Source organism: Zalophus californianus, chromosome 12 (genome assembly GCF_009762305.2).
Source record: "Zalophus californianus isolate mZalCal1 chromosome 12, mZalCal1.pri.v2, whole genome shotgun sequence".
NCBI lineage: Eukaryota > Metazoa > Chordata > Mammalia > Carnivora > Otariidae > Zalophus > Zalophus californianus.
Window position 1 is genome coordinate 3,914,485 of NC_045606.1, and position 288,358 is coordinate 4,202,842.

At 40.7% G+C, this 288,358-nt stretch overlaps 2 protein-coding genes, 1 long non-coding RNA gene, 1 other non-coding gene and 1 pseudogene across 8 annotated transcripts; 4 read left to right on the forward strand and 1 right to left on the reverse strand.

Moving 5' to 3' along the window:
* The first annotated feature begins 4,922 nt into the window (after positions 1-4,922).
* On the forward strand, positions 4,923-5,910 carry LOC113910991. Its single transcript, XR_003516344.1, has 3 exons — positions 4,923-4,990; positions 5,157-5,330; positions 5,554-5,910. It is a non-coding gene; the product is annotated as an uncharacterized LOC113910991 (long non-coding RNA).
* A 3,541-nt stretch (positions 5,911-9,451) lies between these two features.
* Positions 9,452-114,162, reverse strand: LOC113910926 (zona pellucida binding protein). 5 transcript variants are annotated; one of them, XM_027572987.2, is made up of 8 exons: positions 113,954-114,162; positions 111,962-112,042; positions 101,626-101,751; positions 92,817-92,966; positions 81,142-81,360; positions 66,774-66,850; positions 44,805-44,982; positions 9,452-9,659 (listed from the first exon to the last, which is right to left on the reverse strand). In XM_027572987.2, exons 1-8 carry the CDS (start codon positions 114,081-114,083, stop codon positions 9,565-9,567), a joined length of 1,056 nt encoding a protein of 351 aa, XP_027428788.1. In that variant the 5' UTR covers positions 114,084-114,162; the 3' UTR covers positions 9,452-9,564. The 5 variants fall into 5 exon arrangements, with proteins under 5 accessions (XP_027428788.1, XP_027428790.1, XP_027428789.1 ...); XM_027572989.2 differs by lacking the exon at positions 113,954-114,162 and adding an exon at positions 113,630-113,669; XM_027572988.2 differs by lacking the exon at positions 111,962-112,042 and having other exon boundaries at positions 113,954-114,159.
* Positions 114,163-116,867: 2,705 nt separating this feature from the next.
* SPATA48 (spermatogenesis associated 48) lies at positions 116,868-183,319 on the forward strand. The gene is made up of 9 exons (XM_027572986.1): positions 116,868-117,426; positions 124,959-125,056; positions 145,131-145,207; positions 151,221-151,359; positions 153,305-153,372; positions 166,317-166,358; positions 167,668-167,775; positions 177,618-177,725; positions 182,738-183,319. Exons 1-9 carry the CDS (start codon positions 116,868-116,870, stop codon positions 182,859-182,861), a joined length of 1,323 nt encoding a protein of 440 aa, XP_027428787.1. The 3' UTR covers positions 182,862-183,319.
* On the forward strand, positions 142,740-143,642 carry LOC113911806 (annotated as a pseudogene).
* A 71,300-nt stretch (positions 183,320-254,619) lies between the features above and the next one.
* LOC113912094 lies at positions 254,620-254,756 on the forward strand. The gene has a single exon (XR_003516714.1). It is a non-coding gene; the product is annotated as a small nucleolar RNA SNORA7 (small nucleolar RNA).
* The last annotated feature ends 33,602 nt before the right edge of the window (positions 254,757-288,358 follow it).

Sequence of the window (288,358 nt, forward strand, 5' to 3'; positions counted from 1 at the left end):
TGATACATTAATGTCATATAGGCAGTTACAGTTCTAGAGTCTGCCACTATGCCAATCTTACAATACTCACTGCTAACTCCACAGGCACAGAATCAATGAGGGCGATGTGGCTAGCTGCTAATACTTGGTGATTTGGGGCATAAATCATCACACCCAGGAAGACATTACTCTAGCCCCAGTAAGTGATGTCACTCAGCTGGCAACATACAAGTCTTCAACTTTAGTCCAGATGGCTTTAAGGCCAGTGAATTACATGAGCATGAGCTCGTGGCCACACTTCATTTCCTACAAAATGAGTTCCCTGGTCAGCAGCAATGCTGTGAGGAATATAATGACAGCAATAAAAGCATTTGGTAAATCCACAGATGGTGGTTTGGGCAAAAATACTGTATGCAGGGAAGACAAATCTATAGCCAGTTCCAGTGTGAACCAAGTGTGGAGCCTTTCACGATGACCTTGGTCCAGTGTAACCAACCTATTAGGGTGGCTGGCTGTCTCTCTGGTAAACGTTGCCACGTTGGGGGCTCATAGCTGGACTCTGCTGTTGGAAGGTCAGGAGCTCAGAGGTGGTTGTGGCCAGCTTGTTACTTAGTAGCCAGCCGACTCTCCATCTTTGTCACCGTGACCACTTCGTTCATGAGCCTACTGGCAAGGAAGAGAGAAGCTGACCATTATCCATGGATGGATGGGTCTTCGTGCCATCCCACTGGATTATTAAGGTTCTCTGCTGATTTTCTCGTTAGTGTGCATTCCTTCACACTTTGTGCTCATTTGGAGAGATTATACACATTTTCCAACACTCTGTCACCAAATTTGCAATCTTGTTCCTTCCAAGTGTCTGATCAGTGAGCTAAACTGCTTTCTGCTGCTTAAAAATCTACACAGACCTATACGGCTAGTCATGTCCCATTCCTGACAAAGTGGACAAATAGGTACACTGCTCAAAGTTCTACGTATGGAGAAGATCCCCCCTTTACCACTTCAGGATCACCCCTGTGAGTTAACTGTAGCTGTCCACTTTTGGATGCTGCCAAAATATGGTGCACGATAAATGAGGATCAAACTTCTTCTCCCCCAGCAAATTTGTGATGGAGAATACCACAGGAGGTCACAGGTGCAGGGTGAAGTGAGAAGGCAGGACTAGGAACCATGACAGTCTGAGCCACTCCCTCTGCAACTGAGCCCAGCCCACACACAGCTGTGCACCACTCCCACTGGCGGACAGAGTGCTGCTGTGCACGCCCAGCTTCCCAAGGGTTCACACTGTGATTCACCTCACCCCTAGAAACCTGCCCAAGATCGCACACACTACCTCATCTGCTGCAACATTCCCGGTGTGCTTGGACTGGCTAGGTCACGTTGCCCACACGGGGAGCAGCTTATGCGGTGGCTGCAATGGTTGTAGGGCTGTCTCTTGCTCTGAGCCTCCTTCAATACTGGTGGCCTCTCATGTTACTTAGTAAATGAGGAAACACAACACTCAATTGAAATAAATGCTGTCTTCAAACCCCAGAAAACTCCCCTCTTAGGCAATGTGCTTCTTTATTTGTGGAAGAAGCCAGATAAAGAAATCCGTCCATCATCATAGCCCAGATCACAGGACCCCTAGAATTTTTACCAGGGTGGCAGGCTCCTGAATTTTTGTGGGGGCTTATATCCAACCCTCTGACATGCATACGTCTCACAAAGTTGTGTGAAGAATTTTATAATTCCTGTGTACTGGATGCACTTATAATGGTGCCTTTAATGTGGTAGATCAGCATGGTGCACGACAAAATGGAAAAATGGTGAAATTACCCATAGCCAAGATTATGACAGAGGCTGGAATACAACACAGCCCTGCAGTAGCACAGTGAAAGTGTGCTTCTGGCCAGCCGGCAGAAAACAAACTGCTTCTGGTGGCCCCTACCTGAAGTATAGAGAAGAAACTATTCACCAGATCCGCAGCTGCATTCCACATACTGAGGACTCTTCTTCTAGTAAATAAACAGTATCTGTAAAAGAAGCTGTAAGTGGAATCCCACCTGGACCAGTTGGACGGTCACTCTCTGAGATCCACAGCTATCTTTTGCAGAGGCCAAAGAGACGGGATATACAGCGATGTGGTAGGAATCACTATCCTTTCCTCCTTCTAGCCTTTGAAAATGCCACTAGCCTCTGCAATCCCTCCAGAAATGCAGTATTGCTATGGTTTACTGTTTTGGTAGGTAGGGATAGTTTTAGGGGCTTTCACTGAGCCTGTCCTACAACAGTCACAACTGCACAGTTCATAGAACCAAGAAGAGGAATATGTCCAGCTGCTATCCCAACTATGCATTCTGGAACTCACAGTGGGCCAGGAGGTCCATCCAACCCATAGTGAGATGACCCTGACCCTAAACTCCTTTATTAGTCTGTACCCTAAGCACAGAGGCATTTTGGTTCCCAGCAGCATCAGGTGAGAGCCAGAGTCCAGTAATCTCCAAAATATTTGCTAGTTTTCATAACCCTTTATGCAGTCCCCCTACCCGATGGCTGTGGGTCTCATTAGGGAAGGCCAGAAAGACTTGCAAGGATAAATATTTGGCAGAGTAGTGGATCCTTCCTCAAGAGTTGCCATGAACAGCCCTTGCTTCACCCTGTTCAAGGTATAAACATCTTTGGGCCTGTGATTCAATTCTCATAAAATTAGCTAAGAAGTCGTGACTCAACAGTCGTGACTTAAATCGGGCTCCTTTGAAACAGGCCTGGAACTCTTATCAAATAAACTTAGATTCTAAAACAATGGTGGTTAGGATTGCCATCCATTTCTCAGTGCTAAGGACACCATGAACAACAGACCCATGCCGAAGATCCCTGTGGATTGAATTGTTCTGATTACTGCTTCAGCCCTGATGCCCCCCTGTCTCTGATCTCCTGTTGACACAACTACTAGATGCCATCATCCCCATTAGACTGGTGCAGTCCATTTCAAAGACAGCATCCGAACTCCCATTACGGGATCACAGAGAGCTTCCATTATTAGATTTTGAGAAAGCCAGCACTCCACTCACCAAGAACTCCTCCAAGCTCTGGTGAAAGGAGTTCCTAGGCCTTTAGACCTATCAGGGGCCAGAAATAGGGGAACGGGCAAGCAGTTATTACATGGAAAATCCATTTCAGCATTCCAGTCTTCTCAGCCTTTGGATACCTTAATCAGCATGCCAAGTAATTACGGCCTCATCAATTCCATTGATGCATAATCCACTGCTGGATTCAGGTTGATCGATGGGTTCCAAAGTCAATCAGATGAGCAAACTCTTGTTAGTGCTGTTCTTAGCTGCTCAAGCTAATACACTGAATCCAGACCACTGATAATGCTATCCATTTCAGTTAATTCAGTCCAGTCCAACATTACTTTCCTTCCATTCCGAGTATCCCTGGGATCTACTCCCATATGAATCAGTTAAAGTTTTCTATTGCTGTGTAACAAATTACCACAAATGTTGTGACCTGAAACAACACCCATTCATTCTCTCAGTTTTCTGCAGGTGAGGAGTCTGAGCGTGGCTTAGCTGGGTCCTCTGTGCAGGACATCGCTTTCGTCAAGGTGTTAGCTGGGCTGGGTTCTGCTCTGAGTAGGGACACCTCTTCTAAGCTCATGTGGCTGTTGGCAGAGCTCAGTTCCCTGCACTTGTAAAACCGAGGCCCTCATGTGTGTTAGCTGACAGCAGGGGCTGCTCTCCATGTGCAGAGCTCCCCAGAGGTACTTGCCTCTTGGTCCTCTTACAGGTCCTGTCACAACATGGCAGCTCATTTCTCCGGTACCGGCCGGAGACTCTCTTGCTCCAGGCTGCTAATACAAAGTCTTATATAACGTAAGGGGATCATACAAGGGACCATCGCACCTTTGACATCTTCTGTTGTCTGAAATCAAGTCAGGTGCTTCCCTCACTCCAGACAGAATTCCACAAGATACAACTCACTGGGGACAGGGTCCCCATAGGCTGTGTCTGACACAGCATGTATATCTCAGATATCTTCTGATATAAACTGGCTATTCACTGGGCACTGCAAGGATTCAAATTTAAGTATAGGTTGAGAAGCAATGAAAAATCATGATGGCTTTGGGAAGGAGGTGAGACAACTATTTTAGGAGAGACGAGAGGTTCTTCAGACAATGGGAAGACTAACCTCCTCAGGGGTGGGAGGGCTGATTCTACTGGCAAAAGCAGCCTAGTCCAGTGTTGGGTTTAATGTGCCCGGCTTCACTGGCATCTTCCCTAGGCCCTCATCTCAATTTTGATGGTCTTTCTCTTTCTCAATCCATGTCTTATCTCTAGCATGAGAAATATCATTAGGTTGTGATTCAAGTTGCTTGGTAAATCAGCCCACTGTCTGATTAGAACTTATCAGAAATCTGTATGGCCACAGGAGAAAAGAGCTACTTTCATGACAGTCATAGAGGCTTTCTGGTTCTCCAAAGCCCTCAACTCACCATTTTCTTTCACCCGGTCCTCAACACTTCATTGTCTTCGTTAAAATGTATTATTTCACCTGCTGCTTGGAGGCCAAAGCCTTGTCTTCTACAGGCACTTGACCCGGGGTATAATAAGTGTTAATTTAAATGGTATTCTGCCACTGAAAGCTGTGAACCACACCAACAACTGAATCCATCTTGTCTCTACATCTGCAAGACGACAGATCTGTGGAAAGCGAGACGTCTGGGGAAGCGCCTCCTGTGTACACCGATCAGTGGGCGGCATGCCTGAGGTCACTGGTGGCTAGCAGAGCCAGCCATCCCAGGGCGAGACACAGGCAGAGTGGGGACAAGCTGAGCCCTTGAGGCACACCTGCATCTTGTCAACACACTTGACCATGATGACACAAACCCAAAAGAACTCAACACAATGGCCCCTTGGATACTGAAATCTGACCAGTGTCAGCCTGAGTGTCATGGGTCCCTGACTTCCAGTAGAGAGTGAACTGAAATCAGAAAGTGGAATATAATGCATAAGAAGGATAACCACAGGTTAGAACCAGAATCAAATCAAAGAATTTAAACCAGTTTGATGGTGGGAGGATCTCACTGTATCTTGTCCACCTGAATGGGTGACTGGGATATTTCTCTTTCCTCTCTTTTCTGAATGGATATTTTTAATTACCCACTTCCTTCTCACCCATTTTATATTGCGAAGGTTGGAGGCAAATGAACTGTCCAGACCCCAGGGGCCCTGGACCTCACGTAAGCTTCTATACATCACCCATGAGTGTGAACTTCAACCTGGTTGCAGTAACTGGATGAGAGCTCGAGGCCGTACTACCTGGGAAAGGGAATGAGCATATCACATGTAGAACCAATAATGTGAAGGGTGAGTATTGATGCAGCCTAGTTAAAGGGATGATCTGTATGAGAAAAAGACACTGACCCACTAACACCCAAGTCCATGTCTTTTATTCCTTTTTTCTATTAATGAGACCAAAACCTGAATATTATCAGCCCACTATTGGGGTCCTTGTGACATTATTCCATTCAGTTTAATTTAGAAGTCTTGTATTGGGTTTTCATTTTCATCTTTTGTTTCTGAACGGAAGGTAAACTCAAGGCCTAGAAGCACATCAGCCCCCAGCAACCGTGAGGACAAAAGCTGCACTAAGGAGGGGGCGCACAAAGGACGAGTGGCCGGAGGGGACGACGGCACCATGCTGCCACTGCGGCAGCTCTGAGCTGACCTTGCTGGACTTGAGAGAGAAAAGAAACCACCAAGTCGGGACTCTCTGTGACTTGCAGCAGAACCCAATGAAAACTGGCACACATCTTCACACTTACCAGCTGCGTAAGCTGGGAAAGTTACAGAATTACTGTGACTCATTTTTCTCATACAGAAAACGAGAATAATAGTAATAAGCCACAGAGTTGGGAATATTAAATATGAAAATCTACATGAAGGATTTCAGAGAAAACCTCTCACATTGTGCGGAGTCGGTAAACAAGCGATTACCAGCAGTAGCAGGACTACTCTATGAGGAAAGCCCTCACCCATGCTCAACATAACTAATATATGGGAAACTTCCAGGTATCAAAATAACGATTTAAAAATTGCTGTCAGAGAGGGTGCAGTGAAGTGTGTACTTGGATATATTACTCGTGGGAGTATAAATTGGTACCTTCCTTTAGGAAGGAGACTGGCAAATGGTCCAGAGGATTAGAAATACCCAAATCTGGGGCGCCTGGGTGGCTCAGTTGGTTAAGAGACTGCCTTCGGCTCAGGTCATGATCCTGGAGTCCCGGGATCGAGTCCCACATCGGGCTCCCTGCTCAGCGGGGGGTCTGCTTCTCCCTCTGACCCTCTTCCCTCTCGTGTTCTCTATCTCTCATTCTCTCTAATAAATAAATAAAATCTTAAAAAAAAAAAAAAAAAAAAAACTTAAAAAAAAAAAAAGAAATACCCAAATCTGGCATTCTACTTCTGGCTACTTAGCATAGAGAAGACTTCAAAATACCACAGAGTATTAAGAAAGAAAATGTTAGCTGTCATGCTGTATGTTAACAATGAAACTTTGGAAAGCAATAGAAAACATCCACAAATTAGAAATACTTAGCCATATTAATTTTGCTAAAGTGTACCAAATATTATAGTAATTATAATGATGTTAATGAAGTGAAAAAAAAATAGCATGGAAAAAACACCATAATATTAAGGGAATACTGGTATCTGTAACATGCATAAAACACTCACCCCAAAACAGGAAATGTTAGCATCGCTGACATCTGGGTTCTGAAATTGTAAGTGGTATTCCCCGCTACTGTAATGAATACTCTTATCAGTTAGGATCCTTGTGGCTGTAGGTTAACAGAAAACCTAGCTTGCTGTGACACAAGGCATGTTCTCATCTCACACAACTGGGCAAGTCCAGAGCAGGCCGGGGCTCAGACACAAGTCGGGCAGTGGTTCAACACCATCATCGAGGCCCTGATTCTTTGGATATCTCCACTCGGTGTCCTCAAGTCGGTCCGCGGTTTCAACATAGCAGTTGCCAGAAGGACTCTCTCTGGAGTAAACAAACTTGGTGCTCTGCTGGGAAGAAGGGCAGAAGCGAACTCATACTGGAGAGGTGAGCAATAATGTCTTCTGCCAATTGTGACTATTAGTTTTTCCAAGTATGTTTACTGCTTCCCAAGATTTTGAAAGTAACTTGTTTCTTTGTAGGAAATTTGAGAAACAGAGGATACCAAAAAAACCTCCCACATGATCCTGTTACATAAAACAACTGTTCATTTGATTCAAAACTCTTAAGGAATAGTACAGAACATTCTATCCTATGGAAATAGCACAATTTACTCAACCACTTCACTCTTGTAGGTCATCGATGTTAATTCCGTTTTCGTTGTTATATAGAATGTGGATGTCAATACCATTGGGCATAACATTCCACCTGATTTCTGATTTACTTTCTTAAGATAGTTTCCGGTAAGTGACATTCCCGGATCAACCTTGTTAAGGCTCTTTTTACATATTACCAAATGAATACACATTTACACATTTATAGTAAGAAAAAGATCTGATGAATAAAATATAAAATGGGAATCAAATTTGCCCTAGCTTTGCAGGTTGATGTAAACATCACATTGTTTTAAAGTTAAAAAATGCTTTGTTAAAATTAAGGCATTATATAAATGTAAGATATTATCCTGATGCAAACAAAAATAACAAACACTTGAAACTGCATTATGACAATAATCTCTCTCAGGGATTAGTTTGTAATTTTTACCCTACGCACTGTCATCACTCAAAACAATTTCCAACAGTCTACGTTATATGTTAATAGAGGCAACAGTTATCTCAATTACTGAAGTATGTATTTATACTCCTAGGGCACTTCCATGCCTCCCGCCCACGACTCCCCTATTGTTTGTCTACTCTTAACCCAGACCACCTTCTCTGCTGGACTGGATTCCGGTCTCCAGTATTGCACCACCATTATAACTCTGCTCTGCTTCCCCAGGCTGACTAGCTATTGAGCTGATATTGTTCATCCCTAGGACAATGTTTCATAAGTTAAATTCCTCAGCATTTTTAAATACCAGGAAAAAAGTTAATCCAAACTCAGGCAGTACTAAAGAAAATGTATTTCAGTTCATCTTATTACACAATTAAGAAATCTGGAAAGCTTCAGAGGCTGCACTGCTTTTAGAGATGGAGACTTAGGAGGTCTTTTACTAGTTACAAAAGACATGTACTGTAAGAACCATAGCCCCGCCAAACAGTATAATGGCAAATATGTGACTTATTCCACTCCAGCAAAGAAAGATTTTTAAAGGAAAAAACCTCTAAAAACCGTATGAAAACAATTACATCATGATTATGAGTTACAAGGAATTTTTTTAAAAAGATCACCAAGGCTAACAAAGAAATGTCATTTCACTTCCCTTTGTACTTATGTGAGAATTCCAGGGTAATGTTTGTCCACAGCATGACCAAACGGGAGACTAACTTATTAACTGGTCAATTTTAAAAAGTCAAATAGATCCTAGATACAAGTAAACTTTTTCCCTGTCAATGCACAGTTGTGCCTAGATACCACCTGTGTATATTTGCCATTTACAAATGTTTATGTCTTAAGAAAGGAAATATGAAGGGAAAAAAACAGGGAATGTCCAAGAGAAGATAAAGTGTTACCAGTACAAATGAAACAATAAAAAAATTGAGAAACTACTCTTCTGTAAGTGGCTCATGTATTTTTCTGGTATTTAAACCCTTACATTATCAGTAATTTTTCATATTCAAATACAGCACCCCACTGTGAGAGAGGGTATGGTGGTGGTGGCAGAAGTATCTGTGATGTAACACTTTAATGATAAAGGAAATGCAATAAAAGATATGATGATCGTTTGATACTTTTCCCTAGAGGTGTCTTCGGGGCAAGAAATTGCCTAATTTCTCTCTCTCCACACTGTGAAAGTTCAAAGGTTAATTTAGGCACATACAATGGTTATTCCATTCTAAAATGTCAGAAAGGTAATTTAAAGGCCTCTAAACCAAAAAGGTGAAGACTGCCACCCTGAACTACATTAAAAACCCATCGAGTTGTTGGGACCTGGCCTTACACTGAAGTGGCTAAAAGTTGCAACCATAAGATGCAAAGGCTTTTTAAAAAGTGACCTTCAGCTATGAAAGGTCACACCAGAAGAAATAAAATCTCATAAAATTAAAGGAAGGAAACAAGCTGGAATTAAAATGACTATGGAAGAATATGGTGGCCTGAGACTAGTCAACATACTGTAAAGAGAATGGGCTGTTTTAATATAATCCTGAAAAATCTTTTGGGCTAACACCAATAGAGTATATTTGAAACCCTTTTTAAAAAACAGCGATCCAAGAAATATTCTGAAGTCATATGTAGTTCTGGCATTAATGTATAAAGATCAGTGGATGGTCCATTCGTAAAGCATTTGGACATGTAATGTTTCAATTAAAATGATGACACCGTATTTTGTAAAATCTAATATATTTAATTTTGGCATAATAGTGATTTATTATGTATTAATATTTCAAAAATATACTTTTGTGTTTAACAAACCACTAGAGATCTCAAACTCATGGCCTATACGCATGCTTTTGCTCCAAACGCCAGGCTGCTATTGCATTGAAGGCAATGGGTTCCATCACGGGGGTTGTAAGACCCAGGGCTGCAGATCACTGTGAAGAAAGAATAAGTTAATAGGCAACAGTTTCCTCAACTGCCACATCAGTTAATTTTACATGGAGGATACATCTTCAAAAAAGACTCTTTTTCCTTTTTATAATTTGTTGTTAATCGTGGCAAAATATACATAAAATGTACCATCTTAACCATTCTTAAGTGTACAGTTCAACACTGTAAAGTATATTCACGTTGTTGTACAACTAACTTCCAGAACTTTCTCATCTGGGAAAAACTGCAAGTCTATATTCATTAAACACCTCTCCATTTCCCCCTCCCCTAATGCCTAGCAGCAACCCTTCTACTGTCTGTTCCTAAATACCTCATATAAGTGACAAGTTGTAACTTTTCACTCTGACACTGGCTTAGACCAAGACTGTGACCCCACACGGTTTTACTGATCACGTAACGTTGGGTTGAGAAAGTCAGCTGGATCCTGGTGGGCTGCAGCAGAAACCACAGCGCGAAAGAGGGCCCACGCTAAGAACCACACCTTTGATGCACAGATAGCCCTAGATATGGGAAGATCTTCCACTTTATTTCTAATAATCTCCTGACCTCACGTCCTATTTCTGTCACTTGCTGAATGTTTAACTTCGGAAAAATTACTAACTTAACTCAGTTTGATCATCCCTAACGTATGGATAACTGTATATAATGAGTATCTTACCACAGTGATCTCTGCCTGACAGAAAGTAAAGAAGGGCAGAAAGATTCCAAGGGCAAATACATCCTCAGTCATTGACTGACTTTGGGATTCAGGGTAAGTGATCAACTCTTAGTTCTAGCTTCCTCATTTGTAAAACAGGTGCAGTAACAACCAAGTCTGTACTATTATGCGAGGACTGAAATCAGATGATTTAGATGAAAACGCATCCAGAATACCGCAAGCCTTCAATAAATGCTCTGTTGTCTGTGGGACCGCCTCCTGCCACGCATGAAGGCCACGTGACGCCAAGCTCTCTAACTGGGCTGGGGTCTCTGGTTACCCTGGTCCTCCTTTTCCTACTGCAAATGTAGTCAGCCAAGGCTTCACAGAGATGTTCGTTGCACATCTAAGGCATGGTTGTTATGGGCCATCAGAGAAGATTCTTTTTCTGGCACCATGATCAATAATATGTGCCACTGTTTGGATCTGGGTCATGGTACATTATTCAATTTCATATCACCCTTTCAAAAATATTCTTTCAAACTGGGAAATATTTTAACTGTTACTCAGAGAAGGTATTTTTCATTCTGTTTTCTTTTTTAAAGGATTTCTTTTTTTTTTTAAGATTTTATTTATTTATTCATGAGAGACAGAGGGAGAGAGAGGGAGAGAGAGAGAGAGAGAGAGAGAGAGAAGTAGAGGGAGAAGCAGGCTCCCAAGGAGCAGGGAGCCCGATGTGGGACTCGATCCCAGGACCCCGGGATCATGACGTGAGCCGAAGGCAGACGCTTAACCATCTGAGCCACCCAGGCGCCCTTTCATTCTGGTTTTAATAGATATTTTGGGGAATAATGTTGCAGATAAAAAATACTGGTTAAACAAAGTTAAGTAGGTTTTTTGCTGCAGTAACAACAGTATTTAAAGTGGTGATGTATAGGGTAAGATTGTCATGATGTGACATTTTTCAAAGGTGTGTGATCATGGTACTCTTTCTTTCAAAACACATATTAATATTTCTTAAAGCACAAATATGGAAATGCTGAGAAAAGGTATCAGTGTTAAGTCAATACACAGGGAGAAGAGAAACATAAATCTGCAGGCAGTCCTTACACACATACTTTATACCGAGGATCACCAGCAGAGCTGACACTGGCATCTAAACCCAAGTTTAAATAAATATGATCTTCTAATAAATGTCCTTAGAATTCATAAATCTTTATAACACAGTATGTACAATACCTCAGAGTCCTTACCTATCGCACTCTCTCCTACGACATATCCTAAAATGTCATGTTCTCTTTTATGTGGAATGGAGGAAAAATTCTCAAATGTTATTTAAATTTAAAGTAGAGGATTAGCAAAATTATCTTCTAGTTTTTAGTCTCACTGAGCAGAATGGTTCCCAGCTGCAGTTTTGAGAGCAACCTGATTAAATCTTGGTAAGAGGAGCAGGAAGCACTGATGACTGATCAGTACTGACATACAAGGAAATGAAAAGCAGGCAGAGGAAAATATCTTCATGAATTTAGGACAGGGAATACTTCCTTAAAAAGGGAAATAACTAAGCATAATATAAAACATGTGATACATGTGGTATTAAAATTAAGAACTTAATTAAAAATGATAAAAGTAGGAATAGTCAAGCAACAAAACTGGGTCACAGTTGCAGCAATAACCAATAGAATACCATCCAGAATATACAAATAATTCCTATAAATCAATGAGGACAGAAAACCAATTTAAAAATAGAAATAAATGAGAAAAAAATGTCTGACTAATGTCGTTTTTATTGAGACACACACACACACACACACACACACACCAAAACCGCTCAAAGAAATTAAGAATTTGGGAAATGCAAATCAATAGCAAACTCTAATATACTGACAGTGACTTCAGCAAAAGGACAGCTCCAGGTCCCCATGGAAATATTAAATAAACAACTAGAGACTGGCTAAAATAACCTTGTAGGAGGTCTGAAAATTAGTTGAAGATCAACAGCAACCAAATGAACACAAAATCGAGAAGTCATGTTCCAAATGGTACAAAATTTGTGGCATTTTTTGCTCGACCTTGTCCCGGCTCCTCCCCAGGGCAGACCCACGGTTTCGGGGGCGGGGGGGTGGGTAGCAGCCCAGTGCTGGGTTCCATCCCACACACCAGAGAGCAGAGCAGATGGGATCGGCCACCTGTCCGATGGCCACCTGAGGGGTTGGTCTCAGTGTTGCTCCTTTCAGAACTCGTTCAAATCTCAGGCTAGGGGAAGTCCTGGGCATATTTCTGAGAACCACAAGGTGATGACAGACCCCCAGATACCTGGGGCCAGAGACTGGTGACTGAGGAATACGACAGAACACCAAAGGACCACAGAAGAATCAGCGCGCGGACTCTCAGGAAAATGAAGATATTAAAAAACAAGCAAAAAAAAAAAAAAAAAAAGGCAGCCAAGTATACAGAGGAATCAGAAGAGAGCACAAAGGACCAAACATATGAGAAGGTTCTCAACGTCATTAATTATTAGGGAAGTACAAATCAAAACTAGAGTATGGTATCACTTCACACACATTAGAATGGACACTATCAAAAAAAAAAAAGAAAAGAAAAGAAGTGTTGGTGACGATGTGAAGAAATTGGAGCCCTTATGCACGGTTGGTGGGAATGCAGGATGGTGCAACTGCTATAGGAAAAATATGGAGGTTCCTCAAAACATTAAAAATGGATGTACCATATGATCAAGCAGTTCCACTTCCAGATACAGAGACAAGAAAACTGAAAGCAGGATCCTGAAGGGACATCTCTAAACCTTTGTTCACTGCAGTGTTGGCGAAAAGAGCCCAAGAGTCCCTCAGTGGGTAAACGGATAAAGAAAATGCGGTATATATACACAGCAGCATATCGTTCAGCCTTAAGAAATAAATCCTGCAACGTGCTGTGTTATGGACGAAACTTGAGAATATTATGCTAAGTGAACTGAGGCCAGTTATAAAAAAAATAAATAGTACAAGAAGTACCTAAACAAATCCAACTCAGAGAAATAGAAAGAGCTGTGGTTTCTAGGAGCTGGAGGAGGAAGAAATGGAAGTTGTTGTTCAAGAGGTTATGGAAAACATAACATAATAATAAAAAGAAAAAAACAAAAAAACAAGAGGTTATGGAAAGTTTTAGATATCTGCTGTACAACAATGTCAAGTTAGGGCTACTGAACTGTATACTTAAAAATGGTCAAGGTAGATGATTTTATGTTATGAGCTTTCTAACTACTATTAAAAATTTTTTAAAAATACAACAAAACGTAAGATAACCAAAACCTTCCAACAAATAAGAGGCCAAGTCTATATGTCTTCACAGATGAATTCTACCAAATATTTAAAAAAAAAAAAGAAAATCATTAACCCCAATACTTCTCAAACTCTTTTAAAAACTGAAGTGGAAGGAAAACTTCTGGACTCATTCGGTAAGGGCAGAATTGCCCTATTACTAAAGCCAAAGATAGTACATGAAAACAAACCTATGGACTAATAAACCTTCTGAATATTGATGGAAAAATCCTCCAAAAAATACTAAACCAATTTAACAGCATATTAAAAGGATTATATACCATGGTCACGGAGGGTTTATTCCTAAAATGCAAGGACAGTTTGATATATGAAAATCAAGGACAGTTCCTTATATCACATTAACAGAATGATGGGGGGAGGAATACCATACAATCATCTTAACTGCACAAAAAGCATTTGACAAAATTCAACATCATGTTACAGTAAAAACTCTAAGCAAATTTCAATTATATAATGGGGTATTATCAACCATAGTTACTATGTTAGATCGTTAGACTTTATCCATCTTATAGCCAAAAGCTTGCACCCTAAGAAAGAAGAACTTAAAGGTTCTCATTAAAGATAAAATCAAATCAAATCAAATCAAATCAAATCAAATAAAAAAATAAATATGTGAGGTGATGGGGGTGTTAATGAACCAGATGGGAGAAATCCTCCCACCATGCATACATATATCACGTCATCACAATGTACACCTTGAATATCTTACAATTTTGTTAATTATACCTCAATAGGTATGAAAGATACCACAGGAACATAAGTAAAGGAGCACAAGGCAAAGTAGTCAAATAAAAAGGAGAGGAGTTTTGTAGTGAGTCAAATTTGGTTTCAAATTCTAATTTTTCACTTAGTATCTTTATGAACACATGCAAGTACCATAAGATTGCCGAGATTCAAGTTCCTTGATTACAAAATTTGGATACTTCCTGCATCAAAATCTTTGGTGTTTAAGAAAACACTGGCCAAACTTTTAGCAAAGCTTCAGTTATTATTATAAAGAAATGAGTGAAATGTATATTTCTGTGGGGTAAGCAGAGCTTAATGCACTGACTGAAACATACGCAGCACTCAGGATACCATGACAAAACTCAATCTTGTGTTCTCCTTATTCTTGAGCTCCTATAGCAAATCTGTATCACCCATGTGGCCCTTACTACATTTAGTCATTAACTGCTACGTAAATTTTCATATGTTCAGATTTATATCCCATTAGATTACACATTCCCTAAAATTCCCACAAGCTAAAATTGTGTGTGTTTTTGATAATTCCCTCTCATATCACTTAAAACCATGTTTGGTAATGGATAATATAATAGATACTTATTTAATGTTAAGAAAAAACACTTAAAAGAGAGGAATAAAATGGATTTTCCTCAACCTGATAAAGGGCCTTCATGAAAACCCAGTCAGTATCATAACCATAAGAGACTATAAGCTTTTCCTCTAAGATGAGGAAAAAGATAAGGATGACTATTATCTCTGTTTCTTTTAATATAATATTGGAAGTCTTACCCAGGGCAAGGCAAAAAAAAAAAAAAGAATTCAAATTAGAAAGAAGTAACGTTAGCCTGTCCACAGATAGTATGATCTTCTATGCAAAAAGCCCTAAAGAATCCACCAAAAAAAAAAAACCCTAATTGACCTAATAAACAAATTAAGCCAAGTTACAAGACACAAAATTGACATGCAAAAATCATCTGTGTTTCTATACACTAACAATGAACAATCCAAAAAGAAAATTAAGAAAAACAGTTCTACTTACAAGAGCATCAAAATATACTATTTAGGGGTAAATAACCAACAAGGCATAATACCTGTATACCAAAAACTACTAAAAATTACTGAAAGAAATCAAAGACACAAATAAATGGAAAGACATCTCATGTTCATGGGTTGGGACATTTAATATTGTTAAGATGTCAATGCTACTGGAAACCATTCACAGATTCTATGCAAATTCCACCAAAATCCCAGTGACCATGTTTTCAGAAAAAGAAAAATCCATCCTAAAATTCACTGAAACTGAAGGGATGAAGAAGAGCCAAAACAATTTTGAAAAACAAACCTGTAAATTTCATACTTGCTGATTTTAACACTACAAAGCTACAATGATAAAAATGGTCCGGTCCTGGCATAAAGATAGAGCTTGAGACAAACAGAATAAAATAGTCAAGAAATAAACTCTCAAATGATTTGGAACAAGGGTACCAAGATCATTCAAATGAGGCAAGGGCAGTCTTGTCAACAAATGGTAGTAGGTAAGGGGGATATCCACATGCAAATGTATGAGGCTGGACTCCTACGTTAAGCCGTATGTAAAAGTTAGCTCAAAAAGATCAAAGATACAAACAGAAGAGCTAAAACTGTAAAACTCTTGGAAGAAAATGTAAGATAAAAGATGCATGACATTACAATTTTCAATGGTTTGTTTAATATAACACCAAAAGCATATGCACAAAAACATAAATTATTTGCAAAGGAGGTTAATATGCAAAATAATAAAGAACTCTAATTCAACAACAAAAATTAAACAACCCAATTAAAAAGTAGGCAAAAGCTTTGAGTAGCCATTTCTCCAAACAAGACATACAAATAACCAATAAATACATGAAAAGATATTCAACATCACTAACCATCAAGGAAATGAGAATCAACAGCACAATGAGACACCACTTCACACACATTAGGATGGCAAGTTATTAAAAGAAAAAAAAAAAAAGTAAAATAACAAGTGTTGGCCAAGATGCAGAGAAACTGTAAGCCTTGTGCTTTGTTGGTGGGGATGTAAAATGGTGCTGCCTCTGTGTATGGTGGCTCCTCCAAAAATGAAAAACTGAACTACCATATGATCCAGTGATTCTACTTCTGAGTATAAGTATATGGACTGAAGGTGTATGCCTCTCTAAAATGTGTATGTTGAAGACTTAACTCCCAGTGTGGCTCTCTCTATAGATGGGGCCTCTTAGGAAGTAATTACAGTTAGATGAGGTCCTAAGAGTGGAACTCTGATCTGATAGTATTAGGGTCCTTATAAGAAGGGAGAACAGAGTGCCAGCTCTCTCTCTCCTTCTGTACACATTAACCAAGACCATCTGAGGATGTAATGAGAAGGTGGCAGGCTATGCCATCTGCAAGCCAAGAAGAAAGCACTCATGGGAAACCAAAACCTTGAACCTGGACTTCTAGACTCCAGAACTGTGGGGGAAAAAAATTGTACTGTTTAAGCCATCCAGTCTGGGATTTTGTAATGGAAGCCCAAACGGACTGATACAGTATTTATCCAAAAGATCTCAAAGCAGGGTCTCAAAGAGATATTTGCACATCATGTTTGCTGCAGCATTATTCACAACAGCCTAGAGGTGGAAACAACCCCAATTTCCAATGACAGATGAATGGATAAAAATTAAATGTGGTACATGCATGTGGACAGAGAAGGTTTAGTACAAGTCACAGGAATAAAAGACACGGCACAGGGAATATAAGCACTGATACTGCAATAGCATTGTATGGGGACAGATGGTAGCTACACTTGTGGTAAACATAGCATTATGCATAAGCTTGTCAGATCACTATGTTGTACACCTGAAATTAATGTAACATTGTGTGTCAACTATACTCAAGTAAAAAAAATTATAAAATAAAAGAAAGAAGATGTGGTATATACGTGTTAGGTGAACTAATGTGAAACAAATGTGAGAATGTGAAACTATGAAAAGTAATGTGGAATGAGTTGAAAATGTGTCATGGTAACCTACCACACATTTTAAAGAGAATGGGAATGTGGTCCATCCATACAATGGAATATTATTCAGTCTTAAAAAGAAAGGAATTCTGACATATGATACAAAAGAGATGCTAAGGGAAATAAGCCAAGCACAAAAGAACAAATACTGTAAATTTCTATTTATATGGGGTACCTGTAGTAGTCAAATTTACAGAGACAGAAGAGTGGTGATTGTCAGGGACTAAAGGAAGAGGGGACTGCAGACTATTTAATAGGTACAGAATTTCAATGAGGAAGATGGAAAAAGTTCTAGAGATGGATGGTGCTGATGGTTGTACAACAATGTATATGTGCTTAATGCCATAAAATTGTACACTTAAATATGCTTAAAACATTATTTTATGTATATTCTACCACAGTTTAAAAAAATGTGATGCATTACACAGGGTCATCAGATTGCAAATATGTAAAGTGCGATTGATTATGCCAAGAACTGCATACAGGATTTCTCCTATGTTGCTATTGTAGAAGTGTTAATTAATACACCAAATTTGGAAAGCATGCTGATATATTTTAATGAACTGCATGTCTTAAGACCCAGTGTTAGGTAAAGACGTTGAAGAATCTTGGAGACTAGGGTATATAAACAAAGATATTCATGGCAAAAAAAACCCCAGAAGTACGAAGCAATTTCAAACAATGAAACAGATATATACACCTTTATATATTCATGATAGAATATTATGTAGAAATAGAAATTTTTAAAGATAGTTTTATAACCACAAAAATATGAATGAATCTCACAAATACAGTCTACAATAATGTGAATCAGTTAAAATGGCCTACTATTAGATTCTCAGGCTGGATTTTTAAAAATCCAACTTTATGCTGTGAAAGCAAAAATGTAAATATTAACCCAATTAATTTATACCAGCAATACACTCAAATAAAATCTCAACCACAATTTTCTTTTATGTAACCTGACGAACAATTCAAAACTGGTAGCATTTAAAAAGTGTAAAGAAGGTGGTTTATCCCCTCTAGACATCAAGACACTTAATAAGTTTAGTAATTACCACAATCAGTAAAACAAAAAAGAGGAGATTTTAAAAGACATATATATGGCATGTACCCTTATTTTAGATCTTAGGGTAAAGAAAATTTTGGTATTAGTGGAATAAATTACTAGAAAACCTTTTTTTCATAACTATGAGGCAGGTAAGCCTTTTCTAAAAAGAAAGAAAGAAGCAGTAAGACTCATACTACATTATACAAACAAAAAATATGTACCAAAAACAAGTGGTAAGAACTCCAATTCTAACTTGTACCAAATTAATCCATCTGCAGTAAAAGTGATAAAATCTGGAAAAAGCAGTACACACGATTTCACAGCACTGAAGAGGTAGCAAAAGCAGGCAGATACCGAAGGCATGCTAACTCCTGAAAGGGGAACTTTACTGGGTAAAATCATTGTTTTATCACTGCAGTGGGCACTCACCTGTCTATGTGGCCCATGGGTGGGTAACACTGAAGCAGAAATTCAGTCTCACTGGTTACAAAAAATAAAAGGACAGACTTTTAGGCCACCAGAACAAATGGAAAGTGATGGGAAAAATTCAGTGAAACAGAATCAGGAGCTCATTTAATCTGCATATAAACTCCAACCCCAGATAACTGGCTAATGCATAACCTTCACATGTGTCAATGACGTTGCAAGCAGCTCAGCAAAAAGCAAGAGTTGGAAGGCTGAATAAACAGAGATGATACCTATGCTGGGGGAAAGAGTTTAGATTTTGAATCTGTCATATTATTAAAACATAAATCAACAATCTTCAGAAGAAAAATAAACCAGAAGACTCTACACAGTACTATCCATAAAGTTTAGTATATCATAAACATTATTAGATTTTCAAAGACACAGAAAACTGTGACTCATAGTCAAGAGGAAAAAGATCAGTAGAAACAGATCCAAAATAACACAGATGTGGTAATTAGCTATAAAGACTTTACAGCAGGTAGCATAAATGTATCCAAGGACATATATTACCATAATAAGTAAGCAGATTGGAAAATTGCATCAAAGAAATGGAAGCTCTAAAGCAAATAAAATTCTAGACCACAAAACTAAAATATTAAAAAAAAAAACCCTAGATCTGTTTAATAGCAAAATAATGACAAAAGTAGAATATGTCAGTAAATATGAAGATATACCAACAGGAATTGCCCATTCTGTAGAATAAAGAGAAACAAAAGTTTCAAAAAATGAATAGACAGTGATACCAGCAAAAACACTGGTAGCTCCAAAAGGCTGTCCCAACCAAAAAGATACGAAAAAAATCAAGCAAAACTCTCAGAGTTAACTCTGAAAGAACTCTGGAAAACAATCAACATACCAGAAATAATAATGTGGCAGAAATAAGTCTTTTCCTATCTGTAATTACTTCAACATAAATGGATTAAATTCCACTACCAGAAGTTGGAGATTGACAGAATGAATAAATAAAACATGATACAACTATATGCAACCTGTAGGAGACTCACTTTAGATCAAAAGAAACAAACAGGTTGAAAGTGAAAGAATGAAAAAAGATATTCCATGAAAATAGTAATGAAAAAAGAGCTGGGTTGCTGTACTAATAATATACACTAAAGAGAATAGTCAAAAACTGTTATTAAGAGGAAAAGAAAGAAACTACATACTTACAAAAGGGTCAATTCACCAAGATATAACAATTATAAAAATATGTACAACAAACAATAGGTACACAAAATATATAAAGCAAACTGACAGAATTAAGGGAGAAACTGACAAAGCTTTACGGTAATAGAGATTTCATTACCTCACTTCAAATAATGGATAGAGTTTTTATTTATTTTTTTAAAGATCTTATTTATTTGACAGAGAGAGAGCAGGCACAAGTAGGCAGAGTGGCAGGCAGAGGGAGAGGGAGAAGCAGGGTCCCTGCTCCCAGGACCTTGGGATCATGACCTGAGCCCAAGGCGGATGCTTAACCAACTGAGCCACTCAGGCGCCCCTGAATAGAGTTTTTAGACAGAAGATCAGTGGAGGGCTGACAACACAATAAACCAATTAAACGTAACAGACATTCATAAAACACTCCACCCACAGTGATGGAATACCCATTTTTCTCAAGTGCACATGGAATATATCCTGGGATAGAGAATATTTTGGGCCAAAATACAGACCCTAAAAGACTGGCATACAAATTATTTATAATCACAACACGATGAGGCTGGAAATCCATAAAATAAGAAAAAGTGGGAAGTTCACAAATATGTGCAAATTAATTTTCTCTTGAAAGATCAATAGGATAAAGAAAATATCAAAAGAGAAATTAGAAATGCAAAGTCGTTTCGACATTAGAAAATCAATCAATGCAAATTTCTATACTAACCTAATAAAGGACAAAAACCGTATGATTATTTCAAAAGTTGCAGATAAAGTATAGGACAAAATTCACTAACTATTCATGATTAAGGCTTCAGAAAACCCAAGAATGGTAGGGGACTGCTTCAAACTGGCAATAAGCATCTAAGAAGATCCTACTGTTGATACCATACTTGAAAGTAAAAAGTTATTTATCTCTAATATTGGGAACAGGGCAAGAATACCTGTTTTTATTTCTACTCAACACTGCATTGGAGGAGCTAGCAAATGCAATAAAACAAGTAAAAGAAATAAAAGGCACAATTATAAGACAAGTAAAACCGCTATTACTTACAGATGGTATGTTTACTCATGTAAGAAAAATATAGAGTACAAAAATAATTTCGAGATCTAGTCAGTGAATTAAACAGAGTCACATGATCCAGGTCAGTATTTCTGCCCATGAATGCCACTGAACAAGCATCATTAAAGTCTCCCCTTCCACTGCTGTCATGCCTAAGTCAAAGTCTCCCAAAGAGCCCAGGTAACTGTGGAAGCTCTTCATCGGAGGTTTGGTCTTTGAAACAGCTGATGAGAGTCTGAGGAGCCATTGTGAGGACTGGGGAATGTTCATGGACGTGTAGTACTGAGAGATCCAAACATGAAGCACCCGGGAGGTTTTGTTTGTCACATATGCCACTGAAGAAGAGGTGGATGCAGCCATGAACGCAAGGTCACACAAGGTGGTTGGAAGAGTAGTGGAACCAAAGTGGGCTGTCTCAAGAGAACATCTGCAAAGACCTGGTGCCTATGTAACTGTGAAGAAGATTTTTGTTGATGGCATTAAAGAAGACACCAAAAAACATCACCTAAGAGATTCGGAAAAGGATGGGAAAATTGAAGTGATTGAAATCATGACTAAGACAGTGGCCAGAGAGGCCTTGCTTTTGTAATGTTTGATAACCATGACTCCGTAGACAAGATTATCATTCAGAAATACCCTACTGTGAAGGCCACAACTGTGAAGTAAGAAAAGCCCTAAGTGAAAGATGGCTAGTGCTACATCCAGCCGAAGAAGTCGATGTGGGTCTGGAAACTTTGGTGGTAGTTAGGGAGGAACTTCAGTAAGTGAGATGGCTTTGGTGGCAGTCAAGGTGGTGGTGGATATGGAACCAGCAGGGATGGTTATCATAGACCTGGTAATGATGGAAGCTACTCTGGAGGCGACGAAGGCTACAATGATTCTATTAACTACAACAATCACTCTTCTCATCTTGGACCCAAGAAACAGTGGAAATTTTGGAGGCAGAAGCTCTAGCCCCTAAGGTGGTAGAGGCCAATGTTCTACCAACCAACCACACAACAAAGGTGGCTGTGGTGGTTCCAGCAGAAACAGGAGTGATGACAGTGGCAGATTTTAATGAATGCCAGGAAAGAAAGCTGAGCAGGAGAGGAGAGCCAGAGAAGTGACAGGAGAGCTACAGATTACAGGAGATTTACGAACTCAGCCGTGCACACTGGTGGCAGGTCCTAGCTGCCACAAAGAAGACACGTTGTAGACAATACTCACATGCATGGACAAAAACTCGAGGGCTGTATTTGTGACGAACTGCATAACAGGTTAGTTTAGTTTCTATTCTATGGAGAGTGTAAAGCATTCCAATGACGGGTTTTAATGTGGATTTTTTCTTTTTTTTTTTTTTTTTGCTTCCATGCTATTGATTGCTAAATTTAAAGTCTGATCATGATGCTGAATGAATGTGTCTTTCTAAAAATGTAGCTTAAATTCAGTCTACTCTGAAGACATTCTGGTAAACTACCCCAACAATGTGAAGTTAGAATTCCTTCAAGATGATTCCAGGTTGCATCTGAAATTTATATACAACCTGCGTGGGCACAGGAGCCATTGTCTCCAGAAACACTGATATAGTTGAACTGACACCGTAAGTTCGTTGTGACCTGGAGTTCAACATTAAAAGATCACTCAAGCAAAGTCAAAGAGTTTATTTGGTTATTAATATGATTGTTGGCATAACCTTTATAACATATCTAAATTCAATTATATTATCAGATAAAATTATAAATGGGAATAAAGCCTGCGTATCATACAGTATCATGTGCAATCAATACATGATTTAATATCCTCTTCAAAAAAAATTAGCTGCACTCTTGGGGCGCCTGGGTGGCTCAGTCAGTTAAGCGTCTGCCTTCGGCTCAGGTCATGATCCCAGGGTCCTGGGATCAAGTCCCACATCGGGCTCCCTGCTCAGCGGGAAGCCTGCTTCTCCCTCCGCCCACTGTTTCCTCTGCTTGTGCTCGCTTGCTCTCTCTCACTCTCTGACAGATAAATAAAATCTTTGGAAAAAAATAAAAAAAAATAAAACACTTCAAAATTCTCCTTTAAAAAAATTAACTGCATTCTTATATGCTAACTGGAAAATTAAATCATTAAAAAGAATTCTATTTACATTCCAAATTATTAAAAACAAGAGCAAAAAACCCTATGCCATCCTTCAGAATAGTCCAAGAAGAATATGCAGACTACAAAACATCCTTGAGACAAATTTAAAATAATTTACACAGACGATGGATAACCATGTTCACCATCAGAACTATGTGTTTGGGATTACAATTATTATCAATTTTGTCTCTAGCATCAATGCAGTCTATTCAAACCGCAGCAGGCTTATTTGCAGAAATTGGCATGCTAATTCTAAACTGTATATGGTAATTCAAAAAGTAGAATAATCAAAGCAATTTTTTTTAATGCAGTGTAATAGTTACTATGAAGTTCCAGCAATCGACACTTCGGTATTGCTGAAATAAAAGATGTGGATGGATGGAGCAAAGTCAAGCCTACAAAAGGACAGTCCGCTGAATTTCGACAAGAGGTACCAGGACATTTTAATGGAGAAAGAGAAGTTTTCAACAAATCATGCTAGACCGCCAGGACAGGGTATCTGTATGGTGTAAAAAAAAATAAAAAAGATCATCAACCCTTACCTTGTACCAAGTAGAAAATTAACTCAAACGGACCACAGACCTCAGTGTACGACCCAAAAGTACTAAATGAAAATCACAGGAGAAAATCTTTGTGATCTTAGAATATGCAAAGGTTTATTAGAACACAAAAACACATGAACCACAGGATAAAAAATTAGTAAATTGGACTTCAATGTTTTTGTTTGAAAACAAAAAAGTAGGCCACAGTCTGGGAGAATACATTCACGCACATACAGGTTCTCCTCACTATCTGAAAGCAGAGCATTCCTAGGAAACATACTGGAAGCTGAAATGTTGCAAAGCAAAGAAGCAACTACCACTTCATAGAAGTGGAAATCCTCTCGGATTTTCTTTAGTTAATGAAAACTAAGGTAGGTCTTTCATAAAAGTAAAGTGACATGAAGTGAAACTTCAGACAGTGGGGAAAACCTGTATATTGGAAAGTGACTTCTGTCTATACTATATTAAGAACTCTTACAACTCAGTAAGACAAAGAACCACTTAAAAAATGGGAAAGATATTTAAACATATACTGTGCAAATGAAATACCAATATCCAATAGGAACCTGAAAATATCTTTTTAAAAGGAAATTTAAAATTAAAACCACAATGAGATATCACTACACACACACACACACACACACACACTGAAAGTGGTAAAATTAAAAAAGAGTGACCATACTACGCTTTGGAAAGGATTTAGAGTAACTAGAACTCCCCAACTTTGCTGGTAGAACATGAAATTGTACAGCCTTAAGAAAATAATTTGGCTTTTTTTTTTTTATAAAGTTAAACATACACTTACCGTATGACCCAGCAATTGCAGTCATAGGTATTTTCCCAGGAGAACTGAAAACATATGTCCACACAAAGACTTGTACAGGAATGTTCATAGCAGCTTTATTTGTAATGGCCTAAAACTGGAAACAACCCAAATGTCCATCATCAGGTGAATGGATAAACAAAATGTGGTATATCCATACAATGGAATACTACTCAGCAATAAAGAACAAACTATTAATACATACAATAACACTGGTGAATCTCAAAATTATTCTGCTGAGTGAAAGTATTCAAACATTATATACTGCATGACTCCACTTATAGAAAGTTAAAAAATGCATGACACAAGGTATATCAGTATTTGTTTGGGAATGAATGTGGAAGTACTATCAATTACAAAAGGGCATAAGCAAAATTGAGCATTGTGGCAAAGATCTTTTTCTTGATTGTAGTGATAGTTTCATGGATATATGCATGTCCAAGCATTAAACTGTATAATTTTAAAATGAGAAGTTAATCGTAGGTCAATGTTGAGCCCAAACAAAGCAAATTACAGAAGTTAAGGAAGACAATGTGTATTCATGCAAATCAATACTGTCATTATTGATTACTGCAATAAAAAAGTTAAAAGTCAAACATCCTGACTTGGGATAAAAAATACCAAATTCTGATAACAGATATATCTGAGCCAAAAGGAAAGACAATGGACTGTGGAGGCCTAATTTATAGGAGGTTTCAGCTGTTTCGTATTTAAATTGCTTTAAATCTTAGAATATGAAGTGACAATATAAAATGTTTTGAATAGATGACATACTTGTTTATTTGCTGGAATGATATATGTACATACTTCTTTACAGTATCATTTTCTGTATTTCTAAATGTTTGAAATATACCATTTTAAAAAAAAGATTTGTTTCCAAACAGCCATAATAAATCTCTGCCACACACACACACACACACACACACACACACACACACACACACCCCTTCCCCCCATTACCCCCAAAGCAAAACCAAACAAAAATAAATGTGTGGGTACAGATAGCGTCAACGAAGAATTAAACACTGGAGAAAATTATACAAATTTTACCCAAACTATTCAGAAAAAGCAAGAAGAGGGAATGATTGTGATTCATTTTTTAAACAGCAGTGCCCTAATACTAAAATTTTATAATTACAAAAGTACAGACTGAAGTCTCTCATGATTATAAATACAAAAATCCGTAACTGTTAGCATATAAAACCCAGTGATATATAGAAGTTATAAATGATGATCACTTGTAGTTTACATTAGCTTATGCAAGGTCAGTTCAACATTTGTGTATCCATCAATGCATCATAAAACATAACAGCTAAAAATATATACGATTTTCTCAACAGTGTGTAAAAAACATGACAAAACTCAATCTCATTCATAATCAAAAATAAAAATAAATAGGGAATAGAAGACAATCTCCTTCATCAACCAATGGCACCTCTGAAAAGCCTCCAACAAGTATCATACCTAATTGGGAAAGCCCATGGGTCGTGACAAGGGGAAGAGGAAAAAGATGCCAACTCCCACCACTTCTGTTGAGCCCTTTTCTGAACGTTCCAGCCAGACCAACGGGGCAATAAAAACAAAGGGGATGGAAACTAATTTAAAAAGTGAGACTGTCTTTATTCCTATGTGACATGATTAAGTATGAAAAAGAACCCTAAAAATAAAAAACTCAGCACAATAACTATGTTTATCAAGGCCACATTAGACAAAGTTAGTATTTCTAGAAGAAAATAGGAAAAATGCTTTATGAATTTGGGGTAAGCAGAAATTTCCTATTTAACACAATTTAACACAATATCTTTGGGCCATTAAGAAAAAAATTGAGAAACTTAGTTTTATCAAAATTAGAACTTCTGATATTTGAAAGATACCATTCAGAAAGTTGACAGAGAATATACATGGATTTATTTCCAGAAAATATAAATAAACCTTTCTAAGTCAATGTTTAGAAGAAAAATAACCTGATAAAAAGGGAAGCGGAAACTATCTGAACAACAATTCACAAAAGAATATGTATGAGTGCTCACAAAGAACGTAAGAAGATACTTGGTACCATTAGTTGTATGGTAACTGTAAATTATACTACAAATGAGATAGTACTATACTCTGATTGAGATAGTTAAAATGTGAAAAATGGGCAATATCAAGACTGCAAGAATGTGAAACAAGTAGAAATCTCATACATTGCTGGTGGGTGTGAAAATCACCCAACCAAAACTCTATAAACTTTGGGAGTTTCTTGACAGGTTACACTTACCTTACCATATTACCCTACACCTTAACTCTCATGTAATTTTACCCAAGAGAAAAATATATAACTCCACACAGAAACTCACACAGAAATGTTCATACAAGCTTTATTCACAATAGCCAAAACTAGAAACGACCCAAATGCCTATGAAGAGTTGAATGTACGAATAGTTACATTTATTAAGTAGCTGTGAGTCATTATGAAGTGGCATAAGGGAACAATCAGGGAAATAGAAATTTATTTATTTTCATAGTGGTATTGGTTAAATCATGAATAGACATGTCAGAACTCATTGGACTGTGCAATTAAAATGTTTACACTAAAATTAAAACGTGTGCATTTATGACACCTTAATAAAGTTGATTAAAAAATATTTTCCTGAGGCACCCAAGTGGCTCCATTTGTTAAGTGTCTGACTCTTGATTTGGGCTCAAGCCATGATCTCAGGGTTGTGAGATCGTGTCCTGCATCAGTCCCCACGCTGGGCATGGAGCCTGCTTGAGATTCTCTCTCTCCCTCTACCCCTCCCACCTGCTTGTGCACTCTCTCTCTCTCAAACATACATATATTCCCCACAAATAAAGCTCCCAGCCCAAATAGTTTCATTGGTGAATTCTATGAAATACTTGAGGAAAAAAATACTATTATTACATATACATACATGAACATATGTATCATATATACACATTTATATACATAATACATATGTATCATATATATGTATACATATACATGATTTTTCAGAATACATAGAAAGAACATTGCCAATTTTTTTAATGGCTGGCATATTCATGATTGCTAAAACTGAGAAATTATAATAAGACACATAATATAAATAATACAATTCCTTAAAATATTAGCACATTAAATCAAACAATATGTAATGATGAAGTGGAGTTTGCCCAAGGAATGTAAAGTTCAATAAATATTTTTAAAGATTAAATATAATTCATTGTTTTATTTTAATGCAGAAAAGCAGTTGGCAAAATCCAACTCTCACCCATAATAACTCATAATCTAAGAATAAATAGGAATTTCTTAATCTGATAAAGGACATGTAAAAAACAAACCATACAGCTAGCATTATACTTCAAGGTGAAATGCTGCATATTTTCTTCCTAAGATTAGAAACAAGATAAGCATATTTACTCTCATAATTTATATTAAATATTTACTCAAGGCCCCTGCAACAGGAAAGAAGACACGGGGGGTACAAAGATTGGCGGGAATAAGTAATACTTTATTTGCTAAGCCAGATGATTGTTTACATAGCAAATCAGAGGGGTCTACAAATTATCTGCTATAAGTAAGTTTAGTAGGTCATAGGAAATAAATCCTACATACAAAATAAATTTATATTTGTTTTTTAACAAACAGCAATTGAAAATTAAATTAAAAAATCCAATTTAAAAGAGAGTAAAAAACGTGTAAGGCATTCTCACCAAAAATGACAAAATACTGATGAGAAATTTAAGAAGCCCTAAAGAATCAGATACCGTCACACTGGTTTCCGTAAGAGCTATAGCAATTCACATTCCTGCCAAGAGTACACAAGAGTCTCTTTTTTCCACATCCTCACCAACACTTGTTATCTCTTGTCTTCTTGTCTTATTGATAATAACGTGATGATATCTCATTGTGGTTTTGATTTTCATTTCCCTGGTGATTAGTGATTTTGAGTACCTTTCCACGTACCTGTTGGCCATGGGCATGTCTTCTGGAGAAATGTCTATTCAGGTCATTTGCCTGTTTTTTAATTGGATTACTTGTTTTTATGCTATTGAGTTGTAGGAGTTCCTTATATGTTTTGGGGATTAAGCCCTTATCAGACACATGGTTTGCAAATATTTAGTCAAAATATGGAAACAACCTAAATGCCCATCCACGAATAAAAGAATAAAGAAAATGTGATTTATATACACAATGGAATATTATCCAGCCTTAACAAAGAAGGAAATTCTGCCATTCATGTCAATGTGGATGAACCTGGAAGACATTATGCTAAGTGAAATAAGGCAGACACAGCAAGACAAATACTGCATGATTTCACTTACATGCAGAATCTAAAATAGTCAAACTCAAAGGAGCAGACGGTAGAATGGTGGTTGCCAGGGGCTGGTAGGAGGGAGAAATGATGACATATTATAGTTTCAGTTATGCAGGATGAATTAATTTCTAGAGAGCAAAATACAGCAATGTAACTATAATTAATAATATTGAATTGCATACTTGAAATTTACTGAAGGGATAGATAGTAAGTGATCTCACACACACACAAATGGTACCTATGTGAGATAATGGGAGGTGATGGATATGTTAATTAGCTTGACTGTGGCGGTTATTTCACAGTGTATACATATATTAAAACATCAAGTTGTATGTCTTATATATAATTTTGTCATTTATACCACAATAATGATGAAAAAATAAAATAGCTCATGAACACAAAGCCACATTCTCTCCAAGTCATAATTCTATCAGGCTTACTAAAAGTAGAAATTGGCCATGCTGATTCTAAAATGTATATGGAAATAAAAAGGACTTTTCCAAAGGTGGCAAACACAATATATCCTATCCTAAACATTCTTAAATTGCAAACTCAATGAGCAGTAGAGTCTGTGTCACCTCCCTTTGAACTTGAGTAGACCTTTGTGAGTATGGCAAAAGTGACACAAGGTGACTTCTAAGGCTAGTCATAAAACACACAGCTTTCCATTGTCTTTGTAGGACATGAGCTTTTAGATTCCATTGCCATACTATAAAGTAATAGTCCTCAGTGCTAATGTAGAGCTGGTTTTAGTGCATAGTACCATGAGTCAGGATGGAAACCCTCATGAATGATAGGCATATGGCCAGAGTCAAGAGACAATTGTTGCAATAGCAGGGAATAATTAGTCTAGACTGAACTCTGGTTCAGCCTAATAAACCTTACAAGCAAGATCAGAAATGGTCAGTTTCCAAACAACTTATCTGTGTGTGCCAGAACAAAATTCACTAACAAAAAAAAAAAACACAGAAATATAAAAATATTCAACAAGCAACAAGACATGTATAATGTCTGGCGTTCAGTGAAAAATCAACTATATGAGAGGCAAGAAAATAGGACTCATAATAAAAAGAAAAATAAATTAATTGCCATCTCCTCTGAACAACCATGTGAGAACCAGTAGAAAACAGCATTAAAACAATTAACATAACAATATTCCAAGAAGTTCAAAACTTAATACATGGAAGATTAAAAAGCACTTAAGTTATCTGGAGGTTAAAACCAAGATGTGTGGATGGGTTAGCCTGGTGATGGGTATTAAAGAGGGCACGTTTCATGGAGCACTGGGTGTTATATGCAAACAATGAATCATGGAACACTACATCAAAAACTAATAACGTAATGTATGCTGATTAACATAATAAAAACAAAAATAAAAACAAGATGTGTGAGATGAAAAAGTACACGGGGTAAGCTTAATGGTCTACGCAACTCTGCCAAAGAAAATACAAGTGTGAAGAGATGACAATAGGAACTCCAAGATAAAACACACAGAAAACTTTCTCTATGAAGAGATCAACAAAGAGCTGTGAGAACTTTAGCCATCAGGAAATGACAGATGTTGGTGAGGATGTGGAGAAAGGGGACTCCTCTTACTCCATTGGTGGGAATGAAACCTGGTGCAGCCACTCTGGAGAACAGTAAGGAGGTTCCTCAAGAAGTTAAAAATAGAGCTACCCTATGACCCAGCAATTGCACTACTAGGTATTTACCCCAAAGATACAAATGTAGTGATCTGAAAGGGGTACCTGCACCCCAATGTTCATAGCAGCAATGTCCACAATAGCCAAACTGTGGAAAGAACTCAACTGTCCACTGGCAGATGAACAGATAAAGAAGATGTGGTGTACACACACACACACACACACACACACACACACACACACACACACACACACACACACACACAGGAATATTACTCAGCCATCAAAAAGAATGAAATCTTACCATCTGCAATGACATGGATGGAACTGGAGTGTATTATGCTAAGTGAAATAAGTCAGAGAAAGACAATTATCGTATGGTTTCATTCCTATGTGGAATTTAAAAAACAAAACAGAGGATCATGGGGAAGAGGGAGAATGAAATAAGACAAAATCACAGAGGGAGTCAAACCATAAGAGACTCTTTAACTCTAGGAAACAAACAGGATTGCTGGAGGGGAGGTTGGTGGGGGGATGTGGTAACTGGGTGATGGACATTAAGGAGGGCACGTGCTGTAATGAGCACTGGGTGTTATATGCAATTGATGAATAACTGAACTCTATATCTAAAACTAATGATATGCTATATGTTAATTATTTGAATTCAAATAAAATAAGATAAAAAAAGCTGTGAGAAAATGTCAGTCAAGCTCACAGGCTTTTAACTGGAATCTCTAAAGGAGAAGGGGTTAATAAAAACTATTTGAATAAATAAAGCAGAACAATTTTCTGAATTTGAAGAGCACCGAGTGTCCACAGATCCAACAACCTCAAAGCCAGACTCCAAGCACAAGAATCACGAAGAAAACTGCACCGAGGTCCATGACATGTACGTTCCTCACAAGCAGGGATAGAGAGAAACTCTTTAAAGGATCCTCAGAAAAACAGAGATGACAGCAGACTTCCCACTGGAAGCAATTCGAGTTAGAACACAAGGGGCAACAGTGGAAAATGTATAAAGAACAGAAAAACTGTCAACCTAAATTTCCATATTCAGTAAACGAAATAGCTCAAATGAAGAAAAAGAAAGATTTGTTTCGGAAATTAAGAAGATGAAGTGTTTTCAGTAGCAGAGTCACACCAGAATAAATAAATAAAATCCTTCAGGCCACTGGAAAACAACTGCAGATAGATGTGGGTCTACCCGAAGAATGAACACCACTAGAAATCGTAATTACATGGATAAATACATGAGATTTTCTTATTATTTACATCCCCATAAAAGATAATCAGCTAATAAAAATAATAACAACGTGGTGTGAGATTTATGATATACATAAAACTAAAGTGGATGTTGGGGCCCTGGGTGGCTCAGTCAGTTAAGCATCCAACTCTTGATTTTGGCTCAGGTCATTATCTCAGGGTCAGGAGATCGAACCTGCATCAGGCCCCATGCTCAGCAGGGCATCTGCTTAGGAATCTCTCTCTCCCTCTCCCTCTGCCCTGCCCTGTACACTGGGGCACGCGTGCTTACTCTCTCACACGTGCGCACACACACACTCTCTAAAATAAATAAATAAATCTATTCAAAAAAAAAAAACAAAAAACACCTAAAATGGATGTCAAGAGTAGCACAAAGGTCAAGAGAAGAGAAATGGAACTATACTATGTAAGATGGTTACAGCTTATGTGAAATGGTATAGTATTAAAGGTGTACTGCAATAAATTAATGATATACATTACAAGCCTAAAGCAACCACTAAAATAAAAACACACAGACTTGTCCTTACTAAGTAAACAGCAAGATTAATGCAATCATAAACGATGTTCAACTGATTTAATCAAATGAAGAAAAATAGAAAAAAAAAGGAAAAATAATGATGGGAAAGAGAAAACAGTGAGATGATACGCTTAAACCTAACAATATCTACTGTCACATTAAATTGGGTTTGAAGATCCCAGTTAAAAGGTAGATATTGTCAGATTAGACTTTTTTGTATGTTGCCTAAATAAATACATCTTTTACTACAGAGACAAATTTAAAGTAAGGAAATAGGAAATGATATAGCATAGCCAGTGTAAGTAAGAAAGGTTTAGTAAGAAAGGTAAATACTCCTCTCTAAATAATTAATTAAAAAATAGAAAATCAGTAAGGATATAGGAAATTCAAATAACATCATCAACCAAACTGACGTATTTGATAAAGAAGAACATTCTACCCAATGAGGGAAAAATACGTATTTTTTTTAAGATTTATTCATTTGTGAGAGAGAGAATGAGTGAGAGAAAAAGAGAGAGAGAGAGAATGAGCAGGGGGAGAGGCAGAAGCAGACTCTCTGCTGAGCCCGATGCGCGGCTCAATCCCAGGACCCTGAGATCATGACCTGAGCTGAAGGCAGATGCTTAACCAATTGAGCCACCAAGGCATCCCATCTCATCATGTACACGAGATCCTACATATGACTATCAGCTTCTAAGCAGAAATTTTGTAGGCCAGAAGAAAGTGGCATGGTTAATACTTAAAGAGCTGAAAAAAAAAATGTCACCTGAAAATGCTGTATCTGGTAATAATGCCCTTCAAAAATGAGGCAGAAATTAAGCTATTCCCATAAAGAAAAGCTGTGGGAGTTCATTAACACTACACCTGCCCTAAAGGAAATGTTAAAGGGATCCTGCTGGTAGAAATGAAAGAATGCTAGACAGTAACTCAAAGCCAGGTGACCATTCAAGATCTTTGGTAAAGGTAAATACATAAGGAGAATAAATGTGGGTATTATTACTATTTTGATTTGTAACCACTTTTTTATTTTCCAAAGGATTTAGGAGACAAATGTATAAAAATAATTATAATCTCTGTTTTGGGGCACACAATTTGGGACACAAATAATTTAAGGGGGGTGTAGAGCTTTTATAGTTGAACAAATTTAAGTTGGTACAAATTAAAACTAGACTGTTATAAATGTTAGGTTGTCATATGTCATCCCTATTGTAACCACAGAGAAAATAGCTTTGCTATACATACAAAGGAAATAAAGGCATCAAAAAGTGTCACTATAATAAATCGACTAAACAGAAAAGAAGGTATGAATAGAAGATAAAAGGAACAAAAAAGTTTTAAGAAATACAGAAAACAAATCTTAAAAAAACTGAAGTCCTTCCTTATAAGTAATAACTTTAAATGTAAGTGCATTAACCTCTTTAATCAAAAGATAGATACCGACAGAGTAGATAATAAAAAATGATGTGACTGCATGTTATCCATGAGAGACCCAAATGGACCGAAGATGCGGACAGGCTCAAAGTGAAAAAAAAAACAGAAAAGGTAACAATGTGCAAATAATAACCAAAAGAAAGTCGGGGTGGATATCCTAGTATCAGACAAAATGGACTTTCAGACAAAAACTGTTACAAAATAAAAGGATGGGACATTAACATATTGATGAAAGACAATTCAGTTCATCATGAAGATACAATTATAAACAAATATGCACTGCACCTAACAAGAGAGTCCCAAGATATATAAAGCAAAATGACAGAATTGAAGGGAAAAAGTTATACAAAATAGTGACTTGAAAACCCCACTTTTAATAGTAACTAAACAAAACATCAATACAGGGCTTGAACAAAACTATAAACCAACAGGACTTAAGAAACATACATAGAAGCCTGCACCAGAAGAGCGAAATACACATTTTTATCAATTGCATATAGGACATTCTCCAGGACAGACCATATGTTGGATGACAAAAAAAGTCTTAATACATTTTAAAAGATTGAAATCAATGAAGTATCTTTTCTGATCCCAACAGAATAAAGCTAGAAATGAGTAAATTAAGAACACTGGAAAATTCACAAAAACCTGGAAATCAAACAATATATTATTAAACAATCAATGTATTGGTTAATAAACACAAAGGAAACAAATATCATGAGACAAATAAAAATGAAAACACAATATACTAAAACTTAGGGGATGCAGGAAAATACGTGCTAAGAGTGTTACTTATAACCCCTAACACATACAACGAAAAAGAAGCAAGATCTCAAATTAATAAACTAGCTTAAGGAACTAGGAAAAGTGGAACAAAACTGAACACAAAGCCAGCAGAACGAAGGAAATAATAAAGCTTAAAGGTGAGGTTAATACATATATTATATACATACTACATATTATACAATAGAGAAAAATCAACAAAAGATCCCCAAAATTGACCACTTCAGGTAGACTAAGATTAAATGAGAGAAGACTCAAAACACTAAAATCACATTAGTGAATGTAGGAACATTACTACTGATTTTACACATTATATAAGTCATATTATGAATAATATTACACCAACAAACTGAATAACCTAGATGAAATGGGAAAATTTCTAGAAACACATAATCCACTAAAAATGACACATAAAGAATTAAAAAATCCAAATAGACTTATAACTGGTAAAAGAGTGGATCAAAAACCTGCCCCTAAGGAACAGCCCAGGATCAGATGGCTTCACTGGTAGATTCTACCAAAGAAATAACACAAATTCTTTTTTCAAACTCATCCAAAAGTTTGCAGATGAGGGAAGACCTCCTAACTAATTCTATAAGGCTAGCATTACCCTGGTATCAAAGCCAGACAAAGACACTACAAGAAAAATACAGTCCAATATCCCTTATGAGTATAGATGCAAAAGTTCTCAACAAAATACAAGGAACCAAACTCAGTAACATATTAAAGGACTATACACCATGACCAAGTGGGTTTTATTCCCAGAATGCAAGAATGATTCAACATATGAAAACTGGATCAATGTAATACACCAAATTAACAGAATAAAGGAAGAAAAAAACCCAACACATGCTCATTTCAACAGATACAGAAAAAAATATTTTCCCAATGTCAACATTCATTCATGACAAAAATAATCGACTATGAATGGAAGAAAAGTTCCTAAAACATGTTGAAGGCCATACATGAAAGACTCACGGCTAACATCATATTCAACAATGAAAGACTGAAGCTTCCCCCTCCCCAAGATCAAAATCAACACAGACATCCACATTTGCCATTAATACTCAACATACTGGAAGTTCTAGACACAGTAATCTGGTTAAGAAAAAGAAATAAAAGGAATCCAACTGAAAGTGAAGAATAAAATTATTTCTGTTCATAGATATGATCTTATGACTCTAAGAAAAAAAAACCCCTATGAATCCAATAAACAAATTCAGCAAAGTTGCACCATATTAAGTCAATATACTCAGTCGCATTTCTAAAATCAGCAATGAACAATTCAAGAGGAAATTTTAAAAATCATTTATAATTGCATCAAAAAGAATAAAATGTTCAGAAATAAATTTAAGCAAGGAGGTAGAAGACCTGTACAATGACAACTACACAACATTGATAAAAGTAATTAAAGAAGACATAAATAATTGGAAAGACAACTGTATTATTGGACTAGATGACTTAATATCATTAAGGTAAAAATTCTAATACTACTCAAAGCAATCTATAGATTCAATGCAATCCCCATCAGATAAAATCCCAATTGTGTGGGGTTTTTTTTTCAGAACAAAATAAAACAAAACAAAACAAAAAAAACACCATCCGAAAATCCATATAGAAACTCAAATATCTACAAGTCACTAGAAAATCTTGAAAAACAAAGAGGAAATTGGAGGAATCACACTTCCTCCACAATCGAAATCCAATTTCAAAACTTATTACAAAGTTGGGGCATCTGGGTGGCTCATTTGGTTAAGTGTCTGACTCTTGATTTAGGTTCGGGTCATGATCTCTGAGTTGTGGGATGGAGCCCCCTGTTGGGCTCCAACACTGGCACCTGCGCTGGGTGTGGAGCCTGCTTGGGAGTCTCTCCCTTAGCCCGTCCCCTGCTCTCTTTAAAAAAAAAAACAAAAACAAACAAAACAAATACCTTATTACAAAGCTACAGTTATCAAAACAGGTGGCACAAACACAAACACACCAGACCAATGGAACAGAGGAGAAATCCCAGAAACAAACCTTCCCATACATGGTCAACTGATGTTTAACAAGAAAGCCAAGATCATTCCATGATAAAGTACAGTTTTTTTAAACAAATGATTCTGGGAAACTGACTATCCACATGCAAGTGAGTGACACTGGACCCTCACCTTACACCATCTACAAAATCAATTCCCAGAGGCCCCACCACCAAATACCACCACACTGGGGATTAGGATTCAGCCTCTGAATTTTGGGGGGGGATACAAACATTCAGTCTATAGCAGTAAGTTTGGTGAACGGTATCCTGAAAAGCTCTGTATATTTTTCTAACTTTTCTGAAGTCAACTATTATATCAAAATAAAAAGTTCTAAAACTATCAAGCACCTAGATATAAACAGAAGTAAAATATTTATAAGACCTCTGAGAACAATTATAATTGGGACACATTTAAATAAAGACGTAAAGGAAGACTTTCTTAAATGAAGATGCACAAACACATATCCATAAGCACACAGGCATGCACCCACGCACATTAATTAATTTGGAAGATACAATATTGGTAGTGTGGCCATTCTCCCAAATAGATTTACAGATTCAGTGAAGTCACAATCGAAATCCAATAGCCATTTCTATAGAACTTGACAAAGCGACTGAAAAATTTAAGTGGAGAGGCAATGGCCTCATAATGCACAAGGACTTGCCTTACCAGAAATTAAAACTTTTGAAGTTACACTAATTGGTGAAGAGATAGATCAGTATTATAATGAAAAAAGAGAGTGCTCAGAAACATATCTACCTATACAAATACAAGTGAGCACTGAGTAAAGCATGAACTTTTATGAATGGGCCTGAGAAACTGGGCATTCTATATGAAACAAAATCAGACTGCAACTTTACATAATACAAAACAATCCAACTGAGAGAAGTTATACCACCTACTCTTGCTTACACGTAAGTCACACTTCATTCCTCCTGTCCTCCTCAAGCTTTTACAACCCATGAATAATTTTTTTTCTTGTGTCTCTTAAACGTGCTAAATCTACCCATATTCTCTATGGCCATGGCCAGTAGTGAGTTATTAAGCATGCTATGCTCAGTCTGGCCTTTGTATGTGTTTTCTCTCTGCCAGGAAAACTCAGTTCACAGATCTCTGCATGACCTGCTTCTTACCACACAGGGCTCAACTCAAGAGTCACTTTTTGAGTGAAGGCTTCCTTGAAATCCAATTAATGTAGGCTTTTAGTCCTCTGTCCAAACCCTACTTACTCTCCCTGATGGTCAGTCTCATTTGAACCCACAGCCTGGTGCATTTCCCACCCTTCTCTGCCCTGTTCTACGTCTCTTAGAACTGACATCAACAGACTCCATCACACGGGTCCCCTCCCTTTGTGTCTGGCCAAAGAGTGGTTCCATTAGAGGACCGCAGGGCAGGGCATCTGTTGCCCTGTTGCTTACTGCGGGTTCTCTGGAGTTACTGCCTCGTCATATGCCCACAGCCTGCACCAGGGCAGCCCATCTCCCGCACCAGCCCTTATAAGCTTCTGCATCTTCTCATCATTCAAGCCTGGGGATGGAAAATGCTTCAAGGTGTTGCAGTCCTAGCTGCCTCAACATACCTTATTGGCCCCCTTCACCCTGCCCAAACCTCTAATAATGGCACTTTCATTAAATGCTATTCAAAATACTAGTGAGTAGGCCTCTGTTTTCCGTTTGGACCTGACTGATACACTAGAGTATATGACATCACCTTGCTGAAAATTTTTACTGTGCCTATCACCATGTGCAATGATTTTATTCACTCCTGTTTGAGTTGTTTGACCTGATAAATTTAAATAACAGAGAAGCAACTTTTTACGTCAATTATCAACGCATCCCTAGAGCTTTACACTTAGTAATAAGTACCATATATATTTCTGGATTCTAACACATTTCTGGTTGGATACAACCTAAAATGATGCCATTATTGTAATAAAGGTATTTATGAGTTGCTGAAAGCTAAGTAGGAATTGGCTCATCTAGGTCACAGCAAGTTATGCCATGAAGCCAGGGTTTTATCATTGAAGGTTTTGAAGTGAAGAAATGAAGGGATTACATGTGGAATTTAGAAGTACAACTGAAAGCAATTTGAGGTATGGACTGAAGAAGAGAAGAGGGAGAGCAGTTAGGAGGAGAATGTAATTGTTCTAGGCACACACAGAACATGGAATTCAAAGTAGATGATTATAACAGGAATAGAGACGAGGAAATAAATTTGGGAGAAAGACCCAAGAGTCTGTAGGGGGGCAGTGAGGGAGAAAGGAAGTAAAGAAAAGGGAGGAAAACCACATGGAGTGTTGTCTAGTTCAGGAGCCTCGAGTGGGAGGGTGTGAGCCCCCGCAGCATGCAGTGACATGAGTGACACAGGCCATATATGGCTTTAAAAGTCTGCTTTTTACTGTTTGGGAAGTGATGCTCAGAGACCAATAAAAGAAGTTCCAACAAGTCTGTAATTACATCTCTACTGAGAGAGGTTAAGATAGGGTGAATATTTTAATCCAAAATAAAATAACATATCAAAAAATACCCAAGTCAAAATGCTCACTTTTTAAAAAGTAGTAGCCACATTTCTGTAAATTTATATAAGGAAATAACAAAAAATAAAAGCTGATTAAGTATAATTGTAAATCACCTTTAATAAAGTAGTGAAAATAGGAAATAATCTAAAAGGTCAATATAGTTCTTATTGTTAGCTGTTTGAAATAAATAAAACTAGTATGAAGACAGCAGATTAATACAGAACTATGTTTATAACTTAATGGTTAACAGAAAATAAGTCATAATAATTTCATTATTCCCACTGAACCACTACTAATAGCTCTTTTAAAATTATAAATTTATGAAGACAAGGATCAAGTGACACTACACGGAAATGATGTTTGAATTATTAAAGAAAAAAAAAAACCCTTGTAAACTTTTTTTCTTCACAGTGCCTTTAACAATGCTGTTCAAGCTTTAGGGGAAAATTTAGTATTTTCACATTTTATTATGAAATATAACCCATGGAGAGAAAAAACAAGACATAAATATACAATATGATGAACATTTGCATAGAAACCTGTCTAGAAACAGTGTAGGCCATAACACAGAAAACTTGGCATTCCCCCAAAATTCCTCCCGTGCCCCCTCCAATCATACTCCCTTCCGCCCCTCCAGAAACCAACAGTCTTCTATTGTGTGCTACTCATTTCCTTGGATTGCATTATAGTTTTAGCACTCATGAATAAATCTAACAGAGGTTAGCTATGCCTCAATTACGTGGATTCTGTGGTGGTTCACTTCTTTCCCAGAAGCTGTGTTTATAAAATGTACCCATATGATTGTGATCCCTACTCATTCACTGTCATTCCTGTAAAGCATTCCATTGTATGAACAGATCACTGTTTCTTCATGTGTTTTACCATTAAAGGACATTTGGGTTGTCTCTGGTTTGGGGCTATTAGGAAATATGCAAAGATGAAATTTCCCTAAGCATCAAATGCTAGTCACAGTGTGCACTGCACATTTACTGCACGGCCAAGCTGTGTTCCAAAGTGGCTGGATCTCCACTCAGGCAGGCAGGCTGTGGCTGGCTGCTCCCGGGGGGCTCTGCACCCTTTTCAACACCTAGTTGGTCATGACTGTTTACTTTCTGCCAATTTCACAGTTGTGCAGTAGGATCTCAGTCTGTTTTTAATTTCCATTTCTCCGATTACAAAAAGTTCGAACGTATTTTTACCTATCCATTGATCGTCTGGAATTACTCTTTTGTGAAGTACACTTGTTCAAATCTTTTCCCAATTTTAAAAATTGTTTGGGCTTTTTTAAAAAATGTTTTTTACAGATTCTTTATATGTTCTGGATACTAGTCTTTTGTTGGTTATATCCACTACAGATAATTTTCTCATTCTGTGGATTATCTTTTCTCTGCATTGTCTTGATAAACAGAAGTAATTAATTTAATAGAAAAAATATCAGTCATTTTTTATTAAAGTTAGTGATTTTTGTGTTTTGGGAAATGGTTTTTCTGATCCTAAAGACATGATGATATTTTCCCACATCATATTCTAAAATATTTACAGTTTTTCTTTATGCGTTTATGTCTATAACATCTGGAGGTGATTTTTTTGACTGGGCCCAATTTCATTGTTTTTCTGTATGGCTTGGCATTCCAGTATTACCTCTCTGACAATGTTTGTTTTACGTATTTAAAACCTATGTTATTTATTAAGTATTCACAAATTTAGTAATAATATGTACCTTCTTTTGTAGATTCGTCCTTTTATCATCATGTAATGCCCTCTGTGTATATGGTAAGACTTCTTGCCTTCAATTGTGTTTTGTCAGTATCAGCTTTTTTTAATCATTATTTTTCTTGGTTTTTGGATTTAAAATTAAAACAAAGGTTGAGGGTTTGCATGTCTGAGCAGAATAAATTTCAGAGTCTAAAAGATCTTATTAAAAACAACTCTATCTATTAAACAATTCACTTTCACTGCATAAAATATAAAGCTACACAAGGACTTTATTACTAAATTCACCTTATTAATAAAATCATCTCAAGATGTTTCAATACTCCAACCTGTAACCTAATGATTTCTGACCACTCACACAGACACTATATCACTATCAAAGAGCTCCTTGCTTGAGTCTTCCTGGGATTCCCAAAAGTTTGAATGTACAACAGCAAATCTTAAGTATAAAGAAAGCAACAGAAATTAACAATATTGCATAAACCATTACTGAACTATAGATTCGATCCTCAACAATCCATGAAAAATAATGTTGCCGCAGTAGAAGGAAAGTTATCCTATCTAGGCACTCACTGCCTTACCAATGCTACTATTCAAGCACTTCCCTGAGGTATTACCATACAAACACGAACAGGCAAGCATTTTACCAGCTATTGCCACACCGATGCTAACACTCAGGAATCTCTAACTTCCACATGCATCAGAATCACCTAGAAAGCTTGTGACAGATGTAGATGTCTGCTTCCCACACCTTGATTTGTTTTTGAAAAAAAATCTTTGGGTAATTTTGGTACACATCAGAGTTTTAAAACCACTGCCATAATTTTAAGAGGAAGAAAAAGAAGGTGATGTGGGATATTATGTCAAAAAATGTTATTTAACATACAAGTGGGTTTTTTTTTTTGAGGTGGTAAGAATAAAATGAAGATAAAAACCAAGACATACAGAGTTTTACAGAAATAACAGAAACTACAGAAATTACCAGGAAATCATATTTCAGAATCTGTGTTTTAAAAAAAATTCTATCAGAAAACAATATAATACTCTAGCTGGTCTTTGGTTTTGTATTATCTTTACGATATAATTTATGAAATTATGAGACATCTATAATTCACAATTTAATCAGAATCTTCTTTTTCAGTGCCAAAATGATTAATAAAATCATGCATATAATAAGCAATGCTAAATGTGAAATTAGAGTATTTTACAGTGAAAATTAATTTAAAATGCTAAACAAATTAGAAATGAGGAAGAACACAGGTAGAAATGTTGTCTCCACTAGTTGATAAGCAAGCAATCTTTACCTGTCATCTACAAGTAAAATTGCATGAGTAAAGAAAGACATCAAAAAGAAACACCCACTCCTCACCTTACTGACTCCTGAGAAAAGTAAATAACCTTCTCTCATATAATGAACATTTATATCCCAGTCAATCTCCTTTGTTAAACATAAACTCGTGGTGTCTTCGTTTTGGAAATAAGTGGTTTTACAAAGTACCTCATGTGTTTTATTTGCTTCTTTCTAGTATTCCATTTTATACTCAAATGAAGTTCATTTAATATGTTAATTTTGTCTTGTAACTAGTGTTATATTTTATTCTGCCTTCCAATTCAAAGAATGATTTAAATGTCTTTTTGAGTAGTATGTGCTCTCTCAAAATTCTGGAGTGATGGTCTTGTGTAATATAGACAAAAACCACCGTATAGGATGGTCACATTAGACTGAGTTCTGTTCAAAAAGCAAGCTCAGTCTCGCTTCGTTCGTCTTAACAGATGGTAACAGCACAAAGGTAATTCTAAATTATTTACTGTATGATGGCATAAGATGAAATTTAGCAAATTTCTAGTTAATAAGTATATACTGAGCAATGATAATGATTCCATAAAATTCAAAAAATAAATTTATTTCTGTCCTCTGCTCAAAGATATGACTCTTGCTGCCACACTGAAGTTGAGCTATTCCACTTCGCTCTCTAAGCCCCGCTAAGCCCACAGCTCTTCTGATACTACTCCTCTAGCCCAGGTTATGCAAAACTCTCCCAGAAACCTGATGCTGCTTCCAGCCCCAGCTTGGAGAGTAACTGCTACCCCTGCATCTTCAAAGTCCTACCTCAAGTCCAACATCACCTCAAAGGCGGTATCTCAACCACGCCCCCTGAGACCCAAGCCATCTGTAACTCAGTTTCCTTAATATCATCTCCTTTTCACTCTCTTTCCTGTGGCTTATCAGACCTCTTGTTCCCTAACTGTTCCATGGATGCATCTCCCCTGTCTCTAAACTCTGTGGGCAGAGGCCATGTTTCGGGGAAAGCAAAATAGTAGGCAGAAAATATTTTTGAGATTTGTAAGTTTCATCACATACTCCCCATGGGGTCTGTTGTCAGGAGTTAAAATAACTGCTTAATAACTTCATCAAACAGTACAATGCATAACAAACTGAATGTTATAATTACATGGTAAAATGAGAGAATCTGACAACTGTATTATTATCCAAAATTTTATAAATGCAAAAACATTTTAGTACTAAAAGTTTTGTGCTTCTCAGAGATTGAACCCTTTTGTTTCACTTGAAAGAGCTATGCTTAACTATTTCAAAATTCTTGGAATTAATGAGATAGAAACATTTAAACTTTTTACTTTATCTTAGGTCTTTATTAAGTGAAAATATAAATTCATTTAATAGACAGCTAAACTACCAGGTTCTGGTTTCACTGTTTGGTTTTCCAGGCTTTCTTCATCATTAGCTGTGCTCTGAAGTAATCTACATAATCACAGATCATCAAAATAGTTACAAAGTTGACCTGTGTAAGTGTTTTGTTTGTTACATTTGTGTCATATTTCCTAAGTTTTCAAGTACATTTTGTCAAATTTCATAACCTTTAACAAAAACTAAGTCAGGAAAAAAACCCAAAAGTAAAATCTAGCCAATTAAATAAAGCAAAGCAAAAGAATATTTATTTATTTATTTTTTAAAGATTTTATTTATTTATTTGAGAGAGAGAATGAGAAAGAGAGAGCACATGAGAGGAGGGAGGGTTAGAGGGAGAAGCAGACCCCCCACTGAGCAGGGAGCCTGATATGGGACTTGATCCCGGGAATCCAGGATCATGACCTGAGCCAAAGGCAGTCGCTTAACCAACTGAGCCACCCAGGCGCCCAAAGCAAAAGAATATTTAGTGCTCTATTATATGAAAAGGATTTTTATCTAACTTAAGATTATAGAAAGAGAGAAGAAAAGAACAATCAGGAGAAGACTGAATGACAATGGTACTAATTTACTGATGTTGATATTAGAAAGCCCTTTAAAACTGAAGATTCGGGGGGGGGGGGGGGAGATGGGGTAGCAGGGTGATGGGTATCAAGGAGGGCAGGTGTTGTCATGAGCACTGGGTGTTATATGCAACTAATGAATCACTGTACATGTGGCTAACTGAACATAATAAAAAAATAAAACTGAAGATTATATGCCTCATTCAACTTTTGAAAATAGAAATTCAAAGACATTGAATCCATGAATTAACTCATCCTAAACAGCCTTAGAACTCTTCTAAGGAAAAGACGGATGAAAGCCAGAGAGTGCTCAGACCCCTTAGAGCTAGAACCAAGTCAGAAAAAACAACTGGTAATAAAATAATTCATATACTTAATTTACAAAAGGGTAAAACTATACCTAGTCTAGACTATACAAATGTAAAATCATCAATAACTGATTCAAAACAATACATCATTGGGCTCCTGTTAGGGTAAGTAGCTCTAACTGACTCACACCTGTTCTTTGCATTTCCTCCCAGAGGACTGCCTAACACTACAACCCCTTTACTGTAATATTAATACAAAGGCTGAAATTAAGCCAGCTCTTTTTCTTTTAGATCTTCAGATTCACATAGTCTTTTCACAGACTGCTTCAAATAAGCTAGAGATATATCTAAATAATAGTAAAAATAAATAATAGGCATTCACTTAGGTATCATGAAAAGAAGTGAATTTTCATAAATATAAACCATGGAATTACAGTTCATTACATACCACAGCATTCAGGACATTTTGGATGTTTCAGGGTATTCATTCCATACCCTGGAAAGCAGCGATTAATCCAAACCATTTGAAGAGTACCTTCAATATAGTATATTTCAGGCAATGGCTCTGCACGTCTGCCTAGAACTTCTATTTGTTGATTAAAAAATCTCTCTATAAGATTTTTAGCCTAAAATTGAAATATGAGAAAATTATTATCAGAAATAAATGTAATTATGGAACAAGTAAGGGTGCTTATGTACTTAGAAGCAGTGAAAACAAATTTTTGAGGCCCTTATTCTTATATTCAATGGATATAAAACATGTAAAATTAAAAGATGTCACCTATAAACATCAAATTTCCAAATGTACTTCAAATACAACCCAGAGAAACCATTCAGATACATAACCAACATTTTGGTCCCTTTGGATTTTGATAATATATGGATGGGCATATGAGCAAAATCAAAATAGCTCTTTGAAATTAAACATACTCTAAGAAATGTATTCCATGTGCTTAAAAACATGTATTTTAAGTAACTTTAAAAGCATATCCCTTAAAAAGGCATACCCTCCACTCTTTCCACAAAGAAAAATTAGGTTTAAAAACGAGAGGAAATGGGGCGCCTGGGTGGCTCAATTATTAAGCGTCTGCCTTCGGCTCAGGTCATGATCCCAGGATCCTGGGACTGAGCCTCCATCAGGCTCCCTGCTCAGCGGGAAGCCTGCTTCTCCCTCTCCCACTCCCCCTGCTTGTGTTCCCTCTCTCGCTGTCTCTCTCTGTCAAATAAATAAATAAAATCTTTAAAAAATAATAAAAAATAAAAAAAAACAAGAGGAAATACAGCAAATGTTAAAATTTCCAGCTCCGTGCTCCCAAAATTAAATTTATAAAATAATTAAGGCATCATTCTGATCTATAACTAATTACCTTTCTACTTGTAATAATTATTCTGGCTTGACTCCTAAAATTAACAAGAGGCTTATGATTTTCAGTGTTAAAGCATGAGATAAGGCCACGAGTTCAAACCCTCTACAAGCCAGTTAGTTCTCCTCAGTTTTACCATTCTAACTTCTAATGCAGTGAGGAACATTAATGAATGGACTAATGCCGATCTGTAGCCACTAAAGGTATACTTCAACTTACTGATTTCTTCAAATGTCTTGCAAATTACATTCCTTGCATGAAAATTATAAGTAAATTATAAGTACAAATGTTCTTCAAAATATTGCATTTAAAGTAAATATACTTTATCAGTGAATTACCACCTTTTTATAGTTTAAATGGTGTGCTTTTGCTTTTGATTAATCTTGGTAAATTTGTTGGGATTTATTTGGTCAAACATATAAATTTTGGTTAAGAAAGTACTTAATTAATTTGATATAAATCTGCTCTCTAATTGACCATATTTAAATACCAGGCCATAATTAAAAGTTTCAGGAGATATAATCATAATCACTTAGCTTCCAAATAAATAATTAATAAATAAATAAATCAACGATGCTGGATATGGGAAAACATGATAGGAACAAAAATGATCATATAAATCAGATTCCTGTTTCTTATTTTCCCTCTAAAAAGAATATGGATAGATCTCTTCTTTGACAAAAATAAAAAGGCAAAAAATTGCTAAATCATTCAAGTTTTTATATTTAGTATGTTCATGGTTGACATGGGGTTAATTATTTGTACCAAAGGGTGAAAATGACAAATTCTCTGAGTTGGGTAAGAATTATGGATTTTAATGTAAAACATTTTTGACCACTTTGGATGATATAAGAACAAATCATAATTATAGAAACTCTCCATAAATTAATTATCTGGCCTAAGATATAAAGAATTAATCTGACTGAATAAACATCAGAGTTCCTGGCCCACGATACTCCTTCCTTCACCACCCCCCAGAATACTTCAAAGAATGATTGAGCATCTATGGAAGGAATACATTCTGCAACGACTGGTCATTAATCAGAGGACTGGAACAAGAAGGCATTATTATTTCAACAATGAGCAGCCTGTAAAATATATGAATTCTGTAAGAGACAGGTTGAATAGCTTATTTTAAAATACCACAATCTGCTCCACTGATCATGCCACATTAGGTAATGAATAAAGGTGACCAGAAAGGCTTTTATATTTGTCGCACATTTGTCCAACAAGCTTAGAAGGTGATTAACTACTTAACATCATGGGAGCTCTACAACAGGCAACACATATCATATGCTATCCAAGACCACAGTCCAACCAGAGCTCCACTAACCACTGGGGGAGAGTTACTATCTACCAGGTAGGTGTTACAGATTATTACACCGGTAAGCAAGAGTCCTCTAGAAATCTTTAGTTAGCACCTATATTTGGAAATCTCTGGGGAAAATAACTATGGTCATCAAATGGGGATGGAATTAAGAAACAAAGAAGGAGACAGAAGCTCAAAGGTATCTTGGATGAAATGGAAAGAACTGTGAGTTTGCATAGAAAAGACCAGTGATACTGGTGCTCAGGGAGCAAAAGAAAGAAAGGATATCACATCTCATGAGAAGGTCCCCAAGGAGAACTATAAAAAAATGATTGAACAGAAACATAAAGCTGTCATTCTCGTGGTGGGAACACTGTAACATGGATACTATACACACATGCCAGTGAACTGGGCACAGAGCTATGAGATAAAGCTCAGTTTCTTTCTTTCTTTCCTTTTTTTCTTCTTCTTTTTTTTGGATAAAGCTCAGTTTCAAAGCAGAACCAAAGGCAAGAGGAGGAAAATAAAAGCTTATGTAACAGTTTAAATTCTATGAAAGTTAGAATCCATTTCAGAGGTACATACTGAATCCTAGCACTTCAGAACAGGAAAATTTAACTTTGCACTGTGGGGATTACTTCAATCCTGAGGCAAAAGACAAAAGAGTCTACTCTTCACTCAGGAATGTCTCTGCAGTGGTGGTTGTTCCACAAGAATTAAAACTTGCCCTAGAAAAATTAGGTTCTTAAGAAGGACTAAAGGCAAACTGTAATTTGTGTTTTGAAATTATTAGAGATTTAAACAGGTATATTAAAAAATTTTAAAGTAGCATATTTCTAATTGAAAAAAGCAAGCCACAGGCAGTGGGAGTACAAAAAGGACATTTAAAAATACAGGAAAAGATTTCCATTTCCAACCATATGGTATAGTAGGTATCCTGAAATATCATCCTGCTACAAATCACCTCACTGAACATAAGAGGATAAAGACTTTGGGTCGCTATATTTCAACAATGAGAGGGAATGAGAACAGAAAGGAAGACAGGAAGAGAGAGAGGAAGAAAGAGAGAGAGAGAGAGAGAGGGGCTAAAAACAAGGATAGAACTACAAATATAATCATAGCTAAATTCCTGATTCATTTCACACCAATCCTAGTATTCCAGAATGTTCTAATTTACCAGCCTACAGAGATAAGGGGGAAAAGCCTTAAATCTGTTAAAAACAAACAAACAAAAAACTCTAAGTAAAACAATGAACCAAGCAAAAAACTTCAGTCACAAAGGGGAAACAACAAGAAAGCTTCTCCATCAAAGCTGGGGAAGAAAAGGGGCTGGGAGGGGAAGATGGAGTGGAGGGCCGGGGAAAGCAAAGACTCCTCTGTAAATTCCTACACAATAATTTGCTTTCAAGAGGGAGGAAAATGGTGCTTATACCCACTGGTCTAAAATCTCAGGGCACTGCTTTAGGGAAAAGAGAAAGGTGACCCTTAGGGTAGCTGTCATGACTCTACAGGTGACATAGAAGGAGCAAAATCATAAAATACCTCTTTAGAAGAGAGGGAGAGAAGTGGAGCTGGCACACAAAGCCCTGGCAGTTCAGGGCACTGCCCTAGGGAAAAGGACTGAGTTACGTTTAACACTTGCTGTGGTTCTCAGCACCCAGCATGGCTCTATGGGATTGAGAGAAGGAATACAACTCTAAGACATTCCCCCACCCAGGAAAGAACTAGAGGAATTAAGCAAGTGCATCCACAGAGAAGGTTTGAGAGACTCCCCACCCCACACTGCAAAATCTCTACTCTGGTCATTCCCTCCTAAAGCAAGAGCATAAAGACTGGAAGAAGTGACAATTTCTTTAGATATGCAGACACCAATCAAGGGTACCAGGATCAAAAAGAAATCAGGGAAATATGACACCGGAAAGAAACAAACAAAAAAAGTTCCAAAAGCAGACTATAAGGATATAAATATCTGTGAATTGCCTAACAAAGAATTGAAAATAATCTTAAAGAAGCTCCATAAGCTACAAGAAAACAGAGAGATAATCAACAAAATCAGGAAAATAATACATGAACAAAATGAAAAGTCAAACAAAGAGATAAATACCATAAAAAAAGAACCAAACAAAAATCTGGTATGAAGAATATAATGATTGAACTGAAAAATTCAGTAGAGAGCTTCAAAGGCAGACTCAATCAAGCAGAAAAAAGATCTGTGAACTCAAAGACAGATCATTTGAAATTATCCAATCAGAGAAGAGAAAAGAAAAAAAGAGTAAAGAAAGCCTTACAGGTCTTATTGACATCAACTAAGTCAAAACATGCATTATGGAGGTCCCATAAGTAAGAGAAACACAAAGAAATAGAAAGCTAATTTAAAGAATTAATACCAAAGAACTTCCTAAACTTGGGAAAAGAAACAGACATCCAGATTCATGAAGCTTAAAGAATCCCAAAGGAGTTGCACAAACGGGACTCCCAAGGACACCAAGAAACCTTCTAACTTAATTGTCAAAATTCACGAAGACTGAATTACGAAAGCAGCTGGAGAAAAGCAACCAATCAAACAGAGGGTACCCCCCTCCTTATGATACTATCAGTATATTTCTCAGTAGAAAGCTTGTAGCCCAGAAAAGTGTGTAATAATTCACTTAAAGTGCAGAAAGAAAAAGAAACTACCAACCAAGAATACTATATCCATCAAAACTGCCCTTTAAAAATGAAGATTTAAAAAAAAAAAAATGTAGCTAAGAACTTTCCCCGGCAAACAAAAAAAAGTTCGATACCACCAGAAAGAAAAAGAAACTACCAACTACCAACCAAGAATACCATATCCATCAAAACTGCTCTTTAAAAATGAAGATTAAACAAACAAACAAAAAAAAATGGAGCGCTAAGAACTTTCCCTGGCAAACAAAAAAAAGAGTTCAATACCACCAGAAGTCCCAACATCTGTGAGAACACTGCCTTGCAAAAAGTGTTAAAGAGAGTTCCTCAAGATGAAATAAAAGGATGCTAAATAGCAACATTAAAAAAAATGAAAGTACAGGGATGCCTGGGTGGCGCAGACAGTTAAGCATGTGACTCTTGGTTTTGGCTCAGGTTGTGATCTCAGGGTCATGGGATCAAGCCCCACATAGGGCTCCGTGCTCAGCGCAGGGTGTACTTAAAAATTCTCTCTTCCGGGCCAGCTGGGGGGCTCAGTCGTTAAGCATCTGCCTTCAGCTCAGGTCATGATCCCAGAGTCCTGGGATTGAGCCCCGCATCGGGCTCCTTGCTCAGCGGGAAGCCTGCTTCTCCCTCTCCCACTCCCCCTGCTTGTGTTCCCTCTCTCACTATGTCTCTCTCTGTCAAATAAATAAATAAAATCTTTAAAAAAAAATTCTCTCTCCCTCTCCCTCCCCTATTCCCCCATCATTCTCACCCGCTCACTCTCTCTCTAAAATAAATAAATAAATCTTTAAAAAAAAAATGGAAGTATAAATCTCACTGGTAAATGTAAATATATGTGCAAACACAAAATAATATAACACTAAGGGTGACACAGAAATCATTAATTAAAGCTAGTATAAAAGTTAAAGACGTAAGTATTAACAATAAATGTAACTATAATGGATGCACAGTATAAAAGATGTGAATTGTGAAATCAGTAACAAAGTGTGGGAGGGATATAAAAATGTAGATTTTTCATGTGCAGTTAAGTTATCCACTTAAAATAGACTGATAAATATAAGATTTATATATAAGCTTCATGATAACCAAAGGAAATAGCTAAAGAAAGGAATCAAAACATAGTAATACAAAAAAATCAGCAAATAACAAAGGAAGACAGCACCAGAGGAAGAGAGTAATGAACTACACAGCAGACAAAAATCAATTAACAAACTGGAATGAGTAAGCCCTTACATAACAATAATTACTTTAAATGTAAACAGATTAAAACCCCCTTGTCAAAAAACACAGAGTGGCTTAATGGATAAAACAAGACCCAACTCTATGCTGTGTATAAGAAAGTGACTTTGGATTTAAGGAAACTCATAGGCTGAAAGTGTAGGATGAAAAAAGATCTGCAGATGAAAACCAGAGCAATCTGGAAAAAAATCACAACAGTAAAAAAAACTGTCATAAAAAACAAAGAAAGTCATTATGTAATGATTAGAGTCAATTCAACAGAACGATATAATAATTATAAATATTATCTGCATCAAACAGAGTATATAAACATATAATGCAAACACTGACAGAACTGAAGAAAAAAATGACATCAATATAATAATACTAGGACACGTTAATACTCCAATTTCAATAATGGATAGACTATTTAGACATAAAATCAGTAAGGAACCACCAGACTTGAACAACACTGTACACCAAATGGACTTAACAGATATACAGAACTTTCCACAAATAGTCATGTTTATAGACACATTATTCATAAGAGTCAAAAGGTGAAAAGTAACCCATTCTCTCTATCAATGGATGAATGGATAACAAAACTTGGCATTTATGTACATGGAATGTTATGCAGCCTTTTAAAAGGAAGAAAATTTTAAGACATGGTACAATATGAATGAACCTTGAGGACATTAAGTGAAATAAGCCAATTACAAAAAGACAATTACTATATGATTCCACTTATATAAGGTATGCAGATGAATCAAACTCAAAGAAGCAAAAAGTTGAATGGTGGTTGCCAGGACCTGGAAAATGAGGAAATGGGGAGTTAACATGCCCCACCCACAACTGGTGGAACGAATTACATATGAAATGAGAAAGACTGTAAAATAATGTAAACAATGTTATCACCTATAATAACCTACATACAAAAAAAGCTACCCAACAAAAATACACTTTTTTTTTTTTTTCAAGTACTCAAACAATGATGACCAAGATAGACCATGTTCTGGACCTTCTAACATAGCTCAACAAATTTAAAAGAATTGAAATCAATGACATCCTTTGGTAGTGTGATTGCTGGATCATAGGGTAGTTCTATTTTTAACTTTTTGAGGAACCTCCATACTGTTTTTCCAGAGTGGCTGCACCAGTTTGCATTCCCAAACAACAGTTTGAGGGGTCCCCTTTCTTCACATCCTTGCCAACACCTGTTGGTTCCTGTGTTGTTAATTTTGGCCATTCTGACAGGTGTGAGGTGGTATCTCATAGTAGTTTTGATTTGCATTTTATTTGCATTTCCCTGTAGTCTGTTGATTACAAAGATGTTGAGCATCTTTTCATGTGTCTGTTTGCCATCTGTAGGTCTTCTTTGGAAAAATGTCTATTCATGTCTTCTGCCCATTTTTTAACTAGCTTATTTGTCTTCTGGGTGTTGAGTTTTGTTAAGTTTTTTATATATTTTGGATACTAACTCTTTATCAGATATGTGATTTGCAAATATCTTCTCCCATTCTGTTGGCTGCCTTTTAGTTTTGTTGGTGTTTTCTTCACTGTGCAGAAGATTTTTATTTTGATGAAGTCCCAAAAGATCATTTTTTGCTTTGGTTTGTCTTGCCTCAGGAGACATATCTAGTAAGAAGTTGCTATGGCCGATGTCAAAGAGGTTACTCTGCCTGTGTTGTCCTCTAGGATTTTAATGGTTTCCTGACTCACATTTAGGTCTTTCATCCATTCTGAACTTATTTTTGTGTATTATGTGAGAAATTTCATTCTTTTGCAGGTTGCTGTTCAGTTTTCCCAACACCATTTATTGAAGGGACTGTCTTCTTCCATTGGATATTCTTTCCTGCTTTGTCGAGTATTAACTGACCATATAATTGTAGGTCCATTTCTGGTTTTTCTATTCTGTTCCATTGATCTGTGTCTGTTTTTAATGCCAGTACCACAGGTCTTGATCACTACAGCTTTGTAATATAACTTGAAATCCAGAACGGTGATGCCTCCAGCTTTGCTTTTCTTTGCTTTGGCTGTTTGGGGTCTTTTGCAGTTCCATACAAATTTTAGGACTGTTTGTTCCAGCTCTGCGAAAAGTCCTGGTAGTATTCTGATAAGGATTGCATTAAATGTGTAGATTACTTTGAGTAATATAGATATCTTAACAATATTTGTTCTTCTAATCTATGAACATGGAATGTTTTTCCATTTATATCATCTCCAATTGCTTTCATCAGTGTTTTTCATCTTATTTAAATTCAAATAATTAAAATAGTGTATCATTAGTTTCAGATGTAGAGTTCAGTTATTCATCAACTGCATGTAACACCCAGTGCTCATTACATCATATGCCCTCCTTAATGTCCATCACCCAGTTTCTCCATCCCCCCCATGCACCACCCCTCCAGCAACCCTCAGTTTGTTTCCTAAGTTGAGATTCTCTTATGGTTTGTCTCCTTCTCTGATTTCCCTTATTTTTCTGATTTTCCCTATTTTTTCCTTCTTTCCCCTATGATCCCGTTTTCTTAAATTCCACATATAAGTGAAACCATATAATTGTCTTTCTCTGATTAACTTATTTCGCTTAGCTTACCACCCTCCAGTTCCACCTACATCATTGCAAATGGTAAGATTTCATCCTTTTTGATGGCTAATATTCCTGTGTGTGTGTACACACCACCTCTTCTTTAACCATTCATTTGTCGATGGTGGGCTCTTTCCATAGTTTGGCTATTGTGGACACTGCTGCTATAAACATTGGGGTGCAAGTGCCCTTTTGGATCCCTACATTTGTATCTTTGGGGTAAATACCTAGTAGTACAATTGCTGGGTCGTAGGGTAGCTCCATCGTCAACTTTTTGAGGAAGCTCCAGATTGTTTTCCAGGGTGGCTATACCAGCTTGCATTCCCACCAACAGTGTTTTATAGTTTTCAGAGTAGAGATCTTTAAACTCTTTGGTTAGGTTGATTCCTAAGTATCTTATGGTTTTGGGTACAATTAGAAATGGGACTGATTCCTTGATTTCTCTTTCTGCTGCTTCACTATTGGTGTAGAGAAATGTAACAGATTTCTGTGTGTTGATTTCATACCCAGAGACTTTACTGGATTTAGGTATCAGTTTTAGCAATTTTTTGGTGGAGTCTTTTGGGTTTTCTGTATAGATTATCTGTCATCTGCAAATAGTGAAAGGATAAAAAAATACTGATTTGAGTGGATACATGTACCCAGTGTTTACAGCAGCATTATCAACAATAGCCAAATTATGGAAACAACCCAAATGTCCACTGACTGATGAATGGATAAAGGAGGTGTGAGACATATATATATATATATACACACACATATATACATACACACACACACACACACACCAGAATATTATTCAGCCATAAAAATGGATGAAATCTTGCCCTATGCAACAACATGGATGGAGCTAGAGAATATTATACTAGCAAAATAAGTCAGTCAGAGCAGACAAATACCATATGATTTCACTCAAATGTGGCATTTAAGAAACAAAACAGAGAGGGAGGCAAACCATAAGAGACTTTAACTACAGGAAACAAACTGATCAGTGCTGGAGGGGGAAGGAGGCAGTTGGGGGGATAGGTTAAATGGGTGATGGGGATTAAAGAGGGTGTGTATTATGATGAGCACTGGGTTATACGTAAGTGATAAATGACAATTCTACTCCAGAAACCAATACGACACTATACATTAACTAACTACAATTTAAATAAAATCTTGGAAGAAAAAAAAGAAAAGAAATAAAACAAAGGAGCGAGAAAAAAAGAGAGAGAGAGGGAAGCCAAGACAGACTCTTCACTACAGAGAACATACTGCTGGTCACCAGAGGGGAGGGGGGTGGGGAATAGGTGATGGGGAATCAAGAGTGCACTTGTCGTGATGAGCACCAGGTGATGTATCACTGATTGAGTCACTAAATTCTATACCTGAAACTAATATTACACTGTATGTGAACTAAGTGGAATTTAAATAAAAATTTAGAAAAATGAAATAAAATCAATGACATATGAAAATACATGAGATGCAGGTAAAGCAATGCTGAGTGGAAATTTATAGCCCAAACCTTTATACGAGGCAAGAAAAAAAAAAAAAATAACCAAAGTCCCTACCTCAAGAAACTATAAAAAGAACCAGAAGACAAAAAAGGAAGCAATTAGAAAAAAAGGAAATAAGTTGGAAGTGAAATTTAATGGAACTTAAAATAGGAAAACAATATAGTCAATGTCACACAAAGCTAGTTCTTCATAAAGATCAATAAAATTAATAAAGTTTTAGCAAGAGTGAGAAAAATAACAGAGAAGACCAAACAGAAGGATCAGCAATGAAATGGAGAGTATTACTAACAGGCATTGAAGGTTAATAACAGAAAACTCCACAGGATTTTATGTTCAAGCATATGACAACTTAGAAATGGACTAATTATTCAAACACCACCAACTATAGAAATTCAACTACAATAAAAATAAGTATCAGAATAGTTCTATAACTATTAAAGGAATTAAATATGTAAGAAAAAGCTCCCTAAATAAAAATATCCTGGTTTTCCCAGAAAATTCTACCAAACATTTCAAAAACTAATGCTGAATTTAAATAGTCTCTTCCAGAAAATAGAAGAGAAGGTAAAACCTCCCACTTTATGAAGCTAGTATTACCTAGATACCAAAACCAGACAGAGTCTGTATCAAAGAACTATGGACTAATATCTTTCATGAACTCAATATAATATGAACAAACTAAATCCAACCATGTCTACAACATTATACAGCATGACAATGTGGGATTTATTCCAGGTAGACAAGGTTGCTTCATTATTCTTAAAACCAATCAATGTAATCCACATATCCACAAATAAAAGAAGAAAAATCCTATGATCTCAAAAATTAACTCAGAAAAGCCTTGGACAACATCCAATACTTATTGTTAATAAAATCTCACCAAAACAAGATTACAGGGGAATTGTTTCAGAATTATTTACAAAAAACATCTACAAAAAACCTACAGCATAGTACTTCATGTTAAAAGAATGAATGCTTTCTCCATAAACTCAGAAAAAGAAATGGTTAACTACTCTCACTACTCATATTAAACAAAGCACTGGATGCTTTAGTCACTGCAGTAAATCAAAAAATCAGTAAAGAGGCAAACATACAGATTGGAAAGGAAAAAATAAAACTGCCTCAATTAGGAAATGACATGACTGTCAGCAAAGAAAATCCCAAGGAATATAAAACACTCCACAATACAAAAAACCTCCTAGAGCCAATATCTAAGTTCAGCACGTACCTCAGAAACAAGATGAATACATGCTGATAAAATGCATTACCATGCACTGACAATGAACATATAGAAACCAAAATTAAAATACAGTATTTCTTAAGGTTGTTCCATAGAAAAGGAAACACTTAGTATGAACTTATTAAAATGTATAGGTTATGTATGCTAAAACTTACAAAAAAGATGATAAAAAAATTGCAGAAGACCTAAAAAGATGTAGAGACATATCATGCGCATGGATTGGAAGAAAGAACACAGTAAAAGTGTAAGTTATTCCCAAATTTATACAGAGGCATACCTCAGAGATATTGTGGGTTTGGCTCCAATGACCATTCCAAAGCCAGTATCACAATAAAGTGACTCAAATGAATTTTTTGGTTTCCCCAGGCATACAAAAATTGTATTTACACAATCTTCTAGTCTATTAAGTGTGCAATAGCAGCAGTATGTCTAAACAAAACATTGTTCAGATCTTAACTAAAATATACTTTTTTGCTAAACAATGCTGGCCATCATCTGAGCTATCAGGAAGTCTTAAATCTTTTTGGCTGGTGGAGGTTCTACCTTGATGCTGATGGCTGCTGACCGATCAGGGTGGTGGTGGCTGAAGGATGGCATGGCTGTGGCCATTTCTTAATAAGACAACAATGAACTTTGCTACACTGATTGACTCTTGCTTTCACGAGTGCTTTCTCTGTAGCATGTGATGCTGTTTGATATTTACCCACAGAACTTCTTTCAAAGTGGGAGTCAGTCCTCTCAAACTCCACCACCGATGCTTTATCAGCTAAGTTTCTGCAATATTCTAAATCCTTTGTTGTCACTTCAACAGTCTCCACAGCATTCTCACAAGGAGATTCCATCTCAAGAAACCACTTTCTTTGCTCGTCCGTAAGCAGCAACTCCTCATCTGTTCAAGTTCGATCCTGAGATTCTAGCAAATTCAGTCCCATCTTCAGGCTCCACTTCTAGTTCCAGTTCTCTGCTGTTTCCACCACATCTGCAGTAACTTCCTCCACTGAAGTCTGGAACCTTCAGTTTGTAAAGAAATTGCAGTAACTGTGAAGCGCAATAAAGCAAGGCACGATAAAACGAGGTATGGCCCGTGCAGGACTGATTAACATAATTCCTACCAACATCCCAAAGGTTTTTGTAGACATACACAAATTTTAGCTAAAATTTAATGATGCGCAGATCCTAAAGTAGAACAATCTTGCTAAGACAGAAATACAATGGGAAGAATAAAGGCCCATCATTAAGGCCCACAGTAGTTAAGACAGTGAGGTATTGAGAGAGGCATAAACACAAAGAAGGGAAAAGGATAAAGAACCCAGAAATAGAGCTACACAAGTACCTCAACTACAAAAACAGTACCAACAAAAACAGCCTTGCCCTAAATCTCATACATAAAGCAAAACTAACTCAAAATGATTGTAGATATCATTTGTAAAGCAACCAAAAAAAAATGCAAAATGTAAAAAAAATTTTTTTGAGAGGAAAATCATTAGAATGTAGGACTATACAAAAAGTTCTTAGATTTGATCCAAAAAAAGCACCCCCATAAAAGGAAAAATGGATACACCTGACTTCATAAATATTAAAAACTTCTTTCCTTAAAAACCAATGTGAAGAGGAAGAAAAGACATGCTAAAATCTAGGAGAAAATATTTACAAACAAAATATGAGAAAAACACTAGATCTAGAATATATGAAGAACCCTTTTACTTTCAAAAAAGCAAATTCCAACAGAAAATGAGCAGCAGATAGTTCATCAAAAGGATGTGCAGGTGGCAAATAAGCATAACAAAAAATGACCAACATCATTAGCAATTAGGGAAATGCAAATTAAAACCATAATGGGATATTACTAAATAACTTCCATGGGGGATAAAATAAACAATAGTTACAATACCACATGCAGATAAGAACTTGGTACATGTACCACCTTGGACGAATCTGTAGGAAATTATACTGACTTAGAAAAGCCAATCCCGAAAGGTTACATTCTTTATGATTACTGAAACTTTAGAAATGGTGGGCAGAGTAGTGAATGTCAAGCGTTAAGGGAAAGGAGCGGGGGTTGGGGGGCGGGAGTCAGGAAAGATGTGGGCATGGATATAAAAAAGTAACACAGGATCCTTGTGGGACTGGAACTGTCTGTATCTGGACTATGGTGATGGATACATGACTCTGCACAAGAACTTAACACACAGAAATGAATAGGAGTAAACTGGCCGAAGCTAAATGAGAGCAGTGGATTGTAGCAATGTCAATAACCCTACTTGTGATATTGTTCTCTATCAGTATGTTTGCAAGACATTACCATTGGGAGAAACTGAGCAAAATGTACAAGGGATTTCCTTATAATATTCTTACATCTGTAAGTTTACTTAAAATTCTCCTCAGTATTTTCATGTAAAATAAAAAGATCTTAAAACAACTGATGTATGAGTGTCCCTTTATAATTGTTACAGTAATTTTAAAACAAGGCCACAAATTCTATGGCATTCATCTCATAAAGTAATGGTGTCTGAACCCCTTTCTTTAAATCAGGCAGACCTGTGAATGCTTTGACTAAGAAACTACAATACATAAGATGCCAAATAACTCCCAAAGCCGAGTCAGAAAAAGCCTACAGTTTATGCTTTCACTTCTCAGAACACTCATCCTTCTATGGCTTTCTTACAGGTGACCCCCTGCCTCAGAAACAAACCATTTGCTGTGAGAAGTAAACACCATGGATGTTTGAAAATATGGAGATGGTAGAGAACAGAGAGTGTAGGAGAGAAAAAAGAAAAAAGAAGAAATCATAGCACTAATTTTCAAAGAAATTGATGGAAGACATGAAATCATAGGTTCAATAACGACAAGGCAATCTCACACAGAACACATACAAACAAGACCAAACCAAAGCAACCATAAATGAGATTGCTAAGAACTAAAGATACAGAAAAAAAATTATTGAAAGCAGAGGAAAAAAACAACACTTTAAATATGGAAAAACAACCACCTCTAGGGGCACCTGGGAGGCTCAGTCAATTAAGCATCCAACTCTTGGTTTCTGCTCAGGTCATGATCTCAGGGTCCTGAGATCAAGCCCTGCGTCAGGCTCTGCACTGGGTGTGGAGCCTGCTTAAGAGTCTCTCTCTCTCCCTCCGCTCTTCCCCCCCACATCCCCTGCTCGCTCTCTCTCTCTCTCTCAAATAAATAAGTCTGAAAAACAAAAAACTTGTAAATAATGGACTTCTTATCAGAAGCAATAGAGGTTGAGAATGAAAAAAATACTGAAAATGCTGAAAAAGTAGCCTACCAGACCAAAATTCTCTAACCAATGAAATATTCTTCATAAATAAAACAATAAAATGTATAGGTAAAAGGAAACTGAAAGAATCCTTTGTCAGATCATAACCACAACAAATGAAACAAGATTTTTCAGACTAAAGGGAAATAATATCAGATAAAACCTTTGATCCTCAGAAGAAAGGAAGAACACAGAAAATGGTACTCTACATGTGAAAGACTATTTGTTCTTTAAATATCTTTAAAATATGTATGACTGGGCACCTGGGTGGCTCAGTTGGTTAAGCGACTGCCTTTGGCTCAGGTCATGATCCTGGAGTCCTGGGATTGAGCCCCACATCGGGATCCCAGCTCAGCGGGGAGTTTGCTTCTCCCTCTGCCCCTCTGCCCTCTCGTGCTGTCTCTCTCTCAAATAAATAAATAAAATCTTTTAAAAAAAATAAAATATGTATGACTGTTTACAGCAAATGCCTTTAAAAGTATTTTTATAGATTATAATATAGGTGGATAGAATGATAATGCATAAAGGATGAGGGTGGTTTAGAAACAAATGAAGCTATAAATGGCAATATTTCTGTATTTAGCAGGAAGGGGCAAAATATAAATTTTAAGTGTACTGTGAAATAATAAAAGATGCATATCACACTTTTTAGAGCAACCACTCAAACAAATAAGGCAAAGAGTATATAGCTATGAGAATAGCTAACTAAAAATAAAATTCTGAGAGACCCATTTGCTTATCTTTGGCAGCCTAAGGGGAAGGTTTCCAATCGGGGATTCAACGGGACAGTAGCAAAGAAACGCAGAGGCTTGTTGCAGAGACAACAGACAGAAACTCCCATCTCTCCCTGTTCCTCTGAAGTAGGTACATGTGTATAATTTAAATGCCGCTTCCTGAGGACCTTCTAATCAGCCTACATATGAGTACTGAGGAGATCTTCCCTTTGGGACCCTGACAGATCTTGGCACACCGTCAACTAGGGGAAACCACAAAAAACAAAGAAGGTGGCTTGGAAAACCACAGAAGTATGAAGACAACCAAGAGTCAAAGCAGGGTTGAATGATAAGGTTCAACTCCTATAAGAGACCATACCTTCAAGACTGGGAGAGGTGGTTGTTTTATCTAATACAGAAATCAACACAAAGTATTCAAGGAACATAAAGAAACAACAGAATATGTTCAAACAACAGAACAAGATAAAACCCCAGAAAAAGACCTAACTGAAATGGAGATAACTGATTTACCTGATAAAGATTTTAAAGTAATGGTCATAAAAATACTGAATGAGGTCAAGAGAACAATGCATGAACACAGTGAGAATTTCAACAAATATGAAAAGTATTAGTACCAAACAAATCCCAGAACAACTGAGCAGAAAATTCGAGAGAGGGACTCATTGTAGACAAGATAAAGTAGAAGAAAGGATCAGCAACCCTGACAACAGAGCAATGAAGATCATCCAATCAAAAGAGTAAAAAGAAAAAAGACTGAAATAGAATGAAGACACATAAGGGAACAGATCAGCATCTGTTTCCCATAAGGGAATTCAGAACAGCATCAAGTGGCCCAACATTCACATTATGGGAGTCCCAAAAAGAGAAGAGAGAGAAAAGGGGCAGAGAGCTATCTGAAGAAATAATGGCTGAAAACATCCCTAACCTTTAAGAAGGTAACAAATATCCAGATCTTGGAAACCCAAACAGCCCTGAACAAGAAGAATCCAAAGAAACCCACAGCATTTATTTATTTATGAAATTATCAAAAACTAAATACAGAAAAAGAATCTTACAAGCAGCAAAAGAAAAACAACTTGCTATATACAAGGAACTCCCACAGGAATACTAATGGGTTTTCAACAGTAACTCTACAGGCCAAAAGGGAATGGCACAATATTTTCAAGGAGCTAAAAGATAAAAACTGCCAAACATGGATCCTCTTACAGAGAAAGCTGTATAACAACTGAAAGGAGATAAGTAGTTCGGCATACATTCAGAAGTTGAAGGAGTTCCTTAAGAAAAAATGTTAAAGGGAGTTCTTTAAGCTAAAAAAAGGAAAGCATGTTAAGTCGTAAAAAAAAAAAAAATGTGAAAATACAAATTTCAAGGGAAAAGGTAAATCTACAGTGGAATTCTGAATAATCTAGTGTTAATAGTTTCATCACTTACAAATATAATATGAAGTTCAGAAGACAAAAGACAGAAATAACTACAACAAATACAATAATTTGTTAATGGATATACAAGATAAGATTTAAACAGGGACATAAAAACATAAAACATTAAGGGGAGTAAATGTATAAAGCTTCAGAATTCATATGAATAAAATGTTATAACTCTAAAGTATTTATGTGATTCTCATGGTAACCACAAAGCAAAAGCCTGCAGTAAGTACACACAAGATAAAGAGAAAAGAATCTAAACATCACTTTGCAGAAAGTGACCAAGAGAAAAAGGGAAAAGGAAATTTAAAAAAAGCCACAAAACAAATGACAAAATGCTGATAAATCCATACCTAATTACTTGAAAAGTGAAGGGACTAAAATTTCCAATCAAAAGGCATAGAGTGGTTGACTGGATACAAAACAAGACCTAACTGTATGCTGTCTGCACGAAACTCACTTCAGGTTTAAGGAAATACAAAGAAAGAAAGTGAAGGAACAGAAAATGCTATTCCATGTAAATGGAAACTAGAAGAAAGCTGGAAAAGCTATACTTATATAAGACAAAATAGATATTAAGGCAAAATATGTAGTAAGAGTCATTATATGTCCATCAACTGATGAACGGATAAGGAAAATGTGTATATACACACAGGAATATTACTCAGCCATCAAAAAGAATGAAATCTTGCCATCTGCAACAATGTGGATGGAACTAGAGGGTATCATGCTGAGTGAAATAAGTCAGTCAGAGAAAGACAAACATCATATGATTTCACTCATAATGTGGAATTTAAGAAACAAAACAGATGAATATAAGGGAAAAGAAGGAAAAGTAAAAAAAGACAAAATCAGAGAGGGAGACAAACCATAAGAAACTCCTCTTAATTCTAGGAAACAATCTGAGGGTTGCTGGAGGGGATGGGGGGTCGAGATGGGGTAACTGGGTGATGTGATGTAATGAGCACTGGCTGTTATATGCAACTAATGAATCACTAAACTCTAAGTCTGAAACTAATTAATACACTATCTGTTAATTGATTTTAAATAAAAAAAATTCAAAGAGCGTGTCAGCAATGAAAAAGAAACAAGTAATCAAAGGTAAAAACTTCCAGTTATAGTAGCCACCCCCCCCAACCATGGAGGGTACGTCCCAAGACCCCCAGTGGATGCCTGAGAACTGTGACTATTACTCAACCTTATACATACCATGTTTTGTTCTATCCACACATACCTATGGTAAAATTTAAATTATAAAAGTATACCACAGTAAGGGATTAACAACAGTAACAAAATAGAACAATTATAATAATGTATGATAATAAAAGTTATGTGATTGCAGTCTCTTTATCTCTGACTCTTAAAATACCTTATTGTACTGTACTCGCCCCCTTGTTTTACTTGTGTGATGATAAAAATGCCTACATGATGAGATGAAGTGTGGTGAATAACGCAGGCATTGTGACACAGCATTAGGTTAATACTGACCTACTGACGAAAGAAGGAAGATCATATTCTTCTGGACTGTAATTGACCATGGGTAACTGAAACCATGGGAAGTGGAGCTGCAGGTATGGTGGGACAACTGTACAAGGTAAGTAAGTCTAAGCGATGTCAGGTACAGCATGGTCACTCTGGTCAACAACACTGTATTGTATATTTCAAAGTTGCTAAGAGAGTAGATCTTAAAATTCTCATCGCATACCAAAATGTGCAACTCTGTGTGTTTACAGATGTTAACTCAGTGTGGTAATAACATTGCAATATATACCTACATCAAATCATTATGTTGTATACCTAAAACTAACACATTGTATGTCTAAAACCAATACCGTGTTATATGTCAATTTTATCTCAAAATAAATAAATGGGTAGATAGAGAAAATGAAACTCTAAAAATACACTCAAAGGATGAAAAAGGGAAAAAAAATTAGGCGACAATAATAAAATAGTAGACATAAATCCAATTGTATCAATAATTACATTAAGTTTTATTGGAATAAATGCTCCAATTAAAGATTTTTTTTTTATTGAGAGAAGAAAGGGGTCAATTATATGTTGCTTACAAGAAACATGCATTTTAAATATAAAGAGAGAGATAATTCAAATTAAATGGTTAGGAACACATATCCCTTGCAAACAGTAAGCATAGGAATACTGAATTAATAACATTAATTTTAGATAAAATTTGAGAGCAAGAATTAAAGGGGACATTTCATAAGGATAAAGAACAAACTACAGCTTTTAATTTAAAGGTCTTGCATATTTTCTGCTAAATTTATAATGAAGACACATGTGGGTTTTTTCAATAAAGGCAAAATTAGTATTTGATACAAAAGAATGAACATCCATAGCATAATCTCTCAGAAAACTAGGAACAGAAGGGAACTTACTTGATCTGGTAAAAGATATGAAAATTTGGAGCTAACAGCATATTTAATAGTGGAAGCCTAAATGCTACCCCCCTAAGATCAGGAACAAGAAAAGAAAGGAAAGAAAGTATCAACTCTCACCACATCTATTCAACATCATACTGTAGATTCAAACAGGATCAGTAAAGAAATAAAAGGCATAAAAATCAGAAAAAAAAGAAACAGTCTCTTATTTGCATATGACATGATGATTTACATAAAAAATCCTAAGTAATCTTTAAAGTAACTACTTTAAGAAATGAATTTAACAAGTGGCTATAAATACAATATGCAAATATGCAACATGAAAGCACCTATTAAAGATTGAAACAACTGGCCAATGAATTTTTTAAATATCCATTTAAGACAGCACCAGGAAAAAAAATCCACAAAATACTTAGGAATAAATTGAGCAGAAAATGTGCAAGACCTTTAAACTAAAAACTGCCAAAAAACAAATAAATAAATAAAAAGGTGAAATTTTAAACCTAAATAAATGGGGAGAACTAACATGTTTAGGTATTGGAAAATTTAATATTATCAAAATATCACTTCTCACCAATTGACCTATAGATACATGGTAACTCCTATCAGAATCCAGGGCATTTTTTCTTTGTTTTTGGAAATCTGACATGGTGATTTTAAAATCTTCTGGAAATAAAAAGGACCTAGAACATCTAGAACAATCTTGAAAAGGAACCAAGATAAAATCGTTATACAACTTGACATGAGATTTGCTGTAAAGGTACAGGCATGAACAAAGTGTGGTGCTGGCATAAGGACTGACAAAGACATCACTGGAAGAGAAGAGTGGAAAAACAGTACATTTAAGAAGAAATAGAACATATTTGGATCAAATCTTCAAAGAGATGTATCTCCACAGGGACAAATATGCCAAAATAAGTTTGAATTTACCATAGTCGGGGGAACATTTCAAGTTACTTAGATCTTGCTAAAACCAGTTGGGGGAACAATTCCGCTTACTTAGATCTTGCTAAATTTAAAGTGTATTTAGCAATAAAAAAGAGTTAATACAAAATGAAAAGACCCAAAAGTTGAAAACTGAATGAAATGAACAATAAAGCAGATAATATTAAATAATTTTTCAGGTTTGTAAATCAAAGTCCCCAGAATGCTTCTGTGAAAATACTCTGCTCTGGAGATTTTGAATTCTTTTTATTATTACGCTATTATTACACTTCCATCAACCAGAAAAATACTTTATTTTAACATAATAGGCAAAAAGAGACCATTTTATGCCCGGAAGCCTAGAAAAGAGGAAGGGAAACAGGAAGGAGAGCAGAAGAGAAAAAGCAGATAAACAGATAGCAAAAAAAATTTCAAAAATGTATGTATCCAAATGACAGGAAAATTTACAGGCAGAATGTTCGTTAAGCAACCTAATACTTAAAGCATGTAACATTCTCAAGGAGTTAATAAAATTGCAGACCTTTGTTACTGCAAGTTTCATGGAATGCAGAATTTGATTTTTTTTTCTGTTTCTATATAAGAAGTACAAATAAAATTGATTCTCAATATTAAATGATATAAGGGAACTACAAATGGATACCAGCATGAGATCACCGTGAAGGAAAATAATAAAATGTCTCTGTTTCCTTCCTTACTCCTAATTCCTCTGCTTGAACACACATTCCCACATCACTAAGAAATTATATCAGCTGCAGGTCTATGACCATTTAAAAGTCTGAAAATTGGTAGAAGTCTAAAAGATGTGCCATTAATTAAAGACGATTAGCACAGTAACCATGGATTAAGAAATAGTAATTGAAAAATAAGACTGACTGCTCTCTGTTCCTGGTGCCCCAGAACATAACTTCTATTTCCAAAGTTAAAAAAAAAAATAAAAAAAAAATAATAAAAAACCTACCTCAGAGATGAAAGGTAAGTCCTAAGGAAAATTTTTAAATGGAAATACCTGATAACATATAGATTGATGATGCAGCTAAATTTTGGGAGGCTTAAGGGGCACAAATAAAGAAATCATTCCCCTGTCAGTTTCACTGGGCAGAAGTAATGGGTGTGGACCCGAATACACAATACCTATACCTTTATAAGGAAATTTTGACAATTATCATAATGTAAGTAATCTTAAATTCCAAGTATTTAAAAATAACATTTTCTTAAAAAGTGCTTCTTATCACTGAGGAGTAACCAGACACAGGACACAACACTGCAGGAAGTTACTGAGTGTGAACAGTATGTGAAGTATGACATGAGAGAAAACTACACTGGATTGCTGCTGGGAGCTTCAGCCTAATTTCTGCCTTAAACACAGACACAGGATGCTGGTTTCAGAGCAATATGAAAAGTTACAACATGACAGATCAAACTTATAATTTTAGGATGGGTAACAGTAACACTGAGAGAATTCTACTTGATTAATAATTATAAATTACCATGGAACAGCAAATAAGGCCAAAGAAAGAAAAATCATCTCTCTTAACACAGTTACAAGATGCTAAATTTTAAAGCATTTCATAAAAATATTAACTGCATTACCTTCCTGTCATTTGTTATTTGATGAAGTTTTACTTTTACTGTTGAATTTCCTAAATGTGGGGGGGTGGATTTGATGTGTTCAATAAATAGCTAAGATGCTTACTTACACACTGAGCATGTTCATTTTTTTCTTTTTTTAATTTCTCCAGCCTCACATAACATACCTTAGACAGTCTTTTGGAAGATTCACAACTATGGTCCGTACATGGCTTAGGTCCTTTTTCAGTGTCTAGAGATGAAACTGAAAAAATACATTATCTTTTATCAAGGGCCCAAAGTCTATATCACAATATTAAAATCGGTTTTGGAAAGATAAAACAGGTCATTTATCTAATATTTCTCTTCCACTAATAATTAAGCAATTTCCTAATGTTCAACTACACTATTCAGCTATAAATCTAAGCCAAAGATTTGTTTTATATAAATCAGGAAAACCTATTACAGTGCACCTAAGAATAATAATGTTAGTAACAATAACAACAGTGCCTGATGATGAGAAGAAAGATTACAGCAGAAATACACGAAATAGAGAAGAGAAAAATCATAGAAAAGCTTCACCAAACTAAGAGTTGCTTCTTTGAAAAGTAAAAAAAATTTATAATCCCTTACTGAAACTAACCAAGGAAAAAAGAAAGGGCCCAAACCAACAAAATTATAAATAAAAAAGGAGACACAACAACCAATAACATGGAAATTCAAGGGATCATTAAGAGGCTACTAGGAATAACTATACACCACTTAACAGTACAATGTGGAAGGCATAAAAACTTGTAGACATAAAAGTCAAAGAGGAAATCAGAAAAAGATGACTTAAGGATTTCCATTAAATAATCTTTCTAAATTATTTCATCAACTTAATTACCAGTGTTCTAAAACCTTCAGTTACTTCCCACTATTGATCAAAATATATAAAAAGAAATCTGATTTCTATCCCTAGGTTTAGCACTGATAAACACAGGCATATTACTTAATATCTCTTTGAAACCCAGTCTCTGCTCTGTAAAACAAGAGGCTAAATATTATGATTTTGTCATTCTTTCTAGCTGCGAAAATATGATTTAAAATATAAATGTCAATCTTAACAATCTAAGCTCTCTATAACCACAATCATGACTATTTTACTTTCCACAAATTCTCTACATAAGAACATAGATCCTTGCTCATATTATCAACATTTGCCTGATATTATATAAAGTATGTTGGATGGATAAGCACTGATATGAAGATAATAAAATTGACCATAAAGTATTAATAATGCAGAATACACTTGTAGAATACTGGGAAATCTTCATTACTGCAATATTCTTTTTTATTATCTCCCCAAACCAGTACACATCATGAAATTTCCCTGTTGCCATCTGAACGGATATCATAAAGTATTATAAAATATCACAAAAAAGACAATATAGTACATCAGAGTGATTTTATAAAATCAAACAGAACAGATGTTAAGCTGAAGCAGACCTCCAAGGACTGTAGATTTGGAAAAAAGTATTTTTTTTTTATGGACTACTTTCTAAATCCTTTAAAAATAAGACCATCATAAAAACAGACCCAGGAGGGGCGCCTGGGTGGCTCAGATGGTTCAGCGTCTGCCTTCAGCTCAGGTCATGATCCCAGGGTCCTGGGATCGAGCCCCGCATCGGGCTCCCTGCTTGGTGGGGAGCCTGCTTCTCCCTCTCCCTCTACTCTTCCCCCTGCTTGTGCTCTCTCTGTGTCAAATAAATAAATAAAATCTTAAAAAAAAAAAAATAGACCCAGGAAATTTAAAATCTCTAGACCTGTGTATCAAAAATATACAATGGAGTTAAAGAAAGCATTTTCAAAATGTAGCCAAATATTTAAAATATTATTTACCTAAGCTAAAGCTTTTGAAACTACTGTTCATTATGAATTCAAAAGATGGTAGACCAGAGTCTACCAATTTATCATAGTATGATTATGAGATCAGATTATGAAGATACACAATTTTGTTTTTAATTTGAATCTGTATAAAAGTTTAAGGCAAATTTAAAAATCCATCAAAATCTACTATTTATTGGGGCACCTGGGTGGCTCAGTCGTTTAAGTGTCTGCCTTCAGCTCAGGTCATGACTGGGCTCCCTCTTCGGCAGGGAGTCTGCTTCTCCCTCTGCCCCTCACCCTGCTCATGTTAGCTCTCTCTCTCAAATGAATAAGTAAAATCTTTAAAAAAAAATTACCATTTATTAAACTAAAGCAATATTGCTGGAAACAATAACAGAGAATCCACAGAAATTATCCAGACTCTAGAAGCAGTACAGACAGTGATTTGATTAATCAAGTCATTAACATCAAGAATGTTTACATTATAATTCAGTACTAAAGGTAGTAAGAGCCAACAGGCAGTATATTCCTGCTGCTGCCCAGTACCATGTTAGGTAAACCATACAACACTTATGCTGTCTAGATCAGTCCACTCAATTAGCTCTATGGATCCGACAGAGCACAATTTCTTTCTGAACCCCTGCCTCCTTTGATATACCTGGCTTTACTTAGGCTAGACAGCCAAGCTCCTCTTATATGAAATTATGTACTCTTTTTTTTATCTTTTTATATGAAACTTTCTACAAAATTTAAAAATGAAAAAGACAAAAATGACATCTCTAAAGTGGTGAAGTAGGATATTTCAAGCCACATCCTACCACAGAAATGCTGACAAAAATGACCCAAAACAGTCAAAATCAAGTTTGTTGAAACTCTGGAAATTCCTCATTTTTACATCAACGGAGAAAATGCTGAGTCAACAGAAGCTGACTTATGTACAGCACTTAAAGACCCTTTTATCAGAACACTAGCTAACATCAAGCTAAAGGACATGAGACATGAGAGATCACACACAACAAAGAATATAGTCTTTACAAAGGTAGTTTAGATAAGTCACTAAACAAACAACTACAACCCACATGAGCAACAAAAACACAAAAGAGGTGGAAGAATCTGACTTCATGATTACTACCTGTTAGAATATTCAAAATGTTCAGTTTTCAAAAAAAATTATAAGGAATGTGAAGAAAGAAGAGTATGAACCAACAGCCAAAAAAAACACAAAAAACAAAAAACAAAACTATCCCTGAGGAAGCACAGAAACTGGAATTAAATAGACAAAGATTCTATATATCAACTGTATTAAATATACTCAAAAAACTAAAGGAAATAATGAACATAGAACAACAAAAAGGAAAATGATTTCTCAACAAACAGAACATATTAATAAAGTGAAAGATGACATAAAAAGAAACCAAAAAGAAATTCTGGAACTGAAGATTACAACAATGAAAATGAAAAACTCACTGCAGGCTTTCAATTCCAGATTTGATCTTGTGAAAGAATCAGTAAACTCGAGGATAGGTAAACTGAAATTATCAGTTAGAGGAGCAGAAAGAAAAATCAGGAAAAGAAATGAAAGCCTAGGAGACCTGTGACACATCAAGGGTACCAGCATATGCATAATGGGGGTCAAAGGTGAAAAAAAAAGAAATGAACTAAAAGAACATTTGAAAAATTAATGCCAGTAATGTCCCAATTTGATAAAAGACATGTATCTACATATCCAAAAAGACCAATGGAATTCAAGTAGGATAAAGGCAAGGAATTTAACAGTGAAACACATTATAACCAATCTGTCAAAAATCAAAGTCAAAGAAATTATCTTGAAAGCAGAAAAAGAGAGAGAGAGAAGAAAAAAAGGAAGTTGTCACTTTAAGTCCATAAAAAGATTAATAGATTTCTTGTAAAAACAAACAAACAAAGAAACACATGGAGGTCAAAGGCAGTGAGATAACATATTTAAAGTATTAAAAGAAAAAAGGTTCCAACCAAGAATCCTGTATCTGGAAAAGTATCCTTCAGAAATGAAGAAGAAAGTAAAATATTCCGACCACAATGTTTGCAACACTAGCTAGTAACAGGACGACAGTCAGTAATTCAATGCTATGCAAATAAATAAAGAATAGTGGTAAAGTCAACTCCACAGACATATGGCAATACTGTTGTATTTTTATTCTTTTAACTTCACTTTTTTCATGTATATGGTTAAAAAGAAATACATAAGATAAATCTATGTTAGTGGTAAACAATGTATAATAATGCAATTACTGAGAACATCATAGGCAGGAAGGAACAAACTATACTGGAGCAGAGTTTTGGTACACTGTTCAAACCAGGCTAGTATTCAAACTATACAGTTACATATTCAAGTTATTAACTGTAAAACTCAGGATAGCTGCCAAGAAAATAACTGGAATATATTCAGAAAAGGAAATGAGAATAAAATCAAAATGTTATTTTATAGTCAATTAAACACAAGAAAAATCAGTAACAGAACCATTAAGAAATAAAAAAGATAAAAGAGAACTTCTGGTTTATAGTCCAACATGAAAGGCACTTGGATGCTGTCACTCCTGTCCTCCCAGGAGAAGAGGTAAACAAACTGAGACTCACAAACTCCTCTTTGATTCACCCGACAACTGAGGTCTCAAGGAAAACTGCTGCCCACACAACTGTAGAGAAAAAAGGTGGCTATGGAGAATTACTGCTTGCCAGGAGCACAAGCCCCAGAACAAGAGCCTGCCAGGCGAGCTAGTGCCAGGAGGAAAAAAACCTCAACTTAGAATCTGTTGAAGGCTTGCAGTGAGAAAGCTCAGATATTAAAATTCCAGCTCACAGAGACCTCCACACTTTCATGAGTTTTGCCTCCATCGGTCCCAAGAGGCTCTCCGGGGGGGGGGGGGGGATTGAAAACAAATCCCCTTGTGCTTCTAACATGAGGAAGAACAAAATAAACATTTAGAAATGCACCAAGAATACTCACTTGTCTTCAATAAAAGTTTGCCCTAAAGAGAAATATTTTACCGCAGCTTGAGCACCTTGAGGTTTACCGGAGTCTAAATGACCTTGCAGACGGAAATATCCAACTCCAACTACTTATAGGCTTCCAGTGCAAACCAAGGAAGAGGAGAAAAAACACTGCTGAAGGTTTCACACCAAAGGTCTAAGCTGTCTAAAACCTTGAGATCTGGTTGTGGGGTGGTAGGATGCTTCTGCTACCTCTACAAATTACCACCACATCAACAGGGTATCTTATAAACCAGGAGATTACAGCAGGAGGATTTTAAATCCCAACCTTATTTAATAAGAAGACTTTAGGGAAACAACAAAGGAGACAAACACAAGAGTATCACAGAAATTTTTAGCCTCTGAAACCCATAGTTCTCATAAAAAGTAAATAGAGCCCAAATCCTAAAGAGATAAACAATATTATAATAAAACATACCTAACTCTGTTCTTACTATGAGGCACATCATGTCCAGTTTTCAATAAAAACTTCCAAGAAATACTCAAAGGCAAAAAAGTTTCAAGAAACCCAGCAAGCAGGGTGTCTGGGTGGTACAGTCGGTTGGGCATCCAACTCTTGATTTCAGCTCAGGTCATGATCTCAGGGTCATGAGCTCGAGCCCTCTATCAGGCTCTGAGCCCAGTGTGCAGTCTGCTTGAAATTCTCTCTCTCCCTCTTGACCTCTGGCCTTCCCCCTTCCACTCTCACCCTCTCTCTCTAAAACAAAATAAGTAAATAAAATCCTAAAAAAAAAAAGAAAGAAAGAAAGAAAGAAAACAGAACAAGCATTATAATCATACTCAGAAATGGCAGAGACGTTGACATTATCAGACTGGAAATTTAAAATACCTATGACAATATGCAAAGGGCTCTAATGGAAAAGTTAGACAACATGCAAGAACAGATGGGTAATATAAGGAGAGAAATTAAAACTCTAAGAATCAAAAGGAAATGCCAGAATTAAAAACACCATAAAAGAAATGAATGGCTTCCATAAGCTCATCAGGAGATTCGATGTGGCTGAGGAGAGAATCAGACTGGATTGAAGATTGAAATATGTCAGTGGTCACTTCCGAATCTGAAAAGCAAAGTGAAAAAATGATGGGAAAAAAACAAACAGAAAAGAATTTCTAAGAACTGCTGGACACTAACAAAAGTTACAATGTACATACAATAGGAATGAAGGAAAAGAATGAATGAAATGACTATTTTTAGCAATAGTGGATGAAAATTTTCCAGTTAATGACCGACAAAAGCAGAGCTCCAGGAAACTGACAGACAACATGCAAAATAAATACTGAAAAATCTTCACAGGGGTATACCACATTCAAACTATAGAAAATCAAATGAAAAGAAAATCTTGAAAGAAGCAAGAGGGGGGGGAAAAACTTCTTACTTAGAGAAGGAAGGGTAAGATTTACATCGAGGATGACTCTGGGAAGGTGGCAGAGTAGAAGTCTCCCCTCAGACACAACAATTTCAGTGGAATAGTCTGTGCCATGTAACTGTTTTGGAATTCAGGAGTCTATGGAATTACGGCAATTTCCAAGAGAAGGCTTGGACAGCAAATTGTTAATTTCAGTCAATTTTGGCTCTTAGCACAGTAGTGGCTCCCCATCCAACATCCCAAGACCCATGGCAGGCAGCTGTGTGTGTATTCTTGAAATAGCTTGTACACAGCTTGTGGGAACCAAGATGGGGGAAATTAAAATAAAACAAAAACAAAAACAATCCTGACCTCCAAATACGAGATGTGTGCTTGATTTGCTCATGCTTCTTTCACAGAGATGCAGGTAAGAGGCAGGTGGCCATTACTGTTGCACTTCCTTCCGTGTCACAAGCCCCTCTCACGCTAGCTGAGATGACTAACAGAAGACCAGAAAAGGCCGGTGCCCCTTTTTCACCTCATTTTTCTCCTCTTCCTTTTTGGGTAGCCAGGCATTAGGCAGTAGGGTATCCAAAAGCAACATTTATGGGAAAAATTAGGAAGTGACCATATATGCACAAAAAATGTAAAAGAAAAGACAAGACCTGAGAGAACTTAAGTTTGTATATCGCAAAGACTGTTGGCACGATTTAAAAAAATAAACAACAAAATAAACAAACCCTGGAAAAGGAGAAGAATCTGATTTCTACACTCACACTATTAGATTCGAGTGCCTGTGTTCAACAAATCATAAGACATATAAAGAAACAGTATGGTCCATTCAAAGGAAAAAAGTAAATCAATAGAAACTATCCCTGAAAAACACCTGATGTCAAGTTTACTGGACTAAGACTTTAAAACAACCTCCTGGGAGATGGGGAAAGAATTAGAGAAGATGTAGATAAACTCAAAATTATGTATGAACAAATGTAAATATTAATAAAGAGACAGGAAACCTAAAAAGAATTCTGGAGCTGCCAAGTAGAACTGAAGTGAAAAAATCACTACAGTGATCTGAAGGCAGATGTGATCAGGCAGAAGAAACAGTCAGCCCACTTGAAAACAAAACATTAGAAATTCAAATCTGAGGAAAAGAAAAAGACTGAGGAAAAGTGAGCAGAACCTAAGAAAATTTTTGAACATCATCAAATGGACCAAAATATACACTATGGGAGTCCCAGAAGGAAAGAGAGAAAGTATCAGAGCAATCATTTTAATAAACAGTGGCTGAAAACTTCTCAAATTTGATGAAATCATGAATATAAACATCTAAGAAGCTCAACAAATACCAAGTAAGGTGAACTCAAAGAGACTTGCAGGAAGATACACTATAATGAAGCTTTTGAAAGACAAAGAATCATGAAAGCAGGAAGAAAGAAGTAATCTGTCTAATACAAAGGATCCTCAGTAAGATTATGAGCTGATTTAGCATCAAAAAGTTTAGAGGCCAGATGTCATAGGCTGATATATTCAATGTGCTAAAAGTTGTTTGTTTGTTTGTCTTTTTAAGTATCAACCAGGAATCCTGTAACATGCAAAACTGTCTTTTTAGAGTAAGGAAGATTCCTAGATAAACAAAAGCTAAGGGAGTTTGTTACCACTAGACCTGCCCTCCAAGAAATGCTCAAGGGAGTCCTGCAGGTGAAAGGGAAGGACACAAGACAGTAACTTGAAGCCCTATGAATAAAGATCTGGATAAAGGTAAATATGTGAGTAATGCTAAAAGCTACTACTACTGTAAGATTGGATTCTAACAGCAATGTTTACATGATTTAAGAAGCTCTTTAAAAACAATTAGTCTAAAAGCTAGTATTACTATAACTTTGGTTTATAACTTCACACTTTACTTTCTGCATAATTTGAGACTAAATTCATTTAAAATAATTATATTGGGAACAATTTATAAAGTCATAATTTTATGGCACTGACAATGGAAAAGTGTGGGAACAGAACTGTTAAAGCACACAAAAGACAAAGATACTGTAAGAAAAGAATATTCTAGATCCATATCACTAATAAACACTGATGTAAAACTCAACAAAATACTAGCAAACTAAATTCAGGAGCCTATTAACAGGATAATATACCATGAGTAAGTGGGATTTATTACCAGAATGCAAGGATAGATCAGCATATAAAAATCAATCATTGTAAGACACCACATTAACAGAATAAAGGGACCAAAAACCCACATGACCATCTCAATTGATGCAGAAAAGTCATTTTACAAAATTCAACACCCTTTCATGGAAAAAAATACTCAACAATGCAGAAACAGGAGGAAAATCCCACCATATAATGAAAGATACACACATATATATAATCAGTAGCCAATACCACATTCAGTGGTGAAAAGCTTTTCCTCCAAGACCAGGTTCAAAACAAGGATGTACACTTTTGCCATTTCTATTCAAGGAAGTACTGGAAGTTCTAGCCAGTGCAGTAAGACAGGAAAGAGAAATAAAAAGTATCCAACTGGAAAAGAAGTAAAATTCTTTCTGTTCACAGATGATGTTACATTTTATGTAGGAATAAAGATTCCATAAATAAAACTGCACAAACAATTCAGAAGACTTGCCAGATACAAAGTCAGCTGTGTTTCTATATACTACAACCAACAGCATGAAAAGGAAAATATGAAAATAACTTCATTTATGATAGCATAAAAAAAAAAAAAAAAAAACACCTAGGAATTACCTTAACCAAGGAGGTGAACTACTTATACCATGAAAATTACAAAGCATTGCTGAGAAAATAAAGAAGACATATATGAATGGAAATGTGCCCATGTTCACAGATTGGAAGACCTAATATGATTAAGGTGTTAATACTATCCGAAGCTATCTATGGATTCGATGCATTCCCTACCAAAATCCCAATGTCCTTATCTGGCAGAAATGGAAAACCAGATGCTAAAAACCAGGGAATTGCAACTGATTTCAAATAGGCAAAGCAACGCTGAAAGAAGAACAAAATGAAAGACTTACATTTCCAAATTTCAAATCTCACTTTACAAAGCTACTATCAAAACCTTCTGATCAAAGCAGTGTGATACTATAATAAGGACAGGTACACGGAAAAATGAAATAGAAGAGTCCAGAAATAAACCCATATGTCTGAGGCTAGCTGACTTTCAACAAGAGTGCCATTACAATTCAATGGGGGAGACCCCAGTCTCCAAAAAATGCAGCTGGGACAACTGAACATGCACACTTCAGTGAAGACTGGACCCATATTTCACAGTATTTAAAAATAAATTACCTTAAAATCAATCTTTGACCTAAATGCAGGGGTAAAACTTGAAAATTCTTAAAAGAAAACAAAGGAGTATACAAAAAGATCAATGAAGTTTACACTTCAAGGAAAAAGAAAGAATAAAAAACAACAACAACACTTGTCCCAACATTAGAAGAAATAACAAAAGAACAGATGTCTTCTTTGAAAAAAAAAAGTCTGTTCATGCCTTCTGCCCGTTTTTTGGATTGGATTATTTTGGATTATTTGGTTTGGGGGTTCAGTTTTACAAGTTCTTTATATATTGTGGATACTAAACCTTTATCAGATCTATCATTTGCAATTATCTTCTCCCATTCCATAGGTTGTCTTTTAGTTTTGTTGATTGTTTCCGTTGCTGTGCAAATCTTTTTTAAGTCCCAGGAGTTTATTTTTGCTTCTGTTTCCCTTGCCTCAGGAGACCTATCCTGAAAGAAGTTGCGACAACCAATGTCAAAGAAGTTACTGCCTGGGTTCTCTTCTAGTACTTTATACTTTCAGGTCTCATATTTAGGTCTTTAATCCATTTTGATTTTATTTTTGTGTATGGTGTCAGAAAGTCGTCCAGTTTCATTCTTTTGCACATAGCTGTCCAGTTTTCCCAACACTATCTGTTGAAGAGATGAAGAGACTGTCTTTTTCCCATCGGATAGTCTTTCTTGCTTTGTCGCAGATTCATTGATTGTATAGTTATGAGATCATTTCTGGGTTTTCTATTCTGTTCCATTGATCTGTGTCTATTTCTGTGCCAGTACCATACTGTTTGGATCACCACAGCTTTGGAATATAACTTGAAGTCCAGAATTGTGATGCCTCCAAGCTTTGCCTTTCCTTTTCAAGATTGTTTTGACTCTTCAGGGTCTTTTGTGGTTCCATACAAATGTTAGGATTGTTTGTTCTAGTTCTGTGAAAAATGTATTTTGGTATTTTGATAGGGATTGCATTAAATGTACAGACTGCTCTGGGTAGTATAGGCATTTTAACAGTATTTGTTCTACCAATCCAGAGGGGGAGGTTGGCAGAGGGACTGGTTAAATGGGTGATTGGAATTAAGGAGTGCACTTGTCTTGATGAGCACAGGGTGATGTATGGAAGTGCTGAATTACTAGGATGTACACCTGTAACTAATATAACACTATATGTTAACTAGCTGGAGTTAAAAATCTTACAAAAATTAAAGCAGAAATAAATGAAATATGGAATAGGAAAAAATAGAAATTATTAACAAAAGCGACAGCTGGTTCTTTGAAAAGATAAAAAATTGGTAACTTTTAGCCAGATAAGCAAGAAAAAAGAGAGTCTCAAATAAGTAAAATTATAAGTGAATAAGGAGACATTACAACTGATCCACAGAAATACAAAGGCTCATTAGAGACTGCTATGAATAACACTATACCAAAAACTTGACAACCTGGAAGAAATGAGTACATTTTTTTTTTAAAGATTTTATTTATTTATTTTAGAGAGAAAGAGAGTGAGGTGAGGGGAGGAGCAGGGGCAGAGGGGGAGACAGAAAGAGAGAGAGACAGAGTCTCAAGCACACTTCACACTGGGTGCAGAGCTCAATATGGAACTCCATCTCATAATGCTAAGATCATGACCTGAGCCGAAATCAAGCTTAACTGACTGAACCACCCAGGCATCCCAGAAATGGGTACATTCTTAAAACACACAACCTACCAGGACTGAATCATGATAAAATAGAAAATATGAACAGATCAATAGCAAGTAGAGACTGAATTAGTCCCCAAAAGAAAAATCCCAGAACCAGGTATCTTCAGTGGTGAATTCTGCCAAATATTTTCAAAAAACTAATGTTAATCCTTCTCAAACTCTTCCAAATTACTGAAGAACAGGTAACATGCCCAAACTCATTGTGCTTGGCCTGATACCAAAGTCAGATAAGGACACTACAAGAAAACTACAGACCAATATCTCTAGAGACCTGTATCTCTACATACAGACCAACAGATAATGAATATAGAAGGAAAGATTCTCAACAAAATACTAGCAAACCAAATTCAGTAGCACATTAAAAGCTTCACACCCTATGATCAAACAGGATGCATCCCTGGGATGCAAGGATGGTTCAACAAATGCAAATCAACAACTGTGATGCATCCCATTAATAGAATGAAAAATAAAATCCCATGATCGTCTCAACTGATGCAAAAGTATTTGACAAAATTCAGTAGCAATTCACAATAAAAACTCCTAATAAATTTGCTTTAAAGGAAAGTACTCCAATATAATAAAAGCCATATACGACAAGCCCACAGCTAACACCATATTCAATGGTAAAAAGTTGAAAGATTTTCCTCTAAGATCAAGAACAAGATAAGGGTGCCTACACTCACCATTCCAATATAATAGTATTAAAAGTCCTAGCCTGAGCAATCAAGCAAGAGAAAGAAATAAAAGGCATTTGAATCAAACACAAATAAGTAAAACCGTCTCTGTCTGTAGACGACGTGATCTTACATATAGAAAACCCCAAAGACTCCACCAAAAAACTTGTCAGATCTTATAAATGAATCAAGTAATCTTGTGGGACATAAAATCAACATGCAAATATCAATTGCATTTCTATACAATAACGGCACATCACCTTAAAAGAAAGAAAACAATCCCACTTATAATAACATCAAAAATAATAATATACTTACGAATAAATTTAAACAATAAGGTAATAAGGTAAAAGATCTGTACACTGAAAACAGTAAGATACTGATAACGAAAACTGAAGACTCACAAATAAATGAAAAGATATCCCATGTTCATGAATTTAAAGAATCAACATTGTTAAAATGTCCATACAACCCAAAGCAATCTATGGATTCAATACAATCTCTATCAAGATTCCACCAGCATTTTTTACAGAAATTAAAAAAAAAAACTCAAATTTTTATGGGACCACAAAAGACCCTGAATAGCCAATGTATTTCTGAGAAAGAGGAAAACTAGAAGCAGTACACTTCTAATTTCAATGTATATTACAAAGGTATAGTAATCAAAGCAGTATGGTACTGGCATAAAAACAGACACAGATCTATGGAAGAGAAATGAGAGCCCAGGAAATAAACCCATGCATATAAGGTCAAAGGAGCCAAGAATACTCAATGGAGAATAGGTAATCTCTACGATAAATTGTACTGGGAAAACCAAATAGTCAGTCACATGCAAAAGAATGAAACTGGACTCCAATCTCAAACCACTCACAAAAATTAATTTGAACTGGATTAAAGACTTAAATGTAAGACAAACCATAAAATTCCTAGAAGAAAACATACAAGAATGCTCTCTGACAGTGCACATGCCAATGACTTTATGAATAGGACACCCAAAGCACAAACAATGAAAACAAAAAAACATGTGGAACTACATCAAACTAGAAAAGTTCTTCACAGTAAAGGAAACAATTATGTGTGTGTGTGTTTGTGTGTGTGTGTGTGTGCATCCATATGAAACAGTATTTAGCCATGAAAATGAAGGAAATTCTGCCATTTGCAACAAAGTGGTTCATGAACCTTGAGGGTACCATGCTAAGTGAAGTAAGTCAGACAGAGAAAAATAAATACTTATGATCTCACTTATACATGGAATAGACAAAAACCACTCACAGGAACAGAGAACTGACTGGTGGTTGCAGGGTAGCAGGTGGGGCCTGAGGGAAATGGATAAAAGTAGACAAAGGGTATAAACTTTATATATATATTTATACATATATATATACACACACACACATATACACACACACACACGAAATCCTTACATCGTACTTCTTAAACTTACATACTGTTATATGCCAATTTATTTCGATAAAGCTGGAAAGAAAATAAAAATTGGGCAAAGGACTTGAATATACTTTTCTCCATAAAATATACACAAATGGCCAAGAAGTACACGAGATGTTCAACATCATTAGTCATTAGAAATATGCATATCAAGCTCACAATGCCTCATTTCTATTGTATATCGTATCTTTTCTCTTATGGGTTCAACTTTACTTTCAAGGTCTTCTAAGGACTATTAAATGCCTATTAATACCACCTATTAAACACATTGGGTACAAAGACCTCATAACTCTTACGAATGCTAATAGTGAGTCCTTGAAGAGCTAAAGAGTCTAACTGTGATACTTTGTCTCAGGGGCTACAGACTCACTTTCAAATTTTTTCTGAAGAGGGAGAAAAGTAGTAAAGAAGATAAAATACAGTACAAATGGGGTTGAACTCTTTTTTTCCTGTAAAGCTTCACACCTCTCAGTTGTGTCTAAAAATTCAATCCTTGATGGCCAAAAAACCAAACCAAAAAATCCCCCCCCCCAAAAAAAACCCCAGAAAATTGGAGAAATGTGAGTACAATCAAACATCAGCAGCAGAGGAATCAAGGACAGAGTGAGGAGGAAAGGAAAACAGCAAGCAGTATCATTTGAGATGGACAGAGGATGGAGTCCTATTGCCAGGGGATCCAATAAAAACGTATGGATAGTTATTCCACAGTGTTTATTCATAAACAGGTCCTTTATAAATATACATATAGGTACAAAATCAATATCTTTGTTTTCCAGAAAACCTTGGGCCTCCACTCTGCGCTGTTATTAGGAAAAGCACGTAAGCTGTTAAAATGGTCCCTCTGGTCTATAATATTAACTCATGTTATTAGAATTAGGTGCTTTTACAAATTAAATCTTTGTAACAGCTAAATATCAAGATAGGCATTTCTTTATACCAAATTCTATTCTCTAGTAAATTACCACAGCAAGGTTTAGTTATTTGAGATTGCCAACATTTCATTAAGTACGAGAATCGGTAGAATTTTATTTTGGGGCCTATCAGAACTAAGTCAAAGTAGAGAACATGAAACATATTCAGAGCTATAACGTTTACTTTCAAAAAATGCTGCAGGTAATTCACATGTCTTCAAAATTTGCTTTTTGTTTTCAATTAATTTTCTTTGAAGAATTATATATACTTACCTGAAAATGTAAAGAACAATTCATTTTGCAAACCAGCTCTTTGCATCTTAACACGATGGCATTCCGACTTCAGTAAAGAAACTTCACATGAAAGGTCAAGAACCAATTTGCTTAAAATCTGAAGAAGTTTCTTCTCAAAAGAAATATTATAGATGCTATTGCAGGGAGCTGCATGATATCGAGCTGTGAACTGGTAATAATAATGAGGCTCACGATAAGCTGTAAAAAATTAAGGAATAACACAAAAGTGGTTATTTAAACAATGAAAATATATTGCAACTACTAAAAAGAAATCATTACTTGGAATAAGTTCATAGTGTTCTTATATCCACCCTGAGGAAACTGAGGGATACAGGGATTATGTCACATGTCCAATGCCTATGGAATAAAAACTAAGATTCTGGGTGCCTGGGTGGCTCAGTCGGTTAAGCGTCCAACTCTTGATTTCGGCTCAGGTCACAATCTCAGGGTTGTGAGGTTGAGCCCCTATCAGGCTCTGCGGTCAGCAGAGAATCTGCTTGAGAGTCTCTCCCTCTCCCTCTGCCCTCCCACCCCCCGCCACTTGCTCACATTCACTCTCTCTCCCTCTCCCTCAAAAATAAGTAAATCTTTAAAAAAAAAAAAAAAAAATCAAAACTAAGACTCTAACCAAGAAGCCTGCCCCATACATAGTTTGTGCCCTTAACCAATACAATATTCTTCCTCAAACTTAGGAATGAAATTTCTAGAAGTTTAAATATTCATTTTAAAATAAACAACAGGGTGCCTGGGTGGCTCAGTCGGTAAAGCGTTTAGCCTTCGGCTCAGGTCATGATCCCGGGGTCCTTCATCAGGCTCCCTGCTCAGTGGGGAGTCTGCTTCTCCCTCTGCCTGCCACTCCCCCTGCTTGTGTTCTCTCTCTCTGTGTCAAATAAATAAATAAAATCTTTAAAAAAAAATAAATAAAATAAACAACAGTCCTGTAATTATCAACTATAGGCAAAAACTAGTATGTTTCTCATAAATCTACCAGTTTTACTGAGTTCCATTACAGTATCTGACACTGAGAACATTTTTTTCTAACCATTTTAAAATCTCACCGAAATGAAAGGAAAAATATAAAAATGATAAGAAATCCATAATAATTATATACATATTATGTCACCACATTTCTCTGATGCAATATCAAAATAAAAATCAACAATGAAAATCTGTCAAACATTTTAAAATAAAATACTACTAAATAACAAATGGCATATTCCATAAAGTGATGATGATTGAAAATATTATTAAAACTATAATAATGTGACATGACAGCTGGAGAAACGGTACAAGCCCACTTCCTAATGAAAGTGATGTCAATTACTTTTAGAAGACAACCATTTATAACCTCTGGAAATGGTCCTAATGTAAGCAGAAAGAGACAGGGGTTCCCAGAAAAAGAAAGACATAGCTTTCTGGGCATAAGAAAAGTGATTTCAGGCCCCAGCCATCTTAGGAAAGCATATAGGAATGAACAGCCTGTACTAGACCAGGAGACAGCCTAATCATACCAGGAACAATAAATTAGTGATAAAATTCCCAGTGCTAGTTAGTTATGACAACTATCTCAATTAATTATGAGCAGACAGCAGTTCACCACATTTTATTCTATCACTACTCTTTAGAAGAACCTGTGCTAAAACTTCAAAGCTGCAAAAAAGCTGAGAGATCTAGTCCAAGCCACTCACTTTGTGGACTTGCACACTATTGCTCAGGGAACGCAAAAGGATTTAAACACATTCTTTTGGGCGAGAGTAGTGGAAATGAGGCACCACCCAGGAGGTGAAATGACATTTGCCAGGAACACAATCCTCGACCACCCCACGGGCTGGTGGCTGAGGCCCTGGTTGGGGAGGAAGAAGTGTGTACAAACTAGGGAAGGCTAAATATTTTCTTGTAGTAACCAGAGCCAGCAAATGGTCATCAACTATTATTTACTACTTTTCTGATAACAGAAATAATCTTTGTGGAAAGACAAACAAAAAATTTGTTAAGCAAACAAGCAACCACACCAACTCCCAGTGCTGATTCAAAAGTGAGGTCTGGCCTGACACACACCCGTGAGTTACCTTCGTAGGATCTAAACCCCTCTGAGCACTCAAGACTCTGGACCCACCAGAGCCAGAGACCTGATGACGCCCACCCCCACTGGCCCTCGGGATGTTGACCTGGACTCTGCCACCCTCAGACGACTTTTTGCCCAACTGCAACCCGTATTCCCCCTCGAGCAAGCCCCTTCATAAATATGGATGCACCCTTAGTCAAAGCTTCCCCAATTTTATCGTTCTAGGAGACGCTGCTGTGGGAAAGATCCCTGATGTTCTCCTTACTCGTTCCAAGTAGAACCTTTCCTTTTCCTATTCTTTGGCTCGGCTGTATCTTTAGGCTCCACACCCACCAAGGGGAGAACTGAGTTTGGGGTAACACTAGGGCAAAGAAAAAAGGGAAAAAGCATTTGTTCCAAAAAATCTACTAAAAGTCAGTAAGATCTGAGGAGTTGAAGCCAAACCTCCCTCCCTCACTCCCTCCCCTCAGCTAGATGGAAACTCCACCACAGACTAGTACAGACAGGAATGCAGGGCGCCCTCTTAGCCCAGCTCCCAGACAGCAGCCTCCCAGGAGGGGCAGGAGGTCAGCATTTCCCCTGCTGACTGGAGCTACCTGTTGCTCAGGTGAACTTGCAGGTGATACAGTGGAGAAGGGATGACTCCCTTAGTCCACTCAACAGCACTTTGCGAGACAGAGGCTCAACACTGCCTGCAGCAATGCTGAGAATCCTAGGGGCCCTCACAGCCCTTGCCCAGTTTATGGTGTGAGTGGATCCACACCAGGAGCAGCAAATGGAGGAGTCCCAGGGATGTGCTGCTCTCCCTCGACCAAGCGCTAAGCAACTAGAGTAGGGTGGCACTCAGCGGGAGCACACCACTGTCCCCACCCTCAGCCCAGGGGCTGCAGGTCAGACGATTTGCCAAAGGGGGGGAGCAGGCTGTAGAACAGAGAGCTCCAAATCTTTTCTCAAAGGAACAGACACTACTTGAGATCCAGTGCAGGGAAGCTTGAACCTCAGGGTAGTCTCAAAAACAGCAGAGGTCAGGGGCGCCTGGGTGGTTCAGCCTTTAAGCGTCTGCCTTCGGCTCAGGTCATGATCCCGGGGTCCTGGGATCGAGCCCCGCGTCTGGCTTCCTGCTCTGCAGAGATCCTGCTTCTCCCTTTCTCTGCAGAGAGCCTGCTTCTCCCTCTCTCTGCCGCTCTGCCTACTTGTGCTCTCCTATCTCTCTGTCAAATAAATAAAATCTTAAAAAAAAAAAAAAAAAACCAGCAGAGGTCTTGTGAAAGACAATTGGGAAAACTTTTATAGATTCATTGGATAAACAGGTGAATAAGAGCCTGCCTAGTTTGTCAGAGAGCAACATTGGAAAAGTCAGCTGGGAGGAGCTATCCCGGAGTCAGAAAAAAATCTCAAACACTGACCTGGGGAATATCACTTCAAAGGAACCCAAATTTAACTGGGTCAGTCTTCAGAGGAATTTATGCCCAGGGCATTGTTAAAAACAAAAGATCCATCATACTGCTGTGGGTACACTCATGCTGCACCTTCCTAAAACAAACAAGGGTGGGCGGGGGGGGGGGGCGGTGGGCGTGGGGTGTCTTCGTGTTATGGTGGGTGAGGAGTGAACTTCACAGAAATGATGTAGGCACTTGCTCAGCAAATAAACATGAAATAATTATCACAAGCCTGGGGAGGGCAGGGGTGTGGGTCACTACCCAGAGTTCCTACACTATCTAAAAGGTCCAGTTTCTGGAAAAAATTTGAGTCAAGCAAGGAAACAGGAAACTATGACTCATGTACTGGAAAAGCTAGGGAATAGTAACCACTTGTGAGAATGATCAAATATGGGATTTAAAAGATAAGTGTTTCAAAGCATTCATCATAAATATGTTAAAACAGGCACCTAGGTGGCTCAGTTAGTTGAGCATCTGCAGTTTTGGCTCATGTTGTGATCTCAGTGTCATGAGATCAAGCCTCACGTCAGGCTCCACACTGAGCATGGAGCCGGCGTGGGATTCTCTCTCTCTCCCCCTCTGCCCCTTCCCCTGGCTCGTGCACATAAAAAGAAAGAAAGTGTTAAAATAACTAAAGGAAATTATGATTAAAGACGGTAGGCATAATGACAATCTCACATCAAATAGGGAATATCTATAAAGTAAGAATTATAAAAAATGAACCACGTGGACATACTGCAGTTGAAAAATGAAAACACTGAAAGCAGAAATGGACCAAGGGGCTCAGCAGATGTGATCTGGCCAAAAAATGAATCAGCTAAGAGAAGTTCTCCAGAATGAAAGAACATGACCTCAGTCAATAATGTGAATCCACACCAAAAAATAAAGTGCTCCAGTAAAGGTAATTATATAATTATGAAGACAGTGTAAGTGCATATTTTTTCTACTTTTTTCCTCATTCCAGATTTAAAAAGCACTTGTATCAAAGAATCTGTATACAAGGTACCATTGGTCCCCACGTATGGGGCTACAGAAATGACTACCGATGGTAACTTGATACATGGGAGCAAATGAAAAAAATCAAAAATGCTCAACAAGAAGATGGATAAAACAAAACCTATAAACATACACCCCCTCTCCTTTCTATTTCTGGCTTCTCAGAAACCACAAACTATATAAAATAATAACTATGTATTGTTAGTTGTGCAACATTTACAAATATACCATATAAAATATTAATACCACAAAAAGCAGGAAAAGGGAATATATATACATAAGAGTAACATTTTCATAACTCACTGGAATTAAGTAGTATAAATGTCAAGGTGACTGTGATAGGTTAAAATATATGTGGTATGTCTCAGAACGGTCAATAACGGAATAACTCAAAAATATATAGTGAAACATCATTAAAGAAATTAAAATGTCACATTAGAAAATGTGCATTTACTTCAAAAGAATTAATGAAAAATAGAGGAACATTCATGAAACAAGAAATACAACAATAGTGTATATCTAATTATATAAAAATAATGTTAAATGTGAATGAATGATACTATCTAATCAAAAGGCAGAAACCGAAACTGGATTGAAAAAGCAATATCAACTATTTGGTGTCTACATGAGCCACATATTACATTAAAAGATACAAATAAATTGAAAGTAATAAAATGAAAAATGATACACTATGCATACAGCAACCACAAGAAAGCAGAAGTGGCTATACAATTATCAGGCAAGACAGACTTTAAAAGAAAAAAAAATGTTCCTAGAAAGAGGAACATTTTATTAAGATAAAAAGGACAATCCCTCAATTATAAACACAGACACACCTTAAAACAAAGCATCAAAACGAAACAAAATCTGACAAATAAAAAAAGAAATCAACAGCTAAACACTATTAGTTAGAGACATCAATGCCATGCTTATGGCAATAGAACAAAGAGAAGAAAATTAAGACCTAATTAAATGGAGGCATACCATGTTCATGAATTGAAACACTCATTATAGAAGAGGTGACAATTTTCCCCCAAACTTATCTATAGAGTAAATGTAATTCCCATAGAAATTCCAGCAGGACATTTTGTAGATACATTCAAGATTATTCTAAAATTCATATGGAAAGAGAATGGCCCGGAAAACATAAAAACAATCTTCATAAAAAAGAATAGTGGGAGGAACCACTCTACTTGGTATCGAATGTTTCCAGATAGCTATATTAACTAACAGTGTGGTACTGGCAGAGATACAGACCTATTGATCAATGGAAGAAATGAGAGAACCCAGAAATAGACCCCCACAAATATTCTCAACTGGTTTTTAACAAAGGTACAAAAACAATTCATCAAAGGGAAAACAGACTTTGCAAGAAATGAAGCTGGCATAACTATATGTCCATACATAAAAAGTTAAAACCTCATACCTTATAGAAAAATTAATTGAAAATGTGTGACATTAAAAGTAAAACTGAAAGACTTTAGAAAAAAAATAGGAGGATATCTTTGTCTATGGCTAGGCAAAGAATTCTTAGACTTGATACCAAAAGTATGATTAATAACCAAATTTGATAAACTAGACCTCATGAAATTGAAGAACTTTGGCTCTGCAAAACTACTACAAGTTATAAGACATTAAGGAGAGAAATTGAAGAAGACAAATAAATGGAAAGATAGTCCATGTACGTGTGTTGTAAGAATTAACATTGCTAAAATGTTCATACTACCCCAATCAATCTGATTCATTAAAATCCTTATCAGAATTCCAATGGCATTTTTTACAGAAATAAAACAATCCTAAAATTTGTATGGAACCACAAGACTCCAAATAGCGAAAGCAATCTTGAGAAAAGCTGGAGGCATCATGCTCCCTGATTTCAAACTCTATTATGAAGCTACAGTAATGAAAAAAGTATGGTATAGAGACAGATAAATGGAAGAGACTAGAGAACCCAGAAATAAATCCCCATATACACAGTCAATTAATTTACAAAAAAGGAGTGAAGAACACGCAATGATGGAAAGGACAGTCTCTTCAATAAATGGTGCTGGGAAAACTGGACCACCCAAAGAAGAGAGTGAAACTGGACCACTATCTTACACCATACACAAGAATAGATTAAAGAACTGAATGTAAGACCTGAAACCATAAAACTCCTAGAAGAAAATATAGGTGACAAACTCCTTCGCAATTTTTCTAATCTGACACCAAGAATAAAAGCAACAAAAGTAAAAATAAACAAGTGGGACTACATGAAACTAAAAAGCTTCTGCACAGCAAAGGAAACAATCAACAAAATAAAAAAGCTAACTTACTAATAGAAGAAAACTTTTGCAAAACATGTATCTGATAAGCAGTTAATATCCAAAATATATGAAGACCTGAGACAACTCAACAGCAAAAAACACAATCCAATTAAAAATGGGCTTAAGATTTATATAAACATTCTTCCAAAGAAACACAGCTGGCCAAGAGGTACATGAAAAAAATATTCAACGTCATCATCAGGGAAACGCAAATCAAAACCACAATGAGGATACCACCTCACACCTGTTAGAATGGCTAGTATCAAAGACAGAAACAACGTGTGTTGGTGAGGATGTGGAGAAAGGGAACCTCTGTGTACTGTTGGTGGGCATGCAAACTGGGGCAGCCACTGTGGAAAACAGTATGGAAGTTCTTCAAGAAATGAAAACTGAACTACCATATGACCCAGCAATTCCACTTCTGGATTTGTCCCCCATAAAAGCACTAATGCAAAAAGATATGTGCACCCCCATGTTCAATGCAGCACTACTTACAACAGCCAAGATAAGGAAGCGGTGCCCACTGACGGTTGAATTGGCTAATAAAATCTTGGGATTTGAGTGTATGTGCGCATGCATGTGCGCATAGATGTGGCAACATGGATGGACTCTGAAGGCATTATACCAAGTGAAATAAATCAGAGAAAGACAAATACTGTATGATTTCTCTTATATGTATCTTTAAAAAAAGAAAGGAAACAAAAGCTCACAGATACAGAGAACAAACTGGTGGTTGCCCCAGGCAGGTAGTGAAGGGTAGAAAAAATAGATGAGGGCGTCAAGAGGTTAAAAAAATTAAAAATTAAAAAAATATACTCTGGATCCCCTCCCTTTGGAAAAAAAAAGAAAAAAAAAATCTCAAGACACTGAAAAGATATAGACTAGAATGTTCACAAATAACATAACCTACAAAAGTAGGTTATTTTTTAATGTATTTTTTAAAAAAGTATGTATTTTTAAAAAAAAAACTCAAAACACCAGTAACATATCAAACAAACCAATTACAAAATGGGCAAAAGATATCAACAGACATTTCACCAAAGAGGGTGTAGAGATGGTAAATATGCTCATAAATTATGTTCAATGTCCATAGACATTAGATAAACACTAATGAAAACCACAATGAAATATCACTTCACAACCATTAAAATGGTTAAGATCAAAGATAACGACAACACCAAATACTGGAGAGGACATAGAGAAGCTGCTGGTCAGAATGTAAACTGGCACAGCCACTGTGGCAAAGAATTTGCCAATTTCTTGTAAAACTAATATGTAACTACCACACTTTGGGCATTTATCCCACAGATATAAAAACCTGTATCAACACAAAAAACTATACACACAAGGTTCATAGCAACTTTATATGTTATAGCCCCAAGCCTGAAACAATCCACACACTTCAGTGTGTGAGGGGTTAAACAGATGTGGCACATCTGCACTGCAAAATACAGCTCAGAATAAAGAGAATGAATGAGAAATGCACACAACAATGTAGATGAATTTCCAGAGAATTAAGTCAAATGAAAAAAGCCAATCCCAAGAAATTATATACTATATTCCTGTACTTATATCTGGGTGGTTAAGCATCTGCCTTCGGCTCAGATCATGATCCCAGTGTGCTGGGATGGAGCCCTGCATTGGGCTCCCTGCTCAGTGGGGAGTCTGCTTCTCCCTCCCCCTCTGCCCCTCCACCCCGGCTTGTGCTCTCTCTCTCTACTGCTCACTCTCTCTGTCTCTCAAATAAATAAATAAAAGCTTTAAAAAAGAAAAAAAGAAAAGACAACCCAAAGTATACTTCTGTTGCTGGTGTTGCTATGTATCTTAACTGCAGCAGTGGATACAGGAGAACATAGCTGTGATCAAACTTAAGAGAATTAAACACACACACACACACACACACACAAAGGAATACTATAAAATTGGAGGAATCTGATTAAGATTGGTGTACTAAGTAAACTTAGCATCTTGGCCTGATTATGTACTATATGTTCACAAGATGTCACTATGGGGGAAAGCTGGGCAAAGTATACATGGGATCTCTGGATTGTATTTTGCAACTATACATGAATCTACAATTACCTTGAAATAAAAAGTTTAATTAAAAAAACACAGGCCATGGGTGGCTCAGTTGGTTAAGTGTCCGACTCTTGATTTTGGCTCAGGTCACGATCTCAGGGTCATGAGATCAAGCCCCACGTCAGGCTCCATGCTCAGCTCGGAGTCTGCTTGAGATTCTTTCTCTCTCTCTCTGCCCCTTCCCCCACTTGCCATAAATAAATAATAAACAATAAAATCTTTTAATAAAAAAATAAAATAAAATAATAAAAAAACCCAGGCCAACCAAATAAATATAGGCAATCTTTTTTTATTTTCTACGTATTAAGGAAAGATCTCAGAAAAAAATTAAACCGAAAAAAATCACAACTCAAAAACAGGTGGTAAATCTCACCATAACAACAATACTTGAAACTTCTGGAGCATAAACAACATCATAGTGAGAGAGGCAGAAGCTACAGCAATATGATAAAGAAAGGTTTGGTATGCAGACTGGTAAGACCCTATAAATTACTGAGAAAAAGGCAAACCAACCAAAAGGAAAATGGCATCAAAATTGAAAAGGCAATGTAATCTACTAGGTAACAAAAACACTTTTAAATGCTCAAATTTACTAATTAAGGACGGGCATATTAAAGGAATGAGTCACCACACATCCATGATCTTGCCATATTTAAATCTGATAGTAATTCTGGGTGTTATGTTATTTTTGATACTTTCTAAAATTTTAAACATTTCATATATAAAGATATAATGTAATTATAAGTGAATTCAGTTCTTCTAATTCAGGGAAGCTTGCTCAGCACAAGCCAAACAGAAACCAACAAAAAAATATCTTATAAAAGATGAAGTTTTCATATAGTATGGCAGGGATATAAATTGGTCCATTCTTTGTAGGGAAACTGGCAGAATCTATAAAAAATAACACTGCATATTCTGTAGAAGATTCTACCTTATAGAACTCTTCTTACAGAAATACTAACAATTTAATTTCCATTAATACAAAAATACGTGTGTATCTTGTGGTGAGCATAGCATAAAGTTTAAAGTCGTTGAATCACTATGTTGTACAGCTGAAACTAATGTAACATTGTGTCAGCTATACTAAAAAATAATAATAAAAATGCCATTTATATACCAAATGTATATACTAAAGCGCTTATATTTAAAAAGATAAAAAGGGATCTGATTGGCTTTTGTGCCTGTATAACATAAGTTAACTTTAAAGTAAGAACACCAACTCTGGGATCAGAATTGCTAGGCTCACATCTGGTCCGCCCGTATTCTCACAGCGTGGCCCTGACCGAGTCACGTAACCCCTCTGTGCCTCGGTGTTTGTACAGACAGAACAGAGCAGTATGTACTGCACAGTGTGCTGCGGGCATTAAATACACTGCATACAGATAAAGCACTTCTGACTATGCCTTGCAGAAGCACTAGGTGCGTTTTATGGTTATCAGAATTACGTGTAAAAACACAGATTAGCTGTGCTCATCGTTACTGGGCCCAGCATTCATTCTGGGCGTGGCTACAGTTGTCAGCCGATGTGACTACACCCCCTCAGAGGTGATATTCAGTACACACAAGACCTATGAAATACCAAGATGGAGAGAACTACTGAACAAAAGTGAAGCGTGACCGATTCAGAAGATTAAACAAATTTTTGCCTAAGAAAGTTAATATAATTTCTCATAAAAAAAAATTATGTCTTTCTTTATATGGATATATGGGATAGTGTTTTTTCAGTGACCAAAAATTATCAGAAAACCACTAATAATTCTGCCATTTGTTCTGTAAGTCAGCTGTGACAAGGATGGTACATCAGTTTCCTATTGCTACTGTAACAAATCATCACAAATGTAGTGGCGTAAAATGGCACAAATTTATCATCCTGCCATTTTGGAAATCAGAAGTCCAAAGTGAATCTTACAAGGCTAGAATCAGGGAGCATTCCTTCTGGAAGCTCCAGGGGAAGCTCCATGTCTGCCATCTTCAGCTTCTAGAGGACTCCTGCACTTCCTGGCTTTATGGCCCCTCCTCCACCCTCAAAGAAAACCACTGAGACTTCTCCTTCCACCATAACGTGTCCTTTATCTGCTGCTGACCCTTGCGCCTCCTCTTTATAAGGACCCTTTTGATTGTCCTGGGCCTACTCCACTTCCTTAGGATAATCTCCTCTTGTCGAGATCCCTACCTTCTTGATATGTGCAGAGTCCCTTCTGCCATTGTGAGGTAGCACATTCACAGGTGCTGGAGATCAGACAGGTGCATGGGGGAGGGCCCCTACCCTCTCTGCCGCACGGGGCCGCCCCGGTGAGAGGGAACTTACAAGCCACCTTTGCTCAGGCTGTTCTCCTGGCCACTCCATTATCCACCCAGGTCTCCCAATCTCAAACTTCCAGAGATCAAATTGCTTTTAGAAAAGGATTTTACAGTGGCATTTCATGCTCCTGTCTGGGGGGAGGGCAGTGTGCCATCAAGCATGAAACTCAGAATTTAAAAGCAGTACAGGCTATAATATTGTAATAATTTGAAAACACGATTTCCATAACCCCCATTTTCATTCATCAGCTTAAAATTATGTGTTCCTGTCAACTTGCCCTTGAAAAAACAAGACCTGCCCTCACCACTAACACTTTACAGAGTACTTTGTAAAACACAGGCAAGCAGGAATTTTTCTTTAATTAGAAGACTAAAAATGACAAAGTGCCTTTAAAAGACAAACCTAAAGATATTAAAATATTTGAAAATATCAAGAAATGTTAAAATACAACTAAATGTACTTCTTACCATATATAACATATTTTAGTTGAAGATTTTTAACAATTTCTTCCACAGTCGGTTTATACTCCAGGAAACATGTGTACACTCCACTCATGCCCTCCTCAAAGTTCTGGAATATAAGACTTCCTGTGGATGTTACTTGTGCAGTACTGTTCTCTAATAAAGGAGTAAAATACAGTATTTAGTTGCTTAAATGACATGACACTGAGATAAAATGACAAAGTATTTTCTAAACAGAGCTAAACCACCAAAATTTACCTACAGAACCACTGAAAGGAGCTGGGGGCATCACCAGTCATTGCGTCAACTGTTGATAGCAGGTGCCAGGATGACCTTCTTAGTGTCTGATTTTTACTAACCAGAGTCACCAACTGTGTGGATGCCTAAGCAGTAAGAGACTAACAATTACACGTATTTAATGCCCTCCTGATCTCCTTGCATTAATGTGGGCACTACCAGATATTCACAGATGTATGAAAACAGTAGATATCTGCATACGCTATAAAGTAATTATGTATACATGTATTTTATGGATAAGCTATGCCTTCCATAAGCTTACAAACTACAAACTACATGCGAAAGGGAGGAATGCACCCAGAACAAAGGCTAACCCAAGATACTCACTAACAACTAGGTACTTCTAGTCATTACACATGAGAGCAGGCAAACGCTGGGTTACAACCTTAAGGGCTGCTCAAGAAAGAAAACAGAAGATTAGATCACTAGACCTGTCCAAAGTCACACAAGCACAGAACTGCAGGTTGAGAGTTAGGACCAGATGTAAAAGCCCTTTTGACTTCCACGTGCTTCATTACTTCAGTATCACCCTGGGAGAAAGCTATGCTATGTAATGGGAGAAGAGTGTGGTGTCCAGGCTTCAGACATGGGTTTTAGACATGCCTTTCTTTCTCATGAACTGTGTAAACCTCAGGTAATCCCTTAATCCTTCCGAAGTCCAGTTCCTTGCTTCTCCCCCTCCCACTCCCCGTTTGTGTTCCCTCTCTCACTGTGTACACTCTCTCTGTCAAATAAATGAAGATCCTTAAAAAAAAAAAAAAGAATTCCCATTTCTATATCCTGGATGAAGCTGAAAAAAGGGTTATAAATTCAGACTATGTTTATACTGCAATCCCTATTTCTTCATGAATATTTTTTGATGAAAGATTACATATTTATCATAACATGTCTCTTTTCTAAAACAGATTAACAAGTTTTCAAGTGTTTGCTACATATTTCAGCAGAGACAAGCACTTGATAGTAAATATGGTAAAAGGTGTCCATATAAGTCAGTCAAAGAAGAGATATGCCGGGGCGCCTGGGTAGCTCAGTCGTTAAGCGTCTGCCTTCAACTCAGGTCATGATCCCAGGGTCCTGGGATCGAGCCCCAGATTAGACTCCCTGCTCCACGGGAAGCCTGCTTCTCCCTCTCCCACTCCCCCTGCTTGTGTTCCCTCTCTCACTGTCTCTCTCTCTGTCAAATAAATAAATAAAATCTTTTAAAAAAATAATAAAAAGAAAAGAAGAAGAGATATGCCATACGATTTCACTCATACGTGGAATTTAAGAAACAAATGAGTATAGGGGAGGGGGAGGGAGGGGGAGAGAGAGAGAGAGAGAGAGAGGGAGGCAGACCAAGAAAGAGATTCTTAACTCTACAGAACAAACTGATGGTCACCAGCAGGGAGGTAGGTGGGGAGATGGATGAAATGGGTGAGGAATTAAGGAGTGCACTTGTGATGAGCACTGGGTGTCGTATGGAAGTGTTGAATCACTAAATTGTACACCTGAAACTAATACTACACTGTATGTTAACTAATTGGAATTTAAATAAAAACTTAAAAAAAATAATGAAGAGTTAATACCTATTCTCCTCAACCTATAAAGAAAAAAAAAAGTGCCCACAGATTTTAAATACCATGTCGTCAATGAGGCTATATGCATTTTTGGCAATAATTTGTAATGAAATTTTCCCAATCCAGAAGTATCAGTTAATAAGTGCATTAATACATACTTGAATGCCTACTACAATGCTAAATACTAGGAGAGCCAGAAAAACAAGTAGCATATGATACATAATAAAACACCCTCTCACTTTCTTATTTTTAAAATATTAAAAGTGGCACACCTGAAAAGATACCCAGAGGATTTCACAGCCAAGAGAAAAAGCCATTCTATAACACCACTTAAAAAATGACTTTTAAGTAACTAAGTTTGAATGGAAATTTCAAGATGCCGAGGGATATTACTGTAACAACTCATACAACAGCAGACAGTCAATGAATTAGTACTTCTTTCTCTACAACTTAGCTTGATCATCTAAAAATTCAGAGTTGGACTGGATTGCCAGAAGTCCATGTCTTAGAGTTCTAAAATTACATGGCAAAATTTAAGTACAATTTCATTACAACTTATTATTTTTAAAAATAGGCTTACACTTTTGGTTTCTGCTCAGATATGGAAGTTGACTATGAGAACATCAATCCCACTATTACAATAAGGAAAAAGACAAACTGTCAATTAACAACTCTTCTTAAGCCTATCAAAAGATCACGGTGGGAAGGCAACCAACAAACCTGAAATCTGGGGACAGTGACCTATAAATAGAACAAGGACCCAAGCATTTAAGAACACTCAGCTAAAAGTCTGCAGTGAATTGCTAAAAGCCAAGTGTCAACCAGTGTGAACATGTGAAGCTTCTGAGGAACACACATATTAGGGTGGGAGAAGGTGGGGGTATTATACCCTCTTATAGGCTCTACCTTCAGCAACAACTGAGTGATCAAATGGAAGGTGAGGGAAATCTTGAGCAAGACTCCCATTGGGTTCTGGCTAGAGGAGAGGCCCCAGCAACCCTTTCAAAAGTCTACCCACACACCCCTTTCCCCCACTTTCTGGTAAGGAACAATGCTTTAATCTAGAGGGAGAGAAGGAACAAAAATAGTCACCTGGGGCACTGTGGAAACTTGGTACCACCAGGGAAGGAAACGGGAAGGGAAAAAAAAGAGCCTCATTCTTGAGGAAGAGTTAGGAAGAAGTACTAGGCCAACACTAAAGCTGGAGAAGGGGTTGGAGCATTTGTGAGGGCCACCCCCCCACCACAAGACCCAGGGATGCCATACTTGCCAAAACTAAGCTTAACCAAACATCAGAGACTGTCCCTCTGCCTCAACTACCCATCAGTAATAAGAATCTAGTAAAAATACAGTGCAATCAAATTAGAAGAACTGCAAGAGATTCTTTCCAGATAATTTTTTTTTTTTTAAAGGGGAAACCAAAGCCAAGGAAAAATTAGACATTGGGGAAAAATAACTTCTCATGAATCAGCCTATACCAAAAACTATCTTTTAAGTTATCTGAAGCTTTCAATAACCACTACAACCACCAATATTAAACCCAGACAAATTCTTGACTAGATTAACACAAACTTGTAATACTAAAGACAAAATACTATTTAAAAATATATATTTTATTTATTTGAGAGAGAGTGAGTGTATGCGAGAGAGAGAGAGAGAGAATACATGAGCAGGGGCAGAAGGAGAGGAGAAGCAGACTCCCCTGCTGAGCAGGGAGCCTGATGCAGGGCTCGATCCCAGGACCCTGGGATGACCTGAGCCGAAGGCAGACGCTTAACTGATTGAGCCACCCAGGCGCCCTGACATAACACTATTTTTAAAAAGGTGTTGATTTCAAAACATAAAAATACTTACTATCTACTGTCTTATTCAAGATGTCCAACTTTAACATAAAATTCGAAGGCATGTAGAAAAGAAGTGGCACATTTCCAAAATACCAAACAATATACAGAGGCAGACTCTTAAATGACAAAGATATCACAAATATTAGACAGTTAATTTAAAATAACAGTGACAGGGGCGATTGGGTGGCTCAGTCATTAAGCGTCTGCCTTCGGCTCGGGTCATGGTCCCAGGGTCCTGGGATCGAGCCCCGCATGGGGCTCCCTGCTCAGCAGGAGGCCTGCTTCTCCCTCTCCCACTCCCCCTGCTTGTGTTCCTTCTCTTGCTGTCGCTCTCTGTCAAATAAATAAAATCTTTAAAAAATAAAATAACAATGACAAATGTACCAAAAAATTTAATGGAAAACATAGATAATATGCAAGACCAGATAGGAGAGATTTCAGCAGAGACTGAAGCTATAAGAAAGAATTAAATGAAAATGCTAGAATAGTAAAACAAAATGAACAACAACACACACACACACACACACACAAAACCCACAATAACCCAGACGAAGTATTCCTTCTATGGGCTTGTAAAAAGCTTGACAGCTAAGGAAAAAAATCAATGAACCTGAAGACAGGTCAAAAGAAACAACCCAACCTGAATCACAAAGAGAAAAAAAATAAAACACCCGCCACCGCCACCACCAAGAAGAAAGAATCCAAGAGCTGTGGAACAATATCATGTAGTGTTAAATCTGTGTGACAGGAATCTCCGGAGAGGAGAGGCAGCATGGGGCAGAACAAATACTTGGAGACATCATGGCTAAGAATTTTCAAAAATTAATGGCAAATACCAAACTAAATGTTCAAGAAGCTTAGAGAACACTAAGCAGAATAAATATAAAAAACAAAAAAGAGGTATATAATCACTGAAAATGAAAGGCAAAGAAAAAATCTTCAAGTCCGTTAGAAAAATTGACACAATGTCTACAGAGGGTCTGGGGTAAGATTACAGCAGACTTCCCATTAGAAAACAGGCAAAAAGAACACAGAAGGGCATCTTTAGAATGCTGAAAGAAAAAACCTGTCAATCCAGAATTCACAACCAGCACAAGATAAGCAAACTTAACCCAAATCACACAGAAGGAAGAAAATAATAAAAACAAAAAGAGACCAATGAAATTGAAAACAAAAAATAAGAGAAAAATCAAACCAAGAGCTGGTCCTTTGAAAAGACTGATAAAGTTGTTAAACCTGTATCCAGAGAGAGACCAAAATGAAGGGAAAAGATACAGCCAGTATCAAGCAGAGAGGGGCACATCATCCAGATCCTGAATATATTAAAGAAAGTATCACAAACTACTTCATGCTCACAAAGTCAACAAGTTGAAAGAAGACTCTAAATTGGACAAATTCTTTTTTTTTTAAGAATTTATTTTTTTTTAAGATTTTAATTTATTTGACAGAGAGACACAGCGAGAGAGGGAACACAAGCAGGGGGAGCGGGAGAGGGAGAGGGAGAAGCAGGCTTCCCGCGGAGCAGGGAGCCCGACGCGGGGCTCGATCCCAGGACCCCGGGACCATGACCTGAGCCGAAGGCAGACGCTTAACGACTGAGCCACCCAGGCGCCCACGATTTTATTTTTTTATTTTTTAAAGATTTTACTTATTTATTTGACAGAGAGAGAGCACGAGGAGGGGTTAGGGAGGAGGAGCAGAGGAAGAGGGAGAAGCAGACTCCTGCTGAGCAGGGATCCTGGTTTAACTCTGGGCTCGATCCCAGGACCCCGGGACCATGACCTGAGCCGAAGGCAGACACTTAACTGACTGAGCCACCCAGGCGCCCCTAAATTGGACAAATTCTTTAAAAGATACAAAATACAAAAACTCACAAAATGGTGAGAAAGGAAAATCCTATTCCTACCTCATTTAGGTTATACCTGTGAACTCTGAAGCCAGACTTCAAGGCACATGATTTCAGCTAAGTACCTTCTTCTCTCAATGCCTCTGTTTTTTCACATATAAAATGGAGGAAATGACTGTACTTGCTGAAGAAGGCTGTCCAAAAAAGTTAAATAACTAGTATGTGTATGTGTGGGTGTATTTAGGTACAGGACAAATACAAAAAGAAAAACTAGGGAAAAATACTGTAAAAGGTCAGGACACTGCTTACCTAACAGGGATTTGGGGAGAGAAGAACAGCATTTTTAAGCAACTTACTAAGAGGTGCAACAGTCTTGGTAATGGTAGATCTTGACTTGTAGGTTCTAGGATGTTTGTCTTATTGTGTGTCATAACTTGCATGTATCTTATATACATTTGTATATATGAACGGCTTCATTCCATAAAAAAATAGTAAGGCAGAATAAAATATAATCTATGATCTCATTAAAAATAAGAGTGTAGTTACAGGGTAAAATTCAACAGATATACGTATACGTGTTTATATATGTTCAGAAAAGTGGGAAAGTCCACACACCAGAACGAGTTAAGTCATCAGAATGGAAGAAGGGCTGGGGTAAGAGGTATAGGTCTTTGTGCAAAAAATGCATTACATTTGTAAATAAAAAAAAATATTGAAGGAGGGGCGCCTAGTGGCTCAGCCAGTTGAGCGTCCAAGTCTTGATTTTGGCTCAGGTCATGATCTCAGGGTCATGGGATTGAGCCCTCTGTCAGGCTACATGCTGAGCATGGAGCCTGCTTGGGATTCTCTCTCTCTCCCCATGCCCTCTGCCTCTCCCCTGCCCATGTGCTCTCTCTTTAAAATAAAGAGAGAGAGAAAGAAATCGGGGGGGGGGGGGGAGGGGAGTGGGGGCTGAGAGAGAAGGTGGGGAAAGGGAAGGAGAAAGAGACCAAATCTAAGATTGGTCCCTATATTTTACAACCCATCTAAACAAGCTGAGTATTTCTCTCCAGGAGAATGTGCAAGTAATTACATAATCACATGATTTCTTTTGTTCAATTTTAGGGAAACTAACTTTGGAATATTCATAAAAAGATAACTAGGTACAGTGCAGTTTAATCTAGATTCCAAAGAGATTCTCCACTTTTTAAGCTGTAGGAAAATTAGACAACATTTCCAGTTCTTTCTGAAATCATAATGATAGTGCAACAAATGAGCTTTAAAACTGGTAGACAGTGAATTATGGTGCGATCATGTACTGCAAACTAAATGTGATCATGATGTCAGAATACCAGAATTTCCTGAGAATAGTGTTTATAAATAAAAAAACATGGTATTAATATGATTTTATTATAACTACATTTCTGAACATCTTATCTTCCATTATGACAGTGAATACAATAAATTATTGCTCCCAGTTGAAGGTTTCAAAATTCAATCATAGACTGTATTTTGCAAGATAAACTACAAGACTGGCATGGCATCTTAGAGAAGAAAATGTTCCAGATTTCAATCTCCAAATCAAAGGAGTAACATTTGTTACAATAGAACAATACTTAGATGCTTCTGTTTTTGAACTTACAGGGTTTTAACCACCAAATGTAAACATATTTAACATACATGTTTGCATGACATATGTGCTACTATTATAGAGCAGTAAAAATAAAATCCAATTACATTTTCAGTACTGCATGTTTTTATACCTGGCCCATTTCATGGATTTATATTAAGTGCACAATCTCTTAGGATCTCTGCTAATTCCCTCCTCCTGCATTACTACAGTCAGGCAGAGATACTAAGTTTGATCTTTGCATTTTGCAACAAGGGGAAGCGCAATGGCACCCACCAGGCGGGTCACTCACTGATTAAGGGCTGAGTAATTCACTCTGAAGAACCACCTCACCCAAAGAGAGGAGTACCTCTTTAAACCTTAAGCTACTTTAGAATCAGCATAAATATTATAGAAATATACAGCTGAGATCATTCAAGTATATAAAAATGTGAATTAACATATTACAAAATAAGTCTATTTCCAATGACTATTTCCTCAGCAAGTGTTGATATGAATATACTGATTTCCCACAACCAACATAACAAAATAAACGTGTAGGTTTTTGTCCACAGGCACTCTCTCAAAATACCAATAGGATTTAAAAAAGGAAGGAAGGAAGGAAGGAAGGAAGGAAGGAAGGAAGGAAGGAAGGAAGGAAGGAAATGTGGTGAATAGAGCAATAAAGAAAACTTCCTCAGAAAGGATGCAAAAATAATTAGGTGTTTCATTGAACAGATCTTCAGGATGAACATTCATTAAGTTGGGTATTTATCAAGGCTGAAAATAAGAACAGATAAGCTAATCTATATTTTTTAAACTACACTGCAAAAGCAAATCAGCTTTTAACAAAATAAAAATTAGAATAAAATTAAGATATACATTTCAAAACAACAAAAGAAGCTGAATAGAGAAAATGATCACATCAGTCATACCAACAGTAATCTCTATGTGGAAAAAAGTATCTTCCTGACAGTAAGATCTTGTTTTCTCAAAAATTTGTTGAAAACTGTAAGGTTACCACTCAGATGGGTTTCAAGTCTACCTTCTCCTCTGGATGAACACCTGAGTACTAAGTTCCCTCTTTTGTAAGCACAGCATCAGTAATATATTAATACAAAATCACTGTCAAACCATGCAGCATATTTAAAAGCGTGTTCTTAATACTAAAACACTCAATGTTAGTCTTTTTTTCCTTAATGGATAATAATATTTAATTCAAGTATAATCCAAATTGGTATGGATTTTAGTCAGAAAGAAATATAAGACCAAAAAATGTAAAACTCTAACTACTAATAAAGTCTCAAGTTGTCCCAAAGAGGGGCTGCAGAAAAACAAACAAAACCATATTTGTGTATCTGTAGCTCGAAGGGTTCATTTGTATTTTTAACAAAAACCAGAATTATATCTGCTTCTTCATACACACTTGACTAAGAAAAGTGTGACTGAGGTAACCGAAATGACTTTATGAAGTTTAAAAAAAAAAAGTCACATTTTTGTGGAATATAGCTGCCTAGAGAACTTTACACACACACTGTGAGAGTCTCACTCCAAAGGGAAATCAAAGGAGGAAAAAAAAAACTTGAGAAAACAGATACATATATAAGAGATACGAATATTCTCTTTGTTCTGCATATATTTCAGATATATTAATGTAATTATGATAACTGCAACAAAAGCCTACCTGAAATAATTTTTCCTCTTGGCCCATGCCATTGGAATGATGGATCTATCATTTCCGAATTTCGCAGTCGTGGCGTTACACATAACACATGTGGACTCTTTTGATGAAGCATAACATATACTTTCACTGAAAATACAATATTAAAATGTTCCAATAATATTTTATATTCTTTCATGCTCTTTAATGCCTCACATTTTTGTAGTTCGGGCTGCATGTTTCATAACTTTTCTTTGGGTTATTGCAATTACTTGATGAAAACTAAATTTCTTTGCAATCCATGTAATAACTAACACTCAAAAATATATACATGTATTTTATTTGGGGGTGGGTGGGTGTGTGTGTGTGTGTGTCTCAATCTGAAAATAATGCACTGGTCTTTTATGAAGAGTTCACTATACTAACTTATTCTCAGAACATTATTTTAATTACAAAGAATTAAGACAATTATAAATTACTGAGACTTTATCTTAGTTTTTCAACGATACCAAACCCAAAAGGAATCAATAAAATTGTTTAGAGAAATAATAGATTATTCACAATGATGTGACACAAAGTATAGAACTTAAAAATTATGTAATTAAAAAGTCAGTAAATACATGCTATGATTTTAATTATTAAGCATTTTTCCCACTTTATTTTTTTGAACATTTATTTATTTATTTGTGAGAGAGAGCATGAAGTCAGGGGAGGGACAGAGGGAGAGGTAGAAGCAGACACCCTGCTGAGCAGGGAGCCCCTGATGGGGCCTGATCCCAGAGTCCTGGGATCATGACCTAAGCCAAAGGCAGACACCTTCTGAGCCACCCAGGTAGCCCCCCCTCCCACTTTGCTTCAAAATTTAAAGAATACTGATCATTAAACAAGCAAAAATAGTATTCTTTAGGAGATACAAAAGGAATGCAGTAAAGATTCAAAGATCTTGAATTTACTGATAAGTAAGCCTTCAGAAAAGGTTCTGGTAACTCCTCAGTAATTGCTTGCTGATCCCTCACTGATTCACCAAATACAGAGAATTTTTGTGATCCAGTAAAATAAAAATTGTACTTGAAAATCGAAATTTTTCTGAAGTTTAAAGAGACTGTCTCTCAAGTTTCACCATATAGCTTGCCGTTTACTGAATGTCGCTTTTAGACAGATACTCTTTCATAGGTTAAGAAAGTCCCCCTGTATTCTTGGTTATTTGTTTTTATCATTAACGGGTATTGAATTTTAACAAATTTTTTTCCTATACTGAATGAGGTGATCATTTTTTTTTCTTGAATATTTTAATGGAATGTTTGATAATAGTACTGCTTTTCTAGAACTGCTTTCCTGGAATAATTCTAACTGATCATGCTCTTTTACTTAAATACTGCTAAATTCAGGGGGTGCCTGGGTGGCTCAGTCAGTTAAGTGGTCTCAGCTCAGATCATGATCTCATGGGTCATGAGATCAAGCCCCACATGGGGCTTCCACTCAGCGGGGAGTCTGCTTGAGATTCTCTCCCTCTGCCTTTCCCCCCTCAGATGCACTCTCTTCCCCTCTGTTTCTCAAATAAATAAATCTTTTTTAAAAAATAAACAAATAGGGAGACGAACCATGAGAGACGATGGACTCTGAAAAACAAACTGAGGGTTCTAGAGGGGAGGGGGGTGGGGGGATGGGTTAGCCTGGTGATGGGTATTAAAGAGGGCACGTTCTACGTGGAGCACTGGGTGTTATGCACAAACAATGAATCATGGAACACTACATCAAAAACTAATGATGTAATATATGGTGATTAACATAACAATAACAAATTTAAAAAAATAAAAAATAAACAAATAAATAAATACAGTTGGATGCAATTTGCAAACATTATTCCTGGGATAGTTGTACCTATATTCAGAAATACCATTGTGTATAATTTTTATACCATCTTTGTCCTTTTCCAATTTCAGTATCAAAGTTATTTAGAATTTAGTATTATTAAGGAAGGTATCTAAAGTTGTAATAGCCACATAAAATGAACTGGGCAGATTTTCTTCTATAAATTTTCTCTGAAAGAATAAGGAAAGCGTTCTTTGTCCTTGGAAAACCGTTTAGCCTGGTACCTTTTTTTTTTTTTTAGCAATGGGGAAAAAGGTGGAAAACAAATTTTTGATTATCGATCAGGAAAACGTAATTCTTAGTCTAACAAGTAACTTATGTCTGCTTTAGAAATTCATATTTTATTACAGTTGTTCATTTAAAGCTTATTAGCATAAAATTATTCGAAGTATTAAGTTGTAATTTATAAAGTTCAGCATACTTTTATTTGTGCTTCCGTTACTCATGAAACATTTGTCAAAAGCTCATCTACCAACCAGTCCAAAGACAGCTTTTGGTTCCATTAAACCTACTGTTCTCTGATCTCTTTCATTAATTCCTCCTTTTATTTCTTTCCTACTCGCTTCAGTTAATTTCCACTTCTCTTTTCTAACTTCTTGGATACGTGTTTGTTTTATACAGTTGTCACTACTCAGCCTGACTTACTGGCTCTTCTGGCATGATCTGTCTTTTACCTATCTCCTTACACCTCTTCTGACACTATTTGCCCTCGGAATGCCAAACTACTCAGACTGCTCTAAGGAGCACACTGAACCATTCTCCCATGGTTTTACTCAGGGAGGTATCTAAATGCCTTCTCATTTGTGGAAACTCAGCACAGGTATATCCTTCCTGCTCTGCCCTTCCTCTAGCCTCCACTAACCTCTGCACATATTTAAATCAAAGAAAATATAACTGAACCCAGAAGTTTCCTAATACAAGATCAACATACAGAAGTAAATAATGCCCCTGTACATCAATAATAATGCATTAAATCATGTAATAAAAAAGAAGATAACATTTAGGAGACAATAAACAGAAGTTAATTGATAATCAAACAAGGCCACTGTGGGGAATATGCTCAAACTCCAGCAAAAGATATACACAGTTAGACCACAATGCCATAATCATGGGAGTGTACACTATAATTTTTAAAAAATGCAATTTATCCTCATGTTGATGTATACAATTAATACAGTTAAAAGTAAACTCCCAGAACAGTCTTTTTTTTTTTTTTTTGTAGTTCATGTTTATTTATTTATTTATTTTTAGTGACGTATACTCGATAACGTCACATCAGTTTCAGGTGCACAACATAGTGATCTGACCAGTCTCTACGCTACGCGGTGCTCAGCACAAGTGTAGCTCCCATCCATCACCATCCAGTGCTGGTACAATACCACCAAATATATTCCCTGTGCTGTGCCTTTCATCCCCATGAATAATTCATCCCATAACTGGAAGCCCGTATCTACTACTCCCCTTCACCCATTTTGCTCATTCCCCCCACTGTCCTCCCCTTTGGCACCTATCAGTTTGTTCTCTGTATTTACCATGGGTCTATTTTATAATTTAGGCTTAAAGGTTGTAGTTTGAAAACAAAAGCTGTGCTATCAGTGAAAATGGCAGAGTAAGGAACTCTAAAAATTATCTCCCTCATAAAGGTAATGCAAAAACTGGCGGAAATGGTCAAGATCAACATTTTCAGAACTCTGGAAATTAATCAAAGACTTGCAGCAACCCGTGAAAAACTTATTCAAGAAAAACAACTGAATCTTGGCATGATGGGCTGAATTACGCCTCTCCCCAAATGCATCTATTTGAGCCCTAATCCCCATACCTCAGAATGTGAACATATTTGGACACAGAGTCTTTACAAAAGTACTCAACTTAAGATGAGTAATTAGGGTGAGCCCAAATCCAATGACTGGCGTCTTATGAAAGGGGAAAATCTGGACACATACAAATACAGAGGGTGCGTGATGTGAAGAAACATAGGATGACGATGGCCACCCATGAGCCAAGGAAGGAGAACTGGAACAGACCCTTCTTCCCTCACAGCCCTCAGGCAGAATCAACCCTGCCTCCGTGATTGAACTTCTGGCCTCCAGAATTGGGAGACAATAAATTTTGTTGTTTAACCCACTCAGTCTCTGGTAATTTGTTACAAGGGCCTGGTGGGCTCTAGCACTGTTAAGTTTCCCCACTCCCATCTCCGTCTTCCCCCCTCCCCCAGTCTGCCTTAGCTCTGATAACCACCATGCCAATCAATGTAAGAACCAGCAGGCTGGCAGCCACTAGAGGGGCAGAGAGGGTTGGAGGGACTTCAATGCCTCCTTCCCAGAGAACTGTCATTATTTGACTTCTCTGGCCCTTTCCAAGAAGATACCACTCACAAGGCTGTCTTCACTTGATCTAACTCAGAGCACAACCACTGTACAAAACCTTTTCCCAAAGATTATTTTTCAAAAACAATTAGAGGCTTTCATTTAACTTTGTAAATGCCGATGCAGCAGGTAACACTTGGGATAAACAGGCTAAACAAAATGCTGAAGAGGAAAAGCTGGGAACACAAGTCCATAGGAGATTTGAAAAGTTCTAACACATTCCTGGGAAAATAGAAGGCCACGTGCATGCATAGGGTGGGGCACATGCCCAAGACTGAGCTCGCTTAGTCAAGACAGAACTTAAGTTCTTACCTCTGGCTGAAACTGATGCTCTGCAGAGCAGACAGTGAAGGATAAAGTCATCAACTGCCTAGCTAAATGTTTAGAGTGTACCACAACAAGCACACAAAGACCCTCAGCAGAGACTAGGAGACTAGTTTCAGGTGGCCAAAAAACTCCCCACCCAATAATCAGCCTAGGCTAACTGAGCAGTGACTTCAGTGGCTGCATATGACAAACGATACAGGAATTAAAGAATTAGTTCAGAAAAATCATTAAACGTACCAACAGCAACAGACACTAACAACATTCATACCTGATTTCCAGAATTGCTACATTAAATTACTTTAAAAGTCCAGTTTTCAACCAAAAATAGGAAACATGCAAAAAAATCAAGAAAGTATTGTCATAGGTAGGAAAAAAAGAAAGCAACCAATAGAAATTGCCCCTGAGGAAGCCCAAATTTTGGACTTACTGAACAAATACTTTAAATCAGTTATTTTATTTTTTCAATTTGAATTCAATTAGCCAACACGTAGTACATCGTATGTCTCAGATGCAGTATTCAATAATTTATCAGTTGCATATAACACCCAATGCTCATCACATTATGTGCCCTCCTTAATGCCCATCACCCAATTATCCCATTCCCCCACCCACCTCCCCTCCAGCAACTGTTTGTTTCTTAGAGTTAAGAGTCTCTCATGGTTTTTCTCCCTCTCTGATGACTTCCCCTTCAGTTTTCCCCTCTTAACCTACGATCCTCTACACTGTTTCTTATGTTCCACATGAGTGAAACCATATAATTGTCTTTCTCTGATTTAACTTAGCCTAATCCCCTCCAGTTCCATCCATGTCGATGCAAATGGTAGGTATTCATCCTTTCTGAAGGCTGAGTAATATTCCATTGTATATATGAACCACACCTTCTTTATCCATTCGTCTGTTGAAGGGCATCTCGGCTCCTTCCACAGTTTGGCTATTGTGGACATTGCAGCTATGAACACTGGGGGGGTGCAGGTGCCCCTTCTTTTCACTACATCTGTATCTTTGGGGTAATACCCAGTAGTGCAATTGCTGGGTCATAGGGTAGCTCTATTTTTAACATCTTGAGGAACCGCCAGACTGTTTTCCAGAGTGGCTGTACCAGTTTGCATTCCCACCAACAGTGTAAGAGGGTTCTCCTTTCTCTGCATCCTCGTCAACATTTGTTTCTTGTCTTGTTAATTTTAGCCGTTCTGACTAGTGTAAGGTGGTATATCATTGTGGTTTTAATTTGTATTTCCCTGATGCCAAGTGATGTGGAGCATTTTTTCATGTGTCTGGTGGCCATTTGTATGTCTTTGGAGAAATGTCTGTTCGTATCTTCTGCCCATTTCTTGACTGGATTGTTTTTGGGGTGTTGAGTTTAATAAGTTTTTTATAGATACCATCGACATTTTTCACAGAGCTGGAACAAATAATCCTAAAATTTGTATGGAACCAGAAAAGACCCCAAATAGCCAGAAGAAGGTTGAAAAAGAAAACTAAATCAGTTATTTTAAATACGATCAAGAACATTATGTCTAAAGTACTAAAAAAAAAAAAAAAGTATGAAAATAATTTCTCTCCAAAGAATATCAATAGAGAGAAGTTAAAAAAAAAAAACCCAAAAGAAATTCTGCATTAAAAAGTACAATAACTGAATTGAAAAACTCACTATAAGAATCAAAAGCAGACCTGAGCAGGCAGAAAAAAGAATCGGCAAACCTCAAGATAGATCAATTTGGGATTACCCAGTCTAAGAAAGAGGAAAAAAGAAAAATAAATGAACAGTACCCAAAGACCTGTGGGAAACCATCAAGCACGCCACTGTATACATGATACGAGTTACGTGGAAGAGTGGAAAGTATAAGAGCACAAAGAATATTAATATTTGAAGAAATAATGATAAAACTTCCCCAAACTGATGAAAAGCATCAATCTACACATCAAATAAGCTCAATGAACTCAAACTAGGATAGATTCAAAAGAGATCCACACCTAGACACATCATAATCATCTGTTCAAGTCCAAAAAGACAGACTCTTGAAAGCAGCAAGAGAAGCAACTTGTTAATACAGACGATCCAATTTTCAAATTAGTAGCTTATTTCTCATCAGAATCCATAATGAAAAACAAAGTCTGAATAGACCTAAAGCAAGTAAAGTGACTGAAGTAATAATTAAAAATCTTCCTACAAAGAAAAGCCCAGCACCAGGTGAATTCGCTGGTGAATTTCACCCAAGTAAAGTCGAATTAACAACACTTCACAAACTCTTAAAAAAAAACAAGAGGAGGGAACATGTCCCAACTTGTTCTATGAAGCCACTATTACCCTAAAACCAAAATCAGACAAAGACAACACAAGAAAACTACAGAACAATTTCCTTTATGAATACAGAGCTAAAAATCCTCAGAATAGTAGCAGCCAATCCTGCAGCATGAAAAAGAATCAGGCATCATAATCAACCAAGATTGCACGACTTGTTCAAAATACAAAAATCAATCAATATAATACCAAATTATATCAATAGAACAAAGGACAGAAAACACAATCATCTCAATGTATGCAGAAAAAGGATCTGACAAAATCCAACACCTTTTCACAATAAAAGCACTCAACAAACTAGGAACAGAAGGGACTTTGTCAATCTGATAAAATTCACCTACAAAAACTCAAAAACTAATGATGTAATGTATGGTGATTAACGTAATAATAAAAAAATAACTATCTCCATTGTACTATGAAAAAAAAATAAATAAATCCTGAAAAAACAAAAACAAACAAACTCACAGCTAAGGTCTTATTTAAGAGTGAAAGACTGAAACCTTTCCTCCCCTGTAAGATCAGAAATAAGACTTAGCATGTGTGATGATACTGTTATCATCGGTACTGAACTGAAGGTCCCAGCTAGGGCAACCGGCAAGAAAAAAAAACAAAAGGCATCCAGATTGGAAAGGGAAAAATAAAACTATCTCTATTTGCAGATGACATGATCTTATATCTAGAGAATCCTAAGAAATAACTCCCCTACCAACTAAAAAAAAAAAAAAAAATAGAGCTAATAAATGATTCAGGAAGGTGACAGAATACAACAACAATGTGAAAAATTCAATTGTTTTTCTATATAATAGAAATGAAAAATCCAAAACCTAAATAAAACCATTCCATTTACAACAGCATCAAAAAGAACAAAATATTTAGGAATAAATTTAACAAAAGTGGTGCAAAACTTGTACATTGAAAGCTATAAAACATCACTGAGGGGAATTAAAGAAGATCTAAGTAGATGGAAAGATACTCCAAGTTCATGAATTGGAAAAGTTAATATGGTTAAGTTGGTACTACTCCCAAAACTGATCTACACTTCAATGCAATCCCTACTAAAATCCCAGTGGGCTTTTCTGCAGAAATGCACAACCTGATTCTAGCATTAATATGGAGTTGCAAGTGACCCAGCATAGAGCCAAAACAATCTTGAGAAAGACTGAATTTGAAGGACTCATATTTAATGATTTCTAAACTTACTTTAAAGCAACAGAAATCAAGACGGTGTGGTACTAGCATAAGGATAGATACAGAGATCAATGAAATAGAATTTAGAGTCCAGAAAAAAGCCCAAACATCTATGGCAAACTGCTTCTCGACAGGGCACCAAGAAAATTCAACAGGGAAAGAAAATATCCTGAACAAATGATGCTGGAACAACTGAATATTCACATGCAGAAGAATGAGGTTTGACCTTGATCTTGTAAATTAATCCAAAATGGATCAAAGACCTAAACATAAGAGCTAAAACCATTAAATTCTTATAAAAAATACAGGAATAAAACTTTATGACTGCTGAATAGGCAATTGTTTCTGAGATACAACACCTAACACACCAGTACCAAAGAACAAAATAGAAATTAGACTTTATCAGTTTAAAATGTGTGCTTTAAAGGACACTATCAAAAAAGTGAAAACACCTTTATTCATTTGTTTGGTTTCTTAAATTTCGCAGTGAAATCATACGGTGTTTGTCTTTCTCTGACTTATTTCACTTAGCATAATACACTCTAGCTCCATCCGTGTCGTTGCACATGGCAAGACTTCATTCTTCTTTTATGGCTGAGTAATATTCCATTGTATATATATATATATACCACATCTTCTTAATCCTTTCATCAAAAATGGGCATTTGGGCTGTTTACAAATGAACAAAGGAAAAAAAAAATAAGGGAGACAAAACAAGAAACAGACTCTTGACTCTAGAGAACAAACAGATGGTTACCAGAGGGGAGGGGGGTGGAGGGACGGGAGAAATAGATGAAGGGGATTAGAGCACACTTACCATGTGTGATGAGCACGAGGTAAGGTACAGAATTGTTGAATCACTGTATCATACACCTGAGACTAATATAACACTTCATGTTAACTATGCTAGAATTAAAATTTAAAAATTAAAAAAAAATTTTTTTCAAGTGAAAACACAATCCACAGAATTGGAGAAAATATTTGTAAATCAAATACCTAGTAAGGGTTTGGTATCCAGAATGTATTAAAAATAACTTCCAATAATAATAAAACCCTCAATTAAAAAATGGGTAAAAGACTTGAACAGACATTTCTGCACAGAAGACACCCAAACGTCCATTAAACACATAAAAAGATCTTAAAAACATCATTAGACATTAGGGAAATGCAAATCAAAACCACCTGAAAATCCACTTCACACACACTAGGATGGCTATGATCAAAAAAAGATAAACAGTAACAAATGTTGGCAAGGATGCTGTAGAATTTTAATCCTCATACGCCACTGGTGTAAAAGTAAAATGATAAAGGCTCTTGAAAAAATAGTTTGGCAGTTCCTCAAAATGTTAAACCTAGAGTTACCCTATGTTCTGAGGTATATATTCAGGAGAACTGAAAACAGGTTCACACACAAACTTCTTCAGGAATGCTGGTGACAGCGTTGTTCATATAGCCAAAAAGTGTAAACTGCCCCCAAATCCGTCAATTGATGGATGCATAAAAAGGGGTATATCCATACAATGGATAATTATTCAGCCATCAAATGGAATTATGTGCCGATACACTCTATGACATGAATAAACCCAAAAACACTATACTAAGTGAAAGAAGCCAAATGCAAAGCACCACATCGTGTATGATTCCACTTACATAAACTATCCAGAACAGGGACATTAACAGGGAGAGAAAGTGTATTAGTGGTTTCCAGGGACTGGAGAGTGACTGCTTACTGGGTACGATGTTTCTTTTTGGAGCTATCAAAATGCTGTGGGGTATTACACAGTGATCGTTGCAAAACCTTGTCAGTGTACGAAAAACTACTGGAATGTTCACTTCAGAGGAGGAATTCTAAGCATGCAAATTTACCCCAGGAAACAAAACAAAACAAAACCCCACCAAAAGAGTTTTAGTTGCTATGCCTCTCATATGAGTACAGCAAAAGCTTATGAATCCAAAACCCTTTTAATATAGATCTCATCTGAAAAAAATTTTAGCATATTTGAACTGCATATGATTAATATTATGGCTAATAATTACATAATAACAAGCAGAAACACTATAGACAACTTTAACTAGACAGCTTCTAGAAATACTTATTTTCACACACTTAGGCAGTTATAGCAAACAGAATCGGAGCTGGATGAATCCAACCCTATGGAAATAACTCTAACCCATTTCCACAGCAGGAAAAGGGCCTCAGGAGACTAGGATGTCTGGGGAACATCAGCCTTCTGGAGAAGACTCACAAAATTTAAACAAACGTTAAATACTTTCTTTAAAGTCCTGAACATCTATTTACTAATACCTGGAAAATTTGATGATCCCACTATTTTCACCGTATCTTGGGTCAAGTGAAAACTTCTTGGTAATCGAATCAAATATCCAACTATCAAAAACAAAAAGAAATGATGAGCGATCTGCCTCATGACAAATTCCAAGATATTCAAATAGTTGAGTGTCACAGCGCATCTGATCTCGGTTGAAGGAGGAGCAGTGAGTCAATCTCTTCCAGCACCTGGCCCCTCCCCTCTGACTCCACTCTCCCCCTTAGGCGCCAGTGAAATTAACCTACTCACTGCTTCCCCTACCGCACCTCATCTCAGGACTTTTTCTACGACCTCTTAGAAGATCTTTTTCAAAATCCGAACCCCCCACGCGTCAAGACCCAAATCTCAAGTCCCTCTTCCTGCAAACCTCGTCTGTCCCTATCACTTCTCATAGTCCCTTACTTCCATCATCAGCACCTCCTTCCTGAGTCTACATCGTACTGTGTCATAGTTCTTTACGCACATACATAATTTTTCGTTAGATTATAAGCTGTACTGATAGCAGGATCCATTGACAGGAGGATCCATGTTTATGTCAACTTATCAAGAATCAGTACCAAGCATCCTGCACCTAAGACAAACTAAATAATAATAGTTAAATACGATATATTCAGAGATTCTTCAGTCACTGTTGAACGAGCAAACGGACCGAAGAGCGTACACAGACCAAGCAGTAGGAGCAGTACAAAAAACAACAGAATACGGCATCCACCCAAAAAACATTTAACAGAGCGGGAGGAGGGTGTATTCAAAGTCACAAGACAACTTACTGGCCTTAGGAAAGCCACCTTAAACTCCAGCACCTCCGCTTCTCTCATCTGTAAAATGAGACTGCACTTCGGATTTACAGCGTTACCGTAGGGACCGAACGGAAGGTGGTACAAATGCTATGTGACTACCATCTTTACTACTCGGCGCTTAAGAATTAAGGCACTGCCTATGTTAGGTCTTGCACCCTCCGGTCTCACGATCGGCTCCACAGGCAGCGCCCGCCACCCCGCCCCCGCCCGCCACCCTGTCTAGTACAGCAGCCTGGCCGAGGCCAAGCAGCCTCCTTCCCGCCGGCTCCTGAAGGCTGATCAGCGAGCCCCTCCTCCCAAGAGAACGAGTCCGGAGGCCCAGACTACGCGCTCACCCCCCTTCGTCCCCTTCCTCATCCCAGGCCTTCCTCCACAATCCTTCCACGTCTACATTCCTGGAGAAGCGCTCTCCTTTCTCGTCCTTTGCACAGTTTTTAGGATTTCGACCAAATCTTTTTTTGAGTTTTTTTATCCAACACCTTTATTTTTACAGTCTTTTGAGCACAAAATACGGCAGCCAAAACCTCCTCGGTTACACGACGGCGGCTGAAACCCTCCCTCCGGTGTGTCTTCGCGGCTATGTGAAACACGTTTGAAAGCAGGATGGAGGGGCGCCTGCCTTCGGCTCAGGTCGTGATCCCGCGGTCCTGGGGTCGGGCCCCGCCTCGGGCTCCCCGCTCCGCGAGGAGTCGGCTTCTCCCTCTCCCGCTCCCCCTGCTCCCGCGCCCTCTCTCGCTGTGTCTCTGTCAGGTAAATAAATAAAATCTTAAAAAAAAAAAAGAACACAGGATGGAACTTTTTGGGACACAAAGGAGGAAACAGACGACGGCAGAAAAACGTCTCAACCTGAGCATCCCGGTCCTCCCTGCATTTCAGAACTACGACCGACAGGGGGAGCTGCGGGAGCCAGGACGAGGGCGTGCGGGGCGCTCCACGCCGTCCGCGCCGCACGGACACGGAGGCCCGGCCGTCCCGCGGGGGGCCGGCCCGGGGAGCTGGCTCACGGCCGGGCCAACGACGCCGCGCACGGAGGGTGCTCTCCAGTCACCCGGCGCACACCCCTCTCCGGCCGGTACCGGCGGTTCGGCGGGCGCACGTGACCCGGGGAGGCCAGCCCCGGGCGGGACGGGCGGCCCCGCGGAGCCCGTGGCGGCGGCGCCGACGCCTCACCTGACGGGGTCGCCCGCGCCACGAAGGCGGAAAGCAGGAGGACGACCGCGGCCCGGGTGAGCGGGGAGCCCGCGGCCGGGGCCCGCCGCCAGCCCCGCCGCCTCCGCCGGCCGAGGGCCGAGGCCTCCATCCACTCGCCGCCGCCGCCTGCCGACCGTCGGCGCAGAAGGTCGTTAGGCGGCGCGCGCCCACCTGCCGGCCGGAAGTCGGCGGGCGGCGGGCCGGAAGGAAGGCCGGAAGGCCGGGCCGCCACTTCCGTCGGGGCGGGGGCGGGGCGCGGCGGCCCGTCGCCTGGGCCGCGTCCTTCGACGCCGACTGAGGGCCGCCGCGCGCCGCCCTCCGTGCCATCCGTGAGCGGTCCTTCGGAGCCTGGGCGCCAGTCAGGGAGCCCTGCCGAAGGTTCTGGTGCGGGAGAAGAACCGCGGGCCCCGCAGCCCGCGCCCTTCCCTTTGCGCGCTCGTGGGCCGAGGGAGGCCGTTTCCGGAGCTGGCCGACCGAGCTTCCGCACGGGGGGCCAACCCCGAAGGGCGGGCGGCGGGAACCGCGTGCGCCCCGCCCCGCCCCGCCCCCGCGGGGGTCGCCGGGCCTCTGACGTCACTTGCCCGCACCTCGGGGAGGGATGGCACCGGAGGGGGCTCGGCGCACGCACGGCGGTGCGACTGGAAGGAGGCCGTGGGGGCCCCGGAGAGAAGCGTCGTGGGCAGGACGAGCCCGTCGACTTTCGTGCCTCGCTCGGCCTGGAAGATGGCCTCCTACGCCTAAGTTGGAAGAGTGCGTGGGGACAGCGGTCGGCGTTCACAGCCCGAACGCGTTGAGGGGGACCGTGCCCGCGGGCCCCGCCGCTGGGCTGTCCTTGCCGAGGCCGAGCGCCGACGCACGTCTCGTGCGCTTGAAGCAAAGGCACGGACGAGAGGAGTGACCCGGCGCTGGCTGTGCTGTGTGCGGGGCGAGCGCTGAAGCGCCCCGCCGCCGCTCGCGGTCGACAGCTGGCCCGGTGTCCGTGTTCTCTGACTTGGAGGGTGCATCTTGTCTGTCTGGCCACCATTTTAGCCGCAACTAAAAGAGAGTTCCTGGCGTACAGTGCGCACCCAAATCACCATAAATTAAAAAAGGAAGGAGGGAGGAAGGAAAGAAAGAGGAGAAAAATCAGGGCTCTTCCTGGACCAGGGCCGGGATCAGGATGTTCCTCGAGTTTTCTGGCTATTTTATGCATATGTTAATTGTTCGGTAAACTGTATACAGTGCGGTTTATTCCACTGAGTCGATTTACATCTTTAGAGATGCTTACCTGTCTAAGGTTCTGAATTAAATCTGTGCTCAAGGGGCGCCTGGGGGGCACAGGTGGTTAAGCCTCCGGCTCTGGGGTTCGGCTCAGGTCATGACCTCAGTGCGAGGGTCGGTGCCGGCGGGCACTGCGGGATTGGTGGGGTCGGCTTCAGATTCTCCCTCGGCCTCTGCCCCTTCTGTCCCTCTCGTCTCTCTCTAAAATAAATAAAATCTTTAAAAAATAAGTGTACGGTGCCCGAGCATGTGTTAGTATGATTTAGATCTAGCCAGCATTTTGGTCAAGACTGCAGGTTTCTTGAGCACCTCCAATACATCCGTCCATCCATATATATGTGTATGACTGAGTAGTGCCCGATCACCATGTCTAGGTATATACCCTGCTAAAGCTCCTCCTAATTTTTATAAACAGGTAAACCTGCAAAATACCAAATGGACTTTTGACTGTCATTGACTTGTGTTCTGCCATCAAGAATTTGCTTCAGTTCGTCAGTCCTTCCTACCTTCATCTCCTGTGTAAATTCCTAACGTTCAACCTGAGAGTAGGATGTTACGTTGGAGATTTTAGTTCATTTATGCTGTGAATCTAAAGTTGGAAAGCCAGTTGCTGGAAATATGAAAGTAGGTTTCTCATTCATGTTTGCATGGGGTTTTTTTGTTTCTTGAGTTTTTTTGTGTGTTTTTTTCGGGGGGGGGGGGGCGTGGTTTTGTTTTGTTTTACTCCGGAAGGGATGGTGTGAACCCCGTGCCCAAATTCCAATACTTGGAATTCCTGTGGTAGCAGTTTTCCTGCAAGTCCAAATTACCTCATTGAAATGAGCTTCTACATGACCAATATAGAAATGGTATTCTTTATTTTTTCCTTACATGTGACCTCATATCTCATACCATATTGTAGTTTTCTGAAATGAGTTCAAAAATCCCATTGGTCTTATTCTGTACATTGGTAGCCAAGAGGTAAGGTAATTTAGAGCATTTTAAAGATTAACCTGTACTTTGAATATTGATCACTTAATTTCTCTTAGAAATTAACTGCACTGAATTAAGTGTGGTATAATACCTGTTCATTCTTTGCACTGCATTTAAATTTGCATTTATTTAGGTAATGAGTTTTGTAATTTATCATATCTTTATTTTAGTCAGATACATACTTTAAAAATATATTCTCACTTGACTAACTGCTTTACACTCTTTAGTGAATATCATTTACTTAAAAAAATCAACTTAGGGAAACGTTTAAAAATAAGTAACAAATGAACAGTGGGAAGGAAACTATCATGAAAATATTACTAACAAGGCTATTTGTGTGTTTCCTGAGAATTAAATTATGACATATATAGTAAATGGTCTGATGTGTTAGAGTTCTAGCTGTTGCCAAGCAACGAGGACCCTTGTTTTGCTTTTTCTGTCCTGGTCCCTTACTGCCCTATTCTTCTTTTGGTAGAGAAAATATATTTACCTCAAAAAAAAAAAAACAACAAACTATCAACATTTAGAAAACCAATTCAGTAACTTTATGTTAGATTAACCAATCCTCAGTTATTGGACATAGTAAGTTTTACAGTTAAATAGAAAGGAGTCGTCAGAGGCACTTAGTTTACAGTCATCCAAAATTCTAAAGAGAAAGGCCATGGATATGGATTCACAGTCCAAACCTGGAAAGATAAGTATCTCTGAAAGGGCCATCCTTTCAGGAAAAAAGGCTGTTGAAAATATAGATTACCCACACTACTATAATCTCTTAAGGAAAATGAACATGCCTTTTGTGAAAGGAGTTGAAGACAGACATAACTATGGCAGAATTGAAAAGAAATGCAACCCTACTTTTCTTAAATTCCACCCTTACCCCCCTTCAGTCCTGCCAGACTACCATTTACACTACCCTTATCCCCCACCGTATGGGCGAGATTATCCATTATTTCCACTTCGGGATGATGTGCCCTTGGGTGATGCCTGTTCCGGGCTTTTGAGTCCCGGTGGCGATGCTGATTTAAAGCCTGGCTTTGGCAGAACCATACCAAGCCTGGTGGATTTCAGTGATGTGAAACCGCATCATCGAGTTCCCAGGCCAGACACAGGATTTCAAACAACACTGAAAAGGCAAAACATTTTATTAGAAGAACTAAAACAGGACAGGAGATGGAATTCCAGGGCAATACCAGACATTTCCATCAGAGCAAGACTTGGAGGTAAGTGAAAGGACATGGGCTTCATAATTTTTGAACCTTCAAGCAAGGGAGAAGAGGGTGGATGTCAGCCTGAGTATTTAGCAGTAAATTTCACATAAAATTATAAAGAGGTGAATAAGGAACTCTTATTTTTAAATTATAGATTGTAAGGAAAAACTAGTAAGAATGATTAGCCTTTTATAAACCTATTTGTAAAAAAAAAGTTTTTTAAAAAGTGCATTAATTAGGATAAGTGACCAACACAAAGTGTATATCAGATAATTTATTCTAGACCTATGGATAACCTAATTTTTCCACAAGGGCATATATGTTTAGTTCTGATAATTGTGTAGCATCTTTCCATATCTGTCTGTCTCCCTTGAAAAGCCAAATCTGCTGGTGGTTATAAAGAGGTCAAAATGGGAAGGTACTTGAAAGTAGATTTGGGGGTCTGTTAGGAAGCAACCCTTCCATAGCCCTGGACACAGAATTGATGACCCCTTACTGAAAGCTATACCTTATGGTTTCTCTCTGAGAGCTCCCAGAGGGTGTCACAGGCCTGGTCCAGAAAGGGTGAGGAACACTTCCAAAGGAAAGCCACATGGCCTGTTTTTGTATGGAGGTGTTTCTGGCAAGCAGGAAGTACAAGGAGGTTAACATCTCTGAGCACGTGGAAAGGAAAAGACCACATGCTGTAGCAAGAGATGCTAAGCTTCGTCTATGCCAGAGGCTGCACCCCCCTCCACTGCTCTTTGGCATCTGGCCATAGACTAGAGGCCTGAGGAGACGGTATGTGAAGGAACAGTGACCCCACCATTTGTTGGAGCAGTGGGGTTTCATGGTCCCTGCCACTTCTCCATGGAGAGAGACCATAGTCACGTGGGACCTGGAAGGGGGATAAGAGTAAAGGGAAAGGTAATAGAAATGAAGAACCCTTCTTCCCAGCCCCACCCTGCAGATACCCACTTTTGAACAGACAGAGCTATTTGGAGAGATACCAGCATATGATAGGAGTTATTCTTTTAATGTGCCCTTCAGCTGTGGACTTAGTACATAGGCTTCAGGAAATCCTTCAGTTTGGAATTTCCATATAAAGGATATGAATGAGGTTCAACAACCTATTTTAAATAAGTATTTTCTAATCTCTTGGAAATGCCATCTAGTGAAATACAGTATTACTGAAAGCTAATGTCATTCACATTGAACAATGGATGAGTTCAGGTCGGTCTTGCAGACACAGAACATCTTACTGATCCCAACTCTGCAGAAAAGAGCTTGAGCTCACTCTTTTGCTAATGTTTCAATGTAAACTAGTAGTCATTGTCAGGAATATGTCTTTAAAGGAATTGAAGTTGTTTTTTCTAGTAGTCCTAATTTAGACAAGTAGACCACTTTGCTTGTAAGCAGTAAACCCTAGCCTATGTAATTTTTAAGAACAATATTTTTGGTTTTTAAGTTTTTCTAAGATTGGACTCTCAAAACTTATTACAACAAATTAGAGGCTGAAGAAATAATTAAAGCTAACGTACAATGAAAATAGGGTTAACAGACTGCACCAACAATTCAGAACCAAGTATAGAACTCACTACCTGGATCAGTACAACAGAATTTAGTACACCTTCTGGGCTTAAGTCTTGGTAGAAGGCTTACTTGCACTATGACCCAGGGCTCTTTATGCCTGTGTATCCATATTTGTAAATTTACGTACTAGTAATACTTCATAAGGTAAGTGAAGACTATAATATAATTCACGTACAGATATCTGACGTGGAGGAATGCACCAAAAAAATGTTAGCTATTAGAAAGTCCAGAATTTTCAATTCCTTGGCAATAAGGGTACTTCTCTTATAAAATTGTTAAGGATTAAATGAATTAAGACATGTAAAGCACTTAACAAAATTCCTGGAACCTGGTTAAAGCATTCAATTAATAGTAGCTGTTAATATTAGCTATTATAGTTTCAAAGAGTAATACTGGCAGTCCATGGATTTGGTTCAATATAATTTGTCCTAGGTTTTCAATGATTTTGTAGATCTTGGAAATAATCATTAATTACAAATAATGAGTACTTTCGGTTTATAGCAAACCTAAATACACATAATTTCGAATACATTCTGAGAAGAATGTCTTTGTAAAATTAACTGTATCACACACGAATATGCTTTTCACTGGGCTTTCATAAATACCAAAACGGTATCACAAAAGATTATATTGCCAATTTCTTGCTTTATTCCAACTTTGTCTAGACAACTGGATTCAGTACTTCTTTGTTCCTAGTTGGCTTTCTTTCTCATATACTAATCAAGTCCTCTAAACTTATCCTAATTATATTCAAACCTTTCTTTGGTCTTATTCCCTCTCCTTACAGGAGATAACACATCTTCCTTATCACAGGAAAAACAGAGGTTGCCTATTATCACATCCTTGATTTTCCTGTATTCAAGCTTCCTAAGATCAATACTTATAACTCTTTGTATATCTTCCTGCTTTTTTCTTTTTAGCTACTGTCTCAGCTCAAACTGCTAAAATAGAATACCATAGACTGGGTGGCTTAAGCAGCAGGCATTTATTTAGGTTGGGGGGTCCAAGATCAAGATACAGGCTAACTTGGTTCCTGGTGAGAGCCCTCTTTCTAGCTTGCAGAGGGCCCGCTTCTTGCTGTTTCCTCCCGGGGCAGAGAGAGAGAGAGAGACAGCTCTGGTCTCTCCTCCTCTTTTTACAAGGAAAGTAATCCTATCATGGAAGCCACACCCTCCACACCTTATCTGAACCTAACTCCCTCCTGAAGGCCCAACCTTCAAATACCATCACATTGGGGGTAAAAGTTTCAATATACAAATGGGGGGGGGTACACAAACCTTTACTCCATAACAATCAACCATTTTTAAGTGTATGGTTCATTGGTATTAAGTGCAATCTTCACCACTGTTCATCTCCTTAACACTTTTCATCTAAAAAACAGAAACTGTACCGATTAAATACTAACTTCCTATCTCCTCCCCTTCTCCCTGGGCCCCTGGCAATCACCATTTTACTTTCTGTCTCAGAATTTGGCTACTCTGGAAACCTCATATAAGTGAAGTCATAAAGTATTGGTCTTTTGTGACTGGCTTATTTCATTTAGCATAATGTCCTCGTGAATTACAATGTTCATGTTGTAGCATGTATCAGAATTTCTTTTTAAGGCTGAATAATTTTCCTTTTCATGTATATGCCACATTTTGTTTGTTTATCCATCGGTGGACACTTGGGTTGCTTCACCTTTTGGCTATTGTGAATAATACTGCTATGAACTTGGGGGTGTAAATCTCTTCAAGACCCAGCTTTCAGTTCTTTGGGGTATATACCCAAAAGTGGAATTGCTCAATTACATGGTAATTCCATGTTTAATGTTTTGAGAAACCACCATACTGTTTTCCATAGTGGCTACTCCATTTTAAATTGCCACCAACAATGCACAAATACAATTCCTTGTATTCAAGGAATAAACCTCACTTGGTCATGGTGTATAATACTTTCAATGTGCTGTTAAATTCTGTTTTTTAGCATTTTGAGGATTTTTGCATCAGTATTTGTCAGGGATATTGATCTGTCGTTTTCTTGTAGTGTCTTTGACTTTGGTATCAAGGTAATGTTGGCCTCAGAATGAGTTTGGGAGCCTCCCCTTCTCTTCAGTATTTTTGGAAGAGTTTGAGAAGGATTGGTATTAATTCTTTAAATGTTTTGTAGAATTCACCAGTGAAGCTATTTGGTCCTGAGCTTTTCTTTGTTGGGAAGTTTTTGATGACTGATTCTCCCTATTGGTTATAGATCTGTTCATATTTTCTGTTTCTAAATGATTCAGTCTTTGTAGGTTGTGTGTTTCTAGGAATTTGTCTATTTCATCTAGGTTATATAATTTGTTGGTGCACAGTTGTTCATAGTACATTCTTATCCTTTTTATTTCTGTAAATTTGTTAGTTTGCAACCTCAGGAGTTCTTTGGGTGAAATCCAAAACTGGCCCTCATACATGGAGGGCAGAGAGAGAACAAAGAAAGAGGCAGGTCACCCCAGATGGGTAAGTGGCAGGTTTAATAAGAAAGAGAACTTACATACGAGGCTTGTCTCGGGTGGTTGCAAGACAAGTAGATCTCCACACCTGGCCTTCAGAATCCTAGAAGTCTGTATAAAGACCTTAACAGGGTTCAGTCATATTACCATCCAGATGGTCTCAACAACATCTTACTCTGGGCTACATTCTTGAAACAGCTCCTGCTGGGGGAATAGTGGGCAGAAGGTACATTTCTAGGACAGGGGAGTGGGTGAGAATCCTCCCATGCTGGAGTCCAGCTCACAAGTAGTCACATCCTCCAACAACATCCTCCATCCCCTTTCTCATTTATGATTTTAGTTTATTTGAGTCTTCTTTCTTTTTTTTTCTGAGTCCATCTAGCTAAATGTTTGTCAATTTCTTTTTTATATTTTCAAAAAAACCAACTCTTGCTTTCATTGATTCTATTGTTTTTTTCTTCTCTATTTTGTGTATCTCTACTCTGATCTTTGTTTCCTTCTTTCTACTAGCTTTGGGTTTAGTTTCTTTCTTTCTTTTTTTTTTTTTTGGTACTTCCTTAAGTTATAAATTTAGGTTGTTCATTTGAGATCTTTTTTCATTAAGATAAGTGTTTATACCAATAAACTTCCCTCTTAGTTCTACTTTTGTTGAATCCCATAACTTTTGTTGTATTGTGTTTTTGTTTTCATTTTTCTCAAGATAATTTCTAATTTTACATGTGCTTTCTTCTTTGGTTATTCAGGCATGTGGTGTTTAATTTCCATGTATTGATTTGTAGTTTCATTCCATTTTGTCAATTTCTACTTTGATTCCATTGTGATCAGAAAATATACTTTGCATGATTTCAGTCTTTTAAAAATTATGAAGACCTGTTTCATGGCCTACAATATAATCTGTTCTATAGAATGTTCCATGTGCACTTCAGAAAAATATGTGTTCTGCTTGGGTATTCTGTTGGATAAAGTGTCCTGTATATGTCTTTTGTGACAAATTTTTGTTTGAGTCCTCTATTTCCTTATTGGTCTTTGTCTAGTTGTTCTATCCATTACTGAAAGTAAAGTATTGAGGTCTCCAATTACCAGTGTAGAGTTACTTCTTCCTTAAATTCTGTCAATATTTGCATCATATATTTTGAAGGTCTATGTTTGGTGCATATAGATAAAGTAGAGAACAGAAAAGTAGAAGAAATCAACTAAACCTGAACCTGGTTCTTTGAAAATAACAAAATTGACCTATCTTTAGCTATAGTGAGAAAGAAAACTCAGAGAAGACCACTAACGACGGTATTTTAGATGTTGAAAAAATGTATTTCTAACCATTAGAGGAGAGAAAACACATGAATAAGAAAATATACATAGAATAGTCCTTAAATCTTTCTGTTAAAGTTTTGTTTCTTTAACACATTATAGAAATGTTTTATAATAAAAATAATAGGGCCTATGGAAAAATAGTGTTCATGGCAGACCCCTCCAAACTCACTCCATTTCATGGGTTACACACAAAACCAACTCACGATGAAAATATCATAGTTTCAAACATATTAAATCTCTAATAAGTGAAGAAATAGTACAGTGCTTCCCTTTACAAAGGACTTAATATTTGTTTGGTGGCATGAAATTGGTGAAGTGAGATTGTGCATTATGAGGAGGAGGTGTGTAATAGCTGGTCCCAAAGGTGGCCCTTGGCAGCTCACTCCCTCCTGTGTGTGCCTGCCACCCTCCTACCATGAGGTGAGGTCCGTTTCCTTCCCACATTGATTCTGGGCTCTCGTCTGTATTGGCAACCATACTGCAAGTGGAGACTTTTTTTTTTTTGTACTTGCACATTGGGATTGGACCTCTTGGGATTTTCCTTTGGATTCTCAGTCACTATTTTGTGAAAAATTCAATAAAGGCCCATAGGGGGAAAAAAGGTAACAAAAAACAAGGCACTCGTCAGCAGACCCAGCTCAGCTCCCTGGTAACAGTCAACACCCACTTGCCAGCCAGTGAGTGAGATAATTTTGGACCTCTTGAGCAATCCCAGGCTACAGCACATGACATACAGCACCCAGACTAGCTTCAGAGTCCTGGGAGACAACAAATGGTTGTTTTAAGATGCTAGGCTTTGGCGTGTTTGTTTGGCAGCGGTAGGCATGGAAACAAGGTAAGGGAAATGACATCATCGTACTTAGGCATGAATGTCCTACCCTGAGGTGCATAGCTATAATTCAATGTCCTATTCCCGATCTCCTACTCTGGCTTAAAAATCAAATCTTAGGTTCTGTTGTTTTCCTATTTTCCTCCTTTTCCAAAGCTGCTGCTTCAATAGAACCACAAGGTGCCATCATGCTGCTGTTGGCACAATAGTCTTCTGAGGGTTCCTTTCAGTCAGCTGGGTCACAGATAGAATCATCCTTATTCTCAAACCTGAAATGATCATGGGATTCAGCACTGCCTTTCTCACTTTGCCTTCACCTCTTGCCTCTGCCTCTATGTTTTCTCTTGCTGCTGTGACAAAGTACCACAGACTCAGCAGCCCAACACAAAACCCATTTATTAGCTCCCGGTTTTGTGAGAAGACTGGGCAGGCTCAACTGGTTTTCTACTCAGGATCTAACTGCCCAAACCTGCAGTGTCTGGGAAAAATCTACTTGAGGCTCATTCAGGTTGTACAGAACCCGGTTCCTTGCATTAGAGGTGTCAGCTTCCTTGTCTTGGACAGCCAGGGACACCCTCGTCCTGGACAGCCAGGGACACTCTGCTCCTGGAGGCTACCTGTTCTCCTTCTCACATGGCCTCCTCTGTTTTCCAAGTCAACAGTGGTGTATCGAGGCTTTCTCAGACTCTAGTCTTCCTGACTTCCCCCTTTGTCAAGGTTAGATCAAATATTATCTTCAGGAAGATGTTCTTAACTCCCCACAATCTGGCTGGGCTAGTATTCTTCCTCTGCTCTCCCACGGGATGCAGAGAACAAGTATTATTATGACCGTGAAGCTATCTACTAACATGAGTGTATTTTCCACTTGTTCATGAGCACCTCAAACCCAGGAACCCCCTCTTCTGTCTTTGTGTGCGTGCACAAAGTAGATGCGTACGCATCTACTTCCATTTACAACACAGTAAATATTTGTTGCAGTCTGTGTGCATATTTGCTAGTCTCTTAGGACTTCTATCATTAGATAAGTTATCTGCATAGTAACCAGACTCCTCTGTGTTGCCACCATCCCTAATACATCTACATGCTCATCTGCGGATTCATAGTACTCAACAGACTTCTTCAAATAATGAGTAGTAACAAATAATTCTGCACTACTATCATTATCCTAACATGTAAATTCCAGAGCTATTCAGTTCTCACTGCTAAGAAAAGTGGTTATATAATCCATTGAAATGTCAGTTAACATCACACAGTGTGGCTTTCTCGTAGGAAATATTTCTGGTGGAAGAAAAAGAAACAAACCAAAAAAAAAAAAACCTCTATCACATTTTTAACCCAAAGCACATACATTTTTGTTTTCAGGTTGGACAAGCCCACTCAAAGTGACTCCTTTACCACCTCGTCATGAAGCATGCTCAATAAATCACACGTACGCATTTGACGAAGAAGCAACATGTACAGTAAGATTTCCTGACTGGATGGTGTTATACAATATTTGTAATTAATTTCTTGTCCGTGTGTCTGATATTTTATGTCCTGCAAAATAATAGCTACCATTTATAAAGTAGTTCTTAGGTGCCAGGCACTGTGCAGACCTTCATTGTGATTGTACTGTGTCTCATCTTGGGCCTTCCTACAACAAGACTATGGGGAGGAGTGAGTAGTAAGTGCTGGGAGTGCCCAACCCAGACGCCCTGTACTGGCAAGGGCATCTTCTTCCAGTAGCACCGAGTGGCGGCCACTCAATACAGACAGCCACCAGCCTGGAGGACGGCACCCTGCCACACTGTCCCCTTAGACTTTGGCCCACGGCTGACTGACTCCTTGAGGAAACAGATCTAAATCTAAGCTGGATCCTGCTGAGACCACGTTGTCTGCAGATTCATAGCCTAGTCTCTTGTCCTGAGTCTACCCTGCTCTTCACCTGGAGTGCTCCTACAGTGTACGACTTGAGCAAAAATCCTGTTTCCGTCCCTGTTTCTGGACAAAGCAGTGTTGTTTTCCCCACTTTATCTGAGAAAGCTAATGCCCAGTGACATTAGCTAATTGACTTTTAACCCCACAGTAAGTATGAAACCAAAATTTAAACCTAGGCATCTTTCTAAATTTAAGGATTGTGTTATTAACCATTTTTCTGTGTGGATTGTATAGTCTCTAAAGCCTGATATTTAAATGACTTGAAGACCCCGAGGGGTATACAGATATCTCAAGGTTTTTTCTTTCCTAAAGAAAAAAAAAATGGCTTTATTGTGATATATTTCATACACACAAAAGTCATCCATTTAGAGTGTCCAGTGGTTGTTTTTTTTTAAGATACAGAATTGAGCAATGTCACCACGATTCTATGTCACCAATGTTCTAATTCTAGAACATTTTCATCACCCCAAAAAGAAACCCCATACCCATTAGCAATAAAGATATGAACACTTCTAAGGAATCAGTTTCCATTTCTGTAAGCCCCTTCTGAAAATTGATCTGCCTGCGAACTTATCTGCGGTTGTAGCGTTAGATTTATTTCTACTTTCCCCATCTCTTCCTTCATGATTACCCATTCTAATTTTACCACAGAGGTAAATATTAGAGATATTAGAGATAGAATAGAGGAATATTAGTAACGAGGTTCCCACTGAATCAGACTCCAAGAACACTAAAGATGAAGTCAAATAGCAAATTTAGTCCCTTCTTTATGAAATATTACTAAACATGTAGAAGTGACAGCCTATAAAGACTAATCAGGAAGTGGAAAAGATGGTGTATTGAAGAAAAATCCAGACACCAGTGAAAGATTATACTATGGTATCTATGATAAACCAAAATGTTGATGAACAGTAATATGAACCACCAGAAAATGAGGAGGCATAAATTTCAGATACTGCTAGAGAAGATTTGGACACAGGTTCAGAAGAATTCATTGTCTCCCTGATGATGAACAGGAAGAACACACAGATTTCAGAATCTTTGTCTCTACAAGAGGAGGACTAATCTTATCCACACATTATCCAGCAACCATCTAAGTACAATACCCACAGGACACAGGTGAATGTGACAGATCTTGTGAATTGCTGAGAAGTTCACAATAAAAGATTTGTTGTCAATTCTAATTTAGTATACTTTTTAGAAGTGAAAAAAACAATGTGATTTTGTATTCCTATATCCCTTCTTTTTGACAGTAGATCCATTGGGGTTTTTTTGTTTTTCTTTATTATTATTATTATTATTAAAATATAATGTATTATTTGTTCCAGGAGTACAGGTCTGTGATTCATCAGTTTTACACAATACACAGTGCTCACCACAACACATACCTTCCCGCATGTCTATCACCCAGCCACCCCATCCCTCCCACGCCCCACCACTCCAGCAACCCTCAGTTTGTTTCCTGAGATTAAGGGTCTCTTATGGTTTGTCTCCCTCTCTGGTTTCTTCTTGTTTCATTTTTTCCTCTCTTCCCCTATGATCCTTTGCCTTCTTTCTCAAATTCCACATATCAGTGAGATCATATGATAATTGTCTTTCTCTGGTTGATTTATTTCATTTAGCATAATACCCCCTGGTTCCATCCACTGCAAATGGTAAGATTTTATTTTTTTTATGGTCGCATAATATTCCATTGTATATATATATACCACATTTTCTTTATCCATTCATCTATTGATGGGCTCTTTCCATAGTTTGGCTATTGTGGACATTGCTGTTATAAACATTGGGGTGAAGGTGCCCTTTCAGATCACTACATTTGTATCTTTGGGGTAAATACCCAGTAGTGCAATTGCTGGACCGTATGGTAGCTCTATTTTCAACTGTTTGAGGAACCTCCATACTGTTTTCCAGAGGGGTTGCACCAGCTTGCATTCCCACCAACAGTGCAGGAGGGTTCCCCTTTCTCCACATCCCCGCCAACATCTGTCGTTCCCTGACTTGTTAATTTTAGCCATTCTGACTGGTGTGAGGTGGCATCTCATTGAGGTTTTGATCTGGATTTCCCTGATGCCGAGCGATGCTGAGCACTTTTTCATGTGTCTGTTGGCCATTTGGATGTCTTCTTTGGAAAAATGTCTATTCATGTCTTCTGCCCATTTCTTGATTGGATTATTTGTTCCTTCGTGTTGAGTTTGGTAATTCCTTTATAGATTTTGGAGACTAGCCCTTTATCTGATAAGACATTTGCAAGTATCTTCTCCCATTCTGTCGGTTGTCTTTTGGTTTTGCTGACTGTTTCCTTTAGCTGTGCAAAAGCTTTTTAACAGTAGATCCATTGGTTTTACTTGCTTGTTTGTTCTGTCTCTAACATAGCTCTTATTCTTACTTATGTTTACACGTGATTTCCAGAAAAGATACAGAAATCACACCAATCATGTAGCAGCAGTTGATTTGGCAAAGATTCAATACTTATTAGGATATAACATTAATAATGTTAGATGGATTTGAGTGACCTCTATGCTAAACATAGATTTTTTTTTTTTAATCTGTAAAGGCACTGAAATATCTGTTCATGACTCTTGCTGATAGGAGTCATTATAAACTGTGTGGCAATTAACCAGAGAACAGGATATTGGGGGATTTAGTATAGACAAAACTACATATAGTAGACTATGACAGCACAATTAACAAATTGACCTAATAGACATATATAAATATACATTTTTCCAAGGACCATTAATAAAAATGACCACATACTGTACCATAAAACAATGAGAAATTTTTCAAATATTTATTTTTAAAATTTTTTTGGCTTAGATATTTATTTATTCTTTTATTTTAATTTCAGTGTGATTAACATACAGTGTTATATTATTTTCAGATGTACAATATAGTGATTCATTAATTCTATACGTCTCTCAAATATTTTAAATCATACAGAGTATGTTTTTTGACCAGAAGACAATTATGACACATCAAAAAATCACGTATTTGGAAATGTAAAAATATATTTATGAATGAGTCATGGGCCAAAGAAAAATCATAAAGGAAACTAGAAAATATCTTGAACTGAATGATTATAGTAATATTGTAGCAAAATGTGTGGGAATGAGGTACAATAATGTCTAGAGGAAAATATGTAATCTTAAATGAATATGTTATAACAGAATGAAATCTTCTCTGCAGAGAAGGAATTAAAAAGCACCATGATTTGAGATGGCAGTCTTTGAACAGCACTGACTGTGTAAGAGAAGTTTAAAGGAAAGAGTCACCGTTTGGAGGTTGGGTGATGAAAAGAAAAAACTGAGGGCAAGAGGAACAATTAATATTCTGAAAGACAGAAGGAATGAATTGAGTGGAAGTTACACAACCCCTCTGGTAACAATCACCTGCCGTAAGAAAACAACTTTTATTAGAGAAAGTACTGTACTTTGCCACACTGACAGAAGGGGGCAGCATTGAACTAAAAATATTGCAAACCACACCAAATCCAACAAATGAATGGAAGAAAACCAAATAAATGTTTAAAGAAACTGTAACAAAACAGAAAATAAGAATCAAAATACTTTAATGAAAATAAGAGTCAAAAGAAAAATCAAAATAAGCACCAAAATACTTGAATAAGAATACAAAATACCAAAATCAACTATAAAACAGAAGAAAATCATTTGAGGATATGAAAAACTGCCTTTATACAGAAATTTAAAATAAATACAAATAAAATTGACAGTGAAAAGATAAAAGAAATGGAAATTTCATTCAGAAAATAAGAATTACACTGTGCGAAATGGAAAAGAGATTTAAATAAAATTTTAAGAAGGAATAGTGGTGGGGCGCCTGGGTGGCTCAGTTGGTTAAGCGACTGCCTTCGGCTCAGGTCATGATCCTGGAGTCCCGGGATCGAGTCCCGCATCGGGCTCCCTGCTCAGCAGGGAGTCTGCTTCTCCCTCTGACCCGCCCCCCTCTAGTGCTCTCTATCTCTCATTCTCTCCTTCTCAAATAAATAAATAAAATCTTTAAAAAAAAAAAAAAGGAACAGTGGTACCTGAATGGCTCAGTCGGTTAAGGCTCTGACTCTTGGTTTTGGCTCAGGTCATGATCTTGGGGTTGTGAGATCGAGCCCCACGTCGGGCTTCGCACTCTATGGGGAGTCTGCTGGAGAGTTTCTTTCTCCCTGCCCCTCTGCTCCCCACCCTCCGCTCACACACTTGCTCACCTTCTTTCGCTCTCTCTAAAATAAATCTTTTAAAAATTTTTAAGAAGGGACTTTGAGGAAAGGCAAGAAAGCATCCAACAGAAAAAAAGAGATGAAGAGTCAGTTAAAAATATCTCAGTGAAACTGGTTAAGATGGAAGAAGAAACAATATACATGTGTGCGGAATTCCTGAAGAAGAAAAGCCAATCAACGGGATGGAATTAGTAGGTTCAACCAGGGTTTGTCAGCCTTACAGCATTGACATTTTGGGTTGGATCAATTCTTTGCCATGGGAGACTGTTGTGTGCAATGTAGGATAACTGGCAGCATTCTGGCTTCTGCCCACTAGATGCTGGTAGCACCCTTCCTGGTGGATGAATGTTCCTTCTCCAAAGCTAGAAAACGAACAGCAAAGTAAACCAAAAGAAAGTACAAAAAGAAATTAAAAAAAAAAAAAGACATTGATGAAGTAGAGGAGATAGAGTATTAGGTGCTCCATTTACTTTTCTGCCTTGAACATATAATAAATTGGACAAAATATGAGAAATGATGGTTTCCGGACACTGGACAAAAGGTAGTGAAGGACTGGAATGTCTAACAGAGTGAAAATAACCATGTGAACTTTACAATTTCACCAGCTTACTGCCTGGAGGCAGTTTCTGAGTTACAGTCCAGGGAAGTGAAGTCCATGCCTTCTTGAGTTGAGAAGACAGAGATTGGAGTTCTGGGTGTCCAAGGCATCCAGAGTTTGCAGACTAGGGTACCAGAGTGGAGGGAGTTGCAGAGAAAGGCTCTGGAGAGCTGGGCAAGAGAATGTGCACGTCTGTGAGCACTGATCTGGGCACTGACAAAATGAAACTATCAACTTCAGTAGTTCTCTAGAGCTAGATATTCTCTAGAGCACTGCAGGATCATGATCATCCTCTGAAGCTCAAACAGGGCAGGGGATGGTCCAGGTCCCCACTTGTAGAACACAGAATATCAGGCAGAATCTTCAGAAGGATATCACTTTTGTAGACAGTCTTAATTAGCCCTATGCTAATGATTCCTGTGCAGTTGCTTGAATAGGTTAAAAGCAGCCCCCAAAACACCCCACTGATTTTTAATTACTTAACTTTGTGCTGGAACAAAATCTAACACTATTTAAGAACAAAACAAGTTTTAGCAATCAATAACCTAAGATCCAAAATAGGGACTCAAAGAAAAGTAATTTCATGCCAAGAAGTAGGAAAATATCACCCATAGTCAGGAGGAACAATAAATCATTATTACCGGACCTGGAAGTGGTAGACACGAAGAGACAAGCAGACGAGGATGTGTGCAAACAGCTATTACAAATACCTTCCATATATTCAGGTGGCAGAGGAAACCACCACCATGGAGGTGGGGAAAACGTGTATGTAAACAAGACTCAAGAGGACATTGAGATATGAAAGACACAGAATCTAAAATGACGCGTAAATGGATATAGTTTTAAGAGCAGGTCAGATACTGCAGGATAAAAGATGAGCGAAATTGAAAACATAACAACAATTATCCAAAATGAAATAGGAAATGAATAAATAAAATATCAATTAGCTGTGGGATGATATCGAGCTGTTTAATACACATGTAACTGGAGTCCCAGAAAAAAGGGAAAGTGGGAAAAATGGGCAAACAATGGCCCGTGTTGTTCCTAACTGATTATAAATATACAGACCTAGGAAACTCAACAAATGCCAAGCTGTATAGAGATAAACTATGCACATAAATTATGGAAAACAGTGATAAAAAGAACATCTTAAAACAGCTAGAGGAAAAAATACATTAAATACAGAGGAACACATATAAGAATGATAGTAGGCTCTTGTCAGAATCTGTGCATGCCAGAAGAATATGGAGACACATATTTTAAATATCAAAAAAAATTAAGAATACATTAACTAGTGGGGCGCCTGGGTGGCTCAGTCAGTTAAGCGTCCCACTCTTGGTTTTGGCTCAGGTCATGATCTCTGGGTCTTGAGATCGAGCCCCGCATTAGGCTCCATGCTTAGCAGGGAGGCTGCTTGAGATTCTCTCTCTCCCTCTCCTTGTGCCCCTCTCTTGCTTGGGCTCTCTCTCTCTCAATAAATAAATAAATCTTCTTTTAAAAAAAGCAGCATTAATAACTTTCAAAAAAGAAAGACAGAGTAGACATTTTCAGGAAAATAAAGTTGAGGGACATACTGCCAACAGACGTGAAGGAGGTTCTTTAGTCAAAAGAATATGGTGTATGTGGAAATTTGAGTTTATACAATGGAATGAAAATGAGGTCAAGAAAAATGCTAAATATGTGCATAAATAGAAAACACTATTTTTCATTCTGAAAGTCTTTAAAATACCATTGAATCTTTAAACCAAAAATAGTAGCAATGTATTTTGGGGGTATAGCACATGCAGAACCAAGTTGTATAACAATAGTACAAGGGAGGTCAGGATGAAAATAGGCATATGCTATTGTAATTTTTTACACTATTCATGAAGTGGTGTGATATTATACTTTAAACCCTAGAATTAAAGGTGTATAAGTCTTAGAGTGACAGTAATAACAGAAGCCAATCAATCAATCAATCATAGGCAATAAGCTAATAGGGGAAGACAAAATGAAATTTAAAAAAGAAAAAAAAAACATCTCAAATAATACAAAAGAAAGTCACATAAAAGGCAAAAGAACAGATGAAACAAACAGTAAATAAAGCTGTATTTAAACCAAATTATGTCAGGTATTATATTAAATACAATTTAACATAATGAAATTGAAAGCAATTTTGATGCTGGATAAAAAATCTATACCCGAATATATGCTGACTACAAGAAAACCATGTTAAATAGAAATAGAAAATAGAACTGTAAGATGGGAAAATCATCCCTATTTTCTTACTAAGTTGTTTTGTAGTTTCAGTGCAATCCAAATCAATATCTTAGCTGTATTTTTGTGGAATTTGACAAGTTCTTTATAAAATACATACAGAGAATCAAAGTATCAGAAATGACCAAGAGTATTATTAACAAAAGGGAGAAAATCAATGGCCGTTTATGATCAAAACTCTCAGCAAATTAGACTCGGAAGGGAACATCCTCAGTCTGATACGGAGCATCTGTGAAAAACCTGAGGCTAAAGTAAATAATGAAAAATATCGAATGTCTTTTCCTTAATATCAGGAAAAAAGACAAAAGTGCCTGCTATTACCACTCTCATTTTCCACTTAGTGGAGGGGAAAGTTATTGCAGAAAGGCAAGAAAAAGAAATAGAAATCATAAATTTTGGAAAGGAAGATGTAAATCCCTCTCGTGTAGAGATGACATGCTGATATTTAGTTGTTTTTTTTTTTAAGATTTATTTATTTATTTATTTGAAAAAGAGAAAGAGAGCAAAAAAGCATGAGCGGGAGGGGCAGAGGGTGAGGGAGAAAGAATCTCAAGCAGACTCCACACTCAGCATGGAGCCTGATGTGGAGCTTGATCTCATGACCCTGAGTTAGGACTCTAGCCTAAATCAAGAGTCAGCTACTTAATCATCTGTGCCACATAGGTGCCCCTGATATGATGATATTTGCAAAAAACCCTCAGAAATCTTCAAAGCAACTGTTAGACGTAATCACTGAATTTATCACAGGCAAAGACATTGTTAATGTACGAAAATCAATTGTAATGTTACATATCAGAAGCAAACATACTGGAAAATGAAAGTTTAAAACATTTCATTGACAATAGTACCAAAAACTACATAGGATTTAATAAAAAAATGCATTTTTTTCATTGAAAACTTTGGTACATTACTGAATGAAATAAATTAACAAAGACATAAATAAACGGAAAATAAACCAGGTTTGTGGGCAGGAAGACTTGTTGATATATTAATACTTCTCCGATTGATCTGTAGATTCAGTGCAAACCCTATCAAAATCCTAAGCTGTTTTGTGGAAATTTACAAGCTGATTATAAAATCTCTATGAAATGAAAAACAAAATGGCTAAAACAATTTTGAATAAAAAGAATAAAGTTAGAGGATTTGTGCTACCTGACTTTAAGTCTTACTATAAAGTTACAATAATCAGTACCAATTGGCAAAGTGATTAACAAATGAAGCAATGGAAAATAGAGTCCAGAAACAGAGCCATCTACCTACGTTGCCATTGATTTTCTTTTTTAAATGTGCCAAGACATTTCAATGGAGAAGAAAAGAAATTACTGAGACAGCTGGATATCCTTCTGGGAAAAAAGTCAAGTTTTATTACATTACCGTATACAAAAAAAATTAACTTGAAATGGATAATAGACCTCAACATAAAATTAATATTAGAAAACTTTTTAAAATAGTTGGATTTTTAGAAGACATCATTAAGAAAATGAAACAATGGGAAAAATATCCACAATCATACATCTAGAATGTATAAAGTTATCTTAAAGATAACAAGATGAACAACCCAGATGAAAGATGGTCAAAAGATCTGAACAGACACTTTACATACACGCATGCACACACATACACACAAAATGGAAGAAGGGCAAATAAATAGTGAAAAAATACTTAACATGATGAGTTATCAGTAAATATAATTTAAAAGACAACATATCCTTACAATGGCTAAAATTAAAACAACTGAAAATTCCAAGTGTGACAGAGATACAGTACAGTGGGACTCTCACACACTGCTGCTGGGAATGCTAAATGGTATAACTAGTTTGGAAACTCTTGAATACCATTTGGATAGTTGTCATATACCTATGCCAGCCATATACAGCCATTCCACTGCTAGATATTTACCCAAAACAAATTTAAGTATATGTCCATGCAAAAACTCGGACATACATATTGAAAACAGCTTTATTCATAACAGTCTAAAAATGGAAACCAACTAAATGTTTATGTGCATGTGAAAGAATGAACAGATTGTGGCATATCCATACAATGGAATAGTAGTTAGCAATCAAACAGACCAAAATGATGATACATGCCACAAGATGAATGAAACTCAGAATCATTATACTGAATGAAAGTAGTCAGAAGCAAATTATTACATGCCATTGATTCTACTTAAATGAAATTCTAAAAATGCAAACCAATACAGATTGACAAAAAATGGATCACCTGATGCCCTAGCCTTGGAGGAGAGGGAGATGCAGATGGCAAAGGGATACATATGAGAAATCTTTTAGTGAAATGTAAATGCTCTGAATCTTGTCTGTTATGGTGGTTCCATGGTTGTATATAACTGCAAAATCTCATCAAATTGTATGAGTTAATAGATTACATTCATTGCAAGTACACTATACCTCAGTACAATGTATTTTTTGTTAAAAAGTGGTATTATAAACAACTTCATGCCAATGAAGTTGACAACTTAGATATAAGGAACAAATGACTTAAAAATACAGCTTACCAAAACTGACACAAGGAGAAAACCTCAATAGACCTATATCTATGAAAATAGTTTTGTTGATTATCATAACACTTTTAATTGTGAAAAATAGAGAAAAACTCTAGACCGATATAGTTTTACTAAGGAATAAGATCAAATATTATTTAAGGGACAAATAATGTCGTCATATCCAAATAATACATTGAGGACAATAGAGCTCTGTCACCAAAATATATAAAATAAAAAATTACAGTCTAATATGCCTACAAACAAACAAAACAATCCTTAGGAAATTTTACTGAGTTAAATTTGGCAATATATAAAATGTATAATACATCATGATGAAATAGAGATTATCCCAGGATTGCAAGATTGGCTTAGCATTCAGAAATCAATGAGTGTGATTTACTTTATTAACAGAATTTTAATATATATATAAATTATTATCTCAGTCAATGATTGAAGGCCAAAATACAAAAAAAATAACTTTTTTCTAGCGTCTAGAAATTGGAAAGTAAGATTATAAAAATACCACTACAGTAACATTTTTAAAACTATAATATTAGGGAAAAATTCAGTAAAAGATGTTCAAAACTCTGTACTAAAAACTACCTCAAAATGCTGAGACAAATAAAAGAAGATCTAAATAAACTCAGTTATACATTATTTTCATGGAGTGGAAAAATCAGTATTTTTTAAGATACCAATATTCAAATTAAGCTCCAAACAGTTGCAGTGCTTTCCCTAACAGAATTCTTCTGTGCTTTTTTTGTGGAAAGTTGCTTTTGTCTCTGAAATTTACATTAATTTACATCCTGAAAAAAATAGTGCAGTGAGAAACTTATTCTACCTGATTTGAAGACCCGCAGTAATGCTGCACAAAGACGGTATTGTTTTGGTGTAATAACAGAGAAATCAACTGAATAGAATTGAGAGTCCAGAAATAAACTGTTTTTACACAAAAGTAACAAGACGGTTCAATGGTTTCCACACAGTATTTTCAACAAATAGTCTCTGAACAGCTGGACATCCATGTGGAAGAGGAGTCTTTGTCCCTTTCTCATCCCATGACAAAAATTACTTTGTGCTGGTCATCGACCTAAACTGAAGAGCTAGCAAGAAGAAGCTTCTAAAACAAAATACAAGATAAAATATCTGCAACGTTGGTTGGCAGAGATTTCTTACAGAGGACGTCAAAATCACTATGTCTAGAAAAAAATTGATTCTGTTAACATTAAAGTCTTTTGCTCTTCGGACCACTGTTAAGAAAATAAAACTGTGAGTCACAAACTGGAAGAAAATGCTTGCAAATATCTGTGAAAGGTCCGTGAGCTAAGATATACAAAGAATTCCCACAACTTGATAACAAAAAGATTTTTAAGATCCCTCAAGACTGAAATAAATGTTTCACAAAAGAAGACATATCAATGTCCAATAGGCACATGAAAATGTGTTCAACATTTTCAGTTGTGAGGGAAGTGCAAATAAAAACCAAAATGGAATACTGCTGAATACCTACCAGAATGTCTAAAATTAAGATGCTTGAAAACCATCAAGGAGCTAGTATGATGTAAAAAGAGGCAAATTAGCAATTCTTTGCCTCAGTCTTTTTTTAATGTGTGTATAATTTGAAATAATTCTTTTTTTCAAAGAAAAGAGGAAGATGCTTGACAACCTCATATGTTGGTGAGGACAGGGAACAACTGGACTTCTCTTCCCTTTGGCATATCGTATAAAGTGACATATCTATACCATGGCCCAGTAATCTTATTTTTAAGTATTTACCCAATAAAATCAAAGTATGTGTCCACAAAAAGACTTGTACAGGAATGCTTATAGTAGCTTAATTCATATGTACACAAAAAATCAATAGAAAGGAAAATGGATTAATAGATCATAGAACGGAATTGTATTCAATAAAAAAGAGTAAACCAGAACACGGGAGATATAGACCAGAACATGGGAGAATCTCAATAATATTAAAAGCCAACATTAAGGGGCATGTGGGTGGCTCAGTCAGTTAAGCGTCCGATTCTTGGTTTCGGCTCAGGTCATGATCTCAGGGTCATGAGGAGAGCCGGGCAACAGGCTCTGCACTGAGCAGGGGGTCTGCTTGAGATTTTTTCTGTCCCTCTCTCTCTACTCCTCCCCTCCCAATAAATAAATAAGTCTTTTTTTAAAAGGCAATATTAGTAAGCAAAAAAAGCCAGGCTCAAAAAAAATACATTCCTCCTGATTCCAATTACATGAAGATCAGGAGCAGGTAAAACTAAGTTTTAGCAATAGAAAATAGAATAGTGGCTGCCTATGGGGAGTAAGATTGACTAAAAGTAGAAATGAAGCATTTGGGGAGATGACAAAAATATTCTGTATTTTGCGTAGATATTGGTTATATGAGTTTCTAATTGAAGTCAAACTGATTGATTAAATTGTACAGTAGATATCTATAACTTTTCCTATATGTAAACGTCCTAATTCTGGAATTCAGGATTAAGAAGATTTCTTTCAGAATTGTCAAAGAATGAGCTTTTTCCACAAATCCTCTCTATTACGTCAGATATACTGAAACGCTACATATATTTTAAAATCAATACTTAGCTGAGCTCAAAAGCAAGAGAAGAGAGAGGAAGATCCAGTTTCCATAAAGCAAGAGAAAATTCAGTTCTAAAAATAGATGTGCAATTTAAATTACATTTTTCATGGGTATAGCTTTGGGTAACGGAGACCCAAATATGCTGTGGTTGGGACACTATGGAAGTTTAATTCTCTTTTACATAACAATCCAAAGGTCCTGGACTAGCCTGCAGTTCTAGTGTGTGATATTTTCCTAGACTCATTCTGTTGGGCTTCAGGATAGAAGTATAGAAGCAAGATCAAAGACAGATATCCTCCCCCTTTTAAGGACTTGTTCCAGAAAATGCACACAGCACTTTAAATTATGTTGGCAGAACTCAATATTACACTAGCTGCAAAGGAATTGTGAAATAATTATCTTTAAGGTCATGGGTCCAAATAAAAATGGGCTTCTCTTACTGTAGAAATGGGGAATGAAACCGGATTTGGCTGAAGCCAAAGAGTACATGGGCCAGGATTTTAATACCTACATAGGAATGGGAGTCTGAGATCTCACGGTGGATATTTGGAATTGAGTTTTCTGTGTAAATTCAGGTACCACAAAGGGCTATCTCAGCAATGAGTAGAAATTTGAATAAATCTTTACACACAGGAGGGAAGTTGGCCACCTGACCAAGACAATAAATTGGAAAATACAATATATTACCCACGAGGAAACAGAAACTTTGGTCTGTACCACGTGGATACATGGATCATGATTTCTTAGTACACATGTAGTGTGGGAATACCACATCCTAAAATTTAAAAAAAAGAAGAAAAGCTTTTGTACCCAGAAACAGTGAGGAATACTCCGAGGGAACACTTCCACAAAGTGGCATTGACAGGTAGCACCCCAAAGAAAATAGCTATCCCTAGATGAAACCACCATCAAAACCATACTCTGCATGTGAAAAGGGTTGCTTGTGAGAGGATATCAGCAGGCACAACAGAAGGGGGACATCTCTCCCAAGGAGCCTCAGATAATAGAGCCATCTGAATATACATTAATTTTCAAGAAATTAAATTTCTAAGGAAAGAACAGGACTTACGGAGAAGAACAGGCAGACACGAAAAGGAAACAAATCACATTCTTTAAAATCAATTACTTATCTTAAAAAACATCATTAAACATTTTTGTTTCCTCTGTGGCAGAGTAAGCTCCTAATAGCCTAACCTTCGCACCAGTAACAACCCCAGACTCTGACAAAATACAAATCCATCGGGTCAAGACCTCTGGTGATGGAAAAAATCAGGCAAATTTCAGAGTTGAAACTTAGAGGATGAACTCGGGGTGATTTTCCCCTTGTGGCCTGAAGGTTGGCTACGTTCGGGAAACTGGAGTGGTTAAAATTTCAATAGAAATCTCTGTCTTTCTGACCTGAAGAGGTGAAAGAATGGAGCATGCCCCAAGAATTAAAAGAAAGAATCCAAAACGGGCGGCAGCTGGGGAGGGAGCCATAGTGCCACGTATGAACTCAGCCCAAGTCTTTGCCTGATCCCTGGACTGTCTTTGCTCAAAATAGACTCTAAGCAGGTCTATCAAAGGCAAATAAGGTACTGATCTAAGATCTACTATTCTCCAAAACACACTCAGGAGTAATGCAGAATCCAGGGTCTCCTCAATATAAAATGTATAATATCCAACATACAATCCAAAATCACTCAACACACAAAGACCATGGAAAATGGGATAAGCTCACATGGGAACATGCTAGATGCTAGAATTATCAGACAGGGATTTTAATACGGCTGTTGTAACTGTGCTCAGTGACATAATGGAGAATATATTCATAATCACAAGACAGGAAATTTCATCAAAGAAATAGGATGTGTAAAAAAGAGCCAAAGGGAAAAAAAATTTCAAAATCTTTTTTTTAAGATTTATTATTTATTTGACAGAGAGAGACACAGTTCGAGAGGGAACACAAGCAGGGGGAGCGGGAGAGGGAGAAGCAGGCTTCCCGCGGAGCAGGGAGCCCCATTCGGGGCTCTATCCCAGGACCCTGGGATCACGACCTGAGCCGAAGGCAGACGCTTAACGACTGAGCCACCCAGGCGCCCCTAAAATTTCAAAATCTTAAAATAGAAATTATATGGGCTTAATAGAAAGAATATGACAGGGAAAGTATGAAGGATTTAAAAGTAGAACTTGGAGAGGGTGAAAAAAAGAGAATTAAAAATAAATGAACAGAGTCTCAGGGACCCATGGAACAATATGAAAAAGTTAAATACACTAATTATAGTCCAAGAACAAAAAGGGAAGTAAAATGTAACAGAAAATAATATTTGAAGAACTAATTACTGAAACTTCCCCAGATTTGATGAAAGACATACATTTTTCAAGTTTTCAAGAGGCTTACTGAATTCCAAACAGAATAAAAATTTTTCAAAAAGCCCAGGCATCAGGTATTCAGATACAAAAGATACAAAGTAAATTTTGAGAGCAGCAAGAGAAAAGTAAGTTGAAATATCACAGGCTTCTCATCAGATAAGAAGACAGTGGAGCAGGGGAGTGACATATTTACAGTCTGTTAGAAAAAACGCGTCACACCAAAATGCTACATCTAGAAACTCAAACCTTCAAAGATGAAGGCTGTGTTGGCCTTCTACTGCTGTGATAAGAAATTAACATAAATTTAGTGACTTAGACAATACAAACTTATCATCTTATACTTCTGGAGGTCAGAGGCAAAATGGATCTCACTGAGCTACAATCAAGGTGTTGGCAAGGTGGCATTTCTTCTAGAGGCTCTCGAGTAAAATTGATTTTCTTGCCACCTGCATCCTTTGGCTCATGGGCCTTGTCTTCATCTTCAAAGCCAGCAATGGTAGGTTGAGTTCTTCCTTCATCAGACAGAATCACTCTGACCTAGGCAGAATCACTTCTGCCTTGACCTTCTAATTTTAGGGTCCCTAGGATTACATTGTGCCCATCTGAATGTCTAGGACAGTTTTCCTATTTTAAATTCCCCTGATTAGCAACTTTAAATCCATCTGCAACCTGAATTACCCTTTTCCATGTAAGCTAACATACGCAGTTTCCAGGGATTAGGACATGGATATATCTGGGGGCCTGATTATATTGAATATATTAAAAGGCTATGTAAAGAAATTTGCAAGAAAAGAAAAACAGAGGAAGTAAATTGCCAATGGACATGCACTACAAGAATTATTAGGCATTTAAGATTATTTTTTCCTTTTAACTTCTTTAAAGTACATATAGCTGTTTAAAACAGAAGTCTAACATTGTTATCTGAAGCGTATTATGAATGTAGATATAGCCCCATGTGATAACTATAGAATAAGGAATGACAGGGTGTGGTAAACGGACTTGTGGTTGTAATGTTTGTACATTTTATGTGAAGTGGTACCATGTTAACTCCAAGTGAACTGTGGAAAGTTAAAGACATCTAATGTAATCTCTAAAGCAACACTGAAATGTACTATAATGAGGTATTGTTAAAGAGCCAATTAATGACATAATTCGTCTTCTAAAAAATCCCCACTCATTTAAATAATCTAACGAAGGCAGAAAAGGGGAACAGAAGAGCAGGAACATAGGGGCAAACAGACAACTATAATAAAATGGTACATATAATCCTAATATATCAATCGTTACATTAAATAGTAATATACTAAACATTTCAACAGAAAGGCAGAGATTATCAGAATGGATAAAAAAGCGAGATACAACTATATGTGATTTACAAGAGGTAACTTTCAATATGAAAATGCAAATAGGCTGAAAGTAAATGAACAGAAAGCATATCAAATGCACATGACATATTCACCATAATCATATGCTGGAGCATAAAACAAGTCTTCATATATTTAAATGTATTGAAAAATTCCACCTGTGTTCTTAAACCACCACAGAGTTAAGTTAAAGATAAATAACTACTAGATGTTTAGAAAAACATCAAGTACTTTTAAATTAAAAATCATACTTCTAAATAATCCGTGGATCAAAGACAAAATCATAAGAAAAATTAGAAAATGTTTTAAACTGAAAAACGATGAAAATATAACCTATCAAATCTTGTATGATGCAGCTAAAAGACTGCTGAAAAGAAAAAAAAATTAGCCTTTTATGCTGACACTAGGAAACAGGGAAGTTCTGAAAATTAAAGATTAATGATTAAGAAACTAGAAGAATGGTTAAACAAAAAAAAGAAAGAGGATTAAAAAGATAAGAACAGAAACCAATAAAAAAGAGAAAAGATACACAAGAGAGAAAACTTAAAGCCAAAAGCTGTTTCTTTAAAAAGATCAATGAAAGTGATAGATATTTTATTAGTATGATCAAGAAAGAGAGAGAACACATATTACCAACATAGAAAATTAAAGAGTTTATTTCTGCTGATCCTAAAAACAAAAAAGAAAATATTATAAACTATGTATGCCAGTTCATTTAGCGTCTTAAATGAACAAACTCCTTTAAAAATGCAGCTTACTAAAATTGATACTAATGAAATAGAACACACAAATGCCCCCTATTTATTAAAGAAATTTAATTTTTCTGATCAAAAATCTTTCCACACTGAAAACTCTAGGATCAGATGATTTCACTGCTGAATTTCGTCAAACATTCTCGGAAGAAATCACACCAATCTAATATAAGTTATTTCAGAAAATAGAAGAAGGAACACTTTGTGACCAGTTTTTGAAGTCCAACTTAACCTAATATTCCTGAACCAGACACACACATTACAAAAAAAAAAAAAAAGAGTAAATTACAGAAATTACATTCTTCATGTACAGAGACACAAAAATTATTGCAAAGAGTTAGTAAATCAAAACCAGTAATTTATAAGAAGGACAATATATTATGTTCAAGTGAGGTTTATCCCAGGACTGAAAATGTAACCTTACCTTTCAAAAATCAGTCAGCACAATTCATCCTACTGGTAACCGTCAGTGTGTTCACTATAGTTAAGAGTCTGTTTCTTGGTTTGTGTGTCTCTCTCTCTCTCTTTTTTTTTTCCCTTTTCTTGTTTGTTTTGTTTCTTAAATTCCACATATGAGTGAAATCACATGACTGATATCTGTGCAGAATTGGGGAATAATGTAAGGCCTGCTGTGACTTTGGTAGGAGATGTAAATGCTATCCCTAAGCGCTTTTAGGACAATTTGATAAGACCATGGCAGCGTCCTCCAGAGAGCAAGTGGTAGAAAACTCTCGAGGAATCATGGTAGTTTAAGATGGAAGGAACTTGCCTCTCTTCTCTGGTGTACGAGTATCGGAGGGTGCCGACTCCATCTTGCGGGTCATCTCCAATGGGCCAAAATAGCACAGGAATCAGCTTCCCCCAAATCCCTGCCTATGAATTATTACACAGCATTTGACCATGTTCAAGAACAACTACCCAGAGGTGGTTTAGTGGTAAGTGAAGGAGCAAATCCTATGGATATTGGATGCACTGTGCTTCAGAACGAACTTCCTCATCACAGGCTTGACGCTGATACTTTTGGAACAATGGGAGTCGGGTTGGGATTTGCCAGTGCGGCCTCTATAGCAGCTAAAGACAGAAACCCAGGGCAGCGGTCATCTGTGTGGAAGGAGACAGTGCATTTGGATTTTCTGGCATGGAAACAGGAACTATCTGCTGGTAGAACATGCCAATCGTACTTTTGGTGATGATGAATGATGGAATTTACCAAGGTCTCAACGTAGACACTTGGAACGAGATGTTGAAATTTGGAGGTGCTACTAAAGTGGTCTCTCCAGTCTGTCTTCTGTCAAACTCCCAGCAGGAGCAGGTTACGACTGCATTTGGAGGCAAAGAGTAGCTTGTACGAAACCAGAAGAATTCCAAAATCACCAAGACAGAATGTGGCAGACACACAACTAAACTCTCTCTTATCAATATCATGACTGAACCACGAGCCACATGGAAGGCCCAGGATTTTCACTGGCTGACCTGCTCTGATACGTAAGTAAAATACCAGGGAGTGTTCTTGAGGAGTTTTCTCTTTTTTGTAAGTCGGAATTTCATTTTCCACAGCAAAATTACTAAACTGTCAAAATTATTGTACCAATAAAAAATTAAAAACACTCTTTTGTAAAAGATTTTATTTATTTATTTGACAGAGAGAGACACAGCGAGAGAGGAAACACAAGCAGGGGGAGTGAGAGAGGGAGAAGCAGGCTTCCCGCAGAGAAGAGAGCCTGATGCGGGGCTCGATCCCAGGACCCTGGGATCATGACCTGAGCCGAAGGCAGATGCTTAACCAACTGAGCCACCGAGGCGCCCTTAAAAACACTTCTAAATAAAATATATATATATACTAGAACCAGGAGAAGAAGGAAGTGTCAACTGGAAAGTGCAAAGCGGTGCAATGGAAGTTAAAGATGAAGAGATGCAAAAGTTAGGACACTAAGCAGACAGAACAAGAAAGTCTAGTATTTGTCTATGGGAACTTCATAAGAGAATAAAGTGAATCCTCTGACAGTAAGGAGGACAATGGAGAATTGTCCAAATTGGTGAAAGTTAGGCATTCTCAGATTAGAGAAGCATAACACATCTTCAGCCAGATGAAAAAAATAGATCTTCTCCTAAACAAATTTTCTTCGTGGGAAAACCAAGACAAATATCCTAAATATTGCCAGAGGATGAGGGTGGGGGGACACAGAATACCTGCAGACCATCATTATCCGTGTCCTTGCAAAGTAACGATAACAGGCCAGAGGTCAATGGAATGTATTTAGGTTACTAAGTAAACATACTCCTTAAATTAGAATTCTAAATTCATCTGGAACAGCATTGAAAGGTGAGGATGAGTTAGTTAAAAAATGGAGCTAGAAGAAGTTCATATCCTTGAAAGAATGATTGAAAATAGAACTTCAGCCAAAGAGAATGGAACCAGGAATACAGGGTTAAAACAAAACGAAACAAAACAAAAAACCAAATAGAATACAAGAAGCAAAAGCAGGCAAAGAACCACTGATAAAATATTGTGGAAAATTTAAATAAAGAGTCCTTAAAGATAGTGATGGCAACAGTTATAATAAGTCATTTTAATGAAATAAGATGAAAGATAGGAAGGGGGAAATATTGCAGAGCTAATGTCCTTCTATCATTAGAAGACAAGAGAGACAAGACTTTTTAAGATGTTTGAATGGCATGGTGCTGAAAACTTCATTTGCCATCGTTTAAAATTCAAGGGCTTTCTCCTAAAGAATTGATTTTCCGTTAACTTGAATATACATTTTGTCAACTTTAACTTAATCACTAGGAGATTATACAGAGAATGTAAATTTTCAAGACAACTGAAGGAAGTAGGGGAGCGTTAAACCTGGTCCACCCAGGGGTGCTATGACAGGAGAAAAGTAGGGACAGAGAAAACAAGAAACCACGTGCGTAGAAAGCATGAGCACTTCCCATGTTATCTGATGTCCTTTAACTTATTATTCACACCTTCTAGGAGGATGGAGAACCGCTTTTACAACCAAACAGGAAATACAGTGCAAAGGACTCATTTTACAAGTCCTCGACTCAAAAGTAAGCATTTTTCTCAGTAGAACTGTGATTTAAAATGTACCTCTAGGGGAGCCTGGGTGGCTCAGTCGGTTAAGCAGCCGACTCTTGGTTTCGACTCAGGTCATGATCTCAGGGTCCTGAGATCAAGCCCGGTGTGTAGCTCTGCACTCAGCGGAAGCTTGAGCTTCTCCCTCTCCTCCCTTTTCTCCCTCTGCCCCTCCCCCTCCACATATATAAATGAGTCTTTAAAAAAATTTAAAAAACCTGAAATAAAGTATTTCTGTGTCATCTTTCATGACACATCCCCTTTGTGTCCACAGTGTCGGGGCTTCAGTGAGTCATTCAGAGAGCATCAGACGCAGATACTTACTCACTCACGTTGATGGCTAAAATAAAGAGGTCAAGGGAGAGTCTTAAAGAAAATCTATGTTTAATAGAAGAATAAAACCAAAGCAGAAAGGAAATGGTTAGAGAGAGGAGAAGAGTAGAGCATCACAGAAAACCAAAGCACAGAAAGCCTGAAGGAGTTCATTTACTCAGTGAAAAACCATATTCAACTCTTGCTGTGTGTCTGTGCCCCAGGCTATGAGGTTCATCAGGGAGGAAGGCAGACAAAGATCTCGGTTCTCCAAGGGCTCTCATTCTAAAGGGAGATGGACGATAAGCACAAACGTAACACGTAAATAGCTCATATCTTAGAAGGTAATGAGTCTATGGAAACATAAAAAAAGATGGAACAGGATGAGAGCATCAGGGGTGTCCCGTGTAAGGGTAGGAGGTTTCAGTAGTGAAGGAGGTCTGGGCGGGGGGTCCTCCTCCAGTGATGGGATTTCAGAGAAGCTCAGAAGGCATAGGGGAGTGACTTGCAGATCTCTGGAGTGACCATTTTCCAGGCAGAGGGAATGCAGAACCATGCAGAAGACCTGTGTCAGAAGTGTGCATAGGGTCAGGGATGCACTACGGGCCAAAGTATCTAGAGCAGAGTACTAGAGGGGAATTAGGAAGAGAAGATGGGAAAAAGCAGGTGGTGTCTGGAACCAGACATCCAGGGGCCTTTTAAGCAGCTATAAACACCAGGGCTTTTTCTCTGAGGGAAGTGAAGGTTTAGCAGAGAAGTGGCAAGATCAGACTTGCAGAAAGCAATGTGGTGGCCTCTGTGTTCCCAGCCAACCAGATGAGGCAGAAGGGGGAGGCCAGGGTAGCACTGGCATCTATAGGGGTCAGGTAAGGACGGTTTGGGGGAGGCTGGTAGGAAGGTGTCAGCCACGGTTGGCTTCTGGATATATTTTGAAAGTAGAGCCAACACAATTTCCACTTTACAGGTAATGAGGAAATAGGAGTCAAGAACAATCCAAGGGTTTGGGCTAAGCAGCCAGATGGCCTGCAGTTGCCATTACTTTGACACAGGGGAGTGAGTTTGGAGGGAACGGTCAGAAGTCCATTTTAGACCTGCTGAATGTAAAGATGTTCATTAGATATCCATGTGGCTATGTCACGTAGGTCACGGGGTGTATGGGTCTGGGGTTTGGAAGAGCGGTCTGAGCTAGAGAAATTAAGTGTAGGGGTCATGGCTTAGCAACAAATGTGAATTGGCAGACACACATTAAGGGTGTTCGGGGAGGAGGGAGTGAAACTGTGCAAACGGTCAAGGACAATCAGCCCCGAGAAGAGATGATTGCAGTTGCCCAGTGGGCTTTGAAGTCAGCAGAAACACGGAGAGTGGAGAAGAGCGGGGGTCCAGGGGTGGCTGCCATGAGCACAAGGAACTGACAATGTGTGTGGGTGCCGCAAAGCACTTCATTCCCTCCAAAGTCCTTCCCTCCCCAGGGGCTGAACCCAGCAGATGCGCCTCACATTTCAGCTTCACCCACCACCAGTTTCATGAAATATACTTAAGAGTAGATATTTTCTCAGAAGGTTTATAAAAATATAAAGAATATATGTGAAATGTGTGATTAAAATCAGAAGTCATGCTTTCTCTCTCTCTCTCTCTCTCTTTTCTCTCTCTCTCCCTTTTTCTCTGCAAGTCTCCTTAGGAGAAGAAATCAGCATTGGGATACTTGTTGACCCAAATGATGCCAATTTGTTAATGAAAATGTCACCTAGTAGCCCTTTATGTGTTTTGTGTATAAGAAATGTTCTGTGAAATATCCTGCCATTCTGTAAGCTTCGGTTTCAATCATCTGTACTTAGTTTTCAGGAAGTTGAAAACTGAGGCATTTTAAAAAGATGTTATTTATTTATTTGAGAGAGAGAGCACAAGCAGGGAGGAGGGGCAGAGGGAGAGGGAGAAGCAGACTCCCCACTGAGCAGGGAGCCCAACAGAGGGGCTCGATCCCAGGACCCTGGGATCATGACCTGAGCAGAAGGCAGACCCTTAACGACTGAGCCACCCAGGTGCCCCAAATTAAGACATTTTTTTAAAGATTTTATTTATTTACTTGAGAGAGAGAGAATGAGAGACAGAGAGCACGAGAGGGAAGAGGGTCAGAGGGAGAAGCAGACTCCCCGTTGAGCAGGGAGCCCGATGTGGGACTCGATCCCGGGACTCCAGGATCATGACCTGAGCCAAAGGCAGTCGCTTAACGAACTGAGCCACCCAGGCGCCCCAAATTAAGGCATTTTAAAGAATTGTACTTCTTGCCCATTTTGTGGCTGAGATGGGGGACAGGCAAATTCTATTTCAATATATACTTGGAGATTCTAATGCAAAATCATACAGCCTTTTTTCTGTAAACAGTGCCATTTTTTAATGAGGGATTATTTTTGTTCTAACCCATATTTCAGAAGAAAAGATAACCGGTCAACCAAAGGCATTATTAGGGTTACAGTGCCCCGTTGTCTGAAGTTCACGTCCCTTGGACAGAACCCTCTGTATAGACCACAAGTGTTACAAGTCTGGATGGCAAGTTTGTAGCAAGATCGTGTGCCTTATCTCCTCCTTGTAAAACGACTGGGAAAGTATAGCGACGATCATTTTTACACAGTTCTTTTTGTTGGTGTGTTGGCAACAGCTTCTTGTTTTCCTTAGGAAGAGTGTTGTTCATGTGTGAGCCTTCATTAACTCCAAGTGAAGTGGTGAAAATATTTATCCCTTTAGAACAGTCTGCATCTTTTTAGCAACTCATGAAAAAACAAAAGACTGTACTAATTTACACTATTTACCAAGCTGCAATGCTTCAGGAGCACTACTTAAAAAGCAAAATAAAATTCATTTATATTAAAAAAGAAAGAAAGAAAGAAAGAAAAAGAAAGAAAGAAAGAAAGAAAGAAAGAAAGAAAGAAAGAAAGAAAGAAAGAAAGAAAGAAAGAAAGAGAAAGAAAGAAAGAAAGACAGACATGGTATGGAGCTGTGTTTCAGAGTCTTAGAGCAAGTTGAGAAAAGAGCTCTATAGAAAGCATCTGCAGTCTGTGGGCCGGTAGTGAGACCCCCAATTCTCACCTTTCTCATCTTAAAAATGAAGGATTTTAACAAAATGGCCTATAATTTCCTCTCTGGTTTTTTATTTCATTCCCTATCATATTCTTATCTTGGTGACTCTCAGAAAAAATTCCAGTGGTCATCTTGGAAAAAGTTACTGATTTGGCTAAAATCGTGATGCTTTGCTCAGAATATAAGGATTTTTATTTGCAACGACATGGATGGAACTGGAGGGTGTTATGCTGAGTGAAATAAGTCAATCAGAGAAAGACATGTGTCATATGACCTCACTGATATGAGGAATTCTTCATCTCAGGAAACAAACTGAGGGTTGCTGGAGTGGTGGGGGGTGGGAGGGATGGGGTGGCTGGGTGATAGACATTGGGGAGGGTATGTGCTATGGTGAGCGCTGTGAATTGTGCAAGACTGTTGAATCACAGATCTGTACCTCTGAAACAAATAATGCAATATATGTTAAGAAAAAAAAAAAGAAGAAGATAGCAGGAGGGGAAGAATGAAGGGGGGAATTGGAGGGGGAGATGAACCATGAGAGACGATGGACTCTGAAAAACAAACTGAGGGTTCTAGAGGGAAGGGGGTTGGGGGATGGGTTAGCCTGGTGATGGGTATTAAAGAGGGCACGGTCTGCACGGAGCACTGGGTGTTATGCACAAACCATGAATCATGGAACACTACATCAAAAACTAATGATGTAATGTATGGTGATTAACATAACAATAAAAAATTTTTTAAAAAAGAAAGAAAAATGAACCATTTAAGCTTTCGCTACAATTAAAAGTATTTCATAAGAGTTAGCTTTTCTTTAGGACACAGTAATTTCAGACTGAGTGAGTTGAAAACATATACACAACAGTGAACACACTGTGGAGCCATCACCTTGGTATTTAAGGTCACAAATATTAATTTAATGAATCATCACATCAGTCCTATGTGGTAAATGAAATGTTTATGTTGTTTCTTATCCAGGCTTTTATCCCAAACCCCTAGCACAGTGCTTGAAATACAGTAATCGCTGAATAGATATTTGTTGAGGGAATGAGGATCACTGGTAATTGTTTGCCAACTGAGAGGAGTGGAATTATTTGGAAGGAGAAGGCTGGCTGACGGGGTAGGACGGAGCATTCAGCTTTTGCACCAAGGCTGGGCGGGGGTGGGGCAGGATGCTGGACACCGGGGCTGGCCATCTATCCTTCTATCCTGTCAGGATGCCATCATGGGAATGAGGGCTCTTTGGTTTTCCGTCAGGATCAAATTGGAGTCTGTTTAGCTGCATCTGTCATGTGTGTCTGTCTGAAACAATAGAACTTTGAAAACTTGAAATCCAAGACGGTACCTTTAGATCTGAATCCGGTGTATATAACGCTTGCTTTTGCTAAGATGGCTGGACTCCTGGTACCACGGTCCAGACTTTGATAATCAGGATCATTGGTGTGGGGCAGTGGGAATGTGGCTCACTCTTCAGGGGCGGAGAATCTGCATCTGCATCCTGACTTCAACCACCAGTAGCTGAGCAACCTTAAGCAAACAAATTTCATTCTCTAAGCCAGAGTTCGTTTATTTGTAAGTTAATGAATGGTCTTTCTGCCCTGCTGTGAAGGTCAAATGCATTTTTTTGTGTGTGAACTGTAAGATGCATATAATTTAATGCATTGGTTTTCTACTGCCATGCAACAGATGACCACAGTTTATCAGCTTTAAACCACATGACTGCAGTCAGAAGTCCAGGTGTGCCCCAAATGGGGTCAATACTCAGAGTTTCTCAGGCTGGAATCAGAGTGTCAGCTGGGGCTGGGTTCTTGTCCTCCAGGAGCAATTGGATTCTCGGCAGAATTCAGTTCATTAAAGCTGGGGGGCTCATGAGGTGTTTCTTTTTCTTTTTCTTCCTTTCTTTCTTTTTTCCTTCTTTCTTTCTTTCTTTCTTTCTTTCTTTCTTTCTTTCTTTCTTTCTTTCTTTTTCTTTCTTTCTTTCTTTCTTTCTTTCTTTCTTTCTTTCTTTCTTTCTTTCTTTCTTTCTTTCTTAAGATTTTACTTATTTATTTGAGAGAAAGAGAGCACAAACAAGGGGAGGGGCAGAGGGAGAGGGAGAAGCAAACTCCCTGCTGAGTGCAGAGCCCAACATGGGGCTCGATTCCAGGACCCTGGGATCGCGAGCCGAGCCGAAATCAAGAGTTGGACATTTAACCGACTGAGCCACCCAGGCACCCCTCATGAGGTGTTTCTTTAAGGACAGCTGCAGAGTGTCTACTGTATATTTATCTCTTTTTAGGGCTCACCTGTTTGCGTCAGACCTACTTAGGAGAATCCACCTTTTGATTAACTCAAATTCAACTGATTAGGGACCTTGAATATATAGGCACAATCCCTTGGCCATATAAAGTTGACATACAAAGTATCACAGGAGTGTTATCTTGTCATACTCATTTGCTCTGCCCACACCAGAGGGGAGGTGGTTATATATGACATGTACACTAGGGGGCAGGAGTCGTGGGGGACACCTTCAAATTCTGCCTGCCACAATGTTTGATACTGCTAGGACTCATACCATTTGAATATGTATTTTCCATACTATGTCCTTATTTAATAATTTCACAGAGCTTATGAAGTTGTTCCTTGGGACAAGATGCTACCACCAAAACCCGATCCAGAAGAAACAACAGTGGAAAAAGCTGCTGACCTGATTTCACAGTGTTTTACACTGAAAAGATATGAAGAGGCCCCATCAATAACCCAGGTCAGTGATTAGGGACCTCAATTACATGTGCATAATGCCTTTTCCCATATATAACATTGCATTTTTGCAACAGTGCATTTATTTCTAAACTGAAGCCCAAAACTTGAATACTCATTTTATTGTAAGAAACATGGAAAGAACATGTAAACGTATTTATTTATGGACTTGAAAATGCCATAATCAAAAAAGTCATCAATGACCTCAAATACTTCGATGTTACCTGTATTGCACTTTTTAAAATTTTATTTAAAGACTACCTCTGTCTCAAAAGTCCTTTGCAATGACTGTGTTTATTTTAAAACTGCACAAGGAGGACTGAGGGATGGAGAAATAATTATGCTTCCATCAGAGAACCTGTGTTGAGAACAGTTCTTGAAATTGAACCTAACCTCCGCACTCTGAGACAGAATGGGAAAACCCATGAATCAATCACAGAGCTCTTATTTCTAGCCAAACAAAGCATAGTTGGTTGTCTCCAGAGACGTATGTTTTCATATTTTATTTTATTTTATTTTATTTTATTTTATTTTATTTTATTTTATTTTATTAAGAGAGAGAGGGCGGGGAGGGGCAGAGGGAGAGAGAGAATCTTAAGCAGGTCTACACTCAGCACAGAGCCTGACATGGGGCTCGATCTCACGACCCAGAGATAATGACCAGAGCCAAAATCAAGAGTTGGACACTTAACCGACTGAACCTCCCAGGCGCCCCTCTGTGTTCATTTCCGAACATCAAGAATTCAGCAGGTAATTTGCTGTATCCACACCACAGCCAGGGTACTTCTCCTACAGTGTGAATTGCTTCATACCACTCTTCTGATTAAAACCCCTCATTTTTGAGAAAGTGAAATCCATGCTCTTTGACAGGACATGTCCCCAGTCTTGTTCTTTGCCCATGACCCCTCCTCACTGTGACCCTTACCTTCCTGTTCCTCTTGCTTCTCAACCTCATCATCCGAACAAACAGTATCCCACGCCCTTCAGCGTTCCGTGTTTTCCAGGCTAAGTCCCATGAGTCCTTTGGGTCTTATGTCGGACCTCACCTTTGCCCTCCCAACCCTGGCTCTGTGCTTGCAAAGCGCCTCCTCCTTTTGAATCTCTCATCCTTTCGCTGTGTTCCTCATCCCTGGGAAGTCTGACTAGCCCGGGGACCACCTCTCCTAACAAAGCTCTTTCCTATGTAAAACACATAGCACTAAAGAGGAAAATAATTATATATAAATATGGTGATAAACACGGACTTCTAAGAGGTTCAGAACCACAAGGTAAGAAGCCCACATTATTTTGAAAATTTTTGTTAGCTTTTACAGAGCAAGATGGCAGCAAGAGAGAAAAACGTGGCTGTAATATAAAGTCTTGGCACAGGATTTGCCCATAGAAACTAAACTAAGTCGGAGGACAGAAAATGTGCCTGGATTCTTACAGCTGTTTTTAAGGATCTCTCAACTACTTAAAAATATTTTTGTATCTTTTGAAAATTGGTCATTTTTAAACATATTCTTTGGTATCTAATTATGCCAGAACCCAAAGTCCTTCCCGGCAACATGAGGTTCAAAGCTCAGGGTCTGGATGGGACTGGAAAGGGGAGATGAGCCTGGGGCTGCAGAGGGTAGACAAAAACAGAGCCAAGTGACCACAGGTTCTGAGATGAAAACCAAAATCAGACCTTTCACAGGGCTTCAGTCCAAAAGAGGGAGATGATGAGGCAGATTCCAGCTGTGTGAAAACTAATGGAAACTAAGGGTCTGAGGGAGGGCAGAGCAGAGACCAGGAGGGGCTCTGGGGCAAAGCCCTCAGTTGCTAAGCAGGTTTGGGGAGTGCTTTCCATTGGGAGCCTGGGGCTTGCCTATGATGTGTTGGGGACAGTTAAGAGCTCAGGAGCTTATAGACAAGACATGATGTGACTTGTTCATTAAATATGTCATTCATTTTGTTGCTGATTTTAGATGGTTGGTGGACTCTGGGACAGATTTCAAACAAGATCTTTCTTGACACCGGTCAAGCCAGTTACTTTGTAAGTTTTATCCCCCTGTGTTCTCATCAGTAAATTTTTCACTATCACAGATCTTTCACTGATATGTCTGGTGCTCCCGTCCATGGCTTACAGAGGGGGTGAGGGGCATATCCTCTGGACAACATTCCAGAGACCTCAGACTTCCATCCCTGTGATGGGAAAGAGAACCCAAGTCCCGTTCACTTGCTCAGTGTTGCCTGCTTTCTCATGTTTTCTCTTAACCCTCCTTACAATTTAGACTATGAATTGTAGTCTGGGTGGGCATCTGGGTGGCTCAGTCAGTTAAGCGTCCGACTGTTGATTTTGGCTCAGGTTTTGATCTCTGGGTCCTGATATTGAACCCTGCATCAGGTTCCTGCTGAGCGTGGAGCCTGCTTGAGATTCTCTCTCTCCCTCTGCCCTCCCCCCACATTCTCTCTCTCAAAAAAAACCCACAAAAATGTAAAACCATTTAAAAATAAGGAGTGCTTTATGAATAAGTTGATATGAAGAATTATAATGTTGTGGAATCCATGGACTTCAAGGGATTGTAACATTTCTATCAACTTTTGCATCAAGCAGTTATTTTGTGTTTTATTTTATGCTAGAAACTATGGTTTTATTATTAATTGTTCCATGTAAGTGATTTTGTGCATTTAGTCTAAAAAAGCCTGATGTTTCTGTCTTTGAAAATGTCACTATTTCTTCCTATTTTTTGTTCTTACTACAACCCAGAATCCAGGTTATCATCTGTTTTTATTTTTTAAATTTATTTTTGAATAAATAATTGAAATTTAATATAAACAAAACATACAAATAAGAATATGATACAATTTGTGTAGTATTTCCCAGTTTTAGAAATAGAGCATTACCAACATGATGGAGAGCTTCTCTGTTCTTCCTTAGGGATCACTATTATTCTGGATTTGATGTTTCATATTTCATACATTCCTACAATCCTTTAAAACACATGTATTCTTGGGCGCCTGGGTGGCTCAGATGGTTAAGCGTCTGCCTTCGGCTCAGGTCATGATCCCAGGGTCCTGGGATCGAGTCCCGCATTGGGCTCCCTGCTCCTTGGGAGCCTGCTTCTCCCTCTGCTTCTCTCTCTCTCTCTCTCCCTCTGTCTCTCATGAATAAATAAATAAAATCTTTAAAAAAAAATAAAATAAAACACATGTATTCTTTTTAACCAAGATATGGCATTGTGTTCCATGGTTCTAAACTCAATATAAGTGGCATTATATATATATACAACTTGAACATTTTTGTTCAATATTGTGTTTGTGAGATTTATACAAGTTGGCATTTAGATCTCTAGGAGCTCACTTTTCTTGCTGGATAGTCTTGCATTGTATGGATACACCACAGTTTATTTATCCATTCTTGTAATTTAATTATTTTTATGATTTTATTGCAGTTGGAAACAATGTCCCCTTTCTTCATGTACTCAAGCGCAAAAATATTTCTAGATTTTATATACATATTTATCTCTACAATTGCTGCATCAAGAGGGTGCACTTCCTTATAATCTAGATATCGGCACATTCTTCTCCAGATGACTTGTATCCATGGGCTAAACCATTGGCAATGCTTGAGTTCCCATTACTGCACATCATGGCCAGCATTTGGAATTTCAAATTTAAAGAAATTCTTATCTTATGAGTATGAAATTGTATTTCATTATCATTTTCACTTACACTTACCTGATAGCCAATAATCATTTTTTTGTAGGTTACGACTCACTTGGTTGTTCGCATCTGTAACTTACCTGTTCATATATTTTGCCCCATTTGCAATTGGGTTCCTTGTCTTTTATGTATTAATTGTACAAATGTTTATGTTTACTATTCTGGAAAAAAATTTTTTATTGGTAATATGCATCAAAGTATCTCCTTTTAGTCTGTGACTTTTCTGTTTTATACTGCTCTTTGCTGAACTGAAGTTTTGAGGGTTTTTTTTTAAAGATTTATTTATTTATTTGAGAGAGCAAGAATGAGAGAGAGAGAGAGAGAGTACATGAGAGGGGGGAGGGTTAGAGGGAGAAGCAGGCTCCTCACTGAGCAGGGAACCTGATGCGGGATTCAATCCAGGGACTCCAGGATCATGACCGGAGCCAAAGGGGCAGCCGCTTAACCAACTGAGCCACCAGGCTCCCTGAAGTTTTGAATTTTAATATAACTGAATTCATCAATATTTTCTTCCATGTCTTATTATTTTTATGGACTTTTTAATAGATCTTTCCCTACCCGGAAATAATATATTATTATTCTTAACTTTTTTCTAAAAAACACTTTGCTTTTCACATTTATTTCTTTAAACCACTTGAAATCAACTCAGGTTTAGGGTGTGAATGAGGGATCCATGTCTCCACATGACTGAACATTTACCCTACTGCAGGTTAATGAGTAGACTCTACTAAGTAGTTTAATGAGTGAAGTGTAGCCTGTTGGTTGCAACCCATTGGTGGTGCATCACAACCACCATTTTGTAAAATTAAATAGAATAGAAAATATAAGAATGAATCATATGGAGCTCTAGACAGATCTGTGTATTTTGCAAAAAATACTGCAGATGTTTATAAAGAATCATGTAAGACAGAGATGATGCATAAGAAAAGCACATGTCCACAGTGAGATTATTCTATCTTTTCTTTCCTAGAGATACGATCATCACCTCAATGGGAAGGTTAATCTTGTACATTTAGTTTTATATTTACCTAATCCACAATTAATTGCTAAGTCCAGGAGATTTGTAACTGTAGTAGGCAAAATTGAGAGTTCCCGATAAATTTCAGTTATGGAAAAATAATGTCAAAGACAACATTTTTCAAATGTTTGTACTATGTCAATAAAACCAGCATATATTGCCCTTTAGAAATGAATTTTTATAACAGTAAAAGAAAAAAGAATATTGAAGTGAAAATAAGCAAAATCATAATCACGTTTAACTGTTGTGTCTAGTATTGCAAATGGTGAAAATATTGAGAAGAATGTTGTCTTGTCAGCAAACGTAGATTCTTCTCAAGCCATATTCTAAAAATAATGTGTAAACTTTTTGATAAAGATTATTTAAAATGTTTTGCCAAATGTGGAAAACATCCCAATATAAAAAATAGATTCCAAGGTATAAGTTGAAAGGTAGTAATTTTTTAAAGGTTAAGACACTCACAAAATATAAGACTCATAAACACAGCAAGCTGAGACTGTTGGTGGTCACAATCAAATATCTTTGAAAAGAACAGAGATGCAATGGGTGTTATACACAAACAATGAATAATGGAACACTACATCAAGAAAAAATAAATAAGTAAATAAATTTTTTTTAAAAGTACATTTATCTAACTAAAAAATAAATAAATAAAAGAACCAACATGCAAATCATTGGTGCCAACCTTTACATTATGCAAGTACTAATAACACTTTATCAGCATCTTTTTATTTATATATCGTGTGGTGAAATAGCAAATAGTTCACCCAGATGATAAAATTTGTATTCCCATTTATATGAATCCATTGCCTTTTTAATTTTTTTTAATTTTTAATTTTAATTTGTTTTTTAGAGGGAGAAGGGGGAGGGGCAGAGGGAAATGGAGAGAGAGAATCTCAAGCAGGCTCCATGCCCAGCATAGAGCATGATGCGGGGCTCGATCTCATGAGCCGGAGATCATGACTTGACTTGAGCTGAAATCAAGAGTCAGATGCTTAACCGACTGAGATACCCAGGTGCCCCCCATTGCACTTTTTAAATAGGAAATCATTTGATCAGTGAAAAGCTATATGTCTTAGTCAGTATTGCCATGTCTCCAAGCTTTTGAGAGTGCCGCTCACCCTGACCCTTCCTCTATGCAAATGTGGCTCCCAGGAGCCCACACTAAAACCTATAATTGAATGTCTATGTGGCTCAACTCATAATGCCCAAACCTAGAAACCACCAAGATACCTTTCAACAGGCCAGTGGGAAAGTACATACCTGATAAACATACTAGAGTATACCCATGCAATGACATACTACTCAGCAATGAAGAAACCAAATGCAACACACAACAGTGTGTGTGAATCTTAACTGCATTTTACTCAGTGAAAGCAGCCAGACCCAAAGGGTCACATATTGTATGACTCCATTTATATGACATTTAGAAAAAGCAAAACTACCGGGATGGGAATAGAACAATGGCAGCCAGGAGTTGGGAAGGGGGAAAGGGATGAATACAGAGAGCCTATAAAGGGAACATTTAGGGTAGTGAACTGCTCTATATGGTTACTTGACTCTCTATTTGTGAAACCAATAGAACTATTCACTAAAAAGAACAAACTTTACTGGGCTCCTGGGTGGCTCAGTCGGTTAAGCATCTGCCTTCAGCTCAGGTCATGATCTCGGGGTCCTGGGATCGAGTCCCGCATCAGGCTCCCTGATCAGTGGAGAGTCTGCTTCTCCCTCTCCCCTTGTTCCTCCCCCTGCTCATGCTCTCTCTCTTTCTCTCTGTCAAATAAATAAATACAATCTTGAAATAAAAAAGGAACAAATTTTACTGAATGCAAAGTGAAATAAATACATGCATATATACACCCCTACCTGCCAGATGTTGGGGGAATCCAGGATGGAATGCAGATGGTGACAAAAGAATCTATGTTTCAAATCAGTGACGTAACTACTCTTTAGTGGATGGTCCTAAATAAGTTTGGAAGCATTATTTTGACTGAATAATGTAAAGCTAAAGATGAAATGAATTGTATATAAGCACTGTGCTCAAGATGGTGCATGTGTCTCCCCAGGGAAATGGGTTGGTGATTCTAACACTGCTTACATGTATGGGTTTGAACAAAACGAAATGTTTGGTCGATAACAGGAAGCAGGTTTCACACTGTCAGGAGGAAATACGAATAAGTAAGGAAGAAAGGCTATGCATGAACCCTGTGGCACTGGATTTGATCAGGGGGGATCCTATGAAATCAGGTTTACTGTAATTTATATACGGATAGCAGATACAGAAATACACATACATATGTGGGTCTATACAGGTTCTTACACTCATGTCCATCCCTAGCTCTGTCCACTCAGAGGACCCAGGAACAGGGACACCTACCCCAGCAGCCATGAGCATAACTAACACCCAGATGTTGGCTTTTATTTTTTACTTTTTTAAAGATTTTATTTATTTATGGGAGACAGAGAGAGGAGATGGGCAGAGGGAGAAGCAGGCTCCCCCTGAGCGGGGAGCCAGACTCGGGTCTCCATCCCAGGACTGCAAGATCATGACCTGAGCCCAAGGCAGACGCTTCACCGACTGAGCCACTCAGGTGCCCCCAGATATTGACTATTATTTTTTTATTTTTTTTAATTTTTTATTGTTATGTTAATCACCGTATATTACATCATTAGTTTTTGATGTAGTGTTCCATGATTCATTGTTTGTGCATAAGACCCAGTGCTCCACGCAGAATGTGCCCTCTTTAATACCCATCACCAGGCTAACCCACCCCCCCACCCCCCTCCCCTCTAGAACCCTCAGTTTGTATTTCAGAGTCCATAGTCTCTCATAGTTCGTCTCCCCCTCCGATTTACTCCCCTTCATTCTTGCCCTCCTGCTATCATCTTCTTTTCCTTTTTTTGTAACATATGTTGCATTATTTGTTTCAGAAGTACAGATCTGTGATTCAACAGTCTTGCACAATTCACAGCGCTCACCGTAGCACATACCCTCCCCAATGTCTATCACCCAGCCACCCCATCCCTCCCACCCTCCACCTCTCCAGCAACCCTCAGTTTGTTTCCTGAGATGAAGAATTCCTCATATCAGTGAGGTCATGTGATACATGTCTTTCTCTGATTGACTTATTTCACTCAGCATAACACCCTCCAGTTCCATCCACGTCGTTGCAAATGGCAAGATTTCATTCCTCTTGATGGCTGCATAATATTCCATTGTGTATATATACCACACCTTCTTTATCCATCTATCTGTCGATGGACATCTTGGCTCTTTGCACAGTTTGGCTATTGTGGACATTGCTGCTATAAACATTGGGGTGCACGTACCCCTTCGGATCCCTACATTTGTATCTTTGTAGTAAATACCCAGCAGTGCAATTGCTGGATCGTATGGTAGCTCTATTTTTCAACTGTTTGAGGAACCTCCATACTGTTTTCCAGAGTGCTTGCACCAGCTTGCATTCCCACCAACAGTGTAGGAGGGTTCCCCTTTCTCCGCATCCCCACCAACACCTGTCGTTTCCTGACTTGTTCATTTTAGCCATTCTGACGGGTGTGAGGTGGCATCTCATTGAGGTTTTGATTTGGATTTCCCTGATGCCGAGTGATGTTGAGCACTTTTTCATGTGTCTGTTGGCCATTTGGATGTCTTCTTTGGAAAAATGTCTGTTCATGTCTTCTGCCCATTTCTTGATTGGATTATTTGTTCTTTGGGTGTTGAGTTGGATAAGTTCTTTATAGATTTTGGATCCTAGCCCTTTATCTGATATGTCATTTGCAAATATTTTCTCCCATTCTGTCGGTTGTCTTTTGGTTTTGTGGACTGTTTCTTTTGCTGTGCAAAAGCTTTTGATCTTGATGAAATCCCAATACTTCATTTTTGCCCTTGCTTCCCTTGCCTTTGGCGATGTTTCTAGGAAGAATTTGCTGTGGCTGAGGTCGAAGAGGTTGCTACCTGTGTTCTCCTTTAGGATGTTGATGGACTCCTGTCTCACGTTTAGGTCTTTCAACCATTTGGAGTCTATTTTTGTGTGTGGTGTAAGGAAATGGTCCAGTTTCATTCTTCTGCATGTGGCTGTCCAATTTTCCCAACACCATTTGTTGAAGAGACTGTCTTTTTGCCATTGGACATTCTTTCCTGCTTTGTCAAAGATGAGTTGACCATAGAGTTGAGGGTCCATTTCTGGGCTCTCTATTCTGTTCCATTGATCTATGTGTCTGTTTTTGTTGCAGTACCATACTGTCTTGATGATGACAGCTTTGTAATAGAGCTGGAAGTCCGGAATTGTGATGCCGTCAGCTTTGTTTTTCTTTTTCAATATTCCTGTGGCTATTCAGGGTCTCTTCTGGTTCCATACAAATTTTAGGATTATTTGTTCCATTTCTTTGAAAAATCCCCATGTATTTTGATGGGGATTGCATTGAATGTGTAGATTGCTCTAGGTAGCATTGACATCTTCACAATGTTGGTTCTTCCAATCCATGAGCATGGAATATTTTTCCATTTCTTTGTGTCTTCTTCAATTTCTTTCATGAGTATTTTATAGTTTTCTGAGTACAGATCCTTTGCCTCTTTGATTAAATTTATTCCTAGGTATCTTATGGTTTTGGGTGCAATTGGAAATGGGATCGACTCCTTGATTTGTCTCTCTTCTGTCTTGTTGTTGGTGTATAGGAATGCCACTGATTTCTGTGCATTGATTTTATAGCCTGCTACTTGACTGAATTGCTGTATGAGTTCTAGCAGTTTTGGGGTGGAGTCTTTTGGGTTTTCCACATACAGTATCATATCATCTGCAAAGAGTGAGAGTTTGACTTCCTCTTTGCCAATTTGGATGCCTCTGATTTCTTTTTGTTGTCTGATTGCTGTGGCTAGGACTTCTACTACTATGTTGAATAGCAGTGGTGAGAGTGGACATCCCTGCCACGTTCCTGACCTTAGGGGAAAAGCTCTCAGCTTTTCCCCATTCAGAATGATATTCGCTGTAGGTTTTTCATAGATGGCTTTTATGATATTGAGGTATGTACCCTCTATCCCTATACTCTGAAGAGTTTTGATCAAGAAAGGATGCTGTACTTTGTCAAATGCTTTTTCTGCATCTGTTGGGAGGATCATATGATTCTTGTTCTTTCTTCTGTTAATGTATTGTATTTGATTGATTTGTGGATATTGAACCAACCTTGCAGCCCAGGGATAAATCCCACTTGGTTGTGGTGAATAATCCTGTTAATGTACTGTTGGATCCTATTGGCTAGGATTTTGGTGAGAATTTTTGCATCCATGTTCATCAAGGATATTGGTCGGTAATTCTCCTTTTTGATGGGGTTTTTGTCTGGTTTTGGGATCAAGGTAATGTTGGCCTCATAAAATGAGTTTGGAAGTTTTCCTTCCATTTCTATTTTTTGGAACAGTTTCAGGAGAATAGGTATTAATTCTTCTTTAAATGTCTGAAAGCATTCCCCTGGGAAGCCATCTGGCCCTGGGCTTTTGTTTCTTGGGAGATTTTTGATGACTGCTTCAATTTTCTTAGTGGTTATAGGTCTGTTCAGGTTTTCTATTTCTTCCTGGTTCAGTTTTGGTAGTTGATACATCTCTAGGAATGCACCCATTTCTTCCAGGTTATCTAATTTGCTGGCATAGAGTTGCTCATAATATGTTCTTATAATTGTTTGTATTTCTTTGGTGTGGGTTGTGATCTCTCCTCTTTCATTCATGATTTTGTCGATTTGGGTCATTTCTCTTTTCTTTTTGATAATTCTGGCCAGGGGTTTATCAATCTTGTTAATTCTTTCAAAGAACCAGCTCCTAGTTTCATTGATCTCTTCTACTGTTCTTTTGGTTTCTAGTTCATTGATTCCTGCTCTGATCTTTATGATTTCTCTTCTCCTGCAGGGTTTAGGCTTTATTTGCTGTTCTTTCTCCATCTCCTTTCAGTGTAGGGTTAGGTTGTGTATTTGAGACCTCTCTTGTTTCTTGAGAAAGGCTTGTATTGCTATATACTTTCCTCTCAGGACTGCGTTTGCTGTATCCCAAAGATTTTGAACAGTTGTGTTTTCATTTTCATTGGTTTCCATGAATTTTTTTAATTCTTCTTTAATTTCCTGGTTGACCCATTCATTCTTTAGTAGGATGCTCTTTAGCCTCCATGTATTTGAGTTCTTTCCAACTTTCCTCTTGTGATTGAGTTCTAGTTTCAAAGCATTGTGGTCTGAAAATATGCAGGGAATGATCCCAGTCTTTTGGTACCATTTGAGACCTGATTTGTGACCTAGGATGTGATCAATTCTGGAGAATGTTCTATGGGCACTAGAGAAGAATGTGTATTCCGTTGCTTTGGGATGGAATGTTCTGAATATGTCTGTGAAGTCCATTGGGTCCAGTGTGTCATTTAAAGTCTTTATTTCCTTGTTGACCTTTTGCTTAGATGATCTGTCCATTTCAGTCAGGGGGGTGTTAAAGTCCCCCACTATTATTGTATTGTTGTCAATGTGTTTCTTTACTTTTGTTATTAAGTGCCTTATAAAATTGGCTGCTCCCATGTTAGGGGCATAGATATTTACAATTGTTAGATCTTCTTGTTGGATAGACCCTTTAAGTAGGATATAGTGTCCTTCTTCATCTCTTATTACAGTCTTTGTTTTAATCTCTAATTTGTCTGACATAAGGATTGCCACCCCAGCTTTCTTTTGGTGTCCATTAACATGGTAAATGGTTTTCCGCCCCCTCACTTTCAATCTGGGCGTGTCTTTGGGTCTAAAATGAGTCTCTTGCAGACAGCATATGGATGGGTCTTGTTTTTTAATCCAATCTGATAGCCTGTGTCTTTTGATTGGGACATTTAGCCCATTTACATTCAGAGTAACTATTGAAAGGTATGAATTTAGTGCCATTGTATTGCCTGTAAGGTGACTGTTACTGTATATTGTCTGTGTTCCTTTCTGATCTATGCTGCTTTTAGGCTCTCTTTTTGCTTAGAGGACCCCTTTCAATGTTTCATGTTTGCAAATTCCTTTAGTTTTTGTTTGTCTTGGAAGCTTTTTATCTCTCCTTCTATTTTCAATGACAGCCTAGCTGCATATAGTATTCTTGGCTGCATATTTTTCTCGTTTAGTGCTCTGAAGATATCATGCCAGTCCTTTCTGGCCTGCCAGGTCTCTGTGGATAGGTCTGTTGCCAATATAATATTTCTACCATTGTAGGTTACATATTTCCCCTCTTGAGCTGCTTTCAGGATTTTCTCTTTGTCTCTGAGACTCTTAAGTTTTACTATTAGATGTCGGGCTGTTGAGCTATTATTATTTATTTTGAGAGGGGTTCTCTCTGCCTCCTGGATTTTGATGCCTGTTTCCTTGCTCATGTTAGGGAAGTTCTCTGCTATTATTTGCTCCAGTATACCTTCTGCCCCTCTCTGTCTTTCTTCTTCTTCTGGGATCCCAATTATTCTAATGTTGTTTCATCTTATCGTATTGCTTATCTCTCGAATTCTGCCCTCGTGATCCCGTAGTTCTTTCTCTCTTTTTCTCAGCCTCTTTATTTTCCATCATTTGCTCTTCTATATCGCTGATTCTCTCTTCTGCCTCATTTATCCTAGCAGTTAGTGCCCCCATTTTTGATTGCACCTCATCAATAGCCTTTTTGATTTCGACTTGGTTAGATTTTAGTTCTTTTATTTCTCCAGAAAGGGTTTCTTTAATAACTTCCATGCTTTTTTCACGCCCAGCTAGTATCTTTAAAGTCATGTTTCTGAAATCTAGGTCTGACATCGTACTAACATCCATATTGAGTAGGTCCCTGGCAGATGGTACTACCTCTTGTTCTTTTTGCTGAGGTGATTTTTTTCATCTTGTCATTTGGTCTAGAGGAGAATAGATAAATGAGAGAACAAAATGCTAACAGGTTAACAATGTCCCCAGCAAATATACTGTATGCAAATCAGAAAAGACCTGAAACCAGAGGAAAAGAAAGGGAAAGAATGAAAAAAAAAAGATAAAAACAAAAAACAGAACAATACAAAAAAAGCAGAATATGATCAAATATGATCAGGCTAGTGCATAGATCAGTGCCACACACTAGATTTTGGGCGTATTTTGGTCTGTTAGAAAAAAGTGCCTCCTAAAATTTTAAAGGAAGAAATACATATATGTACCAAATAATGGTTGATGCAATGAAGGGATGGAAGATGACTGTAAAGATGAAAATTATAAAAGATTGTATAAAAGGAATTGATAAGATAAGAAGTTGTTTGAAAAAAGAAAGAAGAAGATTTAAAAAAAAAAGAAAGAAAGAAAAGGAGAGAATGTGATCAGGCAGGAGACTTGAACAAAGCCATACACTAGTGATTTAGGGTATATTTTGATCTGTGAGAAGAAACTGTATCTCAAAATTTTAAAGAGAGAACAACTTATATATATATGCCAAAAATAAGGGTAACTATTATGAAGGGATAAAATATGACTCTAAAAATGAAAGATAAAAAATGTTTTTTTAAAAAAGGGATTGATAAGATGTTGGTTGAAAAAGGGAAAAAGAAAAATTAAAAAAAAACAGTTAAGAAAAATTAACTTTGATGAACAAATGAATCATGGTAAAAAAAAAAAAAAAAAGCCATGAATTCTATGTGCCATATTCCCCTAGCGCTGGAGTTCTCCCGTTCTCCTTGATCGGTAAACTTGATCTTGGCTTGCTGGCTGTTCGTGCTGATCTTCTGGGGGAGGGGCCTTTTGCTGTGGTTCCCAAATGTCTTTGCCGGAGGCGGAATTGCCCCGCCCTTGTCGGTCCGGGCTAAGCAAGCTGCTCGGGTTTGCTCTCGGGAGATTTTGTTCCCTGTAAGCTCTCGGTACAGCTTTGGAGGATGAGAGTGAAAATGGTGGCCTCCCAATCTCCGCCCGGAGGAGCTGAGAACTCGGGATCCCGCTCCTCAGGGCACCCCCAGAGAAAAGCAGTCAGTCCCGTGTCCCCGGTCTCCGGCCGCTCTCCGTGCTCACCCGGCCTGTGACCGAGCATTTCTATCTCTGGCACCCGACCCCGTGTGGAGTCTCCAAACCCAGCAGATCCCTGCGGTGCGCTCCCGCGCCGCTCCTCCCGGGGGAGGAAGGGGAGTCTCCCCAACTCTGCCGCTTGTTGGGTCCCTGCTGGAGGCGCAGTGGCCCGACTGGGCCGCGGATCACAGTTTATGGCCACCCCGAGCTGAGAGCCCGCGCCTCCGCTCCGTCTCTGCAGCCGGCTTCCCCGCTCCGATCCCTGGGAGCTCTGCCGCACTCAGGCACCCCCGGTCTTTCTGTGACCCCGAGGGTCCTGAGACCACACTGTCCCGTGAGGGTTCCACACCCCGCTTAGCCACTGGAGCGACATCCCTCAGCGGAGCCGACTTCTAAAAGTTCCGATTTTGTGCTCCGCGGCTCTATCACTTGCCAGAAGCGGCCCACGGAGGCCCCCTCCCCCGCCGTCTATCCTCCGAATATCGCCTTGGATTCACTTTTCCACACGTCCTACCTTCCAGTAAGTGGTCGCTTCTCTGTTCAGAGAGTTGTTGCTACTCTCCTCTTCGATCTCCTGTTGAGTTCTTAGGTGTTCAGAATGGTTTGATCCCCATTCAGCTGAATTCTTTTAGACCAGACGAAATCCAGGTCTCCTACTCCTCCGCCATCTTGCTCCGCCCCCCCAGATGTTGACTTTTAATCACCACTCTCCAATAAAAGAAATTTAGAGACCCCCAAAGAAATGGCTGATTCTGGGGCTGGAGCAGGGAAAATACGAAATAAATCCGGGGCTCCTTGTGATGCTATAAAGAACTGTGATCTCATGTGAGTCACAGAACTTCGTGCCCTGGGCTGCTTCATCTATACCATGGAGAGTTAGACTGGATGGTCAGTAGGAGACATTCAATATAAAAATTCCGTGTGTCTAAGAAAATCGGGGGCCCAACTTTGCCAGATAGTGCCCTTCTTGTCCCAAAGGAAGCATACAGCAAAAGGGAAAGCCAAGAGGAAAGGCTCTAAATTAATGGTACAGAGAGCAAACCAAGAGAAAACCCAACTCCTTGAGAGCTGGAGTCAATTTGTTCTGTTTTTGATTTTCACTTAAAACTACATCTTTAAATCACCTCAGTTTAAAATTACAAACTCTTAGAGGTTAATTCCCATGAGATATCTTAACACTTTGCTTTTCTTAATAAGAGAAACACTGTAATAATTTGATGCTTATTAAGTTAATGTCAATAACTCCATTGTCCTTATTTTCTCTTTTTTCTAAGCGTGAGTCCAAGTTCTAGAAGCAAATACATTCCTCTTTATACGTAAGTGAGAGTGTTTCTTAATGTCTTAAAAATTACTAGATTTACATCTAAATTGTAGCTGCCTTCAGCTCACTCATGTTTGTAATTCACTGTTTAAGACAACTTATACTTTCGAACAGATTTCTAATGTTTTGCCAGCACACAGCCTGCTTAATGTCAGGACTTCCATCACAGATCTGTTAACAATTTTGATAAAAGAAAGAAAGGGGGAGTGGTATTTTTCTGTTTCCCCAAATTGGTTATTTTACAAAGTAAAATACGCTGGGTGCTACTAATATTGGATGTTGTCAACCAGAAAGGCTCTGACACTTGATGCAGAAGATGCAATGTGCTCGCTAACACTGAAGTACAGGAAATGTCTCACTTTCCTAAATTTAAATTTGGCTTTCCATAGTTGGCAAAGACCTGCACTGTCTACCGTGTGGGGGTCCTCTCTGCTTTGGGTTGAGGAATAACCCTGTGTTTGAGTCTGTTGGGCTGCTACCCCGAAATGTCACCGACTGGGTGGCTTATAAACAACAGACGTTTTTTCTAACAGTTCTTGAGCCTGGAAGCCCAAGATCTGGGTGTCAGCCTGGCGGGGAGAGGACTCTCTCCTGAGTCCCAGACTTCTCCACCTGTCCTTCCAGGGGGGAAGGGGCAAGAGAGCTCTGTGTTCTTAGAAGAACACTAATCCCGCTCAGGAGGGCTCCAGCTGCATGATCCAAGCTCCTCCCACCTCCTGCTCCCTCCACGTCCTCCTACCATCATCTTTGGGCATTAGAATTTCAACATAGGAATATGGGAGGAACATCAATATTCAGATCATAGGGCGATGGAAGAAAGTGAAGCCAAGAAGATGGGTCTTTCATCTTTGCCCTCCCCCTCCCTCATTACTGCTCCATGATGGAGGTGACCAGTCTTTCCAGCTAAGTTCCTGTCCCCAGCGGGAGCCCTAGTGGCTCTGGCAGATGCCGGTCTCTGCCCTACCCCAGGCTTGATCCCCTTCTCCAGTGAGGGAGCCAACCCAGGGCTACAGAGACAGCCTGATTCTTGGCACCAAAAAACACAACCCACCTGTTACTCCCACTCTGGCCCAAACTCAAGATCATGTTACTCTGAAAACGGGAAAATCTTTTGCCTTTATTTTTTTTAAGGCAAATTTTTCCATCATCGTGATTATTATTATTATTATTAATTTATTTTGCTTTTTCAGTTTTTTATCTATTTTAGCAAATAAGATTTCCTTTGGATGTTAGGACCCTGTTGATCTTTTTGTCCATTTTTCTTATAAAGAAACCCACGTTTTCTTTCCCTGTCATGTAAACAGTGGTTACGTGCAGTCCACAAATGCCGATGACGTGGACAACCCCTTCGGAGACATCACATCTGTCGCCAAGCCTCGGACCTCTAAAATGCTCTATACAAACACAAGTCGGTGAGTTCCACTCATAATGACTCCCCTTATGTTACCGTTAAGGATGGAACATGGTGATGGGCTTTATCATAAGTGAGAAAGAAAAGACGGCCTCCAGGGACATAGCTTCAGAAGAAAGACAACAGCTCTCTGAAAGCACTTGTCACAAACGAGATCACAATTTTGTGCACTGACTAACCTGGGTGCCTGGATATACATGCATGTGATATATTTTATATTCCACGTTTTATAGATATATAAAATATATTCACATAATCTATATAAAATATATTTTATATATTATAAAATTGTATAATAATATACTTATATATATTTACACATTTCTATAATCTTATATAATATATAATATAAATATAGCACATATATTTTTATAATATACAAATAATATATGCAGTAATATATAATACATTATTATAATATGCTTATAATATAACATAACTTAAAATACATTATATATAAAATATATAATATAAAACATAATATAAAGTTATATAACTATATAACTTATAAGCTATAATATAATATATATAAAATATGTACTATATGATATATAAAAGTATATAATACACACTATATATCATATATGAATATAAAATATATTTAACATATAATATGTTAAGCTATATAAATATATGTGGCATGTTTATATATAATATGTATATATATTTGCTTTTACCAATGGGAACAGTAGGGCTCAGAAGTTACTTCCCTAGGATCCACCAGACACTGCTGGACGTTGAAATCCTGTGCTCCTTTCATTATGTCACTGAGTCGCTGAATGTCATGGATATTCTCCCGTCAGTTTCTGTGATGACTGACAAACTTGCACATTTCATGCAAGGCCAAACTGTGAATCATGACAGTATTTTCGATGCTAGTTGATTCCTATTTTTTTCTAAATGTCAGTTGTGCCCACGAGACAAACAAGTTGCATTTCTCTGTTGCAGGTTAGATGCAGTGCTCTGTCCTACGATAATCTCACATTTCCCCATGTCTATTCTGACTATGTAATTCTTTTGACTGCTTGGCCGAACTATAAAATGTGTTTCGAATGTAACTTCAGTTTTAAAATATAGTTATGTAACTTATCTCACTTAAATGTCTAGATAAGGCACACAAAGGAAAAGACAAAAGAGCCTATAAAATTCTCCAGGTACCGTGTTAAGAACTGGTAACATAAAGATAAAAAAGACAGAGACTTTGCCCTGGCGTAACTTAAGAAAGAGCTGTACACAAATAATTATGATATAAAGCAGGATGAAATAAGTCCCCGAAAAAGTTAGCTTCGTGTCTTCGAAGCTCAGGTGCACAGAGAGATACTTTCACCCATGGGACCCGAAGGCTGCCTGTGACGTCTGAGCTAAGTCTTGAAGGATTCGTTAGTGTGATTCTTCCTCAAAATTTGCAAGGAAATTAGTGCTATTAAATGTAGTAATTCTAAAGATTTTAAAAGAAGGACATGGGGATGAAACCAATTTAAAAATATCCTACAGGCATAAAAATTTAATACAGTTTTTATTTTGAAATGTCTCTTTAATTTTTGAAACATTTTATGAAACATTCTTGCCAAAGAGTAGAAACATACTCTCTTGGGTCGTTCTTCAAAGACAGTGAAGATCAGCCTGGCAGCATTTTAAAGAATTTGATGTAAAACATACCGTCTAACCTGAATAACTTTGGGACCGTGCCACTCTCCCTGGTCTTGCTGTTGATTTCTGTTTTTAAGGAAATGAAAAGTATGAGTCGATCGCGGAAAAGGATTGAAGACATTAATTGTACCTGTGCGATTTGGGCACTAGAGGGCCACCAACCTCGCAAAGTTTCTTTCCATCAGCTTTCAGCTTTTCATGTCATCTTAACCTTTTAACACAAAGAAACGTTTTGCACTTTTATTATGAAATATTGACAGATACTAAAATATGTAGTGTCCTATGTAACATAGAGAGTAAAATAACACATAAATGCATGTGTTTTCCTGCCTAGATAAAGAGACAATATTTTACTAATATCTTTTAAGCCACTTGTTTGTACCTCCTAACTTCATCACCTGGGTCCCCTTCCCAACACAGAAGTCATCACCATCAGACTGCATGCTTATCCTTCACTTAACTTTGCTTGGTAGTTTTACTACATACATACAGATCTCTAAACAAAATCCTTTGTTGTTTCTACAAAACCGCATTGAGCTAAAAGACAACACCGTATGATTCCATTTGCGTAAAATCCCAACCCAGGAACACATGAACTTAACTACCTTTGTGCCAAGTTCAGAACATAGAGTGCCGTCCTATTCCAAAGCAAATATGACTCTTCCCTTATTTCTTCCTCTTAAACTTTCTTAAAGGAAAATGTCTTCATGATATTATCTTCAGGACTCTCCCCATAATTTGTGAGACTTAATCATGGTGGGCGAGCCCTGTGGCTCCCCACTCCTTCAACAGAAGCCAGATTTCAGATGCTCAAGGCCTCTGCCTCTTCGTTCAGGTGGTTCCATTGTTGGGATCACCAGTCTTCCAAAAGAGTGACTGTCTTTCAAATTGCCTTCCTTAATTTCAGATTTTGTTTTCTGGTTACCAAGTCATCTGACGTGGCCAGGGTTTTTAAAATTGCTGGTGATTGTACTAATTGTTTAAAAAAGCTTAAAAAATTATTGTAGAACTGAATCTGATCATTATGGAAAAAAAGTACAGAGAAATTGGTCATAAATATAACCACACTCTCACACAAACCATTATTAAGATTTTGACATAGTCCCATCAGTCATATGAGCTTTTAGGCTTGCTTTCATATGTTTATTAGCTAGGGTCAAATTACATTTAAAATTTTTACCACCTTAACATTACAACAGCATCATAGTTACATTTATTATGCACTCATTATAATTTTTATTTGTGTAGATGTGTTTGTCATTGACTAGTTCACTTGACTAGGTGACATATGCAAATTCTTTGCTTTTTTTAATGATAAATAATGCCATCAAGCACTTTGTTAGGTGACTCATTTTATGAGTTGGGATCTTTACTTAAGGGAGACTCCTCGAAGTGAATTCTGCAGTCAAAACACAGGAACATCCTTAAGCATGTTGCAAACTCATTCTTCGGGAAATTTCATATAAATTTACAGAACGAGCATTTGTTCTTAGTATTTGTGCTCTCCTTTGATGCTAGTGTTAAAGCTCACCAGACATCTTTTTTTTAAATCTCTCAAATCTTTTTCACTGTAAAAATAATTCAGATATTTTTAAAGTGCATAAAGTAAAATGTCTCTTCCATTTTCAACCCCAAAATTAAAAGCTCGATATATTTTTTACTCTCCCCCACACACGCATGAGTGTCTGAAAAGTATAGGTCCCTGTGTATTGTTGTGTGCATACATGTGTGTGTAAAGTTGAAATACGCAATGCACATTCTCCCTGACACTATGCAGGACTATTAAAATTTTTTAATGGCTGCCTGATATTCAAACAAGGCTATATTATAGTTTACAGAGGCCAAGGACTCAGTACACATTTTTCCTATTGTAAACAATGTAACAATAAATACCTTCACATACACCTTTGCACAATTATGCATGCATTTATGTAGAATAAATCCCTAAAAACAGTGTTTTCTTATTAAAATTGAAATATCTTCAGTTTGTGGGAGTGCCCGGTTATTACCAAACATTTACAGTTAAGGAACTCAAAATATTAATGCAGTTTACATTGTAGTTCCTCACTTGTAACTTGAGAATAGTTTAGGACCTAAGTGAATCCACAATATCCATTGGGTTCAACGGGATATCTTAAAGCTCAGGAAAAATGGCTTTTTCATCCCTTCAACAAACATGTACTGTTTACTGGATCAGGGTACTCTTCAGGAATTAAAAAAAAATACAAAGTCACTCCTCACTTAGAATCTGTGTCAAGCAAAAAAAAAAAAATAAGGCAAAAACTAACATAAGGAAACCCCCTCTCCCCCCCAAATCTGATTTTTTTACCCTTCTCTTGAATGTAAGAGCTATATTCTTTGCAAGAGCTTAATGAGCAAGATTGACAAGAAGTCTGTTTCCTTTTAGTAATTATCTGTGATTCCATGTCGTTACAAAATGCTTTGCGTTCATGAGTCATCGGTGCAAAGCACCTAACTGTGGGAATGATATGGAACAGCATATCTGTGCAAAGTCAGGATCCAAAGGCATGAAATTCTGCTCCTTCCTAAGGAAATGCTGGAAGTGGGTTTTCTTTTGCCAACGACCAGCTGTTGGAGCTACAGACCTGGGGTCTTAGGTAGTGCCTCTCACCTGGCCCAGCCCCTGGTTTCACCAGCAGAGAAACAGGCTCAGAGAAGGAGAGGTGCCCGCCCAGGTGACACAGCCCAGTGAAGTGGAAGCCGGCCATGAACCCGTGCCTCCCGCCCCCACACCTGGTGCTTTCCAGACACCACTGGCCTGTTTTCCCAAACCTGCCAGGCCCCCCTTTCCCCCCACCGGGCTGTCTTCCACGAGGTTGTAATCCTTCATTTCAAGACTATACATGGTTTCATATTCACTGTGTCTCCACCTCAATCATCTCTGCGATGAAGCATTTGCAGATAACCACTGATTGTCCAAAATGGATCCTCAGGCAGGTGCGGGGCCAAGGTCTGAGATGGAAGAAGGCGGGGTCTTCCTGTCAGTCACTGTGGCGTGCTGCACCTTTAAAAACAGACACACACACACACACACACACACACACACACAACCTTACCACAACCCAGGTTCAAGAATGAGGCTATGAATAGTAGTTCCTTACCTTAGCTGACACTTCTGCCTTTTCAGAGGACTTTCACATCTACTCCTTCATTTGTTTGTCAAAATAGTGTGATGAGGCCAGAGGCGCAGGAACAGGTACGGTCCCCATTTTACAGATGAGGAGGCTGAGGCCGGAGGGCATGATGTAAAGAGCCCCAGAGCACTCATTTCAGGAGAGGCTGAGAGACGGGCCGCCTAACCCCCCAGGGCGAGCTCATGCCCTGCCCATAAGGACACACCTTTGCATCTGGGGAAGCCTCCATCCAGCCCTGTTGGCATTCGAAGCCTCTGGGTTATTTCTGTGTCCCCTTCCCTTCGGGGAGATTCTAAGAACAGAGGAAAAGCAAGTGTAGGCACTCAGCGAGGGTAATAAAACTGTAATTCCTGAACAAATCTTGGGGCCCAAATATCTTCCATTCTGAGAAACACAACCCAATGTCCAAAATGATGGTGGTCTTACTTAGATTTCTCGCCCAACAGTCAAAACAAGTACATCCAAGCTCGAGGCCTCTCCTTCTTTTTCCCCTCTAGGTGTGGGCACCCCAAGAATGTTCTGCAGCCCCCTTCTCTTGGGCCTCCCCGAAAGCCCAGCCTTGCCCTTGTCCCACCCGCCTTGCCCTGGGCCAGTCCTGACCCCTCCTCCTGCCCTGCCCCCTCCAGGGGAGGCACAGTCCCCTGACCAGAACACAGCGTGGCTCCCGGAGCTTCAGTTCTGTTGTCTAAGGTCCCATGGCTGGTAGGGGCAGCCCCAGGGTTCAATAGCAGCCTCTCTGCCCTCTGCCCTCCGACCCCATACCTCTTTCTTTCTGTATCCCTCTCATTCGCCCCCTCCCACCCTCCCCGTTACTTTGCATTGGCGGTCTTCACCCCACTTGGGTTCTTCAAACCTCTACATGTGCATTTAAAAATGTTCTCATTAGGTGAAAGGTGTCAGGAGCAGGCCTGGCTGATTTCTGCCTGGACACGTACCTGACACCGAACAGCTCTCAATGAAAGGTCGTCGAATTGACTTGAACTAACACGTGCACCCACTCGGAGGTAGCAGGGCTCTCCTGCCCCTGCTGGGGGCCCTGGGTGTGAGGGCAGGAGGGGCGCCTCCCGGCAAGGATGGCACCCGTTACATCCGGGCCTTCTGGGTGGGGGCGGTTCTGCCCCCCGCCAGCTCGAATGGCTCGGGACACATTCCTTAGACTGCCTCTAAAACCTCAGTTCCTGCATCTGCATGAAGGCATGATGTCTTACCCCGCACCCACAGCAAAGAGAACCCCGCTTTACTCTGGGAATCGGAGTACACCGGAAGGTGTTCAAAGGCCTAAAAGTTATGGAGCAAAGACAAACAGTGAAGACTTATCTTATTTTTAGATGAGTTCCAGCTTCTCTCTGCTCTCCTTAAGAGGAGGAGGGGGGTCCTTGAACATGGAACCGATCTGGAAATACATTTAAAAGCCCATGCATTTTAGCGCCTTTCATAGATTTGTCTCCTCCCTGTAGAAAACCACGTCACCCCTCAGCAGCAAGGCTGTAGAATGTCCCCCAGAGACTATTCTCTTCTTGACAGAAGGTCAACGTGTTGCACTGAAGATGGAAAAACCTCCCCCCGTGATGTCCCTGCAAAGGGGGGTGGATGGTGGATAAATGGAATAGGTTTAGAAGCGGCGTGGGTGAGGACTTTCGCTTTCAGATATTTGGCCAAATTTCAAAATTGGTTTATTATGCAACTGAATTCATTTCTTAAGCCTAAGCGGCTTCTCTTTAATGTCGTCTCCTGGCTCGTGGTTTGTTGTTATTGGATGTGAGGTAATATAACATCGTATCATCATTATAACATACCACTTCGCAGCAATAACCTGTGTGCCGTGAGGCACGCAGAGCTGTATGATGTTCTCCGTCAAGCTCTCCTCCTGGTTGACAGGCCGCTCGCCTCCATCTTGGACTTAACTGCTCTCATGGAAGGCCATGACTTTAGAGGCATTTTAATTCTGCAGGTGTTTCAGAGGCAGTGGAAAAAAACATCTCACGCAGAGGAAGGGGATTTCCTCTGTAACATGCATGGAAGCTTTATAGAATGTTTGGGGGAAAGACAGACACATGAATAATTTTGCCCTGTTTTTGGTTACCTCTCTGACATACAGCCACACTTCTTCAAGAAAATTCCAGGAAATCCTAAAGGGCACTGCCTAGAATTTGGCAAAGCTGATTTGATCACCCAGGTCCCTCCAACAAACCTGAAAATGTAGCTCTGACATGGGGATTTCCAAACTTCGATGCACTGCTTATCTAGAATTATCTCGAAAGCTTTTGAAGACCCCAATTCCCAGGTCACACCCCCCCCTTACCAGTTAAATCAGAATGTCTGGGGGCTGAGAGTCAGGCATGGGTACCTTTGAAAAATCCCCATGAGTTATTCAGTGTGACATTTGGAAGCCACTATCTGAATATCTTTTTGGCTGCTTGCGCTGGATAAACTTCACATTCTCTACCTATTAGGCTCCTATTTTGTAAATTTCTCATTAAAATCTTAAATTCTTAAAATCTTGAGTTTCAACTACAATTAGTTGAGCCCCTACTAAGTGCTGAAGATTTGCTGGCCGCCTTCACATTCATTGAACCCCCTTCCACCCTGGATGAGCCTTGAAGAGGTGGATGGGCTTTTCTCCCTGCGGCAGGGGACTGGGCTGGGGTCCAGAGGGCTTCCAGCCCTGGAGGAAGAACGCACAGTTGGTTAAGGGGCAAGTCAGGCATGGAAGAGAGACCCGGCTCCCCATGCAGTGGGCTTCCCTGCTCTTTCCCTACCTCATTTTCCTAGTCTCCCAAGATCCAATAAGGTGTACAGTTTCTTCTGCGATTACCACTGATGCATGTTCCCTTCTCTCTGTTAACATCAGGTGTCCCCGTTTTGCTGCCTGGAAGCCGGTACATCATCACCTATAGTCACAGCAAGGCTATGACTTGTCACTTGCAAGACACAGATGGGGTTTATTAGTACAACTCCTGCCTGGTACATAATTTTTTCTCTAACATTCCAATACTAACAGATAACCAGGCATGGAGGGACACCGAGGGACTGTGCCACAATCCACATGTGGGGGGCACGGAGGGGCTGTGTCAGGAGGCCTTTCCATGTGTAAAAGGACCCATGAGTAAAGGTCTGTGCCACGATCCATGGTCCATGAGTGGGGAGCAGGGCACCAAGGGGCTGTGCCTTGATCCGCGCCTGGGCATACACCGAGGGTCTGCGCCACAATCCACGTGTGGAGGGAACACCAAGGTCTGTGCTACAATCCACGATCCAGCACGGAGGGACCCCGAGGGGCTGCCCCAGGAACAGGTACCTTTTCCCCACCAAAGATGATCAGGCCTTGAGTTTGCTGTCTTTACCCCCTTGCATGGCTGAGGCAGTAAGGCTCTGAGAGATTACAAGTCTGTGGCACAGTCCTGCGAGCTGATGAGCGGAGTCATGGGGTTCGAATCGGAGCCCTGACCCTTGAGCCCACACCCACATCCCCACCCCACTCTCCTCCATCTGCCTCCTCACCTGCTGCTGTAAGAACCGACTCCCCTGAAGCCTCCTATTTCAAAACGTTCTCCTACGGCAAATGGATCCTGGACGTTTTCTTTGGCTTATTGTGTGTTGGGGGGTGGGAAGGCAGCGGGTGGAAGCAGGAGACCCACAGAGGAACCGGTCGTCGTTTGCCCTGGACAGAGGTTTGCTTGCTGCCGCTGTCATTGTATTGCATTTTGTCTGCGCATCCATCTCGAAGGAGGACCAGCGCCAGAGAAATGTCACGCTCCCGAAGAAAAGGCCCAGGGATGGGAAATGCCAACCACTGACTGAGCAGAAGTGGCAGCCCGTTGTCTTGGCCCTTTCCTCGCTGCTGGCTTATGAACGATGGTGGCGGTCATCCTTGTTCCCCGCAAACACATACGATGAGCTGAGGTTCTAGCACCCACAGGATGCTAGGAGTTCAAGTCCACAAAGATCATGTACTAGCTCAGTGAGCGTCAGGATTTGCACGTAGTGGGTTCTCGCTCCTTGAAATACAGCTTAATTCCCTACCATCCCTGGCTCCGGGGAGGCCACGGCCACAGGTCGTAAGCAGCACTGGGGACCGAGCCCCCACAGCCCTGCCCCGGAGCTCAGCCCCACCTCTCCCTCAGCAGAGAATGCACTTCAAACATTTGTGTGCTATGAAAATGGCAAAAAATATTAGCAGGATTCATACGCCTCTGAACTGCCTATTATGATACTTCTTTGGAATATTTGCTTCCCTTTCTAGAGAGGGAGTTTATATCTACCGTGAAGAACCTTCCCCTGTGTTCCCGTGCTGTCTTCCCTCCCCTCTCACTGGCGGGAGAAGGACAGGAAAGGCAGAAGAGTAAGTGGGGGTTGCACCGAACAAGCCCATGCTTGTGTAAGTCTGTGCAATTTCAAGAAATTACGTGAAATCAGGAATGCAGTACAACAATGGTGATAAGAAAATATTATGTTAAAAACAATGTTGTGTGGGATGCCTGGGTGGCTCAGTTGATTGTGTCTGCCTTCGGCTCAGGTCATGATCTCAGGGTCCTGGGATCGAGCCCCTCATCGGGCTCCCTGCTCAGCAGGGAGGGAGTCTCCTTCTCCCTCTCCCTCTGCCTGCCGCTCCCCGTTTGTACTTGCTCTCTTGCTCTCTCTCTCTCTCTCTCTCAATATCTTAAAAAAAAGTCCACACGGTTGTGTGTCGACTAGGACTGGAGTCAGCATGACAGGGTCATGTGTGGAGGACAGGTAAAGACCCCGTGTCCTCCTTCATTAGGAAACAGCTTGATGGTGAATCATGTATGTAAAATACTTGCAAATTCAAATAATAGGAAAAACACGGGCTGGAAATGAGTTTCTTCAGTCCTAGGGTAGAGCGGCTATGTGTGCATTTCTGAGTCACTGTGCCCCTGCCTGCACCCTTTCCGGTTTGCCAACCCGATTTCCAGAGTCGCCCTTTGCACTTTCGTGTGTGGGTGCTGGTGACCCAGACTATTTCACAAATGCCTCTTTTCATTTCCTCTCTCCCCTCTCTTTTAACTCTTTCCTTCAGCTCTGCCAATATCCCAGGATACACCGGGAAGGTTCATTTTGCAGCCAGCCACCCGGCAAATTCTGATATTCCATCAACAACCCCATCACCAGACTCAGAAGTGCACCGGTAAGTCTGAGTCCTATTACTCAACGTGCTCAGATACACTGGAGGCAGGCGGGGGTGGGGGGAGGGATCATCATTATGGTTATTCCATTAAAGAACAATTACATACGAAGAGTAAATTTACATCATTTTTAAAAATGGGGTGTCAAGTCCAAAAGACAGAAGCGTTCATTTTCCCGCTGTTGCTAAAGGAGCGTATGAAGATACTTAAAGTGTGTTAGGTGAGCAGCATCTTTTCCTCTTGGACTTACAGCTTTGCACCCGTATCACCCTTCTGCGTAACCAGCAGAACACGGGTGGATGCCAGGAACACATCACATGAGCCACATATTTACTCCCTGTGAATCACCGCCTTAGTTTTCATAAGAGACAACATTCTGTTGAAAGTCACATGTATTTTTAAACACGATTTTACGAATGGAAAACCGGAGACCTCAGAAGGAAGGCTCTTGTGGACTCCGTTATTTGGAGCTGCCAGAGAGAAGCAGCACATTATTATTCATTATAACTCAAATCTGAAAATGTTTGTTGGAGGTCCTGGGCCTGCAAATAAGATGACACAGTCTTGAAAATGTAAATGTGGTCTTAACCAGGTCCAGTGGCTGGCTCCTGCAAATAAATAAAACTATCCCAGGAGGTCCCTGTGCGTCTTGGAGGAGGATGGAGGGGTTCTCCCCCAAAGGGTGCCTTTTCTCCTTTTGGTAGAGAATCCATTCATTTATCCAACATTTATTGAGCATCCACTCTGGGCCAGGCACCATTCGAGGCCCTGAGCACATGGGCTGAACAGACGCGATCCCAGCTCTCAGGAGCTTACGTTCTGGTGTGACAGCAGAAACGCACACAAGTAATTGAAGAAATAAAATGATTTGAGAGAGTGCTATGTGCTGCCCAGGAGAAAAGGCAGGGAGGTATAGTAGGTAGGGCCTGGACAGGGTGCTGAGTTAGCGTGGCAGTCTGGGAGGGCTTTCCGAGGAGGTGACCTTCAGGCGGAGTCCAAGCCATCCCCCTGGATTTCTTACATGTTCTGAAAGGGGGCAACTGGGGAGAGCCTCGTGGGCCCTGGTGGTCAGTTCATACGGGCTATTTATTTTCTCGTTCACTCACACCTTTACTGGTTCATTTGTATGTGCTTTCACTGGGTCAACAGAGTTCGTGGTTCTCCAGGAATTCACAAGAACTAGACCCAGTTTGCAAGGAGCTCAGAGTCTAGCCGTGAGCAAGAAACACACAACCATAGTAGAGGATGATGCATATCACCCTAATACTGTCACTCACATGGGTGAGTGCTTCGTCTATACCAGGCTATCCAAGTGCTTTGGACTTACCAAGTCATCTCACCAAACCAGAAACCCTGTGAGGGCTGTGCACTTGTTTCCCCGCTTTACAGATCAGGACAGTGAGGCAAACAGAAGATTTCAGGGGATCCACGTGGATCCATGTGGGGGGCACTAAGGAAGGCTTCACAGAGGAAGGGGTTCATGCCGCGACCCTTGGTCTCATAGATATCTGCGGGCCAGGCTGTGTGTGGAGGGGTTGGCTTTTTCCAGGGATCCCACATGCGAAGCCCCTCAGCACACAACCATGGAACCGTAAGAGGGCTGCGTGGGGCGCCCAGATCATTGCACACCCTGTATGCAGGACCTGGTTCCTCAGGCAGTGACTGGGTGCAGGGAGATGCCTGCTGACAGAGGGCTTCGTCAACTGATCTAAATTCTGGGTTCACTGATTGCCTAGAACCTCTGGGCCACCTGATAAGAAACATTTTAAAGGAGGACATTGGCTTTCGAGGCTACTATTTTGCATTGAATCAGTTTTCTCTCAGGGTACGTTTTCCAAAGTCACAGATCCATTTGCAAAGGCAGGACTGATGGAAATTTAGACAATTAATGGATTTTATTTCGTTGATGGGCCTAAGGAAACAATGGCAAAATTAAAAGCATTCTGATGTCTGTTGTTTAGACGTAGTGTCCACAAAGATGGAATCATACACTGTGTCTGGGTGGTTACTGACAGGGGACAGTCCCAGTGATGTGATCCCAGGGCAAATGTGAACATTCCTGATCCCTGGCCTTCTTCCTTCATGATCCATCTTCTCTCCCCATACGTCTCAGACCTCAGCTCTGATACCTGGTGGGTCTAGCACGTTTCCCTGGGCACGTGATCTAGCTGTTCCATGTACTACTATATTTCAAAGAAATCTGTATTTCCAAGTGGAAAACCATCTTTCACTGTTACTGAACTGTTGCTACTGCTATAATGTTGCTGGTGCTGTTCCTGCTGTTCCTAATTTGCTACTGCTGTTCCTGCTGTTCCTATTGCTGTTCCTGCTGTTCCTATTGCTGTTCCTGCTGTTCCTAATGTTCCTGGTGCTGTTCCTGCTGTTCCTGGTGCTGTTCCTACTGTTCCTAATGTTGTTCCTGCTGTTCCTGCTGTTCCTAATGTTCCTGGTGCTGTTCCTGCTGTTCCTAATGTTGTTCCTGCTGTTCCTGCTGTTCCTAATGTTCCTGGTGCTGTTCCTGCTGTTCCTAATGTTGTTCCTGCTGTTCCTGCTGTTCCTATTGCTGTTCTTGCTGTTCCTAATGTTCCTGGTGCTGTTCCTGCTGTTCCTAATGTTGTTCCTGCTGTTCCTGCTGTTCCTGCTGTTCCTATTGCTGTTCTTGCTGTTCCTGCTGTTCCTGGTGCTGTTCCTGCTGTTCCTAATGTTGTTCCTGCTGTTCCTGCTGTTCCTGCTGTTCCTATTGCTGTTCCTGCTGTTCCTAATGTTGTTCCTGCTGTTCCTAATGTTCCTGGTGCTGTTCCTAATGTTGCAACTGCTGTTCCTGCTGTTCCTAATGTTCCTACTTCCGTTCCTGCTGTTCCTAATGTTCCTACTGCTGTTACTTCCTGGGAAAAGGACTCAAGTCTTTTGGCCACACCCTCAAGCCCAGGTTTAGGCCCATTGCTGACCCCCGGTGAGCCCCACACTTGGCATCCCCCACACACTGCGCACAGCTCTGTCATCTTGTCTCAGAGTGGGGACCAAGGACCCTCTGGTGGCTTCTCTGGGGTTCTTATTCTTGGGGTGCACATAGGCTCAGGAAACACAGACAGTGGCAGCAACCCAAGGGTCACTCACAAAGAAGCGACCAAGCTCTGTTGGGCCAGGTGTCCAGACCCCTATCCCTGCACCCACCCCTAATGGCGGCACGCCACAGACCTGGGGCTTGGCAGCGAGAAAACACAGTGGGGTGGTCAGACTTTAAAAAGCTCTCTCTAACACGAGGAGTCCCCCTGGCCCTTGAGATCAGAGAACATCGGGCCTTTGAGGTTCTCCTTCATGAAGTATCACCTCTCAAATTTTGTGATGCTATATTTAATGTATTTTTGCTGAAAATTCCCTGCGAAAGTGGGAGTCGAGGTCTCTCTCTGATGAGTATCATGAGAACCTCATGAGCTGACTTCCTCTTGATGGTGTCTGACTGATCTGCTGCGTTTTTCCTGTCGTTTCTGAGAGGCTGTCTGCACACGGGCATGCCCTGGGTGCTCCTGAACGCAGGCGCTGGTACCTGATGAGCCCTGGTGCTAGGGGCTCGCACTGCCCCACGGGGGCCAGCAGGCGGCTTGTGCCTGCAGCCCACCTCCAGGCGTTCTGGGGGGTTCTCCCCTCCTGCCCCCAGCAGCAGAACCTCTCCCCCCACCACCTCTTCTGTCTCCTTTCCCCCGGAGAGGAGGTCTTGCGCTTCCACAAGTGCATCCTTCCATCTGAGCACTGGGTCCTCTCCAACCCTGCTCCCTCCCTCTTGCTCGGGAAGAAACCCAGCGCCTCCTGCCCCAGCCTCCTCCCTGCTGCAGAAATCACAGGTGTGCCGTTTGAGCAGCCGTTCCCTTCTCTGCCCTCCCCTCCCTCTCACTCCTAAGCTTCTTTCAGAGGCGAACACCCAGTCTCCCTTCCCCCGTCTGCCTCCACGCCCTCCCAGCCCGCTCTCTGTCCACCTCCCGTGGTCCGCATTCTGACATTGCCGGTCAACAGTGCTCCTGCCCCCACCAGAGGTCGGCTGGTAAGACCACCGGGAGAGGCTGAACACTAAAGACCGTTGGCAGGCAGGGGGTGGGCTGGTGCACTTGCCATGGGTCTTTGTGCCTGGGAGGCGGCAGTGGTGGTCTGGATTAAGGAGTTAAGGCCTTGAATGTCAACGCCAAGGGGTTGTGGTCCATGTGGCCCCAGGAACACATTTTGAGCAAGGTGTACAAAAGACCAGCTGGGCCTAAGATTGATATTGAGATGAGACACAGTATAGCAAGTAAAGAGATCAGTGGATGAGGTGGAAGTGAGGGGCAGGGGTGCCGGAGGTGGGGGAGACCGATGTTGTGAATCTCCCACTTTGAGAGCGAGGGAATGCACACGGGGGTTTCTCCTCATTCCTATTTCCAGGACAGTCCGGAGTTTCCTGTGCATCCCCTCACACCAGAACGCCACCTGAACAGAAGCTTGAGTTTGTACTTCAACAGCCATTTTCCACCACATAATAAAATATTATGGCATCATGATAATCATAGCATTAAAAAGGTGCGCCTGGGTGGCTCAGTCAGTCAAGTGTCTGCCTTCGGCTCAGGTTGTGATCCTGGGGTCCTGGGATCGAGCCCTCTACCTCCCTGGGCCTCTTGCCCCAGGCTTGCCCATATAGGGACTTTGTGTTGTAATGTTTGAGTACCTCCTTTTACCTTTATTTTCTATTCTATCTATTCTTAGCACCCACTGTAACTCTAGGCACAGAGTAGATTTTCAGTCAATGAAACCGATTACAACATAATGCATGTAATGCAATAAATGAGACGCGATGCAAATAAAAGAAATAAATGAAACAATGCACACAAGGATTAATCATTCCCAGTCTCTCTGTTACATGCTCTCCTGACCCTCATTCACTCTCCTGAACATGTGTATCATTAGTTGGAAAACAGATGAGGTTATATATTTTTATGTATATTTTATGGGTCATGTTTTTTCTTTTTTTTCTCCACCCCCTTTATAGCATCTTACGGAAAGAAATGGAAGTTGATGTCTTCCGTCACCAGGCACCGCTGTCCCGAATGGTCACAACTGTAAAACCCTACAATCCTTTCAATAAGAAACAACAGAAAACTGTAGGACATTGACAAAGGCCTACCCTCCCAGTGGGACTCATAAACCTCAGCCTTGGGGAAGCACCGCACATGGTGCAATGGGGAATAAAAGACCCAGGCATGTTCGGGTGTGTCTGTAGAGGTCGGATGAGGTCTGCTGCTCTTTTCTGCCTTAGGCAGAGTATCCTGGACCCCAACCTCAGTCACTCGTCTGACCTGGCCCTGGAGAGCCACTATTCCATGATGGCAGCCAAGATTTTCTGGAAGTCATCAGTAGCAGCCATTGTATTTCCAGAAGATTCCTCTTTAGAGTTGGAAGGCCAGGTCTACCTAGAGGTTTCATGTCTTGGCCATGTTAATGCAGTGATTATAACTGCAGAGGGTAGATCATAGATTTTGTGACCACAGACTATCCAATCAAAACCCCATATGTTCTTAATGGGAAGACTGAGTGGCTAAGAGAGAAAGTGGTGGTGTTCTTTCCACATATGGCATCATACAGGGACAACATCTATGATAACAAAGGACAAAATCATCCCTTGCCTGGCCGTAATATTTCCCTTTCAGAAAAAGAAGCATCCCCAGGCTCCATGAGGCTCAAGGGGCAGCAGTGACCAGTCATGTCCGCTTTAGCATCCGTGTGTGGCCCGCCTGGGCCTTGGCCAAACACAGCACCATTTCCAGAATCACTCAAGAGTGAATGTGGGCTGTGCGGGATCCCTCTGGTCCCGCAAATGTAGTTTTACTTGTATACGCATGAAGTTTATTTCTATTTGTGTACACCTATCTATAGATCCCGTCAGAGTTTACAAGTGCTTTCACGAACTTTAGCTCATTTGATCCTGCAAACCCATAGCAAGCATTTCACAGGTACCTTGCTACTTTATGAACGGCCAGACTAAGGCAAGGAGAAGTGAAGTATTTATCTCAGGTCATGCTACTAATAATTAGTAGGGTTAGGACTAGAACCCAGGCTTTCCAAATTTAGATACTGTGCCTCCATTTCTCTATAGATTGGATAACCGAAACAGAAAAAAGACAAAAAAAAAAAAATTCTCCCTATGTTCCTAGACTTTTTAGAAGTATTTCTCAGGGTTTTTCTCCTGCACTCTTCTTCCAAGAGGTTCTGAATGAGAGAGTGATCCTACAGAACTTCAAGCAAATGTGTAAGCCCTGCTTATCCCTTCGAAAGGCAAAATCGGCTGTGTTTGTTTGGGGATTGGGTACTGCCTCAGTTGACAGCTGTAGATCTGGATTTTGGCTCTTTGGACCCTCTCTATGAGCTGCCTCTCTGCTAGAAAGAGCAGGAAGGCACGTGCCCATTCATCCTGGGAAGCTGACTTGCCTTCACGGAAAAGGAATGGCTTCACCTAAACCCAATCTTGTGGCCTAATTATTTTCAGAACAAGCAATTCTGTTAAAAAAAATAGAACTCAGACCATAACAAAAATCTTCATCTCTGGAAGATTCTCACCCAAACACAAACGGGAAGGATTAGTCCTGTCCAGGAAGTAGATTAATGCAGGTGCCAGAGATTACATTTTGTGGTAAACATCCCTGGCAGGCCACTTTGTCAGGAGGTGTTACTGCTCAAAATCAGAGGCACCTGCTTATTGTTCCGGGCCTTTCTATGGCAGAGCACTAGTAGCACCTGATCTTGACTTTCTGCAGCCTAAGATAATTATTTCCATCCTCGATAATGCAGGTAACTGGACACCTCTCAAAGCTGAGAGGTGAGCACCTTCAAAGCTGCTTCTAGAAGAATGTTGGCTTTGCCTGCAGCATCCCCAGGCCACGTCCAGCAGAAGAAAGATGGCAGCTCTCCATTTGAACCGTACCTAGTTCTGACTTGTTTCCTGTGAAGAGAAAAGCAAATCCTGCTCACCACAGATCTCGAATCCAAGGCCAACATAGAAGTACCAACCCAGTTGTAGTATTCGGGTTTCCTTGGTTAGCAGTTCCGATGAAAATTGTAAAAATCAAGGAGGATCTCCTGAGGGACATGCCTCTGCTCTTCAAGATCTGAAGTCTGATCTTGGGTCATTCTGATGCACTGGGAGCTGACATACCTGTGCCTCCTTGGATTAGCCACTTGCCCGTTGCTTTCTCTCCCCAGAGCATGGGCTGCCCTACAGCTTTACTCTTTGGGCTTTTGTTTATCCCTAAGGATGACCCAAACGCAGAGAACCTCTGCAGTTTCCATAAAACTTACGTGGAAGATAGTGTTCGAAAGTCTTAGAGAGTTCGCCTGTAAGAGAAAATGCAAGCCAAAGGGCTTATTCTAGAAGATAAGGATAATATTGTAAATATGTTACTCAAACTCAATAATATGAAAGTATGATACTCCTGACAGAGGAGAGGAAATCTAGAAATAAACAGATAAAGAAATTATGTCAAACCCCTGAGTACAGGATAGATTTGTTTCAATAAGTGATATGGAAACAACTGTTTGGAAACAAAACATCCAGGTCTCTCCCATAAATCAAAAGGAATAGAGCTTTAAATGGATAACTGACAGCCTTAGGCAGGTTACCTGGAAATTCAGGAGAATTGGTTTATTAGGTGGGGGAAAATTTTTCCAGGTGCACCCGAAGCCAGAAATTATGAAGAAAAAAATTAACTATTAACTTAAAAAATACCACCGAAATTTTTTAAAGAAAAACCTGTTGGCAAAATATGTCAGACAAAAATTCATATCCTCACTCTAAAAGCAGTCCATGATGAGAGGGAAAAAAAAGGTTACACCAATAGAAACAAGGCAAAGGATATTAATAAATACACTCAAAAATAAGAAATATAAGGGGCCAAAGACCAGATGATATAGTGACACCTGAGGAGTATTAGAGATGTGACTGTTGTAGTTCATGTTCCACCTGCCGATTGGTGCCGGTAAGAAAAGATCCACAGCTTTGTTTTCCGGGAGTAAGACCTGACACTGTTAACACCTTTCCAGAGGGCACTTGGCACTGTTTCCAGAACTTTTCCAGGTGGCAAAGGTTCAAACTTAGTAATTTTACTTTTAGGATTTTGTCAAGCAAAGGATTACACCAGTGAGCAAATGCGTTTATATAAAGAAACTGAAGGTATGGCAATTTATGACAGAGAAAAATTAGAAACAACTTAATGCCCATCGAGAGAAAATTTAATAAATTGCAGTACATGAATATACTAAATGCAATATATGTGTTAAAAAGACAATGGAGGTCTTATCAGGAAAGATGCACATGCAATTATTGGTAAGTGTAAAAAGCAGATTTTTACAACAGTATGTATTTAATTATCCTATTTTAATTTTAAATGGGTATACACAGAATACTGTGGGGAGATATAAAACACATTAATGGTAATTGCATATTTTTATACTGTAATAGTGACATGTATTTCTTTAAAATTGGAAAACTTGAAAAGTTATAAAAAGCCTATATCCCTAAACTATCAGATTTTTTTTTCTTTAATGAATTCAGTACCAAGGAAACATTTGCCTCTCCTGAAGAACTGGTGTGTGAGTGTGAGAATTATGTAAGCCACCCACCTCAATCTTTTCTAAAATTCGGTGGTTTGTAATATAGATAGGTGTGAAATTACATAGGTGCCCCAAGTGGAAAATGTTAAAATGGAAAGTGCTTCCATTTTCCCATGCCTGCCAGGAAGCTCAAGGCTGAATTAAATCAGTACATGAACTTAGAGATGCTAACAAACTTGACTCGAGGTTCCACATTCAAAACCGATACCCAACGAAGTCTCTTGAGTCATTCTGGGACGTGGCATGTCTGAGAACCACTGGTTCTCTACCCGCTTTTTCCCCTTTCCACATAGTTTCAGATTTTTCTGTTTCGATTTTAAGATCCTCGTGATAGGAGATGCCCAACTGGTGGGGTAAATCAGTAGGTCAAAGATCACATTAGAAATGTTTAACGTGTTTCTTGTTAGTGTTTCACGCAGCAGATGGAGCGCTGACCCGCCGTAGGGAAACCCGAGCCTGGACAGTATAGTGCAAATGGGATGGGTCTTCATGGTCGGTCACCTTCCTGCCCTGAAGGTGTCGCCGGAAGCAGGTGGTTGGGGGTAGAGGCGCCAATGATCTGGTAGCAGGAACAACCTGACCACCTGGGACCATGTTCTGATAAATGAGAATTTTCTAAATTACACCCGCTCATTCCACAAAACCCAGGCAGACTGGATTATTTTCATCTCTAGCAATCATGGAGTTCTGCATTACAATCTATAAACTGCTAAAGAAGAAACATGCCAAATAGCTACAATTAACTGAGGAAAATATATAGCTTCAGGATCAATTTTTTAAAATATCCTCTTTGAAGGTGGTGTTTTCTTTCTCATGACCAATCTCGTGTAACCCCCAGGAGGCAAGGAGGCATTCTGGCTAGGGACAGGGGTTTCAGAATCGCTCTGAATGGACTCCAAGTCTCCAGGTTCACTGCTTCACTGCTCTGAGCCGCAGCTTCTGGGAGAAAAATAACACTGGCCTGATAGAATGATGGAAATGATGGTGTGATTACAATTCTAAACCCAGGTATAACAGTAGCCCCGAGAGTATGCAGAATCTCATTACCTGACATAACATGCGAAGGTGATCCACAATCTTCCCGGGCGCGCTCAGTCCTTCAACAAGTACCCCGAGACATAGCAGTGTGCGCCAGGCCTGCAGTCAGGAGCCCTTGGGGTTCTCACCAATATCGTGGGGTCTGGGTCAACAAGCCAATGGGAGCAGTCCATAAAGTCGTTAAACACTGATTGCAGTGAGGAGGTTACAGAGAGTACTGGCATGGATAATCTCTGACACAAATGCACAGATTAAATCCCTCGTGTGGTCAATGGAATGATTTCACTTCAAAACTTTATGCTGCATTAAAAAAAAATAAGCAGCATTTTTCAAAATAAAGAATATGACTTCCTATCGTAAGAGGGGTGTACTTCTGTGCGCGCGCACACACACATACATTTAAGGAATGATTCGGTAGAATTAATTCTATATCTTTACCATAAAAGACCTTGGTTTACTCAAATTCATAGTCCTTCTGAAAATGGGAATTATTTCATTACATTGGGGTGCGGAAACAGCCACTGCTAATCCGTAAGGCGCTGGGCATCTAGTAGGCGCACCTGAAGAACCCAAATTGGCATGTTGGGTAACTACCCCCCTCCCAGAATTTACTGGTTTAGGGCCACTCGTCTATGCTCAATTGGGTAAGATGACAAAGGCAACAAAGGTCTTCTTTATAAACCTGCATAAGAAGTCAAGTGTTCTGATCCGGGCCCCACAGTCTCAGAGCTTTTTTTCTGACTTTGTATCACAGCAGGTCCTTGGGCTTTCTCTCCAAATGGTATTCAGATGCTCTACTGCAGTTTTCTCAAAGCACTTGTGTGTGCTGATGATGGTTGGTTTTGAACGCACTCACAAGGGCTGTCATCAGAGCACTTCCCATCCCTCAAACCTAGTTCCTCACACACGGGCGAACACCGACATTGAAAGGTCACGCTGCCCTGCTCATTACACCTGCTGATCATGATGCACAGGAAGATCTCCTGAGTGCCACCCCCACACACAGTCACCCAGAGTAGGTTTCCAGGGCAAACCCCACTGGTTCTACCTTGTGAACGGTAAGCGAAAACAGCTTTACTTCCTTGCTTTCACAGTTTGGACATAAAGCGATAAAGCGTCAGTAGAAATCTGTTTTTCCAGTGTTGGCAGACCGTTTTTATGTGCCTGTTGTGGGCAGAGCCACAAGATACCACATAGAGGAGACTTGGCAATGTAGTGGCGAGGACAGAGGGTCAGGTGCGGGATCCCTGGGTAGTAGGGTCCTTGGCAGGGAGAGTCCAGGGGATCTGTATGAAGGACTGAGGTGGGGTGGGATGGTCCAGTTCCAAGGCCAGCGCTGGGCCCCCATGTGGGATTGTGAGCTTCAGGGCAGGTCAAAGCAGAGTCAAGGGAAACCCCCGTCAGAGAGACTGGAAAGAGGGGGTCCTGGAACCATGTGGTCTAATTTCTGCAGGTGAGAGGGTCCAAACCCAAATTGGCATGTTGGGTAAATACCCCAGCATTTACTGGTTTAGGATCACTCGTCTATGCTCAATTAGGTAAGATGACAAAGGCAACAAAAGTCTTCCCTGAGAGGGTCCCTGCGTGGTCGCATTTTCAGCCAGGTGTCTTGTGTGTCCTTCGTGAGATGGTGCTGAAACCACTGTGAGCAATTGCAGATGCCACATTCAAACACTGAAGCAAGACAAAAATGGCAGGATCACAGCCACTTTAGTTGCTGGGGAGGATGCAGGCTGGTTTCTAAGGGAACGTTGGCCCTTCTGTCCTCTCTGTTCACCATGACTCTGGGTGGTGTGGCCTCCACTCGGGCTCAGCTCTTGGGGCTTCTGTCCACCTTACACTGAACTCTGCACACAACATGGACATGGTGGGAGAAAACACTGGCACTCAGCCACTTGGACCCACCAAAGAGGAGGCTCTTGGCTTCAAAATAAATCCAGGTCTTGAGGGCAGGTTTGGCCTACAAGGTACTGACCACCATGACCAAACACCGATGCCGATGGAGGGGCATTCAGCCTCATAGCTGGTGACATGCTTCATGGCAATGCAGCTGCCTGGCACTCTCACAGATGGCTTTCTGCTCTCAGCTCTATTGTCATCGTCATCCAGATACAGACGAAATGTGTAATCAAGTAAATTACCTAAGATATAGTACGGAACTCAAAAGTATATAAAATGCTACCGCATATCCAGAAGATGAATCTGAATCCATGTCTGATAATATTAGCATCTACCTATCTTTCTATCCATCCATCCGTTTATCTATTTATCTATCTCTCTCTCTATCCGTCTGTCCATCCATCCATCATCCATCCATCCATCCATCCATTTGTTCGTCTATCTGTCCGTCCAACCGTCCGTCCATCCATCTATCTATCTATCCATCTGTCTGTCTCTCTGTTCATCTATCTATCTATCTATCTATCCGTCCATCCATCCATCTGTCCATCCATCTGTCCATCTATCTGTCCATCCATCTGTCCATCCATCTGTCCATCTATCTGTCCATCCATCTGTCCATCCATCTGTCCATCCATCTGTCCATCTATCTGTCCATCTATCTGTCCATCCATCTGTCCATCCATCTGTCCATCTATCTGTCCATCCATCTGTCCATCCATCTGTCCATCTATCTGTCTATCCATCTGTCCATCCATCTGTCCATCCATCTGTCCATCTATCTGTTTATCTATCTATCTACCTACCTACCTACCTACCTATCCATCCATCCATTCATGTATCTACAGTCATTCTACTTCAACCTTACAAGTCCTCTTGACTTTCTCTTTCCTTTAGGAAAAGACTTATCTCGCCTAATTTGCTCATCAAACTAGGGTCAGTAATAGGTATTTTAAGTTATTGGTTTTCTTGGTTTTGTTATTTAAAAGACTATGTCTCAACTGCCATCCAGTAAAGGTCACAGAAATATTAATATACTTCTAAAACAGAGGACCAAAAGGCTCAGCTTTCCGCACAAGTTAAAGTGTGGTGTTGCAAATTGCAGAAAATCAGTGGCCTGTATCTCTCCAAGAATTATTTCATAATGAATTTACCAGTTGAGAAATAAAAGGACCTCTCTGGAGTCAGCATTATACATAAAGCGGTGAAATATACACAGAGACTGTGGATTTTCAAGGAGGCCTTCTGAGAACACGGGGACAGGTGAGTGATGCCCGCAGGCCCTGCGTGGGCAGATGGGAAGGACCCGAATGATCTGGGCCTCAGTCATGGCTCCGGGAAATAGTACAAACTCGTTTCTTGAAGGAGTGTTTTTCCTTGAGGAGGAAAAACCTGCAGGGTACATGGTGGGAGAGCAGGTGTGGGGTGTGCCCTGCTCCCTAGGTTCCTGAGGGACAGTCCAGTGCAAACATCCCCCACATGTGATTCCTGTTGGCAGACACAGATAGGGTTCCATACCACCCAGGCAGTTCTGGCTCCTGCCTGTGTGGGTAGCTCTGATCTTTTGTGCAGCGAAGTCAGCTCTTGGCTCCACAGACCGGTGGAGGAGCCCTCCAGTCCTCTAGTTGGAGCCCAGCTTCTGTAAAGGCCAGTGCAGGGGGCTGTGCCATGCCCAAGAATGGTGGCTGGACAACCACACCCTGTTGTAGGGTGGGTGCTGGGCTGCCCCTGGAGAAGGCTCCCAAAAGCTCAGACATGGATATCATCCTACCAGGGAGGTGAGAGCTCCTGGTAATTCTCCAAAGCACAGGGACAGTTGCAAAACCCTTGACCTCTTCTGCTTAAAAGGTGAGGTTAGCTAAGGTGGGGAGTGATATTGTTCATGTTGGCTGTGGTTTGACCGTAGTTCCTTTGAATTCTTTATGGTTTGTCCTTGAGGGTGCCTGGGCTCCTGAAAGAAGGTTCTGTTCTTCAGAAAAAGCTTCAGCCCCCTTCCTTTCTCACAGGCCCTACAAAGAGGTGTCCTTTCCATTAGAAGCACCTCTTGTGAGGGAGTTGCTCACTTTCACTTCCTGCCTGAGAAGAAAGCGTTGTGTACTGAAGTGGAGGGGTGCAGGGAGGGGCGAGACAGGCCTTCACAGGGGTCAAGAGGGGAGAAACCATTCTGTGTACAGAGGGACCCCGAATCCTCACTGCTGCCCTTCCTGGAGTCTGGCCACTGAATGTGGGATTTGATATCTGATTACTCTTGGTCAAAGCTTTCTCCTGATTCAGAATTTTTATCTTCCTCATTCTCTAACTTTCTAAATGTTCACATGGATATCCCATGAAGACTATGATTCCTTCCCTTAGAAAGGGGCTGTGCGCTTAGGCCCTACCCTTGCGACCTACTCGCAGGCCCATGTCAAAGTCAGGGTCCCCTCAGTGCAGGCTGGGCAGATGCACAGGCTCTGGTACTTTCCTTGATTTATGGCAAGAAATTTATGTCCTTGACGCTCACATTTCGTATTAGAAAAATGCTGGGTTGTTGAGGACGTTCAAGGAGAGAACATACATAAGTACCGGGCACATTAGAGACATTCAACACAAATAACATTGTTATTATGAAAAATAACTCTCCTCTGAAACAGATCATGGCTCCCCTTCTTGTGCTGTATATGCTGTCCATGCAACAAGCATCCCTTCTCCCACCCGCATAGCACCGGCGGTCCATGTTCTATGGCCTCTGACCCTGCTCAATCTCAGCAACCCCAATGAGCCAGTGACACCATGACTCACCCATGTGCCAAAGCCAGAAGCTGAGAGTCGCCCTACCTCTAATTTGGATTCTACTTTGTCTCTCTTTTAATAGAGCTGTCAAATAAGTCTCCTTATTTCTGTGACTCGTCATATTGCCTTACTTCGGTTTTGTATGTAAAATATAGCAATTATCTCCTTGTAATGAACAGACCCATTTATGTATTTTTCTTTCCCATTCTTTGAAGTCTGGGACCATGTTTTATTTATCTTGGTATCAACCAGGGCCCTGCACCTAGCCAGGCATGTATTAGGTAGTACTTGAAAATATCTGTGTAATAAAGGAATGGAAGGACGGATAGATGGATGGATGGATGGATGGATGGATGGATGGATGGATGGATGGATGGATGGATGGATGGACGGACATATGGATGGATAGATGGATGGATGGATGAATGAATGGACACATGGATGTCTGGCTGGCTGGATGGATGGGTGGACACACGGATGGGTGGATGGATGATGGTTCACCAGGACTCTGAGCAGTCTCCACGTGCACACGCATTTTACTGGGACACAGAACACATCAAGTTCTTCTACTAAGGGCTAAATTGTATAGTGGAGATTGTACATATTTTAGAGCCTCAGAGAAAAGAAAGAAACTTGTAGGTCAGGGCAGCTGGGAAAGACTGTATAAGATGAAGACATGGAGTTAAAACTTGAATGAAAATAGAAAAGGATCTCAAAACTCAATTTTTAAAGATTTTCTTTTCATATCCAGAACAATCTCACTGATTTGGACCCAATGCTCAGGATTCTTGAATAATTTTAGTATACCTCCTCTGAATTTGCCAAGTGAGATGCAAACAACATCACAAGCAGCTCACAAATTGGGGTTTGCAATTTCAATGAGGGGCTGGGCAGCAGAAGGGAAGGGAAGTGAGGATGCCAAAATCTTTTTAATGCCCCTGTACTCCAGGTCAAAGTAATATTTCATTTAACTGCTCCAACTACCCAATAGGGTGTGTATTCTTTCATAGAGTCCACAGATGAGGACCTGGAATTCAGACAGGTGTCCAGGGTAGCACATTAATTCACGGTGGAATGAGGAGTCTCCCCGAGGGGGGCTTCCTCAGAACACTTGGCTTCTGTGGTTGGCTGCCTCCAACTAGGCTCAGACAACTGATATTCTGACTGCAAATTATTTTGAACTCTATTTAATCAAGCACCACTCATTTTAAATGTGACTGAAAGAGAAGAAACCGCTTCTTTGAAAATACCCGACAATTCTGATTTCACCTAAGTCAGGTGGAACTGCCAAATTCCTTCAAAACAGTGACCTCTGACTCTGTGTGTGTTCCATTTCAGGAAAAGTGACTGTCCTCAGCCTGCTTCTCTGGCAGGAAGCCCCACCGGCCTGAATTTATGAACATCTTCCATCACTGTCTTTAATAGAACCCCTGAATACACCTCAGGCCTTAGCACAGATCTGAGGGCACGGTTGGTTACTCAGTCAACACACCTTTGGGGGGCTCACTCCAGTGCAGCTAGGTTCCCAGGGGGGTGTGATGTGATGCGTTCCAGCTGCAGAGATAAACAGTGTAAGGTGAGACGGGGTTCTGGGTGCCGCAGGTATAACAAAGGACCTCTACCAGAGGACAGAATAGACAGTGCTTCCTGGGGCTCATGACCTTGAGCTGAGCCCTGAATAATGCCACGACATTCACTAAGGGGAGGGGAGGGGAGAACCTTCCAGGCAACATAGGATCCGGAGCAAAGGAAGAACATGTGTGGATGGACTGGCGACCCAAATGGATGACTTCCTCCATCATGTGGGGTGGCGGTTCTCCAGAAGGAGAGTCTCAGGACTCCTTGACATTCCTGAAAATGACTAAGGTTCTGAATTTGTTCATGTGGCTCATACCATTGATATTTACTATATTAGAAGTTAGAACTGACAAATTTAAAAATCTTTATTAATCCATTTTAAAACCATAGAAATAAAGTCATTGTGCGTTAACACAACCCATTCTTTATGAAAAATACCTACATTTTGCAAAACACCAAGAAAGTCTAGTGAGTTTTGCTTTAATTTTAACAAATCTCATTATGTCTGGCTTACTAAAAGGCAGCTGGATTCTTGCATCTGCTTCTGCATTGCAAAACTGCGGCAATAGCTGTCTTTGGTTGATGTAGGGGAAAAATGTGAAGATAGATCATTGGTAAGGAGAGGTGTGTTTTAACAACCAAAAAAGGCTGTGATGTTTTTCTTTGATTCTATATTGAAAACCAACAAGTGGTAGTTTCTTCAAGATTAGGCGCAGTGTAGAAGTAGAACCACGTTCCCCTGAAAATCAACTGGTCCATCTCCCATTTTGTGAACACCACTCCCAGAATCTCCATTCTAGGATGAGTCCCCTCAGAATGAGCTTTAAGGGAAATTTTCTCCCCCGAGTTAGAGGCAGAGGGAGGTGATGACCACTTTGCCATCATTCTGTAGCACTGTCTTCCAGTTATTCAAATACTAGTCAACCAAATACTACCCATGGAGGCCCTCCGGCCCAGGTCTTCCTCTGTCTCTCTGATTCCTGGGCTACGTGTGTGTAGTTACCTGAGGAAGAGGCTTCCCCAGGACACCCAGACCCCCAGGATCAGAGACAGCAAGAACAGATACAGGTTTCAGTGTGTCTTTCCTAGTAAGGCTCCAGCTCTAGCCTGTGGGTTCTGGCCTCCCCCTCATCTTCCTTCCCGATGGCCTGCTGGTGGACTGGGGGCTCCAGCAGCCTCAGATCGGGGACAGCCTGGGGCAGGCTGCTTGGCCGGCCCCCTTCTGTAGTCAGTTCACCAAAAAATGGTGTGTGTGAGTGGAGCACCCAGGTGGCTCAGTCAGTTAAGAGTCTTACTCTTGATTTTGGCTCAGGTCATGATCTCAGGGTCTGTGAGATCGAGCTCAGAGTCGGGCTCCCTGCTGAGCATGGAACCTGCTTAAGATTCTCTCTCTCGCTCTCCCTCTGCCCCTCCCCTCTCACTCACACACACACACACACACTCTCTCTCTCTCTCAAAATAAAATAAAATAAAAAATAAAAAAGCTGTGTGTGTACATATACATTAACATCTGTATATATACATATATGTGTATGTATGTCACTGGTTCTGCTTTTCTCGTTGAATCCTTCAACCAGATCCACACTCCAAATGGATCTTCTGTCCATCCATGATTTTACCTCATGTGTACCAAAAGAATATCGGGTACCCCAAGGTCACCCAGACAACTCTTAGAGAACTGCCGGTGGAGGGTCTCTGTAAGAAATAATAGGAGTCAGCCTAGCGCAAGATTTTAAAGGATGACTGCACGCCGGCATAAGGACTTGGGACTTTTCCCCGTATCAGGGATTAAATGAAGATTGTGAACAACTGTGTTATAACATTACCTTGAATTGGGGTACAGGACATTTTGAATAGAGAGACTGACCACAGGGCAGCAGGTACGACCCACCCTCCTGGCATGCCTTCAACTGCTGTCTGTTTGCCTGTGACTCACAGATGAGATGCGCCCCGCGGATCCAATCCTCTGGTCAGGACCCGGAGTCTCTCTCCTGACCTTAGCTGGACAGCTCCGCTTGGCTTGTCATGCATGCGACTCAACTCTGCATATTCACATCCGATGCCTTCCCGCTGCCCCCTGTTCTCAAGCCAGCTTCTGTCCCTGACTTTACAGGTGTATTTGCTGTTCCAACGTGCACGGTTGTTGTTGATTTAGAGGATTTTCTAAGTCCTTTCCCACCTCTCTCTTGAGGATACCGCGAGTAACTAGAACCTTCCTGACCATACCGGCCAACTATGAAGCGCCTGTAAGAATGATGTCATGCTTCAGGTGCCTGATGGGCTTACTGATACGTGTGGCCAATGATTACTTCGACGTCTGTGTGTTTTTTCTGATTATCCGTCTACTTCCCCAAACAGAATCTTGCAGGAGGAGTTCATATGCCCTGTGCTGGCTACAAAGCCGGGCCACGGAGTTCCACTGAACGTGGACGTCAGTTCATACATTCTCAGGGTGTAGGCCACGCTCTTAAGGGTGCCCAAGCCCCACCCAATGGGTCACTGAGTGGGGCATTGGGGGGCGGGGGTGGGATAGCAGAGAGAAAAGTGACCCAAGCGTATTCAGTTGGCTTCAGCTGTGTTTATAAGTCAGGCGTTCTCAAGAACCCATGGCCAGACCTGGAGCCCAGCTTGGTCGGGTCTCTACTCCCTGGGGCTGCCCCTTCCTTCTTTCCCAGCACCCAAGGGCTTGGTGCACATTGGCCTCTTAGACAGGTGCCCACGAGAACGCAGGGTTAGTGGGTTTTATGGCAGTCATCACACAACCACTCCTCCTGTCCTGATGGGCTCCTAGGTCTTCACAGCTCCCCACTCTCAGGCTTCTTCCTGTTTGTTGTCTCACTCCTATGCATTGAGCTAGCAACTTACAAGAACTCTTCAGGCTCAAGGATCTTGGCTTAGGTTTACTGAGTCTGGCCACCCATTTCAGACCTTCCTGAAAAGGGCACTTCCCGTCATGCCTCAACCCCACAAGGGTAATGGGAGTGTTCACCCGGCAGAAGTGCCTATGACAGAGCAAGATTCTGGTCTAAATACAAGGCATTCGAGCTGAGTAGACTGTGGCGCAAACCCATTGCATGCATTTGTCTGTATCCGCATGTGGATCTGTGCTCAATTTACAAAGATTTGTTTAGCTGGGTGTCGTGGATGCCAATATGGCAGGGTGAGACTGTCTCTATCCCTCAGGACATTCTTCTTGTCTTTCAACTTCCCTCTCCTTTAAGGGGAAGGTGTGTCTTGTAAATGAAAAAAAATTAAAGACGAAAATTTGTCAGGACAAAACTGCTATGAACAAAGTTGAACCCTGACTTTACGTCATATTAAAAAGGTGCCTCAAAGTGGATAACAACATAAATATAAGACCTAAACTAGAATGCTTTTAAAAGAAAACACCTGATGACATTGGATTTGGCAATGATTTCTTAGACCAAACACGAAAAGCACAGGCAAAAAAATTTAAAAAAGGATACACGGGACCATATCAATTTAAAAACGTCTGTGCCTCAAAAGACACAATTAACAGTGAAAAAGGCAGCCTACAGAATGGGAGAAGATGTTGGCAAATCACGTATCTACTAAGTAGTTAATATCCAGGTTTTATAACTAACTCTTATAACTCAACCCCACAAAATAAATAACTCAATTAAAAAAATGGGCAAAGGACTTGAATAGATATTTCTCTAAATAAGAAACACAAATGGTCAACAAGCACATAAAAACATGCTCAATATCTCTAACCCTTTGGGAAATATAAATCAAAACCGCAGTAAGATGTTACCACACACCCATTAGGATGACTACTATCAAAAACAAAAAACAAAAAACAAAAAGTATTGGTGAGGATGTTGGAGAGATCAGAACTCTTGTGCTTTATTGTGGAATGTAAAGTGGACTGGCAGCTATGGAAAACAGTATGGTGGTTCCTCAAGAAATTAAAAATTTGATTCAGCAATTCCAGTTCTGGGTATATATCCAAAAGAATTGAAAGAAGTTCTCGAAAAGATATCAGTACGCCCATGTTTGTGTCGGCATTGTTCACAATAATCAAAAAGGGGAAGCAGCCCGAGTGTCTACCCAAGGATGAATGGATAACAAAATGTTGTATATACATAGCCTGGAATATTATTCAACCTTAAAAAACAATCACATTCTGACACCTGCTACAACATGGAGGAACCTTGAGGACGTGACTCTAAGTGAAATAAGCCAGTCACACAAGGAAAAATGCTCTGTGACTCCATCGCACGAGGTACTTAGAGAAGCCAGATTCATAGAGACAGAATTACAGAGTGGTGGCTGCCAGGAGCTGGGGAGCATGGGAGAAGGGGAGCTGGTGTTTAATGGGGACAGAGCTTCAGTGTTGCAAGGCTAGTGAGGAATGAGCAGATGCCCTGGGTGCCAGGGTTAAGACGGAAGGAGGCTTGCTCAATCGGACAGGTACACACCTGGTGGACAGGTGCACCATCGCTTGGATGCCTGGTATAATCATGGTCACCTGAGAGTACACTGATTTTCTCTTGGATGCCGGTTTATACCGGGCCAGGCTTCCAGAACATTTGGGCATAAATGGAGAATAGAAAATATGCCCTGTGCTGTTCATTTCCCTAGCTAGCTACCTGGGGAGACAGGCACATACCCGATTAGCTGGCACTATAATTTCGTCAGTCAGTGCCCTCATGGAAATATTACCCAAGTTCAGTGAAAGCAGTTCCTTTTCCCCGAGCACATCAGAGAAGGCATCATGGAGAAAGTCAGCTTCAGAATGAGCAGGAAATCTTTCAGATACAGAAAGGTGCTAACTGAGGCAGGGCATGGAACAATCCATGGAAACGTTGAACCGGATGCTCTCTTTAGAGGGGGCTAGAGCAGGCTCAGAGAGATGAAGCCCCGCCAGGGGTCCCCCAAAGAAGGCCGCCTTGGCTCCCAGGGCTCCACCTCAGGAATTGCTATGTGTGTCTCTGACAAACAAAATGAGCTGGGTTCCCAACATGATCCAGGGGAAATCACCTCCCACAACGCTACCCTTGCTAGTCAGGAGAGCCAATTTCGAGGGCCAGACACTCGAGAAAGGCATACACCGGATCCTCGAGGGCATTCAACATGCAGGTAAACTGAGGCTTCAAAATGAGAATACATCGCCCCTGATTTTCACTCAAGACGAGGAAGATGTCAAATCCTTCACGTTGTCAGTGGACAATCACTTAAAGCACTGACTACCTGTCAGTGTTTGTATCTGGTGCTAGGGATACAATGAAAAACAAAACTCATTCTTCGCTCAGGGCCCTTGTGGGAGGATGGGCAGGATGACAGGCCACAGAGCCAAGCGAGGCCATGGTTTGTCACCAACCCCATCTGGGGTCCGTAAAGCCCACCGCGCACCAAGCCTGGTGCTCCCTTAATGTGCACGGCCAACCCAAGAGGCTGTGTTGTGCTAACAATCCCCTTTTACAGATCAGAAAACTGAGGCCCCGGGAAGTTGGGTAAGTTGCAGAAAATCCTGCAGAAGACAGCCCCGCGGAGCTGGGAAGCAACAATTCCCGTCACAAAGAGGGAAGAGAGCGTCCTTTGACATGGACGGGCAGAAGGAGAAGCCCAGACAAAGGCCTGAGCGGGGGCTGGCGGAGAAAGGAATCTGGAGGGAGGGGAGGGGAGGCCGGAGGTGACCGGGTAGTAGCTGCTCCAGGGCCTTGAACGCCAAGTCATGCCTTTTTTTTTTTTTTTTTTTTTTTTTTAACGCCTGGAGATCGAGCAGCTCTCCTTGGGATTCCATGGGGATTTTGCTTTTTCCTTCGTCTTTGAGTTAATTAAAGTAATGTGCTGGCTGTGATAGTCGAGCAATTATATTCCCTGAGTGCTTTCACACATGGCTGGCTTTACCACCAGTGGATTAACGACGCGGCACAGCCAGTGTGAGTCCGGCCCCAAACTGAGGCTCTCTGTGTCCGAAGCAGGGGCTCCTGAGACATCGAGGCTAGAGAGCCCGGGGGCGGGGGTCCCTGGGAGGCCAGCATGCTCTGCAGCCGCAGGTGAGTTCCAGCCTCTGAACCCGCAAAACCCCCCGGGGGACCTGGCAGAGCCCGCCCGGACCCCAGGTGCCGCCCCCTGTCGTCCAACTTTCCCCAGGACGGGAATCCTGCCAACTCCAGCAAGTTCCTCCTCTCTCCAGACACTTCCGTTAGAAATGCGTTTTTGTGTATAATAAATTGCTTCTACTTGGCGGAAAATCATTTCTGGTTGTTATCTTTGTGATCGGTTACTTCTCCTGTCCTTTAATGGACTTCCCTGATTATACGGCTAGTCATTAAAAGCTTAGTCCCCAGCACAATGGTATCTTATGTAGAGTGATCCACGAGAGCTTTATAGAGGCTTACCAGCCGCGGCCTTAATTTTACTCATTCGTCTTAATTTTTTGTAATCATTTTTTGTAAAGAGGGTATAATGTCAGGCTTGCTTCCCTGCCTCTGACAGATCCAATCTAGCAGATAATTACCATAAGGAAATTGATGCTTTAGTGTGCGGGAGAGAATTTAATTTACTCAGACATCCTACAGTACAATGCATTCCAGAAGATATGAGGATTTAAGTTTTTAAGAAATTAAATTTTACTATTTAACATGATTACTTATGTTGAACATCATTAACTAGCTTTTTTAACTGTTTGAAATAATTACAAGCACACTTGCTGTGTCTAAAATCCAGAGTCTGCATTAAATATGGGTTAAGGATCCATGAAATGAAAAGAAAATCCCGGACTCTTTCTTTCTCTCCGGTCTTCCCAAATCTGCTCTTTTAAAACCCGGGGAGGAGGCCGAGAAGGTGCCCACTTTGAAAGCTGTATATTCTCTGAGTGCCGTTGTAACGCTTACTTTTTATAGGATTATTTTCTTAACTGGCCAGGCCTGGTTTTTTTATTTCCACCGGCCTGGCTCTGGGTGGGTGAGGGGTGAGGGGAGGGGGGAGGGCGGTGGGGGAGGAGGTTTTGGGTGGAAAGCGCTGGAAGAATCAAGAAAGCCTTTGGGGCATTTGGAGATGGTGCCTTCTGCCCAGCCCAGGGCGTGCAAGCAGAGAGGGGCCACTTCCCTGTTTCTTTCTTTTTTAGAAGCCCTGGGTGGGGGTTGGGGGGTGGGGGGAGACCACGCCAAGGGCACGGCAGGACTACCACAAAGCTGAGGCGCAAAGACGAGATGTGAAGCCACGGGTCCTTCTGGAAGCCGGGTCCTGCCTCCTCTGTGCTGGCTGGTGGGAGGCCCCGAGGCCCGGAGGCCCCGGGAGGGAGACTTGGGTGTAGAATTTCTTTTCAGCCCGTCTAACCTTGTTAACTAGATTCCCAAGAGTTCCTCAATCCTTTCCTAAACGTGAAGTGAAACACTCGACAGGAAATTTCTGGACAAAGCCAGCCCAGAAGTTCCCTTTATCCAGTACCTCTGCCCCTTCACATTTCCTCTGAGGACAAGCTTTCAGAGAAGGCCTGGCGTCCTGTGTCCGCGGCAGGCCCTGTGACTGTTTGGGTAACAGCCGGGGGATTGCCCAAGGGTCCTGCCGGAAATCCCCCCTCTCCCTCTGCGGAGGAAGCTGGGGGCCCCACGGGGCCTCTGCGGTAGTCCCGCCTGAGAAAGTTCTGGAATTCCATGCTGGCTTCATCCTCCCCTGCGGCTCAGGGTGGACACCGAACGCCCCGATTCCCGGCAACGTCAGGTTGTTTCGCCGGGACTTCGGAAGCCCCTGGGATGGAGGGCCACTCCATAAACGGGGAAGATAAAGGCCAAACATTTAAAAATGACCGTTATTAGATGGGAGGATGGTGCGTTTGGTCCTTGCTAAACGGTCACCTCTCTCTGGGAATCGCTCAATTATTTGAACTCTTACATATAATTTTATTTGAGAACCTACTTGCACTGGTGTGTATTTATTTTTAAGCTGTGAGGGACAAAATGGAAGCAGAAATGCAGGCGATATGGAATTGTAAATGGTGGTCTCTGTCGGAAACAGGCAAGCGATGGGCACAAAGGGAGATTTTGTGCCAGATCGCGGCAGCCACAGTATGTCAGTTATTTATTCCAGCCCTTTTGTGGAGTACATATGCCTATCCACTCATTACAGAAATTTGGGACTTAGGTTATATAAGTGTCCAAATACAGCTCCCATTACAACTAACAATGACGGCAGCTAATAGCTTCAGAGACCTTACCCTGTGCTTACATGGTTCTAAGCAACTCACGTGCATTGATTCCTTTCACGTATGTGCTCACGCACGCGTGCACTCGCACACACACACCATACCGTTAGTACCCCATTTTACAGTTGGGGAAACCCAAGCATGGAGAATAAAGTAACACGCTCAAAGAGCTCACAGTTAGCAAGTGGCTGAGCTGGGATTTGAACCCGGGACAGCCAGTAGTACCAGGGTCCATGTTCTCAGCTGCCAGGCTGTGCTGACGGGAGGCCTAGATCCGTCTACACTGTCCCGAAGCCAGCTGGAACAACTGGTATTGCTTCGTTAATTCCTATCGCAGTCCGGGTTCTAGGATTTACTGGATCATTCCATCAGCCAGGCAGACATTGACTCACACACGGTTACTGACACCAGCTATGGACCAGACGCTGTGCTAGGTACCAAGGATGCTTCGGGATGCCAGATAAAAATCATCTCGCGTAACACTCTCCATGCGTTATCTGCAGGAGACACACGCATCACGCAGAGCCGCGTTAACACGTCTAGTCTCTCAAATCACTTCATTTTTCATTGACGATATTACTGACTCCCCCAAGTCCTGGCCGCTGCTTTCCCGGCTGTCCAGGCCCTGCCCTGCCCCCTGACCACACAGGCACAAGGCCGAGCTTCCTCTTTCCATCATGCAGGTCTTCTAGAGTGTGGCTCCTGACTTCTGCCCCACAGAAATGCATATGGCTCGGCAGTCCAGGTTAACCATGTCCCTGCTGGATTTATTCGGGACAATCCAGTTTGTTACCATTGGGTTTCCTGATTGTAAGAAGCCTCAGTTCTTTCTTTTTCTTTTCTAAAGATTTTATTTATTTATTTATTTATTTATTTATTTATTTATTTGAGAGAGAGAGCGCACGTATGAGCAGGGGGGAGGGGCGAAAGGAAAGGGAGGAGCAGACTCTCTGCTGAGCAGGGAGCCTGATGCAAGACTCAATCCCAGGACCCTGAGATCATGACCTGAGCCGAAGGCAGATGCTTAACCAGCTGAGCCACCCAGGTGCCCCAGAAGGCTCAGTTCTATGTTCTCAGCACAGTGCTCGGAGCAGGTGGATCCCCATTTCTCACTACGGTTTCATAATTGCAGTCGAAGAAACAGTGGGCTGAAGAAAGAGCTCCAGTTAAGACCCAAGTTTTCCCAGCCCCACTCGTGCCTTCTGAAATGCCCAATACTGAAGTGTGAGAGCTGAGGGTCGTGAGAATTCCTTGGCACCTGAAGTGCCCCGGGGTATAGCACATGGAAACCATCCCTAAGTCCAGAATTGCCAATGAAAAATGTTTAGGAATTTAGGACCTAAGGAGATTCCAGGAAGCTTGCAAGGAGGTGATAGCATCCCGGATCCATGTGACTGCATTTTCCTTCTGTGGTTAGGCTCATTTATGGACAGGTACTTCTGAAGCATTAAGTTCCATGAGGGGATGGGTCCTTGTCTAATCTGTCGCCATGGATGTAGTCCCCAGAAGAGACCCTGGCCCATAGCAGGTGCTTGGAAGATGGGAGCTGAATGAATGAGTACATGTTGGAAGAAGATCCCTTTTAGGTTTTCCAGCCAATCAGTTCTCAACCCTTGTTGCTCAGCCTATGACCTGGGGAACTTCCTAAGAACTTGACTTATGGAATCAGAGGCTAAGGAGGTGGGACTTGGAACTGAAGTATTTGCTGAAATTTCTAAGGACATCGACACTCAGATTTGAGTGGTTTGGCCCAAAAGCACACAGCTAGGAACTGTCGGGGCTGGTCTAAGACCCCAGGCTCATTGACTGCAGGTTTGCTGCATGCGTATTCCTCTACGCCTCGGCCCCGCACATCACACCCCTCATTCCGGTCATTCCTTCAGTCCTGCGGCTCTCACAATTCCTGGATTCAGGATACTCCATAGTCACCATCCAGAGAGCTGATGCTCCCCGCTGCCCGGAAGAGCTGTGACATACACTTAATCAACACTGAGAACTTCTGCCATAGATGAACTTCCTTTTAAATTTTGTGTGTGTGTGTGTGTGTGGAGGGTGAGGGGGGAGGTAATTCTGGAGATTGGTTTGTATTTTACAGGCAGAGATAATATTCATGTGCTCTAAATCTTAAATATTTTTTCTTGTTGGAAAGTAGGCTGTTTGTCTTGCTTTAAGCTCGTCTTGCTCTTTCCTACAGGGAAAGCCTGGATCCCAGTGCTGGAGGACCCTCAGCTGGACTTGGTCAAATGTTCTACTGCGTCTGATATGATGCTGGGCTGTCCATGACCTCCCTCTTTCTTGGAGACCTGTATCTGTCCGTGCGAACGGCACATAGCCCTGCAAGAGCTTGCTCACATTTGGAGGCAGAGAGAGTCCAGGCGGAATGGAGCTTCAAGTGCAGTCCGGAGCAAGACTGGAGAGCCATCCTCCATCCTTACCCTCCAGCTCTGTCCGCCTGAGGTGGGGATTTCAATTCTTCCTATCTCTGAACTGTGCTAACCAACAGTCTTCAGATGTACTCCCTTTTTGGCTCGAGTTAGTTGGCTTCTGCATGGCACCTTAGTCAGACCCCCGCCACACACGCGCATGCACTCATTTTCCAGGTACTGAGCATTCTGCCCGAGAAATAGCCCTTATGAGTCAACCCTCTTCTCTCTTGCCACTGCCTCGAAGTCCTCATTCTGCCCCACCTGGGCCAGCGCAGGAGCCACGTAATTGGTCCCCACACCCATGCGTCTTGTCTCTACAGCCCACCCCACTGCCGCTGCATGCTCACACGGCACAGCGACCCTCCTCACATGCAGATTTGATCACCCTGCTTCTGAGGTCCCACCTTCTTCAGGGCTGCCATGGTCAACAGGACCAAACCTCCAGGCTCTGCAGAGCCCACAAGGGCCTTTGTGACCTGACCCCCCACCATCAGCTTTGCCACTTCCTCTTCGCTCCCTGTCTTACTGCCCCACCCTCACCAGGAAGTTCACTTGAGTAACACCACATGAGGTTCCCAAAACATGAGATGACCTTGATATTCAGGTTTTGGTGCATACTATTTCTTCAACTGGGAATTTTCGTCTGTTCTTATTTACTTGGCAAGTTCTTACTCAAGCTTTAAGGTTCCAATCAAATGCTGCCTCCTCCATGCAGCCCTCTCTGGCTTTCCTTTTGTCCCTACCTTCTGTCCTTTATCCACCGTGGAGCTGTGTGAAGCAGTGATTGAAGACTCATGCTCTGCGGTCAGACTAAGGAGACACACATCCAGACCCTATCACCTGTGGCCAAATGATATTAAGGAAGTCAGTTTACCTGTGTAGACCTCAATTTCCCCACATTTAAGATGGTACAGTAATATTACCTATTTCATAGGGTTCCCTGTGAGGATGGATTGAGATCATGCATTCGATACCTACCACATAGTGCTCGATAAAAATGAAATATTATGATCACAGTAATTCTCTTATAGCTTTGTATGTTTATACCTGCATTTCTGCTCTACACTGTAGGCAACTCCTTCATATCAGATGCTGAGTTTTCCATGAACACGTGCCCAGGGCTGGGAGCCATGGTATATAACACGCTCTTGAAAGACGTCAGTCCCATGGGCAGTTGAAGCCAGGCTTGACTAGCACACATGGGAGGCCCTGAATACATTGCCACCTCAATCCACCAGAAGGAGAAGACACCAGGGGGTGAGCTTTAGAAATCCAGTCATTGTGGCCTTTGCCATCAGAAGAGACTTTCAAAGACACTATCTAGGACAGAGAAGTCCTGACACTGGAGTCCTCAGGAATCCTTCCGAATTTTGCCCATGAGCCTGATGGCAGAGTTGGGACCTCCCATGACCTTGATGACAGTGAGGAAGCCGTGGGGAGTCAATTCAGGGAAATGGTCACAGTGTGGGGCTTTGAGCCCCTCAGGCAAAGGAGGCCCAAGGCAAAAGGAAGTGGGAAGGGCAGTGGTTGTCCCACAGAGCACTTTTCTCTTCTGAAACCCATGGAGCATCGGGTACACTAATCAGAGGCAGAAACTGGCGCAGCGTCCCCGGGAATCCTTCCTGGAGCCGGGCAGTGTCACTGGTGAGAACATGGGCTACAGGGTCAGATGAAATTTCAGCTCGGCCACTTAATGGCACCTCATGTGAATTTGGGGACTTTTTAGCATCTTCAAACCTCCGTGTCGAAGTGCACCACAGAGATTATACTCAAGAATACTGTAATAACTTTGTACCATGACACCTACCATGATGAGCATTTAGTAACAGACAGAAGTATCCAAGCACCAGGCATCACACCTGTAACTAATATAACACTGTGTGTCAAGTATACTTCAATTTAAAAACACGGGAGTCCCGGGTGGCTCAGTCAGTTAAGCATCTGACTCTTGATTTAGGCTCAGGTCCTGATCTCAGGGTGGTGAGATGGAGCTCCGTGTCGGGCTGTGTGCTCAGCACAGTCCGCTTGTCCCCCTCCCTCTGCTCCTCCTCTCGCTCTCTAAAATAAATAAATAAAATCTTAAAAAAAAAAAAATCCCGATAGACAATCTCAGTGTCCTCATATGTAAAAAGGCATAATGATACCTAATCTGTGGGGTTGCAGGGAGGACGGATGCTCTGCTGGGTAAGATGCGTGAGCACCTGTCATGTACAGAACATTCCATAGCTTGTGCGATTAATACGTATCCTAAGACATTTTGTGTCATATATATTCTAGATCCAGTGGGAAAAGAAAAATAAATATAATGTTTGGAAAAGAGCTGTAAAAGTTACAATCCACTTAGAAACGGAAGCTGTTTATTGAGTGCTTTTTGCCTTCCAGGCTCCATGCCTGGCACTTTGTGTGTTTTCTTGTTTATTTCTTCAGCATCCCGGGGTTAGACACCAAAGTATTTAGATGGTTCCTTCTCCTTCCGGAAATTTTCGGGATTGGAGATACTAGACTGTGCATCCAATCACACTGGACAAGCATGTGTGTTTGAACATCTCGGTACATTGATCAGCAATAACGGGGTTAACGATGCTCTTATTCAAAGAGTCTCAAATTATGTTTCAACATTAACACCCATTAAGATGAATGACAATGCATTATAAGTAGTGTTTCAATTTGAAATTGAAATTGTATCAATTAGCCTTTAAACTAGCCTAAATAAATTCTTTTTGGTAGCTCAAAAATTATTCACATGCCACAATTTTGAATAAGAGGTTTTAGAAGTTTTCATTCTATTCTAAAGATTCATATTAATACTAATTGTATCTGCGTCTATAATCTCTTATCTTAAGAGGGAAGAAGACCAGGGACCATCAGCTGGTAAAGCCTCACGGCCTGACTGGGAATGCGTAGCCATAATGAGAGTGATGGTTTCCCTTCCGATGGTTGTGGAGAGAGAGAATTCTTAAAATCTAGGAGGAGTGGGGTCTAAGCGTACAACGGGTCTATAATGCCCAGAGACATTCAGAGACTAAGACCTTCAGGGGGTCCTCCACTCCCAGCCGTCAGCTGGTGGGGCCGTGGCCTAGAAGCTAGAACAGTATTCCTATTCTCAGTTCCTCCCTGGCCCATGCTGCCTCACACACTTACCCTCTTGTCTACACACACACCTACCTCCTATTTGAGAGTAGGCACCACTGAAGGCAACAAGTTGACCTTGCTCATCTCTTGAGACCCTCCCTCTCCCATTACCCAGTAAACTGCTTGTCCTAATACTCTATCCTTTTAGGGGCGCCTGGGTGGCTCAGTGGGTTAAGTCCGACTCTTGATTTCAGTTCGGATCTCGATCTCAGGGTCATGAGTTCAAGCCCCTCGTTGGGCTCCATGTTGGGCATGGACCCTTTTTTCTTTTTTTTTTAAAGCAAAAACACAGAACAAAACAAAACAAAACCGCTTCTATCCTTTTCGACAATGTGCCTTCTCACTGATGTGCCAGACCCACCCGGACACATGCTCTGTTTGCCTCTTAGGGAACCTAAGATGAGGAATGTTTCCCTCTGCAGTGCTCGGACCAGACCTTCCACGTCTGCACTCAACCTGTGGGGTGGACATTGTGAAAATGCAGCTAACATCCAGGGCTCCTGCAAGACAATTGTGAGATCGGGCATCGTGAGGGTTCGGCACAGTGTCTAATGTAAGGAGCCACAATGAGAAAATGCTCAGAAAACACTAGCCACCACCCCTCCCCCCGAGTGCTCCCACTGTGTGGCATTCGTGGGCTGCTGTGGTTGGTGGGAACTCAGGTCTACTCCCGGCCCTGTAACCATTGGGGCAGCCAGGCAATCACCTTCCTTGTCAATCACCTTCCTTGTCTTCTTCGAGGCTGCTCTCAGCTCAGTACGGCTCCTCCTGACACACCCATCAACAGCCAACCCATGTTGTTAACACAACAGGGGTGGACGGGCGCCATCTGTCTTAGTCGTGCCCTGAGGCCGGAGCGATCCTTCAGAACAAAACTTAGATCACGTCACCCACCCTTTGAGACCATTTCGGTGACCAGCCCCTCCACCACGTTCCTCAGCACACAGCCCTCAGTGACCAACCAGCCCTGGCCGCACTCACTGCACTCACATTCTCTTCCCTGGAAGGCGGCGCTGGCGGGCCAATAGGCCAACCATTTATCTCCACCCTGTGCAACTTCTTACAGCTGTATAAAACTGCTTCCTATCCCAACCCTCATAAGCCGGACGCTGCTCGAATGTTCTGGGAGGCCAGAAATCCTGTTGGCCTTGCTATCTTTAAGACAAATGCCACCTCTTTTTTTCTGGACTTCTCATCTGTCTGGTGAACAGGCTGCACGGGTCAGATCTGGGCTCTACCTCCTCCTGGCCTTTTGCCCTTGAGCATGATTTTTAACCCTTCAAAGTCTTGGTTTCCTGCTCCATGGAAGGGGAGCATTAATAATACGCATCTTGGGAAGTAAAGAATATGATCCAGGAAAATAGTACATTCTCAACAAACATAAGCTAATACTTCATGGCCATGATCTGAGTCTCTGTCCCACTGCCACGTGGCCGTAGCTCAGAGACAGCTGTGGTAGAACAGTGGGCTAGAGACAGAGAACCCTCTTCCCAACACAGAGATACCGGTTATACCTCTTGAACAAATAATTTCCTCCCAAAGAGTGAGAGGTAACTTCTTCCAAATGTCTTCCATCCCCCACTCTCCGACGGTAAGGTGGGACCATCACTCGCTGCAGACTCTGTGCAAGCCGCTGTTTGCTGTATGCACCCGGGGAGGACTCAACCTCTCCGTGTTCATGCTTATTTGTAAACTGGGGACACAGGTCCCCACTCTGTTAAGGGCTGCGGTGGAGCTGAATACACTATCTGGCTCACGGGTCTGGCGTGTAGCAGGTGCTCAGGAAAGAGATGTGATACATGAATCGGGATCGTACATAAAATCAGCCCTGAAATCTGTGAAGCACCTCCATGGCGCTGTTTGTTTTGTGATGGCATTAATATGGCATCCTTTGGTCAAGAGGCAAAATGAGAACAAAGAACTATGAGCGCCTCCTCCTGGGGAAGACCTAAACCATTGCTCTCCCCCCTCCCCAAGCTGTCACCCACCGCGATGCAGAGCACACGGCTCACTTCACAGACCCTGTGTTGGGGAATTGTGATGGATTTATTTGCAAAGAAGTCTCACTCATGTCTGGGAAAACACGTGCATGAAATGGTGAGCAGTCCAAGAGGTTAGTAAACTCAAGAAGTGCTCTGGAATTGTCCTCCCTCGCTTAACAGTGGGGTGGGCTTTGGGGGCCTCAGTTTTCTCCCTGGTAAAATGGGGCTCTCAGCAATGACTCCTAGAGTTCCAGGAGGACTAGATAGGTGAGCTGGTGTGCATGAAAGCACTTTGTAAACTGGAAAGCCCTTATGCAAAGGTGAGCAAGCGTTATTGGTCCAACCTGGAAAAGATTCAACAATGCTGGTCGTCCTTGATCTTCCTATAGCCTGGAGGGAGTTACCATTTTGGAGAAGAGAATTGCCTGACTGTGTGTGAGCCCTCCTGATGGATAATGAGTAGCTCTGACAGCCCCTCACCTGGTAACAGGCCTGTCCAACACCTGCTGTGTCCTGGCTCCCACCTGTAGGCCACCTGCCCATTCTGGCCACCACTAGTGGCCCGCTTTCCGTTGAGGTTGTTGACAGCACCTGCCTCCGCCTGCCTCCCTCTGGAGCTGCTGGGAATCCAGGCTGGTTCTCTGGAACAGCGGGCTCTCTCGGAAGATGATTTGGCGACCCCCATCCACGCCAGGGCTCAGTGGAGTTCCACGTGACTTGCCGAGAAGACAGACCCAGGGGGGACCAGCCTGTGCCAAGCCGTTTCCATCCTTGTCCCCACTCTGGAGGCAGCGGTCCAGTGGAAACAGCGGAGCTTAGGTGTTAGAAGCCATGGGCTCAAATACCAGCTCATCAGTGGCTTCTGGGTGAATCTGCACAGATAAGTTAAACTCCCTAGCCCCACTGTGGCCACCTGTGAAATTGGGTTACTAACACCAACTCCATTGCACATGCAGCCAGAGTTATGCCAAACGGCTGGGCAGAAATGTCCCCTGACAAAGAGTGGCCGGAGTCGATGGCGGTGAGTATTATTAACCTGGTACTTCACTGCATTTCTGAGTTTGCTTTGTCCACAAGCTGATGGAGACTCTGTCTATGCACTCCTTTCCCTTGATATTTTAAATCGGTAATAAAAAAAAAAATCTGATTCTTTTTAACATTCTTTCTGATTTTATTTTTTCTCCTCTCTTCCCTGGAGCCTTAATTGACCCTGTATTATTCTCCTGCTCCCTCCTCTTCCATTTCCAATATAGTTCCGGACGGGTAACTCTAAAGGCACTGCGCGAACCTGTCTAAGCATAAATACAATTTGACAAACTATTTCCAAGCAGTCCGTAATGTGAGAAGGGAGGCGATCCTGGCTTCTCGTCTCATTGAGCCTCACGCATCCCTTCCACATAAACGGCGGAGCCCGGTGAAACAATATAATTTCGCTGAGATTTCAGACAATAAAAACTGTGATCATCAACCTGGGGACCGCTGTTCAGGCCTGCCTCCTCTCTTTGTTGATAGAAAAGTCATGGCCATTACAAGGTGGATGGTGCAGGCACAGGACAAAGACCCCAGAACACGTGCCTAATTTATCCGGTGGAGGACAGGCTTGTCGGCACCGCACTCCGAGGACCGGAAGGGTCACGACTGGATTTCAAGCCACCAAGTGAGTGGAGGAGGGGTGTCCTCAGGGGAAAGAAAGCACACAGTAGTAGCTCAGTTCGGTCCTTGCTCAACATTTTTACAAGGCCCACGGGTAATTCCCTCACACAACATAGAAAATTTATGAATACACCCCTCTACCCCTAGGTTGTCAGTGACAATGGTCCATTAGCTGTGTCTGAAGAAGCAAAGCTATTTGTACATATTGGAGGAGAAAATAGTTTCTTTTTTTTTTTTTTTTTGATATCTGAATATGACCAGTTTTATCCAGCTTGGGGTACAAATTAAGTCACTTTCCTATGAATTGCGTGAGCCCCCCACCTGCTCTTATCAGCAAGAAGATCCATGTTTCCCCACTGCGGCTGACCTGGTCCAAGGGGCCAGTCTCACATCCATGTTCCAAGCAGAGGGGTGGAAAATGGGATCCCTGGCCAGTCCTTCAGGTACCATCACTTAGACACCAGTTCTGCCCGGGCTGAGGGCTGCCATCACTCTGTCCTGACTCCTGGGCTGCTCTAGGCACCGGCACAGGCCGGGGGGGGGGGTGTCCACCGGGGTCCCCTGATCATGCCTCCCTTGGCTCATGTGCTTGAAGTCAAATAAAAAGTCACACTAAATGCTCCCGCATTCTAAACAGATTTTGCTCAGATGCCTCCTGATTTCACCAAGATCTTTTCCAAGGTGGATTCCTGCCTCTGCCACATGAAATTGGGGCAGGAAGTAATGAAATAAATAAAATTTAAACATCGGTGAGACATTATTTAGACACTACTGCCCCACCAAATACAAGAGCAGAATCTTACATTATCTCACATACCTAAATCTCACAGCATATGTGCGGGAAAGATGGTCGAGAATCTTCTTGGCTTCCCCAGCATCCCCCGGTCCAGCCCATCTAGAGTCACGTCCTATCCTCCCTGTGAAATGGCCCTGTGATGCCCCAGTTACATTCCTGTGAGCCTCACCTGCATTGGGATGGCAGCTCCGTACCTGGTCGCTCACCTGGCTTCTTTGACCATCCTTCACTGCCACCACGCCAGTCTTCCCGGGCAGAAAGCATAGCGCCGGTCCACCTCCCCGCAACCCAGAACGTTCCATGAGGGCAACTGCCCCGTCAGCTCAGCAATTCCTTCCAAGCCCTCCATTGCTAGACCTGAGGCAAGACCTTTTTTTTTTTTTTAAAGATTTTATTTATTTATTTGAGAGAGAGAGGATGAGAGATAGAGAGCACGAGAGGGAAGAGGGTCAGAGGTAGAAGCAGACTCCCTGCTGAGCAGGGAGCCCGATGCGGGACTCGATCCCGGGACTCCAGGATCATGACCTGAGCCGAAGGCAGTCGCTTAACCAACTGAGCCACCCAGGCGCCCTGAAGTAAGACCTTTTGATGGGGATTTTTTGTGGTGGCCGGTGGGCGGAATCTATTTTATGTGGCCTTCCAGGAAAAACTCCAAATAGGACTCTTTTCATTTGTGTGACGGTCACACGTGAATTCGGGGTGTGAGATGGGGGACAGGGCTGGACGAAGATAAGGCACGATGTTGCGGGGGAAGCCAGATGATGAGGTAAGATGCAAGATGGGGAAGGCGTCAGGGAGAGAGCCACAAATGAACGTCCACGTGTCCCCACTGTTAAGGTTGTCAACATGGCGGTCGTGGTGGCCACACCTCTCGGGGAGCAGCCGCCAAAGTTAGGCAGCGGGATAGCACTAGTGTCCTGTGCTTTATCCGAACTGTGGGAGCCGAACCCTGTGGAAGCGTGAACAATGTCTCATGCCCCTTCTGTCCACAGCTACCGAACTGCACTCCAGCCTTCCAGCACCTGCTCAAATGCCAAGTCCCAGAAGAAGCTGCCACTGGATTTTAGATGACTTAACCCTAAGTACCAGTCAGCATGAATGCATTTAGCTTACAAGCCTCAAAGTTACTTTAGAGCAAAGATCGTGCCTTAGTCATTTCCTTTATTCGGAGTACCAACAAAATGTCTTGCCCAGAGGAGGTATTCAAGAGACATCGCTGGCTGGTTAACCGTGTCCTGTGCGTGAATATTTCCGCAACTTGGGCGGCGGGGATTGGAACAGGAAGGCATTGCCCACTGTCTTAGCTCAGTCAAGAGAATGCCAGAGAGCAGGGGGCTTAAACAACAGACGTTTATTTCTCACAGTTCTGGAGGCTGGACGTCCAAGATCAAGGTGCCGGAAGGTTTGCTGTTTGCTGAGGGTCTGCTTTCTGGTGCATGGACGGCCACCTTCTTGCTATGCTCTTACATGGCAGGAAGACAGCCAGGACCCTTTCTGGGGTCTCTTTTATAAGGGCACTGATCCCGTTCAGGAGGGCTCCCCACTCATGTCTTAAGCACCTCCCCAAAGCCTTACCTCCTAACACCATGGCGTTGAGGATTAGGATTTTAACGTAGGAATTCTGGCGGCGGTGGGGAGGGGCACACATTCAGTTCATACGCTGCTGGTGGGAACGTAAAGTGGGGCAAACATTTTGCTAAACTGTGTGGCTGTTCCTCAGATGGGTAAGCAAGGGATCAGGACACGAACCAGAGACACCACTCCTCAGTATGTAGCCCGAGAAATGAGAACACGTGTGCCACAAAGTTTGTAACACCGATACTCAGCCAAATTTACAGGCGCCAAAAAGTACAAAAATCCCACATGTCCATCAACCAGTGTATAGATGAACAAAACATGGAAGCCGCAGGATGGGGTATTATTTGGCAACAGAAGGAATAAAGCGCCATTACACACACACCACCAATGAGCCTCTGAAATATGCTGCTAAGTGAAAGAAGCCAGACAAGAAAGGCCACATATTACAGGAGTCCACTTTTATAAAATGTGCGGAACAGGTAAAGCTGTAGAAACATAAAGAGGACGACTGGTTGCTGGGGGGCTGGGGGAGGGGAGCAGGGGTGGGAGGTATGGCGAGGGCTCACGAGTAGGTACAAAGTTTCTTTTTGGGGTGATGAAAATATTTTATTTTATTTAAAGATTTTGTTTATTTATTTGACAGAGAGAGGCACAGCGAGAGAGGGAACACGAGCAGGGGGAGGGGCAGAGGGAGAAGCAGGCTTCCTGCCTGAGCAGGGAGCCCGATGCGGGGCTCGATCCCAGGACCTCGGGACCATGACCCGAGCCGAAGGCAGACGCTTAACGACTGAGGCACCCAGGCGCCCCGGAGTGATGAAAATATTTTAAATTTAGATTGTGTTGACGGTTGCACGGCTCTGTGGGTATACTAAAAAACAAAAACAAAAACAAAACACTGAACTGTGCAATTTAAATAATTGAGTTTTAGGGTATGGATTCATATCTCGATAAAGCCGTTGCAAATTCAAGGAGAGAAAGGAATTATACTTATTTATGGCCCTGGCGACTCGGTGAATCTGTTTCTCGAGACAGGAAGGTCCATTTCCTGCAGGTGAGAGCTGAGAGCTTCATCCTTACCACGATAAGTGGTGAAGCCCAGGACACATCCCTACAGATATGCCAGGTGTTGGGGGCAGGGGGGAGAGCGGGCAGAGTCGGGATTCCCCCCCCCCCCCCCCGGAGGGCCCGGATCTGGACAATCAGAATGGGAGCATGAGCACCAACATGGTGTTTGGATCCATGGAGCTGGGTGAGGTTCGGGTGAGAGCACGTCAGGAAGAGAGAGAGGTGCGGCGCCCAGCGACATTTCCACATCAAGCAGGGAGACGATAGGAGGGAAAGTGTGGGCGTCAGGGCCCACAGAGGCCTGCACCAGAAGCCCTTTCAAAATGGAAATGGTGCTGAGGGAGGTCTGTCGACACAATATTGTGTCAAGAGGTTTAATTAGATAAGCACAGAACGTGCCCTTTGGGTTGTGGCTGGAGATCCTCGAACCCTGGGGAGAGCCCTCACGGGGAAGGGGGGCTGGGCAGTCAGCTGGAGGGACTATAGGACGGAGTCCACTCTGGTCTTTGCTCAGGTGTCCCTAAGGCCAAAATCAGGGTGTCAGTTGAGCTGGGCGCTCCAGAGGCTCTGGGGGGCAAGGGGAATTTGCGTTCAACTCATTCAGATTGTTGGCAGAGTTCGGTTTCTCTGGTTGTAGGATGGAGGTTCCCAGTCCCTTGATGGCTGTCAGTGGGGCCAGGCTTTGTTCCTAGATGCTGCCTGATCCCTGCTTATGATTTCCAGGAGCCTCCCTGCACAAGGGTCGAGGCCCCCGCATACGTCAACTCACTCGACTTCCCCTTCTGTGGCATCTCCGGCCTCTGCCCAGAAAACATTCTCTGCTCTTAAGGGTTGGCATGATTAAATCTGGGATACTCTCCCTATTTAAGATCACCGATTAACAGCCACTGTTATGCCCTAAAAGTTCTTTTGCCTTGTAATGGATCGTGGTCAAGGTTCCAGGGATGAGTATTCAGCCATCTTTGGGGGCGAGTCTATTATGACAGGCGGAGGGCATGTATGTGTGCGTCCCTCAAGAATTATATAATTACCATCACAGCTTTTAAGATATTGCCTCTTAACGTTTCTTATTGCCATCAGTTTAAATTCTCATTCATTCAATGTATTCAAGACCAAAATTTCAAAATAGCATGAGTTAACTCTGCACATGCGCACACACACACACACATTACTGAAAGTTTCATTCTCCTGGAACATAATGAATATCACTGGATCCTCCAATGGTAGGAAATGGCTGTTTCTATTTCTTCAGATTAATTATTCCAATGATTCCAATGTGTTGAGAACACCGGATATTCTCCCCAGGAAAGTTTGGAAACAACACAAAATTTCCTACCCAGTTTCTAACATTCCAACCTACACTGGCTGACCACCTCTGATTTGGTCCAGGCATCTCATTTTATAGATAAAATGAGTCTTGGAGTATCGGTATGCCCCAGGCCATGTGGTTCAAGCTTAGAGCCCCCATCCCCCATAACTATGCCTATGCTAGGTGGATCACGCTCCGTGAAAGGGTGTCCAAACACGGTGGATGCATAGGGAAGGGGACAGGGAGTGTCTTAAGGATAAGTAAAGGAAGACAAGGAGAGACCAAGATTGAGAAAAGTGCAATCAAAGGCACAAGGGCCAGACCAAGGAAAGTAACAGATACCGGGTCTATTAGCCAGTGTTCTCTGCAGAAACAAGACCGGTAGAATGCGTATATTCAGAGAGAGATTTATTCTAAGGAAGTGGCTCATGTGAATTTAGGGGCTGGCATGTTTGAAATCAATAGGGCCGGTAAGTAAGCTTGTGACCCAGAGAGGAGCTGATGTTGCACTTGAAGCCCGAATACAGTCTGGAGGGAGAATTCCCTCTTCCTTGAGGCCTCTCAGTGTTTACTCTTCAGACCTTCAACTGATTGGATGAGGCCCACCCACATACGGATGGAGGGTAATCTTTACTAAAAGTCTCCCGGTTTAAACGCTAATCTCATCTAAAAACAAAACAGAACAAAGCACCTTCACAGAAGTGCCCGGAGTGGTGTGTAACCCCAAAACTGGCTACAGCAACCTAGTGAAGTTGACGCATGTAGTTAACAGTCACATTGAGTACAGAGGTGGACACTCTATTTCTATGGTAGGTCTGGGTGGTTAACTTAGATGGAAAGGTAAGTTTGCTGAGGTCATATAGTTATATTTAAATGTGGGTTAACTCCAGCCCCAGACGGTCTGCAGGGTTGTGGACTGGCCCTTCTTTCCCCAGTGGTGCTCGGCCACACGCGCCTGCCCTTCTGCTCTCAGGGCTCCTCTCAGCCCTCTGGGCGTGTCTGCTTTTCTGGTTGAACTGACCTTCAAAGGATGTGCTCTCAAGCTTGCTTCTTCACCAGCCTTGCATATGAGTGGACCTTAAACTTAAGACATGTTGACCCCTGACCTATGATGAACTTCCTCTAGAACTGCACCAAGATGAGGAGGATTACTATAACCTGCCCACCCCCAGGAATCCCCACCTTTTCCACCAGCCCCTGAGCCAGCAGCAGGTTGGCCCCAGCCTCCAAGCCTTCGCTTCCCTGGGACCCGCCCTGACAGGGGCTGTGGGCTCTTGTCACCCCTCCACATTTCCAGAAGTCTCTTGTCCGCTTTCCATGCAATCGCCGTCAAAGTGCATCCCTTTTAGCTTCGAGGTGCAGCTAAACTTGAGCCTGTCATTTCTAACGACTGTCCTCAGGTCTGCAGGTAACATAAGAGGATTACAACGGAGAGAGGGAAACTCAAAGCTGGTGTCAGCCATTCCCACTCCTGGCCGGGCTCAGCCTCATCCCTGTGGCTCTCTCTCAATCCCAACACGGCCGCCAGTTTGCTGGGCTCACTCCTTCATCCTCAGGATTCCCAAGCCCTGTCCCCACCTTGGCTCCGCATCCAAAGTCACAGAATAAGGGGGGGACAGGTCACTTTTCATCATCACCATCTCCTGGGCAGAAACGCCCTCTGCCTCCAGGAAAGTAGATGTCTCTGTTACCAAACGCTGACTGTCTTGTTGCAAGTACCAACACCACTGGAAAGCTTATCAAACCGTTTTGGCCCCAGAACAGAGAAAGAGCCTGCCCCCAAGACTGACTTAGACCTCCAGAAACTGATCGCCGTTGAAAACTAGCTCATTCGTCCCTGACCCAGAGAGATGAGAAGGTCTGTGGGTTGTGCTCTGTGAAGGCGGGAGAAGCCCAGGGTCTGGGAACGGAGCGACAGGAAGGTCCCGCCCCACCGAGGAGGGCCCACGGAGGCTTCCAGGGGCTGGCCCCGGGGTGATTCACACTGGCCAGCCAGACTCAGGTGGGTGACAGGATCAGAGCCTCTCTGACTCACCGCCCACCCTCTGCGGGCACCCAGCACCTATGTCCTGCCGGGTGGGCGTATGAAATTGGGCCATGAGTAATGGAGAGACTGCCACCAGCCTTGGTACCTTGTTTTCCAGAGACAAGTGATGTTTTGATTCTACTTTCTTTTTTTAGCTCAAAATGCTTCTGGATATGTAAATTGGGTTTGAAAACCTTACATACAATTTCCAGAAAGCCGAGAACATATTTGATTCACAAAATAAGAAGAGATGCCAAGTGTCGCTTCTACCTTTGCAATAAAGAGCATCCCGGGAGCAATCAAAAGAGTTTTCCATGTGAATTTTTCAAAGGACTAGGATTGGATTAATCTGTCGTGGGGGACAGGTCTTAGTGATTAAAATTGATATCAAGGAGGAAAAACCGAGCTGGAATTTTAGCCATCAGTCTTCTGCTCTTACCCAGTGCCCATCCGCAAACGTGGTGACTGCTTTGCAGCCACTCAGGTTAAGTCAGTGGGACATCGTTGTCTGGGATCGAATGACTAATCCATTTGTTCAGATCTGCTCATTGCTAGGCATCTGTTCGCAATGGATGTCAAGGAAAAAGACAGTGGTCTTGATTTTGATCCTTCTGGTTCAACTGTTTGTTCTATGAAAGCAGAACCCCGTCTGTCTGTTATTCACCAAACGTGGTACACACTCAAAAAGATTTATTGCATAAATGAATGAGCAATGGCTGATTTTAAGGTGGTAAGCGGGATGACATACACTTCCCTTCTTTGCTCTCTGTTTTATGAAGGAATGCCAAGTGACTCCCTAAAGACAGCGAGGGTTTGCAGTCTGTCCACTGCGTGCATCTGGTCCTGCAGGAACCACTGCCTTCCCTAGGGGCGGGGGCGGGGCAGGAAGAGGGAAAGGGTGGCCTCCTTCTCACTTCCAGACCGCCCACCTCTTCTTCCCAATTCCATCACTCTTGCCTCCCATGGTTACCCGGCCTCAAATCTCAAGCATCCAAATCTTAATTTCTAAAGCTGACTCATTTTCCGCTTGAGGCTCGCATTTTTTTCCCCCTAAATTTGCATAGATCTTTTCCATTCATTGTTTCACTCATAATTCATGGAATCCTCTCCTAAATGCCCGGACGAGTCATCACTGTGCTGGGTGTTCTGTGTGCATACCCTCTCTTAGCTCAGATGAGATATGGGGGCAGCTCCCAGGGAGAGGAGCAGAAGGTCTGACTCACGAGCTGTGGGTACTGGAAAGGAGGAAGGAGAATGGCTTCTTTGATGATCTGTTGGGCAGGGTCTCGAAAGGTCAGGAGGAGGTGGGCATGTGAAGGAACAGCTTGAGGAAAGGTGGGGGAAGCAGGGGTGTGTGGGTTTGTCTGAGAGCAGAGAGGACCAGGTGTGGCTGCAGGTGGATGCGATCTCCCGGCAGCCCCTGGGCCCGGCACGGTGACCCGAGTTGGGACTTAATGTCGCGTGTACATTTTCTGTTTGATGGTGGAATCTGAACTTCCACCTCTTGTAGTATGAACTCACACCTCCTTCAAAGAGAGGAATGATTTGTGACACTTCTGGAACAGAGAGGGGTAAGGAATAAGGTGCCATCTTGCCAACTTCATGTGTTGACCATTTTCTTCGCAGGGGTGACGTTGGATAAACTAACTCACCTTCTTTGAGTCTCAAGATCTTCTGGGATGACGTACAAATACTAACACGCACTCCATTGGGCAATGTATGGCCGAGAGGGGGGTATTTGCAAGAGCCCGCCGAATGCCCGACTCTCTCCCCGCCCAGCCCCTGCAGGGCGCGGGTCCCCAGGCTATGCCACCCGAAGCCGAATTGCACCGGGAAAGAACACAAGGCTTAGCCCAGATAAGCCAGTAGGGAGGGCCAGATGTCATTTCTGAGGTTTTTTAACTGAGTGGAACTTTTTTTGCAGGAAAACAAGGTAAAAATTTCCCGAGGGGTTTCTGCGAGATTTCCAGCACTTCCTAAATTAGCCCTGACCAGTAAAACCACGAGAGCAGACTTCCTGGCAGGGCCTGGCGCTTCCATTTCCAGTCCCAACCGAAAGCAGGAAGCATTGAGACAAGTAATAATTCAACTCTTCAGTTGGCTTCCAAAATTATCCACATTCAGGTCCCTTGGCATTTGCACCAAAGGTCAGGAGTTATTCTGATTTTTATCTGTTCCAGGTTATCGACTCCTTTTTGACCGAACCCATTGCAGACTCACAGGCAGCTGATGGAGGTATTTTTATGTGTTCCTCACCACCCCGATGCATGCGAAGCGGAGCTCCCTGCGATGAGCGGGAGCCCCTGTAAGCCTGAGCTTAGGTGCTGTTAACCTGGCAAGAAAACAAAAGAAAATCCCACACTTGGGATTCAGACTACCTTAATACAGTTCCCAGCTCTGCCGCTGATTAGCTGTGCCACCTGAAGCAAACTGCTTAAATTTGCTAAGTCTCGGTTTTCTGTTCCATAAAACAAAGAAGCTCCACACTCATTAGGGTGGCTACCATAAAAAACAAAAACAAAAACAAAAAAACGTAAAAATACATAAAAATAAAATAAGTGTTAGCAAGGACTGGGAGAAATCAGAATCTTTTCCTTGCTGGTGGGAACGTAAAATATTGCAGCCGCTGGGGAACACAGTGGGGCAGTTCCTCTAAAAAACTAAACATAGAATTCCTATAGGATCAAGGACATCCACTTTTGGATGTATACTCCAAAGAATTGCAAGGAGAGTCTGAAAGGTATATTTGCACACCTATGTTCACAGCACCGTGATCCACAACCGCCAAAGGGCGGAAACAACCCAGATGTTCATCAATGAATGAACAGATAAACAAATGTGATCTATAACCACAATGGAAATATGATTCAGCCTTAGAAAGGAAGGGCAGGGCACCTGGGTGGCTCAGTCGGTTAAGCGTCTGACTCTTGATGTCATCTCAGGTCATGATCTTTGGGGTCCTGAGATGGAGCTCTGCGTTGGCCTTCACGCTCAGCTCGGAGCCCGCTTGTCCCCCTCCCTCTGCTCCTTATGCTCACGAGCGCTCTCTCTCAAATAAATAAATAAAAGCTAAAAAAAAAAAAAAAAAAGAGGAAGGACGTCCTGACACCTGCCACAACATGGACGAAACTTGGGGACATTTTTAGTGAAATAATCCAATTGCAGAGAGACAAACACTGCGTGGTTCCATCATATGAGGTACTTAGAGTGGTCACATTCCTAGAGACAGAGGAGGGTGGCGGGTGCCAGGGACAGCAGGAAGGGGGAGAGGGGAGGTAGAGTTTAATGGCGACAGGTTTTCAGTTTGGGAAAAAAGTCCCAGAGGTAGTTGGTGGTGGTGATTGCCCAACAATGCAAATGTGCTTAATGCCACAGAAACGTACACTGAAAAATGGTTAAAATAGTAATTTCATGTTATGTGTATTTTAAGACAATTAATTTTTTTTAACAAGGAAGCTCTTTATTTTCATCTGCAGTGTTTAACCACGACTGTGCTCCTGTATCCGAAATTCTGTTATAATTCAATCTTAGATTCTAGGCAAAGCACATCCATCCATTCTAGGTGGTCCCAGGACGTGTCATCTTGCCGGAAACTCGGGCTCTGCCATTAAGGGCACGAAGCTTCTTTGGCAGGTGTCCAGCGGTAGTGACCCAGTGCCCTACCATCATTCTCTCCTCGGGACACTTGGCTGCTCTGTGAATGATCCTCAGGCCTGGGGACCGAGATCCTCCTCTGTGCTGAGCCCTCCTGGGAGAGCCTAGAGCGCGCAGCCTTGTCCAGAACACACAGGCCGACAGATCTTGACGCCAGCAGTAGGTTGGTCTCAACGGCTTTCTTCAGCTCATCTCTCATATTGTGCCACCCTTTCTCCCCCTCTTTTTCTGCTCTGCTTGGCTTTATCTGAAGAACTCTGCCTCCCGCAATGCTTTGATCACAGATCCACAGGTGAAGTGGGGCATGTTGGCCCTTTAACAAAAAGATTTACTTAGGGTAGCAGAAGGTGCAGGACAAGGCTAGGAGCATGATCTGGACCCCTGGAGGATGGGTGGATGTGGTCCTGGTGAAGGAAGGGGCAGTCCTGGAGAGGCAACACCTTTGTGAAGAAGGACTTGAGATTATAGAATTGCCAGATCATTGATGTTCAATCTTGACTTACTTCCCTTTGGAAAGAGCTGAATCCTTTGAGGCTGGCAGAGTCACAGACATTTAGCAACGTGTGGAAATTATCCATTGTGTCATTTAACAAGGTCAAAGGGTCTTTTTTCTTTTGCTTTGAATTATCAGATAAACCTCCACTTGTGTTTGTTCTCCACACGTAGAGGTACCTCTTCAGAAAGCCTATAAATCCTCACTGTGCATCGGTCACAAGTAGCGATGCCATCCAAGCCCTCTGATGGGGGCAGAGACCATCAGACTTCCCGAAAGCCTTTGGAATACCTTTGCTGACATCCTCCTCCCATGAAGGAATGGGCACGTTGGTGTGGCTGATGCACAGGGGGCTCTTAGGAGCCGTTCCAGAAACCCCAGTGCACCCCCTCCTGCGTGCCCACCTATGCCCCTGCCCCACATCACAGCGGGCAGGCCTGGTCTGTGATCAGCAGCATAACGCGAGGTACAGTGCTTCCAAGATGAAGTCTAAAAGATGCTGACTTTCCTTCCTCCTCCAGGCCCCCTCATGTCCTCCCTTCTCTCCCAAGCCCAGAAAGGCAAGCTGCCATGTCGTGAGCCACCCAATGATGGATGGAAGCCTCCTGCCACCAGCCACATGCAGGGGAAGTGCATGCTCCCACCCTGGCTGTCAACCTCCCTGCCGTTTCAAGCTTCCCTTAGATGTCTGCCCAGTTTGGGGATAGTTGTTACATGGCAGATACATAACTAATACAAACCACACCAGTGCTTTTCTGAATGGTGCTGGCACCCCCAGGTTATACCAGCTTTGTGGGTCTCAGTCACAATAGCCTTTGACTACCGTGCGCCCACTCAATAAAGCCAACTTACGAGTCTAAGTCCATCCCTTCTTCTGCAGTGTCCTGAGGACCCCTGTGTTTTTCCTTGACTCCTCACTTCTGACCTTTATTCTGTGATCAGAAGAATTTAGGGCACCTACAGATTGGGACTGGAGCCTCTGCTTCTGGCACGATGACGTGCTGTCCTGACCCCATCTCCGTGGCTTATGACAAGTGAGTGAAGTGTGGGGAGAGTAGCCTCCAGGGCCACACAGACATGAGTGCAAACACTAACTCTAGCCACTTAATGGCTTGGCAGCCTCTCTGTGACGCTCTGTGTTCTTATCTGTAAAGGGGGAAAAGAATAACCTGCAGGGTCATTGTGGGGATTGAAAAAGATGACAAGGGAGAGTCCTGGAAGTGATGTCTTAGTGGCTTACTGACGCATAACAAACCACTCTAGAATTAGTGGCTTTAGACAACCTCACGGCTATGCTGCTCGGCCTCAGCTCATCTGTGCAGCTTCTTTGAGCTGCAAGGTCAGCGGAGCTGGGGGTCACATGTCCGGCAGTTGGTGTCGGCCTCGGTTTTTCTCCATGTGACCGTACATCCTCCGGAGGATGAGCCAGGCATTCTTACTCGGTGGTCTCAGAGCAGAGTTTCAAGAGGTCAAAGCAAAAATCACAAGATCTCCCAGGGCTTAGTTTCTGGGGCTTGCAAAATCCCACTTCCAATCGTCTCACTATGGGTTACGATCACAGTCCCTCACAGGATGCTCTGGCTTCCAGAGGTGGGAAATAGACACCACAGAGTCACATTGCAAGGGGACACACACACGCACACCCTGCATTAGAAGGAATCCGTGTCCGTGTTTCGCAATCCCCCACGAGCAGGCAGCAATCTGTGTCTGTAGCACTTTTTCCCCTTGAGGTTACCAGGGTAGCCATCAGAACACAACTCTGGAGCCTGCATGACCTCAGCTTACATCCCCACTTTGAAGAGCTATCTGTGTGATCTCAAGACGGTTAGTGAGCCCCTCTGAGGTTTACTCTATATGAAACTTCTTTCACGCCCCCACACATGGAGCTGCTTCCTTCAGCTCTTGGACTCTCCCCTCTGGCACCCTCTGTTCTCACACACGGTCTTCAAAATGAAAATAGAGCAGGTGGAGATTGGCCACGTCCATGAATGACTCCTGAATCTCTGACCCAGACCCTTGCAAGCTTCCCACAGAAGTAACCCTCCGCGAGGAGCCCCGTATGCCACGTTGGCCTCGAGACTGTGAGGAATGGCTCTGAGAGCACCAGGTGCCTACAACCAAAGGGAGCACGGGCAATAAGCCACTTTCTGAGTTTGGGTTCTCCAGCCTAGACCTGAAACATCATTGTTACCTCTGTGAGGAGAAGGGGGATAACATTCAGCAAGGAGAAATAAGTACAGAACACAAAACCAGAGCGAAAGAAGAGAAGGGCGGGAGGGTGGGGGAGGGCAACATGTGTTTACATTGTATTTTGCTTCCTAATGCTTACCAGAAAAAAAAAAAAAATAGCTCATCAGATATCCCTGGACTTGAGCTATCCAAAAGCATTCCCACCCACCCCAGGGATAAAGGGAGGTGAAGGAAAACTCAGGAGTACCTGGGAGCATCCCTCCACTGGGGGATCTGCCCAAGTTTCGGGCAGAGGACCTTCTCATTCACTCACTCGACAAACTCTTAGTGAGTGCCTATTGCATCCCAGACCCCATTCGAGGTGGTTAGCGCTGTTGGTGAGGGGACCCTGTGTTGCCTGTATGATTCTCCACGAGATCAGATGGCCTGCCTCGCAGTGGATGCAGCTGTCTGTCATGCTCCCCTGAGGAAGAAAGTACCCAGTGCTTACTGTGCCATCCCCCACCTCAACCCAGGTCCTTGGGGATCAGGTGGGGGACACCCAGTCTAGCCCCACCTGCTCCAGCTCACTCGGCCTTCTTTCAGATCCTCAAAGAAGCCTCCCTCCTTCTGCCTCGGGAACTTAGAGCCTCTGTTCCTTCTGTCGGGTGCATTCTCCCCCTCTCCACCGAGTTAACTCTCACCCATCCTTCCGTTCTCAGTGCAAAGGTCCCTTCCTTGGGAGGCCTGGTGGACGCCTGGCCGCATAAAGTTCCTTTGTTTTGTGCTCTTGTGTAAGAAGTCATTTTCCTTGGTAGCACTCTCAATATAATTATGCAATCATTTATGTGATGTTTAGATTAATTTTCTGTCTCATGAGGCTCTACGCTCTTTGAGAACAGGAACTGGGTGGTCTTGTCTCAACTTCCTATGGTCAGCACCTGGCATTGTCCTTGGCACTGAGTAATTACCTGATAAATAAGTGAATGAATGAATGAATGAATGAATGAATCTCCCTTAGTGGTCTGCAGAGACATCCCCTGAGCCTGCCCTGCAAGTGGCAAAGTGGGGTCCCAGGACAAGACTTCACCTCGGAGTAATGCCCCTTCCTGGGAGGCTTGGGCCCATCTTTGATTCCCCTTTTCCTTCGTGGCTTCAACCTGGAGCCCAGTGGCTTTGCAAATTCTGTTCCAGGAGTCCCTCCGGCATTGTCTCCCAGGAAGACCAGGGAATGCTCGTCTAAGCCACTGTGCCAACTGCCTCAGATGTCCCTAAATGCCGGGTTTAGGGCCATCCAAGCCTTGTTACAATTTGGAGACAGAGAGCACATACAAGGCTTGGCATCGGGCAGCAATTCCACATTGTCGTAGCTGACCATTTCAAAGGCATCTGGTGGTAGTGTGTATGCACCAAGAAGGACACGAGGGAAAAGCAAGAGTGCAAAGCTGAGTCAGAGTCAGGAGCGTTTCCTGGTAAAGATGCACCCTCTTCTGGGGGACGCACACACCAGATACGACTTCCTGTCGGCTGCTCATCCAGACAGTCTGCCCAGGCTGCCTGCAGGGCGCTGGTTTTTGAGGGGAACTTGATTCCTGCATTTGAGGGCCTAGATCAAGCATGTTGCCAGCTGGGCTTGCTTTTATCAGATGCATTTGGACAATGTCTTCATTTTGGCTCAAATAAAACCAAATGCAGCTGACGGTTTGGAGCTAGCCCAGGACGGATGGTGCTGCCCCTACCTAACCCCAGCTGTTCTGGACCGTGGGGCCCAGGCTCTGGCAGCTGTGAGGGCTGCCAGCGAGTGTCCCTGCTCCTCCGGGGGATTTTTAAATATGGACAACGGGCCGGTGCCGCTAGCACCCCAAAAAATAGGCGCTGGTCCTGCCAGGAGCTGTTGCTCCAGAAAGTGAAGAACTTGGGGTGGCAGCGTGGGAGAGGAAATCGTGGGGAGGAAATTTTCTCCCCACACCCTAGTTAATTCTTCTTACTCTAAGATGGGGGAAAGAGTGGGGATTGCACCAACCTAAAAATAGGAAAAGACGGTGCAGGAGCTCAGCCTGCCAGAGGGGTAGACGGCCAGCAGGTGGCAGCAGTGACTGGGTTCTTGCCCCTGCCAGTCCCAGCCCTGTGGACAAACTGCACAGGCCTGGTGGGGAAACCGAGGCCCGGCACTGGATGAGTGAGTGCCAGGGTCAGCCGGTGAGCAGGGCTGCAGTCCTGTGTCTCCTCTCCTCTGGGGCGGGGCTGTCGCGGGGGACTTAGCTCCCGCTTGCCGTGGTGAGTGTGTCCCACTCATGCAGTGGGTGGGGAGACCTGGGGCCCCCTGCGGGACCTCGGGCATTCCTGCTCAAGGCGGGGGCGGGCGGGCCAGGAAGAGGGGGCACTGTTCAAAGAAGGGTGACATTTGGGCCGTGTTTGAAGTCGGTGTGACTAACACCTGCTTGCCGGGGAGGAAGGTGAGGTTCTTCCAGGCAGAGAAGCGGCCTGTGGCAGAAGCCTCTGTGGTGGCCCGTGTGTGGGGAGGGAGGGCAGGTGAGAAATAGACATGGGGCTGCCTGTGCAGGGCCGCCTCAGCGACAGGTGGGCAACTGTGCCCGTCTGCATGTGCTCCCACAGGACAGGGCGGCAGCTCTGTCTGTCTACACACACGGGTCGTCAGGGCTGGGCTTCAGGCAGAGGCCAGGGCCCCCTCCTGTGCATGGGGAGCTGGATGGAGCCTGCAGCCTTGGACAGAAGGCAGGGATGGACAGAGGGACCTGGGACAACCCGCCCACCCTCTGACCCCCAGGTCTGAGCCAGGGCCCCTCCGCTCTCCCTCCGTGGCATCTCTCTCCTCACATTAGTGCCACGGTTAGCCATCTGTCCCCCGGATCGCACCGCGAACCCTGGAACCTACCAGAAATGTGTTGCAGTTTGTATTTCTGGGTTCAGGACCGTGTCATCCATGTGGGAAGCCGGCCTCCAGCATGCACCCTGAAGAGTGGGGCACAGGTGGACGAGCGGCACAGAGAAGCAGAGCCGAGGTGCTCGGAGTGCCCAGGGCGGCCCGCCCGTGGGCAGTGAGGGTGCCCGGGTCCACGAGGGCAAGGAGGAAGGCTGGCGGGCCAGGCCATGACAGCGGCAGCCAGGCCGCAGGGACCTTTGCACCCTAAAGGAAGGAGTCCCCGCAGCATGTTGTGTCTCCCAGAAGAGCTCAGGAGCCTTGTCAGAGCCCAGGAGAGGCCTGGCCACAAGCCCCGGGGTGCCTGGTGGAAGCCGAGGTCAGGAACGGGAGGGTTCAGCTGATCACGCGCCACCATCAGCCCTGATGGAGCAGCACCCTGAAGCTGACACTGCTCTGAGCACTGGGGTACACCTGGGGGACTCTGGACCCAATCTGCACGGGAGCTCGGGTTCTATTCAGAGCAGGTGGACGGGGAGAGAAGAGCGGGCACTGAAGAAGGGAACACAGCTCTTTTCTCTGCCCCAGACTCAGAGAGGCTGGAGGGGCAGAGGGCTGGCACCCCCCAGGTGGTCGCCTCTTTGAGGGACTGCCTCTAAGGAAGTGATGTTTGAGTAAGACCTGAGTGACAGAGCCCCCATTCCAGGCACTGGGAACGGCAGTGCGGAGCCTCGGGCTGGGGGCCAACGGCAAGGATGTGGGAGCCAGCAGGGACCTCAGCTGGTGCTCCTGGGCCGGCTGGGGCTGAGGGTACACTCTGAGAATGGGGTGGCCGAGGGCTGTAGGTGGGCCTGACACGACCACACGACCGAGAGGCGTGCCTGGCCCCCACTTTGCTCACTGTGTGGAGATGTGATTGCAGGGCCAAAATGCAAGTGGGGGAACCAGGTCGAAGGCTGCAGTCGTGGTCCAGGGAGAGAGGACGGGGGTTTGTAGGAGTGGGGAGATGTGGAGGCTCGGGTCGTTGCTGGAAGCGAGGGTCAGTCTGTGAGAACCCACTGGTGGATTAGATGGGTTGGGGCGGGGGAGGGGCGGTAAAAGGGGAACTGTCCTGAAATGCCCCGGGGAAGATCAATTGCACGAAGTCGGGGCCATGCAGCTGGAGATGGTCCCACGACGTCATCCAAGACCTTTGGCAGCTCACACTGAGGTTTCTGGCAAAAGCCATGTTTCAGTTCATGAATGTCAAATGAGAAGTATGGACGCACAGCAAGGACCCCTCTGTCACTGGTACATAGGCAAACCTGCCTGGTCCCCACCCGGTCCCCGGCGCAGATCGCTCCTCCCCTCCAGGGACGCCCTGATGGAAGAAACCCCTCTGCTTTCCACCGGCCGGCAGCCTCTCTCCACTGTGGCCATGGGTTCTTTCCTGATGTCCCTGGCACTAACGAAAGCCAGACCTCACATCTCTTTACTAACCGAGATGCCACCAACATGTCCCTGGTCCCTTCTGACAATGGCAGGTGGAATGAGGCCCCCGGTGACCCTACAACTCTTGCCGGATCAGAAGCTGTGCTCTTTTCCATCTTCAGGACGAGAGACGTGGCAGGACAGATAGCAGTTCCTCCTGCTGCTGATGGCTGATCGTGTGGCCCTAACCAGAGCCGAGGTGTGCCTCCTCGATAGGCAACTGTCTGAATTTGACTGTCTATTTTTCAGAAGACACTGGCCTCTTAAAGGGCTAGTGTCTATTTCTCAGGAACAAAATCTGTTTGAATAGAGTCACAGAATCTTAGAAAGGACGTAAAACAGAAATTAGAGGTGGTTTCCTAAGAAAGGGGGGAAAAGCAAAGTCGTAAAAGCAAGGTCTTTGTTTCCATCTCAGTAACATATGGTTGAAACGACAGAACACTTTATACATTGTTGCGTTTTTAACTATCCTCCCTAACCTGGTTGTTACAAAGTAACAGGCAGGCATTTCACTGAGGAGGAAACTGAAGTGCTCGTCCCAAAGTACAGGCCTACGAATGGTGACCAGGCAGCGTCTCCTATCATTCCCTCGGTCTCCCTGCTCTGTCCCCGCTGCGTAGACATTCTGTGGCTCCTCTGAGGTCAGCTCAGACCCTACCACACATTGTTCTCCCGCACGCTGACTGTGGACCAGACCCTGCCGGAGGGATGGCAGTGGTGGGGGGACTTTGTTCAAAGGACGCCCGCGAGGTAAGGTGAGCTCCTGCCCGGAGGCAGTCATGCCTTCCTCTTACTAACAAGAGATGTTGCCAGAAATAATTATGTCAGTCACACTTCACACTGAAGAAGCAAATAAACGAAATGATTCTCAACAGAGTGCAAGGGGTTGGTCTTGGTCTTGGTCTCAAGGCCTTGTCCGATGGCCGTGCGTCCCAACACCACCCTGCATTCCCATGGCCATGGGGCAGAGTATCAACGGTTTGCCCTTGCAGGGCTCTTCCATTTGGCATTTGTCACCTTATTTCCCTTCTGCGGCACCCACTGAAATACGTACCTTTGGGATAACAGATAACACATGGGCATACGTGGAACCGATGCTCAGAGATGGGAAGTCACTTGCCTGCAGTCACACAGAACATGGCGGAGCTGTGCTTGGGGTCTTTGTGCCTCTGGAACATGTCATTCTAACCATTGTCCCTTCCGCTGATCAACCCAGAACCTTACCTGACTGTCCCTAGGAGTTGCACCTTACCACTCGGCCACCCGGCCACTGAGCTCGCAGGAGGTGGAGGGGCCATTGCTTTTGGCTGAATTCTGCTGTCGGTGAGTGATTTCGTGACCTGAGACCCGGGTCAAGTTGGAATGTGTGCAAACTAATGGAGGAAGTAGGCAAATCTCCCCTATCTGTGTGGCGTCTGCTCTGCAATAACTCTGTGCCCAGCATAAGCCAGCAAAGACCTTGCACAATGGCCTGCGGCATCCAGAACTCTCTTACCCAAGGCCACTTCGGCACTGCTCTTGTCAAACGCTGGAAGGCAGCATGTCCAGCGAGTGGTGGCGCCGGGGGGGACACCCGTCCAGCCGGAGAGGCATTCTGATCCTCCTTTGGACGCTCACCAGGTGTGGGCGGGGTAACGCGTCACACCTCTGGGCCTCAGTTTACCCTCTTTAAAATGTCCTAATAAATACCTGGCTGTCTTCTTTCATAAGCTGGGGTCGGATGAGGAGAAGTCACTAAGTTACTCTGACAGATGCAGAGCGATTATTCCTAATCATGCCACATCACAGGGTGTATCAGAGATCAAGAGAGACTGTGGATTATAAACACTTACATTGTAAAGGGGGAGCCAAGTACTATGAATTGTGTTCAATCGCCAACAGTAATTTAAAAAAAAAAAAACTTATCTGTTTGATTTTTTTAGTACCATTAATGAGGTTGGGCATAGTATTTGAGCTTAGTATTTTTTTAATGCTAGAATTGCTATTTCGCGATGTTAAAAAAAGGACTGGTATTAATATTTATAAAAGAAAATTGCAAACCTAAGTAATGGTATCTGATTAAGGAGGACTATAATTAATAAAGTGAATACTTATTATCAGGCAGTGTCTGTGTTTGAAATCTAGAAGGCCGGTCATGTGCGTAGGACGGAGAAGAAACGCGCAGTCTGCAGTAAAGACGAACGTGAATGTGCTCATTACCCCCCCGCACCCCGTGGGTCCCCCTTCTACCATCGAGCCGTGTGCAGCCCTAGCTAATATAGTCAAGAAAGTGTAGAAGTTGGCCTCTCTTTCGTTCACATGATAAACGTGATTGAGTGTGTACCATGTGGCAAATACTCTGCTTGGTATGATGACTTTTTTTTTAAGATTTTATTTATTTACTTGAGAGAGAGAGAGACAGAGAGTGAGCACGAACAGGGGGAGGGACAGAGGCAGAGGGAGAAGCAGGATCTTGGCTGAGCAGGGAGCTCAACGCGGGACTCGATCCCAGGACTCAGGGATCATGACCTGAGCTGAAGGCAGATGCTTCACTGACCAAGCCACCCAGGCGCCCACCACCCAGGCGCCCTCGATGACTTTTTTTTTTTTTAATGACTCAGCCCGAGGTCCTGTACTAACAGCATGCACGATGTGGACACGTGGGGTCCATACGCTATCACATCACTTTAATGCCCATGACAGCCCCTGGGATGGAGGGTGGCAAATGCCGTGGGCATCCGAGCTGGGTCATTTGCACTCCACTCCTCCTTCCAGTGGCCTGGTTGGTGGGGCACTCTCACTTCAGGACAGACTGAGCTGGATGCGGTCACACTCAAGGAGAGATGTGAAATCGGCAAGGTTTGCTCCAGACCCCGTTCCACCGAGGGAACAAGGTGGGACCCGGGGGCCCCCCACAGCTTAGCACAAAGCATGGCGGGTGTCAGCAGGACTCACTGCCACACACACACGTTCTGTGGTCTCAGCAACAGTGAGTTGCCACCACCCACCTCCAGGGGCTGGGGTCACTTCAAAGGCCAGGGCCGGGGAGGGGGGCGCAGTTTGCTGTCCCCAGGGGAGATGTGCCGGCCCCCACCTTCTTGCATCTCCTTCCCTTCTGCCTTACCTTCCCCTCCAGGCCCACACATGTGCTCTCCTGCTGGCTCATCCTTGCTCCTGTATTGGGGACCATACCCTCCAGCCTGCATTTCTCAGGATTTCGGAAAGCATTTTCATGGTTCCGTGTCCTGGGGAGGATACATCTGTGCTACGGTAGAAAATGCACGTACCACCCAGAGGTGCGTGTCTGATCTGGCTTCCTGTGTACCGGGACCCAGTGGAAGGAAGGACAGTCCGTGCGCTTGCTGCTGGCTCTCAGAGGTGGGCATGGAGGGTTCTAGTATTTCGAGTTCACAGCAAAAGCTCTTGTGAGGTGGGCTGGCGATGACACAACTAAGAGAGATGGTGTTGTCTTTGAGGGGACACTGTACCGGGAGGGAGACACAGGTGCATAAAGAGAAGGTGCCAGTCAGAGGAGGGGGTGTGAGGATAGAGGGCCCAGAGCGGGCCCCTGAGGCCAGGCCGGAGCGGGGACCCGTGGAGCCCAGCTCAGAGGGAGGCCAAGGTGAGCCCCGCCCCGCCCCATGGCTCAGGAATGACAAGCAAGTGCAGGCGACCAAGGGTGCCAGCAAAGAGGACTCAAGGAGGATGTGGAAGAAACGAGGCTGGGGAAAGTCAGGGCCCAGCTCCACTGCACCTGTGCCCCTCAGGCTGAGCACCTCCATTGCTAATCCAGGGACTCTCCCCGTGCACGGAGAGCCAGCGCCCTCATGCTGGCAGTGACAGCAAGAGGTCTCTGTCTGGGGTCCCTGCACAGGCTCTGGCCAGCCGGGCTCAGCGGGGCAGGTGCTCCGAGCCAGACTGGAGGCCACAGCTTGACACAGAGATGGAGAGGGAGGCAGAGGAGGGAGGACACCAGGGAACCTGCCTGGGCCGCTGGGAGGAGCAAGGATCTGCCCCCCCGGCACCCCTCCCGCCTTCCCTCCAGTTCCAGCCCAGGGCTTATCTCTAAATCAAGCACACATGAGGCCAGGATACACATCTTCTGGGGCCTCCAGAGAGTTGGAAACCACATCCGTACCTTGGCTTCTACATGAGGGGAACTGCCCAGCGCTGGGGGACGCCTGGGCTCCACCACCTGCCTCCGTTTCCTCCCAGCAGCCTCTGCTTAACACGGCGGGATCTGGGCTCTCCTCCCTGGCTGAGGGCACAGCCCGTCTGCTATTCTTGGCTTGCCCACATGTGCCTGCTTTGTCCCACCTCATTCCTTGTCCCTGTTCCTCGACGTTTCAGGGTCCACGTGAATTCAGCACCACCCCCACACCCCAGGGCCGCGTACACAGCCAGCCCTTTGGTCTACACAGGGTGCAGAACATGGCACCGGCGCCTTCTCTATACCTGTGCCCGGTCTCAGCTGGGCTCTTTCCTCCTTCCAGCGCATCCCCTCTATCTGTCCCGCACGCAAGCTGCCCTCGTCCGCCAGCATCAAGCCCAGAAAGGGCTGTAGAGAGTTTATCTGCTCAGGAGTGGGACATCGGGTCCCAGGGGCTGGGGGAGAGTCCCCAGAGACCATGCTCTAGGATGTGGCCTCAGTTTCCCTATCTGTAAACAGGGAGCTCTACTAGGTTTGGCAGATGAAATTAAGAAATTTTCTCACTTTTCCTGGCTCACAGCGGCCACGAAGTCAATGTGAGCTACTTTTACTGACTCAGGACATGGCCTCACTGGGCTGGGTCAGGGGAGGGAGTGGCTCACCTCCTGTCATCTGCTGGAGACCAAGGTCAGGCAGAGCCTTCATCTTCAAGTCCAAGGAGGCCTAGTGAGCACCCTGGGGAAGGCGATCGGGGGGTGTGCCAGTGAGGAGGACCACAGAGCACAGACTGACCGGTGCTCAGCTACTGGAATTGGGTTGAAGACGGAAGGGACATGCTATCAAGTGGTCAAGGTGCTTGTCGGGGTGATGTGTCTCCTGGAAGGACGCTCTGGCCCACTGCCATCCAAGTGTCTGGACAGTAGCCCACCCCTGTGCTCTCTGGGGTCCCCCAAGCTCCTCTTAGCACAAAGGGGAGCTGGGGAGACGGGCCAGTCTCTGAGAAGTGCCCCGTGGCACCTGACTCACACATATCATCTTTACCACAAAGACAACAGAAGAGGACCTTGCCCATCACCGGATGGGTGATGGGTGTGCTTCTGCCCCTATATTTTTTTCCCTTGAGGCTTGTCTTTTCCCAGATATTAGGAGTCACAAAACTCCCCCTATCTTTCCCTGTGGTTCCCCGTTTCTCCCCTGGGTCCCTCTGAGATCATCTGTCACAGGCTCTGTATGAAAGCTGGCTCAGAACAGCAAGGACATCAACCCCACTTATGCGAACATCTCAGCCCCTCCACGACCTTCTAATGACCTCAAACACTGCTTCCTGCCATTTCAGACCCTGGCACAGACCTCCTGGGGCCTTAGTAACAGCAGTTAGAATGAAGAGACGTGGCCATGTGTCATTTAATCACTAAAACTGCAACCAAGTTCTGGGTGAGCAAACACTCACAATACCCCCATCTGAATCCGACCTGCAGGGCGAGATGGATAGATGGTTGTCCCCTTATGACTCAGGGTCATCTCACTCACTGATGGACCCAGTTGCTGAAACCGGATTGAGCGGCCATGGATGCCAGGACGTCAGGAGCAAGCACCTCTTCTGCAGGGCAGGGGACATGCAGTCTGGGGTGGATGCCACTGCCGGTGCTGGCTCCAGCTCTCAGGGGGCTGGGCAGGACCAGGGAGCAGGCAGGAGGGAAGACACAGCCAGCTCTTGTGGGGCTTCCTGGCTCCGTGTCAGATGTGAGCCTCCACCCTGGGCGAGGGGGAAGCCATGGGGGTCCATGGTAGGGTTCAAACAAGGGAGGACAAAGTTTGATCTGCACTTTAGAAAGACAGATGGACCCAGGGACACCTGGGTGGCTAAGCTGGTTAGGCGTCTGCCTCATGGTTTCAGCTCAGGTCATGATCTCAGGATCATGAGGTCGAGCCCCACTTTGGACTCCGTGCTCAGTGCAGAGTCTGCTTGAGATTCTCACTCTACCTCTGCTCCTCTCCCTGCTCTCTCTCTCTCTCTCTCACACCAAAGGCAGAGCAAGGACTACGGAAGAGGTTGCTGGAACAGGGCAGGTCACTTCAAAGCTTCAGGCTAGGATGCCTAACGGCACCAGCTTGCTTTCTGACCACGCAGGGGAAACAGGCTGACTCCTGGGTCCTCAGTTCACATGCCTTGTTCCCCGCCCCCCCCACCCCCACGCCCCGGGCTTCAGGGAGTATGAGCTTCAAAGCTTGTGTTCTAGGTGGAGCCTGAGGTTATTTTGAGACAAAGGCACACAGTGTGTAAGAAAAGAGGTCCCTTCCCCCTTCCCCGGACACCACACACCCCACACTGGCTTGCCCCAGGCTCCCCACGGCAAAGAGGGAACCCCACAGCTATTAGCGTGGGAACGGCTGTGGGGAGGGCAGGGCGGCCCTGAGGCTCCTGTCAGGGCCCCGAGCACAGCAGGCAGGGCTGAGCAGGGACATGGCCACATCCCTGCTTTCCTCCTCCAGGCCCCAGGCTCCTATCAGGTGAGTGGGGAAGACAGAGACATGGGGCCAGGGAGGACACAGACTTGGTGAGGCTGCCTTGGGTGTGGGGAAGGACACAGACCCCCCCCACAGCAACACCTACTGATGTGTCTGCTGGGTTCATTTATAATTTTCTCCTCTCGGCTTCCAGGCTCCTCAACTACAACTTCCCTTGTCCCATTTTCTGGATGATGTCCCTTCCAGACCTCCCACAACCACAGGTGAGAATCAGGGACTGACACCTCTGAACTGGGCCTCTGTTTGGAGTTAGCATCAGGAGAGTTTGCGGGTGCTAGGGTTTAAGAAATATTCAGCCATGGAGCTCCTGCGTGGCTCAGCCGGTGAAGCGTCAGCCTTGGGCTCAGGTCATGATCCCAGGGTCCTGGGATTGAGCCCCAAGTTGGGCTCCCTGCTCTGAGGGGAGCCTACTTCTCTCTCTGCCTGCCGCTCCCCTGACTCGTTGCTCTCTTGCTCTCAAAAACAAATAAAAATCTTAAAAAAAATGCCTATAACAAATTTTTAAAAAATAAAATAAAAAAGGAAGGAAAAGAAATATTCGGCCATGGCAGTGGTCTATGGGGGACAAAGGGTCAGAGATGAACAGAAATGTGCTCGCACAGGTGTGTGTTTTGTGTAAGAGAATGACAGAACTGAAGTAGCTTCCTCTAAGTTCGGAGAGAGATGCCCATGTACCCCGTAACAGCTGTCCTGTTGTGCTCCAGCTAGCTAGAGGTGATCTCCAGTACTGGCCATCAGTCTCTTCCAGCTAACATCCCCAGACCACTGTTCTCACTACCATTTAAGGCATCATGGGGAGTGTGTGTGGGCCCAGCATCCAGAAACCCTGAGTCCTCACCCTGGCTCGCCCAGTGATGCTCTGAGTGACACTGGGGAAACCACTTCGCACTTTGACCCAAACTGCCCCTTCTCTGACTTGAAGGCTGGGCATACCCCAGGCCCAGTTCAGCCCTCAGGCCTCTATAGCTCTGTTGTCAAGAGCCCAGGTCTGAGCTTTTGAGTTTCATTGCCAAGCCTTTTGAGTTTCATTGCCAAGCAGGGGCTCACTCCATCAATTTGTATTTTGCTTGAGACCCTGTGACTGTGAGGTGGGTGGCTTGGGCCAGATCACAGCTGTTTCCAAGCACAGTCAATGTGCCCACCCTATGGGTTGTGCACTGCAGAATTCCAGAAGATGCTGGCCCCATAGACCACTCTGTGAACGGCAGCCTCAGAACTGGGCACCTGGGAGGCCTCACTCCCATCTCCCCACTGGGTACCCCACTTTATAACAGCCGTGAGAGCAGAGGAGGGGCCGGTTGGAGGTGTGATGTCAGGGTTCCTGCTGCACCACCCACTGGACTGTGGGTCAGGAGCCTTTGTTCCAACTTGGTTTTCAACTTGTACAGTCAAAGACCTTCCCTCTCTGAGACCCATGTTCTAAAGCTGCAAAATGAGGAGGTGATCTTCATGGCACTTGCCAGCATGGATTCTATAGTAATGACTTCTCAGAAAGGACCTCATGTGAGTATAGTCGTATGTTCTCAGGAGATTCATGGTACAGTTGCTTCTCCAATGTCTGGCGAGAAATTAGGCACAATGTACTCACCAGAAATCCTACCAGCAGTCCTCAGGCTGGGATATCCAGGGAACAAGCCAGGCATGATGGGTAAAGTGCTCCCAAACTCTTTAGGGAGCTGAGCTGTAACCCATTCACCGGGAAGACGTTTTTACAATGGCCTCTCCATACCCACTGGCTGTGAAAGCTGACTGTTTGAAGCCCAAGTCCATTAAGACTAATATGCAGGGACTTCCCTGTGACTCGCACCAGCCCCCAGAGCTCACGGCGCTTCAGACACGGACACTCACAGGTCAGCTTGGATCCCTTGAGGTGCTTTCTATCTTAAAGGATGCTGTGGGGATATTTTACTAGCACTTTGTGGCATTAGCTTCCAATAACAATAGTGACAACTGGGCAAATCTCTTTGCTCATTTCACCGATGGATATTAGAGACCGAGTTTCAACGCCCCAGAGAAGAGCCATCTGTGAGGACGGATTGAGCAGCTGTGATGCAAACTTGCTTATCGAGGTTGCACTGTGTGCTTGGCATCTGTTTCAACCTTCCATTTCCTACTTATAATGTAATGGCCAGCCTTTTCCTGTTACCCAAGGGTAGCAATTTCCACCTTAGACAACATATTTCTTACATATCCTTTGGTAATCATGGACAACTTGATGATTTCCCCTTGTTCTCTATACAAGAGCATCCTGTGCTCTCTCAAATAGAAATGCCAGACTCTAGTTTCTTCCCCGTACACAGGAAACCTGTGGCCAAAGCTCTGCTCAGCAATCTGGGATTGCACATCTCACGTGGCAATGAAATTGGGTTAGTCTTTAAATGCTAGAAAGGAACCACCTCCCAGGGTGTCCCTGGGTCACTCCGTTTTTGGAAAAAAAAGGCAGGCCACTAACCAATTTCTCAGAGGGGTAGATCACCCAAGGAAGGAAATGTACTCCCAAAATAACATAAACCCTATTTAGTTTGGAAGCCAGACTTTCTCACTATCTCCAGATAACAGCCTTGTGGTGGTCGGAGAAAGGTATTGTCTGCCTTCTTCCAATGATGTCACAAAGATAAGGCACCTTTCAATAGTATTTGTATGTGCTGAGGGTTCAAGCCAGCTGTGCTCAGAATTCCCAGGCTCAGGAAGAGCCCAGGTATTGGGAACTGTGATCCAGGGGTTAGAGGAAGGGTGACTCCCACTAAGAACAGGAGCAGGCAACAAGCCAACGGGTTACCTGGTGACTGAGCAGACTGAAGGCTTTTGAGAAAACCCTAGGGACAGCTGAACCATGTCCTTCTGTGGGGTCATCCAGATATGGAAGCCAGAGATTGGCTGGAAGGAAGTGACAGACACTATCAAAGGCATTAAACATTCATGACCTCCATCCTCACAAGAGCCTGAGAAGTAGGGAGCATTCCTGCTCTGTAGACACAAAACTGAGACTCAAGGAGTTGAAAGGACTTGCCCAAGGGCACAAAGCTGACAATGGAGGAAACTGAAGTAATCACCCAGGAGAGTGAGTCTCCAAACCACTAGACCCTTGTCATTCAAGATCTGCTGACAAGTGGCACCTCTGTCACTTGGGAGCTGGTTAGAAATGCAGATCTTCAAGCCCCACTTCAGACCTCAGACCGATTCAGAATCTGCATTCTGTTAAGATTCCCAGGAGATGGGTCTGCCTTGTTGTCAATGGTCCTTGTGCAGTTTCAGGTCAAGTCTCTGCAGCCTGCTTGGGCGGCCACATATTCCCAGGTCAGGAAGGGTCTGTGGAATCTCTGGAGTGGAAACCAGATAATGCAAAATAAGCTATTATGCCTTGAGGAATTCCTGTTCTAATGTGATAATAAAGCACACATATACAGTGAAGACAAAATGAGAGTTCATGAAAGTCAAAACCATTAGTAGGTGTTGCATCACCTCAGGATTTTAACTTCATGAGCTTTTTGTCCATCTCTCCATCTGGCCATTGCCATTCATCAAAATTATTGAGGATAGAAAGTCTCCAAAGGATACAGGTTATGTCAGACTGTTGTCTCATTTTGCCTACCTGGTCAATGCAGAGGAGTTAAAATAGCACACCCTCAGACTGAAGCTGAGCTCTAAGTTTACATTATCGGAATTCTGACCTAATGGAGATGACTGCTCTGTGGGAGTCTTCAGGAGATGTGGCATCCATAAAGCACAACAAGACAGAGCAAGGCCATGCAGGAATCAAATGAAGGGTCAGTAGTCCAACCAATGTTAGTGACATACCAGAGAAGATGATTTATAAAAGGGAGGAGGGGGCCAGATGTGAGTGGGTGCTTGTTAGCAGTGCCCGGATAGAAGGGATGGGCAGACGTTCACATTCAAGAGACTTACATGGTACCAAGAGCTGACCTGAGGGTTTTCCCAGGGTCCTCAAATATCATCCCATGCCCTAATCATATCCCAATGGCTACTAATTTAGGTAGCATGCATGAATATCACTAGAAAGAAATACTTTGTATTATAAATTAACAAAAAAAACCCACCTATTCTTGGATTAAGATTTGGTATGAGTTTGAATATCATGAATTTGTTTCTGAGAATGTGGTCACTTTGAGATGCATTGACAACATTGATCCTCTCCAAACTGAAAAATCGGAGGCCTTCACCCTTGACCTGGAAATGATGTCAAAGGACAGAGTGGCCAAACCTGGTGATCGGTGAGCTTCCTTTCCTGACACAATGCTGCATCTTTCCCAATACTTTCTTAAGAGTCACTTAAATAATCACCTGTACCCAAATGCACACTCCCTAGCTCATCCTTAGTTCCTAAATTAGTACTGAGCTACCCAGTACTCAAAGTTCTGCAACCACTTCCTTCTCCCCACCCACGCAGGCAGGACTTAGTATCATCCCTCTCTTCACTGGGCTGAACGGAGAGCTCCTGTTCAGGTCACCAGTGGCTTCCTCCCCTGCCCTATGCTCACCCGTCTGGGGACAGAGACACTGGGTCCCACTGAGTCCCATGCTGTCCTCCAAACCCCTTGTTTATATCAGAGCTCACGCTTCTGGACTTTGAAGCCTAGCCTCTGAACACCTCATAAGGTGGCTAAACCTAGTCTCTGGAAACCAAATTTCTGGCTGTTTCCATTCCTCCTGGTTCATGGTCTATACCCTATCTACACCCTCCAGCTTATCCCACTCTGAAGGGTGACAGTGTTTTTAAAATCCTGACTGAGACGTGACCTTGGACATTCCTGTCCAGCTCCCTCCCGCCCCAGACCACATCCTCAGCACTGTAGTTTCCTCCAATTTGCTTACCCTAGTGGCAGACTAAGCACCATGTATGCCCAACTCTCTACCTCCCTACATGAGGAAAGTGGATTAGTGACAGCTTCATGCAGAAAAGTTTGACACACGTCATGAAGACGAATTAAGAAAGGGTAGAGGAGTACCTCCAAATAGAGGAAGTGGGGTAACACTGGCAGGGACTAGGCAATCACGAAGCTCAGCAGGAAATGGAAAGGAGATTAGTTTGTGGGGAGGAACCCGGATGGAAAGTGGGGAGGGGTGTGGCCGCCTGAACAGTGAGACTCTCACTGGGAGCTCAGGGCCCCTTCCTCAGCAGGAGGAGTGGTGGAGGGACCCTTCCTCCAGTTCTGCACCAAAGTACCAACAACAAACATTCATCTGTAGCTTGTATAAGGATAATCAAACAGCCAATGTCAAGATGTCTGGTTTCAAATCTATGTCAGAAATGCTATGAAACTGGCAAACAAGCAACCTGAGCAATTGGTTTCCATGTAGTATTTCCCTTTTTCACCCAGTGCAACAATGTCGACTATAGACCTGAGCCAACCAGATGATCTCTGTGAACCATTTCATAATTCAAAAGTAGAATTTAGTTTAATCACAAACACACACAGATACATTTACATGTGTATATGTAGTGTGCGTGTGTGTACACAATTTGCAATGGAGAAATTAAGTGAATAATAGCATGTGGTTACAAATTCAGAAATGTTGACAGTGCGAACATTTTGCTTCTCAGTCACTAATTCCAGTTAAAGTGGTGATTAGAAAAGGAATCCTGTCACTTACTGGAATCTGACTTCGGCAAACAAAATGAGGCAGGCTCATTTTGTTTGTAAAAGGCTTTTCATAGGTCCTTTCTTAAATACAAAGGAACAAAGTGGATGTGAGTTCTAAAATCCCTTTGTCACCAAACAAAGAAAACAGACTAATATCTCTTATAAATATAGATGCAAAAATCTTTAACAAAATATCAACAAACCCAATCTAGCAACATATTAAATAGATTATGAATCATGTGTATATACTCCAAGCGGGATTTATCCCAGGAATGCAAGGTTGGTTTAACTTCTGAAAATCAATTAATGTAATAAAAACATAACAATAAAATAAAAGATATATGAGCATCTACACTGGTACAGAAAAAGCATTTGACAAAAATTCAACCCCCTTCATGATTAAAAGGAACCCTAAAAAAAACCCTGACAATAAGTGGTATCTTGGTCTGCTAGCGCTGCTATAACCAAATACCAAGGACTAGGTTGCTTAAACAATAGACATTTATTTTCTTACAGTTCCTGGATCTGGAAGTTCAAGATCAAGTTGTCATCATGGTTGATTCTGGTGAGGCTTCTCTTTCTGGCTTGCAGATGGCCACCTTCTTGTGTTCTTATGTGACCTTTCCTCTGTGTGTGCATGGAGTGAAAGAGAGAGAGAGAGAGAGAGATAACTGTGGTGTCTCTTCTTCTTAGAAGATCACCAGTCCTACTGGATTAACCTACTCTTATGACTTCATTTAACTTTAATTATCTCCTAAAAGGCCCTATCTCCAAATGTAGTCATGTTCAACATATGAATTTGGGATAAACACAATTCAGTCCATAACAAATGGGAACTTCCTGAGCCTAATAAAAGGCAGCTGTGGAAAACCCACAGACAACAACTTACTTAATAGAAAGAAGACTACATCTTTCTCCTTAAGATCAGGAACAGGATAAGGGTATCCACTCTTATCACTTCTATTCAATCGTGAGTTCTCAGGTAGAGCAATTAAGTAAGAAGAGGAAATAAAAGGTATTCAGTTTGGAAAGGAAGAAGTAAATATTTGCAGATGACATGATCCTATATATAGAATATCCTGAAGAATCCACAAACAAATATCAGAATTAATAAATGAGTCCAGCTAATTTGCAAGAAACAACATCAATGCACAAAAATCAGTTGTGAATCTATATGCTATAATCCAAGAATGAAATTTGGAAAGCAATTCCATTTACACTAGTACAATAGTATCCAAAAGAATACAATACTTAAGAATAAATTTACTGAAAGAGGGGCAATACTTGTACACTGAAAACTATAAAACGTTGCAGAAAGGTATTAAGGAGACATAAATGGAAAGATATATCATGTTCATGGATTGGCTGATTTAATATTATGAAGATAGCAGTGCTTGCTCCCCAAGGGGATCTGCAGAATCAATGCAATCCCTATCAAAATCCTAACAGTCTTTTCTGCAGAAATGGAAATGTGGATCCCAAATTTCATATAACATGGCAAGAGACCTTGAATGCCAAAACAATCTTGAAAAGGAAGAATGAATTTGGAACATTGACACTTCCCAATTTCAAGGCTTACTACAAATTTTCAGTATGATATTGGCATAAGGATAGACTTATAGATAAATGCAACAGGAATGAGAATCCAGAAATAAACCCATATATCTATGGTTAATTGGTATTTAATGAGGATACCAAACCCATTTATGGATAAAGAACTGTCTTTCACAAATGGTATTGGGACTACTGGAAATGCACATGCAAAAGAATGACTTTGAACCCTTACCTCACAAAATACACATATGTTAACTCAAAATGTATCAACGACCTTAGCATTACAGCTAAAATAATGAAGCATTTAGAAGAATAAATAGGAGTAAATATTCATGACGATGGACTTGGCAGATCTCTTAGACATGACAAAGAACAAAGAACAAATGGGCATACTGGATTTCATCAAAATTAAAAACTTTCACGCATCAAAGAATATTATCAAGACAGGGGGAAAAAAAACTCACAGGATGACAGAAAATATTTGTGACTCACATTTCTGATAAGGATCTATTGTATCTGGATTATATAAAGAACTCTTACAACCTAACAGCAAAAAGACAAACAACCCAATTTAAAAATGGGCAAAGAATTTGAAAAGCTATTTCTCCGAAAAATGATATACTCATGGCCAGCAGGCACATAAAAAGGTGCTCAACGTCCTTAGTCATTAGGGAAACTCAAATCAAAACCACAATGAGATGGCACTTCACACTCACTAGGACGGTCATAATGACAACAGTGGGAGACAGCAAGTGTCGGCAAGGATATTAGAGAAAGTGGAACCGTCATGTCCTGCTGGTGGGAACAGCAAATGGTGTGATCACTGTGGAGCACAGTTTGATTGTTACTCAATAGTTTGAACACGGAGTTACCGTATGACCCAGCACTTACACTCCTACTTCTATACCCCCAAAGAATTCGGAACAGGTAGGCAAACAAAAACTTACGCACAAATGTTCACAGTGGCACTGTGCATGGGTGCCAAAAGGTGGAAAGAACCCAAATGTCCATCAGCAGACGGATGGATCAACAAAACGGGGTCTATCCACACAGCAAGGAATAGGGAGTGATGACTTCCTGGGTCTGGGTTTCCATGTGGGCCGAGGAAAAAACTCTGAACTAAAGAGTAGTGAGGACTCCAGACATTTTTCCTATGCCACAATTTAAAAAGATGTAATAACCAACATTGTGTTGTGCTTAGACTCTGTAAGGTGTTTGCACATACCTGAAAGTCCTACTTCATAACAAATATTTGGAACTCGAGAAACTAATATCCTTACCCTTTCAGAGAGTAAAAAAAGGACACAAGTGCAGTGTTTACTTAGGGCCGGAACTTGAAAGATGAGTGAGTGAGTGGGTGGGTGTGAATGAATGAACAAACAAGCAAAGGAATCAATCAATCCACCACCCTGAGATTCAGAAAGCTGAATTGAGTCTCCCAAGTTTACAGAACTGGTGGGCGGGAGCTGACATGTATTGCGAGCTCACTGCAGTGAGTGGCTTTGTTCACTTGGAGGGAGTCGAGCTAGAGCTGGAGCCAGCCCCTTCAGTCTCTGCCTGTCACATCCATCCCACTGGATCATGCCGTCTGCCAGAAATACATTCCCTGCATTGTTTTTTTCTGTACTTCAAGGAATTGTTAATAATTTAGGAAAACAAGTGATGCACATCCATCACTCTACCAACTCTTCCAGGAAAAAGCCAGGGTTTCACAAGGCTAAAAGGCAAGGTTCTCCCAAGTGAACTTGTGGTAAACTAACAAGGGGAGGATTTCCTCCAAAGCCAACCATGTACACAGCCCTACACCCAGCCTGTTATTGTCAGGGTTCTGGGGTGTCCTGGAGCTCAACCATAAGGCTCCCACCTTGTCATAATCTCATGTGATAGAGCAGAAATAGTTACAACAGGGGGGTCGTTGCCTGTCCCTCGGGCTTTGCCCTCAGGAAGTTTAACGTTCGTCAGCGAGGATTTCCTCAGGGCCCCAAACCTCTGCTCCAAAATAAAAAGATGCTTTCAATTGTCAAAAGATTAGTTTACTTGACACAAAATACGAATATACGTATGGCTTCCTGGGTTAAAAAACTTGTTTAATGTGGATGTTGGATCATAGGTATACATATTTACGTACAACGACTTGGCATTGAATACTTAGATAAGTAAATGACATCATTCAGGATCCAGCCCTAAGACCAAGAGCTCAGCATCTGGATGCGAATGCCAGCGCCATCCGCCCAGCTGCATCACCTCGACTGGGGCTCCCTGTGTTTCCTTTTCTTTTATCTGTTAAGTGGGTTAATGACAATACCAAACTCAGAGTCTCAGTATGAGAATTAAAATACAGAACCCATGGAAAGCACTCAGAATAGTGCCAGGCAAAGAGTGATCTCTCAAAAATACAAGCTGTTATGGGGGTGCCTGGGTGGCTTAGCTGCTTAAGTGTCCAACTTGATTTTGGCTCAGGTCATGATCTCAGGGTTGTGAGATCGAGCCCTGCGTCGGGCTCCATGCTGGATGTGGACCCTGCTCAAGATTCTCTCTCTCCCTGTCCCTCTGCCCCTCCCCACCAAAATACAAGCTTTTATAAAAACCCATGATGCTATGGTTATGTTAGCTGTTAAGTCACATTAAGAAAATTGTTGAAAACAACAGTAAAAACAATGGCTTGGTCCTCAAATGCAACAAACTTACAAATTTTTCCCTAAAACAGTTTCCTAGGTACTGTCATGTCAATATGAAGAAAAGACAAAGAGCCGCATCTCCTGGCCTAAGACTCTCAAAAGGAAGTATGTTCGAGGACTCGGGTAATGCCCAGGAATGCTGGGGTTGAAATTTTTGAAGAGCACGCACAAGCTGGAAAGGTCAGATAATCCAGGACAAGACCAGGAGCTGACGCCTGGCCTCTGGAATGAGATGAGGCTTGTGGAACACAACACGGCCGCCATGCCTCTTCAAGCAGTGTTCAGATACGAGTGGCCCAGCGGTGGTGGCAGGAAGTGGGAAGAACTCCTGACAGAAGGAAAACGAAGCCCAAGATAGATGGGGACAAGAGAGCGCCAGGCTGTGCCGAATCAATTCAAATCCTGCAAAAGCAGATCCAGGCAAAGGTGCGGATTGACAAGTTCCTCACTCAGTGGCTGTGGATGGCACTGTGGCTGGACACGCAGACCGAGGGATCGAGGTCCTGCTCTGCTTGCTTGACTTTGGGCCAATCTTCTCTCTCTAAGCCTCATCTGTTCATCTATATGAGGAGAATGGTAGCATTAGATGGAAACATATATAAGAGGCAATACTGGACCATTTTTACCTTCAGAATTAACAATTTAATATGGTTCACCCTAACACTGAGTTTGCATAGGCGTTGATGGTGGCAGGAAATGACATGTAAGTTGACTGGACCGGGTCCAAGGCACAGGTTAGCCCTTGTCCACCTATGTCGGAAGGTTTGACAGAGAGTTGGAAAGTACCAGAAAATGTCCTGATTTTACACAAGTAGAATACTAGTACTTCAAAAATTAGAGTACTCCAAATAAATCACTTAAATTTCCTGATAATAATGTCATACATATCATAATGTCTAGGGCACTTTTTGTATCTTTGTGTTATTTGGATTCTTAAAACAGTCTTTTAAGCTGTATGACTAGCGTTGGTCCCCTAGCCACACTCCTAGAAAGTAAGTGATTGGTCCAAGGACGTAGATGGTAGAGAGCAGATGTCTTCCCAGCAAAGGCTTTAATTCCAAATTAGGAGTTATTTCCACTGCTCCATTCTTTCATCTTCCTTTTTTTTTTTTTTTTTTTTGGTGAATTTCTAAAATTTTGAATTCCAGTATAGTTAGATACAGTGTAATATTAGTTCCACAAGAGAGTGACTCAACACTTCCCTACATCACCCGGTGCTCACCACAGGTGCGCTCCTTCCTCCGTATCACCTGTTTCCCCATCCCCCACCCACCTCCCCTCTGGTGACCAGCAGTGTGTTCTCGAGAGTTAGCAGTATGTCTCTTGGTTTTTCTCTCTCTCTTTTTTCTTTCGCTTTGCTTTTTATTTTGTTTTCTTAAATTCCACCTATGAGTGAAATCATATGGGATTTGTCTTTCTCTGACTGACTTATTTCATTTCGCATTATACTCTTCATAATCCCTTTTATATTTATAAGAGAAGACACCTAGAAATGGATCTTCAGACCTAAAGCAAAGCAAGCCCTTGTCTGTGAGGTCCCAATCCCCCAGTGTCCGTGGAAGAGGGAGATCTGGGTTACTTGATAACTGGGATGGGGGAAGCAGAGCAGGGTTTCTCTCTCTTTGTTTAAGTGGGTGGTAAGTACCAAATATTTTTCTGTATGGAACTAAGGTTTCCAATTTTGGGGGATTCTCTCAAAACAGCCAACATATCTGAGCTGCTATTAATACAGAGGAACTCCCTGCGTCATTATCTAGTGGAGGGAATCAGGATTGGGGTTTCAAACTGGAAGTTCTTAGAATTATTTTCCTATTTGCAACTAAAGGTCACCTTCCCCATTTTGTTCTTTCCATCGTAGATCATAACACGTCTTGACTTGCTTGTTTTAAAGGTGGGAAGGGAGGAGGAAAAATCCACTATTTATGTAAGCACTGAGCACTGTTGTACGAGGTACGTGTGGTTTCACTGCAACGGTTAGCATCAAAATCAACCTATCTTTCCCATTTTGCTGCGTGTCTGAAATAATGTCATTACAAGTCAGATCTGTAAGAATATCTGTTGGAGTACATCACACTGGGTCCCTGTTGCCCTAACGTGTGTGGCTGCTGGTGTGAAGGAGTAACTTCACAAGCGCCTTCAACCCGAGAGCTTTGAGTCCTCCATCACGCGACCACTTCAGTGAGTAGGAACTGGACAGCATGCACTACAGCCAAAATGGAAATTCTTTTCAGCAAAGGTTAATGGCTGACAATCCTGAAATTCATTTATTTCAAAGAAGAAAATAACTGTATGCTGCGGGCAAATGCCTCCTCCTGTAATGACTCATTCCCCTCTTACCCCAATCTCATCTCCAGACAGGACCCAGGACGTGTTTGGGTGTTTATTTATAGTTAAACAGAAATTGATTTTATCTTTTTAAATAGTTCATTTTAAATTTCCACTAAAATTACTCTTATTAAATGAGAAAAGCAACACAAACCTTTTCCACTTACAAGTGTTCCTCTTTTCTCTAGATCTTCAGCAGTATTTTAGGGTTTAAAGGAAGCAAGTCTCGTCCTAAATATAAATATAGATCTCCCATTGGCTCCAGACATGGCTCTGCCTTGTGGCTGAATTTTGCAAACAGTCACAAACAGAGTGGTCCTTCTGCATTACTCAAGGTCTCAAATCACTCTGTTAGACAGTCAATCATTCAAACATTAATTTATATGTATCACCAAGACAGGGCTTACCATGAGGCAAATGCATCTCTTTTCTTCCTTCCAGGATGCCATGAATATAAACCTACCACAGCTTTCATCGAATTTGTAAGCATTCAAGGTGAGGAACAAGTACAGATTACCTACGTGTTAAAGTTTCTGATTTAGAATGCATCATATGGGGGCATGTGGGTGGCTCAGTCGGTTAAGTGCTCGACTCTTGATTTCAGCTCAGGTCATGATCTCAGGGTTGTGAGATCGAGCCCTGCATTGGGCTCTGTGCTGGGTGTGGAGCCTGCTGAAGAGTCTCTCTCTCTCTCTCCCTCTCTCTCTGCGGCCCCTTCTCCCTCCCCTGCCCTCGCTAAAAAAACAAAAACAAGCAAGCAAAGGAAAATGCACCATATGATCAAAATATACATATAAACCTCATATAGTTTATAAAATGCATGCCAATACCAGGAATGGGAACATAAGGGAGTACATGGGTCTTAGTCTTAAGAAGCTCAGTGTTTGCTTTCACATTTTTTTGCTTGTTTATTCAGTGTTGCCCCCTTACCCCAACCCAGTCTGTGTTACTGATTAAATTGTAAAACTCATATCCTTTCCCACTGGAGCAAATTTCGATATTGATTTCTGAAAGTTGGACTGGGCACCCCAGGACTTGGTAAATGGGAGAGCATGGAAATGGGTGAGGGTGGTAAAAAAAAAAAAAAAAAAAAAAAGAGTAAGCCTGTTTAGGGGGACTATTTGGGAAGAATGCGGATTCCATCGAGGGTGGAAAATCATAAAGTCCAGTGTAGAGAATTCAGAGAAGTTTTTGCTTGATTAGCAGTTTTTAGAGTTAAGGGTCAGAAGTTACCTGTGGAGAAAACTTTTCTACATAAAAGATTAATAAAGTGACTCTGGGAAAAACCCAATCATCCTGGGATCACCTGGTTGCAAAGAAGATAATTTGTACTGAAAACAGGGGTCATTATTTAGACCCCACAATAAAGAAGCCAGGATAGAGAGAAACAAATTACCTTGCTTTAGAGAGATATCAGAGGCATGTGAATGAAAGATCATTGGGTCAATTTGAGCAAGGCTCTATTTGATGAATTATCTGAGTGTGCATAAATAATCCACCGGGACCACGTTGCACTCGAAACTATTGGCTGAATATTTTTATCCAACATCCTTTCTCACTTACCCTTTGTGAATTTCCTTAACTTGCACAACCAGAAACCTGAGCATCACTGCCCCTCCCTCCCCTCTCTCTCTCCCAGAGGCCCATCTGCAGTCAGTCAATGAGCCCTGCTGCTTAGCCCCTGCCTATCTCCCAACCCTGCCTCTTCCTTCCACTCTCCCAGTGGAGGAGTCTAGGTTCAGGCCCTGATGACTTCCTGCGAGGGCTGTTCTGATCATCTTGTGATACGCTTCCTTGTCTCCAAGCTCTATTTAATGCATCCTTTTAGGGAAACCCCGCTGCAAGTGGATGATTGGATATTTCAGAGGTGAGGCTGCTCATCGATCTCAAACACAGCACTCCTCCATGGAAGAAATAAGATACACACCAGAGGGACATGAGCCCCTCACCATGACATGTCTGTCACCCAAGGGAAGAATTCAGGACCCAAATTTACCTTGAAGCCAGCGTCTCATCATGAAAGAGCTAAGCGTGCAATTAGAGCCACCCACTCCCAGCTGCACTGGTGTTGAGTCACAGTTGGGCAGTGGCTTATCACAGAGGAGATCTGCATCACAGTCGGTGTGGAGCACGTGCTGGGGCATTGTCACAGAGACTGCCAGTCAGTAATTCAAATCTCACTAAAATTTTAAAGACTTATTTATTTATTCTAGAGATTGAGAGAGAGAGAGAGGTGGAGGAGCAGAGGGAGAGAGAGAACCTCAAGCAGTCTCCGCACTAAGTGCGGAGCCCGGCATGGGGTTCCATCCCACTACCCTGAGGTCATGACCTGAGCCAAAACCGCTCAACCAACTGAGCCACCCAGGTACCCCTCAAATCGCTACATTTTTGAAGAATTCCTCAAGATATTTTTCCTAGGTGAAAAATAATAACCCATGCTTTTTACAAGTATTTGGAAAAAAAAAGCAGAAAATATCTTAAAATCACCTTTAATATCACCTCTCAGAATTCATCACATTACCTATACCTTGTAGTCCTTTTCCTTTGTATATGTATCTTCATAACTATCATATATGTATGTATGCAGCATACACATGCATGGGCATGTACACACATTTACATATACATATTCATATACATTTATACATATGCATGCATGGATATGCATGTATTCATTCACCATTTTACCCCCATGCCTAATGAAGTGCCTGGTGCATGGCACATTAATACAAGCATCAGCTAAAAGAATTAATAATTGAATACACTGGTAGGTAAGGAAACACAGAGGCTTACAAAGAAAGAAAGAAAAATCTGCTCAAGGGTAAAAAATCAGTAACAGATTCTTTTGGCCTCCTTGTGACATCAGACCCCGGCTACTTTTCTACAGATCTTTATCTTCATTGGGCCTCTGAAGCAGGACGGACTCAAGGCAAAATGTGCACTTATTGGTTTGAGAGGGTGGTCTTTGGTTTTTGAACCTACAGCCTGATGGCACATCTTCCCGAGATGGGACACAAATGCTCACCTTATTAAGTGGAAAGGCAACACTACCACACACAGGTAATAACCACTAGGTTAGAGCCTGAATCCTCAGCTGGGCTCCTGATTCCCTCCCCCAGGTCAGGAAGACAGGAAGGTGGAGAGAACCTCTCCACGGTTGGAGGTCGAACCTTCCAAAGGCCAGACTGTACTGCCCTGTGCACGCGGACGTACAGGGTCAAGGATGAGATGTGAAGCGCTGCATCGGGACGAATCTGAGTTCAGGAGAGATGTGCCGCTTTTGCCTTTCCTGTTGGATCCTGATTGGCTGCGTCCATTCACTGAAGCACTTCCCTTGTGTCCAATAAGAAATTTCTGCAGTGTTCTTGTAGTGTTCTCATGTGTTTATTACAACATAGTTTATGTTTCTGGTTGCCCTGTTGTTGTCCTGTTCGTGGGATTGTCTAAGAATATTTTCCAGCTATCTATTGCTAGCATTAAAGAAAGTCCTTTGTGTCTACCCAATCTACCAAATTCTCTTATTGGTGCTAACATTTGTACTCAATATTCTCATATTCTCTAGGCGTAAGTAGTATCATCGACAAATAATGAGAATTTTGTCTATTCTCCAATATTTGGGTCCCGTATTAATGCTTCATTCCTTGGTTTATTGGCTGAGAATAATGTAAAATGATGGGTAGAGTCATCTTTTTATTTTGTTAATGGGGTAACCACCGTGGATTACTCTTAAATATGAAATGGCTGTTGCCATTATGTGTATGTGTCCGTGTGTGTGTGTGTGTGTGTGTGTGTGTGTGTGTGTGTGTGTATGGATATATATTTCCATTACATATACAAATACATTATAAATATATATGCATATATATGTATATAAATTTCATGTTAAAATATCCTATACTTAATGTATCAAGATTTTTAAAAGTTAGGTATTAAAGCTCTATTGCATATCACTTCTTAAGTTCTTATTTGACTGAGTGATGCATTTACTACATGGTATCAGAGGATCCCCTGACATCAAGCCATTCCTAGGTTTCTGTGAGAGAAACACTGCATGTGGTGTTTCTTCTATTTAAAGAAGCTGATTAAAGTTTTTGCACTTGTATTTAAAAGTGATATTGGTTTACACATAATTGTTTGTGCTTTATGTATATATTATTATCTTACCATCCTGGTTTTCAGCTTTTTCTTTGTCCTAAAACATAATAGGTGATATTGGAATGAAAAGTTCCTTTAAAATTTGAAAAAAATTTGGGTGCCTGGGTGGCTCAGTCAGTTAAGCGTCTGCCTTCGGCTCAGGTCATGATCTCAGGGTCCTGGGATCGAGCCCCGCATCGGGCTCCCTGCTCAGCGGGAAGTCTGCTTCTCCCTCTCCCTCTGCCCCTCCCCCCACTCATGTTTACTCTCCCTCTCCTCTCCCAAATAAATAAATAACATCTTTAAAAATAAATAAATAATAAAATTTGAAAAAATTTACCTGCAATGTCAAGGATATCTATGACCAGGTTTTTGGTGGAAATTCTTTGACAAAATTCCCCATTTCTTCCTTGACTATTGATTTATTTGACATTTCTACTACTTATTCAGTTAAAGTTAATAACAAAGTTTCTTAGCATGTTATCTTCACGACGACATTTCTTATTCATGAATGTGTGTGTATAACATTCTTATAATTTTTAAATTTCTCAGTACCTCCTTTATATCTGGTTTTTCATTTATAATTTTCTTTTGTGTGTTTTTCTATTGTTCTCTTAATTTATTTTTTCTGAAATGTTCAATTTTGTTCTATTTTCAGAGAATCAGTTATTGAATTTATTAATATACTGCTTTCTGCTGGGTTTATTCAAAAAAATGGTTTTCTGCTTTGACCTTTATTTGAATCCTCTCATTTTAACAAACTATAATGTAACAAATGACCCTCAAGAACCGATAGATTAAGCAGTGAAAACATAAGTAGAGCTATAAAAGTCCTAAACAATACAATTGATATTCTCCAACTCTTAGATTTATATAGGATTTTACACTGAAGAAACATAGAATAAGCATTTTTCTCAAGCACATGTAAGATATTCTAAAAATAGAGCATGCATTATGCCATAAAAGTAGCCCTGATAAATTTCAAAGCTTATGAAGTTGGCATGTGGCCAACTAGTATTCTCTGCCGTGCTTGTGACTGTGGCTACCCAGAACTCTAAGCACATGCTTCTTCGCCCCCACGGAACACGTGTGCCCCCTCCCTAAGTGCGGCAACCGGAAGACCTCTCCAGTTCCTACATTCAGCTTCAAGTCAGAACGCTTCCTTGTGTCATGGGCTGTTTCCTCCATCATGCTCCTCTTGTCTGCAAAACATAGATGTGAGGGCTGTCCTTGCTAGTGACTGTCTTCCCTGCCTCTCATTCAGTTAAATCAATTTAGATTTTTCATTTGCTTATTGAAGAACTACCGTTATTGATAGTTGCATTAAAATAAGTGACGAGGGGATTTGTAGACATCTATTTGTCATGGTCCCATCTGGATGTGTAACACAAGCAGTGAGCAGACCAGGTTGAACTTCAAATGTGAAAGTGAACCAGTGATGATTTATCCATTTCCATGAGCGTCATGCACATGTATGCACGTATAGCTCTATACAAGCCTATCATGTGTGTGGCTTTATGTGACTATCACCATAATTAGTATACAGAACTGTGTCATCACTACTAGGATTTCTTCTGCCTGTAAAGCCACACCCACGCTCCCTCATCCCTAGACCACTAATTTGTCTTAACACCCTTAGTTATGTTATTCCACAAATGCTATACATTTGTGAAATGCTTTTTGAATTTTATAATAAAGCATTTAGACAAGAATGACTTTTTAAAAGTAAACATTTAATGAAAAATTAAATAATTAGCTTGCATTTCTCAATAAACATAAAGATGACTATATATTGCACAAAATATTTGTTAACATTTGCCAACCACCACATGAGCTGTAATGTCATGAGACACCATGAGAAAACCAGAGGATAAAAATCTGATGAAGCACCAACATCTACTTCAAGATTTAAGAATTATTCCAAGAAGATGAAAAATCAAAATGTGTAAGTGCATTTCATATCACTCAGTGAAACATGACTTTCCATTTGGATCAAATGACCCTTTTGGAATTTATTCCAATTATCTGCAGTTTAATTACAGATAAGACAAACTTGTCTGTAATTAAAAGTAAAGTCTTAGGTTTTCAGTGTTTTGGCCCCTTAGTAGAAGTACCGTGCCTACATATAACTGATGTGAGCTTTACCTCAATGGCATCATATGAATCAAATAGAAAAGTATTTAAATTATTTAAATTCAAATAATGGTTCAATTTTTTAAACTAGAATCAAAGTAAAATTTTTGAAATTCAGTTTGTCAAAAATGAAATATCTGTCATTATGGTAAATTTTACACAAATCCTGTTCAAGTATTCAATAGTGAAGACAAAACTAACAGGTCTGCAGCAGTATTTTGGGTTTTTTTTAATTTAATTTAACTTTATTATGTTACGTTAGTCACCATACAGTACATCATTAGTTTTTGATGCTGTGTTCCATGATTCATTGTTTTCGTATAACACATCTACAGCAATATTCTGAATGCGAATTCTGATAAAGTAAAATGCTAAGCAGAGCAAGGCTCATGAAGTTTATGAACCAGAGCTGTCCTTGGAATTGGTTGTGGAATGTAAGTAGTCAATAAATACAACTCTAAGAAGTTAAGAAATTGGTTTATACACATTTAAAATATTCACTGTCATTGTAAGTCAACTACAAAATCATGACGTTGATTTGCATACAAAAGGAAAAACTCCTGGGCAGGACAGTGCTTTTTATCTTTGGTGCCACCATTACTCACATTACGGAAATGATTTAAGGTTAAGGAATGGCTATGAATCAAACTAAGGGGACTACAATAGTGCCATTCCGTTTGTCACCAAGTAAATTTGGGTTATATTTCATTCAAGATAAATTGGAAATCTGTAACCAAAAATATTCAACAGTGGATTGTTAAAAATCTGTAGCATTGTATATTTTAACACATGGAATTTTTGGAAATGAAGCTGATACAATGTAATCACCGATCCAGCAACTGTATCTTACTTAACATGGAAAGCAAAGCAAAGACCTGGACAATTACATTAGGAGAGTCCAAACAACAGACTAGCCTTAATTTTGAATATCTAAAATTGTATTTTGTATTACCTAGATACATAGAAGCAATATTGCAATAGAGCTCTTATTTTTATTTTGGATACATTCATATTTTCTACCAGAATGGAATGAAAGGGGGAAGTTCCACAATGTGAACCATCTCAGAACATTCAAAAGAATCCTGAGAAGGTGACCTCCCAGGCTGGCGCCTGGAGGGTGGCTAGCATTCTGCCAGCTTTGGGGATGGGAGGGGAAGCAAGCCTGGCAGGAGTCCCATTCCATTCCCAGCTTGCTCAGTCGCTTGCAACTGGAAGACGTCGCAACAATGTTCAAGCTCCGAGCAGGAAAGCCCCCCTCCAAGATTCTCCAGACACCATCTCAGCCTCTTTCTTTTTTTTTTTTTTAAGATTTATTTATTATTTATTTTGAGAGAGTGAGAATGAGAGAGAGAGAGAGCACATGAGAGGGGGGAGGGTCAGAGGGAGAAGCAGACTCCCCGCCGAGCAGGGAGCCCGATGTGGGACTCGATCCCAGGACTCCAGGATCATGACCTGAGCTGAAGGCAGTCGCTTAACCAACTGAGCCACCCAGGCGCCCTCAGCCTCTTTCTTGAAGGCATCGTGGTCGCCCTCAGACCTCTGGTGAAACCCAAGACCATTAAAAAGAGGACCAAGAAGTTCACCCAGCACCAGTCAGACCAATGTGTCAAAATTAAGTGCAACTGGAAGAAACCCAGAGGCATCAACAATAGGAAGCACAGAAGATTCAGGGGCTAGATTTTGATGCCCAACATTGGTTATGGGAGCAATAAAAATGCAAAGCACATGCTTCCCAGTGGTTTCTGGAAGTTCCCAGTCCACAACATCGAGGAGCTTGAAATGTTGCTGCTGTGTAACAAATCTCACTGTGCAGAGATTGCTCCCACTGTCTCTTCCAAGAACCACAAAGCCATTGTGAAAAGAGCAGCCTAGCTGGCCATCAGAGTTACCAATCCCAATGCCATTGCACAGCAAAGAAAATGACTAGACAGACAGCTTGTGTGCACATCATTATTTGTGTTAATAAAACCATAGAACTACCAAAAAAGAAGACTCATAAAAAGAGATGATTTATTTAGAGTTCTGTTTTACAAATATTTGCTAAAGGAAAGTACTAGAGACTAAAGGCAAGAGGATAATGCCTAAAAAAAAAAAAATTTAGGCTTAAATACGTACCATTTTTAACACAAAAATATTAGAATATTCTCCACTTAGCAGAACATACTCTGACCTACCAAAGATTTTTCTCAATTAAAATATGTTCTATAGAGAAAAATCAATCAAAGATGTTACCTCGCACCTATCAGAATGGCTAAAATCAACAACACAAGAGGCAGGCATTCCTGAGGATGTGCAGAAAGGGGAACCCTCATGCACTGTTGGTGGGAATGCAAGCTGGTGCAGCTGCTCTGGAAAACAGTACAGAGGTTCATCAGAAAGTTACAAACAGAGCTACCCTAGGATCCAGCAATTGCACTAGGAGGTAATTACTCAAAGAATACAAAAACACTAATTCAAAGGGATATATACACCCTTGTTTATAGCAGCATTATCTACATTAGCCAAATTATGGAAACAGCCAAAATGTCCACTGACTGATGAATGGATAAAAGAAATAAAATGGACTATTACTCAGCCATCAGAAAGAATGAAATCTTGGGGCACCTGCATGGCTCAGCTGTTAAGCAGCTGGTTCTTGATTTCAGCTTAGGTCATGATCTCAGAGTTGTGATATCCAGCCCCACGCTGGGCTCCGTGCTGAGCCTGCTTAAGATTCTCTCTCTTTTTCTCACTCTGCCCCTCCCCCAGCTTGCATGCTCTCTCTTTCTCTAAAAAAATAAATTAAAGAAAAAGGAATGGGCGCCTGGGTGGCTCAGTTGGTTAAGCGACTGCCTTCGGCTCAGGTCATGATCCTGGAGTCTCGGGATCGAGTCCCACATCGGGCTCCCTGCTCAGCGGGGGGTCTGCTTCTCCCTCTGACCCTCTTCCCTCTCGTGCTCTCTGTCTCTCATTCTTTCTCTCTCAAATAAATAAATAAAATCTTTAAAAAAAAAAGAATAACATCTTGCCATCTGCAAGGACATGGATGGAGCTAAAGTGTATTATGTTAAGCCAAATAAGTCAGAGAAAGATATATACCATATGATTTCACTCCTACATGGAATTTAAGAAACAAAACAAACAAACATAGGGTGAGAAAAGAGAAAGGGACAAACCAGGACACAGACTCTTAACTCTAGAGAACACACTGCTGGTCACCGGAGGGGAGGAGGTGGAGGGATGAGGAGAGTTGGTGATGGGGAGGAAGGAGGGCACCGGTCGTGATGAGCAACAGGTGATGTATTGAAGTGTTGAACCAATATATGGTACACCTGAAATAATATTACATTGCATATGAGCTAACTGGAACTTAAATAAAAACTTGAAAAAACACTGTTTGTAGGAAAGCAAGTTGCTAAGAGGAACATTTTAGAATGTTCAGGAACAACCAGAACTAATATCAACAACTTTGACATCGATAGCTGCTACCAACTGCTTTTGCCCTACACCATCTCTTATTACATTTGATATGGTTGGCTTATGAATTTGGATTTGGGTCACATCTACCATTCTCTGAACAGATAATTGTTCCAGACTTAAAAAAAAAAAAAAGGCCCCCATCCATTTTATGAAGTTAGTGTGTTCTTGGTTCCCAAAGCAAACAAGATTCATGCAAATAAGGAAACATTCATAGGTCATTTCACTTGTGAATATAGTGCAAACAGTGTAAATAAAATGTGGGTCACCAAATTCAATAGCATGTTTAAAATATTATCATAAAAATGACAGGAACACAAGTGTAGCTAATATCAGAAAATCTATAATACAATCTGCAATGTTAATATATTAAGGAAACATACATTATGATTATTTAAATAAAGACAAAAATTAACCTGGAGACAGACAGAACCTCATCAATTTGATAAAGAATAGATCAAAAGCTTGTAGCAAACACTCACGTGATGAAGGAAATGTGGATGCATTCTATTTAAGTTGGCAACAAAGAATAATAGTCATGATCACCACCTCATTCAACCCAGTGTTGATGAAGGATCTGGAGGTAAGACAGAGAACCATGCTTGTTTGCATATGACAGGATCAGCGATGCAGGAAAAGCATCAGACTCACCACATAAGCTATGAAAACCAAGAGTGTTCAGCCACTTTGGTGTACATAGGCTTAGTCTACGAAATTCCATAGCATTTCAACACAATAGCAAAAATCAATTACCTATACATTCAAGTGCCATTATTCACAATTGTGTTCTATAAAGTCCTCACAAGTACTAGATTAGCAAATAGCGAACCATTGTTTGTAGGGAAAATACAGGGTTAAGCTTCAGCAAGCCTCTGGTTCCAACATTTCATTAGTCAATCAATTCATAACCTTGTTTTATGGTGCATCTCTTTAAAGGCATCTTGTTTAATATATATCATTGATTCGCTGACATTGAACTCACAGCCCACAGCACTGTTAACTCAGAAACTGATGCCTGAACAGAGCTCTTCCAACGGACACCCAGGTTTTCCCCACAGGGCAAATCACAGCCTTCCTGCAGGAATTCTAGACAGCACTTTAGCACTATCCTTGTGGGTCATTTTAAATAGCAAAATCACCAACAAAAATGTGAAAAAAAATGTGTCACAAACAGACTGCAAAGAGAACACTTGTTTACAGTACAAGAGCTGAGGTTGAGATAAGAAGGTAGAAGGTGCCCTGTATGAACTCAGCCAGGAAGATGTGCAGGGCCATTCAAATTCTTTGCCACTCTGCATATGTCTGTGAGTAACAGAGAGCGCTAGGAGTGTTGGTCTGGAGTTATGAATAAACTTTAGCCAAGTGGTGAATTTGCATATGTGGAATCCGTGAATAATAAGATCAACTGTGTGGGCACACATAAATAAAAGAAGAAACCCTACTACAATAGGAGCAAAAACACCAACGTGTCTAGAAAACAAGTAAGACACCTACCAAGAAAATACGAGAACGCTACATAGAAATTGATCTGAATAAATAGAGAAATGTTCCACATAAACTCTACAAAGACATGTGTGTAGGGTGCCTGGGTGGCTCAGTTGGTTAAGCTCAAAGACATGTGTGTAAAATAGTGCAGAACACAAGAAAACTAGGTCAATGGAGCAGAAGAGATTCAGAGGAACATTGATGTATATATCGCCAATAAAAGTGGCATATCAGATGAATGGGGAACTTTTTGGAAGACGGTTTTGGGTAAATTGACTCATGACATGGAGAAAAATTAAGTAGCCCCCTACAATGAGGGCTTTAGATCAGTTCCACCCAATAGCCGCAAGCCCCATAACATGGCACATAGATGCAATTTAAAATTTTCTAGTTGCCACATTAAAAAGCAAACATATTACCTTTGATAATATACTTTATTTAACTCAATGTGTCCAAAATATTATCATTTCAACATGTAATCAGTCTGTAGAAAATTACTGACACATTTTACTACCTTTTTTCTAAGTCTTCAAAATAGAGTATATTCTGCACTTAGATAAGTTTTAATTCTCCCTATAAATTTCACTACAAATAGTTTATCTATAGTCAGATTTTAGAAAATTTATGGTTAAAGAAGTCAATTCATATGACCAGGTTGTTTTCAACATACAATAATTTTTTGACAACTGAATTTTGCATGAAAAAATCATTTTAGTTTAATACTTGTATCTGCTTTGACAAACCGGCTTCACTTATCTTATAAGGACTGATTTTACTTTGAAGCAAGCACATTAGTACCACTACTGTCTTTCCAAAGTAGGTAAATTCACTAACTCATGTATCAATTCAGCATCATTTACATAGAATTGAAAGGAGTATTGTATAGGAGAGTGTGGGTGGTTCAGTGGGTTAAGGATCCAACTCTTGATTTCGGCTCAGGTCATGATCTTGGGGTCTTGAGATCAAGCCCTGCGTTGGGCTTCATGCTCAGCAGGGAGTCTGCTTGAGGATTTCTCTCCCTTTCCCTCTGCCCCTCCACCCGCTCATGCATGCATGCGGTTTCTCTCTCAAATAAATAAATAAGTTTTTTTTTTTTAAAAAAGAATTGAAAGGGGAGCCTGGGTGGCTCAGTCGTTAAGCGTCTGCCTTTGGCTCAGGTCATGATCCCAGGATCCTGGAATCGAGCCCCGCATCGGGCTCCCTGCTCCACGGGAAACCTGCTTCTCCCTCTCCCACTCCCCCTGCTTGTGTTCCCTCTCTCACTATGTCTCTCTCTGTCAAATAAATAAAATCTTTAAAAAAAAAAAGAATTGAAAGGAGTACTGTATAATTTGAAAAGCAACAATATATTCATCAATATCCATGAAGCTTATTTCAAATTTCTCATGTAGTTTTTGCAGCCAATTTAAATTATGTAGTAGATAGTAACTAAAAACTTGTTTATATTGATTCATGTTGGAAAGTACATAAGATTGCTATTATCAATTCAAATGATGGAAAGCATCTATTTTAACTTAAATTCTCATTCCTTTCTAGCTAAGTCACAAAAACGCCTTTCTTTTCATTGGAGCTTTAGATTTAGATTGCTCAGATGTAGTGAAACGTCAGTAAGAAAATGTGTCCTAGCTGGCCAGTTTTTGTCTTTGATTATTGAATATTTGGCAAGCATTGCTTTTGTTTCAAGAAATCTTGAGTTGTAGTTAACAATAAAGAAAATCTTTCCAAAATACTTCTACCACTCAACCAACAGGCACTGACGAATAACAAAGATTATTGATTTATTCATCTGCATTTATATACTGAGGGATAGTAACAAATACATTTGTGATACTTTGAATAAAAGTATAAAAGCTTCAGAAAACTGAGCAAAAACTTGTTTCAGTATTTATCATGCTGTGGAAATGAAGCAAATAGGGGAAATATCAATCTTTTACTTTAAAATCTAGTGAATCTGGATTTTTTCACCTAGCATAACTGGAGCATTGTCTGTCATAATAGGAGCTAAATTTTTTCATGTGTGTCTAAAATTATTCTTTGAAAAATGTAAAAGATTCAATAGTATCCAAGCCACAAGGTCAAAGTTATAGATTGCCAATTGACAAACTGTCTAAGTTAATGTGGAAATCCTTGGGGACAAAAATCACCAAAGGTATTAGTTGAATAGCATCTCCCATCAGGTGACTCATCTACAGCTAAAAAATGTGCTTACCATTATTCAAATGTTGAATCAACTGATCCTTGATATTCTTAGAAAACCATTGTATTTTATGGACAATTGTTTGGTGGCTTAACTGCAGATTTTCCACTGTTTGGTCTTCCTCTTATATCTAACAAAATTTCTGTAACTTAATAATGTCTTTTACCATATTTCTGTCTAAAACTTTTTTTCTGTGCAGGAATTTAAGCTATTCTATGTCCAGTCTATTGAATGTCATCGGAAATTTTTGTGTTGCTCATTTAATGCTGATTTCAGGTGATTAATTCTTGTCAACTCCTTTTTGAGTGATGCCTTATCAAATTTACTATTTCTTTGCCTAAAATATGTTTTAATATTATACACGATATGTTTAAATTTTTTGTTATGTTTAAAATTTACTTTCCCCCACTAGAACGATTTGCAATTGCCATTTATCGTAAACTTTGTGATATAAGTTTTCCTGATCTCTGTCTTTTTTTTTTTTTTATGGTTCTACATGTAGTATATGCATCTTTACCTTCACCTGTTTCTGCATCAGTAGTTTGGCTTCCTTGTAAGTGCAAAAATCTGGCAATACTTACTTGTAGACTAGAAAAATAATCCAAAAACATTAATTAGTAATAATTTAAAAATATGAATTAATAATTGTAGTTTATACAAGTATCACTCTACCTCCTGCTGTTTTATAACATGTTCAAATAAACATGGTACAGTGTTACATCAGTGCAAAGAAAAATTATTTGAACTAAATCAGTTGGTTGACATCAAACAGATCAGTAATATGTTTATATATAATAATAGAAGTAATGTGTGTGCCCAAGCTACACACCACATACTCCAGTATGTGTATGCATACATTTTATTTTATCTTATTTTATTTTATTTTATTTTATTTTATTTTATTTTATTTTGCTTGAGATTGTCTGGGCCACCAAAATCTAATGAGAGGTGCCTTACAATCAGTTCTAGAAGATCCTCAGCCCTTGCCATGTAAGATATTGCCTATATTAAGTCTTTACATCTAGACTCTGAACAAATGTGTGTTAAACCATTACAGTCTAATATTTCATGTCTCTTAACACATCTTTATATTTAGCATCTAGTTTTCTTTCTGTGTGCCAACCTTACATGATACAATAGTTAAATATATACCTATCAAAATAATACGTTAAATATGATGGAAAATATCTTACTCTGCTTCAGTTTTAAATCTAATTTAATCAAAACCAAATAAAATTAAAATTCAGTTCCTCAGATGTCACTGTTCTAGTGTTGAATAACAACATCCAGCAGGACCCTTAGATGAATTAAAAATTTAAATGTGAAATAGAAAACTATAAGGTTAATTGAGAAAAATGTGGTGCCCTGCCTTTGTGATTTGGAAGAGTAGCAAAAGCATAAATCTTAAGTAAAAAAAAAAAAAAAAAGACCCAAACCTGTTATTAGATCATATCCAAATCGAGCATTTCTGTGCAATGACGAAAACCATGGACAAAGTTAATAGATAAAATTAGAAAGCAAGATAAAGTCAAGCATCAGTAGAGATGGAAGATGTGTATCTTCTCCTGTGATGCTGGGAGCAGTGTAGACAGATTTTAATGGTTAATGAAGGTAATCTTGCACTAATGGTCAAGAATAATCACTCCCCAGTTATAACGCAGCAGTTCTGAAGGGCACACAAGAGAGGATGCTCCTCACAGTATTCCCTATTGAGGCAAGGAGCTGAAAGCCACAGGAGAATTTGTCCTAGAATAGCAGAGAGGTAAAATGTGTAAGATATCTGTCGTGTACATAAACTGTTATTTAATAGTTAAAAGAAACAAGGTCAATGTACCGAGTGAAACACAGAGAAATCTTCTCAAGTGGTGCTTAATGGGGAAAAGGGGGAGAAATAAACAGATTATTATACCATGTGGATAGATTAAAATATACGCGCACAAGATACTAATACACAGTTTGAAAGAAAACTCCCCAAATCCATATTCAACGCATCAGAATGATTGTTTGCAGGGTGAGAGCAGTGACAGGGAGGTGGACTAATGATTATAATATGTCATGAAGTAGGGAGTCTGATTAATTAAATCTTCTATTTTTGAAGTCCAAGGAAATTGTTTTCAAATAAACTGGACTTCATTTCTGGCAGTATGACAGGATGTCCTGAAATTTGCTTCCACAAAAAAATAGTATAAAACATCTTTAAAAATATATTTTAATGTATTGCTCAGAAGCAAAAGTGGAGTAGAAAAAGAATCCAAGAATGTAAGCAAGCACTCAAGCTTTCTTTCCCCCCCAGAAGCATCAATGCAACCCTTTTGAAATGGAGGTTTGGGCTTGATATCCACACATGAAGCACAAGGAACAAGTGATAAGTCTAATTCTTTCCCAAGTGGGGGCACCAACAAGAAGCTTACTTAAAATCAAAAGCCAAAAAGATAAGGTGATTTAGAAACAAAGGGGAAGCTTGCCTGCCTCGGCTCTAGCATGATATAAAAGCGGAAAATTTCATCATCCTTACTTGGCTTGCACGTGCATTTTCAACTTATAGTCCAGATACCTCTACAGTATGAAAAGTCTCAAGGCAGGAATCCAGACAGGCCCAGGTTGGTCGTATCCATACTTTCCCAGAAGGAAAGACAAGTCATATCCAGGAAACTCAATTCTCACCCAATTCTCAAAGAATTCCCACTGATAAATTTCAAAGGAGAATCATAAACCAGAAAGGGAAATAAGATATCGTGCGTAAAAACTAGTTGACAAAAAAATATGACCAGGCATATTATAAAAAAGAAAGAGAAACACATTGAACTTCTGGAAGATAGTTTAATTTTAAAGTACTAAGATTTAAAATACAATTAAAAATAAAATGGGGATGCCTGGGTGGCTCAGTCGATTAAGCACTTGCCTTTGGCTCATGTCATGATCCCAGAGTCCTGGGATCAAGTCCCACATCAGGCTCCCTGCTCAGCGGGGAGACTGTTTCTCCCTCTGCCTGTTCTTCCTGCTGCTCCCCCTGCTTGTGTTCTCTCTCTCTCAAATAAATAAAATATTTTTAAAGATTATTTATTTATTTATTTGACAGAGACAGAGACAGCGAGAGAAGGAACACAAGCAGGGGGAGTGGGAGAGGGAGAAGCAGGCTTCCCGCCGAGCAGGGAGCCCGATGCGGGGCTCAATCCCAGGACCCCGGGATCATGACCTGAGCTGAAGGCAGACGCTTAATGACTGAGCCACCCAGTCGCCCCAATAAATAAAATCCTAAAATAAATAAATAAAATAAAATAATAGCCAGCAGATTAGATAGAGCTGAAGACAAAATTATTTATCTGATACTCAAATTTGAAGAAATTATTGAGATTAGCACACAGAAAGAAAACTGGATGCTAAATATAAAGATGTGTTAAGAGACATGAAATACTAGACTGTAATGGTTTAACACACATTTGTTCAGAGTCTAGATGTAAAGACTTAATATAGGCAATACCTTACGTGGCAAGGGCTGAGAATCTTCTAGAACTGATTGTAAGGCACCTCTCATTAGATTTCGGTGGCCCAGACAATCTCAAGCAAAATAAAATAAAATGTACACTGAGACACAAATGCTGTTTCAGAACACCAAAGATAAGGGTCTGAAAACTAGATAAAAGCCTAACACCTAAAAATAAGTGACAATCCCACTGATAGCTGACGTGTCAATGTGGCAACAATTGAGAAAAAAGTGGAACACTGGAGAACGATATCATCGAGGTGCTGGCAAAATCAAGTCAACGTGAAATTGTATGTCCAGGGAAACTCCCTTTAAAGAACAAGAGAAAAATAGAGGTTTTTCTCTAAGAAATAAAAAAACAAAAAAAACAAAAGCTGATCTACTGACACCCACTAAAGAACACTCTAAAGAACTGTCTTTTAAAAGAAGGAATGTGACCTCAGATGGATAATTTGACCTGCAGGAAGAAATAATGGGCAAATGTCTTGGTAAATCTGACAGATAAGTCTAAATAACAACGGACTGTTTGACAAAATAAGAATATAACAACCACAACATTTAATTTTAGGGGCTTGATAAAAGCACAGTTAATCTAAAATACCGAACCCAAAATCAAAAGTATATTAACCTTAGATCTTTGCATTGTTTAGGAGGAAGGCAGATAGATTAGTGAACTATATACTATGTTCATTATTCCTTTTAAAATATCTAAGGTCATCACTAAAAATAAACATAAAGTATGTAAGTTCTGAAAGAATCAGGGAAGAAAGAAAAAGAATGAGAAATTTGAAAGAAGACCAAATAGAGGACAAGAGGAGGAAAATATTAAAAGCATACAGTGAGATAGTAGAAATACATCCAACTACAGTAAAATAAAAATAAAAGTAAACGGATTAACGTCACAGGTGAGGTTCCAAGAAGTAGATCTGAGATAGAGATTTGCATGCAGGAAATTCACTAGCAAGTGCTCTAAGAACTAGCTCTTGGCGGGATGAAAGAAACAGAATGGGGCAGAAAATATTTAGCTGTGAAACACAAGGAAAGCCATAGCCCAAACCACAGCAATCTCTGGGACCGGGATGACCCTTCAAAGATGTCACAATAGAAGCATGGAGAAATTGGATTTTCATGGTCCTGTGGTGATCAGGCATTGGATGTGGGTTACCTTTGGAAAATGTGACCCTGGTTGAGGAGCTTTATGTAGCTGAGAGCAAATCTTGAACAAGAACAGAACGAGTGCTAGAAGCCACCAACACGCCCAATAGCTTTGGGAATCTAGACTACGCACCAAGCAGTCGATACAACTAAGCATTCCATTAAAATATGAAAGATTATCAGGATATATAATGAAAAAATCCAGCGATGTGATGTTTACAAGAGAACTACCTAAAATATAAAGACATCAAAAATAAAAGAATGGGAGAAGAAATACAGAACAACACAAAAATGGTCCCAGCTATATTAAAAGGATAAAAAAGAAAAGAAAACTGGTCTAGCTATATTAATGGCAGACAAAATATAGATTAAATAGAAAAAAAAAGGATTATTAAGCACAAAGAGAGTCAATAAAGCTCGATTCACCAGGAAGATATAACAGCTAAATCCATACGTAACTAATAGCATGGATTCAACTCTACAAAGTTCAACCTGACATCAATGCAAGGAGAAAATGTGAAATCAATCTTCATAATGGTGGTATATTTGTAACACAACTTAAATATTAATGGATCAGGCCAGAATATTCATGAAAATTTAGGAGATTTCAGTAACATAAGTAACATGACCTAATCATGTAAAACATTGTATCTGACAGCTAGAGAATACATATTCTTTTCCTCCACAAAGGAAACTTTGCAAAAAGTACCTAAACACTAGGGCAGAAAGCAATTTTTAATAAATGCTGACATCAATGCAATTTATAACAAAAAGATAACTTTGAGCTTTATATGGCTTATGGCATTTAAATCACAATTTCAAGTAACTCCTCTAGAGTTATCTGGAGTTTTGGAATATTATTAAAATTTTTTGAACCGAACATTGTTAAAAATGCTATCTACCAAAACACATAGGCATCTCATATCCATTTGGATGGTTACTATTTAAAAAAGAGAATTCAACAGGTGTTATTATGGCGATTGGAGAAATCAGAACCCGTGCGTACTGTTAACAGAGATGTAAAATGGTACAGCCTCTGGAGAAAACAGTATGGCAGTTCTTCAGAAAGTTCAAAATAGAATTACCACATGATTCAGCAACTCTACATTTGGGTCTGTACTCAAAAGAATTGAAACAGAGTCTCAAAGAATATTTGTTCACCTATATTCATAGTAGTACCATTCACCATGGCCAAAACGTGGAAGAAACCCATGTGTCCATCAGAGGATGCATGGGTAATCAAAATGTGGTATATACATACAATGGAATATTATTCGGCCTTAAAAAATAAGGACATTCTGACACTTGCTACAGCACTGATGAACCTTGAGGACACGATGCTGAGGGAAAGAAGCCAGTGACAAAAACACAAAGACGGTATGATTGCAGTTAAAGAAGTTATTTAGGGTAGTCAAAATCATAGAGACCAAAAGTAGCAGGTTGGTTCCCAGGGTCTGGGCAGGGGCAGGAAGAATGGAAAGTTAGTGTTTAATGGAGACAAAATTTTAGTTTTGCAAGAGGAAGAGTCCTGGAGATGGATGGTGGTGATGGCTGCCCAAAAATATGAATGTACTTAATGCCACTGAACTGTGCACTCAGAAATAATTAAGACCGGGGTGCCCAGGTGGCTCACTCTGTTAGGCGGCCGACTATTGATTTTGGCTCAGATCATGATCTCGGGGTGGTGAGATTAAGCCCTGCGTCAGGCTCCACTCTGGGCATGGAGCCTGCTTAAGATTCTCTCTCCCTCTCCCTCTGCCCCTACTCCCATGCACTGTGTGCTGTCTCTCTCTCTCTCTCTCTCAAAAAAAAAAAGACACTTTCTATTTAAAAAAAGAAAAGTTAGACTGTAAATTTTATATTATGTGTATTTTACCACAATAAAAAAATTGGAAAATAGACCACATAGCATGCACCTAAAATGATACATAATAGGAAATTTATAGACTTAAAAGCTGAAAAAAATGAAATAATACTCTTCTTTCAGTTGGGGAAATAACAGAATAAACCCAAAGAAAGTAGGCAGAAAAGAAATTATAATAAAAAGAAATTATGAAGTCATGAAAGAGAAAGCTAACATCTGACACATGAGAACAACACAGAGGTAGGTTGATTCCTTCAAGTCTCACGAATTTAAGAAATATTTAGTGAAATTTTTCACATTTGAAAAAGAGAAAGCACAGAAGCAACTTTTGAAGGAGAAATGGAGCCCAACGATGGATGCTGCAAACAATAAAAAGCAGAAGATGTTAAGTACAACTTGATTCCAATATATTATGTAAACCAAAATATGGTGGACACATTTCTAGAAAAAAGTAACTTCACAAAATTACTCAAGAGGAGCTTAAAAAAATGAACTAGTCCCATAACCATTAAATAAATTGAATCAGTGGCTTAAAATATTTTTTTTAAAAGAACACATCATACCTGATAATTGTGCCAGTGAATTTCAGCTGAAATTGAAAGAGCAAAGAATTCTAATTTCACACCAACTCTTTCAGAATGGAAAAAAAAGAGTACTACTCAACTCGTTAATGAAGGCAACTTCCCCTAAATACCAAAACCAGACAACACAGAAAAGGGAAAAGAAAAGTACAGGCCCATCTCACTCATCTATATAGATTCAATAATTCTAAAAATAGAGAGAGACAGAGACAGAGAGTCAGAGAGAAAACCAAATCTAACAGTGCATAAAATGTTAATGTTATAGCTAAGTAGAAAGTAATCTTAGGAATATAAGACTTGGCATCAGAAGACTCATTGGTGGAAAAAATCTTAATAGATAAGTAGGTAAAAATAAGAACAATAAAATTTAACATTCATGAATATATGGCTTGGAATAGTAGAAAATTAAGAAGTCAAACTGAAAAAGTGTGGCTACTAAAAACCTAGAGAAAACATTGTATTTAATCATGGGCTGTTAAAATGAATAAGAAGACAACCATCCCTAATATCACACTGCCCTTCAAAGTATACTGGCTGTATCCAGCTAGAAAAGATAAGAAAAGGAAACAAAAAGCAGAGAATGTTAATGGGCAGAACAAAACTGTCATTATTTGTAGATAATATAATGAATCAATAGGAAACCCAATGGAATCTGTGGATGAATTGTAAGAGTTAATAACAGTATTGTACAAGAACATTGGATACAAATTAAGCAAAAGACAGTCAATTGCATTTGTATATCCCAATCAAATGTATAGACCTATGTACCTTTGCCTGGAAATGTAATGTCAAATAGGCCAACGTAACATCAAATAATATATAAATAGGTTTCTATATACAATGGAAACAAAAATTGTAGAATACCCAGGAATATATACAATAGAAGATGCATAAATGTAGAAGGCCCACACAAAGAAAATGAGATACGTGAGTGGGAAGACAAAATAAGAAAGATGTTAGGGGCACAGTCAGTTAAGTGTCTGCCTTCAGCTCAGGTCATGATCTCAGGGTCCTGGGATCGATCCCCGTGTCAGGCTCCCGGCTCACGGGAGAGTCGCTTGTCCCTCTCCCTCTGCCTCTCCCCTCCCCCTGTTCGTGCTCCCTCTGTCTCTCTCTCAAATAAATAAAATCTTTAAGACAAAAAAAAAAAGATGTTAGTTCACCTTAGATTGATCTGTGTGTTCCATGCAAATGCAAACAAACCTCCTAACTGTCTTAGCAACTGTCAAGACACCTTGTAAACACTATGACTAAGACAGGTTTCCTTGGTGCAGAGATAACAGAGAGACTGACGGAACAGAAGGCAGGACTCAGAGACAGACTTAGACAAAGCTCAAACCTGATTCCAGTGGACACTGGAGATTGATGGAAAATGGTGCAGAAAAATACTTTTATAAATAGGGAAGAAAATGAACTAGCACCCCTATCTCACATGATACACTAAAATCTTTTCAAGGAAAATTTTAAAAGCTAAACTATAAAACTTTAGGATAACTTGGGAATACTATGACCTAGACAGGGGAGAGCCCCTTAAAGAGGCTGAAAGCACATTCCACTGAGGAAGTGGTCGGCCAGCTGGCCTTAAAATTAGGTACGATGATGTGAAAAGATAATACACATTGGGATCAGAGATTTGCAACACACATCACTGAGCAAATATTTTTCCTAAAACAGGTAAACATACTCCCAATATATAAGTAACAAAAATGACAGATGATCCAACAGAAAAGTGGGAAAATTCTTTCAATGGCACTTTGAGAGAAACATATATGAAAGTGTTTAAAGTCTCACTTTTAATAAAAGAATTTCCAATTGAAATTACAATAATGCTAGTTTTACCACTGGATTGGCATTAACTCTGAGGCCTGACGATATCAAGAGTCAGCAACATTGTGGAATGGGGGTCCAGGGGGTACTTTCTATGCCTGAAAAGCAGGAGGACACCTGTGTACTAACACCATGATAAAGGGGGCGTGTCTCTGGTGTGTAGAGGCAAGGTCAGCTGGGGGAGAAAGAAGCCCCAAGTGGTTCTAAACTCTTGAGTCACTCCAGTCAAGGCAAAATCAGCCACACTTACTGTATTTTTCATGTATTCATTCAGTGGGCCTGAAATTCATGACCAAAATTCAGTATCTGAAATTATATTAAGGCAAATCACAGAATCACAGAAATGTGCGAACCAACTACCACTTCTTTTTGCCATCATGGGAAGAGCTACATATTTATGAAACTACAAAATATTGTCTTTAATGTCATTGTTAAAGCCACTAAGCTGATGACTATAAAGTAGCCAGTATTTATGAAATGCTTTATTATGATCTGCAAGTCACAAACAAGTTTATGAAATGTTACGGGTAGTATTTAAAAACGTACGCCAGGGGATTTTTTTTTTTTTTTGTCTTTTTGTTTTGGGGGAGTGTTTGGGGTATCTTTTTTACATTCTGTGACATGATGGGTTCATGAAAGAGACAGAACACTATTGAGATGGGTAACCAAGGCTTTGTTGTTTTGTTCAACAAAATTCAATAGCCCCTTCTGAGCTTTAATATATATTTTCTGGCAAATTTGCCCCACTTTTTTGGGTTTCAATTTCTCAACTGGTTAAAGAAAAAAAAGGAATAAACTGGCAACAAAATCCAGCTAGTCTTGAAGTTCTAAAATCCTGGAAGACACCATTGATCGCGGCAAGATGACAAGCTTTCTCAGTTACCTACTGAACTTTACAATTCTAACTATGTTATAGAAGGAATATGTTCCCTCATGCTTCTTCTGCCATCCCTCTACATATTTTTTTGCTTTTCAGCAAATCTGAGCCAAGTGTTAGTGGCGTAAATTCTAGGGCTTCAGAATCAGGTAGTGCTAAATTTCCCATGTAAACAAGTTACTGTAGTTCTCTCAGCCTTGGGTTTATTATCTGTAAACTTGGTCTAGATAGTATCCTTCCAGTAGACTTGTTGCAGGGATTAAGCACACAATGTCTCTAAAGTGCGCGGCCAGTTCCTGGAACAGAGAAGCCCTCAGTGTGTTCCTGACCGGCCTGTCTCCACTGGAGCAGGTCGCACATCATCCCACCACTGGTGGCTCTGCAATTGGCCTGCACTCCCTCTCCCTTCCTTGTCCCGTGTGGGCCGTCCAGAGGCTTGACTCTTGTCATCCAGCCTCACCTCTGCTCCCCAGAATTGGATGTACATCTCTGCCCTCGGGCACCTACCTCCATGGAATGCCATTAGACACCTGCTACCTTGGCCCTTGCTGGCATGCCCCCAAGACCTCCCGCAAATATCACAAGCACAGCTAGACACCAAACTCTCCCCCATTCAGATTGTCCCAATCACAGGCTCTCGGCTTCATTTCTGTCTGACTGGTGATGTGCTTGCCTGAGGCGGTAGAACAGCTCTCTACATTTGTGCAGTAGAATTTTGCTTCTCTGAATTATTTAGGAATGAACATATTTCAGGCAAGTGAAGGTAAGAACAACTCAAGATTGTTGTCATTATGTCTAACAAAGGTTCCACTTGTTTATCTCCCTGTGTTCCTCATTCCACTACAGGTTCGCTTCCACTCAACCATTCCTCTCCACCTTCTCTGGCTGGGTTCTAATGGCACTGGCCACTGAACACATGGCCTTGAGCTTGGTTCCCTGAGTTCTGATCTGACAGCCTGTCAGTTGCCTCATGGATGGTCACTCTCTCTCTTGAATGGGTCTCAGCCTTCTTCATTAAATCCTTTGCTAAGCTATGGGAATGGTGATACTCTCTCCCCTAAAATCCTAAAACATCTAAGGGATGGATCATTTGGTCCTTTGTGATTTGGCTCTTGCTTCACCCCCACTATTTCTGCAAATGTAGCTGATTTTCCAAATGTATTGACATATTTGCAATTTTCTAAATTGGCCATCTTCTTTCTTTTTAAAAATATGGGTATTTTTTAAAAACTTTTCAAATTAGAGAATTTTTTCAAGATAATTTTAGAAAACTCCCCCGTAATCCTATGATACATTTTTTTTGGAAAAAAAATCAAATTGGAGAACATTTTCAAGAAAATTTTAGGAAACTCCCTCCATAATCATATGATACTAGGTTGCTGACATGGTGCTCCATCAACTGTGAAATGTTTCAGAGCATATTTTCTATAAACAAAGAAATTACCCTATAATCTTCTCTATAAGACCATCAAAATGAGAAATAAGCATTGATATATTACTATCATTCAATCCACAAACCCGATTCAATTATTACCAACTTGACCCCAAAATGTCCTTACAGCCAGTGGATCAAGTGTAGAATCATGGTTCACATTTAGTTATAATTTCCTTTCATCTCTTTTAACCTGGAAAACATACTCAGTAATTCCCTGTCAGGTTCTTGACACGTTTGAAGAGTAAGGCCTTGTTATTCTAGGAATTTCTCCCAATGGGTGTTTGCCTAGCATCTCCTAATAATTCATGTGCTGTGGATGGTCCACCCTGTGAAACATAACCTTGATTTGTCCCATTACTGGTGATGTTCACTCTGATTGTTTCATTGAGGTGGCATCTGCCAGTTTCTCCACTGTAAAATTATTTATTCTTTTCCCCTTTTTAAATTAACAATCATTTTCTGTGTAACAGTCATTTTCATACTTTGAAACTATGTAAATATCCCATGCTTTAGGGGCGCCTGGGTGGCTCAATTGGTTAAGCATCTGCCTTCGGTTCAGGTCATGATCCCGGAGCCCTGGGATCCAGTCCTGCATCAGACGCCCAGCTCAGCAGGGAATCTGCTTCTCCCTCAGCCTGCAACTCCCCCTGCTTGTTCTCACTCTCTCTCTCTCTCTGGCAAATAAATAATATCTGAAAAATATGTATCCCATGTTTTATCAAAGTTGTAATTTATTCATCTATTTATCATTTACATCAGTATGGGCTCATGGCTTCCTTTTCAATTCAATGGATTGTAATCTATTACAATCCTCATTTACTTTGATACTCAAATTTTTCTATACTTGAATAATGGGATCCCCTCCAAGTTGGCCTCTGTGTCCCTTCAAACTTTACTTCCTTACTTTCTGATTATTGCAGGTTCATGTCAAATTTTCTCAGCGCCAGCCCCGGAATCAACCATTACCTCAAGGAGCCCTGGTTCCATCTGGTGGAAAGAGGTATATAGAAACCAAGAATTGGGGCTAGGTGTGCTCACTGCTATGGAGTGCCATTGTTTCTTTCTTTTTTTTTTTTTTTTTAAGATTTTATTTATTTGTCAGAGAGAGAGAAAGAGAACAAGCAGGGGGAGGGGCAGGCAGAGGGAGAAGCAGGCTCCCCGCCGAGCAGGGAGCCTGATGCAAGACTCAATCCCAGGACCCTGGGATCATGACCTGAGCCGAAGGCAGACACCCAACAGACTGAGCCACCCAGGCGCCCCGGCAGTGCTGCTGTTTGTAATTCTTCTTGGTGGATGGACCTAGGGAATATCCTTGTGTATCTACACACACAAAAGTAACATATGTGTACACCTATCCCTACCTATAAGACTTTGAATTCACACAGATAATTCCAGTTCCAATCCAGAACCATGGTTTTCAGTTAGTTCCTTTTCCATAGGTGTAGAACCTTTCTCCAACAATAAGAACCTGATTTTCAGTATCCCTAAAATATTTATTCAATTAATCTCCCTGGAAGTAACCCGTCTCTCATCATCGTCACCTCTTCCCCTGCATTGACACCTCTCTAATCCCAGGCTCAGATACCACTCATCAGACTACATGGCAAAAAATGAGGTCTTACTACCAGCTAAAACTCCCCTCCCTCCAAAAGGGAAACTTTCCCCATATTGTTTTCTTCTTCCAAATACCAACTCTGCAATAGGATCCGCTTACTCTCCTTCAGTCTCCAGTGCCTGCAACTTATATTTTTCTGTTTTTCCCAGAGTTTTTGCGTGGTGTCTGGGAGGTTCAGTCCAGTTGGAGCTTACTCAACAATAGTGAGAGCTGCCATAGGTTTTTATTTGTCTAGTTTTGTTCTGTTTTGTATTTGTGGATACTCCTTATAAGATTAAGAGAGGATCTTTCTATTCCCACTTTCCTAAGAATTTTTATCATGAACGGATATTCACTCTTATCACATGATTCTTCTTTATCTATTGAGATAATCATGTTTCTCCTTAATCTGTAAAGTTGTGAATTCCATCAGTTACTGTTCAAATGTTAAACAAAATTTGACTTCCTAAAATAAACCCGTTAATTTAGTTGTGATGTTTTGTTCTTTATTATATTGCTGGATTTAGTTAATATTTTGATCAGAAAGTTTGCAACTGTGTTCATGAGAAAGATTTGGCTGCTAATTTTCCTTTATTGTGATGTTCTTTTCAAGTTTTGTATCAAGGTTTTTGCAAAAAAGTTGAAAATTTCTTATTTTTCTATTGTCTGGAAGTGTTTGGGAAAGTGTAAATACCAATGAAGCCATTTGGATGAGGAGTTTTTACTTGTTGAAAGGATTTCACAATAGATTCTATTTCTTCATTAAATACAGGATTATTCAAATATTCTATTTTATTGTTTCAGTTCTAGAAAGCTGTATTTTTCTAGGGATTTCACCATTTTATCAGAATTGTTGAATTTAGTGGCATGAAACTTTTAATAAAATTCTAGTATTAGCTTTTTAACATCCATAGTTTATGTAGCAGTGTCCTTTTTTTGATCACTAGTATTGGCGATGTATGCTCTTTCCTGTTCATTTGTCTGGCCAAGGGATTTATCAATTTGACTGGCTTTTTCAAAGACCTAACTTTCAAGTTTCTGTTTATTTATATTAAAGACGTAAATCTCAAGTTTTCTTTCTTTTATCCTTTTAAAATGCAGTCTGACAACCATAGTCTTTATTTACGGTATTGTCAGCTTTCATTATTATAAGTACTTTATATTTAAGTTTAAATCTGCCATCTTACAATTTATTTTCTATCAGTTGCACTTGTTCTGTGCTTCATTTTTCTCTCCTCATTTTGGCCTAATTAAGTCATTTAAAAAAAAATCATTTCTTTTCTCCCTCTACTTACTTGGTAGTTTTAATCTTTCACTGTTCTTTGAGCTGTGAACAACCTGCTTCCTGGGTTTATTTATAAATATTTTACCATTTCCTAAGCAATGTTAGGGTGTCCTTCTTATGGTTATCATGTTGGGTGGAGGATGGGTAACTGCACTTTTCAATTCTGAGGTAATTGGAGATTCACATGCAGGTGTGAGCAGTAATACAGAGAGATCCTGTGTACCCTGGCTATCGTTTCCCTTTGTGGTAATATCTTGCAAAACTATGGTACACTATCACAACCAAGGTATTGACATAGATGCACTCCATTGATGTTATTCAGATTCCCTCATATTACTTGTGTGTGTGTGTGTGTGTGTGTGTGTGTGTGTGTAGTTCTATAAATTTCCACCACAATGATCAAGATATGTAAGAGTTCCATCACCACACATCCCCTCGTGTGTACTTTTATAACACCTTTCCATCCTGTACTGTTTCCCACCTCATCCCCATTCTTAACCTCTGGCAACACTAATCTGTTCTTTCATATAACCACCATTCTGATTTAGTTACACTCTTTTTGAGTATACTTCTTTGTATGATGTTTCTTAGTGGTGGCTCTAGGTATTACAATACACACACATTACTTATCACAGTCCATTGATATCAACGTTTCACCACGTTGAGGAAAGTGTGGAAACCCCACTTTCACTTAAGTCCCTTACCTTATCCACTTGTCTTGAATATCTGACATTATAGTTGTTTCAGTCACCAGATATCATTTATAAAACTCATGAGAAGCAAGGTCTCTTGTATATACTGATATTTCTGTTCTTTCTCTTGTTCCTACTTCATTCCTCTAAGACTTCTCTTTCACCATTTCTTTTCTGTTTGAAGAACTTCCTTAAGCCATGTTTTAAGGGTAAGTCTTCCTGTGAAATTCACTTGAGAATGTCTTTTTTTCCTTCCCATTCCTGAAAAATCATTTTCCTAGACACAAAATTCAGAGGTACCGATTCTTTCTTTCAGCATTTGACAAAATGGTCTCTATCTGACCTCCATGGTTCCAGATGAGAAATGCACTATCAGTCAAACTGATATCCCCTAGAGAGAATGAGTTGTTTCTCTCTGGCTGTGTTCAAGGTTTTTTCTTCGTCTTTAGTTTTCAGAAGTTTAATTATGACCTGCCTTTGCATGGGTTTCTTTGAGTTTATTCTATTTGAGATTCACACGGATTCTTGAATCTGTAGGTTTATGTCTTTCTCAAAATTTGGGAGTTTTCAGCTGCCAATTATTTGAATCTCAGGTTTCCAGCAACATTTCCTTAATTACATGTTCAGAGTTTTTTTTTTCCTCGCATTATTGGACACCAATCATATGAATAATGAATCTTCTGTTATTGTCCCTCAAGCCCTTGAAGCTCTGTTCATTTTTTCAGTCTATTTTCTTTCTATTGTTCAGATTGTATCAACTATATTGCTTTGTTCCAAAGTTCACTGATTCTGTCTTCTGACATTTCCATTTACCATTGAGCCCATCCAGTGAGTTTTTTATTTGTTATTGAAATGTTCAGTTCTACGATTTTTACTTGGGTTTTCTTTATAGCTTTTATTTCTCTGCTGAGATTTTCTATTTTTAATTTGTTTAAAGAGAATTTGTAATATGTTTGTTGAAGCATTATTATGATGGCTGATTTAAAGTCTTTGCCAAATAATGTCAACTTCTGATTCATCTCAGTGTTGGCATCTACTGATCGTTTTTCATCCAAGCTGTGAATTTCCTGGTTCTTGGTATAATGAGTGATTTTCAATTATATCCTGGACATTTGGATTCTTAGTTTAGGAGACTCTGGGCCCTATTTAAATTTTTTAAAGCAGGAAGTCACCTTATTTAGGTTTAACATGCAGGTCCTGGTTTACTTTTGTAAACTTTGGTCCCAGTCACTATTCAATTGTTGGAGACTTGGCAGTATGATTTTCATCTGTTTGGTATCTGATTCTGCTGGAACTCCCTCTGATCCCTGCCAATGCTTCCCAAGGGCAAAAAGAGTTTCCCCAGCTGAGGTACCTGTTACCTCTAGGTGGGGGAAGGGACTCTCCAAACCCCAGGGAAAGAGATTGCTTCCAGGGCCAGGTAGCCTGTTGTAGTGAATCCCCCATCTATGTTGCCTGGATGCCTGGTATCTCTGGATGGGGGAAGGGACTCTCCAACCCATGGGGATTCATTTTGTTATCCCTTTACACCCAACTCAGCCACAAGTGACCCAGCCCAGGACACTCCTTTAATCTCAAGATCTAAGACTGCCTTCTCCACCCAGACATTCCAGTTTTGAACTCAGGTTGTTTTTGTTTTGCCGCTAACTGTTCCTAGGATTTTCTCTTGGTGTTTAAGTCTCAGCAGCCTGATTGAGATGTGCTTAGATTAGATTTTCTTTGTATTTATTCTATTTTGGCTCCTCGTAGCTCCTTGAACCTGTGGGTTGATGCCTTTTGTCAAATTTTAAAACTCTTAGCCATTATCTCTTTAAATAATGCTTTTGCTCCATTATCTCTCCTTTCTGGAAATCTAATTATGTAACTGTGCGACTTTTCCACCACATATCAAATGTGCCCTGTGTTGTTGTCTATGTCTTCTACCCACTTCTCACTCTGAGTTTTAATCTGGCTATTATCTTCCAGCTCATTATCACTTTACATCTGCCTATTTGCTATTAAATGCATCTCTATAGTTTCAATTACTATAGTTTACATTTAAAAATTTTTTATTTCATTCCTTATTTTCTATTCTCTGTGTTGTTTCCTTTCTTGTTATTTATTTCCTTGAATGTATTAGGTTGTACAATTAAATTAAAACCAGTGTTTGATAACTCTAATTTTAGCATTTCCCTGTGATTTTGATTCCACTATATGTTATTCCTACTATTTTTGGTCATTTGATCTTGACTCCAATTACTGTATATTCCTGGTAATTTGATATTTCATGCTGGACATTATACACAAAAACTAATAGAGGCAGTTTGCATTTGAGTATTTTAATACCTGATAGTAATAGTATTACTTTTATACAAAATCTGCTCTCTCATTCTCTCTCTCTCCTTTTTTTTTTTTTTTTTTAGAGAGAGAGAGAGAGAGAGAGAGCACACATGAGTTGTGGGGAGGGGCAGAGGGAGAAAGAAAGAGAAAATCTTAAGCAAGCTTCTCAGCCTGTGTGATGCCTGATGCAGGGCTCAATCTCACAATCCTGATATCATGACCTGAACTGAAATCAAGAATCAGATACTTAACTGACTGACCCACCCAGGCACCCAACAAACTTGATAAATTTTGTAGCTAGCTTCACCTCTTAATGCCTTCTCATAAACCTTGGTAATATTATTTGTTTACTAGAATAATTTTATAGGGTTTTAGGCTAAGATTTATCAAGAACTGACATCTTTATGATTTTCAGTTTTTCCATTCAGAAATATAGCATAACTCACTATTAAATTCTTCTGTTATACCTCTTTTTAATTATTATGTTAAGTTAGCCACCATACAGTACATAATTAGTTTTTCATATAGTGTTCAGTAACTCATTAGTTGTGCATAACACCCCGTGTTCATAAGGAGGGCACAAGTTGTGATGAGCGCTGGGTGTTATACCTCTTAGTAAAGTTTCTCTTGTACGTTCTGCACATTTTCTCAGGATTATTAATGGATACTTTATTTATTTGTCTTGTATTCTTAGAATAGAATTTTATTGTTAATTATTTTGACTATTGCTGCTGGTATCCAAGCCTATTATCTATTTTATATTTGGTAAGTTTTGTTAAGAGTTATAGTTACTTCTAATGGCTTGTTTGAAGTGCAGAATTTCTTAGAGACACTAATATTCCAGTATGCACTGTCAATATCCATGGTGTTGATTTAATGTGTAGCATTTCCAGTTATGTGTTCTGGAAAACTTTTATTTTTAACATACCAATTAAGATTAATATCTCATGGAACATGTATTCTGTGGACACTATTCAGAAAATGTTTCAACAGACCTTTTCACTGGAATGATTTGTGGTCCTTTATGATTTAACCATTAACAAATGAAATCCCCACCTTGCAAATCTGTGATATACTACAGTTTCTATCTGAGATTATACACATATCTTTAGCATGTTCATTCTGTTGCTTTATATTTTAACTGTTTACAAATGTTTGATACTAAGATTAGTCTAGATTATGAATTATGTTGACCTTAACTCTTTCCAGGCTATAGAAATGAAATGATGCCATGAATGTGACACATGATACTTCATACTCAGTTTTTATACATCAATCACAGGAAATACCACTAATCAATCACAGAGCCCTTTCCTTTTGATTCAAGATGTAGCCTCAGAATCCTTTACAATTATGTTTTATAGGAAGACATAGAAAGAGGTCAGAAGTGATGCACAAGATAAAAATTGTGCTATTCTTGCAATAATGTTTGTCCGTTAGATGACTGTTATTAAATTGTTTTATTTTCTATTTAATAAATACCATTAATGTTTGGATTCAAATCTAAACATATTTATTTATTTATTTATTTATTTATTTATTTATTTATTTATTGACAGAGTGTTTTGGGGGGTGGTGGAGCATGGCAGAGGGAGAAGGAGAGAGAAAATCTCAAGCAGACTCCATACTGAGCACAGAGCCCAATGTAGTGCTTGATCTCACAACCCTGAGATCATGACCTGAGCCAAAATCAAGAATCAGATGCTTGGGGTGCCTGGGTGGCTCAGTCTTTAAGTGTCTGCCTTCGGCTCACGTCATGATCCCAGGGTCCTGGGATTGAGCCCCGCATTGGGCTCCCTGCTCTGCGGGAAGCCTGCTTCTCCCTCTTTTACTCCCCCTGCTTGTGTTCCCTCTCTCTCTGTGTCTCTCTCTGTCAAATAAATAAATAAAATCTTAAAAAAAAAAAGAATCAGACGCTTAACTGACTCTTGATTAAGCATCACCCAGGCCACCTTGGCATCCCAAATTTAACCAATTTTATAAAAATTAAGTTTACTTTTTCACCTCTAGTCCTCTGACATTTTCTGTTTTGTTTTGTCTTGTTGTTTTGTTTTGATATGTTAACTTTCCTCTTCTTGATCGATTAATTTTGATTCATTTCTTGGTTCACTAACATGAATTTTTAGGCCATTATTAAAAGGTTATGAAAGTGGTACATTTTCCTTGAATACTTGGAAATGTCTTTTTATAGCCTTCATATATGAATAAAACACTTAGTGGCACATCACATTCTTTAGTCATATCTTTTGCATTAGAAATTCTGTAGATGCTGTTTCTGCTTTTTTCCCCTCATAATACTGTTACAGAGGAAAGCTGTGAAATAATGATATGTATTAAACATTTGTGGGTAATCAATTTCTTCATTTTTTTCTTTTTTTTTCTTGATACTTACAAGAGTTTTTGTTGCTACCATCATCTCTGTAATTCAAACATCTTACCAAGGTTGGTCTGGTAGATTTCTGTTCATTAAGGTTGCATGAATATAAGTGCACTCCTATATTAGTTCAGAAAAATTTTCATCAGTTTTGACTTTACATATTACTTCTGTTCTATTGCTTTGTTTTCTTCCCCTAGAACACCTATAATGCGTGGTCAGCCTTTTGTCTCTATCCTCCAGAATTACCATTTTCTCTCCACTTTTTCATCTCTTTGCCCCTCTCTTTAGAAAGCTAGTAAAGTTTCTCCTGGTTTCCACTTCACATCATTGATCCAATTTTAAACAATGTGAGACTTGTTCTTTACTGATATACAACCAATTTTTAGAATGTGTGGGTTTAATTGGGTACAAGAGTCAATAAGCCCTAAACCCTGTCTTCAAAATATTGGTAGAAATAAAAAAAAAGAAATATACATGCAACCCAACAAATAGACTCAACAAAGAAAGAATCTCAATAAACAGACATAAAATATTTCATAAAAAAAAAACCTAATGAAAATTCTGGAGTTGAAAAGATAGTAAAAACTATCTTTTCCCTAAGGGGAAATTTTCCCTAAAGGGTTAAACAGCAAATTGAGATGGTAGAAAAAAAGATTCATTAATCTTCAAAACAGAGCAATAGAAATTATTCAATATAACAAAGATAAAAGATTAAAGAATGAACAAACTCTCAGGGACCTGTGATATAACATCAAGTATATCAATATATGGGTAATGAGAGTCCTAGACAAATATGAGAGAGGAAAAAAGAACATTAAAATTATCTGAAGAAACAGTGGCTAAAAACTCCCCAAATTTTTTTAAAGTATTGATCTACAGATCTAAGAAATTCAATAAATTCCGAGTTGAGCAAACACTAAGAGATGTACACTTAGACACATTTAAATTTTTAAAAGACAAATATGAAGAGAATTTTAAAAACATCAAGATAAAAAGGACTCATAATGTACAAGAGAAAAATAAACAAAGATATCTTCTCATCAGAAACAACAGAGGTCAGAAAGCAATGAAAGGAACTATTCAGAGTGCTAAAAGAAAAACTGTCAAACCAAGAATTACACACCCAGTAAAATTATCCCTAAAAAAGAAAAGAAAAAAAATAAAAAGCACTCCCAGCTAAAGGAAGACTGTAAGAATGTGTTGGTAGAAGATCTGCCTTACAAGAAGGGCTTAAAATATCTTTCCAGCCCAAAGGAAGTAGCACCAGAAAGTAACTCAAATAGAGATGAAATAATGAACACTAGAAAAAATAAATATGTGGATAAATACAATACACTCTACAAACATACTTTTCTCATTACTTTTCTTAACTTCTCTAACAGACATAAGATAGTGTAAAAGGAGGATTGAGTAAAAAGAGGTATGTATATTGTAATCCCTAGTATAATCACTAAGAAAATAAAATTTTAAAGTGTAGTAAAAAACAGAGAAGTTAAAATAGAGCATTAAGAATATTTATCTAAAGGCTCCTGTCTCACTCAGCCAGTAGAGCATTTGACTCTTGATCTCAGGGTCATGTGTTCAAGCCCCACATTGTGTACAGAGATTATAAATAAATAAACTTTAAAAAAAGAATATCTTTTTTTATCTAATGGAGGAAAGTTTGAGTGGAAGCAAAGTGAAGGATACAATAGGAACACAAGAATCAGTCAGGACAGAAAAGCCCAAGTGACATACAGAAGTGACAGAAGCAGAGAGATCCCAGGGGTCAAGGTGCCAGAAGGCTCTTCAGGAGATGAGGTCATCTCTGGTAGGACCAGTCCAGAGTTGGCTTCCAACACCACAGAGTTTCTTCAGACCAGATGACTTCAGCTTCTTGAGACAGCCCCACTGTCTGGCACTGCGGCCTTCTCTTCAGAGCCTCTGGAGCCGCTGTCAACCAGGCTTCCTCCCAGGGCCCAAATCCCTGGCCTCAGGCCCCATCAAGATCCCCACAAGACTGGACTGAGGCACTATGTGAAACTCTTTAGCTTCTGCACTAAGATGCCCATGGAGAATAAAGCTCTTGAGATGGTGGAAGAGTGCCTGGACAAGTATTTCCAGCATCTTTATGAAGACCTGGAGGTGTTTGCTCTGCATGTTGGCTGCAAGACTATGAGGCCAGAGGACCTGGAACATCTGATGCAACGGCAGGGCCTGGTCGATGACCAAGTCTCCCTATATGTGCTTGTGGAGCGGCACCTGCCCCTGGAGTACTGGCCACTGTTCATCCCTTGTGCATTCACTGGCAACTCTGTCTTTCCTGCCCAGCAGTGGCCAGGCCTCAACACCCACCCAGTGCCCACCTGCGGTCACTTGGCTCCACGTATTCTTCCAGGCTTCCTCCCCACCTCCCCAGCATCAATACAGTGAATTAAAAAAAAAAAAAAAAGAATATTTATCTAACACAAAAGAAGGCAGTATGAGAGGAACAGAAGAACAAAGACATGAGACAAGTAGAGAACAGATCTTCAAAACTGGCAGTCATAAATCCATCCTTTGAATGAATACATTAAATGTGAATGGATGAAACACCCCAGTCGAAAGGTATGAATTGTCAGGCTGGATTTAAAAAAAATGAGACCCAAATATGTGCTGTCTACAGAAAATGCACATTAGATTCAAAGAGACATATAGGAAATCAAAAAGATGAGAAAAGATATAACATGCCAACAATAACCATGAAAACAATGAGATGACTTTACTAAGAACAGATAAAATAGACTGCAAGAAAAAAAAATAGTTAAAGACAAGGAGAGATATTTCATAATGACAAAAGGGTCAATACATAAGGAAAGTATAACAATTATAAATGTATATGCACTTAATAACAGAGTTAAAAACATATAAAGCAAAAACATACAGCAATGAAAGGAGAAATATTCAATTTGTCAATAATAGTTGGAAACTACAATGACCCTATTTCAATAATTGATAGAACAATTAATCAAGAAATTAGCAAAAAATATACAAGATTTGAAGAGCATTCTCCACCAACTCAACCCAACCAGCACTCACAGGACACTCTTAACTGACATTTGCATTCTCATGGAATGCAGAGAACATATTATTTTCAAGTACTCGTGAAATATTATCCAGGATAAACCATATTCTGGGCCACAAAACAACTTCAATAAATTTAAAAATTGAAATCGTATAAAATATGTTCTCTGAGCACAATAGAATTAAATGAAATCCATAGCAGAAAGAAATCTGGGAAAACCCCAAACATTTGGAAATTAAGCATCATAACTTTAAATAACCAGTGGGTGAAAAAAAATCACGAGGGAAATTTTAAAATATTTTTAATTTTAAGAAAACGAAAACACAGACATCAAAATTTATGGGATACAGTTCAAACAATGCTTACAGGGAGATTTACATCTTTAACATGTATATGAGAAAAGCAGAATGACATGAACAACTAAGCTTCTGACTTAAGAAACTAGAAAAAAGGAGAGCAAACTAAACTCAAGTAAGCAGAAGGAAGAGCTCTTGCCACGTGATGACACTATCCTGGGCATCGAGGGGTTTCATGGTGTAATCTAGGATGGAATATAAATCATGGATCTGTGCACATTTTCTCCAATGGGCCAGGGAGAAGAGTTTCAGCTCTTTGAGCTGTAGGATCTCTGTGGCAGCTACTCAACTCTCTGAAAGCAGCCATAGAGAACTGCTTATAAATTAAGGACCATCCTTAGCTTACAGATGGAATACAAAAAGGCTGTTAGCCAAATTTGGCCCATGGGCCAGTTTTTGCCTCTCTATATAGATGATAAACTGATTTTTTCTAAAAAAAAAAAAGAAGAAGAAAGAAAGAAAGAAAGAAAGAGAAAGAAGGAAGGAAGGAAGGAAGGAAGGAAGGAAGGAAAGAAAGAAAGAGAGAGAGAAAGAAGAAAGAAAAGAAAGAAAGAAAGAAAGAAAGAAAGAAAGAAAGAAAGAAAGAAAGAAAGAAAGAAAGAAAGAAAGAAAGAAAGAAGGAAAGAAGGAAAGAAGGAAAGAAGGAAGGAAAGAAAGAAGAAAGAAAGAAAGAAAGAAAGAACGAAAGAAGGAAAGAAGGAAAGAAGGAAGGAAGGAAGGAAGGAAGGAAGGAAAGAAAGAAAGAAAGAAAGAAAGAAAGAAAGAAAGAAAGAAAGAAAGAAAGAACGAACGAATGAACTACACTGTAAGCATTGAGCCCCATAGAGAAAGGGGTTATATCTTTTCAGTTCTGTGTCTCTCATCAGTGAATACATGAGATAACATAAAGTGTGGACATCCTGGGGAATCTCTAGGATGAAAAAGGAGAGCCAGGTGGCTTACCAGTAGTAACAGTTTCCAGAAATGTGATTATTTAGTTCTGGTAAATCCAAGAGGAAAAGGACTAAAGGTAGAATCTGACGTATAGTTTGTGCCTACTATACGTACAATATTTCATTAATCTTCACAAAACCCTCCATTTCACATGTACCGAAACTCAGGTTGAAAGAAGCTAAGTAACATGCATAAGATCCTGTAAATAGTAAGAAGCCAGAGCAGGAATGGAAGAGGTTTGTAGCTCCAAAGCTCAAGGTTTGTTTTGTTTTGTTTTGTTTTGTTTTGTTTTGTTTTTTCATGAAACCAGGCTTACTTGCCTTGCTGGCCATGATCTCATACTTGGCTGTTTCTACCACTGCTGTTCCTGGAACTTCTCTTTCAATATTATTAGTACATACAGATCACAACCTCCTCATAGAGGAACCATAGCTTGGATTCTAGCAACTGCTCTGTATCACTTCCTACAGGTCCTCCTAGCGGTCACTCAAAATGATGAGCCTCAAAGTTACCAGCTGTTTAATGGGCATATCTTGTATCGTGGGCATATCAGGAAGATTAGGGAGATAATGGGAGTGAACTTTTCAGAAAAAGTACCAGCCATTATACAAATTGATGGTGGCACTTTTAATCATCACTAATTGGCTTCAGCCTTGTTTTTTCTTTTCCGGAAATGCACACACCTTTGTGAATCAATCACTGTGCCTTATAAGCATGTGCAAGCTCTTTCTACAAGCAGTGCGTGACTGGTTGAGGCCCCAGTTTCTATGCAGGCGTGAGTGTGGGAGAGATCTGTATCTGTGGGTGTTCAGATATGTAGGACACCATGTTCTGTTGAAAAGTCAATCTTTTACTGTTTGGATTTTAACTTTTTATTTACCCCCCCCCCAATAACTCCTTCTGGACAATATTTTTTCCTGGAAAACTGTGTAAAAAATAGAGTAATCACCACCCCCTCCTAACTCACAGCAACATAGGTGGTAAAAACTCCTAAGAAAAGGAGATAGTGTGACTCTCTGCTTTGGAATCCAATGAACCTCAGAATGCTTAAACTTTTGGGTTAGATAAACATCAAGAAGTTGAATGCTTATCTGGAAACTTTGAACTTTCAGTGCCTGTTTGGGTAGGAAATATCATGAGTTTAAGTTTTGTTGCCTGATTTCCAGAACTTCCTGATTTTTGAAGGGACCAGAAATTCTTTGAAAAAAAGAAAAAAAAAAAAGAAAGCCACCATGGTGTCCAGCTGCTTTTGACAGGGAGCAGAGTGGAAAGAGCCAGACGGAAGTGTTCAGGAACCACTTCTTCTCTCTGCCCCCCAGCGAAGCCTGCCTCCGACACCCCAGTCCCAGCCAGCTGCATCACCTACGGTTGGGGAAATTCCGGTTTTCACTGTACCTGGTGGTTATATCTTTCCTTGGAAGCAGGATAGTTCAGCAGGCAGCCCAGGCCTTCTACCTGTTGAGTCTCAAATTCCTCATGGGAAAAATAGGAACAGAGATACCCACTTCACACGAGCCTCTCAGGGGGATTATCCCTGGCCGCCATGATTCCAAAGCAGAACGGGAGGAGCGACGAAGAGCTTCCTCCTTTGTCTCCTGCCCTTCCTAGTAGTCTAGGGGAGCGAGCCAATGCATTCCCACTGGATCTGATTCCCTTCAGTAGGGGCACACCCACCCGAAGGTGGGCATATGGAGGTGACCTGACAGAGGTCTACAGAGACCAATAGAAACGGCAGAGTGCTCTCAGCACAGATGATGTGTGTTCAACCACAAAAATTAGAACTGAGCTCTCTTTGGCAGTTTCTGCCTTATGATCTAGTGTGTGAGTGTATACGACATAGACTATGCCTATTTTGTTCACCACTGTGCCATCAGCCCTGGCATATTCCCCAGCACGTGGGAGGAACAATGTAATTATATAATGCTGGGGCTTTTTTTATTTAAATTCAATTATCCAATGTATAGTACATCATTAGTTTTGGATATAATGTTCAACGATTCATTAGTTGTGTATAACACCCAGTACTCGTGTATAATGCTGTTTTCACTGTGGATTGAAGCCCCATGGACGTAAGTGCCCTAAGAACAAATCTGCCTTTTTCTGCCTATGCGGCCCCCCACTACAGGGTTTAGCATCTTACCTTCCACATAGCAGGTGCTCGATAAACACCAAATAAAGGGATGAGTTGATTAGAACATTGCACATCTAGTTAGTAATTCCTGATGAGCAAGCTGAAGAGAAAACAAACCTATGGCAAGTCCCCCTCCCCACAGGAAGATAAGATTCAGTAGAGCAGGGATGATACAGATTCAGGTACATGTCAGTGCCACATAGGCATGAAGATAGCAGATTCTGATGGAAATGCACCAAAGGAATGAGGGCAGAGGGCACCTTCTGGGGGATGGGAAGATTACACAAGCCTCCTAGGATAGGCTGTGGATACCAGAGAGATAGGCAAGGACGCTGTCATGTTGCCATGCCCTTGACCTGTCTTCTTTCAATAACATTGCATATACAAAGAAAAACAAACAAGGCCATGCAGAAATTAGCAGAGGCAGGATTTTAATCCAAATCTTCCTGACCCTTCAAGGAGTACTGCTCACTCTAGGTGAGAATTCCTCCCACTGGAAAATAGGAGGAAGGAATCAGCAGAGGGGGCATGGCAGGAGAATGCTCTAGGAGCGGGAAACAGAAATACTAACCTGGAGTGGAGGTCGCTTCCAGGGAGACTGCTGGATGCAGATAAATGCTGGAGGAAGACATCCTTCAGGAGCAAGGTCTGTGGTTTGGACCTTGCTCTGTGCTGGGAACAGGGCATGTTAAAGTGATGTTAAAAGAATCAGTATTCTAGCAAAAGCCATCAAGCATGGAGATTAGTGCAAGAGCCCAGAGGGACAAAGCTGAGAGCCCCTTGCTGAAGTGAGTCATTCATTCGTCTTCTTATGGATTTATTCTCTTAGGGATTCACTCTCTTCATCCATTCATTCATTCACTCACTCATTCATTCATTCTCTTAAGCATTCTCTTAAGAGTCTCTTAGTACATTCCTCTAGGTGCTAGAAATACAACAAAAGATGGGGGGCGGAGCAAGATGGCGGAGGAGCAGGAGACCTGGATTTCGTCTGGTCTCAGGAATTCAGCTGAATAGGGATCAAACCATTCTCAACACCTACGAACTCAACAGGAGACCGAAGAAGAGAGTAGCAACAACTCTCTGAACAGAGAAGCGACCACTTACTGGAAGGTAGGAAGTGCGGAAAAGTGAATCCAAGGCGATATTCGGGAGGATAGGCGGCGGGGGAGGGGGCCTCTGTTGGCCGCTTCTGGCAAGTGCTAGAGCCGCGGAGCACAAAATCGGATCTTTTAGAAGCCGGCTCCGCTGAGGGACGTCGCTCCAGTGGCTAAGCGGGGGGTGGAACCCTCACGGGACAGTGTGGTCTAAGGACCCTCGGGGTCACAGAAAGACCGGGGGTGCCTGAGTGCGGCAGAGCTCCCAGCGATCGGAGCGGGGAAGCCGGCTGCAGAGACGGAGCCGAGGCACGGGCTCTCAGCTCAGGGTGGCCGTAAACTGTGATCCGCGGCCCAGTAGGGCCACTGCTCCTCCAGCAGGGACCCAACAAGTGGCAGATCCGGGGAGACTCCCCTCCCTCCCCCGGGAGGAGCGGCGCAGGAGCGCACCGCAGGGATCTGCTGGGTTTGGAGACTCCACACGGGGTCAGATGCCAGAGATAGAAACGCTCGGTCACAGGCCGGGTGAGCACGGAGTGCGGCCGGAGACCGGGGACACGGGAGTGACTGCTTTTCTCTGGGGGCGCCCTGAGGAGCGGGGCCCCGATTTCTCAGCTCCTCCGGGTGGAGATTGGGAGGCCAC

Bases quoted from the DNA above. Each gene is read 5' to 3' on its own strand.
- LOC113910926 (XM_027572987.2), bottom strand. From the start codon at position 114,083: ATGGAGGCCTCGGCCCTCGGCCGGCGGAGGCGGCGGGGCTGGCGGCGG. The intron at 112,043-113,953 runs GTGAGGCGTCGG...TGTTTTTGATAG, and splicing joins GGCGCGGGCGACCCCGTCAG to TTGGATATTTGATTCGATTA. The intron at 92,967-101,625 runs GTAGGCTTTTGT...CTCCTTTATTAG, and splicing joins AAGAGGAAAAATTATTTCAG to AGAACAGTACTGCACAAGTA.
- SPATA48 (XM_027572986.1), top strand. From the start codon at position 116,868: ATGGATATGGATTCACAGTCCAAACCTGGAAAGATAAGTATCTCTGAA. The intron at 153,373-166,316 runs GTAAGTTTTATC...CTTTTTTCTAAG, and splicing joins CCGGTCAAGCCAGTTACTTT to CGTGAGTCCAAGTTCTAGAA. The intron at 177,726-182,737 runs GTAAGTCTGAGT...CCCCCTTTATAG, and splicing joins CCAGACTCAGAAGTGCACCG to CATCTTACGGAAAGAAATGG.